The sequence below is a fragment of the Podarcis gaigeae genome (assembly GCF_964106915.1).
Source record: "Podarcis gaigeae genome assembly, chromosome: 8".
Classification (NCBI taxonomy): domain Eukaryota; kingdom Metazoa; phylum Chordata; class Lepidosauria; order Squamata; family Lacertidae; genus Podarcis; species Podarcis gaigeae.
This window is the reverse complement of record NC_139684.1, coordinates 61557995-61846352: the sequence shown is the minus strand read 5'-3', so window position 1 is coordinate 61846352 and position 288358 is coordinate 61557995. Positions and strand designations below refer to the sequence as shown.

Below are 288358 nucleotides of genomic sequence, written 5' to 3'. Positions count from 1 at the left end.
AATTTATCTCTTCGAACCGAGTCAAGAAAAGAGGTGTGGTGATATATGCAAAAGAGAGCCTGTCACCAAAATTTTTATTTAAAGGGGAAATCGGAATTTTACAAGAAGCTGCATGAGATAATGCTGGACTATCTGAACTATGACAACATCATCATGATGGGAGACATGAATGGGGTGGCATCGACCAACATGGATAAGTCACATAGCCAAAATGTGACAAAAGATGGCAGACTACCTAAAACATTTTTTGAACTGACTGACAATATGGACTTGATTGACATTTGGAGAACAAAGAACCCCCTGGGAAGAGAAGGAACATTCTTTTCTGAAGCCCAACTGACATGGACAAGAATCGACCAAATATGGATAACTAGAGGTCTGGCACCCAAGACAAAAAAAGTGGAAATCTGCCCAAAGACCTGCTCCGACCATAATGCCGTAAAGATGGATATGAGACTAACTCCAACCGGCTCCTTCAGATGGAAGATGAATGACAATTTGTTTAGAGATCAGGAGATTATCAAAAAGGCCCAAAAAGCTTTGAAGGACTACTTTGAGATAAATTTGAACACTACGGTGGAAAAAAGAACCGTCTGGGACGGAAGTAAAGCGGTTATGAGGGGGTTTCTGATACAACAGAACACTATAAAGAAAAGAGCACAGAATGAGAAAAAAGATAAGATCCTGGAGAAAATTAAAGAATGTGAGAATAAGTTAAGATCGAGACCGAAGTCAAAGGAGATTCTAAGAGAAATTAAACTTTACCAAGCACAATATTCTAAATTGATAAATCAGGAAGTGGAATGGAAAGTTAAGCTAATGAAACAAAGATCTTTTGAATCGGCAAATAAATGTGGAAAGCTGTTAGCATGGCAGCTGAAAAAGAGACAAAAATTGAACACGGTCACAAATTTAGAGATTGAAGGAAGAAATATTCAGAACCCAGTGGAGATCAGAAAGTGTTTCCAGAGATACTTTAAACAACTATATACACTAGGGCCGCAAAACGAGGTGGAGATAGAACAATTTTTGATAAAGAATGGTCTACCAAGGCTGTCTCAGGAAAATAGAACAATCCTGAACTATAAAATAACACAACAAGAGATTGAAGAAGCCATTCAGAACATACAACTGGGCAAATCTCCAGGGCCAGATGGGCTTACCTCCAAATATTATAAGACATTGAAAGACTATTTGATACATCCATTAATGGAGGTTTGCAATGAAATTATGGAGGGGAAGAAGGCACCGGAGTCGTGGAAAGAAGCTTTCATCACATTGATACCCAAACTAGAAACTGAAAAGACACAACTTAAGAATTACCGCCCCATCTCCCTCCTAAATGTGGATTACAAAATATTTGCAGACATTTTAGCAAGCAGATTTTAAAAAGTGTTAAATGAAGTAATTCACAAGGACCAAGCAGGCTTTCTCCCAGGTAGACATTTGTTTGCTAATACAAGGAATATTATTGACATTTTGGAACTTTTGCAAACAAATATCAATACAAAAGCAGTGTTAATATTTATAGATGCGGAGAAGGCCTTTGATAACATCTCATGGAAGTTTATGAAGAAAAATTTGGAAGGGATGGGAGTGGGACAGGGGTTTGAGAATGGGATAGAGGCAATTTATTTGGAACAAAAGGCTAACTTGATAGTGAACAATGTGGTGACGGAAGAGTTCAAAATTGAAAAAGGAACACGACAAGGTTGCCCTATCTCCCCTTTGCTATTTATTTCGGTCCTGGAGGTGCTCTTGAATATGATTAGAGGAGACCGGTTGGTGGAAGGAATTCAGGTCGGAGCGAAACAGTATAAACTTAAAGCATTTGCAGATGACCTAGTTTTGACCCTACAGGAGCCAGAGTCTAGTATGAAAAGGGTATTACAATTGATTCAGGAGTTTGGTCGGGTGGCGGGATTTAAACTTAACAAGCAGAAAACCAAGGTTTTGGAAAAAAATTTGACACCTTTAGAATCAGAAAGGTTTCAGAAAGAGACAGAGTTAAATGTGGTTAAAAAAGTAAGATACCTAGGGGTAAACATAACAGCGAAGAATATGAGTCTATTTAAGGATAACTATGAAAAGTGCTGGTCTGAAATTAAAAGGGATTTAGAAGTTTGGTCAAGATTGAAACTTTCCTTGTCAGGACGAATTGCTGTTATAAAGATGAATGTATTGCCAAAGATGCTGTTTTGTTCCAGACTTTACAGATTGTGGATAAAATGGAGTGTTTTGGGAGGTGGCAAAGAGATATCTCCAAATTTGTCTGGCAGGGCAAAAAGCCCAGAATCAAGTTCAAGATACTAACTGATGCTAAAGAAAGAGGGGCCTTTGCCCTGCCAGACTTAAAGCTGTACTATGAATCAGCAGCTTTCTGCTGGTTGAAAGATTGGCTGCTTCTTGAAAACACTGATGTTTTAGATTTGGAAGGATTTAACAACGTTTTTGGATGGCATGCATATTTCTGGTATGACAAGGTTAAAATTCATAAGGCTTTCAAGAACCATATTGTCAGGAAAGCAGTGTTCAATGTCTGGATAAAATATAAAGACTTATTGGAAAATAAGACCCCAAGGTGGCTATCACCAATGGAAGCTAAGGCCCGGAAAAGACTCAATATGGAGGCCAAATGGCAGAATTATTGGGAAATAATAGAAAAAGATGGAGATAATTGGAGTTTGCAGAGTTTGGAGAAACTAAAAGATAAAGTGCGAGATTGGTTACATTACGCTCAGATCAAAGAGGTTTTCAAGATGGATAAAAAGATAGGATTCCAGGTGGAAAAATCAAAGTTGGAAACGGAATTGTTAGAACCTAAGACTAAGGTACTTTCAAGAATGTATAATTTGCTGCTAAAATGGAATACACAAGATGAAACGGTTAAATCGGCTATGATAAAATGGGCACAGGACATTGGGTACAATATCATGTTTGCTGATTGGGAAAGGTTATGGACCACCGGGTTGAAATTCACGGCATGTAATGCCTTGAAAGAAAATATTATGAAAATGATATATAGGTGGTACATGACCCCAGTCAAGCTTGCAAAAATATACCATTTGTCTGATAATAAATGTTGGAAATGTAAAGAAACTGAAGGAACGTTCTTTCACCTCTGGTGGACCTGCCCTAGAGTTAAGGCTTTCTGGGAAATGATATATAATGAGTTGAAAAAGGTATTTAAGTATACCTTCCCTAAGAAACCAGAGGCCTTTCTTTTAGGCATCGTCGGCCAGAGGGTGTTAAAGAAGGATCGGACATTTTTTATGTACGCAACAACAGCAGCAAGGATACTTCTCGCTAAGCACTGGAAAACCCAAGATTTGCCCACACTGGAAGAATGGCAGATGCAACTGAAAGTCTATATGGAGTTAGCAGAAATGACTGGCAGAATCCGAGACCTGGGAGAAGAGGCTGTGGAGGAGGACTGGAAGAAATTTAAGGACTATTTACAAAAATATTGTAAATTGTATGAGTGTTAAGAAAGATGTAAGATTATTAATAATATGGCACCATTAAGATAGTTAAGAGGAATATGAAGATAAATGAAAATATAAGAAAAGACAAATTTTGGATAAATATTATGCTAAAATTAAGCTTTTAAGGTTTGGGTAAAATTATCTAAAATTAGGGACACAATATTGGAAATTATAATATAAGAATTGAAACAAGGTGATAATTTGCTGGGTAAAGTTCGAAAAACTTAGAACGCAGGAACGAGAGATGTGAGGAAGTCCAAAGAAGTGAAGAAAATGTGGATATTGAAAAAATTATATGTTATTTTGTTTGCTTTTTCTATTGTATTAAGAAAACCTTTAATAAATTTTTTAAAAAATAAATAAATAGAAGGACACCAAGTCCCATTCCAAAACTAAAAATCGTAATAATCTGTGGTGTGAGGTGGATCCCACATGATTTTGTGCCTCATGATTCTAATGCTCATGTAGTTTGGCTCTCACCAGGAGCAGCGAGTGTGGTGGGGAAGAGCAGTGAAGCTGCTGTTGTTGCAGCCTACCTGGATGTGGATGGATTGGGCAGAGCAGCGATGACATCAGGGCTGCTCAGATGTGACGGCAGAGGCAGCCAGGCACTCCCACTGCTGCATTTGAGCATCCCTGACCTCACACACCTTCCAGGTAAGCTGCAGTGACAACAGTATCCAGGGGACGTCTCTGCATCTCTGCCCTGCCACACTGGATGCTACTGGCTCTCACTTCTCCTCAGCGCAATGGGCACAGAGGGGCCTTTGGTAGCTGATGCTTTTGAAGCCCCAGTAAGTGAGATCTAGGGCTACAAATTTCTGCCATCTGTAGAAATCAAACATTGTTTTCCTTGGAAGCACTCAGAAGTGGGGGAAGCACCAAGTTAATGGGACTCATATGTCTTGGTTGTTGTTTTTTTTAAAATGCTTCTAAAGCAAGAGTGGCAGATGCAGGATGAAGCAAGAATTGAAGGGGGAAGCCCTGGGAACAGAACAAGATGAGAGTTCCTGCAAGGATGCTTGGTGCCAGACAGTTTGTTTCCAGAAATTTGTTTGTTGTTGTTCTGCTGCTGCTGCTGCTGCTGCTGCTGCTGCTGCTGCTGCTGCTGCTGCTGTTAACATTTGATACCATCATTTTTCTTCATGTCATATTCCTTGAGCACCAGACACTATATTCCTCTATCCGTCTACCCAAGATTTTGAACTTTATATTTACCGTAATTGCAAAATGACTCAAGCCAGAAAGAATTGAAATAAAACTTTGCACGTATATTCAGCATCTGATTGTTGCTGCTGCTGTTGTTGTTTGCTCTGAAATTCAACTTGGTGAGTGTTAGGGTTGGGTCACTAACAGCAGACTGAAGTAAGCAAGAAGTTGGGAACCAGGGGCTTGTTGGGGAAGCCAGCATTCTAGGCCGAAGGATCAGTCAGGACCGAAGGGCAATCCAGATGGCAGGATGAATGGGGATGATGAAAGTCAGGACCAAAGATTATGTTGGAACCAAAGGGTTGTGCCCTGGGGGAGGTCACTTTGGTGCTGCTATGCAGCAGTTTGACTTCACCCCTGGAGGTGCACTCCATTGTTTCTCAAGACAGACAGATGCCACAACTTGGGATGCATAGAACTGCATTTCAAAATTCAGAGAAGCATGTTTTGGTTCGCATATTTTTTTGGAACATGCAAGTTAGGTAAGTTTGCCTTTAAATGCCAACTGAATAGACTGGTAATTTCTCTCCCATCCCTACTTCCTATCCAGGAAGATTCAGTGGCCAGTCAATCCAGTGCTGGAAGGTTCTTCTCTAAGATGTTCAGTGGTTCACCATATAGGGCAGCCAGGGACACTTTTGGAAACTATGACACCATAATTCCCTTCCCGCATATGAAAAAAACCTCCAACTCCCAACCTAGTGGGCTGTTGCTGTGCCCAGTGAAACATGATGTGTTCCACCATCATGGATAATAATTGCAACCAATTTCCCTAACATAACACATTTCATATGCTATTTTCACTAATACATACATTTTTAGGCACACTTTATCCCAGCACATGCATTTTTGTACATATTATGTAGCTGGAGAACGGCATAACAAAATTCAGAAAAGTGTGAAGTTCTAAGGATTGCTACGTTTTGATTTGCATATTGCTTTGGAAAGTGTGAATTAGGCAAGTATGCCTTTAAATGAGAACCCAATTTTTCTCCCCCACCCTAATTCCTACTGGAAACCCAAATCCAGGAGCAGAAACCTGTCTCTGCGTCTTCATAGCTTAACTCTCCACCCATGCTTTTGGGTCCTGCTTGCTTCGCAGCACTGCAGACTGGAGCAGTCAGAAGTACAGGAGCAGAAAAGCCCCTCAGGCAACCTGTGTTCAGTGAGCCTCTCCTTGCGAAGAGGTGATTAATGCCCTTCTGCTCATGTGCCTTGCCGTTCTTTTCTCCTCCTTGAGTGCCTTCCTCCATTCCCCTCTGCAAAGTTGGTGCTGCAGGTTTCCTGCAGGTGGGGAGACTCTGGACAGAACTGATTCTTAAAAATAAAAATCAGAGGAGAATGAAGTAAGCAAGAAACAAGAATGAGTGCCATTACAGCAGAAGGCCAGAGGGCATGTCCCACAGATCCACTTATCCCTTAGTTTGCAGAAAGCAAAGTTGTGGAGGATAATAATAATAATAATAATAATAATAATAATAATAATAATAATAATAATAATAATTTATTATTTATACCCCGTCCATCTGGCTGGGCCTCCCCAGCCACTCTGGGCGGCTTCCATAGAAACCAAAAATACAGTAAAATATGAAGAGCCAGGCTAGATCAGGCCGAAAGCCTATCTAGACCAGCATCGTTTCTCACAGAGGCCAACCAAATGTCTCTGGGAAGCTCACAAGCAGAATATAAGCACAACACTCTCACACTCTTGTACCCCGGCAACTGGCATTCAGAAGCATATTGCACAACTGAAGGGGCAGGGTGGTGGAATGCAGCCTCTCCAGACCCTTCAGGGTGCAGGAAAGTAGCAGCAATGGCACACACTGTTTGATGAAACTGCAACTGGACGGCAAGGCTGGAGGGAAACAGGACAAGAGGCTTTTCCCATAGGCATTTTTAGTCCACATTTTCAGTTGAGAGGGAAACTTCAGAACTAACCCCTTGCACAGCGTGAGCTAAACAAACTTGGAAGGTTTACAAAGGAGCAGCAGTTTATAAGGTGTTTTTAATTTGTGTTTTATATATGAAGGGACTTCCTTAGCAAGGCTTTTTATGAGAGGCCTCTCTTGCCCTAAGATGTCGGCTAGAAACCCTGTTGTGCATGCTTTGGCTCTAGGTCCTTAACAAACTAACTAGTGTTTATTATCTAAACAATAATGGTAAAAGCAGAGGGAATTGGTGGGAGGGGGCTCAGGGCAAATTGTCAAATGGCTGGAAGCCTGCTCATGTGTATATCAATTGCCATCTCCTGGGTTGTTGTAAATGCTTTGAGTCCTGTTCCCCCCCCCCCCCCCCAAGTCTGCTGACAGCATCCTAAGCATTTTATTCCAAAAGATCCTGATTAATGAGGATATGGACCTTATGTTATGGTGTACTGGTGAGGCGTCTGTCTTTGGCCACAAGAAATAGATGTAAGAGGGCAAACTTTGTAGTTGCTCTTTGTTTTTCTCATTCCACCCATCCCCTTAAACATAATTTAGTAAGCCTGGATTGAACTGGTATACAAAGTACACGATAGAAGAAAGCTGGAACTAGTTGTTGAAGAGCAGTTGCTAAAAGGAACAGCTAGCATTTGCTTCTTCCTCATAATATCTGGACGTATGAAAAGTGTGACATGCCTGACATCACATTTCCTAATGTGGGGAGAACAGCTCATCTGAAGCGTGGTGATGTCTCATTGCATTTTGTAGGACTAGGTATCACTGGGCTGAAGGGGAGAGGGCAGTAGCAGCCAGTCCAATGCTCCCAGTGCTGTGCCTGCACTGCATCGACCTACTCACTGCCTCACCCTTCCCCCCCCCACCTCTCACAGTTGCCACCAAGGACTTCCAAATCAGTAAGAAAATATACCCCCTGCTACTTTGCCAGCTGCTACTGGGAGAGGGAGAGGCGGGGCTGCTCTTTTTAGCAGAAGTTCCATATTATTTACAACCCCTCGTTCCAGGCCAAGGTTCTGGATAATTTGAGGACTTAGCTGGGTCATAATTGCCTGGGAGCTCCTGAGACCCTGCCCTCAGAGCTCCCTGGTGATAATGTCCTTCAGCCTGGGTCATCGTCCCAAGAGGCCTCGTGTATTCAGAGAAGGAACTTCCTGTAGACTTCAGGGATGGGGAACCTGTAGCCTCCTAGATGTTGTTGGGACTCCCGGCTCCCATCAGCTGCAGCCAGAATGGCCGGTGGTCCAGGATGTTGTAGTGCAACAACATCTGGAGGTCCACAGGTTCCCCGTCCCCTATGTTACTGAATCTTCTTAACTGAAGATGCCAGGGGCTAATCAAGATATCTTCTGCATACATGAAGCATCTGCTCAGCTGCAGACCTAATGTCCTTCCTCTGGAATTAGCCATGAAGGCCAGGGGACCTAAAACGAAAGAGCCATTTTCATTTCCCTCTTCAACCTGCCTCCACCTGACCAGTTTTTCCACACTTTATTTAAAGTTTACAAATGTGCTGAAAAGGAGAGAGAAAGTGGCACATCCCCTTTGTGGAATGGTGTTTAAAATAAATAAAAAAAAATTTTAAAAATCCCCGTTAAGTTCCTGTACATGCTGACAGTTTTACAATTTACATGACAGCTGGCTTGCTCGGAGGAGGGCTCCGTTAATTAAAATAACACAAAGAAGGAGAGAAGCGAAATCGTGTCAGCGGATAATTAATTCGGAGCAGGGCAACCGGGCCGTGTGCTGCTCCTGCGAACAAAACTCGGCAGGAATTCACAGCATTGCAGGGCACAGAGATGTTTACACCTCCTGGAACCGCCCTGGCCTCGGGGGCTCTGCATCGTGGCACACTATGCAGTGTTGCCAGAATGCACAGCGAGGTGTTTTCCATGCACGCCTTTCTATGTTGGACGCTGAGCAGGAGGGCGTGATACCTTTGGTTGCTGTCAATATTCAAGTGTACCCTTGGCCAGTCTCCCTTCTTGTGTTGCATCCTTCTTTCAGAAATAGAGATGACCAAGTGCTTCATTTGCAGGGCCCACTATATTTTAAGACAATAAGAAGAGCCTGCTGGATCAGGCCAAAAGCCCATCTCGTCCAGCACCCTGTTCTCATGGTAGCCAGATAGATGCCTCTATGGAAAACCTGCAAGCAGAGCATGAATCAACAGCCTCTCTCCTCACTCTTGCCTTCCTTTACACAAGAACCTCACTGGAACAGACCAACGTGACTTATCTTGTCTGGAATCTTGGTCTCCACATTGACCAGCTATGGATGCTTAAGAACATAACAACAGCCTGGTGGATCAAGCCAAGGTCCCATCTAGTTCAGCACCCTCTTCTCACAGTGGCCAACCAAATGTCTGTAGGAAAGTGGGACATGACTGCAGCAGCCCTCTTCCCCAGGTGCGATGTTCAGCAACTGGTATTTAGAGGCATACATCCTCCAACAATGGAGGTACAACACAGCTAGCCTTATCCTCCATGAATTTCCCTAATCTTTTAAAGCCTTTCAAGTTAGTCACCTATTGGGGGTGGGAATTCTACAGTCTTAACTACTTTCCAGATAGTGGTCTAGAGGTTGGGTGTGCATTTTGCCACATCGTCCAATCCATTCATTGACTACCTCCAGAATCAGAGTCGATGGGCTGAAGAACATGAGCGGCAGAGTCTTGCTTGCAATGTGTCTTGCTTGCAGGGCTTCCAGCAGGCATCTGTTTGGCCACTGTGAGAACAGGATGCTGCACTAGATGAGCTTTGCTTTGATCCAGAATGGCTCTTCTAAGGTTTAGGTATTTATTTTAAGAAATTAGTAGACTTAAATCAAAAGGTCACAACACAGTAAATAATAAACAACGTTATGTAAATATGTAACATAATATCAGTAAAATACAAAAAACCTCACACCATTTATATAAATACATTTCATCATAATCAACAAAACATAATAGTACATGTTACATGGTAAGCAACACATAGTCAATCCAGCAATAAAGAACCCAATGATATATGAAGTCCTACTCAGAGTAGACCCATTAAAATGAATGAACCTAACTCAGTCAAATTCATTAACATCAATGGTCTTCTCCTGAGTAGGACTGGCATTGAATATCACCCCCTGGTTTTTTGGCCAGGCTTTGTAATAAATTCGGCATACTAGAACAGTGAGGATTACTCACAGTCAAATAACCTGTGCAGGACTTGAGGGCAACAGTCATTGGCATCCATGGGATTTTTTTCTTGTGAGGCATATACTACAAATGAATGAACCTATGTAACAGGCATCAGATATCAAACTCCACTTCTCTTAGATCTGGTGTTCATACTATGCCTTTAAATCACATTCAAAGCACATTCTTTCCCTCAAATAAATCTGGCACTGGAGTTTAAGGGTTGCTACGAATTGTAGCTCTGTGCCCAGGATTATTCGAGGGAATGTGATTTAAAGGCATGGTGTATTTGCAGCCTCCTGAGGAACCTGAATTCTAGGCCCCTGTTATTACTCAATGACTAGATCTGTTGTGGGTAGACCTGGCACCCAAACATATTTACTCAACACTGAAACCCTCAGTTCTTTCTCTGGTTCCTTTCATTCCCTCCAGCTCTTAACTAATTGACCTGCTGCTGCAGTCAGCTCCAAATCCCCCCACCAACTGCATTTCCCTAAAAACCCCAATACAGAACACTTTAGTCTTATGTCCAACACCACTCTAATTCCCACCACTCCCTCCAGCAAAATAGGTGTAGCAGGACTCACGTAACCAGGCTCTTTCAGACAGGGGATGGGGAAATCTGTCCATTTCAGTTTCTCTCAGTTTCTCATTTTTCCAGTCTTAAGTTCAGTTCTCCACATTTCCATTCTTGAAGATGAATCAGCATTTTCATACAAACTACTCCTAATAGACACTTTTTTGTATTCAGTTTTGCCTAATATAGACATTCATGCAAAGCAATTTCCCTCCATATTTTTCTACACATTACTTGGGTGGAGAATTCAGAAAATTCAGAGAAGTGCAAATTTCAGAGGATGGCTGTGTTTTGGATCTCATGCAGATCAGGCAAGTACACCTTTAAATGTGTATTGAATCTGACTTGCCCCTCCATTCCAACTCTCAGCCGCCACCACCTTGTTTTTTGTGATAAAAACAGTCTATCCCTAGTGACACCACACAACCAGAGGCCCTGATAGGAGCCTCTAGTCAATTGCTTTCATTGCTCTCTGGACACTTGATCCTCCACCATCCTCCCTACAGCCAAATAGCTCCCAGGCTGAGGACCAGCTGCAGCAGAGGCTCTTAGGATGCTTATTTATCTCACTGACACAGCTCCCATCATCCCATTGCATGATAAGCTATCCAACAGAAGTCAAAGCAAGGCATGGCACCCTTCTTCCATCCCCCACCCCAGTGTAGTGGGTTTATTTTATGTTGGTCTTGCTGATATATGCATTTTTAGACATGTTTTACCTTAGTATGTGCATTTTTCTATGCATTACTTGGCTGGATAGCTGCACTGCAAAATTCAGAGATGTACGAATCTTGGAGGATGGTGGTGTTTGGGTTCACATGTTGTTTTGCAAATTGTAAATTAGGTCTGTTTGTCTTTAAATGTGAATTAACCGGATTTCTCCCCATCTTTAGGAGCAAGCCAACTGACACTTGGATGTTCCTAAAGTTGAGAAGTGTGAGTCAGATTATTTCTTTTCCATATCAATTTCACATGTCTTCATAATTCTGCCTCATCACTTTCCCACTCTTATCTGCATATTATTATTATTATCACCACAAAATTCTGTAAGTTGGCAGTATTATCACCACATCTGTAGATTGGCAGTATTATCACCACAAAAGTCTGTAGGTTGGCACAAAAATCAGAAGGTTGGCAGTTCAAATCTCCGTGACAGGGTGAGCTCCTGTTGTTCAGTCCCTGCTCCTGCCAACCTAGCAGTTCAAAAGCACGTCAAGGTGCAAGTAGACAAATAGGTACCACTCCAACGGGAAGGTAAATGGCGTTTCCGTGCGCTGCTCTGGTTCGCCAGAAGTGGCTTAGTCATGCTGGCCACAGGACCCGGAAGCTGGTCAAGCACCAGCTCCCTCAGCCAGTAAAGCAAGATGAGCACTGCAACCCCAGAGTGGTCCATGACTGGACTTAATGGTCAGGGGTCCCTTTACCTTTACCTTTAACTGCATTGAGGGTCAAGCTGGAGGGTCTGTGAAGGCTGCTTCTTGCCACGTTCACCCCCTTTGCCAGAGCCTTTATACTTCCCCTGTTCTATAAACCCCCACAAATGTAGACCTCATTCCCTTAGTGATAATCCAAGCAGGCCCAGATGGGTTTTCGCCAAGCGTCAGCAAAGTAAGCTTCCTTCATGTGGGAAGATTGAGCCAAAAGGCCGGGAACCCCTCCAGAGCCCCAGATCTGAGTAAACCGGAGCTGGTGTGCGCCAGGAGCACCAGCTGTGGCATTACCAAGAGACAAAGAGCTCCTCCACGGCAGGGCAAATAAACAGGATTTTCTTGGGGCTGAACTAAACCCTATTGCTTGTGACCTCCGGCTGCCAGCTGGAGTGACAGACGAGCCAAGCACACCTCCTGCAGAAGAGCTCAAGAGCCCCATGCTGCCAAGAGAGCTTACCCTTGACACTTTCATCATGGGCCTGAACAGAGGAACACAGGAAGCTGCCTTACACTTAGGCCATTGGCCCACCTGGCTCAATATTGCCTACACTGACTGGCAGCAGCAGCTCTCCAGGGTTTCAGGCAGGAGTTGTTCCCAACCTTACCTGGATGGGTTGGAGGTTAAACCTGGTCCACCAAGACCCTCACCAATTTTCACATGGCCGGGGGGGGGGGGAGTTTAGGAGCCACTGGTGCAGACAATACTGAGCCAGATGGACCAATGAGGCAGCTTCCTATGTTCAAGACCCCCAAAAGTATCCCTTCTTCTGGGTTTCTATCCTGAAATTGGACTTGGACAAGGCAGCCCTCCAAATTGAGGCTGTCCTCTGACAGTCTTTCAAATTATTATTATTATTATTATTATTATTATTATTATTATTATTATTATTACCCCACTCTTCTGGTCCTCTGTGACCATCCTATGCAGCACTTGAAGTGAGAAAGAACTTTAAACTGCATTATATTCCAATTAATAAATTAATTTACAGTGCAATCCGATAGATCTAAAGGCTTTTATCTAAGTAAGTTCTACTCAGAACAGACACTTAACCTACTTTACAGGATTCCTGGGAGAAAGTATGTGATGTGCTAAAAAGGTGGGGGTTTTTAATGTCTTGAGAGTCAGTGTGATTAGGAATGGGGAGGGAAGTTAAACATGAATCTACTTAAGTCACACTTTTTGAAAGAGTAACAAACTGAAACACGACCATCCTTCAAAATTCTCACTTCTCTGAATTTTACAATGCAGTTCTCCAGCCAAGTAATGTGGACAAAAATGCATATACCAGGCTAAAATGTGCATAAAAATGCATAATTAGTGAAAATTGTGGGGTGGTTTTAATGGGTAGGAGAGGATATAGTAAATACAATTCATCCTTCCAGGAGCCCACATGTGTGGGTTGAACAGAGTTTCAGAATCCTATCCTTGGTAACAAAATTAAATGCATAGGAATTACGCTGTTAAACCTTGTTTAGAGCAAGTCCAGCTACAAAGTAAACTGGCTTTCGCCTTCTTACACCGCTTAATAAAGAATCAGGCAACAACCTGTGTAGTTTAAAAATAAGGTTTTCTTACTTATAATCATGCATTGGTTCATAGCAATAGTAAAAACTATGCAGGCAAGTACATACACGGGTGGCGCTGTGGTCTAAACCACAGAGCCTAGGGCTTGCTGATCAGAAGGTCGGCAGTTCGAATCCCTGTGACGGGATGAGCTCCCGTTGCTTGGTCCCTGCTCCTGTCAACCTAGAAGTTCGAAAGCACATCAAAGTGCAAGTACATAAATAGGTACCGCTCAGGCGGGAAGGTAAATGGCATTTCCGTGCACTGCTCTGGTTCACCAGAAGCGGCTTAGTCATGCTGGCCACATGTCTGCAGACAAACGCAGGCTCCCTCAGCCAGTAAAGCGAGATGAGCACCGCAACCCCAGAGTCATCCGCGAATGGACCTAACGGTCAGGGGTACCTTTAGCTTTACCTTTACATATATTTACAGTATAACCAGCTTCAGGACATGTCTGCCTCCAATGCTGGTCAAAGAAGAGAAGAAGAAGAAATACTATATGCTCCTTCCTCTCCAGGACAGGAGGGGAAATGACATCACACAGAGCCGTCTCTATGAATTGCATTTCTATGGTCTGAGTTTCTGTCTTTCAGAAATACAGCTCCATGGGCTTTGCTCCATCTCATGCTAACTAGCAGGAATATGCATTTGTTAGGTTTGGCTGCTAATAAAAATGCACCATATAGGGGAAAACACATGTCTATTGGGAGAAATTCACCGATTAATTTTCATGAGGACATTTTTAAAAACTGATTTGGAAGTGTGGAGAGCTGAACTTAAGATGGGAAAAATGAGGAGTGAGTTGTTGGGTCATGAGTTCAAACCCTGCTTAGCCATGAAACTGAGTGCGTGACCTTGGGTCCCTCGCTCTTTCTCAGCCTCAACCACCTTGCAGGGGTGTTGTGAGTATATAATGAAACAAATAAATGGCAGGCAATGTTATTTAGCTAGGCTTCAACATGGGGATGCCAAGCATGGAAAGAATGCACCCTAACTCTGTGCTAAGAAATACTGAATTATAATGAACCATAAGTAACCCGGGGTAAAGAAAATGATCTGTGCCACACAGAGGAATCATTCAGTCTCCAGAGTGTGCACTGAAGAGGATCTGCACACAGGCACTGCTTCACTGTTCTCACACTCCACCCGCTCTAAACCCAGGGAGCCGATAAATAAATAAATACCCCCCCACACACACCTTGCTCTTTCTAAGGTTCTTAAAATAACCTCATGACTCACGGGGCGGACTGAGATCGCACCCGCAGTCATCACCTGCTTCTCTCCTTCGCTCAGAAACGTTTCACCCAAGTCACACCGAACAGGGACTGGGGAGGCTGGGGGGGAAATGATGTGGTGCCATGGGGGGAGGGAATACGGTAATAAATTAAATAATAGCAGAGAGGAATCCTTTTGTATGTGGGTGGGTGTTGCATACACACATATTTCCACTTGCATCTGCAAGTACGGTCGCTCCTCTCTCTTGCACAGATATGCAAAACACAACTCTCTCCCTCTCTCTCTGATGCACACGCACAGCACCTACTGATGACACACAATTATGATTCCAATGTGGATCTTAGGCCAATGTAACTGCGTTGAATACAGCGACAGTAGCACACTGGCAATCTGGGAGGCAAAAGAGGAGGCGCTTCACAGCAGAGGTACCTATCATTGGACGGGATTGACGTGAGCATCGCTGGGAAGATGCAGGGGTTGCTATTCGCGGCCCCATGCTGATTCTGCTACTACAGAGGCATCAAACATATATGCCATGGATCCTCTTTAAGGGCTTATAATACAACCAACACCTCACACTCTACAATTTTTTGAAAGATGGCGTGTTTCACCAATGGCTTACCAGTGTGTGCTGTATGTCAGGGGCTGCCAGTGTGGTGCCCTCCAGATGTGGTTGGACTGCAGCTCCCACCAGCCCCATCCAGCAATGGCCAGTGGGCGAGGGTGGAGGGAGTTGTAATCCACCAACCTCTGAAGGGCGCCAAGGGGGCGACCCCTGCCAAATCCTGAGTTGCATCAGCAGTGTCTCCTACAGTTCAGCAACATAGGCATCAGGGAGCGTAGCAATTAAGCACAACATTGAATTCTCAGCTGCAACCCATTTTAGGATGGAATTGTGACCTGGGGAAGGCCAAACCCAACCACTCATTCTCCCCATAATGGCTATGCCCCCTACCCCATGGTCCATGCTTGAGAAATTGTTTGACCTTAGGCTGGGCTTCTCCATGGGAGCAGAAACCCAGACAGAAAAGAAAAAAATGGGGAGGAGGTGACATAGTAGCCAGATCAGGAGGAGGAAGTGGGCTAGCCTGCAAAGCACTGCATGCATGTCATGTCCCTGCTAGGGGGAACTGCATATATATATATATATATATATGGTTTATTTGTTTTTGCAATATGCCCAGTGTGTTTTGGCCACAAATCCCTTTGTCAAGGGCTTATCTCCTTGTTTCTTAATGAACTTAATGGATTCTTAATCAAACCATTTGCCCTAACAGTCTTTAAAAACAGAAAGCTTCTCTTTTTCTTGGCATCTGTGTGATATATTTTTCTCTCTTTTTTGTACGCTATCCTTGCTTCATGTTTTGGGTGTGTTTTTCTCTTTGGTGTGTGTTTGGAAGTGTCTGAATTGGAGGAGATCTGTGTGATAGCTGCAGGGGGGAATTTTTGATTCAGTTCATCTTTAAAGACAAATCTGCCTAAACAAATAAATTTTATTTATTTTTGCTTATACTTTAAATAAATAGAATAGGAGAACTGAAACCAAACCATCTTTCAAAATTTGCACTCCCCTGGATTTTGCAATACAGTTCTCCTGCCAAGTAATGTGGACAAAAAAACAAATACTAGGGTAAAAAAATCAATATATTAGTGAATATTACATATAACAATGCATTATATTAGGGAAATCTGCATGCAAAAATGTGCATATTAGGAGAAATCTTCACTAAAATGCTGGTGATTTTTAATATGCACTTTTTGTTGTTTAAGACATTGCAAACTGATGGGGAAATGTGGAGAATTGAACTTGAGTTTGGGAAAAAGAGAAATGGAGAAAAACTGAAATTGTCAGATTCACCTGTTAGTGACACCCTAGAAATGCTCCCCCCCCCCATTTCACATTATGGGCAGCCGTTGGTTTAAATGCTATCACCCTAGATCACATAGCTGTCATTTTTTAAGCTAAAGGTTTCATGGATAGCTCAGTTGGTTACAGCATGGTGTTTATAATGCCAAGGTTGCAATTTTGATCTTCGTATGGCATAGCTGCATATTCCTTCATTGCAAGGAGTTGGACTAGATGATCCTCAGGGTCCCTTCCAACTCTGCAATTCTATTATTCTAGGGACGCTGGTGGCACTGTGGGTTAAACCACAGAGCCTAGGACTTGCCGATCAGAAGGTCGGTGGTTCGAATCCCCGCGACGGGGTGAGCTCCCGTTGCTCGGTCCCTGCTCCTGCCAACCTAGCAGTTCAAAAGCACGTCAAAGTGCAAGTAGATAAATAGGTATTGCTCCTGCAGGAAGGTAAACGGCGTTTCCGTGTGCTGCTCTGGTTTGCCAGAAGCAGCTTAGTCATGCTGGCCACATGACCTGGAAGCTGTATGCCGGCTCCCTCGACCAATAAAGCGAGATGAGCGTCGCAACCCCAGAGTTGGCCATGACTGGACCTAATGGTCAGGGGTCCCTTTACCTTTATGCTTTTGACACGCCTGGCCATTTCAATGGCTAGAACTAGTGAGCTGGACAGAAATGCAGACACATTTGAGGAACGGCAGCCTGCTGTCTGGAATGCAAGGAGGGTGGAGCCCTGCTCATCACTACCACTCTCAAAATAGCAAAATAGCCACCAATTCTTTGTAGCGTTCCTAACATCCAAATATTATTTGCGAAAAGGTACAGTGATACTTAAACTGTCTTCCCTGGTGCACCTTCAGGTGTTCCCTGAGACCACAATGACAATAGTCAAAAAGAAGACGAGATGGAAGAGGCGGGGGTGGCTTTGAAATTTATCCCAAGTGCTGAAGAGAGAAGCCACTTACCAATTTGCATTTTAGCCAAAGAAGACAGCTTGCCTCTTTAACAATGTGTAAGTCGTTGCAGTTGAAACATCAAAGGAGCCCTGAGCTTGGGTGCAAGGGTTACTTCCAAGTTTGCAGGTCATTTTTATGGATCACAGACATAATGGATGAGAGGAACACTTGAGTTTCCACTTAGAAACAGTGTCACGGCCATAAGTAATGGTCTGTAAAGGAGAAGCAAATCAGAATAGTGGTCCTCTGTGAAACAGACCTTTAGTACAAGACAGACTTCTCTTTCGCATTCTGCATACAAATATCTGGAAATCCAGCCCATCAGTGTTTCCACTTGTGTCAACTGCACAATTCTCATCCATTCTCCTCACCAGTCTTTTTATGTGTGCTGATCAGGCTTGGAGGGGTGGGAGGAGGCAGAAAAAAGATAAGTTTAAAAAAAACAACCAGAGAGAGAGACGGAGAAAGAAAAAGGGAGGAAAGCAAAGAGAAAAAGAAGCCCAGGGCAGCAAACCAGCTGAGGTGTCAAAGACAAAGATTTAATGAATGCGCCTGCGGTTTTACCTGAACAGATTATCACAAGCTAGAAGGAAAATACCAAGAAAATGGGAAAAAAGCAAGGATCATTTTTCAGACTGGCAGTTCCCCTTGCAGACATCTTTTAACAAGAAAAAAATAAATAAAATAAAATAAAATAAAGAGGAGCCTGCCTTTTTCTTTCCCACCCCTCTTTTTAAAGGGCCAGCATCATTATTCAGGTGACAGCAGCAGCAGCAATAAGAAAGACTGGGGCTTACCCAAATGAGCAGTCCCGATTACAAGGCAATGGCAGGAGGGATGTGATTGGCCGGCATTTTTCTTCTCAGAACTATGATTTATCCCAGACCTAAGTATTATGGGCGTTATCTTTTTGCTCATCTATGCAACAGTGTCTTGGTCACTCTGTCCACATACCCTGGGGTTAACTGAACAAGCTCTTTTGGTGATTCTGATTATCAGGGGTATTGTGGGAAATTATAATGGTGGGTAGCCCCAGCAGCCAGGTACCGTTTAGAGAGAAAGAGAAAAGGGAGCCTAGGACACACATCAGTCCTACATTGGGCCCCGCCACTTCTGATATTTCTTACAGCCCTCTGTTCCATGACTGCAGAGGGAAAGGATAATCTTAACATACAGTCCTATGTGGAGAAGTTAGAAGAAAGTGCCATGCCCACGACTAAGTCACTGAGCCATGCCAGCAGTAGATCTGACTATGCCTGGCAGTTCTTTTACTTTATGAGATACAGGAACTCCAATAGCATCCGCAGAGCATGCACATAAACACACATGGCTCCCACACATGTTCATACATTCACTATGCATGTTTTCTCTTGCTTTCCCTTTGCAAGAGAAGAAAGTTGAAACCCAGAGCAAGGTGTATGAGGAATTGAACAAGTTCTTTTGCATTTCACAATGAGATTAGCTTCTTCCAAGTGTCTTTCTGCAGAGGTATTTCTGTACACACACACTCCATGACACAATTTCCCATGATTATTTTGTTCTCCCCTAATCACAACCATATCCAAGCCCTTGATTCCCCCAGCCGCGTCTACCACCTGTCACAGCTTATGTTTTTTCAAAGGTCCAGGGGAAGCTATGCTAATAAAACTATATTTAACACAAAGAGTTCTTCTTCCTGGGTAGTGGCTTCTTTCCCTTACAAACTTTCAGTCCAGGGTTGCAAAGGGGCATTGAAGAAGCAAGGCCCAAGGAAATACTTGTGGCACAGCAAAGAGAGCCAGTTTCTATCTTAAATGAGATCCCCAGGCCCTGAAAAGTAAGAAAAACACTTCACATTCCTGTTATCATTTTGATTCTAAAACAAATTAGCCGGCACACAGATACAATCTCAAAAAGCAACAACCAAAGTGTTCTTAGTAGGAAATGGGAGTGCCTGCTTCAGAAGAGCCAGTTGGCACCCCTTAATCAAATACAGCAACTTGCCCTCCTGAGGAGGGTCATGTCACCACCATAGCATCTCAGAGGCAGAACATCTCCTTTGCATGCAGAAAGTCTCAGTTTCAGACCTGGGCATCTCCAGGTAAGGCTGAGAGAGATCCCAGAATGAAATCTTGGAGAATCATTGCCAATCCATGTAGACAACACTGAGCTAGGTATGACTCAGTATAACAGGGCTGAATTGTCTGAGGAAGGGTTGTAGCTCAGTAGAGTGTTTGCATCACATGCATCGAGTCCCAGGTTCAGTCCCCAGCATCTCCAGGTAGGGCTGGGAGAGACGCCAGTAAGAAATAGAGCTGTTGCCCTTCAATGTACACAATACTCAACTAAATGGACCTATGGTCTGACTCAGTATAAACAGCTTCCTAAGCTCCTTTGTTTATTTTAGAAGATTTGTTGGCCATCTAATCTACAAAGTCCTCTGTTCACACAGGGCTCAGATGATAAACGAAACATCATCATCATTCTTATATTGTCAAACAGAGTACGGAATTAATAAACTGAAATTAATAAACATGGCTAGCTTAGGTCCATTATATATACTCTGAGCATAACTTTGTTGGATACAACCCTGTAACATTAAAACATTTTTTAAAAACATCACTTGTTCAATTTACTATCTGAAAACAATACCAGCTGCATCCTAGTCTTTTCTACTGACCCACTTTTGGCTTCCCTCTTGCCTACTTCGCGCGCTTCTCTCCTCATGCCACATTTTTTCCAGCATCAACTTTAACTCCTTTGACTAAGTTTTTGCATTTTCCTTCCCACCCGGCTAGCTAGAGTACCTCTTCCCTCTGTGGCTTCAATGGCTGGTCTAACAGGAGAACTGAAAGTAGACTTCCTTTGCATTTCTCTAGGAGTGTGGGGGGCCTGAGGCAAATCACTCAACAATAAAGGCCCCATTGCCTTTATCTCCCCTCTGCTACACATCCTGTTCCACACAGTGATGGTGGTGGTGACAGCCCTTCCTCCTACTCCTAGCTTACTTGTTCTTTTGAGGCTGTTTTAGCGGTGACATCCTCCCCCTGCCCCGCTTTTAATTCTTCCCTTTGCTGTGGTTTTAGCAGCAATGGTGGCAGCAGCAAGGCCATCCGCCTCTGCCTCCTCTCCTCTCCACCTTGCTCCAGGAAGGCAAGAAGTGGAGGGGGCAGGAGGCAGCAGGGACAGCCAGGCACCGAGGCTGCTGACCATGGCCACGGATGCCAGGCATGCCCCCCCCTCCCCAAAGAATCCCCTTCCCAAAGAGCAGGACCGGGGGCACTCATCCTATCCCCCCTCAGATGGACGACCATGCCTCCCTAAATAGGTATTTGCCCACCTTGGCTTCCAAAGCAGTTACACATTACATCCTGACACTCCCCTTTCCAACTGACGAGAAATAAACGCATTGCTACAAGACAATTAGTGGTTGCTAAGTTTCCGTATAGCTGCAGGACAGCATTTTTCTGAAGGTAGAACTTTGATCTGCTTTCCTAATAGAAGAGTGTTCCCCCCACTTTTCCTTTTAAATGTTCATTCCCCCCCTCCCTTTCTTTTTCTTTTGGTCTCATTACTTAGGTGAACATTGACATTCCCCAAGGCATGCAGGCTCCAAAGCCAGGCCCGTCCCTCCATAATCCCAATTCCTTCCCCTCCTTATGAGCCCCAAAAAGGGGTACCCGGAGGCACAGGGATGGGGGACGACAGAGAGTAGCGGTCGAGGGGTGGGGGTGAGGGATGCTGAGATATAATTTAGACTTCAAGCAAGTTTCTTTGCCGGCTCCCTTCTGAAAGGAAGCTGCCAATTAGACTCAAAGCACTGAACTCTTGTCAGTTCAGGTTTTTGTCATGGAAAACTAGGGTTGGACTTAGTGATGTTGTTGTTGTTGTGTTTAATGCGTCCCTTTAATGACATTAGAGTTGGGACCCTAAGGACAGAACTGAAGGGGAAGCCACAGCATCTGCTGGGAGGATTCTTCAGCATTCCCACACACAACGTCCCTCAGGCTCCACTATCCTCCACACAGGCCTTTAAGCCTCACAATATATAATATCTGTCTCTCACAAAAATTATATTGGACAGCTGAGGCGTCCCTCAGAAAAGCCTGCCCTCTCTGTGGAAACACCACTGCCCTCTGCTGGATGAAAGCTAAACAACTCAGCAGTGAGGTGATGTTCTCAGAAATCTATGGTCACACATGACTTTTACTGGGGGTGGGGAACAATTGGCCCTTTAGATGTTGCGGAACTACAGCTCCCATCACACGCCCCCCCCCCTCGGCTATTGGCCATGCAGGCTAGGGCTGATGAGAACTGTAGTTCAGCAAAATCTCAGAGGGACTGGAGATATGAGGCATGAGCTCCTTTCTGACACTCCATGCTTGCCATTTGCATGCAACCAGGGTTGCCAGCATTTACTGTATTTTTTGCTCTATAAGACTCACTTTTCCCCCTCCTAAAAAGTAAGGGGAAATGTGTGTGCGTCTTATGGAGCGAATGCAGGCTGCACAGCTCTCCCAGAAGCCAGAACAGTAAGAGGGATCACTGCACAGCGATCCCTCTTGTTGTTCTGGCTTCTGAGATTCAGAATATTTTGTTGTTATTGTTTTCCTCTTCCAAAAACTAGGTGCGTCTTGTGGTCTGGTGCATCTTATAGAGCAAAAAATACGGTATTTTTCTAACAGCCTGGCACACAGAAAAGTAGCAGAAGTTTTCTCTAGCCCAGTGAAGATGGTGGGGCAAGCTTGATCTAACTAAACACCAACATCCTTAGAAGATAAGAATGCTGGGAAGGATTTGTGTTTTCCCCCTTTCTTCCTGCTTTTTTTCTCACTTTTTAAAAAGACGGAAAAGGAAGGGAAATATTTTTTAAAAAATAATAATATTTATTGAAGTTTCAAAAAAGTTACAAAAATGGAAAAAAGAAAACAAAAAAATTGTTTTTTTAAAAAAATAATATTTATTGAAGTTTCAAAAAAGTTACAAAAAAGAAAAAAAAGAAAACAAAAAATTGAAATAAATCACAGACTAATTGCTGTTTAAATATAATTCAACACACTGTTTCAAGCAGCTGACATGATTAAGACAACATTTACCTCCTTACCAAAAAGGACCTGCAACAAAGTTTTGCAGTCTGGAATGCGCCTGTTCAGGTTTCCAACCTACTATGGCCCCTTCCATTCCCCACCCCTGCAACAGTCAGTCAGCATTATGTGTCAGATGGACATGCCCATTCCCCTTTGGGCTGCTTTGGGATCACTCCCCTTACCCCCCCCCCCAGTTTTATTTTTTTACCCTACTTTCTTGCACATGGGTGATGCTTCTTTTGGCTACATAAGGATCCATACATAGTCTGATAATGAAATCATAGACCTATATAGTTGGAAGGGATAACGAGGATCATCTAATTCAACCCTCTGCAATGCACAAATCTTTTGCCCAATGTAGGGCTGGAACCCACAACTCTGAGATTAAGAATCTCATGCTCTACCAGTTGAGCTCATACACATGTGGGATAAATAGGAGTATCTGAGCCTGACGTCTAGAGGCATTTTTGTATGTTATTTTCACTTTTTTATCTTCATTTTTATGCACACTTTCCCCTAATATGTGTGTTTTGGTAAACATCGTTTGGTTGGAGAACTGCATTGCAAAATTCAAGGCAAGATGTGTTTTGGTTTGCATATTTTTTCTGAAAGTGTGGATTTGATAGGTTTGGCTTTAATTGTGTACTAAATTTAATTTCTCCTCCATTCCTAGCTGGGAATTTGCTTGCTTCTGCTCCCAGGGATGTTAAAAGTATCGCCTCTCCATGTTAGGTGGGGAGGTTTCAAGATGAAGAACAGGGAAAGGAGGACCACCCCACTCTCCAGAGAGATCCCTCCCCACCATATAGACAGCCCCAAACCCAAGTCCTTTACTGCTTTGTATTTATAGCACAGTGTGGGAACATTTCAGGAGGCTGAGAAAGAAAAGAAAAGAAAAGAAAAGAAAGTCTCAGAAATAGAGATGGACTTTCTTCATTTAAATAGATTTTTAAAAATCAATTTAAACAAAGAGAAAAACAGCATTGCTAAAGAAAAAAGTTAATAAATGGCTATTCCTCCACAGATTGCTGTGTGTGTTTCTTTTGGCATTTACATTTTTCAGATTAACATGCACGAGAGAAGATAGAAAGTGTGCGAGGCCCTGAGGAAATAATTTGAGAAATCTTTGCATATTTTATTTAAAAGCATGCCGTGTTAGGTAGAGTAATAAAGCAGAGAGATAGTGATTAGGTTAGGCCTGGAGGGATAACATCCCTCCTTCCCTCTCTGTGGCTTTCTCTGTTCAGCTGCCCCTTTCTCCCTCTCCCCTCTTTCTGCCCTGCCCTGCCCTGCCCCACCCCCTACTCCCAGACTTTCCCTAGATTCAGCTAAACAAGGTGGCGTTTTTAATTTAAGAAGGGCTCTAATGTGAACTTCAGTTGGGCAGGTGTTTGTGGATTTGGTGTTACATAACATAAGGTTGCTTAGTAGTATCCCACAGCCTTGTAGAAAAAGCTGAAGAAGTACTCTGAGTATGTAACAGAGGAGTATGGATGTCAAGGAATGCTGACAAAAACAGAAATCGGAGCAGAAATTGCTGGTGTTTACTTATTTGTTCCATGTCCAGAAGTGAAATCAACCCACCAAATATTATTGATGCCTAAACAATACGTAATTGATTCCACCTCCCTCATCCCATTTGCATTGTGTTTCCTTTGCACTGAAATGCATAATGTCATGGCAACATAATGTACACAGTTAATTACATAAATTAGGTAAATGTGAGATCGCCCCAGCAGACAGTAAGATGAATAACACAGTTTTTGACAGAAAGCAAACTGCAGTGGAAAGGAAACAGTGATGAATGCGGAAAATGGAAAATAATCCCTTCTTACATCTCTCTAGAATGGGGCTTTTTGTGGTGCTCCATTTTGAAACACACTCCCCAAGTAGAGGTTGGGTAAAGATTCAGTCCAGTCTACATTTTAATACTGCTACTACTAATATAAATAATAATACGCAAACTGAAATGCAACCAGATTAATACATTTTTATTTGCTCATATATTTTTATGGCCCTTGTCTATTTCCTTCCTTCCTTCCTTCCTTCCTTCCTTCCTTCCTTCCTTCCTTCCTTCCTTCCTATTTCTTATGTTATTTATTTTCTGTATTTATAGGCTGCCTTTCAAGGTTGCCCTTCTCAAATAGGCATGGCCCCTCTCAGTTTTTATAATTTTTATAATTTGTTGCTTCTCCCTTTCATTGTTGTATGAAAAATATTTGTGTGTGTGTGTGTGTGTGTGTGTGTGTGTGTGTGTGTGTGACTGTGTTACAGATGCATTTAGCAAAGGAAGAATCTACAGCACTATATTTTTGCAGGGTACCAATAAAGAGGATTGACCCTGAGGGAAAACAATTATTGTTTCCAAAACACATCAGCTAACAATAAAATATTGTGATAACTTTTTCTCTCTGCCTTATTCCAGCATTTTGTGCCTCTCCTGTTCCCCTTTGGTTTTTGTGGGTATTACACAGACACCCACACCCTGCTTGGAACTCATTAGGGTGGCTTTAGACAATTACAAATAATTAATTACATGCATATCCTTCGTTCTTTGCTCACATTGCCAGAACAGATCAACTGAAATCAACAATCTGACCAAGAACATTGGTTCTTCAACTGGTAGGTCGGGACCCACCACTGGGTCACAGTCTCATCTAAAATGAGCTGCAGCAGTGGCACTACTGTCATAAAAATATATGGTTAAAAAAGTAATATATGGGTACCCAAACATATGTTTGGGTTAAAGATGAGCCTCATGCCAAAAAAGGTAGAAGAATATTCATCTAGAGCAGCCTTTGTCAAGTTGGGTTCTCTCCAGGTGTTTTGGACTACAACTAGAATCAACCCCAGGCAGCTTGCTTGATGGCAGTTGTGGTCCAAAACCATCCTAGCTTTCATGCATGAGCATGGTGCTCAGACTCTCTTGGCACGATTATTTCCAAAAGCTTTATTCCAGAATTCACTACAATGCTGAAAAATAAATCAGGTACAAGATGTGCAGGTCAGTGGTTAAAACAGAGCTGTAAAGTTCATGGCTAGGCATAAATGAAGATGTCCCAATACTTGACATGCCAGTGTGGTGTAGTGGTTAAGAGCGGTAGACTCGTAATCCGGTGAACCGGGTTCGCGTCTCCGCTCCTCCACATGCAGCTGCTGGGTGACCTGGGCTAGTCACACTTCTCTGAAGTCTCTCAGCCCCACTCACCTCACAGAGTGTTTGTTGTGGGGGAGGAAGGGAAAGGAGAATGTTAGCGATAAAGTGGGATCTTCTTCTTCTTCTTCTTCTTCTTCTTCTTCTCCTCCTCCTCCTCCTCCTCCTCTGAGGAGTTGTTGCTGTTGTTGTTTACTACAAAAAAAAAATCCTCCTCTTGTCTTTTTCATTTCACCAGAAAATATAATCTTTTCTGTTTTGTTTTCAAAGCATTTCTAGTTTGGCAGGTTGAACCAGTTTTTCCTTAGCCCTAGTTTTTAAATGGATGACTTTTTGCTGAAGCACTGTTTTGATGTATTTTAATTACATCATGTAATTATTTTACAACTGACCATTGAGTTTTTAGGAACAGTGTCCACAATTCAGTGTTTTTTGTTGTTGCTTTCTAAAATAAACAAATAATACTATTTTTTTATATTAATAAATTGGGTGCAACATACTGGTAGCACAAAATGGACACATTATTAAAAGACTTGGATGAACATCTGAACAACCATTATAGATCTGGTGCCACAAGGGGACCTTCCTAATGTCACACCATGAACTCACCATCATCCCTGAGGCCTGCGATGGATGTATAGTGTCAAATGCTCCTTCTCCCCCCCCCTCGCAACGCCTGCCACTAAAAATAGAAGCGCATTTGCAGCTGCAAGAAGGCTGTTGTGGGAACTCTCCATACCCATTAACGCCCAAGTCCCAACAGGAAAAAAGATACAGTGAATGTGTAGAAGACAGCTCTGATCGCCCAAGTTAACAGGAAGCTGGCTTTCATTCTGTGACAGACTGTCTCCAAACTTGGTGTTTCTCTGCAAAAGCCAAATGTGAAAGCCATTGTGACAGTGGTGCTAAACCATGGATCTCATAACATGGGCCTGACTTAGTTGTGCTCATTGGTTTCAGTGGGTCTGTTCTGATTCTGAGTAATATGCAGCTGAAGACCACCCCTTACCTGTTTCTCTTTCCCCCTCTCCCACTTTGCCCCTCCCCCAAATTGCAGCAGGAGCAATTGGGATCAGGCGTGCAGAGGATGGGGTAATTTTTAATCCTGCCCCCCGCATGCACACACAGGGAGAGATCCAAATGGCAATCCCATCTTTCAACATTTGAAGAAGAAGAGGAGTTTGGATCTGATATCCCGCTTTATCACTACCCTAAGGAGTCTCAAAGTGGCTAACAATCTCCTTTCCTTTCCTCCCCCACAACAAACACTGTGAGGTGAGTGAGGCTGAGAGACTTCAGAGAAGTGTGACTAGCCCAAGGTCACCCAGCAGCTGCATGTGGAGGAGCGGGGACGCGAACCCGGTTCCCCAGATTACAAGTCCACCGCTCTTAACCACTACACCACACCGGCTGAGCTGGGAAAGAGGGACTGCCCACTTGGCTCCAGGTTGTTATTTGGATTCCATAAATTTGGAAGCAGAGTTGCTGTTCCACTTCCCGCTTAAAACAGAACAGCAATGATGGTGTGCTGCTAGATTATCCATGACTAGAAGCACCCTAAATCCTGGATCATCACTTTCACTTTTCACCTGACACAGCTCCATTCCTTCCTCTCTTTGGTACTCTGCAGGCAAAGTTCCTAGTGGAATGACAGAATAGCGAAAGGATTCGCTTTTACAAGCCTCATTCAAAAGGGGGGAGGGATTGCATGTGGAAGAGCCATGAATCACATAGCTGAAGGATTTGTATCATCTTGCCCACTTTGAAGCCAGCCAATAAATCAAGGATCCTCTCTTTAAAATACAGCTCAGCACCCAGCGTTTTATGCAGAATATATTTTTGAAAAACAGGCTTCCCGGAGTTGTGAAGCCCGCAGGAAACCAACAGGAAATTGGAATGATCCATCATAAAACGCTTCTCGCTTATGTTTCATGCTGTAACTTCCACAGCTCTTTGAATACACTGATTGGGAGCCGAATGATAAAAGTGTTAACAAATGCCAGTTCCCTTTATTTGTTCCTTGATCAATTTCAAAATTAGAATGCATGGCTTACCTTAAGACCCCTTTCTTATTCCCTACCCCCTTTCAGTTAAAAAATGGGATTCCTTTCTGCAATTTTCCAATTTTATGCTGACCATAGCAGCTGCCCCCTGTCCATTCCAGTTTGGCAAATAAAAGGTGCAGTCTGTTCTCCACTGCCATGTCCTCTCCACTTTTCTGATTTTTGTCTGCAATCATAAGGACTAGACGCTTCATTTTTAAAAGCTTGTATCCAGTCACATGAGCAAGTGTTGAAAAAAATGCAAACTACACCACCTTATCTTCTAGTAAGGGCATTTTTTGCGATGAGAGGGCAGACCCATAATATAACTCAACAGGGAAAACTAAGTTTGAAAAACAGCTACTAGCAAGCAGTGGGAGGAAGGGGAGAGAACGTTTCCTAAGATTTATGAAATGTTATCAAATTCAGGAAATAAATTTGTATATGGTAAAGTGGGATAGAGACATGAAGCATGATATGCCTGAGGGCGTTTGGTCTTGGATCATCTTTCTGTTGCAATTAATTATAAGGGAAATTGAATTAAGATAGCCAGGCAGTGGCATTTGACAGCATAGAGGATGTCTAAGGGCCTTTCCACATTTACCATTTATAGTGGCATAGCTGCTGTTTGATTCAACTTTTTTGAGAATGTGTTGGTAGCTGAACGTCTGCACCTTTGGTCATATGTCCCTGTTATTAGAGAGCAACTGTGGGGTTTTCCTTTCCACACTAATGGTGGGCTGGCCCCAAATCGAGAATAGTCTTGTGGCTATAGTCACCGCTGTTACATATCCTCATGTTCCTCCAGCCAGTAAATGTCAGAGTTATGAGCATACACACAGGGATACCACTTTTGCTGTTTGTTTGTTTTAAAATATGATTTAATGCCTAGTATTCCTGAATTCTAATCCTGGGTGGAGATAGGGGATTAAAAGAGAAACTACCTGTCTGCTTGGTTATTGTGGTGAATTTTTGTCTGCAGCTCGTGACTGCTGTCATGGGCAGCGCTGTGACTCAGAACCATTGTCTACATCTCTCCTCTAGCCACTGGTCAGAAGGAAGTGGCACAGAACAGACATCTCCCAAACAAGGCTCATCAATCCCCACCTCCTCCACACAGAAACCTGGGTTGCACACAAACGAAAATATTAAGGATCCCGTGCAGATCTTTCACCTTTTTCTCTTTTTTGGCAGTAGAACAAAAAACAGGGTTCTGAGTACATTATTCTGGAACACTAGTGGAATAATGCCATTGTAAGGCAATGGGTGGGGGAGGAAAATCCCCCCAAACAGCTGCTATATTGGCATAAATGATAAGTGCAGAAAGTCCTCAAGACTCATAGTAGGCAATACGTTAGCTATGTAGTTTTCCCTCTAAGTGCAGGAGTCCCCACCCCCACCCCATGATTTGCCAGCACAGGGGCCCAAATCAGATTGGGAACCAGTGGAGTGAGGAAATTGGAGGGCTTTTAATGTTGGCCCCAGCTGTGGTTCCACTCTAGCTAACACTCCCTTTGTGCCTACAATGTACATTGGAGGGGGAGACCATCCCCCCCTCCATGGGAATCCTTGCCCTCTGAATCTGGATCAGGGCCATAGTAGGGAGCAAAGGATTAAAGCCTCCCTACTCCCACCCTGGCAACTTGCGTAAAGCAAAAAAGCTCTGCTCTGCATCCAAGGGCACAGATTCATAGTGAACGTATCATTTTATTGTTATAATCTTCTTTGTCAGGTGACTCATCTTGTGCCTCTGTTTCTTTAATGTATGTTGCTTTGGTTTTATTTGTTTTGATGTTTTGGTTGAGCTTGAGATGTTGTTTATGGATTTTTAATATGAGTTTGAAGTATAGAAATTAATAACAATAAAATGAATAAAAGTAATCTGGTTTGACCCTTAGATAGGCAAGCAGGGGGAAGGCAGATATTGGATTTGTAAAGGAATGAAGGGTGACATCTTATCAAAAGTAGAAATGCGAGAAAGCTGTAGAATTTGGATCTTTTAAAATGAGTGCAATCAATTGTGGGGTTTTTCAGAACAACATATTTTTGAATTATTTGGTACATTTACAGTGAAATCCTACACAGGTTTACCCAAGTCCCAGGGGGTTTACTGAGACTTAAGTAAATGTGCATGGGACTGCTGTCTTAATGGATGATGTAAAATATTATATTCCTGTAAGTTTTCAAAAACAAGCTTTATATATACATGGACAGACTTCTAGATCTATTAAAACAGAACTAGTTAGGAAGTTACTGAAATGGTTAGAAAACATTTAATTAACTGGGTTATTGAGAAACCCGGAGAAACACAGAGGAGCCTGAAATAAGTGGAACAGAGGAAACTGCCTTAGACCAAGTCAGTATTGTCTAAACAGATTGGAAGTGGCTCTCCAGGTTTTCAGGTAGGGTCTCTCTCATCCCTACCTGGAGCTACCTGGAACTGAACCCGGGACCTTATGTATGCAAAGCAGATGCTCCACTGCTGAGCTTCAGTCCTTTCCCAAACCTAATGTTACATTGCATTAAGAAGAAATGGTGGGCTGAAAAATCAATGAAAGGTCACAAGGCACCATATCTTATTTATCTTTTAAGTAAGAAATTCATTGTGATTATGGATAGGAGGAGAACTCAGCTCAGTTTGCATTTAAAGGTGAACCTACCTATTTCATACTTGCTGGAACAACATGCAAACACAGCCATCCTTCAAAATTCACACTTCTCCGAATTTTGCAATGCTGTTCTCCTGCCAAATTATGTCTACACAAACGTATATACACTAGGGTAAAGTATGCACAAACTATAATATGATATAAAATATATGCTTTATATTAGGAGGAATTAAAGGTAAATGTAAAGGGACCCCCGACCGTTAAGTCCAGTTGTGAACAACTCTGGGGTTGCAGCGCTCATCTTGCTTTACTGGCCGAGGGAGCTTGTGTTTGTCTGCAGACAGCTTCCGGGTCATGTGGCCAGCATAACTAAGCCACTTCTGGTGAATCAGAGCAGCGCACGGAAACGCTATTTACCTTCCCACCGGACTGGTACCTATTTATCTACTTGCACTTTGACATGCTTTTGAACTGCTAGGTTGGCAGGAGCAGGGACCAAGCAATGGGCGCTCACCCCGTCATGGGGATTCAAACCGCCGACCTTCTGATTGGCAAGTTTAAACCACAGCACCACCCATGTCCCTTTAGGAGGAATTACTTTGCAGAAATGTATATAACAGGCAAAAATGCACACAGAAATATTTATATTAGGATAAATTCATGCTAAAGAGCTGTTGAATTTTCATGAGAATGCTTTTTCTAAATGCAAACTGATGTTGAAATATGGAGAACATAATATTAGAAAAATGAGAAAACTGAAATTGACTGATTCACCCATCCCTAATTGTGATTAAGGTTTTTTAAATGTGAAATCAACAACAGTAGATTGTTCCATATTTGTTGCTTTTGTACTTTTCCTAATTTAAAAACAAAACAAAACTTGACATTCTACACTTAAAGGATTTGGCATTTGGGTTTGTCTCCTGGTCCGTGTTTCTTTCATCTGATCTTTCAAAAGAGGCAAGTTAAAATCAATCCCTTTCTCCTCTCCACCCACCCTAGATTTTTCCAGCAAATCCAAGCCCCTTGACAACTCTCTGTTCCTTCTCTCAGCCTTCAGATCTGAAGCAGTTGGAGAAAAGAAAGACACTTAAACGCCGCTTTCTCTCTTGTCCATTCCCATTATTAATAAACTCTGAAGGCTTCCTTTCTTTGCTTTAATGAGATTAGTGTTATTTCTATGCATTGCTGGAGGGGAAAAGGCTGGCAGGGAGGCAAACCCGACTGATCTGTTAACTAAAGGGTGCTAATCTATATAGAGTGTGGGTCCGTCTCTTCCCCCATCCCCATAGCCCAAGGACAGACGAGGTTTGGGTCGAATCAATTAAAAAGGGAGGATTAGTCATCTTGGTCACTCACTATATTAAAAGCACCCTAACACGCTTCTGAAAACAAACAGCCAGTAGGTTCTTCCAGGGCGTCAATCTGCCTGAGGGCTGGTGGAGGGAGGTGATGGATAGCCTTAGAAAGGAGATTGCAACTTTGAGGCGGCTAAGCTCTTCAAGGCAATTGCCTTGATGGACCGTCTGCCTGGTTTGCAAACCAGAAATCGGAGTACGTAATCGTCAGCTAGCAAAACCATAATCGCCCGACTGTGTTTGTTTGGCCGGAGCTTTAAAGCTCTTATCAATTTTTGCTGTAGTCCTTGATTACTAATTTTCAGGCCTTACTCTTGAAACAAAAGGTGGAAGAAGGATAAGAAGTTCCAGAAGCATGACCTTGTGAGTCTGTTGCAGCAAAAACAACAAAACACAAAACCCCGAACAATCAAAGCAAAAAGGGAGAGAGAGAAGCAGGACACCCTTTTGATGGAGTAAAAGATCCAAATTATTTTACTCAAGGACACTTTGTTGTGTGGGACTAATAATGACTTGTTTACAGCTAACTAGTATGCAGAATGATGTAGTATGTGGAGATATTTAAGATCCGCACAATGCTGTGCGTGTGTACTGCAGGAAGCAGCTGCTTCGCACGGCACAATGAGCCAAATTATGGAGCCGCATTGCTCTTCCCCAATTCTTTTTTGCTCCCACACAGTGCTGAGCTAAGCCAATGTATGAACTTAACCATAAGTCTCAGTTTGGCTGACATGCTAAACCAAACCTTGGCTTAACTCAGCACAGCGTGGCAAGTAAAAAGGACCCAGGAGGAGAAAAATAACTGTGAGCTCCTCTCCAGCATATTTGCATGGTCCTGGTAAGCCACAGTTTGGCTTATCATTTCATGCTAACCAGGCCATTGGCATTAATACTTTAGGCTAAACATGGGGCACACTGGCCAAGGAGAATGGTCACCACCAAGCCAGTGGGTTCAAGGCCAATTTATACTATACATTCAGCAGTGATGAGCAGTGGGTAAACTCTGGAGTATTCACAGTGGGCAGGTTCACACATGGCACTAAACCAAGGGCTGGTGGAAAATAAGTAAAACTTTAGACAAATGACCCACGGTTCATTTGGTTGTCTCCGGGACAACACAGGGTTTATTAAACAAATGATGGCTTCAACAAAGTAAATTACCTTGAGTTAAAGAGGACTTATACTACCACTGTTAACTGCATTTACTTGGGATTAAGCCCCACTGAATTCTTGTTATCTTCGCTGCATGCTTTCTCCTAATCTATGTTTGTACAGTTTTTGGTTGGAGAACTGCATTCAAAATTTAGAGAAGTGCAAATTTCAGGGAATTGAGGTGTTGTTGTTTTTTTGCGTCTTGTTTCAGGGAGTGTGAATTAGGCCAGTTCACATCACAATGCAAAATCTGCCTCACCATCCGTATTTGTACAAATGGAAGAGTGTGTTATGCACATAAAACTAGATTCTCCTTCTACATGGTTCCCCTATTTTGTATTGAAGAATGGCAAAGGATTAGATTGAGGATGAACAGTTCAGCCTCAGTACTCATTGGAGGTGTGACTGATTTAGCATTAATGTTCATTTTTCCTGGCTTGTGTGAACACACTTATGCATAGAGCCCATGTTCAGGGTCAGGCAGGAAGTGTGATTGTGCAAAAACCTCCAACACCTCATCGCTGGTAAGTATGGCTTGGTTCCTTCCATTTTGAAAGAGTTTGAAAGACAGTCTCTTCTTTAGGCATCCCTCATCAGGCAAAAAAAGGCAATGGGGATAGAGTTGGATTAGGCTGTGTGTTTTAGTCTCAAGATTGCTAGCTGTCTGGCTGATAGTTCTGGGGTGCTAAACACATTAGCAACTTCATCTGTCCTTCTGCACACAAGAAACTCTGGACAGTTCTTTGCTTCAGGATATAATGCTGAAGCAGCAAGGCAGAAGGCGATGAGGATGGTGTGTGAAAATGTTACTGCTTAATTTGAGAAAGAGAAATAGTGTGATGCTATCAAGGGAAGCAGATAACTTCTTCCCATTTGGAGTGGTGGTGCAATATGAACCCGTGTTTGTGTTACAGCTTGAGATCTAAGTATCCGAAGCAGCAGCTTCTAGCAAACAAGCCTGCCCAAACCTTGTAGGCCCTTCTCTGAACAGATTTCACCATAGATTTGTATAAAGGCAATTTATATAATATGGACAGTTCTACTTCTGTTCCCTTTCCTAATGATCTCCAACATTGAATATACCTTTTTCCCAAAAGCTGCACATTGGGTCAGATGTCAAAGAAATAAACAACTATATGACATTTAGAAGACATCTGAAGGCAGCCCTGTTTAGGGAAGTTTTTAAGGACTGATGTTTTAATGTATTTTTAATCTTTTGTTGGAAGCTGCCCAGAGTGGCTGGGGAGACCCAGCCAGATGGGTGGGGTAGAAATAATAATAATAATAATAATAATAATAATAATAATAATAATAATAAATAATATATCAATTAATAATTAATATCACTAAGCTTTCCACTACAACCCGCAAGTCCCTTTCCTGGTCAGTCACTGTCAGCTTAGACTGGAGAGCCATTGTTTTTTTGTTCTGCCCTATATTCATTGCATGCAGCACTGTCCCCATTCCACTACAGTTTGTCTTCTTCCAAAAACATTATCCCTCTCACTGTCCGCTATGGTAAATTTACATGACTTGCATAATTAATTATGTAGATAATGTAAATTGCATAAATTACATTGTCATTAGGTTATTCCACCCAATTCATTTCAATGCAAAGGAAACACAACGCAAATGGTGTGGGTGTGTGGGTGTAATAAATTACATAGCATTTGCTGAAAGCAACAACAGCGAATATGGATCATATTAGTTGACTTGGTCTTCCTTCTGGACATGGGACACATCAGCGAACACTGGCTATTTCTGCTCTCATTTCCATTTCCATTACAACTCTCTGGCATCCTTACCTCAGGCCCCATCAGCATATATGTCAAGTATGGGGAACTTTTGGCCCTCAAAAAAGTTGCTGTGTTTATAGTTACATCAGTAGATTGATCAACAAAAGTGGAGATAGTTAATCAATGAGGACCAATTTTAATTGGTGAGGCTTGGAATTATGGACATGCACACCCTTTCCCCCCGGTATATAAGTGTAATAAAGAAAATGTTAAATATGAGCTCCCTGCTAAAAAAAAAGCTTGAAAAATACACTTCTGCAAAGGGTCTGGGGTCCTGCACCCAAATATCCTTGCAGTTGGCCAACTGCAATTCTCATGGCTCTTTGAGGGAAACCTTAACGTTTAAAAGGGTTTAAGAAAGAAACTTACCCACTACCATTCAATGAAAGAGCTGCCCTACATATTGAGGGAAAAACATGCCACCGCCCAGCCACCTCTGAGGGTGGCAGCTTCTGCTTCAGGGGTTGTGTGGAATGAAGCCAGGTTTGAATGCTTCCCACCATGTTTCCGCGAAGAAGGGAGTGTTGGATAACTCTGATGAAAATAGAAAAGGAAGCAGAAATTAGGGCAATGGGAAGGGTTGGGGAAAGCTGCAACTTCTGAAATTCCTTCTTCTGTCCACCTGTTAGAAAGAGGGTCCTTGCTTCCTTTTGCTCCTGGCTAAAGCAGGTGATAGGGAATCGGGCCCAGGAGCCAAATGCAGATATTCAAGGTCTCTTCCCAGGCCACACCCCATCCCAGTCCCTTCCTCCAGGAATGTTTTTGCCTTGTTGGAATGTGTCCATGAACTCTGATAACATCTCTTGCTTGCCTAGATGGAGGATATGAGGGTGTCAAGAAACTAGCTGACTGTACAGAGGTGAAATCTACATTTATTACTCCACCCACTTTTGCTTCTAGCCCCACCCACCAATGGCATGCAGCCCCAGAAGACTGTCCAGAAAGGAATGTGGTAGGAAAAGGTTTGCTATTGCTTTTTTAAAACATCCACACCCACAGCAAAAATGCAAGTAGCATTGCCATGGCAATGATGATTTCTTTAGGATTTGTTCTGCTACATAGTCTTTCTGGGCAATAATAAAACATGTGGTGCCTTTGTAATATATAGGGTAGATCCATATGCACTAGCAGCAAGAAAGGTTGACCCAAAACAGTGTTTACTGCCAAGTAGGGATGCAGGAGAAATTCTATTCCTTTCTCAGTTAAAGGTAAATCTACCTGCTTCATACTTTCTTAAAACAATATGCCAACCGAAACCCAGCCATCCTTCAAAATTCAGACTTCTCTGAATTTTGCAGTGCAGTTCTTCAGCCAAGTAATGTCTATAAAAATGCACATACTGGAGTCATGTGTATATATATATGCATGTATTAATGAAAATAACATACAAAAATGCCTTATATTAAGGGAAGTTTGTTTGCAAAAAGGTGTATATTAGGAAAAATTGCATACATTTAGGAGAAACAGGAGAAATTCACATTACAAGGGCAATGATTTCTTCACGATAACTTTTTTTAAAAAAAATGTGCAAACTGGTGTGGATATGTGGAGAACTAAACTGAAGATTGGAAAAGTGAGAAACTGAGAGAAACTCAAATTGAGACATTCGTCTTTTCTTATTTGTCAAAGGGATTAAAAAATTCTAAATGGTCTGGGGAAGTTTACCATTTTAAGTTTTGATTGCATGTATTTCCGAAAGTTTGTATGTTTAACTCACTCTTGGATTCCCTAGTTTTGTTTTTCAACAGCTACCATTGTAATGGCCGTTGGCTACAACCAAGCAGTAAATATCTGACTGGCTGATGTATTGCCCTCAATCAGATGTTAAGGTGGTTTGTAAGGTTGTGGGGGGAATAAAAGCAAAACAGTGTATGGGGAGGCAAAACCAGTGAATGTTTTCAGTACACAACAGCACCTCTTATCCGTCTTTGGCAGAAAGGTCTTTCTCAATTCCTAACATGCCGGAGGGGAAAAGAATCACCCTAAACTTCCAGTTTCTTCAGCAGCAGGCTTAATGCAGCTAGTCTCATAGTTTCATACACTTCATTATCATGTGTTTGTGGATTAGGTAGCAAACCCCTGAACTTCCCTTTGTCCTAGCCTATTGTCGAGCATTTTGCTTGCCTGAGCTTAAGAACCTTGTAACCATTTTGCTTCCTTTAAAAAACAGGATGAATGGGGTGGGCAGGGGGGTGGATAAAACTAAGGAAAAAGGAGGGGGAGGCCCCTTTGAGGTCAGGGAAGCATTCAGGCTGCAGCTGCCCCATTCCCAACAACTCCCAACGGGCGCCCAAACACTGTGCCAGCAGCTTGGGGGTGGGACGAGGAGGAAAAATACACCTGCTTAAGGCTGGGACGATCACTTTCACGCCTGTTGGGATTAGAGATTTTAAGTGTCGTTCCAAATTGTGCGGATAAACAGCCTTGTGAAAACTTGTTAGTGCAGCAAAAAGGCAGCTTAGTTGCCTGCCTTTTGTTATGCGTGATTTTTATTGGCGGATTGGATTTGATGAGGTTTAGGGTTTATTCTAAGAACTCCATTGAAGAGCTGGGCCTTTTGTCTCCCGCCACAGAGCGTGAAGATTATGAAACATGGGCCAAGCTAAGCCTGCATTTTGACAGGTATTAGCTGCTGGGATACATGAGGACCACCAGACACAGCAAGGCCTCGCTGCCTGCCACCATTCCACAGTTGCCAGCCTGACTCCTGCCCATCCGTCTACTGCAGGCCTGCTGTCTGTCTTGTCCACCTGAGATCCCTCTCATGGGTGGCACAGGTAAGATGATGGGATGCAAAGGAGGCCATCCACTTTTACATATCCTCCAACTGTATTGTTTAGGGGCAGGTTTTCTTTCCTGTTCCCTGATCCTAGAATTCCATGCTCCTTATTTTGTTCCTATTTTTGCTTTAGTAGGATGCCATGTTAAAATGTTCTTTGCTGACTTGTTAGCATTGTCACGCTTTGGGGTTCAGCTCCATCCACAGGGTCTCTTGGAGAAGAATGTAAGAAGAGCCTTGCTGCTGGATCAGCTTCCTCACAACTTCACCAGCCATAGGCTCTTTTCTGAGGTGGATGATGGTTTAGACCAGGAGGACTCCGGAATTGGAAATCTATGGCCTTCCAGATACTGCTGTATTACAGCTGCCAAAATCTCTTATCATTGTCCATGATAACTAGGGTTGATGGGAGCTGTAGTCCAACAATGTCTAGAAGGCCACAGATTCTCCAGCCCTGGTTTAAGTAGCAGCAGGTAAGAAACCTAACAATGTTTTTGGCTCTTGGAAAAGTATGTAGCCCTCATGGAAGTCAAGTTTCAAGTTATCGCATTCAAGAATCTGATATGCATGTGCTGCCAAACCCTTTCTAAGTCCACATTTTCTTCAAGTCATCCCACTGTTTCAGTTATGCAGCTTCTACGGCTGGCCCTACCATTAGGCAGAGTGAGGCACCTACCTCAAGTGGCAAATACTGCAGGGATGAGCAGCGATGGTGAGGTGTTGGGTGGCAGAGCTGTGCCTGCTCCTTAGCCTGCTCTGTTCCCACAAATCTAGCTTGCTACTCTCTGGTTTGGCAGATGATGTTGTTCCTTCGCTTGGTGTTGAAGTAAGATTCAGCTTCCTTGTGTAAAATGTGGGTGAAAGGAACTGTTGTGTCCTTCTCCTTAAGAAGCAAAATGTCTTGGGTCAGCCCTCCCCTTCACTTGTGTACTGAACTACAACTCTCACCATCCCTGGCCATGCTTGCTGGGGCTGATGGGAACTGTAGTTCAGCAACATCTGGAGGGCCAAAAGTTCCTCATACTTACTTTGTCTGCTTGCTCCAGAATCATTTTGGAAGCTCCTAGCAAACAGGGAAGCTCAAGCCTTGCCTTGTAACCCAGCATAGCTTAGCCAAATAGCAAGGCTGAGTAGCTGTCACATTTCCATTTGATTGCTGGGCCCCAGAGGGCCGTGGGGCCTACTTTTCTGCTCTACGAAGGCCATTCCTCAGCTCCAGTAATGGGACATGTCAGAGCAAGTCCCGCTCTGTAAAAGGTGGGACTTTCTGAGGAGCTGCTTTCAGATGAAAGCGAGCCTGTAGGGCAAAGCTTCTTCCCAAATTGCCCTGTTGATTAATCTCACCCAAAAGCGACTGACGATAAACAAAACGATTAAAAGATGGATCTGCCAATGCAAGTTGATTGTTATCAAAGTATGGAGTGGCGTTGGTGGGGAAAGTGTGAAGGAGTCAAAGGAAAACGTCACAGCCAGCTTCTAATACACCAATCATTTGAAATGTTACCCATTAAATATTGTAGAAAGAGGCTGGCCCACCTATTTTTGTGACAGGTAGAGAAAGAGAAGGACTGTGGCTCACGGTTAGAGAATCTGCTTTGCAAGCAAAAGGTCCAAAGTTCAGTTCCTGATATTTCCAGGTAGGAATGAGAAAAGATTTGTGTTGGAAATCCTGACAAGTCAGTGCAGCCCAAATATAATATATTATTATCATTGTTAATCAAGATATTCATCAACCACCCCTTCATGAGGAGTTTTACGATATTCATTTTTAAACAACTAAAAACAACAATAAATAATAATACAATATCCTATCTTATGGATAGAAAACCAGAGGCTTGGCGAAGAACCAAAACTGAGATTCAGATTATCCCCATCCTATAATAGCTATTAAAAACCAAGCAATCAATAAGTCAATTCAGCTCTTCAGAAGATGTTCAGGAAAAGATTTTGGTGGCTCTACAGGAAAAGTGTCGCAGTTAAAAAGCAGCCACAAGGAGCCCCTCTGCGTGTGTCCTCAGGATTCCAGTTTGGTGTAAGGAGGTTGCAGGCCAGAGAGTGCTCTTGACTTCAAGGGATGGACCAGAGGTGACATCTGCACCCATAACAACAAACCCAGCTACTAAGATCTCAAGACCAGGCCCTCTTGCTTGTGTTCTCAGAATGCAGAAATCAGTGGCGTAGCGTGGGGGGTGCAGGGGGGGGCCAGCCGCACCGGGCGCAACATCTGGGGGTTAGGGTTAGGGGGCGCAAATCCACAGGCTAGGGGGCGCAAATCCATGAGTTAGGGGCGCAAATTACTTGCCTTGCCCCGGGTGCTGACAACCCACGCTACGCCACTGGCAGAAATACATCTGGTGGCAACCAGAGGGACGCTCTTCTTTGTCATGGTGCCCAGTTTATGGAACCATCTTCCCCTGGGGGAAAAGGCAGCGCCTGTTGAAAACACATTTATTGACCCAGGCCTTTGGGGATTACTGCTACCTGGCCTTGAGAATTGTTCTGGTTACTGAATTGGTGGCAGTGCTTTAATTTGCATCCATTGCAACGTGTTGTTACTGGTTTAAAATTTTGTTTCTTGTCTTTTATGATAGAAGCCACCTTGATTTCTCCATTACGCTTGGCAGAAGTTCACCTGGTAGATCTTATGACTGAGTAAAAGACATTGAGCGGCTCATAGCAAGCTGCCTTATACTGGGTCAGACCATTGGTCCCTCTCTCACTACTGTCTACACTCACTGGCAGAGGCTGTCTAGGATTTCAGATAGGGAACATTCCCAGCCCTGCTTGGAGGTGCTGGGGATTGAACCTGGGACAAAGCATGACAAAGCAGATGCTCTACCACTGAGCTATGGCCCTTCCCAAGTACACATCACAGAATATCTTGCTACACATGACTTGCCTGGTTTTGCAGAAATTCTTTCCTACTCCCTGCATCTGTGCAGACAGCTATGACTTCACTTGCAAAGCTTCTAAGCAAATCTGAGTCTGCTGCCTGTCTGCATTCTGCTGTCAGGAAATATTCCATCCGCATGGTAGCTTATGAAGGAGCATCATGCGTGGCTTGCTTGAGGAAGGTTCTGCAGCCTTTCCCCGTCACAATAATGTATTTGCTAGATGGGATCTGATCACTCCCGTCTGCTCTTTCCAGGACAAGGACTTGCTACTGCAACTTTCGTTATGATGGCAATTGGAGTTTAAAGTAGGGTTGCCATATGTCTGGAATTTCCCGAATGTAACCAAAATACTGCATTCGGCACCAGTGTCGGGGCAGAAATTGGAGACACATGGCATTTCACTGTTTGAAATATGGCAACCCTAGTTTAAAGGCTTGAGCAGCAACTTGAACTGAACACTGAATCCTTGCTGAAGGGGCACACTTTGCCCTGGATGTTATCACACCGAGACTCTGGGTTTGGAAAATAAGAAAGCTCAGGTTTTGTTTTTGTTTTTAAAAAAGAAATGTATACTAGATAGGAAAGGTCCCAATTATAAATGACTGAGGAGAGGGGGATACACAGAAGAGACATACAAATACCTATGTCTCCTCTCCCAACGTAAATCTCAGTGTTGCAAGTACATAGGACTGAGCATACAGAGGTTGAGTGAGATGAATGCGTAGTTTTGGTGGAAGGCAAGCTACAACGGAATACAATGCTGCATTCAATTACAGAGTAGAATGGAAAACAATATGCTCTTACGTCCCAAGCTTGGAGAGGAGCCTTTGAGTGCACTGTACACCAGCTGCAGGAAACCTGCCTGTGGGCCTCATTGAGCCCAGCACACATCCTAATTTGGCCCATGAAGCTGTTTTCCCCAAGCCACACCCTCCCAAGCCACACCTGCCATCATAAGTATTACATCAGCTGTGGTGTAGGTGAAGAAGACATGGCTGCAAAGGAACAATCATGAGCCTTGAAACATGGGCTTGCAGACAGCACCTTTTAAATTGGACACCAAAAGCAAGCCCTGCTGAGATTGGATGGAAAGCTCCTGAGTAGAGCTGATCCATGCCAGAAGCAAGGCTTGAAGCCAGTGCTGATCAGCAGTGACCAAGTGACCAAGTGACCAAGCCCCAACTGTATCAACTCCTCCCCCTTTTTCCCTGGCAGGGAGGGGCACCATTTGGTGGTTCGCCTCAGATGTCAAGATGTCTTGGGCTATCCCTGACAGCACTCTTCCCACCTGGGATTCCCAGCAACTGGTATTCAGAAGCATACTGCCTCTGATAGTGGAGGTAGAATATAACCATTGTGGCTAGTAACACTGACAGCCTTATAGCCCATGACTTTGTCTAATCATCTTTTAAAGCCATCTCAGTTGGTGGCCATCAGTGCCTCTTGTGGGTGCAAATTCCACAGGTTTAATTATGTGCTGTGTGAATCTGTCCTGACTCTTAGCAATGTTTTGCTTCACTGGATGTCCATGAATTCTAGTATTATGAGAGGGCTTTGCAGTACACCTTGCTGCCCTCTAACAACCCCATGCACTCTCCACTATTAAATATGACAAGATACTCTGATGCACAGAAATGTAGCAAGATGCACGTGTACTTCATGCTGTCAGAAGGGTATAAATTCACTCAGTTTGTTTTCAGGCTGTTTCCCCTGGTACTCCCACCTCCCCTCCACCTCCGCTGCCTGATAAATGAAGCGTGTGGGATGGGTGGGTTAAGCTGTTTTCTGCCGCAAGGCCTGAAGCTCTGGCTTGCCTGCTATCACCAGGATAAATGCAGGCTTTTCGGCCTAGAGGCGGGCCCCAGCCCTCCCTCTTTCCCTCTTGAGTTGGGTTATCAATCCAAAACTCCACATCGCTCATCCCAGCCTGGGCTCGCTCTCCACTGGGAGAGACTTGTCTACCCTTAGGCCATGAGCAAGACCATTGTGACTTAATTCTACACAGTATCGTCACAAAACAGACTCCGTCTCGGGCGCTACTAGCTACCTATCTTTCTCTTTTGTGTTCTTCTGTTTTACCCCCACTTTTTTTTTAACGTTCTCTACCTCCCGCTTTTTAAAATGGAAAAAAAATAATCATGCCTCTGTGTACCATGTACCATGTGCTGGCTGGGGATGATGGGAACTGTAGTCCAAAACATCTGGAGGACACCCAGTTGATGTATGCTGTGGAAGGCCATTCCTTGTTTGTTTGTTTGTTTGTTTGTTTGTTTGTTTGTTTGTTTCTCAATTCCATGAGATGTTTAAAACCTTTTGCTTGATTTTGTTTGCTCTTAATTGCAATATCATTTAGGGATTTTGAATTTCTGTGCTTTCCCCTATAACCCCAGCCCTCCAATTCATGCAACCTTTTGGAGGGATTTTATAGACTCTTTCGACTGGCAAGAGAGCAGGCAAAATTGAAACAAATATGTCCCTGCCATTTGCACTCTATAGACATCAGATGGCATTGGCACACAAACTAAAATGCCATGTGTTACCATGGTGCCATTGTCAGGACAGCCAGCACCAAATCATGATTTTTTAAAAAATGCATGTTCTATTGCTTCTGCTTCTTTGTTGTCATCAGGCCCAGCCCCAGACCTTTTGCAGCCTGAGGTGAAGGACAAGGTGGCACCCGCTCCCCATTCTATGCTCAGAAGCAGTGGGATCTCACTTCAGCCTTTTCCTAGGGAGGGCAGGATCTCTCTATTTCAGTTTTCACAGTTTCCTGCTTTTCCAATCTTAAATTCAGTTTCTGCAGCAACTTACATTTTTAAAAAGCGGGGGGGGGGGATCCTAATGGAAATTCTTCAGCATTTTCATGCGAATTTATCCTTATAAACACATTTTTGTACGTAGTTTCAATTTCACATAATGCATTTGTCTATGCTATGTTCACTAAAATGTTTGTTTGCATGTACAATTCCCCTGATATATGCATTTTTTAAAACATTGCTTCAATGAGTGCACATTTTGAAGGATGGTTCTTGTGTTGTTTCAGAAACTGTGAATTAGATACATTCAGCTTTAAATGTGAGGGGACTGAAGAGAGGTGGATTTTTGCACGTGTGCAGGTGAACTATTTCTGACATTCCCCCCAAAAGAAAGCTAAGCTCAACAACTCTGTGCCATCTCCCCCCATTTTCTTAAATTTGAGTCTCCAAAAATAGGGGGTGTCTTATACATGGAGGCGTCTTATTACATTATCTATATCCTATTATTATCTATATCTTATTTCATTATCTATAACTATAACTATAACAACTATATCTGTCCAGGCCTAGCCCAAGACATTTTGGCACCTGAGACAAACCATAAAGTGACACACATGGTGCCAGGGAAGAAGGGAGGAATGAAGAACATAAAGGTCAACATCAGAAGTAGGGGGTGGGAGAAGACTAGTAGTGCCTCCTATTCACCCAGGCTGCTGTAGAGGCAGCATTGGGGGAGGGTGCTGCCAAGGAGGTGGAAGAGTTGGCCTCCATAGAGAATGCTGTAGCTGCTGCTGGCAGTGCTGAATTTAGGGTGGTCCAGGTGGTTGCTCCCGCACAGAGTGCTGAGCCATAGGGGAGCAAAATTGAGAAGATCCATTTTGGGATGCGGAATTTTGGCCTTGCACAGGGTGCCATTTTACAAAAGATTACCAAAGTCTACCCCTGCTTCTGGCACTGCAGCAGCACTGGAGGCCAGATTTGCTGCGCCTGTGGATCCTGCTGCTCAAAACAGTCACCTCATGGGCGGGTCAGCCCTATTTCTTTTCTCCAACAAAGGTGGGTGTTTAGGAAGAATGGCCAGGGGGCTATTATACACATACACACACACACCCTGCCAGCAGATCTGGAGGCTAGGATTGCTCTCTGCAAGGCTTTTAAATGCACACTTAAAATTGTGAATGTGTTGAATACGTGTATCATACAGGTTTTCTAGTGAATGAGTGCAGCTCTTTTTTATGGTCATGCTCAGTAGCAAACCTACTTTCCCTCAGAGTAATGTTATTTGCTTAGATTATATTACTTAATGGGTATTTTATTCCTTGTGTTTAGTTCATAAACTTATATGTACTGAGTTGAATAGGATCCAAACTGCAGCAGTCTGATTGGTCCTAGAACAATAGGATCCAAAAGGCAGCAGTCTGATTGGTCCTAGAACAATAGGATTCAGAATGCAGCAGTCTGAGTGGTCCTAGAACAATGCAGCAGTATGATTGGTTGGCAGGAACCAACCAATCATGCTCCAGATAGAAGTGAATCCACAACCTGATTGGCTTACAGTAGAATTCCGGAATTAGCCAATCATGTGCAGCCCATTGTGTAAATAATGTATATAAAGCAGATACTTTGAGGGGACTTGCATTCATTCCTCCTCACCACTATGAGCTGAATAAAGAACATGAAATCACTTTGCAACTCTGAGCATATTTCATAAACTATTTTAAAATTAATATGAAAAAGTTGCATGTGCATGTTTAAATAGTGCACAACATGGCTCTTGGATAAATTTGACACTTCTCCTCAGGAATGTCTCTGGCCCAGTAGAAGTAAGCAGCATTTGTTCAAACAGGGCTCCGGCCAGATCGAGTTATAGGCCAGGAGGAGAAGGGAGGATGGAAGAAGAGAAGGATGTACCGGGAGTTTTCTGATAAAAAGTTAACTCTAAGGCTGCGTACACACAATATATATTTAAAGCACATGGCTTCCCCCAAATAACCGTGAGCACTGTAGTTTGTTAAGGGTGCTAGGTGCTCTGTGAGGGGTAAACTACAGTTCCAGTTACTCTTCAGGGGTGCTTTACATGTATTGTGTGTACGCAACCAAGGCAGAAGTTGAGAATGCAAAGCCTTTCTATTGCTGTGTTCTTTTTGAGCAACGGTGTAGTGAAAAAGGCCACTTTTTCTAAAGGCTCTTCTTATCATCAGAATATAAAAACAAAGAAAATAATCTGAATTTCCAACTGAGTTGCTCTTGCTTAATATTCTTCCCCGAAGGGTAGTTTTTGTGCACGTGATGGCATTTCAAATGGGATCATTACAGGAGGCTCATACTGTGTTTGCATCAGATGCTGCATCTTAGTTAAGCACTCAGAGTCTTGCCCATTATGATGCTGCCAAGAAAGGAACAAGAGTAGAAATGTGCTTTGCAAACTGGGTCATTACTGCAAGCCTTAGACACCAATGACAATAATCATCATTATAACATATATTATAATAACACCATTATTGTAATAATAACAGATAGCATGGCCACCCCTCTGGAAATAATAATAAGAATTATTATTATTCATTTCATGTGTCCAAATCTTTAAGGTACCACAAGGCGGTTGTTTATGCATTACCTCATTACAACAGGTCTGTAAGGTAGGCTTGTATTGTTCATCGTACTTCAGATTCAAGGATGAATCTGAGACAGCCTGCGGCCATTGATTTTCAACACGTTAGTTCCCTTTCCAGGACGGAGAGCACCCATATGTCAGCTACTGCTACTGGCAAAGGGAAAGGATGAAGATGGCAAAGCCCAATTCGAAGCGCTGTGCCGCTAGCTTCACGAGACCTGACAATCAGCTGATTGTCAGCGGTTTGCAGACTGAGCCTTTGCCCACAGTCTGATATCAAACCGTGGGGTGGGGGCAAAAATAAGTGACCTGGCGTCATTGCAATGTGAAGAGATATGATTGTTACTACTACTACTACTACTACTACTATTTTATTTGTAAATTTAACATACAAAAGAAAGCAGGAAGAAAGGATAAAATAAATAAAATAAAGGTAATGCCAACAGCAACAAAAACCCATTATCAGTTCACATTACAGATACAATAACCATCAGTATATGTATGTCAGCCACACAAAATTGACATCTACCTGACCTATGTTCAAATTTAGCCAGGGCCATGTGGCCCTCAGACCATTGCATAATGGATAGAGGGTAGTTATCCTTCCAGGCTCAGTGTATTAAGTGATAGCAAGTGATTGACAGGTGGCGGCCACACCGACCTGTCAAATTTGACTTGCGGGGGCTGAGGGGAAGGTAATAATCTGGCCCAGCATGTGGACTCAGTTTCCCATTGCTGCTCTACTTGAATGGCTGTCCAGTCCAAGTCCTGTTTCAATATGAACCCTAAGGAAGCAAGAGGAGCCCATTAAAACCTGGACAACATACTGAGCAGGTACACAGGTCACCTGTCTGTCCACAATCTCCACTACTAGAGTGAGAGGGATTATATATCTGCTTAAATTACAGAAATTTCTAAATCTGTACCTCTACATATAAATCAGCTTGTGTAAATATTATGCAAAATTGTGCCCCCTTTTCGCTCTCGTTTCATCTTTTCTTGGGGGGATGCATACGTATGTAGATACCCCACAGGTTCTATAATCCATTGAGCACACATTTTCAAAAGGGTCAGCTCTTGAAGTTTCTGTCAGTGGGAGGAATGGAGCAAGCTGAGCAATCTCCATTCGCCCATGATGACACAGGTAGATGCCCCTACCCTTCAGTTGTTGGTATGAGGATATGAACAGAATAGGCTGTTTTGTGTCCTTTCTCAGGATGTAGAAAGATTATGTCCTCTCTAGAAAACAGAGCAAAGGAATATCCTCCAATAACTAACTCAACTTGGTACTCCTTGTAGGCCAAAAAGGTGAGGGAGGCATATTCTTGCACATTAGACATGTATGACTCATACAAAAGTAGGGTGTACCCTCCAGAATAAACCTGCAAAGGGACACAGTCATTGGGCTCCCCCTGTCTCCCCCTGAAGAACATCCCCCTCAAAACCTCGTAAAATGGCTGCCTCGGTCTCTGAAGAGAATGTTCCCAACTCACAAAATGTCTGCCTTCCTCTCTGAGGAGCATCCCCTCAATGCCTCATGAATGCTGCCAAGGCCCCGGTTGCAACTCTGCAGGCTGCATCAAAACAAAAGCACCAAGCCATTTAGAGAGCTTCTAAATACCAGGTATAGGCTGAAATCCTACACCCATATACCTGGGAGCAAGCCCCACTGAACATTATGGGTCTTAGTTCTGGGTAGACATGCATAGGGTTGCACTGTAAATTTGTCTTTTGCTCCACAGCCTGTCTCAGGGAACCTAAATATAGCGACCATGACACAGAAAAGCACCCTAGGCCATTTTGTGGCAGCAAAGAAGACAAGAGCAAGGATGACACATCCCAACTGATTTGGCTTGCAAAATTCTCTATTAGTGATTCAAGTGAAACAACTCCACGGCTGGGCTCTTGCTATAGGCCTCTGTCCTTGTCTGAGAATAGCTCAATTCATTAATTTTTTTATGGCCTATGTTCTGGCTGTACAGGCGTACTTACCTCATGGCTAAAAATAAATAAAGAATTTCCTGAGGAATAACCATTCTTACCCTGGTCACTTCCAGATGACCTGTTTATTGAGCATTCATCCTGATATGTTTGCAGGGAAGTTATACAAGCAAGCATTCTTCCAAACTTTCCTGTGCATTTTCCTATAACTTACCTTACTTCAAAATCTCGATTTTTGGGGGGCGGTGAAGCATGTTCTGTTCTGTTTTATCATTTTAAAGTGTACACCCTCACTTTTTGAGGAACTTCGCTCACAGAGCAGCTTGCAATCTCCAATAAAAACTGCCTGACAATAAACTATAACAATACAAGAACAGGGTAACAAACAATGGACCGCCATAAAAAGTATTCCCTCCAACATTTCTCCAATGAAAATAGGGACGTCCGAAGGAAAAGTGGGACATTCCGGGATCAAATCAGAAACCGGGATGGCTTCTGTAAATCCAAGCCTGAGAGAGGTATGCAGCACTCAAGTGATTAAATTCTCCCAAACTGCCTCAGGGCTGTCAGTTAACAAGGAGAGATGGGTAGCTTACTAAAGGGGCCTATAAACACCTGAGCTGTGACTTAAAGGTGACTCTGCCCAAGGCTTTGTGGAGATTAAACAGACTATTCAAACACTCATTTGAACCTTTCTTCACCTTGTTTTCCCATCTCTTCCTCCTCTTTTTCAGTCTGCTGAAATTCAAGGATGCTAAAAGCCAACAAACACACAATCTATATTTGGAATTTGCCAAGGGTAGAGTTTCATTTAAAGAAAGAACAAGGTTTCTCACGGTATCCACTGTTCTCTGGAAGCCGGGGAAGAATTTGCTCCTGACGCTCTGTGCATAAATGTAGCCTATTTTCAGAGTGATTTCTATCAGTATCTTTACCTCCCCACCCCCCAATCCTGCATTCAGTGGTGTCAGTGAAAAACAAAATCTCATACAAATACTATAAATCTTGGAGCCCTACTTTCCATCTCTTTCTACTACATTTGGCCATGCCTCCTTGTGGTTCAACCCCAACATTGTAATGGTGCCATGTGGCAATTGAGCAGAAAGGCCAGAAAAGACTTAAGAGGGACTGTTGAAGGTGACTGCTTCCTGTACCCCAGGATGGCTGCCTGAGATGGTCATTGCACTCTGCCTAGAGGTGTCTTCTAACTGTTCCCATTCTGTGTGGAACTGGGAGAACTCAACCAGTCTTTTGACTATTCATTTGAATAGCTTGTAGATTGGGAGCCTGTGGCTCCCCAGATATTCCTGAACTGCAATTTCCATCACCCTGACTATTGGCCAGGCTGGATGTGGTTGATGGTAGGAGTTGGAGTCCATCAGCATCTGGAGGGCCACAGGCTACCCACCCCTGAAATAAGTGATTCCACCATGTCTGCAGTTTCAAAATCAGCTTGCCCTGAGGCCCTTAACTAGCTGCAGTTATGTTTCAAGAAAAACCAAGTCTCCCTTGAATTTGCATTGCGGAACTAGTTTCACGTTGCTTTAGATCCTGGCACTAAAGGAGATCACACAGATCAGGCATGGGGAAACATTTTCAGCCCAAGAGCCACATTCCTTTCTGGAAACCCTTCGAAGAGCCACATGCCCATGGTGGGTGGGCCCAGAGGCAAAGGTAGGTTGAGCAGCAAATGTGAATTTTACCTCTGTACAGCAGGCATGTTCCTACAAAAGTATCACACTTTCCTGTTTTCCATTTACAGAATATGCAACATCTTACAACCAAAGTGCAGGCATGTGGACTTTTTATTTTAAATGAAAAATAACATACAAGCAATACACATGCTTACTTATTGCACATACAAAAACCACCCATTTATACATAATAGCCTGTACTACACCACAAACATAGCAAGCTTTTACCCGTTTAGCGGCATCCAGGAATGGACACTGGGAATTATAGTTTGGTAGGGCGCCCAGAGATCTGTACGTGACCCCTCCCACCATACCCTAAAAACTGGGAAAGGGGGATGACTATTAAATCAGTTTAAAGCAGTTATATAGCTATAGAGTCTTCCATCATTTCTGACTGGACCATCACCCACAACAGAGCGATCCTAATCAGTGCAGAAATACCATTTTAAAAATGCAGCTTCTGCTCCCAGCAGCTTCTAGCATTAGAGGCAAACTTTTTGGTGCTCCAGCCACCACAATATGGCCATATATGAGCATGTCCTAGAGCTCTACATTCAAATGCCTTCCCCAGGGAATGAACAGCAAGTTCTCACTTTATGGTCTTGTGGATTATTTTGCTCAGAACAACACTTGCAGTAGGGAATGTATCACATTGTCATTTTTGAGTTTCGGTAAGAAGGTTTTTAGCTATTTAAATATTGTTCTGTGATGTTGTATTTTATCTGTTTTGTAAACCACCCTGGGATCCTATAGGTAAAAGGGTGGTTTAAAAGTAAATAATAATAATAATAATGTTTTGCCCATAATTAGAACTGAATTTTCTTTTCATCTTTTGGTGACATGTGCAGTATTGTTCCTAATTTGCATTACTGATTGCAAATAACAACAAATACTCCCAGGTAGTAATGCTAATTCATGCCACTAATCCAGTCTCCTGATATAAATATGTTATACTATGCAATAAATTCATTCTGTAAAAAAATACACAACAGTAACATACATTTCACATCAAAATCCCTCTTGTCTTTGATGTTGGACGCATAATCTTCATTCTCTTCAGCCTGATAAAACATCAGAGTTGAGACTCATTCTCACCTCAACCCAACCCAAGGATTTGAGTTTCTTGATATGGCACCAGTTGTTTAAAATACATAGATATATATATACTATAAATAGAGCTATCTGCATTTTTTAAAAAGTCTAAAAGTAAACACATGACATTCAAAAAAATACTCTGCATGTAACAAGTAAAACTTGAATATAATTTAAACAAAGGTCAGTGGGGTAGCAGCTTTAAACACGAATGCATCTTAAAGACTAGGGATTGTATCCAACTAAGTTCTATTCAGAATAGACCTATTGAAATTAATGGACCTAAGTTTGTCATGCCCATTCATTCAACTAGGTCTCCACCAAGTATGGCTAATGTTGGATACAACCCTATGGACTTGGTCCAAAGACAGGTTCAATTATGGGAGATGCTTTCATGTTAAGGTTGGATTTTCATCAGTCTACAAAACCCTTAGGCAGTTCTCAAGTTCAATATTACCAACTGATGCCCGAATAGTTACAGTAATGGGAGAGGAAGCCTGTGCTCCTGTTATCCTATCCACTAGACACAACATCTGGAGGGCCACAGGTAACAGCATATGTTCCAGCAGCAGAAGCTAGACAGAGAGGGATGTGAGAGGACCAAGCCTCTCAAGAGAGAAGGGGGCAGGAGGTGGCTACTTCTAAGTGCAACAAAAGTCCATGCAGGTGAGCCCACTTTCCAGACCACAGGGCACTTAAACATGAAGTGTTGTATTCAACGTAGTGACAAGGACAATGTTTCAGCAGGACTTCTCCTTGTGCAACAGAATGTTCTCCCCATCTCCTCCCTGCAGCACCGCAGTTCTGGTTCAGTTCTGGTTTCCCCCCCAATCCTTCAGAGCAGAATTGGGGGTGGCATGCATGCAGAGGGAAAAGGGGGAAATCCCATTGCACTAGAGCTAACTCTTAAATATTTAGCACCTCGAAATGTTTGACAGTTTCTGACCAAGGTTGGTCCACTGGCAATATTTGACTGGGTGACAGCTGTTCCAGCCCTGACAGCTTTAAAAAAAACAAGCCCAACTTTAATATATTGGACAGCAGCAGTGAAAATATTCAAGACCCAAAAAGTTATAATAGTTGGAAAGACAGCCAGGAAGAAACAACTTCCCTCCTTGCCAGATCACCGTACTGCACCTGACACCATTTGGACCAGATGGGACTGGTAGGTCTGCAAACTTTACAAAAGATTTCAGCTGGAGAGACAGTGTCGTGTCCATTCTTCTAGCAGGCTAGACGTATTCAACCTGTTTTATTAAAAACCATTTGGCGTCAGACACATGCAGGGTGGGCAGGAACCTGCTGCTTTGGACACGCTCCAGCTGGCTGCACACTCCCAGTTTTCATAAGCTTTGAGCCATGTGACAGTCATTGTTCACCAACAAGATCCAACACTGCGTGCTTTTGCAGTTGTGCAACTGGACTGACACCTTCCCAAGACATAGCAACAATCATAACAAATAATGAATCTCTGGACATTACTCCAGAATATTTCTTGAGAACAACTTTCCTTTTGGTGCAAAGCAAAAATATTGATTTGGTTTAATTTATTTAGAGAAAACATTTAGAGCAATAGCCCTAAAAGCCTAGACCACCAGGGTTGTGTTTTAGCTCTTATTTCCACTAGAGGAAATGCAAAATATAAATGCTTTTGAAACTTAAATACTGTAAGACATCTTGCAAGCAGAAAGCCAGTATTCTGTCACAAGAATGTTGTCTTATAGGATCAAAATCCATAAAAGGTGCAGTTCTTACAGACAATGCAATTATGCATTTGAACCTGTAGATTCAGACTTGTGAAATGGTTCAGCACATCCTCAAGGATTGGCGCAGAATCGGAAAGCTTAACAACTTTGGGGTAGTTTGCATGTGAGGGTTTTTTTGGGACACATGCTAATCTATGAACAAAAGCAATATCCTGTGCATGCAAAATCAACCCACACTAACTGGGGCAGCAGCAGGGATGGAATCAACAATGGTTATAAAAAAAAAAAAGCAGAAAAATAATCATGAGAGCTAGCCACATTTTCTGATCATTCTAAATCTCTCCATGCTTTTTTTTCCGTTCCGGGCACCTTGTTTTTAGTGCTAGCAGGATCAGCAGTGCGTGAATATGCTGGAGGTACCTGGAAGCAGAATAGGAAATGGAATAGGACAGATAGCTTGGACCTGGATGGGAAACAGAACCAACACCACTATTTCTGCAGTTGACAAGTACAAAAGGAAGATGGAGCAAGCTTGTTTTTTGCTGCTCCAGAGGTTCAAATTACAAGAAAGGAGATTCCAACTAAACATTAGGAAGAACTTCCTGACAGTAAATGCTGTTCAACAGTGGAACGGACTGCTTCAGATGGTGGTGAACTGTCCTTCACTGAAGGTTTTTAAACAGAGGTTGGATGACCATCTTTCAGTGATTCTTTAGCTGTGATGCCTGCATTGCGGGGGGTTAGACTAAATGAAACTCTAGAATTCTATGATTGTATGACAGGGAAATGACCAGGAGATGGTGTGGAAGCACAGTGGGGTAGCCTTCTGGCTTCACTTAGAAAAATAAGTAGCTCAGGCTCAGGGAATGCAACAGATCTAGAAGCTGCAGCGGGCAACATATCAGGATTGGCTATCTTGCATCACCTGATATTCAGGATCATGAGGATTTTGCTCCAAACTGTTTGTATCATGGTTTGAGCCAGATTGAAGTTCCTTTCTCCAACACAGGGCATAAAGGCCAATGGCAACTGACCCCTTTCAAGCTCCTTTCTCCTGGTCCCAGACATCAGGCTTCAAGGCATATATGCCAATGTCTTTCCCAGCTTTTATTCATGTTCTTGAGACCTTGTCATAGGATCAGATTCTTTGTATTCCATTTTGCTATCCACTGTGTTTGTATTTCACCAAGAGAAGCCATGCACCAAAATGAAGAGTGAAACAAGCTTGAAAAATTGCATCTACTTGTAAATAATATGGGCCATGTGCTGGGCTCAAAATGCCCATGCTCAGTGGGCTACTGATGCTCTGGTATACCACAGGAGGAACATCAAACATTTTTAAAAGCACAAGTCTCCCACCCATGCAAATATGGAAATCTGTAGGCACCTCGCTTGTGTGACCAAGCTAAGGACTGAAGGGCCCACAGAAAGAGAAAAGTGCGAATGTGTGTCATGTCCTTTACAATTCTGCCTGAGCTGGGTTCTTGGCATAACCCATGCCTTGCTGGACACATCGAATGAGTTCCTTGCGGTTGTCCAAGATGGTGTCAAAGCTCTCCTGCAGCCGGTTTTGCTGGTCAACCACCTTCTGCTGGAGGCTGCGGATCCAGCGGAGCAAAGCCAGGCGACGATACATCACCAAGTGGACATGGTGCTTCTCTTTCTCCTGCTCCTTGAACTTCTTCTTGTCCTGAAGATTGCGGAAAGCCTCAGCCAGTGCTGGGAAGAGGGTCTCGGAACTAGGAGGAGAGTTCTCTGGCTCAGCTTCAGCAGCGGAACATGGTTCTCCATGACCCTTCCAGTCTTCAGTGGCAACAGCAAGCATGTCCCAAGCACTGGCTGCCCCACTGTCAGGACTATCAATGCTTAGGGAACTGCTGGCATAACCATTGTCTTCTAAAGGGGAGCTGGCCAGCTTCCTTTCTTTTATCCTCTCCTTGGTCACCACCTTCTCATGCTCTGGGTCATTGACTTCTGCTCCTTCTGGAGGTCTACGGATGTCCTCTTCCTCCTCTTCCTCTTCTTCTTCTTCCTCCTCCTCCTCCTCTTCTTCTTCTTCAGAGGCAAAGGACATGCCACCAGACTTCAAGCCCTGCGGGACGTCCTGTGGTTGGCTCATTGCAATTTGCCTCTGCATGAGCACTATTTGGTTATCAGATGCCTCAGGTTCATTGTTCCCTCCTCGCTGCTCCGATTCCCCTGGTGTGCACTGGCTCCAGTTCTCATTGGTGTCATAGGCCTCCTTGCCCATGAAATTGAGGTTTGTATCTGGCCGACAGTCCCTTCCACCAAGGTAAGCAGTGTCCAGTTGAGAGTTCCCCTTTGCCTCATTGAACAGCGGGTTAATGGGTATCTCTGGCTGACACATGGCGAACATCTGTGCACCCTCCCAGCTGGGGAAAAGAGAGTAAGAGAGAGAAATATAGGAACAAAATGTGTAACCCACACGCAGGTCACATCCATGTAAGACATAAGCAGAGCCTGCTGGATCAGGCCAATGGCCCATCTAGTTCAGCATCTTCTTCTCACAGTGGCCAACCAGGTGCCTGTGGGAAACCCGCAAGCAGGACTTGAGCACAAAAGTGATCCCCCTTCTTGCAGTTTCCAGCAACTTGTATTCAGAGGCATAATACCTCTGACCTGTGGACAGAGCATAGCTTCCATCACTAAGGGCCTTTTTTGAACTATGTCAAGAATGGGGAACCTGTGGCCTCCAGATGTCGTGGGACTCCAATCTGCTAACATGGCCAATGGTCAAGGTTGATGGGAGCTGGAGCCCAACAACATCTGAAGAGCCACAGGTTCCCCATCTCCTGGTCTGTGCCATGTGTGAAACAGCCCTCAGCTGAAACCCCACAAGTCACAATTGGGTGGTAAACCATTTTGAGAGGCTGTGATAAGGCACACATCCGCAGAGGACACACAATTTGGTTTCTTTCTTTTTCTGCTCCTTCCAAATTTGCACTCCAGCAATGTCATTGCCTCAGGCTGTGGAACTTTGGCAAACCTTGGCGGTAGCATGTAATATATTTTTTCAAAAAATAAAACACCTACAACGTGACTTGAAGAGAGGCTGTTGGCTGTGACTTTTGACAGACAGAAAGACAGTGGAGATGGAATTCACCTACAGCTGGGGCAGGGTGGGGCTCCTGGCTCTCTAATGTTTTTGCTGACTTACAACTCCCATCATCCCTGACCACGGGCCATGCTGGCAGGGGCATTAAGAGTTGGAGCCCAACAACACCAAGAGACACACAGGTTCCCCACTTTTGACCAAGAGCTGGTAACAATTTTTAAGCGGCCAGTGACCTGTTTCTCAGAGCATTTTTTGCAGGCTGATGGGGTGCAGAGATATTCCTGCTTGCCTTCATGCACCACCATTGTAAAAACAATTTAGTTCACCAACCCAAAGTATTTACATGACTTTAGGCAGATTACAGGCCAAACAAGGCAAAGGCAGTAGGTTTGGGGGCCTGGGGTGGCCTGGAGGTTGCAAAATGAACACTGGGCAACTCATGGACAAACTAAACAACTGAGCAGAGGGTGATGAGGCCTATAAACAGAGAGACTCTGCTACTCAGCTGCAGCACAGCTGATTCCCATACAGCAGTTTTTGCCAACCTAGTACCCTCCAGATGTTGTTGATCTACAACTCCCATCAGCCCCAGCCAGACCCATATGGTGATGGGAGCTGGAGTCCAGCTACATCTGGAGGGCACCAGACTGGCAAAGGCTGCTGCTCAGCAAGGATGGGGAACTTGTGGCCCTCCATATGTTGCTGGAGTCCAGCTCCTAAACCTTAGCCAGTGATCAGGGATGATGGGAGTCGGAGTCTCCATCTGGAGGGGCACAGCTTCCCTCTCCCTGCTATACACAGTCTAAGGGGAGGCTGGGCAGTTTCCATCCCTGCACCTAAATACCTCCTAAGCTTGTAGCAGTTTTGTCTACACACACAAACACACCGGTCCTAATCCTCTCTCGACCCCACATTGTTTAACTTTACGACACACGAATTCAGCAAAGGAGCGGGGGCGTCCATCTGGCATCCTGCCAAACGCAAGTGGTTGCGCAGAAAGGCACGGTCGCTGCTGCAAAAATCCCTTTACAAGCAACAAACGGGGAATATGATGCAGTTTTGTCCCAGCTTTGGCACCGAAGGGGATCTGCTTGCAACCACCACCACCACCCCGCCGCTCTGTGTGTGTCAGTGCGCCAGCCCCTCGCAGCTTTCTCGCTTGCTATAACCAGGCATGTAACCGGCACTCACCGCTAGAGCCTTGCAGAAAATCAGTGGGGAGGGGTGGGGGGGTGTTTCAGTCTGCGTCTCTTGCCGCTGAGCTTCTGCAGAACGGAAATCGCATTAGGCAATGAAGCAGGAAAGCGTCACGGGCTGCCCGCTTCCTAGAGCAGGCAAGGTTGCTGCTGCTGCTGCTGGTACTGCTGGCACGCAGCGGGAGGAGGAGAGAGCTCGGCGGCCGAGCTGTGAATGGCGCGCTCTGCAGCCACACAGGACCGCCGCTTGGGAGCACGACAGCAAGGCAGCGCCGCCACAGCACCTCCTCCGCCCGCAGCCAGAGAGGGCCCAAGATCAGTGCTGGACTGGTTTCCGGAAGAGTAGCTAGCGCCTCCACACACGCACCGCCGCCGCCTGCCCGGGCCAGTTCACACGACCCAAACTAGCGTGTAGAGAATGCGAGTGGGAAAGAAGGTGGGAGTATTTGGGGGCGGAACCAACCTGCTGCTGGCATTCTGGCCGCTAAACGAGAGGAGCGCCAACGTGCGTAAATAACTCCTTACGGCTTCTCTTGGTCGACAGATACGGGTAAATCACATGGCAAAACTCTCTGCGGTGGACCGACTCAGAGTGTGCCGGGGAAAGGCGGGCCGCGGGGAAGATGATGATTTCAACTTATACACGAGATTGAATGCTATGTATGTGTACACTTGCGCATGAGTGTATGCATGTGTGTGTGTGTGTGTGTGTGTGTGTGTGTGTGTGTACACACACACACACACACACACACCTCTCCAATATCAGAGGGCGTGAATACCATGGGGGAGGGTTGTGGTTCAGTGGTGGAGCGTCTGGTTTCATATAAACACTCCTTCATTCAACCCCTGGCATCTCCAGGTACTGGGCCCATCTGAAATCCTGAAGAGCTGCTGAAAGTCAGTGTAGACCAGTGATGGCCAAACGTGGCCCTCCAGATGCTTTGGAACTACAATTCCAATCATCCCTGACCACTGGTCCTGTTAGCTACAGATGATGGCAGTTGTAGTCCCAAAACAGCTGGAGGGCCAAGTTTGGTCATCACTGGTGTAGACCTTTGGCCAGATATTGCTGAACTACGACTCCCACCATCTTTGGCCATTGGCCATGCTTGCTAGGGCTGATGGAAGTTGTAGTTCAGCATCCTATGGAAGGTCAAAGGTTCCCCACACCTAGTGTAGACCTCTGAGCTAGATAGAGCAATAGTCTGATTCAATACCAGGGATACAGGAGTGGAAGAGTGTGGTAGCGCTCACAGAATTGTAAAGTTGGAAAGGACCAGGAGGGTCATCTAAGTCTTGCTTGTGGCCTTCCTGTTGGCTTCTGTGAGAAAAGGGTGGAGGACTGAGTCTTTGGCCAGATATGGGAAGGCCCTTCATAATCTCAGACTGTTCTGAACACCCTCACAAAAATGAGCTCCCTGCAGCATGGGAAGAAGCTAAGGGAGGCAATCAGGTTTGAATTCATTTTAGGGTTCTAAGCTGTAAGTGCCTAAGCAGCTGTGCCACTCTTCGGGTGTACTGGAGTGAGAATTACTGTAAGTACTGTTGGTCATCAGTTATGGGGAAGTGCCGTAGCTCAGTGGTGGAGCACATGCTTCACTTGCAGAAAGTCGCAAGTTCAATTGCCAACCTTTCCAATACAGTGGATCGTTCTGAGTTTGCAGAGTGTGCCATGATACTTGCCCAAGGCCTTGGAGAGCCATATCCAGGCAGCAGTGGTGGCTGGTGCCCATTGGGACTGGTAGGATGGAAGGCAGGGAGACCCAACAGTAGGCAGAACCAGAGCCAGTGATAGGTAGAGCCAACTAATTCCACTTTTGGCCCTGTTCTCTTACCTGCTGAAATCTACAAGGGCAAATGGGCGGTAGTTTTTTTCCTTTCTGTTCTGTACCCCACCCTGGTATCTGTATTGATGAAGGGTGGGCTATAAACACTTTAAATGATATATATATATATATATATATATATATATATATATATATATATAAGACAGCTTCATATGTAAGATCAGGGCGAATCTGTATCACTCGCCCATTCCTTCATGTCTCCCACACCCTTCCTCACACCCACTGCCATCCCCACAGATAGTATGATCTCAAAAGGGTCTCTTATCACTACTCTGTGCCCCGGAGGCTTCTTGTCAGCTTGAAATGAGAAGAGGGAGATGCTGGAGGATCAAAATTCTGTAAAAGAATTTGGGGCACAGGAGTGTCTGGTCACATGAGAAACCACATAGGAAGTGGAGATAAAGGGGCCTTTTGTGTTCACTTAGAGGACATTGAAGCAAATTTTATAATTGCGGTGTTATTTTTATTGCAAAGTATCAGCTGCTTTCTACACAAGAAGTCTCTTAAGTGACTTACAAAATGCTAAGAGCATAAAGCATGTCACACACAATTCTCTCCTGTTGCATCTTCACTACAACTCTGTAGGTAGTTTAGGTTGAGAGATAGTAAATAGTCTAAGTTGAACTTCATAGCTCTGGAGATGAGAACCCCTAGTCCTGGTCTGACAGTCTAACTCACTAGACGATCTTACAAGTTGATTAACAAAAAATTGTCCAGTAGCACCTTAGAGACCAATTAAGTTTGTTCTGGCTATAAGCTTTCGTTTGCATCTGAAGAAGTGTGCGTGCACACAAAAGCAGAACAAACTTAGTTGTTCTCTAAAGTGCTACTGGACAATTTTTTATTTATTTCAACTGCGTCAGACCAACACGGCTACCTACCTGAAAGTTGATTAACAGTACAGTGCTATACATGGTCTACTCAAAAGTAAGCCCTAGAAAAGTAACTTCCCCCAAAGTTTGTATAGGATAGCAGCCTGTGCTGTTTATTTATGTAACAAGCAACATACATTTAATAACATTAACAATATACTTATAAAATTGTTTAACCAGTTGATAACCCTGCTAAAAATACAGTGCAAAAAGCAAGCGGGGAGCAAGGTTTTATTTTTAATTTTTAAAATGCATTATTGCCTCAAACAAACAACACCCTGCTGATTCTGTCCAAAGTGTGCTGTGGGTTATTTCATTACAATTACCGTAAGAGCAATGGGCAGAAGACCCACGCCCCACGAAGTCCTCATTTGACAGCTGTGGGAATAGTAAATGGGAAAGTCCAGGTCATCCCTGCAGCCTCCGCTTTTCATCTTAGCAAGTCATTCATGGGGAGAGGCATTTTCTGAGAGAAGGTGGTCTTATTTGGGCTTTATAAGCTCAAACCAGCACCTTGAACGGCCTGAAACCCAGCTGGATGTTGACACAACAATGGTGGCAACTTTGATAGGCTATGCTGGCACCTTCCCTCTCATGGTTATTTCAGAACATCAGTGCTCCCAGTAAACCCAGAGTACTCCAGAATGCCCTTTCCATTTACTGCAATTTTGATCTGGCAACCTCTGCTGAGATCAAATACCTGGAGTCCCTGACATTCAGGCATGCTATTTGCTATGCACTAGAGATAACAGCTCAGCTCAATATCTGATCCAGGGTTCGTGCAAGTAACTGCCCATGCTCCTCTCCCGCCAGCAACCTGCTTTTCATCTGTTGTGTTTTCTGTTAACCAATCCAGCCCAATGTGCCACAGCCTTTGAACAAAATTGTTCCCAGCAGAGGCCTCAAGACCCCACTCCGCAGCCTGATGACGTCGGCATGTGTCACAAGAGCCTGTTGCTCTAACCTTTTTCCGTCAGGAAGGATGAATAATCGAGGCCTAACCAGTCCCGCATGTGAGGGAAGCTTTGAAGGGGAAGATGGCCAGGCACAAGACACGAGGGCAAAACCACCAAATCGGAGGGGTGGGATGTTGCACAAAAGCTGCCTAACTCATCCTCTGGCTGGCTCTTCAGGGCTCCAGACTAACTCTACAACTCATATCAGCCGCAGTAGAGATTAACCAGCTTTGCCCTTTTTTAAAAAAAAAAATAAGAGTCAGCAACTTGCAGAAAGCAAGGATGTCAGCAGAGCCATGCTGGACCAAACTTTGCTGTTCCATTCAGTCCAGCATGCATTCCCACAATTTTTTATTGCTTATTCGTTCATTTAAAAGCATTTCTAAACCTCATATTTAAAAATCGAAGTGGTATATAAAAATGCAATAAAGCAGTGTCATAAAAACAGGTGCAACATAAAAACCAGGAAAAGTATTATAAAAACCAGAATTCAGTAATAATAGGGACCTTTCTTATGGGTCAGAGAAGATAACCCTGGGAAGCACACAAGCAGGGTACGCACCCAATAGATGTCTCCTGCTGCTCAGAAACTCTTACTCATTGGTGTAAGGTAGTGGAGAACCTCCAGCCCATAGGCATAATAATGCCTGACAGGCCTCCCCATTTGACAGGTGAGGCCATTTTGATGAAGCCACACCCACCTGCCCTAAGCTTGATGCCATATATGTCAGGTGTGGGGTAGGTATCTTTGTATCTGCAAAGTCCTGTGTACAGCATTTGGCAAACTCTGACAATCAGCTGATTGTTGGGGTCTACCATGCATAACACTGTGCAAAGATGGGTGACCTGGCAACCCTACCAACCTGCCAAACCTGGCTTACAGCCTCTGATCTGCTCTTAAACATTGTGACTAATAGCCATTGTTGGATCAGTTTTAAAGCCATTTGAGCTATTGACCAACACCGTATCTTGAAGTAGCAGGTTTCTCAGATTGTGTGCAGTGTCAATAAGTCCCCCTCTACCATATACACACCTTTTATCTGTCCACCAGTTTGGATGGCTCAAAGTTATAGTGTTATGATGACACAAGGACAACAACTTATCTCTATCTCTCATAGCCCTAGCCTTGAAGAGAGAGGAAAATGAGCTGGTCATGTCCTGAGCTGCTGTACCACTTGAGGAAATAACTGGGTTCCTGAGACGGAACCTAGAGATAGTGGTCACATGCCTTCAGGGCTTAAGCCAGAACCTTTATGGACACCTTTGCCTGAGAAAGTCAGAAAAAGAACCCTCACCTTCTGGCCAGGGTAGAACTGGAGAACAAATTCAATTTCGTTTGTATTTAAAGACAAAACTACCTAACTTGCACATGCCCAAACAATATAAGAATCAGACCATCCTTTTAAATTTGCACTTCTTCACAGTTCTCCAACCAAATTATATGTACAAAAATGTGTATCCTTAGGGAAAGTGTGAATAAATGCATATGTTAGTGAAAATAACATCAAGAATTGTATCATATTAGGGGGAATTGCTTGCAGAAAGACAGAGGCAAAGAGACAGCGATTTGGCAAAATTGCATACAAAAACAAGTTTGTTAAAAGAAATACATACAAATGATGATTTCTCAAGGGGACTTTTTAAAAAAAGGAAACTGATGCTGAAATGTGGATAGCTGAATTTGAGATTGGAAAAATGAGAAACGAGATATATAAAAACTGACTGATTCACCCATCCCTGCCTACAACCGAAGCTGGAGGGAACTTAAAGGGGTGATATTCTAACCTGCAGCCAGGCAATATGGCACAATGGAATGGAATTTGATTTCTCTCTCCTTTTGCCTTCACCAGCAGGATGATTGGAGATTGACCTGCTTAGGTGGTCAGCGGACCATCAGTCCGAGCAAATAGGATCAATGGTCAGAGATGATGGGATTGGTACTCCAACATAGTCTGGAGGGAGCCATGCTGGCTGTAACCACTATAACATTTGTTTAATTAATTTTTTAAAAATTAAGTATTTATATTGTCTGCCTGAACCTAACCAGAACAGGCCTGATGGTGAATGCTGTACTCTTCACCCTACCCCCTACCAAAGCTGAAAATGTCAAGAATTTAAAGGCAAGTTGCTCTGCTTGGGGTTACACAATGGCACCATTGAACAGTGTGTACTTGTGCCTATTGACTCATCCAGAGCAGGATTTAGGTCAGGGGTGGGAAACCTCAGGCTCAGAGGACAACTGCAGCCCACAAGGCCTCTCCATCTGGCCCTCAGGACTCTTCCTAGGCCATGCCCCCTTCCAGGGGCCATACCCCTTATTGGCCCCCTTTTACACCCTTTTTGAGTATTTTTTCTTTCTTTCTGGAAAGTGTCCTTGAACTCAGACAATGCTTCGTGAAGGTGAGTGAGCATGTGTAGATACTATGGTACTTTACAACGGTAAAATCTGCATTCATTGCTCTGCCTACCTTTTGTCCCTGGCCCCACCCACTGGTATGTGGCCCTTGCAAGGTTGTTCAAAAGGGAATGCATCACTCAGACTGAAAAAGTTTTCCCACACCTGCTTTAAGTAACAGGTAGGCTTAGGGAGCAGCATTGAAGCTCTCACATGAGAAATATGTGCCACAAGACCAAAGTCCAGAGGAATGATCTATCCTCCTCTTCCTCCAACAGTCTCATTCCTCCTCAGATCCCATCTCAGAAGGGTTTGGGAGCTGTGGTATTCGATGGGACCCTGCGGATCACAGTCCCCGCAGGTGGGGCTTGGAGGTTAAGCATTGTGACACAATGGCGACTGAAGCAATTTGCAAACCAGTTCCAAATTGTAGTGTAGAAACATCCAGACAGACTCATCCTCCTCACCAATGGGTTAAAGCTTCAGTTTTCTTTTTAAAAACTTCCTCGGACCATCTGTAACCTAACCCTCCCCAAATGCCTCATCTGAATTTAATAAAGCAAGAGGGGAGTTGGAGAAATCTCCCAAAAAGCTTTCATAGAAATTAAAGTAAACAATGCGTTGACCTCCAGCCCTTCGTTGCCCTGCTGCTGACTTGGGCCTGCTTGTTACGGTTACAGACGGTTTGGCGTTTTTTGTTTAATTGTAAACACATTTGGTAAATACGCCAGGATTTGGTGGTAGCTCCAAAGGGGTCCATTAATGCACCGGTAAAAAAAAAGCAGGGAAATGACTCCCATGGAAGGAGAGGAAATCTCCCATGTGAACAGAGGGGCGGGGGGGGGGGGAGGCACACTGCTGAACAGGCCAGAGACTGACAACCAGAGGCAGCTGCTCTCTCAAAAACCCCTGTAAGCGGACTGGGGGCCATCTTGGATTCAGCTTTCAGCAAATCAGTCAGGAGTTGCTTGCTGTTAGGGTAAGAAGCCTGTCCAATTTACAAAGCATAATTTAGGCTACTAGGAAATGTAGTCACCACCCAAATGGTGGCTCAGAAAGACCTATTGGTCTTTCTGAGACCAAATGGAGAACTGTATTGTTTGTTACCCATGTTTTTTGTGGGCAATACACTGAACCAGGGTTTGGAAACCTGTAACCCTCCAGGTGCTGCTGAACTACAACACCCTGTATCGCTGACCATTGTGCAAGCTGGCTTGTCTAATGGGAGTTGGGAGTCCAACAGCAACATCCAGAGGGCCATAGGTTCTCCCACCCATGTGCTAAATAGGCTATGGACATTGTTGGCTTCACATGTAAGAACATAAGGAGTCTGCTGTGTAGTCTAGCATCCTGCTCCCACAGTGGTCAACCAGTGCGCAATGTGTGAAACCTGCAAGCAGGACCTAAGCACAAGAGCACTCTCCCTTTCTGTGGTTACCAGCAACTGGTATTTATAAACATACTGTCTCAGCCACAGAGTCAGAGCATAGCTATCATGGATAGAAGCCATTGATAACCTTACTTTCCATGAATTTGTCTAGGTTGATGGCCATGGTTGCCTCCCGCGAGACTGAATTCCATAGTTTAACTATGTGCTGCATGAATAAGTACTTTGTTATATTTGTCCTGAATCTTCCAACATTCAGCTTCAATTGAATGTCTACAGGTTCCAGGGTTAAGACAGAGGGAGGAAGCCTTTTTATCTGTGCAATTTCTTCATGCCATGCATATGCTCACATACCTCCACCATCATGTCTCCTCTTACTTGCATTTTCTCAAATCTGAACACTCATACAACCTATAGAAATCCCGATACATAAAGCAGAAGTCTGCAGTCACACTTAGAAAATGCTCTGACTCCAAAGAAGAGGGAGCCTCAGCCACAGAAGCAAAGAAGTGAAGGAAGTCAGGAGTTTGGTCCATTCATCTCAGTGTTGCCTGCGCTGGCTGGCAAAGGATCTCTAGAGTGTCCCCTGTTCACAAGAAAGCTGCTTGTGTTGGGAGATGCCTTCTGCCACATCAGGACATTGGTTCTTCTAGCTCAGTATTGTCTACTGGACTGACTGAGCAGCTCTCTAGGGTTTCAGACACGGATCTCTCCTAGCCCTGCCTGAAGAAGCCAGGAGTTAGACCTGGGACCTTTTGCATGCAAAGTACGTGCTGGGCCACTCACTTACTGCCTGTCCCAGCCTTGTTCATACAATGCAATGTACAAACTAATTGCAGTCCACTGTTTCATAACTACCGGATGTTTTTTTAAGTCAATGGCATCAGAAATGAACAGCAACCACCACTATCTTGCCATTCTTCCTTGCCTACTAGCTTTTTCGTCAGGTATATTAAATTTGTCATTCTTTTAGGCTCAAAGCAAAGAAACAAACTTGTGAGGGATAAAGGCACTAATCAGATCTTCTGCCACATCCAAAATTGGCAGAATGTTCAACCGCTTACGTAAGCCTCCTTTTTGTTGAATAATAAATAAATAAATAAACAAACCAATCACCAGGCAAAAATGTTCCTCTTCAACCAGGCCCTGGGATGATTAAGATCCAATGCCCTTTTAAATGAGTTGTGGGAGGGGTGGGCATGTTATTGGTTTGTTCTTGTTCTTGTTTGTATTATGTGTTTTATTATTTTTATGTTGTGAACCGCCCTGAGATCTATGGATGAAGGGCGGTATACAAATTTAATAATTAATTATAATTATAAACCACTGTTCTGGTCCATAAAGTTACCAACCACTGCCAACAATTATATGGATACTGGAAACAAGTGTCAGAGAAAGTTGTGACAAGATGGCGGATTCAGGGCCCAGTGCTGGAAGTAACAGAGAGTTGAGTTGCACACACAGACAAAATTCCTTTGGTTCAGTGAGAAGCCTAGAAATGTCTACATTAAGAAACATCCCCAAAGGGGATGTACACACCATACATTTAAAACACACATCCTACAAAGGAATCCTGGGTAGTTTATCCTAAAGCTACCATTCCCAGCACACTTAACGAAGTACAGCCCCTGGGATTCTTGAGGTATTGGGGGGGGGAGTGCTTTAACTCTGCTTTAAATAAGTATGCAGCCAGAGTCCCAAAGGCAGTTCCTGGCAAGGGTGTTTTATTAGATGGGGGGTGGTCCAGAGAGCCTAAGACTCTGGTATTTCATCCCAGATCTCCCTGCCTTTTTATTTTGTTTTGTTTATAGAGAAGCTGGGTACACTGAGATCCCAGTGACCCACCTACTTAATTTCCCAAAACAGAGGTGGATTTAGGGCAGTGTGACTGGTTCTGCCACACTGGGTGCTGAGCCTAGGGGGTGCTGCAGGGCATCACAATTATGATGTAGTGAATTGAGCAGAAGGGGAGGCAAGAGGCTTGGGGGGGGGGCAGCACTGGATTTTGGGCTCGCACAGGGTGCCACTGAAATTTGAAAGACCAAAGTCCCGCCCCTGCCCAGAAGCATCTGCAGATGTAAACCAGCCACTTGCTCCCCAATCATACGCAAAGTGATCTCTAATCCACTCCAACTATAAACATCAATAGACCCCCTCCATTTATTGCATACCTTAGCCCCTCTCTCCAAATTCCCCTCCAGGGATAAAAAATAATAATCAAGATACTCTATCTGTGCCAAGAAAAAGCTGAGGTTCTGAAACCTGTGCCACATTATAAAATTAAGCAAATTTGCATACTCTCTCGTATTTTCCATAATTTATTCTGCATTCCCCACCCCCCATTTTGCCCAAATGAATCTGCATCTGGCAGTCATAAGGAGGGAGGGGCCCACAGATATTTAGGCTCCGATTCCCACCCACCCCAACACACACAGAGAGAGAGAAAATAGTATGTTCTGCAATACATCTGGCTACTTAAATCTTATCAGGTATTGCTTATTTACATTGTCTAATCATAAGGGCTAGAAACTTGCTTTCCCCAAAAAAATACTTAATATTATCAGGAATTCAAATTCTGAATGGCCAATTCCAAATTCTGCACTCATTCTCTATTGCACAGCAATGCTGAATTCACAGAGATAGGGGAGGGGGAGGAATCCAGTCAGTTTGCACTTTCATTCACACTTCCTGAAACAATAAACTTCTCTGAATCTTGCAATGCAGTTCTCCAACCAACCAAGTGTGCATGGAGATGCACATATTAGTGGGAAATAAAGTACAAAACTGCATTATGTTTGCTTTTATAAATGCATATATTAGGCCAAACAGCATACAATAATGCATAAGTTAGGAGAATCCTGTACAATTCTGGGCCTTTTTTAAATAAAAATATGAGTTTGCAAATGGATGTCGAAATGGGGCAAACTAAACTTACGGTTGGACACAAGAAAAATGGGGGGGGGGGGGTTGAAATTGACAGATCCATCCATCTCTACACAGAGCCCTACGCTTTGCTAACTCCATTGTCGCAAACGAGTGGGGTGGGGGAGGTTAAAAATATGTGACCTTTTCCAGGGAGACGATGCCCTCACTGCAGTCACTGCTTTCTTAACTCCCGCTCTTCTCCCTTCTCTTCCCCCCCCCCGCCTCCCCAACCCTCAAAAAAGAAATGTGGCGGGGTAGAGAGTTGAGCAGCTATCTTGACTCCAGCTAGTGCAGCCTGCCAGGAGGAAGGCCTGGTGTCCCTTAGAGGCTTCCTCTGTGGTTTTATCTGCTGCTCCGCTACAAAAGAAGAACTTTGATGCCAGCTCCTTCCCTTCCATTAACGCAGGGTCCAAAAAGAAAAGAAAAGAAAAAAATCCACCATTTCCTCTTGCTCTGTGAATTGCTAATAAACTCCAGACAGAAAGGTCTGATTAGGAAATTGTTTAGGAAATTGAAAGGAAAGGGGGAGGGGGGTGGGACCCGTTCCATGCTCCAGTTGAGCCAATGCTGCTTTTCTGAGCACGTGAGCCGGGGAGAGTGAGCTTGGCTTCGCAATACGCTTGTCCGCTGGGATCCTGCTCTTCTCCCTTTTGCTCAACCTGTTTCTGCAAGCTGGATCTGTCATGCAAGCAGAGGCATTGCCACATGGGTCTGAGGGCTAGGGCTGCAGGGATGAGGCCCGAGCCAAATAGCTGATTTTCAGTTTGTTGCTGCCTGAAAGGGTTGCTTCCAGACTGTCAGTATTTTGCAGGGGAGTGGAATGTAGGGGGATCCCATTCCAGTAAATCCAGACTGCACAATTAAAGCTGCTTTGGAGCTGTAGCAAAACCAACTCACTTCCCGGAAAGGATAGGGAAATGCTCTGGATAGTGTGAGATGGCAGTCGATTTGATGCAACTCATCTAACCTCCCCACAAACAAATAATTAAATAAATAGCCAACTTCATCTAATCACTCCAGAAACAAATTAGGCCACCTGGGTCTAGTCTCGAGTCTTGCTCTTTTGAAACCTATTCGAGCAGTAGTTTAAAGCTTTTTAAACAAATTCAGTAAGCTTCTTTAAACCAAACTAATTCATTCCGAGCACTGGCTATAGGCCTACTCATGGGTTTATGTTGCACCAGCATGTGAAGCTCAAAGGGAGAGAAGTGTGAGAAGACAAAAATAGAATTATGATATGTACACAGAGTTCTCTCATAGATAATGCTAACAGCCAGTGCCATTTGCAGATAACACCATGTCATATTCCAGTGGTGTCCTGAGTTTTTAACACTTAACGTTTATTCCCTGTGAAATGAGAACTTTCCTTACCGCAATGTTCCTTAGCACTCACAAGAAGTCATCTGGACAAAACATTTCTCAGCTCCTTTTATCACAGCCATTCTCCCACCCTCCTTCCATTGTCAAGGATTTTTAAATTACCGTTACAACTTTGTTTTCCTCACTCCAATTTTCTTCTAAAATTTTGAACACATGCATGATGGCACAGTCTGCAACAGATGAATCAAGGGCCTCCCCAGACATTCGTTTGCTTTTACAATGATTTGTACTCATGATGATACTGGAGTGGTTATATGCGATTCCTCTTTCTTTTATTTTTTATGGAACGCTTCATAAAATTGTGTATCATTCTTGTGCAGGGACCATATATCTTCTCTATATTGTTCAATATTTTTTAGTGTGTGTGCCGCCAAAGTGATTCCTCTTTCAATACTGTTTGCACCTGCAAAAGGTTTGGAGTGGATAGACTGCTCTGCTTCCGATTGGCTTCCTGCTGAAACCCTGTAACTTTTTATACCATGAATGTTCTGCTTTAATTTCTATTCTGCTTTTGCTGCACTATACTGTAGCACCAGAGTGAACCACCCTGTGATCTTCAGATGAAGGGCAGTATACAAATTTAATAAATAATAAAGAAGAATGACATTCTAGACAGCAATAATGCAGTAACATTTGGAAAGCATCACTCAAAAACTAATGAAGTGGAATGATGTGCATATATCCTATGCAACAATATCATAACAGACTGTCCAGTTTTAACCCACCACTAATGCACTTTTATTGCATCAATGACATGTTGCAGAATACAGCTGCAAAAAAGCACCAGTCTGGAGGGGCCCTAAGTACATTAGAATCTAGGCCCTGCGAATGAGCTGAAAGCAGCAGATACAACAGTACTGCTCGAGTTAAGGTGTGGCGCTCATCTGTCTCTGGAAGAGAGATGGGTAAAAGCCCTGTGTAAGAGTAGGGTATAAATATAATACTTTTTCCAGCTGCATTAGACTCTAGAGACTTTAAATTGTTCCTTTAAATAGATAAACATGTACATAAGTCACACCAATATATATTGTCTGGTGTTTACGAAAAAGAACATAGGTAAAGAAAACTCCAAGAATAGTTAATATTTCACTGCCATAAACAGCAGTTACGTATCTCCATTTGCATAATGCTTCAGGCAAACGGTATGCCAGGAAACGTTGGCTTGATTTATCACAATTTCCAGCTTCTGCCATAACTGCCTACAGGAATAATTGTTAAGGCTATTTGCATAAAGTTTTATAGGAATACTATGCAACCTTTTCTTCAGGATGCACCTAGGTAGGAGGAGGAGGAAGTCAAACTGAATTCAGAATACTGATCCAATGCAGGTATTAACAAACACAGCTAACTTTCCCCTCTGAGCCTTTAGGAATGCCGTATAGTAACTCATGTTCCTAGCCTTATTATCCAACTCTTTTACATTCTCTGTTAATTCTGAAACAGGATCTCTTATCAAGGCCAGTGATTGCAATTTGCCTCGGGTAGCAAATCTGCCCCCATCCCCACCATTGCGCCACTGCCAGTCTAGTTGTGCCGCTGCCAGCCCCACCACAGCTTCAGCTGTACCACCATTGCTGCTGCCACAGTGCCCTTGCCCTCACTTCTAATGCTGCACCTTTGCCGCTGTGTCATGGTGACAGCCCGGTGAAACTGCAAGCAAGGGTGCAGTTGGGGGTGGCGGCAGCAAAAGGACACCCTGCCTCTTACTAATCAGTTTTTTCTTCCCAGAGCCACTTATTCCTCCACCAAATCCTTTTGGGGTTTATCACTTCCTTAAACTTTTTTCCTCTTAAAATGATTGCATGGGCACATATGTAAATAAGCGCCAATCCAAAAGAATGTTCCAAAACTGCAGCTAGCAGGAGATGGGAGAATGTGTTAATCATCATAGGTATTGCCCAGTAGGTGATCACAAGTCACACCAAATGCATCTTCATTCACATGTCAGTTATCAGTTCGACTCCTGTTTCTGAGGCCCCATCTGCACTATATATATAAAGCAGTATCATGCCACTTTAAACAGCCATGGCTTCTCCCAGAGAATATTGGGAACTGTAGTTTGTTACGGGTGGTAAGAGTTTGCTGGGAAAAGGGATGGATGATTAAACCACTCTGTGAAAATGGCAGTTGTTCTGCAGTGTCCCCAATGTTATCATGTTGTTGTCGTCATCTGGAGGTGCAGTCTTGCACTATGTTGCAACAAAAGCAGAACAAACACCCCAGAACATTTGTGGTATGAAAAGCTACAGTACTGTATTTCAGCAGGAAGTTATGGGACGTACAGTGGTACCTCGGGTTACATACGCTTCAGGTTACAGACTCCGCTAACCCAGAAATAGTACCTCGGGTTAAGAACTTTGCTTCAGGATGAGAACAGAAATTGTGCCCCGGCGGCACAGCAGCAGCGGGAGGCCCCATTAGCTAAAGTGGTGCTTCAGGTTAAGAACAGTTTCGGGTTAAGTACGGACCTCCGGAATGAATTAAGTACTTAACCTGAGGTACCACTGTACATCAATTGGTAACAAAGCAGTATGTCTACCCCAAAACTTTTGCAGCCTCAAACAATATGGAAAATGAGATTGTATGTAACTGCCCAGGCATCATCATGAGCAAAAATCATCATGAATGCACAACAGAAAGAACCCTTGCGTGACTGAACAGTGTGAATGAAGGGTCAGGGCTGCGCCTTCAAAGGCAAAAACTACCAGCCACACCCCCTTCCGGCAACTCATGGTAAAACAATACATGGGTGGTGCTCCTGGGGGGATGTACCACAACACCATTTCCCATCACATCAGCAACATGCCCGGGAAGCCCAATATTTTAGTTTACTGTATTGTATTTATCTGCAAACTTATAAACCACAACCAAACTAGTTTACAATAAAATATAGAATACATAAACATTACAAACTCAATCAACTAAGGACAAGAGAACCATTTCTACGGCTGTGCAGTTATTATTCCAGAAACCAACTGGGTCAGACTTCAGGGAAAGCCTTCTTAAACAAACAAAAAGTTCTTCAACTGAAGACAAAAAATGTCTTCAAATATGCCACCCTGAGCCAGTTCCAGTGCCAATGCAAGGCAGGGAACATTTTACTTGCCTTAGGAGGAGGAGGGCACAATGGTACTCTCCCCCCCCCCCAAGAACCCCAGAACTCAGTGCAGGAAGACCCTTCTTGCAGATTCCACCATCAGCACTTAGGTCTGGTAGGGTACTGTGCAGTAATCTATTGCACCTGATCCCCTTAGTAAAGCCCATGTGGATGGGAGGCCAGGGGTCTTGCAAGGGCCCCTTTAAGGGATTCCATAAGCAGCAGGTCCTTTGCCTACCATAGAAGGGACTGGGAGCCTCATTGATGCAGATACTCAGATTAAAAGCAGATGGCCGAATCTGCATTCCGCTCAGCCTCCGTTGACTTTAATAAAATCACCAAACTCCTTGGAAGCTTCTTCCTTCCTTGCCAAGTGACGTCAGCAGCCGGCCAGGAGGTTTTCTGAGCAATCTGTGGAGCCTGGTTGGACTTCCTTCTTCTGGTCCAGAAGGATGGCGCGTTTTGGAACAAAGAGCCTTTTTCTCATTAAGTAATATCAGGCAGTTTCAGGCCCATGGCCGGAAACTTTGTGTTGAGGGGGCTACGGATGTGCTGGTGGAGAACGTCACAATTAGTATAGTCGGTGTTTAAAGTTATTCAACAAAATATTAACACATGAAGCTCCCTGAGGCTGAGTCAGACCTGGAGCAGACCACTTAATGCATCATCTGATGATGATATAGAGCAGAGTTCTCCAACACAATGCCTATGAATGCCACCTCAGCCCCCCTTTTTCAATGAGTGTTTTGGGGGGGCATTGTTTTTGGGGTATTGGTTTTGAGGAAGGGTAACCTGTTTTTGTCTGTGTCTTATTTGTTTTTTTGGGGGGAGAGTGTTTTGCCTGGGAGGGAGTGTCAGAGCATCACCAGTCTGGGTTATTTTTTGTGGTGCTCACAACTGTTTCAGATTTCCAAATGTGCTCCATGTCCAAAAAGATTAGGGGGGCTGGACATGCAGTGCTGGGGGTCTGAGAGATCCTGGGTTGGTGGTGAGCATGCTGCTTAGGGTGCTAAAATGCTTTTGGAAACCTCTGAGCTCCGCAAGGCTAAACAGCAGGATAAATGGCAGCCTGAGTCATTGTTTTTCTTTTTCTTTTACGCTCTCCTTAATCACATTTATTTTTCCGTTTCTCAACCATCAAGAAGCCAGAGGCTGACGCACAAGAAAGGAGCCGCTTGTTCTCCAGTGATACAGAAGGGGCATTTGCTAGATGTTACAAAAGTTGACCATAGTGGGTATAGAGGGAAGAGAGAAAAATATGGCTGTATAGATGCTTCATGGTAGAGCATCTGCTTTGCATGCAGAAGGTCCCAGGTTCGATCCCTGACATTTCCAGGTAAGGCTGGGTAAAGACTCCTGCCTGAAACTCTGGAAACCCCCTGCCAGTCAGTGTAGAAAATACTGAGCTCAATGAACCAATGTTCTGCATTACCTGTAGTATGATCCGATGTCCACACATCAATGTTTGTCGTTGGCTCAACTAAAGCATCTTAGGAGCCATCGATGGGGTTTCCTTGCAGAAAGCAAATAATATGATCAATATTTGGGGGCACCAACAGGGTCTAAGGTGGTTGCTGACACATCACCCAAAAAGAAGACAAAGGAAGACACAGATGCATGCTAATGCATATGCATATATGCAAATTTAGAAATAATAACTATAATTTAATTAGACATACCATATATCTCACTGGAATGCTGTCCCGGTGCTACTAACTATGGATGGATAACTATTCAAAGGCCCCTGCTGATTTACCTTTTATCTGTAAACTGAAATTCAACTGGACAGCCCTTCAAACAGAGGACTCCTTCAAAAAGTAAGGACAGTCTTTTGCCAGCCCTTCAAATATGACCTGTGGCCACCCTACCAGGGTCAAGATGGGTCTTTAGATCAGCAATGCCAGTCAGGGACAAGAAAACTATTTGGCCTGGGGCCAAAGAGGGCTTCAAATTTAGACACTTGTTAATTTTTTGGCCTTTGGTAAGTTTCACAGCTTACTTTTATTTTACGTATTTATTTTAATATTGCTTTCCACCTTTCCTTCAAGAAGCTCAAGGTGGCATACATGGCTCTTCTTCCTCTCCATTTTAGCCTTACAACATGGGGAGTACTGGCTGCTTTATTTTTTCTTTTAGAGGAAAAGCACTGCTAATAGCAACACCTTGAACTTGGCCCGGCAGCAAACTGGCAACCAGTGAAGGTGTTATGCTGAAAGGGTTTCCTGCCAGCAACTGAGCTGCAGGGTTCTGCACTAACAGTAGGTTCCAGGTCAAGCACGTGGGAAGTCCCACATAGAGGGTATTGCAGTAATCCAGTCCTGAAGTAACAGTGTACTGACACTGTAAGAGGATAGCTGGAAGCCATGTGTAAAAAGTGGGATTTGAGCAGGGGGTTGTCAGAAGAAAAATAGATTTTCCTCTTGGAACTGCCTAATGCATCACACAACAGTGGGGTCTCATCGGTGTTTCTCCTTGTAAACCATTGTGGGGAAAGCAGGGGTGGACATCCAAGGACCACATTCCCTTCTGGGCAACCTTCCCAGAGCCACATGCCAGCGGTAGTCAAGGGCCAAGTGGCAAAAGTGGTCAGAGCAGCAAATGTAGATTTTACCTTTGTACAGTACTCTAGTACACACTGACTCAGGCCTTAATATCTTCCATCCAGGCAAGCAAAAGTCATTGTCAGAGTTCAAGGGTGCATTCTATCCAGGCAAAAGCACTCAAGGAGGGTGCGAAGCAGAGTTAGTGTGGCTTAGGAAGTGGTGTGGGGAGAATCTCGAGGGCCTGATAGAGAGGTTTTGAGGGCACCATTTAGTCCCCAGATCTGCGGTTCCCCCACTCCTTGTTGTAAACACAAAACCTGAGTGAGGGCATTAGCAAGTGCACATACCTGCAGGCAGAAGATTTCTGTGACTTCTTCGATTCCCCTCTGAGGCTTTTCCCAGGTCATCCAGCACTGAGATCCCTCACAGTGTGGAGGAGACATGCACATCCTTAAGCATGCAGCTTTCATACCCCAGGAAAATGGCGCCAATCGCACCATATAGTCTCTGGTCTAATGTTATGCTTTTGCTCCAGGTCTCTGTTTGAAGGGCTCTTAACTTCTTTAGCTGAAGGCTGATCTACCTTTACGTGGGTGGAAAGGAACCCCTTTCATGAGCATCTGGGGTGGTAGAATCGGGGCCTTGTGTACATTTAATGTAATCCCTTTTCTTTTAAGCCCACTGGTCTTCCAAAACAAAGAAAATAATGCATTCCATTCTCTTATAATTGAGCCCAACCCAAATTAATGCAACCACAGAGCTACTAGGGATGTGGGGAAGGCTGCCAGTGAGCATCCAGTAAGAACATGACATTTGGGCAGCGGCCCCTGTGCCTGTTAACAGGCCACTTTTGCCAATTAAGACAGAATATCTGGCTTTTAAAGACATCATAAAAATGGTGATATGCCCAGTTGCAAAAGCAGAGTAGCTATTAGGCAGCAGACAAACAGCTGGGAGAGAGATCCGTGGCTCCATCGCTTCCTGGTGACTGTCTGATTGCTATGGAAGAACAAAAAGCAAAAGAGTGTCCCCTAAGCTCCTAAATCTTTAGAGCAGGAAGTAGACACATCTGTCCATTTCAATGGGGGATAAACTCCAAGGCAGAAAAAGATCCCCATGTCCGAAACATACTTAATTCTCTCACATCTCCAAAGGCTCTGTGCTGCGGATGCATCCAGGCAGCAAGGTCTACTGGGAGCTCAAAAGGATTTTGGAAAAAAAAGTTTGGCCTCTTTCTCTCACGTTCATCATGAGAAACCAGACATGTACCAACATGGGCAGAAAGATCCTGCAGGAACACAGGAAGGAAGGTGCCTTATACTGAGGGAGAACATTGGGCTATCTAGGTCAGTATTGTCTACACTGACTGGCAGTGGCTCTTCAGGGTTTCAGACATTCCCAGCTCCCATCAGACCCAGCCAGCATAGGATGATGGGAGCTACAGTTCAGCAATGTCTAGGGGGCCACAGGTTCCCTATCCCTATAGTAGACTGTGAGGCCCTCCAGTGTTCAGGGCTTGTGGGGCCTGAGGCAATGTCGTGCAGAAAGTGTATTATGTAGCACCAGTAGATGTAAAGAAAGGCAACTTCTCTGAGATGTCCACTGCTAAATTGCTGAACTAGGAGCTGGAGAAATGCACATGCAGGTTTGCCTCAGGAACTCTGAAACACACCTAGTTGTCCTGGAGGGCTGCTTTGAGGTAAAATACCAGTAAAACAACTGCAGTACTGAAAGCTGTCCACCAACAAGTTCTGTTGACAAAAATATCACCTTTGTTTGCATTTTTTTTACCTCAAGGTCAGCAACTTCCCCTCAGGACTTCACCTCAGCTCTGCAGTACTGGCTCTAAGGAGCCTGCCATTGCTGACCACATGCTCTAGAATCCTGATTTTATTTTTACTTTTGTCCGAGGCCTACTCTAGTTGTTTAAATTCATAAGCTTTGGTGTTATGCGAGGCTCTTCCTTAGGCAAATGTGTCCACAAATTAGACTTGCCAGGTATTTGTCATGACAGGCCAGCCCCCAGGTGTGATGGCTCTAGTCATGAGGCTCCTCACTCACCTGAGCAAATGCTAAGAAATGTATCATGGTGCGGAGAGGCAGTTGCATAAAATGGGCCCAGTTCTGCCCGCAATAAGGCCATGTTGATACGGCAGTGTGTTTTGCCTCCCGTGGTCTATGAGGGAAAATGACTAGAAAGGAGCCAGCCAGCCAAATGCACCAGAGGCAATGGGTGTGGAGCACATGAGACAGTTGTGAAAACCGAGGCTGGAATTCCTCCTGCTGCGTGATGAAGTTATAAAATGCCTCCCGATGCATCACGTGGCATCTCCCCGTGAGGAGGAAGAATGTCTCTTTCAGGATGTAGTTAAACCTCAGCTTTTCCCCCTTAGGGATAAGATATGTGGGGCAGAGCTATTAAAAAAGAAAACAGCAGAGTTCTTCATCTGCAAGGGAAGCTCTTGTGAGTTTTTAATTGCTGGGAATAGGAAGATGGCTGGGAGATGCAAAGGGTTGTCTTCTGGGTTCCAGCTTAAAAAGAGTAATGTCCCCTGGTCAGGGAGGAGAAGAGATGGGGAGGCCAGCAGGCCAGTCTTGTGATAACATCTCATCCTTCTAAAGGGCAGAACTATGTGGGTAGAAATCTCAAAAAAGAGTCAGAGACAACTCTTATGGAGCAATCTTGGAGAATCTGAAAGACAGGAGTTAGATCTCTTTTCCTGTATCCCCTTGTTGTTTTAGAGTTCTCACCGAGGCAACAACCCATATCTGAGCTAAGCAGATTGTGGCTGCATATACACCATACATTTGAAGTACACGGATTCCCAAATAAATCCTGGGAACTGCAGCTTTTTAAGGGTGCTGGGAACATACTCTCCAACATTTATCCGATGAAAATAGGGAAGTCCCATTCCATAATCATAATTTTACTATTTATACCCCACACACCTTACTGGGTTGCCCCAGCCTCTCTGGGCAGCTTCCAACATATATAAAAACATAATAAAACATTAAACATAAAAAACACTTCCCTATACATGATTGCCTTCAGACAGCTCGAGGTTAGATAACTCCATACTCTCCAGTGAAAATAGGGACATCCTACCATACCCTCCGACATTTCTCCAATGAAAATAGGGACATCCTAAGGAAAAGTGGGATATTCTGGGATCAAATCAGAAACTGGGCCAGCTTCTCTAAATCAGGGACATCTCTGGAAAATAAAGACACCTGGAGCATCTGTGGGTATTGTGGCTCTGTGAGGAGTAAACTCCATTTGGTAAAGTCCTGAGAATTGTTAGGACCTAACAGAACTACAATTCCCAAAGTTATCATTCAATCCCCTTTCCAAGAGAATACCTAACAACTAACAGCAGCCTTTACAAACTAGGTAAAAAGGGATGTGGTTGGCACTGTGGTCTAAGCCACTGAGCCTCTTGGGCTTGCCAATCAGGTCATCAGTTCAAATCCATGTGACGGGATGAGTTTCTGTTGCTCTGTCCCAGCTGCTGCCAGCCTAGCAGTTTGAAAGCACACCAGTGCAAGTAGATAAAGAGGTGCCGCTGTGGCAGGAAGGTAAATGGCATTTCTGTGCTCAAACTACCATCCGGACTGGTCTGCATGCTACAGCTATGGATGAGTGCCTGTGTGTATTCTCTGTGTTTAATGGAAGCCCCAGACACCTGATGCATACATAACAAGGCCTTCGAATAGCTGGGGCTCGATTAACACATCCCTTTAAAATCCCTTCTTGTTGAATGTTTGTTGAGAATAATAAAACAGAATAACAACTTTTCACATGCAAGTTGATCTTTCAGGAATGCAACCAGGGAGCTGAGTTTACTTTATCCCATGTAGCTTGCCTCAGGACACTTCTATATCATAGAGCGTTGCCTTCTACCCCACCCCCAACCCAACCCAACATTAAACACTGGCTTTACTGTAAAAATAAGCTGGAGGCCAGTAAAAATAAGCACCGGAATCTACAACATGCACACTCCTTAAGTGCCCTAATAAGAACTGCTGAGAAGGGAACACGTGAGCCTATAGAATTAAAAGTGGGGTGATAACAGTGTCGGAAATACTGGATGTGGCCGCAGAAGACCTGAGTTCAAATCTTAACATTTTAGCCACACTAAATGGAAAGTAGGAGAGTTCTGCTGTAACCATGCATTAGTGCTTTTCCACTTGGCTGAAAAATATTTCAAACATCAAAAAGCAAGCTATTTTTATAGTTCCCAAGTCAGCTTTCAATTCAATATGAAGAGATCAACTCTGCAGAAAACTAGATGCAACAACAATTGACAAAAAGTTGGGATAATTTTTTTTTAAAAAAAGACACGTGGTATAAGTAGGGCTGGGGAAGGCAGCAATTTCTAATCCAACCTGTATTTGTCACAAATACAGTAGTACTGGTTCCATTCCATTGCAGTTCAGTTTCCACCAAATGCTATATTATTTGCCTCATTATCCACTATTTAACACAAGTTACATAGCTATTTACTTAACTTACATTCATTTCAATTAAAGGAAATGTCAATATAATGTGAAAAGGTTATTGATTACATAAAGTTTGCAGATTTAAAAACACTGTGTGCAAATACTGGTCATATTCCCTTTTCATTTCCACTCTGGACCACAGACAAACATGCAAACTGCAGCAATCTCTACTTCCTTTTCCATTTCCACTGGAATTCTCCAAAATCCCTAAGGATAAGTCAAGGGTGTGTTCTAGCCTCTCTGCTGTTTAATCTTTATTTGGATGGTCTTTCTCCTTAAAAATATGCTCAAGAGCACGACTTGCCCAGATCGACTGGCACAGAAATCCCTTTGTTACCATATGTCAGGCGTGTCCAACTCCCAAGAGACCGTGATCTACTCCCAGTATAAAAAAACTGGCAGTGATCTACCCATTGTCATTGGAGGGAGGAGGAGCGTGGGTGGGGTGAGTGGATTGCACAGAGTTTTTTAGTTCCCCCCATAACTTTTTGTGCACAATAAGGATCTACCAGGATTAGCTGGGGATCTACCGGTAGATCGTGATCTACTGGTTGGACATCCCTGCCATATGTCAATGATGCTGGACAATTCTCACAATCCTAGGTTGGGTTTAAAAGTCCCATGGCTAAATTCTCAAGCTGCTGCAGTATGGAATGGTTGATTATCAATTATTATATATATTATTTATTCTATCAAGTGTTATTTGTTTTTATTAGTTACAGTGGTACCTTGGGTTACATACGCTTCAGGTTACACACTCTGCTAGCCTAGAAATAGTGCTTCAGGTTAAGAACTTTGCTTCAGGATAAGAACAGAAATTGGGCTGCGGCAGCAGCAGCGGGAGGCCCCATTAGCTAAAGTGGTGCTTCAGGTTAAGAACAGTTTCAGGTTAAGTAAGGACCTCCGGAACGAATTAAGTACTTAACCCAAGGTACCACTGTATTTGTTAGACCCCATCTAAAACCACTTCTCAAACTACCAAGAAATAACAATATTGCAATAAAAGGTCAACAATGAATCTTAAAAATCCAACTCAGCATAAAAAATACAAGACGGAATAAAATACAAAGCCAATTGCAGGATCTAAAAACAACCACCAATTATGAGGGGTTAAACTCACCAGCCATACCAAAGAAAGAAAAATAAAAAGATCTGGAAGAGCCTGAGAGAATAATAATAATCCTGATTCCTGTAATACAGTGATGTGGCAGTCAGGCCTCTCCAAGGAGAGCATTCCACAGCTGGGAAGCCACCATCAAAAAAGGCCCTCTCTCCATGACTGGATTTTCTCACTTTCCTAACCACAAAAAGTCAAGTTTGTTTGTTTTTTAAGTGGCTTTGTTGCACCAGGGTGTCAGAGCACTCAAATCCACTTTAGTTGCACAGACCTAAATCCCAGAATATGCTTTGAATCCCTCCTGCAAAATACTGACAGTCTGGAGCTGACCTGAGTTTGCTCATAGTGCTCAGGATGGTGGTTGTACCTGGTGATTTTAAAGTTCTGGAAGCATATTGTGGAGATTGTCGCAAGAGTGTTTGACATTGCTGTCATTAGATCTGGTGGCAATTTTTATTGGTTTCCTCAAAGGAAAGGTGAAACAAGTAAAAGTACTACTGTGTCTGCTTTGAATGATGAAATGCATTCCAATTCCAAGATATTTACTTTAAAAATAGTCCCACAACCATTAAGAGTTTTGCTCTCTAAAGTAAAGAAATCATTCAAAATTCAAGAGTTTAAATTAACTGAATGGTGCACATTTTCTTCAAATTAGAGCTGGGTGCCAAGCTACACGTTGAGATAGTAAAAACGTAGGACTTGCCAATGTGGCAACCTCTAGTTGTTGACTCCAATCATCCCTAGCCATTGGCTATACTGGTTGGGACTGATGGGAACTGGAGTCCAGCAACATGTGGAAAGCCACAGGTTCCCCCACCCCTGGCTTAATCCTTTTTGTAGAAGAATAGGGATGTAAGAAGGTATCATGTCCCATTGTGCCCTAGATTTGTTGCATGCACCACTGTTTCCATTCTGCCTCAGTTCATCTTCTGCCAAAAACTACCTTATTTGTCTCAGTGTCTGCTGCGATGAAGTTATGTAACTTAGAGAAATACACATTCAATTCTGTAAATTACATTGTCATTACAGTATTCACTTGCCAACAACAGTACAGATCACTGCCACACCCTAATACAGGAGTGCCCTCCAGATGTTTAGGAGATTCCACCTCCCAACTCCCAACAGCCACTGCCACCAGAGCCAGTGGTCAAGGTTGATGGGAGTTGTTGCAGACCAACAACTTTCTGGAGGGCCCCACACTGGCTACCTTTGGTCAAAAGCTTTGTGCACCTGTTGCACTCAATAGGATGGAGTTCTTTCAGCATGTGTGGCACATTGTTGTGCATTACTGGCAAGAGGTACTAGCAGCAGCTCAATAACTCTTACCTTTGTGTAGGATTTCATGGGTTAATATCAGTGCCTGCCCTACAAATAAGGGAAGCAATTGAAAACGAGCAAGCTTGTTTCTCAGCAGGAGGCAGGAAAAGAACCTGGGGTTTTAAAGGCAGACTGAGTCCTTTAAGGCCACATGAAGCTGGGTTTACAAGTCATCCCCTCGCCTGAATGTCACTTTTGCAATTCAACAACAGAGGCTTACTTTTACAAGACTTTTATGGCTCTGCTAGGAGCATGAAAGAGGATCGGGCAGGTTTATTAGAACAGTTTTGCCTCCATGAAGCCTTCAAACCCAAACTGACATATTTTAAAGAACTTTGGGGAATGAAGTTTTCAGGGAAAGCAAAGCATAGAGAAATGGGGTGCATAGTCCCCACCCCATTTCCCACAGTGGCAAATTACAGCCATGCTCCTCTGCTCTGAGAATAGGGTGACTGGCTATGTCTGGCTTGGCACATCCCTTTGCTAGGCTAACGCAGGTGATATGTTGCCATGGGAACTAGATAGCAAGTTGCTTTTGGATACAGGATAATTTTGGGAATGTCCTGGATAGGAAACCACCACAGAACATGCCAGACCTTCCCCTCCTCCTAGCAAAGGATGAGACAATCCAGGTGTCTATGTGAAGAAAGGCTTTAGTCCGATAATATATCCACATACAAACCCCACCAATTTGGAGGGCCCCATAGTCTACTAACCAACCAACCAACCAACCAGGAAAAACAGGTGCTGCTTGTCCTGGCAGATGTAGCAACAGAGGCACATCACTCCTAAATATCTGCCTGGCATGAACCTGTGGAAGCCACAACATGACAGTTGGGGTGTGGGGGGAAATATAGCAACATCATGCAGCACAGTTGAACTATGGAACTTGCTCCCACAGGAGGTAGTGATGGGCACCAACTTCGATGGCTTTAAAAGATGACTGGGCAAATTCATGGAGGAGAGGGCTATCAATATGCTCTACTGTACTTCCACAGTTGAAGGCAGCAATGCTTCTGAACAGAAGTTGCTGGAAATCACAGGAGAAGAGAGTGCTCTTGTGCTCAGATCCTGCTTCTTAGCTTCCTGTGGGCATCTGGGTTGGCCCCTGTGGGAACAAGATGCTGGACTAGATGGGCCATAAGAAATTCTTATGTTCTTAAGCAGGGGTCTGCAAACGTTTTCAGCAGAGGGCTGGTCCACTGTCCCTCAGACCTTGTGGGGGGCCGGACTATATTTTTTGTGGGGAAATGAACGAATTCCTATGCCCCACAAATAACCCAGAGATGAGTTTTAAATAAAAGCACACATTCTACTCATGTAAAAACACACTGATTCCAGGACCATCCGCAGGCCATATTGAGATGGCGATTGGGCCAGATCCGGCCCCCGGGCGTTAGTTTGCCTACCCATGTTCTTAAGTGTCCCTTCTCACTAGTCCTTCACTGACTTTCCATTTCCATCAAATGTGCTTTCCACCCGATAAATATATAGGCCCTCTTTCTCTTCCCCCTCCACACACACACACACACACATCACACAGAAACATATATAGATTACACACACAGTTAAAGGGGTCGAGAGTGGGTGGGAATCGAGATCATCAAGATCTCTTGGCCGGGCTTAGCACTGTTTACTTTGAAGCTGTAGCCTTGGAAGGAGGAGGGCTGCCCGCTTTCGATTTGTGGAAACATGGGCTTTTAGCAATTATAGCAACATTCCACCCTAAATTCGTACTTCCTGGTGGCAAGTTTGTTTCCATTAAGTTGTTTGGGCCGCAGAGTAAATGGATCCCTGTGCGAGGGCTACGGAGCAACGGCTGAAATAGTTTGGTAAATTCTCTCTGCATGGGTGAAATTCCCGGCGCTACCAGAGGTTATTATCTCCACACAGGAACCAACAATATCCTTTTCGTCGAGACACTAATTCATACAGCATGTTCAGAGGAAAAGCGGGGAAGGGGAAGAAAGACTTGGCTGCTTAGGGATCCTTTGAAAACGCTGAACAGATCAGGCCAGGGGAGTCTCTCACAGCTGATTAATTTTCCTGTGCTTACCCCCATCCCCCCCAAACTAGTCCACCACCTTTTCAACCCATGATAAATCTTCCCTCACTGAACTCTTGGGGTATGAACCTAAATTGAGCCAGACCATTGATCCATCTAGCTCATTGTTGTCTACACTGACTACACTGACTGGCAGTGACTGGAAATGCTGGGATTTGAATATGGAGCCTTCTGCATGCAAACCAGGTGCTCTGACACTGAGCTATAGCCTTTCTCGGTTTGCAACTGCCTTGCTCGATGGAACCAAGATCACTGTTATTTTTTAAATTGGGTTTGTGTGCATTTATTTCTTGTTATTCAATTTGGGCGCTTCATTACAGAAAGATTAGATAAATCAATATTAGCAAAAATAATGTACAGAAATGCATTACAGTGGATGCTCGGGTTGAGAACATGATCTGTGCGGGATGCACGTTTGCAATCCGCAGCATCCGCAACCCGCAACAGCGCTTCTGCGCACACGCGGGTTGTGATTCGACGCTTCTGCGCATGCGCAACTACCAAAACCTGGAAGTAACCCATTCTGGTACTTCCAGGTTTCGGGGGTCTGTAACCCGAAAAAACACAACCTGAAGCATCTGTAAGCCGAGGTATGGCTGTATATTTGGGACAGTTGCTTTGCAAAAATATGTATGTTTAGGAGCAGTGCACATCCCATTCACATGCGCACCTGCAACTAGGGGCAGGTGAATCTATTGGTTTCCGTTTTTCATTTTTCCACCCTTAGATTCAAGTTCCACATCAGTTTGCAACATATTTCTTAAAAGTCCTCATGAAGATTCATCAGCATTATAGTATGAATTTCCCCTAAAACACACATTTTAATGCAATTTCCACCAATGTATACATGATTTGCAAACAATTTCTCCTAATATAATGCTCTTTTTTGGTATGTTATTCTCACCAATATATGTGTTTTTATCCATGTTTTGTGTGGATTTGTGTACACATTACTGGGCTGGAGAACTGGCATTGCAAAATTTGGAAAAGTGCTATATTTTGCAAGATGGCTGTCTTTCTGTTTGTGCATTGTCTCGGAAAGTAAGTAAGTTTGTTTCTTGTGTTCTTATTCATAGTCCAAAGTAGCTGGATCTGCTTTACTGTATCAGGCTCCAGGTTGTGGGCCAAGAAGAAGCTGAGGTATGCATGAATCTGCCAAACAAGCCAATATACGTGCTTTTTCTTTTTTGTTTATTTTGAAAATGGGTAAATATTCCACACTGAAAATATTACATAATCTAACACCATTTAAAACATCTGTCTATTGTGATCACATCTAGGCTCCTATTAAGGTAGGTGCCCTATCCATATAATGACGCTGCTTCTAGATGGCACCTTATGAATCTGACCTTCCAACTCTTCGCTTTCTTAGATCCTTCCCTGTATCTAAGCATAAGAACACAGGGACAGCCTGCCAGATACAGTCAAAGGCCCATCCTGTCCAGCATCCTCTTCTCACAGTGGCCAACCAAACGCCTCTGGTAAGCTTGTAAGCTGCCATGAACTGGCAGAACAACAGGGAGGAGGAAGAGGATCCCAGTGAGGGGTATAGCCGGGACAGGGACACGCTGAGGCAAGCAGGAGATGGGGAAGGAAGTACTCACAGGGTGATGGAGGATAACGAGGTGGTGGAGGTCAGTACACAGGAACCAGAGCAGCAGGACCCATCACCAGAGCCAGAGGGGCTCCTGTCTTCACAAATATGGCAGGCTCCCTAGCTGGCCAGACTCGCTAGCTCTGGGAGGTGGTGTGTGATTCCTCAGCTGAAGTAGGCTTGGAACAGGTGAGGGGCACATGCCTCATCAAGCCCAGATGCTGCAGTCAAAAGGCAAGCAGACCTAAGGTGCTGTGTCTGCTCAACTGTCCATGTTGATGGACCTTGACTTGGGTGCTCCTGGACCTCCATGGGATTGTGCTTCGGGTTTGACTCTGGACTGTATCCTGACTGCTGGACTTCAGACTTGGCAAGTTGGATTCACCCTGGACTATATTTCCTGACCTTTGGACCTGACATACTGGCTTGCTGCCAGGTAGGCCAGGTGTTCAGGACATAAGCAGGACCTGAACATAGCACCACCCTCCCTACATAGGGTTGCTAGCAGTGGCTAATCAGGAATACCAACTCTGACAGTAAAGTTAGAACACAGTTAGGAACGAGGGAATCTGTCAATTTTGGTTTCTTGTTTTCGTTCAGGCATAAGTTCAATCCTCCACATTTTCACATCTGCCTGTGAAAATATTTGCTTAGTATACACATTTTCGCAATGCAATTTCCCCTGCTGTAATGTACTTTGTTGGTTGTTTTAATTAATATATGTATTTTTACATGCACTTTATCCTCATATGTGCATGTTTGTACACATTTAGTTGGTTGGAGAACTGCATTACAGAATTTGGAGGGGCATGAACTTCAAAGAATGGCTGTGTTTTGGTTTGTTTGTTGTTTCGGAAAGTGCAAATTGCGTATTGCGTATTATGCTGCCCTATGCCCGCAGGTTGGTGGTTTTGTCTATAAATGTGAACCAAGTTTAATTCCCCCCCCCCATCCGTAAGCATAGTAATCCTGGCTAGTAATCACTGGTAGCCTTCTCCTCCATGAATTTGCCACATCCTCTTTCAACACCACCCAAGTTGGTGGCCATCACTATGAAACAAATCAAGCCCACACTGTTTGTATGTTTTGCTCAATCAAGGAAAATCAGCTTTTTCCTTCTTCTGCATTACTACAGTGCTGAGCCTTAAAATCACAATTTCCATACAGCTGGAGGGTGCAATAAAAATGCTTTTAAATTTGTTCTGTCACAAACCCCACATTAAGCATCAAGCAAAGCCAGGGTGTATAATTGATCATTAGAAAAAATAAATTAATTTCGGTCCTTGGCAACCAACAAGACGAGCCGTGCATATCCAAAACGTTCAAAAGAGATATTTACATCTAGCCAGGGATCCCAATGAGTTCTACTTACTGCTCAGCAGGTAGAGAAACTGTAGGCTAGTAGCAGCCAGTGTTGTGGGGCAGAGCCAAGGAGCCACCCTCCTCCTGACACCAGTGGTGAGTCTGCTTACCTAGGCAGCGCTGGAGTGGGGCAGGGAACCAGGGGGGTTGGGCCTGTGAAGGCACACTGTCGGAGCCAATCAGCCCTGACCTTGCTGGTGCCCTGCCCTTGCCCCATTAAGTAAACAGCAGTGGTGTGGGTATTGGGAGGGTGGGTCTCTATCTCAGCTAGGGATGTTAGATAATTCCACGGTGAAGGAAAATGTGGGCCATGTTTGCTTATTCATAACTGAGTATGCCCCCTGCTCCTGTCCACTATTTGCATAGCATTTCCTGTGCACTGAAATGAATGGGGTGGAGTTCTGGAAGTTTCGGGGGCAGCAGTTTCCAAATATGTTAAAGCCCCAGCACTTCTTTTTTACAACCATCATTTGTAGGCAAAGCCGGTACAACATTGTGCCAAAATATGACTATGTAACACCTGTGCTTGGGGGTGGGTGGAAATGGTATGGGGCTGTCCAGAAGGGCTTAACTGAAAGCAAAATCTGGGGGTTTGTCCAATACTTTGAAGAGGGGAGCTAGCAGGCCAAGAAAAGGAGGGAGACAAGAATGGAAGCACAACAGTGAGATGGAAGAAGACTGGGAGCCATTGTTAGGTGCTGGGGTGAGGGGATAGGCATCCACTTGTCAAGAGAATGAAATACATGAAGAGTGTGACATTTCACTTCAACATTTTTGACATTTTATTTTGAATACGGTTGGCGTGAAGTATGTCCATGACAGGAGACTTCTTTTACAGCAAATGTCAAAAGAGATGTCAAATTTGTATTGGGGGGCGGGGGGAGGAAATGTCAACCTCTTAATTCTTATTCCTTTTCTCTTTCCAATAGGTTGGTTTTTTTTCCTGGAGCAGCCCCAGATTTAAACCACAAGTAACACGACTTGGAACAGGTGAGATGGAGCTACCTCAATAAGATTGTGAAGAACCTCAGAATCAGATAAGAATACAATAAATTGCTTTGGGACATAAGGGTGTCTCAGAGTGGCTTACAATATAAGAACAGGCAAAACAAGAAACATTAAAATCAAACATAAGGACAAAAATAAAGCAATAACTTAAAATGCTCATCCATAAATAAAGTGGTACCTCGGGTTACAGACACTTCAGGTTACAGACTCCGCTAACCCAAAAATAGTACCTTGGGTTAAGAACTTTGCTTCAGGATGGGAACAGAAATTGTGTGGCAACGGCGCAGCGGCAGTGGGAGGCCCCATTAGCTAAAGTGGTACCTCAGGTCAAGAACAGTTTAAGAAAGGACCTCCAGAACGAATTAAGTTCTTAACCCGAGGTACCACTGTAGTTATAAAAAGACAGAGCCAGCCTGCCAAAAGAATGAGCACAAAAAGAGGGTATAGGCATAGCCTCCAAGTTAAGGGCCAAAGGCCTGGCAAATAAAAACATTTTTGCCTGGTACCTGAAAACAGACAATGATGGCACAAAGCTTACTTCTCTGATGGGAACATTCCACAAACGGGGAGCCACCACTGAAAAGGCTCGTTATCTTATTTATTTACTTACTCACTTTAAACCAGTTGGGTGGATCATTCTGCATTTGGTCAGAGAAGCAGCCACTGACATGGTCTGAGAGCCATAACCGGACCACTTGAGAGGCTTTTATTTTCTTTAAAGCACTTTGTTCTCCTGTTCTAAATCCCACCCACCTTCAAGCTTGGTTTTAGCTGCACCTGTGATTTGACTTATTTTCAACTTCCAGGGGAAGGGGGTGGGGTATTTAGATCAAAACAGTGTTTGAATCGATCAGATCTGGAGCCCCCGTGCCTGTTTTAAAGTAAATAAAAACCCATCCCAATGTCCTGTTATGGATATTTTGCATCACCTGTGCATTCGGCCTTAAAAGCTGTGTAGATGGGATCATATATATACATATACATATGGGGTGGGTGGGTGTAGTGTGTCTTTAAAGACCACTGACTACTTCTAAGGTGTCATGCTTTCTCTTATCTTTGCCGAGATTTCCCATGGACTCTGCCGTGTTGTGAAAGGTTCTGCGCTGGCTGGCATGATCAGCAGCTGAGCTGCAGAAAGAAGCCCACGTTTTTGCACTGAAATGCCACTTGCACCTTTGCTTTCCACCCCCCACCCCCACCCCTGCACCCCAATTGGCAGCTGGCTGTGTGAGACATAATCAGCTCTTCTGTTCCGAAGGAGGTCTTTCTGGAGTGTCAATGCAACAATCGGCCGCCTTTTCCATGCCGTCTGTTGAATCTCCTAAATCGTTCTTTGGTGTCGACAATGTAAATATAGCTTTTCATGGACTTAAAGACCCTTCTCCCCACCCCCGCCCGCCCTTGTGTGGTGGCACTGCATATACGCAAAAACACACACACACACACATAACCACTTAACCCCGGTGACAAAAAGAGCAGTGAATTGGCTGTTTTGAGGCCCGCTCGTGCAAGAAAAGCAGACTCAATAGGATTTGGGTAACTGGGTGTATAGAAATTGCCATGCCTCACAGCTTGTCAATGGGGGATTCAGAGTTGAAGCATGTGCAGCTAAAGCTTGCGTGGAGACCGAGGGGGTTGTTCCACCTCTTAAAAAGCAGCTGCTTCCCTTTAAGAAAATAATGATTTATTCATACCCATTCAGGAGAGGGCGGAATATATTGGAAAAGCATCCTTTGGGGGGCCCAGGACTTAACACCATCAGCATCTTTCTATATCTCTCCCCACCCCCACCCCCACCAACTCCTTTTGTCCTTTAGAATCTGTGACAATGTGATCCCGCCATTGTTTCTTGACAAGATGCCCTAATAGAGACTTACTAAGCTGAGCAATATAGTCTCAGAAGGAGAGGACGAGGACGACGAAGCTGGCTTTGCATGCAGCTCGCTTGGTCTGAAGAAGTGACAATTCGGAGGGGAAGGTTGACTTCTCCAAGCCTCTAGCCGTGGGGGAACAAGAATTGCAGAGGCTCCACCTGCTGTCTCTCCACAAGTGGTCATTTTATCTGGGCTTGACTGCTGAGCAAGGGAGCCTCAGGCCTTTCTGGGTCTCCTGCAGTAGTCTCTTCTGAATCAGAGGAAGCCAGTGCCACTCCCTCAGGCTGGCGGGCAGGGGGCAGGGGCTTCTGGAGGTGGCTCCCTCTGCAAGCCTGTCCGCTTGAATCCTTGTCATCCCGTAAAGATGAAGGATCCAGCTCCGGGATCTTAGCAGGCCTGAAGTTCCCCACCCCTGAAACAACATAAATAAATAACTACTTCATAAAATTTATACAGCGCTTGACTATTAAGAAAAACCTCAATGTAGTTTACAAAGAGAATAAAACAATAAAATCATCAGTAAAAAGAACAACTCTTTCAATCATTCAAACCATTAAATCAACAAAGAACAGATTAAACCACACTACCACATTCTACATGTCCGGTTCATCTAAAACAGAGATGTTTTTAGCAGGCGCCAAAATGAGCACAGTGAAGGTGCCTGCCTGATGGCAATAGGCAGGGAGTTCCACAGTGTAGGTGCTGCCACGCCAAAAGATTTCTTACGAATGCAGAAGGGGTATGATGGGGCACCTGCAACAGCCCCGGTTCTGCAGATAATACTGGTCAAGTGGGTGTAAAAGGGTAAGGCAATCTTGCAGAGAACTCCCCTCTGTAAAGTAGGACACATGGCCACCCTGACTCCTGGCAAGGCCACCTCAAGTGCTCTGCAACCTCAGCCAAGCACATTGGCCTGCCTAATGCATTGCATAAGGATACGCACACTTATTTGACGAGGTGGAGGGCCTCGCTTTTTTTCTGTGTTGAGTTTCGCCATCAACACCCCCCAGAAAAAGGCCGGAAAAGGAAGCCCTTCTTCCCAGATGTATTATCATACTTCTTGGCTCGTGTGAGATGCTTCCCATGCACATATGCACAGGGAGAGAGGCAGATGAGAGAGCCGAGGCTATCATAACAAGGCCAGATAAGGCTTTGATATCCTTTCCCCAGGAGAACGGCTCTCATGGAGGGCTCTTCCAAGACCCTCCTGGCTCTCAGCGCAAGCACAATGGGGAACACATGTCAGGCTGAGCCTCCTCTTGCTTTAATTAACTTCAGTTCAATTGTTATTTTCATACGATTGCCTTTGTTCCTCCAGCGTTGGCTAATTTGGTCTCCATTACCTTTCATCCAAAGTAGCCCTTGGCTGCAGTGGCTACATAAAATCCGGGGTGGAGAAACTGTGGCCACACAGATGCTGCCAGACTCCAGCTCCCAGCAGCCACAGCCAGTGGTTGGGGTGATGGACATGGTAGCTCAACAACAACCCAGAGAGCCACAGGTTCCCCACGTCTAATGCTGGAGGCCAGAGTCTCTGCCCTGGTCCAGAGCAACAATATTCCTTGCATACGGAAGTTGGAGAAGCAGGCGGTGGGGCCAGCATCACTAGTTAGGGCTGGGAATGTCCCACCTGAAAGCCTGGAAAGCCACTAGGAGTCAGCGTAGGCAATACTGAGTGGACCAAGGGTCTGATTCAGTAGAAAGCAGCTTCCTATGGGACCTCTTCCATATGTTTTTGAGAGCAAAACTCCAAGCTGCATGGCTTGGGATGCTGGGAATTTTAGTCCAAAACATCTGGAGGCCCCAGATTGGCAAAGGCTGTGCTGTGTTATGGGTACAGCTGATAGGAAAGAGCCTCTCTGTCTGAGACCTTAGAAAGCCATTGCCAATCCAGGGGGGCGGGGGGACCCCAGGCAGGATAGTCTCATCTGGTATAAGGCAGCTTCCTGTATCTGTAACTCTTTGAACAGGACTGATGTCCAGAATTGTGCCTTCATTAATATTTAAATGAAGGTTGTGGGAAAGTGAATGGGATTACACAAAGGTTTTTTGTCTGATTGCTTTGCATTCAGACACCTCTTAAGATATTGCATCCAAAGTTTTGCAAGATGGTTCTTGAGATCAAGGAGCATGTTTTTGGCTATGTTTGCATACAGTTGGGTGCCATTTTGTATCAAGATGGCAGACTGAACTGCACTGGTTTTAACCACTGTTTTCAAAGCTGCACTGATTTTTTTGGTTTCTTAGAATTCCTCGGCAATCTTTCAAAACAGAGGCCTTCCCTCTGTACAGGACAACACAATGGCCACCCTACCTCTGTCAACAGAAGCAAGATTGAAGGTTTGCTCTTTTGAGAAGAGAACAGAGGTGGCCAACAGATGCTCAGAGCCAGGATGTCACCTCAGAGGCTATAATACCTGAGACTGGAAGTAAAATTGCAGCAGAGGTGGAGCAGATGAGAGGGAGGCGCCTACACTCCTTCAGGGAAGTAGGGAGGAAAAACCCTCTTTAGCTTCTCATCAGCTCAGTTCAGTGGCCCAAATATTCCAAGGCAACAGGAGAATAGGCGAAATGCACAAGGTTAGCAACCAACTCTGGAAACGACCTGGAATCTATAACGTAGGGAGGCACGCATTCTATAAAATGTCTTGGGGGCCCGGCATCTTGATTGGGATGATTGGCAGGTCTGTTGATTTCAGGGACAGGGGCTGATTGATGGCTGCTTTAGTTGCTGCCTTGGGCCTCTTCACAGCTCGCCAAGGTGAAATGTTCAGCCGAAGGATGGGAACTTGTCCCCAGAGGGACATTCAGGACCTTTGGCCTTTTCCTACTCCTTGCTCACTGTTCAGAAGCTCCGACATCCACCATCACACACATCCCCGACTTGCCAGCCTAGAGCTATCATGCAGAGGAGAAGACGTTAAACATTACCTAAAGAAGGCTGGGGAAGTCTTAACCTGTTACTGGTTTTGCAGAGACGTTGGTGTACTGTTATCACAGAGGCCCAACTAATCCACCCCTCAGACAGATTTACTTTTTCAGCTGCCTTTTAAGGTGACTCACAACATACCACACACACAAAATATTACAAGCATAAAATTGTATCCCAATATAAGGATCAGGGATTAATAGATCAGACTATTTCTGGCCTGAGTGTGTTCCTAATACCTAATACCTCATACCATGCAATCCTGTGTGACTGGTCTGTTTTTTAAAAAAATAAAATATGTGCATTTAAAAATACAGTTGTACCTCGGTTTACATACGCTTCAGGTTACATACGATTCAGGTTACACACTCCGCTAACCCAAAAATAGTGCTTCAGGTTAAGAACTTTGCTTCAGGATAAGAACAGAAATCGGGCTCCGGCGGCGCGGCAGCAGCGGGAGGCCCCATTAGCTAAAGTGGTGCTTCAGGTTAAGAACAGTTTCAGGTTAAGAACAGACCTCCGGAACGAATTAAGTACTTAACCCGAGGTACCACTGTATGTATTTTCAATGTGCATATTTCTAAATGCATTTGCCCCTAAACTATATTTTTTTGTGCATTTGGGTACATTTTTGCAAAATTCCGAGAAGTTCAAAAGTCCAAAGGATAATTACAACCCAGTTCTTGTATTAATCCAGGGAGTGAATTGTGTCACTCTGCTTAATAATGCAAACCAAATGAAATTCTTCTCCATCCCTAGTAAAAACACATCTAAAAATATACCAAAACAGCAGCAGAAGTATGAAACAGACCTCAGCTCATTCAAAAGCTGACTAGACTAGAAAAGTCTTTAGGGTTTCCTTAAAATCTAACAGAGAGGGGCAAGAGGATTCCAGCGTGATGAGGCCTCTGCAGAAAAGGCCTTGTCCCTTGTAATCACTAGTCTAGCAACTCTTGCTGAATGTATTAATGTATTAATTCTTAGTCCCATTTATACAGAAGAGGGGCAGACTGTAATGAATTTCTCACTGTGAATTTCTATTCCTAGAGGCTCCTGAAGGACTTCACATTGTACGACCTTCCACTAGTGCTTCGAGTGGAATGGCTGTTGCCAAGGCTGGCCACACTCTAATCTGTTTGCAGCACAAAAATGTAGCTTTTCTCAATCCAGCGTCATTCAGCCTAGATCGATTCTAGAACCTTTGCTGTCCACAAAGGTGGGTTTGGTTACTTAATTATGTGTTTGAAAACCCTTCCCTTGTTTGGGTTATCTGCTGCTTTTCCTCTCTGCACATCCCCCAGAAGGCACTGGCATTGTAATCTTGGCATACTCACGCCTACAGCATCCTTGAGCAGGTGTGGATACACACACACAGAACCACCTACATCTGTTTTCAAATGGACACTCTATGGCAGTGATGGCCAAACTTGGCCCTCCAGCTGTTTTGGGACTACAACTCCCATCATCCCTAGCTAACAGGACCAGTGGTCAGGGATGGTGGGAATTGTAGTCCCAAAACAGCGGGAGCGCCAAGTTTGGCCATCACTGCTCTATGGGTTAATGCAGAATCCATCTACAATGAGCTCCCCCCCCCCCCACAACCCCATGAAACCAATCTCAATAATTGCTTTTCAGGGACACAAAATATGCAGCAAACCTAGATTGTGTGCCAACTATGTAAAAAACAACAAGGACGTGTTCTATGTTGATTCCTGAATAAAATGTTGTATGTCTGCAGCCGAAGACACCAAGTAGATCTCGGTGCCCCCTTCAGGGCTCCTGAAGGAGAGCAGGTCTTCCATCACCTCCTCCCCAAATAAGGCTGCATGGATGGGGATTTTACCAGGTTCGTTTGGGGGGAAGTGGTATGCTTTCCCCACTGCTCTCACCCTGGGGATGTTGCACCAGATGTTCTTGATAAGGGCTTGTGATTCCTTTTAATTAATCACAGCTGTTCTCGTCTGTACTTGGCATTACGACTGCCGCATTGAGGTTGGGTAGGGGAGAAAAACATGGGAGAAGCTCCCTGAAAACAGGTGACAGGATCTGGTTTGGATAGCCTCAATCTTCTTCCCACTGATGAAATAAGTGGAGAGAAGTTGGAACTCCACACACCAAACTCCAGTTTAGGTTGCTAACTCCTGACAAGCCCCATGCTTTTGGACATCGGATCTGTTAAATGCTTTGGGTAGAGGCTGGGGCTGAATCAGTCAAATTCAGTTTCTCATTTTGCCAATCTTGAATTCAGTTCACAACATTTCTGCATCAGTTTGCAATTTATTTATTTTGAAAAGTCCTCATGAACATTTCATCAGCATTTTTAGTGTGCTTTTCTCTATTGGATTTAAAATTGTTTTTACATATGAAAGTGTTCTAAGTGCTTTTTAATTGTTATAATTATTTTTATATATGAAATTGTGTGTTGTTTTCATTGCTGGTTTGTTTGGGGGAGGAATCAGTTGAGGTACTTTACGGGAAGCAATTCGTAAATGGAATAAAATAAATTTATTCAAATAAACCTATTATTGTATGCTTTTTTGCCCTACACACACATTATTGCAAGTGATATCCACTAATATAAATCACTTTTATTCCCCCTTCCCCCTAACAAACACATTTATAGACATGCTTTTAGGATGGAGAACTACACCAGAAAATTCAACAGAGGACAAATTTTCAAAGTCAAGCACATTTCAGCATGCACACTGTGGTGTGAATTAGTTAAAAAGGTAAAGGGACCCCTGACCATTAGGTCCAGTCATAACCGACTCTGGGGTTGCGGCGCTCATCTCGCTTTATTGGCCGAGGGAGCCGGCGTACAGCTTCCGGGTCATGTGGCCAGCATGACTAAGCCACTTCTGGCGAACCAGAGCAGCGCACAGAAACGCCATTTACCTTCCCGCCGGAGTGGTACCTATTTATCTACTTGCACTTTGACATGCTTTCGAACTGCTAGGTTGGCAGGAGTGAATTAGTTAGGCTTGCATTAAAATGTAAACTGGACTGAATTCCTCCCACAACCCTTATTATCCTATTGCATACCACTTCAGTATTGGTTTGTAAAATCAGTAACACCTGCAGGGAACAGCTTTCCCATCCCTGGTCTACACTGACGCACACACTAGCTCTCCATGGTTTCAGACAGGGAGTCATGCCCACCCCTGTGCAGTTTGCCGACACCTTTCCTCTGAAGGAGTTTGGCTACAAGCCAGAGCTGATCCAGTACCTGGAAACGGTGGGCTGGATAGAACTGGCGGCTGGTTTGCTCATGGCATTTGGGCCTCAGCTGCTGCAGGAAATCAGCAATTTTGTGCTCACAATCGTCATGATAGGTAAGAGCTGTGCAGGGGTTGGCTATTTCCCCTCCGCAAGGTAGAAAGGGACTGCTGGAATGTAGGAAGCTGCCTTATACAGAGTCAGACCAATGGCCCTTCTAGGTCAGTATTGCCTGCACTGACTGGCAGCCACTCTCCAGGCCTTCAGGCAGGAGTCTTTTCCAAGCGCTCCCTGGACATGCCAGGGACTGGACCTGGGACCTTTTGCATGCAAAGCAGATGCTCTGCCACCAAGCTGTGGCCCTTCCCAGATATACCAGTGATCTGCTGCAGGCCCACTTCTGTTAAAGCAGAGCTCAAAGGGCACCCCCCAGCCCTGCGAGCCTCTGTGACATATGCCTGTCTTCTCTGCGCAGCCTGCACTTGTGCCTGGCATAGAATGCAGAGGTTGGTGGTGATACGATGCTGCTCTCTAGTGGCCAAAGGGCAGAGCGTCCGTGTGACACCACAAGCCAGTTTTTACGACTGACCTGTGTCCTTAGTCTCAAGAAGAGGAGCATGCAGGGAAGTCTTTACAGGGGAGCAGAGCCAGCGTCAGCACCTGGTCTCCTTGGATAGCAGCTGAGGCCCAGAGTCCCAGTAGAGCCCACTGCTGGACCCCTTTAAAAACAAAAAACCCCTGGCTCTGCATCCTCAGCAGTGCTGTGCAGCTGTGACCTGCCTCCATTTGAACTTTTCAGTGACCTAGATTCCTATTATAGGATAAACATGGCAAAGCACACCAGTGGTGCTCTCCATTTTCAGGGAGACTTTTGCACATTGGCCTCCTGTGCAAAGGACTCCTACATGCTTCCCATATGGAGTTGGACTAGGACCCAGGAAAGCAGGGTTCAAATCCCCACTGGGTGACCTTGGGCCAGTTGTAGTCTCTTAGCTTAATCTACCTTACAGGGTTGTTGTGATGACCATGGATGCCACCTTGAGCTCCTTTGGGAGGAAAGGTGGGATATAAATCTAATTAATAAATAAATGACCACGTACCGTCTAAAAATCTGGCACATCTCTTAGGCCACTTGTGGAAACGAGGGCAGACCTACCAGGCCTCAACAATGTCCTGCAAAAACTCAGCATACCCCCAACATACAGGGAATAACAGGGCAAGGCCAGCCATGGCAGTCAAGCTGTCTAGTATTGCCTATGCAACTCCCACTGTTGACACTTGCTGCCTCTTCAGCTGCAGAAGAAACTACTTCTTTTCCTCCTGGTTTCCAGTTGCCTTTTAACAAAGCACCTTTCCCAGCGCGCAAAATGATAGCCTCACTCTGGCTCCATGGCAAGCCCCAGGCGAGGGCAGGCAGAGACACCGGTCCGTTAAATTTCAATTTTCCCTTTCAACTCCAGGCCATTTATTAAAAAACACACACACACAAAGGATGCACTCAGGGCCCCCTTTTGACACAGCGTTAACTTTATCAAGACTCCCGGTACAGGGCAGTGATAAATTGAGCATCCCTGCGGTCTGTCAGAGGCAGATTAATACGGTGGGCTAAATGGCCCTTACATGGCTAGGAGGCCAGACATTTCGTAGTCATTGGAAAGAGAGAGGCAGAGGCAGGAACCTGCCTGCGGAACTTGCATCGCGATGCTCTCCTTTAGCAAAAAACGCAACATCAATTCTCATCACTGCACCTAGGAGAGGCTAGGGCTGGGTCCCCCTCCCACAGTTTATTTTTAATGAAGTCGCACCCTGAGAGCTATTTCCTTCTTTTTTAAGAGTCGGGACAAAGCTGTATGTCAGCAGCAGCTAGTCTAAGCTTGCACAACCTGAGGCCCACCAAAGCAAACATGTGCCAGCTTGGACACTCTCTCCTTTTGGTTTTCCTATTGGGACTGCCCAAAATGGGATGCAAAGGACAAAAGCAAGGCCCAGTGCTGGCCCTACCATTAGGTACAACGAGGCAGTTGCCGCAGGTGGGGAACTGGCAGTGATGAAATGTTGCAGGACTGAGTTGTAAATGCCACATTCCCTCAGGTGCAGTGGAGCGGGGCTGCCTCTTCAGCAGTGTCAAAGTGAGGGTCAACTGCAAGTCTGATTAACCTCTGTGTGTGGAATGGGTGGGGCATCTCTCTTCTCCTTCACCTTAGCCAAGAAGGCTCTTTCCCTGCAAGGCTGTGTTTGGTTTGCCAGTTCCAATGTTGCACGGGATCCTGAATAAATGAACTGTCAGTCTGCGTGAAGGACACAGGCTTCAGACCCAAGAGTCGGGGTTGGAGCCCATTCACACAGCCTCAGGGCAGCACACTAAAATCTCTGGGCCTGCCTCAGCTTAGTGGTAGAGCACAGCAGAAGGTCCCAGGTTCAATCCCTGGCGTCTCCTGGTAGGGCTGCAAGGAAGTTCAGTCGGAAAGCCTGGAAAGCTGTTACCCGTCTGTGTTGGCAATGAGTTAGACGTTAGAACGTTCTGTCTCAGTATAAAAGCAGTTTCTTATGTTCCTTTTGTTGAAAATTGTCATCTTTGCACTTACGATCGAGGAGCTTGGGAGCAGAATCATATAAAGATAGAATTTTTTCTAATCACATTCTAAAAGAAAAAAAATTGCATAAACGTAATATTTTACAATTTTAAAACACATTTTGTTTGGGATTATTCACATTTTGAACTATACTTAAGGCCCCTTCTGAGCATCAGCTTTTTGTATTTTTTTGATTTGGTAGCACGCTGACATCACAGGGCCCTGGCCCATTGGTATCAGTCCGTGGAATACAAGATGCAACCTCAGGTCTGAGGCCTGTCCATTCCTGGATTCCATTTGGAACAGTTGTCCCCCACAGGCTCATTATGTCTCTGAATATTCTTCCCAGTGTGGACCCTAGGATTTTGTCCTGGGATTTTTCTTCAAGAGGCTCAGAAGCCCTCAGTCAGAACATTGGATACCTGCGAGCCATGCAAGGCCCTGTCCTCTGTTCATGCAAGAACAAACCCAGTGGGAACTGTTCCCTTTGCACAAACTGCTTAAGGTAGAAACACCTAGCAGGGTCAAACAGTATGTAGATTTCAGAGCAGGGGTGGGGAATCCTTTTTTTTTTTTTGTCTAGGACCACATTCCCCTGGACTCGTGCGTGTAGTCACAGGGGGTGGTGCCAAAGCCCAAAGTGGGCAAGGCTACTTCTCTCTTTCACCCATTTCTCCTCCACTGTGTAGCGTGCTGTTGGGAGGAACAGATTGTTCCTGCCAGTGGTTTGCACCCATTGCTTGTAGGCTTTTCTGTCCTCCCCCCTGAATGCTTTTCAGTTGCTGTTTCTCAAATACACCCCTCCCACTAGGCTTAACGTAGACCGAATATGGCTTGTCTAATCTTGCCCTAAACTACATACTGAACCTCACCACTTGCAGCCACCCCTCCTCAAGCATTGAGGTGCACCAGTGGTGGCTTCTCTTGTAGCTCCTCTGGATAGACAAGTGAGAACTTGAGTAGGGAGATGCAAGGTCTCGAGGACAGCAGTTCCATAAAGTGGAGAAATCTGTGGCCAACCAAGATCTCCAATAATTCTTTTTATCCGTTGTTGCTTGTTGCTGTTCTTGTTAAACCAACCTGCGGAGTGTGGGAAGAGATAGAGGCCTCTACTGGCTGGGCAAGCAGCTGAGAAGTTCAGCTGCTGCTGGTGCTTTGGCAACCTCCTGCCCCTCTTACTGGTCTGCTGAGGACAATGTGTGAATGGATAGCAGCAACCATGAGGCAGAAGGGAAAGGTAGCTGGTGGCAGCAAGAAAAAGCAATGGTTTCTGCTAGGCTGGGCAAGAGAGAGAATGCCTCTGAGATCAGGAAGGAGCGATGGGCAAGGGAGCCAAGAATGGTAGAAAACAGATGACAAACTTCACATGTTGGGGGGTTTCATATATAACCATACTAGGGGCCGCCTTGTCAATTAAAACATTAGATGGCTAAAAGCTAAAAACTGAAACTAACTGTATGTGTGTGTTTTATACAACCATTGTTGTGATAAGTAAAATAAGCCCAAAGGAAATTAAAGAGAGAGAGAGAGAAGACTGTTGCTTTCTGCTTCTGCACCTGCACCCTGCTACAAAAGGACCTACCTTAATACATATTTCCTTGCTCCAAGGATATGTCCCATTCATCATTCACTGGAGAGGTTTAAAGTAATGAGATAGTTCCTACATCTGAAACCAAAATTGTAACAGGATCGATCTCTCTCCCTCTTCATAAGACACACAGAGACCTCCTTGCCCAGAGGCACTATCCTTGTCCTTTAACCCCATGGCCAGGAGCTGGGGGAGGAGACGGGTTACTGAAAGATCTGGGGGACAGCAAGAGAGTTCACACATACAAAAAAAGGCTTCTTCTTGGCTTGTCCACTCAAAAGCCATTTTTCACATTTTGAAAATAGAGATCATTTTTAGCCTGGGTCCATCTGGTTTCTCAAATAGCCTGTCTCTTTGATAAATAACATAAATTAAATTAGACAAGACAAACAAATAGGTTTTTTGCTTCCCTCCCACCCACCCTGCTTCTCCACCTCTGCCCCCCCCCCTTTCAGGAAAGAAACAAAAGCAAATATAATTCAGCAAGTGCCTCCAGTCCCCCCAGGACCCGTTGCAGCAGGGAGCAAGAGTGATGATTAGGAACGTGTCTGCAATGTTAACCTTTAACACCAACTGTGGGCCGCGGCTGGCCCCATGCCTTTTAAACTCCTTTTAATTCCCTCTCCCATGAACCAGTGCTGCTAACAAGGCCAGCAGGTTAAGAGCTCTCTGGTTTTCTATAGCCCCTATTACCCAAAGATTGCGAGATCCTTCAGTGCAGAACTACTCTTTATGCAAGCAGCTAAACTGAAGCATTACTAGAAGAAGAAAGAGCTGCTACAGGAATCTCTGGTGGTGCAGCAGCTCTGGGCTAGCCTCCGCCTACTCCAAGTGGGTCCCATCATCTCAACATAAAGGTAACTTTTATTTTTAAACGGAAGAGACAAAATTTGTGGATTATAAACCTACCCTTGCTTCCTAGCCATATGAAAATGGAGCTGTTTGTGCAGAGGCAGTGAACCCTTCACTATTAAATGCTTAGGACAAGCAATAGGGACTGCAGGACTTCACTGCCTTGCTTGCCGACACCCCAAGGGCACTTAGCTAGCTGCTATTACTGCTGGAAATGTTGTTGTTTATTCGTGTCCGACTCTTCGTGACCCCATGGACCAGAGCACGCCAGGCACTCCTGTCTTCCACTGCCTCCCGCACTTTGGTCAAACTCATGTTCGTAGCTTCAAGAACACTGTGCAACCATCTCATCCTCTGTCGTCCCCTTCTCCTTGTGCCCTCCATCTTTCCCAACATCAGGGTCTTTTCCAGGGAGTCTTCTCTTCTCATGAGGTTGCCAAAGTATTGGAGCCTCAGCTTCACAGTCTGTCCTTCCAGTGAGCACTCAGGGCTAATTTCCGTAAGAATGGATAGGTTTTATCTTCTTGCAGTCCATGGGACTCTCAAGAGTCTCCTCTAGCACCATAATTCAAAAGCATCAATTCTTCGGCGATCAGCCTTCTTTATGGTCCAGCTCTCACTTCCATGCATCACTACTGGGAAAACCATAGCTTTAACTATGCAGACCTTTGTTGGCAAGGTGATGTCTCTGCTTTTTAAGATGCTGTCTAGGTTTGTCATTGCTTTTCTCCCAAGAAGCAGGCGTCTTTTAATTTCGTGACTGCTGTCACCATCTGCAGTGATCATGGAGCCCAAGAAAGTAAAATCTCTCACTGCTTCCATTTCTTCCCCTTCTATTTGCCAGGAGGTTATGGGCCCAGTGGCCATGATCTTAGTTTTTTTGATATTGAGCTTCAGACCATATTTTGCACTCTCCTCTTTCACCCTCATTAAAAGGTTCTTTAATTCCTCCTCACTTTCTGCCATCAAGGTTGTGTCATCTGCATATCTGAGGCTGCTGGAAATAGGGTGCTGGAATAGATGCCCCACTTGGGCGCAGTTGAGTCATTTTTATTATTCTGGACTTCAGTGCTTTTAGCAAGGTATAGTCAGTATCAAACAACATAAGGCTCAGTGCCTACCAATCCAGCTCCATCCCCAACCTGGTGCCCTCTGAGCAAGGGCCACAGCTCAGGGGTAGAGTGCCTGCTTGCAAGCAGAAGACCTCAAGTTCAATCTCCAGGTAGGGTTGGGAGAGTTTCCTACCTGAAATCCTGCAGAGCCACTGCTGTGCAGTGTAGACAGCACTGAGATAGCTGGGCCAGTGGTACAAGGGAGCTTCCTATGTTCCTGTCTGGAGGCAGCCTTAGGTTTGTCTGCAAACAGTATGGGGGGGGGATATTTTACCTGTGAACTCCTGGCACCTAGGAGTAGCAGGTGATGATCTCAAGGGATCATCTCACACCTCTAAAGACAAGGACTAATATCTTAATTGTCCTGTGCGAAATATACTTCCTTTTTAAATAAAGACATGCCACAGCTCAGGCCAACATAGGGCCCTGCCATCTGCCTTTAAAGGTAGCCTTGAGGTATAAATCTCAAAGTGCAAGGACATGCTCCAGTTGCTCAGCAGTGAAGCAAAGGCATTCTGTAGATGCTCAGCATTACTTTGCTCTGTTTTATGAAACATCTTAGGCTTTCTTTAAAAGGGGACCTAGCAACATGTCTTTTTGTAGCCAAAGGAGTGAGCCAAAGAGAGAGACCAGCAAGTGACAGTCTCTGCTTTCAATTCGCCCCCAAAACAGGATACAAAATGTGGTTTTCTTGGTGCAAAAGAAAGAAAAGTTTTTGAGTATCACAGAGCTTTGGAGAAGAGCAGCTTGGCAGGGCTCAATAGCTGCAGCTTTCTGCTAGGAGAAGTCATTTAATAGAAGAAAGCCCTTTGCCTACTTTCTCATTCCTTAGACCTGAACAAATAGCTCTTGTTTCTGAACAGTGCCCTCAGGTGGCTGAAAACATAACCAGAAAAAGAAGGCTGAGAAAAATAGAGATGAACTCCATTGAGGGTGGAGAATTACATGCATGCTCTAAAACTGTGCCTGAAGCTGTAACATGTAACCATCTTGCTAAAGCTAAGCAGGCCATGTACACCCACCTCTGGAGGAAAGGTGGGAGATATATGTAATAAAATAAAGTTATCAATATAAATGCATAATTTTAACAAAAGGCAGTTTTTAAGAGAAAGTATTTTGATTCCCTGAGAAACAGGCTAAATAGTTTCCTATGGAATCTATAGATTAGGCCCTAGCAGCAGTAGATTTAAAAAGCACTGGTTTATTTTGAAAATCTGCTTGCACAGCCTCACATCTTTCATCATCTGTACACATCCATTTTTAACACTATACTTTCTCTCCGCCCCGCCCCCCCCCCCCCCGGCAGAATAGATTTACAATTCAGAATGACTTCTCTGAGATCATGCAGGTACAAAGTTTGAGGATGTTTAGATGCAGGTAAGATGCTGTTGTAAGAAGTCTTCATTGCAGCACTTTCTAAATATAGCCATAAATACGTTGTTTATTTCCATTCACCTTTCAAATTTCAAATCCATCCTCAAAAATTGAATGGAACTGTTAAAAAAAACCCTCCCCTCCCCCTTCTATTTTTCATGTTGAAAGCTTTAAATAAAGGTATAGAGCACTGAGAAGGATGTACAATGAACATGCCTCAGTTTTCTTCCTCAACACAATTTCACATGTTCTGTTTAAAAAGGAGGGGCAGCAATTGAACATGAGAATGAGGTGTGGGGAACAGAAAAAGGAACCAAAATTGCCTTTAAAAAGGTTAAAACCTTGATTTAAAAATGCCCTAGAACTTTCAGATATATATAATGTTAGGGAGCCCTCAACAACTAGCGAAACACAGGCGGGGAAGATATTCAGCCTCCATAATCATTTTTTTAAAGCATGAAAACAAAGGCCTCAAATACCTGGCCCAGAACTGTTCTTGGGAGTGCAACGCAGATTGTGCAAGTTGAAGATAAGACCAATGCAGAGAAGTGCAGGTTTGACTGGTACTCAAGCTGCAGCTGCATCCAACAGGTAGAACATACCCTTTCACCTGCTCTCTTATTTGTGCACCCAGGGATGCAGGCCAAGTGACATTCCAGGCATCTCATTATCAAAAGGGTTCCACTCTAGAGAGAGTTGCATCAGTTCCTTGCCTTGAGAAGTCTGTGCAGCCGCTGGACCAAGACCAAGCACCATCGGTGCTCTCCACCCACGTCTTTTATCGCTCCAAGTACTGAAATATACTCCGGGTTTCTTGAGCTGAAGTGCCATCGAGCCGTAGCCGTTTGGGAGATGGTGTTGCAATGGCGACAGGCGCTCTCTTCTTGACCTAGAAAGTGACAGGAACAATGAGACCACAAAATCTCTTGAGCACGAGAATTTTTAAATTAACTTAATTGGCTCAGATATACGTTGACACTGCAAAAAGAACACTGCACTCTGTGAGAAGGGGGGTCCCTGCTTTTGTCCCCTGGACATTCTTATTTGCCACAGGCAACTGAGCGAGTGGCTGTTTTCAAGTCTGAATTATATAATAACTCAGCGGTATTTTGATTATGGACCATAGGATGGCAGCTAGCCTTTGCTGCTAAGAGGGCCATGTACCATTCCTGTCCTGGGCAACTTGGCTGGTTCAGGGCCCAAGCAGACAACACACACACACACACACACACACACAAACACACACACACACACACACACACACACACACACACACACAGTCTCTTTGTCACATTTAAGAAGGGCAAGGTAGCTGCTAATAGCCAGGAAACCACTCAAGATAGCAAAATGTAAGAATTGCCCTGCTCGATCAGATCAAAAGGTAATCTAGCAGAGCAATGATCTGCCAGATATAATGGGAAGATTACAATCAAGGTTCCTGCCCCTTTGCCCCCCATATCAGTCAGTTATCATTAAGCTTCTGTCACACATACCCCAAAACACAGACACATTTCCCACTCTTGGCTGTAAACACCCGACTTCTTAAATCTTTCTTCATAAGGATAATGCTATCCGTTTCTGTTCCTTCTCCAGCTTCCTCCTATCATTTGCACTCCTGAACATAAACTACTCTTCCTTACCTTCAAGCAGTGCTAATGAGTCCCTACTAAAGCACTCTTCAAGGAGGCTGACAAACTTAGGAAGGAATGAAATATTGTAGTGGGAAGGAGGGGTTCTGAACTCCTAGGGAGCCTCCAAGGATGAATTAACTATCCTGCCCTAAAGCAGAGGTTGTGAATCTCAACCAGGGTTGTCATTGGCATGCTAAAGAGCACAAAGATACATAAAGGGCAGCTTTTTGGCCACTCTAGCCCAGGTTCATCAAACCTGACTGGCAGCAACTCTAGCCCTAATATATAAGATCATTCAATGCAAGTATTGGATTACTGATTGTGCAAAGTAATACTTACGAAGGTATGTGCTCATCTATAGCTCAAGAATCCATCCCCAGGACATTCCATTGGATGCCCTGTAAACAGGATTCTAGGAGACTGGGAGGCAGGCCAAGACCACCCCAATGCCTGCTGCAGTTGGGCTTTCTCCTGTCCCACCCCCAGCACCAGTTTAACACCAGCTGCCCCACAGGAAGGATATTGTTGTTTTGCCTGATGTTTAATGTTTTTTGTAAGCTACTTTGGAAGGATTGTATTCTGGAAGGTGGGGCATAATGAATGAATGCCACATAATGCTGTTCTGCCTACAATATGAATGAGAAAGCTGTGCTTTGGATGAAGAAGAAGAAGAAGAAGAAGAAGAAGAAGAAGAAGAAGAAGAAGAAGAAGAAGAGGAGGAGTAGTTTGGATTTGATATCCCGCCTTTCACTCCCCTTCAGGAGTCTCAAAGCGGCTAACAATCTCCTTTCCCTTCCTCCCCCACAACAAACACTCTGTGAGGTGAGCAGGGCTGAGAGACTTCAAAGAAGTGTGACTGGCCCAAGGTCACCCAGCAGCTGCATGTGGAGGAGCGGAGACGTGATGCCGGTTCCCCAGATTACGAGACTACCGCTCTTAACCACTACACCACACTGGCTCTCCATATCATATCATGATCATGTTTCAAATTCCTTGCCAGCCAAGACTGCAAATTCTCCCTCAGACCATTCCTACTGAGGCATACCCAGTTCAAGGAACAAAAAAATTAAAAGCAGACTAAGTAAATGATTCCGTTCAATTTAAATCAAGAGATATCTACCTGGGGCTTGGACTTCTCCTTCGTCTCCTCGCTCTTGACTGGGGAGAGTGTCTGGAAGACGAAATTTCTTGAGTTCCTGGGGGCGTTTGGGTTGAGGTCTGACATGGCTGCCAGTTTCTGTAGGACTGCTTTGGGCCTGTTCAGCAGTGATCCATTCTTCAGCTGCAAAAAGGAGGAGGGGTGGATCCAGAGGATTAACATTCAATTAACATGACCTGAGAAGTACCTGAGTAGTACACTGAACACAATTTAAGCCTTCAGAAGAACTGCTAGTCAAGATGTTCTTTCTCACAGGAAAAATAAATCAGGACTAGCAATCCACTTGATCGCCATTGCTTAGTTTACTAAAATAAAATAATACAAGCAGACCTGCACTGCTCAAAGAGAAGCAATGTGACTCATTATGCAATTTGATACTCCTATCTCAAAAATGAGGCCCACCTTCAATTTTAAAGAAAGCTGTCTAGACACAATATGAGAAATGATGAAGGGAAGAAATAATCTATTCTCAAAAGAAATAATCTATTCTCAAAACTACTAAAGTACTGACCTGTGGATCACTGGCAGACCGGAAAGTTTCAAATGGATTTCTGGGTAGTGATTTAGTTTCCTGTACAGCTATTGAGGGAGTTGCTAGAAAAGCAAAAGACAGATAAAGTTTTGAAACTTTGCAAGAGAAAGACTAAGAACTGTAGCATACTATAATACATATCTGCCAATTCCCCTCCCAATGCCACTTGCTCTGTACAAAGGCAGCAAGGTTTTAGGAACAAGCCACTTGGAAGTATGGCCACAGCTGGAACCATTCAAAGAACCTGAAAATCAACCCTGTGGTGGTAAACACCAATGTGAAGTTGGCCTTGTCAGTCATGGTGTTTTGACTTATGGAAAGCCCTTTCCAGAAATTTAAAGAAAGGAGGCACCTGGCATTACCATAAATCCAAGGCCCAGGTTAAACCTACGCTTCGAAGCAAGAGTTTTGATGGCTAACGCTGCTCTACCGTGACTGCAGTTTTGGGGGTTTTTTGCATCATATTAGCTGCTGCCTCTCTTTTATTGTTTTTAAGACTGATCTGGCATTTCAGAAGTTTTATTTTTGTGAACTGTTTTATAGCTTACCAATATTTAAAATGATATCAAAGTCTCACTAGGGTGCAAAAGTATTTTTTCAATCAACCTGCAGCCTTGGTGTGGAATTTTGGTGCCCACCCATCCCCATTCTGCTAATGTTCTGCTAGGATTCATAGCTCTTTGGTAAGAAACAGGTGTACCTTTCTTTTGTAGGGACTTCACAGTGACTTTTTTGGCCAGTTTCATGAACTGGCTGTTTTCATCGATATCCTCCTCTTCCCCTTTCTCCGACTGTAAATAAGCAGAATTTTCATTAGACCACATCATTATAAGCATGGAACAAAAAGTAACTGAAAAAGATGCAGTTTCTTTAATGAATGACACTTTTACTAGTCATGTGCTTTTGCTTAAAAAAACCAAACCACTTTGGGAGGAGCCCAACAAAACAGTTCCATTAGTGCAAACATTTCTGGAACAGCACAATGGAACTTCCCCTCCCTGCTTGGACCCCCTAAATCTGTTGTGGGTTTCCCTCAACCTTCCCAAGTAGAGCTAGGGGGCATATGGGGAGAGGAGAGGGAGGGGAAGTTCTGCTTGTGCTGGCAGAATTATTTAGCTGCAAACCACTCTTTGAACTTAAGAGGCCAGTTCCAACCGTTATGTGGCAGCAAACTTGCACCTGTCATTGAGTGTACCCTCTTCAGGGAATTGCAGCCAATCTTACCTCTCTGACAAGGGATGCCAATTTTTGTGCCTTTTAGAGGTATACATAAAACAAGTTATGTATGTTTTTAAAAAAACATACATATGTGAAATAATCCATAAAAGAATTTATTACTGAAATTTTGCTTTACTTGCAAGATACTGACACAGTTCTTACTTCACAATCCATTAACTGACATTAAAAGGTGTTTTAAAACCTTTTCACCATCAAGTTTACAAACTCCCACAGACATCTTCATCCATATTGCCTGCTATTTTATAAAGAAGACTACCACTGATACTGACCCAGTGGAAGATGCTATCTTCAGTATTATTATTTTCTTACATTAGAATGTTTGCACCACCAAGAATACTAAATATCTATGGCTTGTAACCAAGAACAGATGGGGGGGGGACATTTCAGCTCTCATCTCAGTCTGTCATAAAAGCAGGCTAAATGAAATGGTCCAGGAAGAAGCCTATCCACGAAGGTAAGATACCTGTTCCCGAAGCCACTGCTCCCGCTCAAAGCGCTCCTTCCTCCATTTCGCCTCTGTCTCATCCAGATGGTCTTCATTTTCATCATCGTTCTCTGCATCATTGTGCAACATATCCTCCTGAAAAGCATTGTCTGAAAACAGAGACAGAAAGGGATTTGGTTCTGGCCACTGCTGCCTGAAATGCTCTACTTAGAAGTAAAAGTGTTAAATGCAGAAAAAGCATTGTGAGCCTGCTGGGGGAGAAAGAGATGAGGATTTGGACAGTTGTGGTAGGGATAGAAGGGGAAAGCGAGAGACCCTCCTGCTGGAGTTTGGGTTTACCAATGTAGCCTGCAGAACAGACAGCATATTTGCATAAAAAAGTATCAAAGCAGCTTACAATTTTGATACAATAAAAGCCACACAAAAATGTAAAACAGATCAGCAGCTGTTACATATTTTAGAGACTGAAAGATGGTGGGGAGTAAAGGTCTGTTTCTCTCCTCCTCTAGGACCATTTGTGACCCACTAAGCTGAACACAGACAACAAGCCATGTAGGGTCTCAATAAGCCTTCTTGTCCCGTCCCCCCCGCCTGCTACCACAAACATGGCCTATCAACTTGTACCAGGCATGGCTCATTCATCTTCATGGGTCTTGCTCTAGAATAAGATAGCATTATACCTATGTTCTTCCACCTGAACTTCCTCATTCGCCCAGGGCCATCGCTGTGCAAATCTCCATCAGCAAGGTATCTCTCTTGATACAAGCGCAGCTGTCGTTTGTCATCATCCAGCATCACCTTCCTAAAAAGTATCCATGTGTAAGGGAGGGAAACTGAAATTAGTCTTCATTCAAAAACAAGGCTGTGCTTTCAGAAAAGCACAACCACAAACTGTATTCTAAGCTGATGTATCTGCGGCTACTGACATGTGTATTTTGTTGACTTGATCCTGGAGTTCTGCATCTGTAGGGAGGACCTCATCAAGGACTTCATCTTCATAAACATCAAGTTCCTCACCGTCATATTCATCCTCACTCCCCATCTCACTTCCCGACAGCTCAGCCTCCTCTTCCATGAAGTCCTGCAATTTGCTGAAATGTTTTGAGAGGAGGGAAAGAAAGCCAGGAATCCAAGTTGAGTCTAAAAAGATTTAAGGAGCTGCTGCACATCATGACAAACTTCATCTTACCCAGAACTGCCAACATTAGCAGGCAGAGTCTCAAATCCAGCCCTCCAAGACTCTGTTCTCAGTCCTTCAAGGAGAAAACATTTATACCTTGCAAGGCAGGAGTTGAACTGAGACTTCCATACATACACAGAAACTGCTTAAATCACCAAAGTACAGCACAATGTGTGAGTACAACACTTAAAGATACTGTGAAATATTGCAAATCCCATGTTAGGAGATACCCTAACATGCAATAGAAATTTTCAACATCATGCCAGTCTTTAAGGCTACAAAAATTGTAAGCCTACATTTTTAAAAACTAGTTATGCATTATTACTATTAATAGTAACAGCATTACTATTATTATTTTATTAATATATGCCAAATCCATGCTTCTAAAAGATGCAACAAAATAGAAACAATTAAGCCCCAATCAAAATGAAGCAAGACAAGGAACCTGCGGCTCTCCTCTTTTCCTTTCATCATATAAAACATTTGCCTTCAGCCATGGTTTTTATTGTTCCCAATAAATTTCAGAAACATTTGTTGCCATTTATTTAATACAGAATTTAGTTTATTAATATTTTGAAATAAGAACAAATGCCAAGGGTAAACTGAATCAAGTTGGAAGAGCTTGTTCCTTCCTGCTGCTGGCTTCTTGTGGTGCTTTCACAAGAGTGGGTCACTGAGCTCATTTCAGCAGCATCCGTAAACTAAACAGGTTAGCCCTCTGAGTAGCCTTCCCCTTGCCTGCTTCAAAGTCAGCCTGCCCTTTGCTTAAATGGAACTGGGCTGTCAAACCCTGCAGTTGTTCAAGCAGCGGCTGCTTCCCACTGTTGTCTCCTTGCTCCACACTGCCTTCACCAACCATTCAACGCAAAAGCAGATTTACCTTAACCATCCCCCATATCTCAGTCTTGTCCAATTTGCATCGAGCCATGGTCTGAGTCCGGGGTGGCTAAGGTTTTGTGGCCTGAGGGCAACCCATTCAGATAGGTGGGACCTAACTAATCTCTTCTTCGTCGTCGTCTTCTTCTTCTTCACTGTTGGCTGACACTTGAAGGTTCCATGCCAGCCATTGGTGTGATTTCTCTCTCTCTCTCTCTCTCTCTCTCTCTCTCTCTCTCTCTCTCTCACACACACACACACACACACACACACACAGAGGGCACTCCCCTGCCTGCATATCAACTGAGGAGGTGATTATCCCCCTCAAAGTGCATGAAGTTTAGCAAATTTGCCAAGAAAGCCCCTGGAAAGATTTTTCTGCCAGCATCTTTCAAGTCTGTCACTTTTTATTTTGTTTTAGTTAGCTTCATATACTGCATTGATCCTGTTTATTGCAAAACTATAAAGGCTAGAAGGATTTACTTACAATTTTTTCTTCATTCCTTCCCTTCGTCTCAACACTTCCTCTTCATCATCATCATCTACATCATCTTCACTCTCTTCTTCTTCTTCTTCTTCTTCTGTTTCTCCTTCCTTTTCCTCCTCCTGCTCATCGTCCTCCTCCTCTTTGTTCTTTTCATCCTATCATTTCAGGAAATGAATTCAGAATTTCCTTTAGTATCTTATCACCTCCTTTACTGCCTTCTATATTTCAGCTTGTTCTTTTATTTAAACAACACAGCTAGAAGGTGGTGTCTACATGATGATTGTTTAGGAGCATAGAAAACCCACAGAATGAGCTACTGGGTACAGCCTCCAGCTTCATTTAAAAAGCAATAGAAATGGGAATGGAAGAGCACAGGGCAATGTCTGCTGAAATCTCAGGGGCCTGAGGGGTGACTGAACAAGATACTGAGGGTTTAGGCTTGAGGCTTCAGTGCCCTGAATAGGTACTCCCCACAACCACTAAAGGCAGAATCAGTTACACGAAGTAAGGGAATATATGCAAATTTGCTTAGTATGCACATTCAGGCTGCAGAATGGAGTTTCTCTTCAAATCCATTTACTCTGGGGCATACCCAGCCCTGCCCATTAGCTTCCGGTGGACTAGTTGAGTAGAACATTGGCTTTGGGGTGGGAGTGGAAAGAGTTAAGGTTTTGTGTAGAATGCATTCCTGGTGTTTAATTCTGGAATAACCACAATAGTCTGCAGTACTCACTTCTTCACTATCAAAGGCATGGTCATCTGTTAAGAGACAGAAATCTCCAAATTCTTCTTCCTCACCTTCTTCCACTTCTCTACAAGAAAGGATTTTTAAAAGGGAAGAAAAAGACTTGTTTAGCAACTGGAATCTAGCAAAGTAGGAATGTGCAAGTGGGAACAAAGGAGTCCAATATATATTTGGAGGTCCACAGGCATCTCGCCCCTGCTGTACAACCTGTCACACCTAGTTAGCCATGACAGAACATGGTGAACAAAACAAAAAGCATTAGGACTTATCTATCCTCAGTCTCCAAGATGTGACTGTACTTAGCACTGCCATTGACTAGCTGCGGCTAATTTTCTGGAGTTTAGTTTGGTGTAGAAAGGTAAACAATAAGGAGAGGTAGCACCACTTCTTGGAGACTAGGCCAGTGAAAAATTCTGCTTAACTGAGAAGTTTTCTCCTCCCAGTCCTACTGATTATCTCAATACAATGGATGTTTTCATGCTCCCTCTACTGAAGGAGAGGAAAACCTTTGGAGAACCGAGTTGCACATCTCCAAGGCTTACCTCTCAGTTGAAAAAGAGCCAGAACAAAGAGCTACTGCCTCAGCCATTGGATCATCAGTGCTGTTCTCTTTTTCCAGTTTAGGGTTTGCTGAGGAGGATCGAATGGGAGAATCTGAGAAAGAAACCAGAATTGAGATGTCACTGGAACAGGGTCCAACAGGCAGAACCCAAATGGTCCCAGATAAAGTGTTCTTGTATCCCCAGCCCTTAAACTTATTAAAAAGCTGCTGCTGCTAAAGAAACAGCAATTCCTCTCCCTAATATTGGGAGCTTTTATTTCTCTATATATTATAATGTAAGAACGTCATCACACAGCTCCCATTGGAGGGTTTGCATAGAGTCAGGGAAGGGGAGCAGAAGAGAAGGCTGGTTGCACAGCAGCAGCGACTATGACATGGAGGTAAGAAGAGAGGAACAACGAAAGGGAAAAATGTGGCTGTTTCAAACAATAGCAAAAGTCTGAGTAAAGTGAAAGGTGGGTATCACTTAGAGGAAAACTGCAGTTTTAAGCAATAGCAGGGGTTTAAGTAAAACAGGGATGGAGACTGAGAAAGTGACAATTGTCAGCAATGGCAGAGGTTGAACTCAGCCATTGATACCCAAGGTGTGATTGTAATCTGTTTAACTACTTATATTTTTAAATTTTGAATTGGGACCTGCTGGTCAAGGGCAGGTAATAAATCTAATGTCAATAAATAATGATGATAATAGACCAAGCAGGGGAGACACTATGTTTAAAACTAAGGTTTGGGTACAGCAAGAAGAGAATTTGGAAAGGCTCTGTTGTGCTAGCTTCTGTGGTGTACCTATCTCTGCTATTTCTCCTCGTTAAAACTATTTGGTTTCAAATAAGAAAAAAAAATCCTCAGTGTCTTTCCATCTTTCCTTTACTCAAACTCTACTGTTGCTTAAAACTGCAGTTTTCACATTTGTCCCTCCACCCCCACTTTACTGAAACTTCTGCCAGGTTGAGGAACTTCTTTCCTGGGATGGGACTTCTTGCTCCCTTGACAGGGGCCTTCTGTCCAAACAAGAACTTTTTGGGCAAGCAGTCAGATTACTAAGCTGTTGCATTTTATACAGGTTTCTTTAATCAGATTGTTATATATGCTATTCTTACCTCCTTATCTTGTTTATTGTTATCCTACATGTGTCTACTATGCTGCAAGCAGCCTTCAGCAGTGTGTACATTGAAAATCAGAGTAAAAATTATTTTTAACGGAATAAAAATCCACAGACAAAACCGTTAAATTTACTTGCCAAAACTAGGTACCTACTAGCCTCTTTCCCTTTGGTTTGATCATCATATTCTGGGTGTAGAATACCACCGAAGGTGGTATGTGCAACCCCAGCTCTTGCTATGAGGAGCAAGATCCACAACTTACTCTGAGAAGCAAACTTTCCAGAGCAAAGGTTGAGCAGCTCTTCCATGTTCTGCTTCTTGCCGTGGTAAGTGTTGGGAGGACACTTGTTCTGAGAGGCGAACTGGCCAGAGCACAGATCCAACAGCTCATCCATGTTTGCATCCATGGCGTTCTCGTCCATGCTAGCCAAGGGTAGGCGATCCTTGGATGACTGGTATTTGTTCCGGTGATGGCCAACATTCAAAAACCTGAAAGCAAAATTAACGACCGTCTTTGAAAAAGTCCACAGTCATCAGAGAAAGCTCAAGTGGTTTGACAAGAAAGGTCTCCAACATGGACCTTTTGGGATGCTTCTTCTGTAGCTACACTCACACAGTATAACACATTGTGTAACTGTTTCAGCATTTTCTTCTAGGACTTACCTACCTTAGATAACTTTTATTTACTTGCTTTGTGTATACAGTGTCATCAATGTGAAAGAATTTTACAGTTTCTCAAGGAATGTTCAATCTAAACTTTGACACAAAGAAAGCACAGGAACAGGGGTGGGGAAGTGTGGGTGTGGTTTTTATTTTCCCAAGATTTTTAAATGCTTGTGCATTCTTGTTACGCTTCTTGGTATAATCCTGTCGGCTGCCTTTATATTGTGGCACTTCAACGTATTTGTTTTAATTTGTTTAACAGTAGCTTTAACTTTGTGTAAGCTGCCTTGGGAACCTCTTGAAGGGTGGGGTATAAATCAAAATACAGTGGTACCTCGGGTTAAGTACTTAATTCATTCCAGAGGTCCATTCTTAACCTGAAACTGTTCTTAACCTGAAGCACCACTTTAGCTAATGGGGCCTACCGTTGCTGCTGCGCGCCGGAGCACAATTTCTGTTCTCATCCTGAAGCAAAGTTATTAACCCGAGATACTATTTCTAGGTTAGCGGAGTCTGTAACCTGAAGCATATGTAACCTGAAGCGTATGTAACCCGAGGTACCACTGTAAAAATAACTTGAAAATGATTTCACTCCGCTCCAGACTGTGAGCAAAGTTTTTTACACCTTGGGTTAAGATTTGGTAGGGCTGTGGGCCCTGTATGAAAATTGTTTTCAGGCTAGATTCATTCCACAAGCTGCCAATAGTCAAAAAGATCAAGACACACACACACCTTCCCAATAGGTCTGTGAACTAAATAACTCTGAAATATGGCCTGCTGGTTGAAGATTTGTCACAGAGCCAGCAACTTGACTTCATTGCTAAGTCACTGAGGATACTGTGTCTTGGACTGAAAAGTGGAAGCTTATCCTTTTCTACCATCAAGCTTCCTTCCTCTCGTGGGTTTCAGGATTCAAGCCTATTATCTACTACTAGTAGATACTGAGTACACAGGCAACAGCAAACCAGCAGCTTCCATTTCTGAGACTGAGAAAGCATTCTCTAAAGAGTGGGTGCATTTCATCCCTCTGTTTATTTGTTCTAACCATTCACAATCTTATGCATGCTTACCTTGAAGCAAGTCCCGCTGTGTTCGATGCAGCTTTACTTCCTAGTAAGTATGTTTAGGATTGCAACCTTATTCTACCTATTTTGAAAGCATTACTTGCACAAGAGAGCCAACTCTCCAAATTACATACCCATCCGCATCAAGCAACTGACTCTGAGTGTCATCTTCTAGGGAGAACTGGAACTGGAACCTCCCAGCTGTTGGAACTGGGCTTTTCTCTTCAGGAGTAGCATTGTAGAGATCTTGGGAATCCTCTATGGGTAGGGAAGGCTCAGATGCCTTCCCTGAACTCTAAAGCAGAGGAGAAGCAGAACACAGTTAGATTCATGAATTAAAAGGCAGACTGTAGCCAAAATTCAAAATAGGAAAATGAAAAATTCAAACTAGAAAAATTAAAAGTACAGGCCAGAACTCTGCAGCTAACAAACTGAAGCAATACAAAATTGGAATCAATTATAATGTTTGCATACAGAAATTAATCAATTTGCAAAAACTTTGAATTTCTGGACATAGGAAGCAAAGAAAGAAAGAAAGAAAGAAAGGTTTCCCTAAGGCTGCAGAATTAAAGGAAATACATTCTGGTCTCTGCTACTAGCCAGGGGAACAAGAGCATTGGGAGGCTCGTCCTCAGATTCTCATGTCTGATTTTATGTACCATAGATTCCGGCGCATAAGGTGACTTTTGAACCCCGGAAAATCTTCTCCAAAGTTGGAGGTCACCTTATACACCGGGTATGGGTGGCACAGAGCAGAGCCCGCCCCCGCTGCTGCTGCGGAGGCTCAGCTCCATGCCAGACGGCTTTCTCCCAGCGCAGAGCTGAGCCCGCCCCCCGTTGCTGCCCAGCGTATTGGGCAACTGGGCTTATAAGACGAACCCCCAAATTGCAGCTGCCAATTTGGGGGGTTGTCTAATACGCTCAGTCACCTAATACGCCAGAATCTACAGTATATGGTTGTTTTGTATCTTGCCCTGGGATCTGCTGTACTATGACTACAGAAGATTTAAAAACAACAGCGCCTGTCTGCAAGCTCACCATTTAAGAAACATGATACAAAAAGGAAAATTGAGTGGAGAGGGATGACGGGGGAAAGCAAATTCAGGCACCAGTTCTTAAAGTTACATATTTGCTCTTCGAGTGACCAGCTACTGTTAGTTAAAGATTCAAAAAAGATCAAAATCTGACCTTAGAAGCAGAACTGATGAAGCTTGTTTTGAAAAATCCGGGAGAAGGAGAGCGGACGACTCCAACGGCAGACAGAAAGTTGCCCCCACGTGCCAGTTGCTTATTACAAGGTTGATAGGAGGGAATCATAGAACCAATCAACTCAAAGCTGCTGTTGTGACTGTTTTCCTTTGCCAAGTTTGGCAGTAAAAATGAATCTTCATCTTCTAAGAGAAGGAAAAGAAAAGTGAAAAAACCCTACTAATTTTTAGAGGAATTAAAACAACCTGAGCTGGTTATTAGAGTGAACTAAGCCACATCCCTCTCCATGGAATTTGGGGGAGGGCTGAGGTTCTGCTCAGACCCCAACTATGGGAACTGGTTTATCACTGAGTGCCAAGTGAAATTCATTCACTGCGTCTTCCCCACATAAAGCTCTGCTAGAGCACAAGTGTGAATCAATCCCACGAAATATCCTGTTTCCAGTAATGTCTCACAGAAAGGGGAAACCACCAATTCATTGAAACAGAAGTCACCAACAAAACGAAACATTTGCAATAACGTAGGGAAACAGCTGAACATTTTCAGAAGTACAAACATGGAATGAGAACAGCTCAAGCTACATAAAACAGCCCACATCAAAACTAAGATCTGCTCAACCCAACTCCCTACAACCTAGTTAGGTATAACTCATCCAGCGACTATATCCCATACACCTCTCTCCTAGTTTCACCTCTTACATACACAGCTCTTCACACACCGCTTCATTTCTAGCATGTGAAGATTTGAGCCTCTAAGCAGTCAAAGACTTACAACTTCACATTTGCCTTGCAGCAAATCCAGTGGGGTTCTGATCCACACTTTAGCAGATCGTAAGCCAAGATGGGTTTGCAGCAAGGCATGCAGCAGATCACATCTATCCCAGAGGTGGCTGTTCCATAGACCTTCCCAAAATTTAACCAGCCTATGTATCTGTGTATTAAACTTGCCTTGTAACTAAAAGAAATATATTGCTAATTGTTGAAGTATATCTATGTTTTGGCAAAATGCTTGCCCACCATTCAATCATGAAGAGAAGAAGCAGAAAGACTTACATATAAAAGTTATTAAGACATATATTTTAGTTACAAGAGAAGCTTAGTTTGTCATTCAAAGGCACAGTATGAAAAAAACAGACAAGAGCACGCCAGCTGCAGATACGCAGGTATATTACCTGGCTTGTGTGATCTTCCCACACCTTCTTCCACCTCAGCTTTTTCACATGGAAGAGAACACCTGCAAGAAACAGTAACAGCCCAAATGAAGAATAATCATATTTTTAAAAGGTAGTAAGGACCACTCCATAAATCAGGGACAGCCAATGTGGTGCCCTCCAGTTGCTGATGGACACACTGGGTGATTGGCTATGCTGGTTCAGATTGGATTCCAAGAACTTTTGGAATTTACCATGTTGGCTAGCCCTGTAATAAAACTAAAGCTTACCCTGTTTTTGAAGAGTTATCCTTGAACAGCAGCAAGGTTGACTCTGTTGAGGAAAGCTTTGGAACAGCAGTGCAGTGCACAAAGTTAGCTGCTTGTTCCTCATCAACCGATTCTTTGTCAGTTTCTTTGTCGCTATCTGCAGGGCCTTGCTCTTCCAGCTCCTCATTATCTTCCTCTGCCTCACCAAGGAGATACTCCACCATCTAGTGGAATATACACACACACATATACCAAATTCCAAAGTGAGTGAACTTTTGCTTTCGGGTATGCTTAAACACAGACAGTTGTTGGCTTCAAGTGCATACACTTTTACGGCGAACAGTGAAAACTCTTATGAAACCTACGGTTACAAAACAGGGCTTTAAAAAAAGGATTAGGCCAGTTGCTAGGAGACAATAGAAGAACGTTGCCTTCCTGACTTGCTTCTGCGAAACCCACAAGCATCTGGCTTGGCACTATGGGAAACAAGATGCTGAACTAGATAGACTGTTGATCTAATCCAGCAAAATTCTCATGTTATCTAGACTTCTTTAGTCTCTTCTTTCTGTATATGCGATAAACGTTTCTAACCCTTATAGTTACAGACAACACCTTAAAAAGATGGAGCCAGTATCTGCCAAAAGCTCAGACTAAGAAAAGAGGTACAATGGGGGCCACCAGCAGCAAGGATAAAGAAGTGGTTGCTGGTCACAGTTCCCATTCCCTACTGCCTGCCCCATCCCTCTTTTGGGATAACTGATCCAGAAGGCCAACACTTAATTTCTAGAGCTGGTCTATCTCAAACTACTATTCTCCGGTTCAGAAGCTCTTCCTCCTAACATATTGCAAGAGTTATCTCAGCAGTGAAGAATATGTACTTCCTTAAATTCTTTCTTCTTCTTTTCCCAAGTCTAATCCCTAGCATTTAAAAACAGGTGCCAGGACAGAGTCCAAGAACACGTTGAGCCCAGACAGATGCCCTCTTTTGCAGCTGGACATCATGGGTGGCATAAACTCTGCAATAGAGGAATCTGCTGCTACTTGACATTCACAATGATCAGAGGCTGCTCCCTTAGTTTTTTATCTGGCCCATTTTTATTGCTGTATTTTACAGATTCCAATTATATTAATAATGTAACCCGCTTTGATAATTCAGATTGTAACTTGCTTTTCAAGTCTTCTAAATAAATACTAAATTTTTGCAGAACTCCAAAACTTAGATGCAACAGTTGTTGCCGTTTGTTTAATTTATTCTGCCTATAGTAAAATTGCAGAATTGGTCTTGCTAGGGGGGCAGATATGTATATTTAAAGCAAACTAAAGTACCGGTTCATCACAATTCTGCCTGGCTTTACAGTGCTTCATTTCCTTGCAACAGAGCTTCTAAGATACTCTCTAGTTGATACTCTGAACAGCAATGTCATTCTTGGCCTCGTTTCCTACTTTCTCATATTCAGAGCCCCACTGTGTGGCTTTTGAGAGGTATGGAACAAGGCAAAGTAAGTGGTGGCCCTTCAGGGTTCTGTGACTACCTGCCTGAATTTCTGTACTTCCTCGGGGGAAATTGCTTCATGATTAAATCATAACAAATTTCTGGCTGCAAAATTGCCAGCAGTAAGGTGGATAAGATAAAAGCCTGGATTTCAATGCCTAGCTGTGTAGGGAGCTGAAGCCACATTTACTTAATTACAATTTTTATTTCAGATAAATTTGGCAAGAGGCCAATATTAAACATGGCGCAAATTCCTGAGTCTCATAGTTCCTGGACAGTTTTATGAGAAGTCAGCAATACATTAGAATTTGCTGAAGTAGGCCAAAATAAAATAAAATGTAAAGGAAAATAAAGGAAAGACCTCTTGATTGCCTTCCTCCTCCTCTTCCTCAGATTCATCTGTCATCTCCTCCTCCTCTTCCTCCTCCTCTTCCACCATGTCCTCATTATCCAATTTATACAATGCTTGCCGCTTCTGGCGTTCCTCCATCCTGCGGAGCTTCATGACCTCCTGCAGTTGAGCCTTAAGCATTTGTAGCTTTTCACCTGGTAAGCATAAATACGCTACGATGCACATTTTAACAGACACACAGAAATGTCATTGTCCCAGGCAAACATTTTAATGATGCCACCAACAATTAATTTTAAAAGCAATGGAAGTTTATTTGAAATTGGGGGTGTCCAGGAACTCATGTGCTGACTAAGAGAACCAGCAATTCCAGCTAGGAGAGGAGAAGGAAAGCTTCAGGCTTCTGAGATCTTATTTGCTTTAAGCTAAAAAGGACAATTAGGGACGCAGGTGGCGCTGTGGATTAAAGCCTCAGTGCCTAGGACTTGCCGATCGAAAGGTCGGCGGTTCGAATCCCTGCGGCGGGGTGCGCTCCCGCTGCTCGGTCCCAGCGCCTGCCAACCTAGCAGTTCGAAAGCACCTCCGGGTGCAAGTAGATAAATAGGGACCGCTTACCAGCGGGAAGGTAAACGGCGTTTCCGTGTGCGGCTCTGGCTCGCCAGAGCAGCGATGTCACGCTGGCCACGTGACCCGGAAGTGTCTCCGGACAGCGCTGGCCCCGGGCCTCTTAAGTGAGATGGGCGCACAACCCCAGAGTCTGTCAAGACTGGCCCGTACGGGCAGGGGTACCTTTACCTTTTTAAAAAGGACAATTGGTCCTATCTGAAGCATAGATTTTGTAGGCGACGAGGGGTTAACTGGGAATACTGTATCATCAAGAGGACAGAGCTACTCATCATGTGGGACTAGGGCTGTCATTCAATTGACTAAAACTTGGACAATTAAGGAAATGTGAGTCAATCAATTAAACCTGTATGAGCAACAAAGATTATTTTAAATTCAGATGGATACCATTTTGTGTCTTTTTCTAAATGATGCGTGCTTGTGTTGCAGTAGGCATCATCTTAGTCAGTTCCCTTTTTCAAAGATGCTGCTTGCCATCAGCAGCTTTGAGAATCTGCAATTTTTTTTTAATGTAAGAAACTAAAAACTTGCTTTCTAATCAAGGGGCACCTTTTTAGAGTATCAAAAATGTTACTGACAAAGTAATCTATATTGGTTGAGTCACCATTGCAGCTCTATTTATGACAAGCACCCGAGAACTGATGGAAGCATCCCCACCCAATAAACCTTGCCCTGTGCTCTCTCAAACCGTACCTGGCTTTGCATGGCTTGCACCCTCCACAGTCTCTGCAGCCAACGTCACTGCCACCACATCTGCTTTCAGCTCCTCCTTGCCCTCATGAGTGGTCTCTTTCCGAATGATATTCAAGCCCACCGTTCGTTCTGCTTTTGGCTTGGTTGTGTAAAGTGCATGCTTCACAAAACGTTCCTTCAAAGCATCTAGTTCTGTTGTTGGAGTTAGAAAAGAAAACATACTATAATTACTTAGTTGTGAAAGACTTTGTAGTTTTCATTTTTTTAAAGCCAATTAATCTTACTTCAGCTGGATCTAAAGTTACCTAAAATCAATCAAGTTGAAAAATAAGAGTCTTCCTGTTAAGAATTTAACACCATGCCAACATCTGTTGGGGTTTCTGAAATTTTGGTTGAAAGTGGGAGAAAATAGTTCTCTCGCGAACATGGCACAATTCTGGGGTTAAACCTATGGGCAAAAGTCAAATCTTCTGTCTTTTCATAATATTTTTTTTTGTTTTTCTTGCACTAACAATTGAATAAAAGATGTCAAAAGTCTTCTTAACTCTTGTTGGGTTTGAGGCAATAAAATAGTGTCATCCCTCAAACAGCACCTCAGCTGTCAAGAATTAAGGGGCACTTTTTAGGACACCTTTGGAAATTAGGAACTACATCCAGGTAACTGTGATGGCAAGCATTTGAAGAAGCCTTAAGGAGAAGGGCCGTAGCTCAGTGGTAGAGCATCTGCTTTGCATGCAGAAGGTTACAGGTTCAACCCCCCAGAATCTCAAGGTAGGGCTGAGAATGTTTCAGATGAACACTGAAAGGCTACTACCAGTCAATGTAGGTTGTACTGAACTAGATGGACCGATGGTCTTACTTGATATAAGGCAGGTTCTTGTGTTCCTAATGGAAGAGTGCCGATTTATGTTTTTTACTGCTATGTGTCACAATTATTAATACTGGGGGGCAGGCAGGCTTGTGAAAAAGTGTCCTTGCTTAAATATGAGCGAGAGACTTAACTAAACCATGCTAAGTGAATATCTTACAGAGGCTTAAAACAACCTGATTTAAGCAAAGCATGTCACAATTCTAGACACATTACACAGAAACAAATGATTTCAATATCCAAAGTGGCAGATAGCACCTGACCATTGAACTCAAACGTTTTAGGAGAAGATACCATGGAAGAATGAAAAATCTATTTTTTTACCTTCCCCTCCCTAACAATGCAAACTTCCCTAGCAATTCCCTTTTCAATCTTTTCCCATATAAGCAGTAGCAAGCGAATAAGAATCACAACATAGAAAGATACTAGATGCTGGTACCATACCTCTGTTAGATTCCGGCTCATCAAGATTAATAAACGAATCATCCCCGGAACACAGCCTAGGCTTGATTGTCAGGTCTACTCCCAGCTCCCGAAGCCGATCTAGCTTGGACTTCTTTGTTTTTTCAGCAGGAGCTAACAACACTGCTTCCTGTGGCTGCACAATGTCTTTGGGCTTTCCACCCAGTTCTGAAGATTGCTCCTCCACTTGCTCAAGTAAGTTTTCTTCCACTTCATTCTCTACTGATTTGATGCATTCTGCAGGGATTTGATCAGGCTTTTCTTGCTTTCCAGAACTCATCTCCTCCTTAAGGCACTCAATTTTGGAATCACTGCCCTGTTCATTTTCCTGAAAACAATGTTTTGCCAAATTTCCCACTTCCCCAGTAGAAGTTTCATCTGTGCTGGCAGAAGCAGAGTTCAAGGGGGCCGAAGCTTGCAGATCAAGCCCTGCTGCCAATACTCTCCCTGCTGGTTGGTTAAATTGTCCTCTCAAACTCTCACTGCAATCGATACCTTGGTTCTTTGGAACAGCACTTTCTTCATCCAGACTGAGCTGATATTTAGTTGATCTGTTGGGGGGGGGGAGGGGAATACAAGTTAGATCACTACCAATCTTAAACTTGTTCATTTCAGAAAATGAAGAAATCAGGCTAAGGGCAGAATGCAGTATTTTGCCTATTTATCCTTGAATAAAGGGAGGGGGGAGAGAATTATTGAAGAATGATTACAGTTTTCTGCCAATAGCTAGACACAGTAATGTGCACAGTGCCTTCTCATGTGGGGCAGGAGAGTTAAATTGTGCAACATGTTCTACTGATGTTCATTTTGTTTTAGCCCATTTTGAGTCAATTCAATATAATCATAATGAAAAGAAACAATCTCCCAATTTTTGAAAAGGAAGCAGTTCCTTTCATCAGTGCCCAGTACAAGCAGAGAGGAAGGAGGGGCTTGTGTGCTAAGGAAGAGACTCATCCCTGCCCAATCTCAGACTAGCAGGCTGTCATAGCATCTCACTTTTTGGAAAGAAGCTGGACCTGCTGGTATTAAGAGAAGTCAGGATAGGCAAGTGTACATAGGATCCATTTTCCCATCTCTTCATTGCAAGGCGAATGTATTTTTTATCTTGTGAACTAGCCTGAGATCTTCAGATGAAGGGGGTATATCAATTTAAGCCTCTCCTTTTTATTCCACGCAATAATCTCTACATGTTTCCACAGGATTACAAAATAGATACTGTACAAGGGTTGGTTGGAGGCATTCACTCATTACAGCATATGAAATGAATTATCTCTCTCTAACTTGGAGTAAATAATAATTTTGTACATAAAAACACCCTCAGTTAGATCTCAGAGTATAAATGGCACACTTTTAGTAAGAGATGTCAGTTGCGTACTCAGTGCTAAAAATAAAATTAGAATTTAGCCCCAAGAATTGCAAAAAATAAATCCTGCTTAAATTATGTAAACTTTGGAATTACACAAATTTGTTTATTTTGCACAACATATTTGGATTTTGCTAGTCAATGGGAAAAGCTTGAACTGGGCAGCATGTTGTAACCCTGAACTTGACCTCTGGAAAATCTTAATCACCCTTCTGGCTTCTGAAAACTGAGCAGGCATATTTTCAGAGCTATGCAGCCTTGAAACTTTTTTATTTTAATGAAACCCAGAGTTTCTAAGAAGATTAATTCTGTTAAAATCCTGGGAAATCTTTTTAATCTCTAAAACATTTTATATCTACTTTTTTAATTTTTACTGTTGCTACAATAATTGCTTTTGTTTCTAATGTTTTTGATCTGTTTTATATTTGTTTTATGATTCTTTTGTAAGCTATCTTGAAAAACTGAATTAATGAAATTATGATTTTAAAAAGATGAATTCTGCATCCAGTCCTATTCTATAACAGCACTACTGCAACACCTACAGATGCCTGTATCATGAAAAGGAATAAGTTAGCAGCAAGCTTGACTTACTTTAGCAAAGCCATAGCACTTCCCTGGAAGGCAGGACGAGGTTTGCGCTTGAAGAATTCATGGACACTTTTGGCTTCTGGTAGGTGATATGGGAGAGGGATGTTGGCTTCTACCAGAAAAGAAACAAAGGGATTAAACTGGTCTGTGTGGATACAATGAAGGAAAGTTTTGAATAGTATGGCCTTGGTTTAACTTTTAATGATAAAAAGACAAAAATCTTAAAAGGAACATATGAAGCTGTTTTATACGAAGTCAGACCATTGCTCTAGCAAGCACAGTAAGGTAAAGGTAAAGGGATCCCTGACCGTTAGGTCCAGTCGTGACCGACTCTGGGGTTGCGGTGCTCATCTCACTTTATTGGTTGAGGGAGCCGGCGTACAACTTCCAGGTCATGTGGCCAGTATGACTAAGCTGCTTCTGGCAAACCAGAGAAGCGCACGGAAACGCCGTTACTTTCCCACCGGAGCAGTACCTATTTATCTACTTGAACTTTGATGTACTAGGTTGGCAGGAGCAGGGACCGAGCAACGGGAGCTCACCCCATCGCGGGGATTCGAACCGCCGACCTTCTGAACGGCAAGCCCTAGGCTCAGTGGTTTAACCCACAGCGCCACCAGCATCCCAGCAAGCGCAGTACTGCCTAGCAAATGAATCTCCAAGGTCTGTGGCAAAGATAGGTCCACATTCTGTTGACAGTTCCTTTAAGGTGTTTTTAAAGTGGGCGATACCAGAGTTTAATGGAACCTGGAACCTTCTACATGCATACAGAATCTTGCAAAATGTTTCGAAATCTTACCTCTGACAAGCCGCTGAGTCTCGCTGTGCAGCTGTTTGATGGCTTCCTTACCCAGCTTGGCTGCCTTCCGCTCCTTAACAAAAATGAAAAGACAGCTTTGAGCAAACATGTGGCTTAGACACAATTAAAAGTTAGGCATACTCAGGATGGAAAAAGAAACAAAACTAAAAGTGAATAGGTGTGGGTGTCATTTTTAGGTTCCTTCAATAGACGTTCCTCATATTCATCCATCTTGTTTGTCGTGTTCACTCTCAGAACCAGTATTGATGGGAGAGGCAATAAAATTTAACATGCCAAAAGAAACATTTATACAGAGTATTGCTTAAAGAAATACCAAATATTTATCCAAATATTTTTTTTCTGGGGTTTCTGTGGTGTTTGCTGCAGATCCCCACCAATTTCTGTCTAGCACACTGGGACACTGGGCTTTGAAGGTGCTCCAGTGCAGTACTTTTGGAATCTTCCTATAACCGTCTCCACTTGAATTCCACAAATGTGGCACCACTTCAAAGGCTCTGCCTCTGGTCACCACCCAACTAGAATTTGGGATCATCCAGTAAAACTGATTGGCAATAAGTTTAGGTAAACAAAAACAAATACTTTGTATGGTTTCCTTGGATGGTTTAGCATTACTCACCTTCCGTTTTTTCACTTTCTCTTTTCCTGCAGCTTTTATCAACTCTAGAGACTCTTCATCTTGAAGAAGGGGATCCTCTTCCTCTAAGCCATTCTCAAAGAGGTCTTTATCAGCCAGCAGACACCCACTGTCATTGAAAGAAGACCTCTCACTATCCTCCTGACCCAAGAAAGGTAGAATATAGGAAACAGTTAGCAGTTGCTACCTCCCCCTCTTTTCTATATAAATAGAAAGGAAATCAATGTTTTCAACTGCATACTATAAGTTCACAGTAAAGCCAACCACAGGCGACCACCCTCCACTCATGTGGAAGTTACATTTCGGGGCCCCACACACATAGGAGAAAATCATGCAAGTGGGGAGCACCTGTTTTTTCCTGCTCTCCAGCTCCCTCTTCAATCCAAACCAAAACCAGCTATCTAGAGTTGAAGCTCTGGAGCCTGCTGGAGGTAGCTTTGGAAAGTGGCTGCTACTGCTACTGCAGGGAGACTAAGCAACCTAAACAAAGCCCTGCTGAGCCTCTCTTCAGGGCTTCCGCCACCCTCACTGACATCATCTTTAGGATCCAGAGATGGTTTCCTTATCAGCCATGAAGACACTCTCTTCTGTCATTTCCTGGTATGATTCCATTTTATTTTATTTATTTCCCGGTACCACATGTATACGTGATCACGCTTGAGTCAATTGCACGTAAAAGTGGGGAGACGCCTGTAGTGCGACGCCCCATGCTATACCATGAACCACAGTAGAAGTGGGGCATCTCTGGCCCTCCAGATACTATTGGAATACAACTCTCATCATTCCTGACAACCAGTCACACTGGCTGAGGCTGATAGAAGCAGAAAGTACAAAAATGTCTGTAGCATCACATGCTTCCCATCCTATTTGCATTCAAACCCTGACCCAGTTTAGACAAACAACATGCAATAAAACTGTCCCTGGCCTGTACTGCTTCACACTGAGCAAAGGATTATATGTTGTGGGTAAGCATTCAATCAATGTTTATACATGGAAAATCAGCACGTCAAAAGAAGCCTACATTAGATTACTCCTACCCATCACATTTTCTATATAAAAGTGGTGGTGTGCGTGAGATAAGATTTTTTTAGAATAGAGGGAAACATTCAATTATGCAATGGCCATCTGTCCTCTAAAGTGACACGAGAACAAGAACAGTTGCATGGTGAGCTACTTATCTAGACTGTGCCTTATTCTCTCCTGTTACAGCAGCAAGTTGGACTACCATACCATAATGCTATAGCTGACATTTCAGTTTAACAGTGCAACTGGTGAGACACTTATGTACATGCCAGTCAATGCAACATGAGGCATGAATCACAAAATGTAAATACATCACTTGGCATTAGACTGGACTTTACCTTGGGTGCACACAATGATTCCATCAAAGCCCAATCCCTTAAAATGTTCTTCTCATTCCCATCATACCTTCACTTCTTCTGCCTCTCCTTTCTTTATGAGATCTCTAATAGCTTTCATTTTTTTCTCTTTCTCCTTCCTCCTTTTCCTTGGGGCACCCTTTTCTTTTTCAATAATTTCCTTCATACAATGACTTCTGTGGTTCTTGTGTTTTTTCCCAGAGTTCTCCAACTTATGTTCAGGCAAGCCAAGCTCTGGATACATTCCAAGGTTCTTATTATGGAACAAGTTGTCCACTTCATCATCATCACTGTCTTGCAGAGACTGGCAGATTAGGTTGGATTTCTTCTCCTTAGCAGCAAATGTATCATCATTTTCCTTCATGCTTTCCATATCCCCAGTTGCAGCCTCCGATTTCTCAGGAGCCAGGTCTTCTCTTTCACTGTCACTGTCTGGGAGGATCTTCTTACATTTGACTCTCTTACTCACATATATCTCTTCATCAGAATCTGTCAAAAATAAAATTTTCACATATTTATGGCACACATATTTTTAACACACACATATTTTAAAAGCAGCTAAACTTATTTCTTACCCTCTTCTCCTCACTTGAAATACTGCAGATTCAGTTGCATACTGCAGTCAAAGATAAGCAACGCTAAATTAAATTAATTTAATTGAACTTTATTGTACAATTAAGCTCCTGTAGGCTCTATTTCCCCCCTGCTCTGGTAACAATCCACAAACTACCACAGCTCATAGGAGTGTAAGGACCAGGTGTGTGCACGTAATTATTTCCTTTTTAAATTGGCTTCAGCTGTTCAGGTCTATTGTTTTCCACTTTGGAATATACTAAGAAATATTTATTATTTTTAAAAAATCAGTTTCAGGAAAGCAGTCCTGATATCAAAATGGCTTTCAAAACTTTGTGGAAGAGAGGGGTAGGCAGGCAGGTGTCAGATATGCATGGAGGGGCTCCTATGAAAAATGGATTAACTGTGTGCATGATGTTGGGTAAATTATATATGTGTCACATTTATATATGTTAGAGATATTTACTGTTGTATAGGACATATCTTTGAAATAATGCAATGACCTCTGTAATGCCCTTTTGTTTTTAAAGACAGTAAATTACTGACCTTCATCATCAACAGATGCAACTCCTTTGTTTATCTGTGCTGGAGAGGTCATTTCACAGCTTCCCTGTCCGCTGTCTGAATCGCTGTCAGATGCTTCCTGAGATTTCAGGTCCTCGACATCCAACTGAATCTGTAAGCCACAAACATTTATAAGTATGACAATAGAGACAAACACATGTTTTGATAATGGAATTTTAAAATAGAAGGCAACTCCAGCAACATTCACCTCCCAACTGCAAAGAAAACGACAATGGGCCCTTAGGAGCAGAGTTCTTCAGGGTTCCATTGTCTAATGTCTGCATGGCAAGACTGCCCAGAGAGTGAGTCTGGCATGATTAACACAACAGTGACATGCTTCTGATTTAAAAATCAGAACCAGAAACTGCTGCATGGTACATTTATCAAACTCAGCATGATTAACAGACTATATAGTAGAAGTTCCCACGGATGTAAGTTGCACAGTAGTGTAAGGATCAAAGTTATACAAGGCAGGCATGGGAGAGAGCTCAATGGGTGACCGTGGGCCAGTCACTACCTCTCAGCCTAACCTACCTCACAGGGTTGTTGAGGGGAATTAAACGAGGAGGGGGTAGGACCATGAAATGGATGAAAATGTGGGATATGAAGGCAGTGAATGAATAACAAAACAAAACAAATTAAAAGCACACATGCACAAGTCTGAAACGGTAACAGTGCATTCCCCCTCCGAAGACCATACAGTATTTCAAAGAAACTGGGGGGGGGGGAGGACACCCGAGGTTAGCCGCAATGTATGCTGGGAGTTGTAGTTCTTGCTCCCTTCGGTGGTTCCCGCGGGGCCGCAGCCAGCCGCCAAAGCAAATGTCCTCCGTTCTCCCCTCGCACCGCCAGCCGCTGACTGGAGGCAGTTTCCAGGCGTGAGCCAAACCTACACTGGACTCACCTCAGTCGCCGCCGCCATGGCGCCCGACGCCGACGAGCGAAAAGCGCCAAAGCCTCCCTCGCGCCTCCGAATTCGAGTCTTCCCGCTCTTGCTGAGAGTTTGCCCCCCGCTCCTCAGACCTTAGCCAATCGCAACTTGCCTCCGCCCATACACCGGTTGTCATCCTGGCACGAACCAATTGAGAGGCAGGATTTCCTCCGCGGCACCGCCCCCACATAGCCTGCGTTAACCCCTCTCCCTTCGCGACGCAGAAGGAACATAGAGATAAAATACTACAGAATAGCCAAATTCTGAAAACAAGGCACTTCCCTGTTCCTTTTGGTTTGGTTTTTTCTTTTTCTTTCCTGCGGGGCTTTCTCTCCAGCCCACAAGAAATAAAAGAGCGCGCGTGGGGTGGTGGGGGTGGAATATCCATATTGCAGATGGGTGGTGTTTGTCGCGGAAATGGCTAACCACAACCCTGTAGTTTGGTTCACTGTCATGTTCGGGGGAGGACTGAGAGCGTAGCATGCAACAGCTGCACAAACAACAACCCTGCAATATAGTCCAGTGTTAAAATACTATTGCTGTTATTGTTTTTAATTTAATATAGCAAAAAAAAATTGTTGCCGCGGAGCAAGCTACTTAAATCTACCCCTTTCAACACACAAAGACCACCCACTCGGAGCTCAACAGTACTGTACTCAGAAGCTCTGTGTGCTAATGCACACATTGATGCTCCCTTTGTGCATCAATATAGGTTGCATTTTCAGATGTTTAAAACTCCACTCCACACATCACTTTTTCCACATAAAAATAAGACTTGAGTGTGAAAGGGCGTGAATTGCTGTTAACTTCGCCGTTAGGGTTTAATGTTGTTGCCTAATCGTAGCTATGCTAAAATAAACTATTTCTCCACTTATTTCTATGGGAAGCAATCGCTTCCTCAACAGTACATACAAGCCTATGTCATGCCTGGATACGTAGCGTCCAGCCTCTCTGATGGTCCTATGCCATGTTCACTATAGCAATGAATCCTCCATGGGTTGTGCTTTCCCATGTAATGCTGGCTGTACCTGGACCCTTTGTGGGAAAGTAGGCTCAGGGCCAGCTCAGGGTTTTTGTGAAACCCTTTCAGCTTCTTCTTCCTCTAATCACAACCTTTTCCTTTGCACTCACTCACCCCACTCCTTAAAACTAAAACAAGTGTTTAAAATATGCAAGGGAAATGATACTGTTTGACCACATACACTATACAGGCACACCGCTTAAAAAGGCATGGGGGAAGGGAAGCATTTGACAAAAGCCTTGCTGGCCAGTGGCGTAGCGTGGAAGGTGCAGGGGGGGGGGCCGGCCGCACCAGGCGCAACATCTGGGGGTTAGGGGGCGCAAACCCATGGGTTAGGGGGCGCAAATTACTTGCCTTGCCCCGGGTGCTGACAACCCACGCTACGCCACTGTTGCTGGCTTGAATCCTAAACCAAAATTTGGCCAAACTTAATTTCTGCTTAGAGTAGACCTGTTTAAATTAATGGACCTAAGTTAGCTATGTCCATTTACTTAACTAGGTCTGCTCTGAATACAGTAGAACTAGCACTGCATACAGCCCTAAAATTTTATTAATCTCCTAGTTTTGTCACATTTTTGCTGCTTTGCAGTTGCTGTTTTTTAAATTGTACTTTTGCAAATCTTGGTGGTTCCTCCCAAAACATCCTTCTCTCTCTTTTTCTCTGTGGCCTTGTTTTGCCTCTACATCTGTTGGCATTCAACCATCTGTTCTGAGTTTACCATTAGAGGAAATGATTATGATTATTATTAATTCATCTTATTCATCATATACCTGAAGTTGCCTCTATGCTATATAAAGGTTTATGACTCAAAAAGCTGCACTCTGTATCCACAAATGCATAGATTTGTACAGTAAATCTGCCAGGACTGTAGCCAACTAAGTTATACAGAGAATAGACTCACCCAAATCAATGGTCAAAACAAAAAAAATTCCTTCCAGTAGCACCTTAAAGACCAACTAAGTCAGTTCTTGGTATGGCAGACCAACACGGCTACCTATCTGTAACCAAATCAATGGTGTTAAGCTAATAATGGCACAAGGTGTCTCATGACATTGGCAATGAAAGGGGTGGTGCAATTTCAGTCAGGATTCACTAGGGCAGAGGTTCTCAACCTTTTTGTGTGCATGGCTCCCTTGACCAACTACATTCTTTCTGTGGCACCCCTGTGGGGCTCAGGAACCCAGTTATGTCACCCCTTGCCTGCACAGCTGGCAGTCTCTCACCCTTTTTCAAACATCCTCCCTTGTGGAGTGTTCCCTCAGCCTCTTTTCTCCTGTCTCTTTGTGAGTCCTCCAGGCAGCTGCTGCTGCCACCCCTGGACTCTGAGCTGCCCCCCACACCAACGGAGGTGCCTCTCAGAGGCACTATTGACTTGTTGAGCTCTTAGCCAGGGCTGCTGCAATAAACAGCTGTGCAAGCCTTTGGGAGGCAGAGATGCAAGAGAGCATCAGAGGAGGGAGGGAAAGAAAGAGGTACAGAGGCCAATGTTACCTTTGGCACTATCATTCAGGGCACCCCAGGGTGCCACGGCACAATGGTTGGAAACCACTACACTAGGGAGTAAGCCCTGAGATCTATCTGCAACGCCAGGAACATAGGCCTAATACTGCTTTTTGATGCATTTTCCCCTCAAACCAGCTCTCATCCAATTTAAAATCACAAGCCACTGTTAAGCTGAGACACATACAGCTGTTCTGCATGTGCAAATGGCAGAGCATGCACAGATGAAGCTTCCTCAAACAGGAATGGGGTGCAGGATTGCAGGTGCCGGAAAACAAATTGGGTAATGTTTATCAGATCAGGTGAAGACATAACAAGTACAAATGTGATTTAAAACTCAGCAGGGGTAGGGGGGAGCAGTGTGTGGACCTCACTGTGTTATAAGTGCTAATGTGTACGTAGCCATAGTAAGTAATGCATTTGCCTGGCCCAGGATTGGATCAAAGTTTCAGGAAACCTCCCCAGGGGAAACTACCATCTGATGGGCCTGGTCTGGGCTATTTGGTGCTAAACGGGGGAAAATAATAATAAGTAAGATGATATACGAATTCATTCCAAACCTAGACATATCTGCTCAGAAAGATTAAAAAATCTCACTTGTGTGCTTTATTTAACAAACATCTCTTGGAATAAAAATGGATTATTATTATTCTTTGTTAATTTATGCACTACAAAATATCAAGAAAAGGTGTAAAAAAAAACAACAACCTCTAAACACCTATACTAAGCTGGCCCTGAAAAAGATGACACCTTTATAGTGTGAGTGCAGCCCAAGATTTACAAAGTATTTTGTACACTGAAAAAATGCATGTAAATAATAGCCATCTGCATTATTGCTATTATTTATTTATACAAAAACTGAAATAAGAACTGGCTACACCAAACCAGAGAAGCACAATGATTTCCACTTGCTGGTATCTTTTTGACATGACCATGATTAGCAGAAGATGACAGATGTCTCAAAGGGCAGCCTTCCCCAACAGCGTACCCTCCAGAAGTTTTGGACTACAACTCCCATTAGACTCAGGCAGTATTGCCAATGAACAGGGATTATATGACTTGTAGTCCCTGCTCCACCCGCCAAAAAGGGTGGGGGAGAGAGAGAGTGAAGTTAGGCAAGAGAATAAAAAGAGGGATAGAGTCTCCCACACAGATATTAGCAGTAGGGGGTAAAATGTGCTGAATCCTTTCTCTCTCTGAGGGAAATTATGTGTTCTAAGAGTGGTTTGGAAGGGGCATGGAGAATGAGAAGAGGTCAGCTAGAGAGGGAAAGAAATAGGTCTCATTGGACTCCTGGGTGAAGTTTCCTGTTGTTTAGGTGTGGTGCTTTTGCTGAAGTAGGTATACAGTGGTACCTTGGGTTACATACGCTTCAGGTTACATACGCTTCAGGTTACATATGCTTCAGGTTACAGACTCCGCTAACCCAGAAATAGTGCTTCAGGTTAAGAACTTTGCTTCAGGATGAGAACAGAAATTGTGCCCCGGGCGGCGTGGCAGCAGCAGGAGGCCACATTAGCTAAAGTGGTGCTTCAGGTTAAGAAAGGACCTCCAGAACGAATTAAGTACTTAACCTGAGGTACCACTGTAGGACATGGGGTAGTCTGCTTCCCTACATCCATACCACCAACATTTAATCCACAGTTATTTCCCTAAGAGAGGTGAGGGGGTGAAGAATTGTTTGTATATATTTCTGAAGGATCTACTTACAATACACCTGTCCATTCACTTTGGTCATCCATGGGGACCCTCACTGTAGTGCTGCATGTACCACACACTCAGTCTATGGTAGTCTGGCTCAGGTCATCTAGCTCAGTGGCACTTGACCTATGAAAGATTCTACCCACTGAGGTCAGACATGCACCAACCCTGTTTAGATTTTGGTGGACGCTAAAAACCTCACTCCGTCAGGCTTTCCCCAAAAGCAATTTGTGGGCAATTTTGATGCTTTCTAATAATTACGTATCTTATTTTTATCTGCTTTTATTTTTTTATTATTGTACACCACTATGTTATTTAGTGGTTATTAACTCTCCTAATAAATAAAATAAATAAATGTAATCCTGGGTAACACTTGCTTAGGCAATGAAAATCCTATACCTGCACAACATAATCTCTCTGTCAACTGGCTGCCTGAGCCACTGACAAGCAATAGCATGCTTGCTGCTACAAATATCAACCATATTTCGGTGCATTTGGACACACCCTAATTTATTTTTATAGCCATGTGCCAAATTGGTTATGAATTCTCCTAATGTGCCAAGTTGGAACATATAAAGCCACTGGCACTGCCCTGACCTCAAAACCAAGGTCTGTGATGGGAACTGGATCCTTTAGCAGATTTCCATGTTGCCAATGATCCCGATGAGTTATCAGGCCTGTGTTGATTCAAGGAAAAAATAGGTATACAAATGAGTCTGGGGCAAGTACTCTTTGGTTACAAAAGCCCCAGCAGAGATATAAAATCACAAAATATGCAGCTAAGTAAAGATTGGAAATATTGGCCGTTGAGACCTTTGTCAGGACAATATTTCAGATTATGGATGTTGCCAACAGCTGAATGTTATTTATAGTCAATGGTCAGTATAATATAAAACTGGCCAGGTGCATTAAATAGGTAAGCAAGGTAACATGAAACAAGGCATCACACACAAGCAGAGAGAAACATGTCTCTATTAGAATTCTGCAAGAGAAGAAGCTAAATTGTTAGAGATTCAACATAAGAGTACAAAAATGCCTGATTTGGTTTGATAGTGGAAAATCTGATGTGATGCATTTTTATTATGTTTTTCTATTAGAGTCAAGTGCTTGTCTTTACTTGTCTGAGAGTTGGCAGTCCCATCCATTAAAAAAATAATACAAATGAGATGTGCTCAAAAGCACACAGTGGAGGAATAAGCAGACTCACTCATCTCAACTCACCACCGCCCAAGCCTCCCTTTTTACATATATAATAATTTTTATTTGATTTTACAAATATAGAATTATAACAATGCAAATTACATATCCCTATTTAGAGATGTCTCCAAATCTCTGGACTCCTGCAGAGGATCTCAGTGACTGAGCTGGGATATAAGGGTACAGCGAATCTCTATGGTTCTCTGGACCTTAGTTGCTTAGGGCTTTCTATATTAATTAAAAGACTTTGAATGTGGTTTGATAGTGATGGGTAACAGTGTAGAGGTTTTAATTGCTGTGTTCCACGTTGTTGGTGATAGATAGGCGTGGCAGGGGTGGATTTTGGCATCCTCAGTGAGGACAAAATTTAATGCCTCCCCCCCAAATATTTATTATTTTCACAATTTTTTTTATAGTTGCTTTTTTATCGATCATTTCAATAGGTATCTGTATAAATCTCACCTCATGAGAAGAGAACACTCCCTGGAAAAGACCCTGATGTTGGGAAAGATGGAGGGCACAAGGAGAAGGGGACGACAGAGGACGAGATGGTTGGACAGTGTTCTCGAAGCTACAAACATGAGCTTGACCAAACTGTGGGAGGCAGTGGAACACAGGAGTGCCTGGCGTGCTCTGGTCCATGGGGTTACAAAGAGTCGGACCCGACTAAATGACTAAACAACAACATTCGTATAAATATATGATGATGAAAATGATTATTTTATGCCCCCTTGGCTCGCCTAAATCCAGCACCGCATGTGGTATCCAGGAAGAGTAGCAAATTGCCTGGTGATGACCATGGAAAGACTCTAGCAAGCTTAAGCACTTGAAGGATTAAGAGCCATTCAGCAAAGCTATTCCAACTGCCTAAAGTTCAGTGTACAAATAGTAGTACTGTACTGTAATACCAAACTTTATGTATAATTACATATAAAGACAATGCACTTTATTAGTTGACATCAAAGGGAAATAAATCTTACTATGGAGTTCATGCCTAGTAAACATTTCCCAGAGAAGCAATAAATGCCATAGCTGCTTAAATCCCATTCTGCTTTATAATGGATGGGTGAATTGCCAACATAGGGAAATAATACAATAGACTGTATTTTTGGTGGACTCTAGAATATGCAAGGATATACAAGGAATAAGGGAGGGGTGTCTCTCTGTTTCCATGCCTGTTACCTGTGTAGTACTGTGTAGTTTGTGGCATACTGAACAGGAGGAAACATAGAAGCCAACTCACAGGGGCTGAGGGGTCTTCACATCCCCCCAATAAAAAGTTTGAGGAGGCTGCCCCCCCAGTTAATGGGCATTGCCATTCAAAATATGTGTATGCACTACATCATGTGATTATTATGTGGGGTGGAGCTGACTTTCCTTCATTGGAGGTTTTTAGGCAAAGTTTGGATAGCCAGAGATTCTTTAGCTGTGATTTTTGCATTGCAAGGGGTTGGACTAGATGACTTCTGAGATCCCTTCCAGCTCTTCAGTTCTTTGATTCAGTACCATAAGGTGCACTTCTCCAAACTACAGATAAGAATGTGTGTCACTCTGTAAGATAAATTCCAATATTAGGTACAAATTCCGTACACACCAGCAGATGCCACACGTGAACTCAGTTGCACCACCAGGAGTGGTTCTGCTCATTTCAATGTGGCCCAGAAGCTTATGCCACCATAAACAGCATAAGATGCCACAAGACCCCACTTTGTATAAAAGAGTCTGAATACATACAGTTGCAATCTGGAAGGCACTTTGGAGCAGTCTTGTTAACATTAATGAAATCACTCTGAAGAAAGGACAGGATTGTAACTTCAGACTTTTAAAACACAAAGCCATGTATGCCAATTAATTAATTAATTAATTAGGAATATTTATAAACTGTTAATCACAAAACACCATAGCATTATAAGAAAAGAAAAGAACATAAAATAAAACAAGTACTGTAAAACAGATGAAACAGTTGTATTATTTTTTAATCAGGTACTGCCCACTAGTAAACTCATCCCTCTAGGAAGGCTTGCAAAAAATGAAAATAGGTTGTTAGCATCTGATTAAAGGTGTAGAGTGTTGGAGCCTGACTAATTTATATGGTGAAAGTTAAGTCCATTGCATTCAATGGAGCTTACTTCTTAGTAAGTGTGTTTATGACTGCAGCCTTAAAGATAAATTGTGTATGAATAGTGCATGTTTTTTACTGCCTTTTTGGATTGGGACCTATTTTATTTTTAACTGCTCAAGGGCTAATGATACCAGCTAATTTCCTCCCTACCAGTGTCTTTCATTCCTGCCAAATTCTGAGTGACATCCCATGATTGCTATTGATCTGTGCTCTCTGTGTTAACTATTAGCTGCTGGGTACTAATCAATCATTAATGCCAGTGAGAAGAGCTATCACATTTATCAGTGGACAGCAAATACACACACACACACACACACACACACTCTGAGGCTGTGATCCTAAGGGTTTGTGTGTCCTTTTGAAAACTTCAGTATGTAGGTGGGCTTCAGATAATAGATCTAATTTATTTGCAAAAGGGTTACTACAGCCAGACCTTTAAGCCTGCCTACTTGGAAGTAAGTCCTTGCAATTTAAAAGATACCTACTTCATACCAAGTGTGCTTAGGAGTTTGACTACACAGACCAGGCATGTTCATGTTTACTCTGAAGTAAGTCCCACATGTATTCAGTAAGCCTTACCTGCAGGTAAGTATATGTAGGATGGAACCCTTGGAATGCTTTGACATGAAACTGAAAACACCTGAGCTGCCTTAATTATTACAATTTGCATATACCAATAGAAGCTTATATATAAGATGCTTGTTTGGTTAGAACATGGACTATGGGATAGGTGTGGCTCAGTGGTAGAGCATGTACGTTCCATGCAAAAGGTCCCTGGCAGCTCCAGGTAAGGCTATGTTCTTAGCTGAAGAAAGGATGATGCTAAAGGAGACATTGAGATAAAATTCAGGCAAGTTTTTGCTTGTTAAAATTTAACATGTAAGTGTAATAATGTACCTAGGCCAGGAGCAACAAGGAGCATGTCCCTAGAGCAGGTGTGGAATGAAGAAATTGTACCTTCTTTTGCTGCGGTGGTTTTGCATAGTTCTGGGGTATAAATGTGCATGTGTTTTAAGTGTGCGCACACAGGTAAATGGATGAGTGTGCCCATAATGATTTATAGGTTTGTCTGTTGTTTTTAAGGTATATGTGCATGGGTAACTAATACCTGTATACATATCCAGAACTGTACTTGGGGTTTCTGCAGTTCTATAAGAATAACCCTCCCCAAAAATCTTCCCACTTGGAATAGGAATGGGGGGTAGGGAATTCATAACAGGGACAGCTCAAGAAACTCCCACCAAAGACCATCTACTACTGTGGATGGGAAAGATCAGGTCATGAATCTGGACGGAAAACCTGAAGTGTGCATGTGTGGATGTCCTCACTTAAATTTGCACACACAAAATGTGGATTCTCAGCAAAGTAAGAACCCCATATGGATGTGCTTTATGTTATCTCAGCAGTTCTTACAACAGTCCTGTAAGGTAGGGCAAGTTTGCGACCCCCATGTTTTCTTCTGCGAAGAGGTGAGGCTGAGAAATTGAGACTTGTCTAGGATAACTCTGTGACTTATAGCTAAGGTGAGATTTGAAGAGGGAACTTTCTGTTCATCATTTAGTTTCTTGGTACAGTAACTACATTGGTTAGTTTTCTCTGCTTTATTAGTTTGAATTCACCTAAATAAATATTTTTTAAACTATTTTAACCCTAACCTGGATACCTTAGTTGGTTAGAGCACGGTGCTGCTGACGACGCCAAGGTTGCAGATTTGCTCCCCATATGGGACAGCTGCATATTCCTTAATTGCAGGGTGTTGGACTACTAGATAATCCACAAGGTCCCTTCCAACTCTAGAATTCTATAAGAACTATATACCTGTTAATTTTTTGATGGGATACAGGAAAAGTGTGTTCAGATCTTGTGATCTCTGTTTTGGAGATGCCAGGCTTTAAAACTGGAGAAGCTGTGCAGAAGTTATTACTTTGACCCCAATATTGTCTGTTAACAAGGTCTTTGAGTAGCAGGAATGGGGAAGTCTGCAATCATTGTAATCTTTGAGAGCTGCAATTAGAGGCACTGCTAAGGCCTTAAAAGACATGGTGAACACCTGTGGTGCAAATGTGCATGTGCTAATTTATCCACTAGAGATGCAAATATAGGCTGGCTTTCAGAAGGAAAGCTTGCTGGTATGTTTACTATTTTATTGAGTTCAGTCATAAAGGCTGATGGCTCAACCATACTGGAGCTTTTTAAAATTCAGGGTGATTAGAAGAATCATTATGATGATCAGCGTATGAAAAAGCCTGAATTTGCTCTTATTATTCCCCCCCTCTTGCCTTCCCCAGGTTAAGGTTAATTTTGCTGTAGCACAAATTCACAAGAAAGTGGTGTGAGAGGTTTGCAGGTAGCAGCTGCATGCTTATTGAGTATGCAAAAATGCTTAGAAAATGGATGTGCATAAATTTTCACGCCAGATCACTGGAAAAGCTAATGATGACAAATGGGACAGCCCAAAATAAGCATCCTTCCCAGGTAGCACTTTCTCTCCCCCCCCCCCCCCGTTCCTTGACAACCTTTCAATTTACCCCCACAGTTGAAATTCTGTGGCCTTACTCAAAAGTAAGGCCCATTGATTTCTATGAAATATGCTGTTAAGTGAATGTGCCTTGGAGAGAATAATTTTATTGAAAGTAGGAGAGTAGAGCAATCTGTGTTGAGAGTTACCTCTTTCTGCTAACACACCTGCCATTTCTGCTTTTATCTTCACTTCAACAAGCCCTTACTCCCGAGGCAGCACTTGGTGAGATGTGTGGCGCAGAGTACTGTGTGTGTACCATGCAATCTGCCTCATACTTCTTAAACCAGTGGTGTCCAAACTTTTTTCAAAGAGGGCCAGATTTGATGAGGTGAAGGGCCGTGAGGGCCAACCAAAGTTTTTGACCTTTTTTTAGGATTGAAGTTGTTGAGGGTTTTTTTAGGATTTTACTCCAGGAAATAAACTGCCACAGGGGCCGGATTACAATGACCAGTAGGCCGGGTTAGGCCCCCAAAACAGTGCCTGTCTTAAACTAATTTTAGCTGCCCTCTATGCGGTGGAGGATACTGCCCAATCTGGTTGGCTTTTATACTTACTTGCCTCAGGCAACAAAATGCCTCAGGCCAGCCCTGATCAAAACTTATCATTTAGGAGGCTCTGCAGCCCTTGCCCCCATCCCCAAATCTGATCCAAGGGTTGGGGAAACCTTTGGGACAGCATTTGGAGCAGGGGAGGTGACATTGAGGGCTGCAAGAGAAAGGTGGAATTGCTATCCATGGCTCCCACCCAAATGAATCCTAGGAACTGTAGTTCGTGAAGTGGGTTGGAATTGTAATTATGTGTGGGATAAACTACAGTTCCCATAATTATTTGTGGAAGCAGCGTGCTTTAAATGTAGCTTGTTAAGAACAGGAAGTAGTTCAAAATTAGGCAACACAGGGATTGGACTGTTACTTCTACTCCCACTGAGTATGCTTTCTAACATTTTTATTTCTTATGTTATTTTTGGTGTGAGTGTGTATTTGGTAACTTTCCACAACTACCTGTTGGGGTGGAATATTTGATTGCAGCACCTTTTGAAGATGAACTGAATTTGTAACAGTTTAGCTGAAGAGCCTTTGAGAAACAACCTGCTTTATAGAATTTATATCCCAAACTATGCAATTTCTTTTTTCTTCTTTTCTAAGAAACCCTCCTAGAGTGTGTTTGTCTCCTAAGTCTAGCTACAGCAGCACACTTGGTGCTGGGAGGAATGCACCCATATATATTTTTTCAGCCTATAGTTTTGCACATTAAAAAATTATGCTTACAGCTATTGGAAAATTAGTGATTCTGAAATGTTGATCTGTGGGAGACACATCTAAGAAGATGGATTGGGTTGTCAGAATGCTGGCATATGTGCTATGTTTGGAGATTTCCTTTCCAGTGGGACATACAAGTAGGACAGTAGTGAGGAAACTTTTCAGCCCAGGGGATGTATTCCATTCTGGGCAATACAAGGGCCACATACCTATGGCAGATATGACCAGAGGCAAAAATGGACAGATCAACAAACGTGAATTTTACTTTTCTATCCAGACTAGCAATTGGCATGATCAGTGTCCAAGGACACATTCTAGGCCAGCCATGCAAAAATACTCAAGGAAGGTGTGAAGAGGGGCAATGAGGGCTGTGGCCTGGTGAGAGTTGCAAGGGCCATATAGAGGGAGTTGAAGGGCAACCTTAGGGGCCTGGGCCTGAGGCGGGGCAGTGTGAAATGGGAAATGCTGGCATGCCCAGACTTTGGTGTTGGCCTTAATTGCCTCATAATTATGACTGCTGGGTGTTTAAATAGCCATAGATCATCTACAAGGAAACTCTGGGAAGTGCATTAATATGAAGCAGGAATGGAGATTTAGGATGGAATATTCCCATCTTTCTGCTGTTGAAGAAAACATTTTACCATGAAAGAGGATGTAAAAATGGAAAATAATACTATCATGGGCTGGCTGGATGCAGAGGAGTGGTGGGAGGCACCAGTTGGGGAACCCCAAAGTTGGACCCTCAGGAGAAGGCTCAGAGTCAGGGGACTGGTGGTGGGACATTGATGAGTAGTGCTTGCTATGTGTGCAAGACCTCTAATGGGGTAAATGGCATCTGCTTAATGCCACAAGCCTATTTTTGCTTACCTAGGAGCAAGACTCATTGAATTAAATGGGGCTTGCTTCTGAGTAGCCAAGGATATGATTGCGTGGCACATCTTGTAAAACAGACTTTTTAGAACTCCCTTTCTCTCCCCCCCCCCCACATCACAGGTAGGCTTATGGCTGGTGGGGTAGTACTTGTGGCTGGTGTGAAAAGAGAACACACTTCGCACATGTTCAAAGGCACTCTTGGAGCCCCACAGACCGAAGCTCCCTGAGAACTTCCGAAAGGGCTGAAGTCCTGGCGCGGTCTCTTCTCTTGCTGAGTGGGGACATTCGTGGGGGATGGAGAGAAAGAATGGCCAGCGCCCCCGCTGTGCTTAAATGCCTCTAGTTGGCAGGGCGAGGTCGGCGGCAGCCTCTCTGTGCATGGGTTTGTGTTTGAGGGAGACGGTAACAAGCCCGCGGGGGAGCGCGCTCCCCCACCCCCGCCCCAGACGGCAGCGCATGCAGCGTTCGCTCATCAGGGTCTTCTGCCGGACCGGGGAAAAGCGGGCGAGGGAAGGAAGCTGATCTACACGCGCGTACACCTTCGAGGCGAAGAGGACGGAACAATATACCGCGCCGCGCGTGCACCTTACGAGGCTCTTCGCCTCAGCCCTTCCCCTCTTCCTCCGCCCCCGCCCCCGCCCCCCAAGTTGGTTGAAGCGGGCGGAGCTAGTCGCGCACTCGCGCCTGAGGTGACAGCTGTGGCGGCTGCGCTGCGAAAGGGGGCCTGGGCAGGCGCGCGCGCGCGCGCCGGAGGGAGGCACAGGAAGCGCGCACGCACAAACACACGCACGGCCTGGGCCTGAGTGAAAGGCAGCGAGCGGCAGTGGCCGCAGCGCGGATACGCACATTTACAGTCTCCTCTCTCTCTGGCACCGTCCACTCGGTCTCGGGGCCGAGAAGACGCGCGCGCGCGCGCGCACATCCCCCAACACACAGACACGCGCGACCGAGCGTGGAGCAGGGGGAGGAAGAGGAGGCGGAGGCGGGTGGGGGAGGAGGAGGAGGAAGAAGAGGCGCTCCCGGTGCCGAGGGAGAGCGCTGGGCGGCCGGGCTGGTTCCGCCGAGGCGGCCGCGGGCGGTTGGCGAGGCGGGGACGCCCCCTCCCCCCGCCTCCTGCTCTCCCCCCGTTCCCGGTACTGACCCTCACACCGGAGCCAATATTCCCGAAATTAAGAGATACGCTGCGGCGGCGGCGGCTGGAGCTGCGGGGCCCGGGGCGGCCGGGACCGGAGGGGACCGCAGCGAGGCCGCCGCCGTCGCCGCCATGGAGGCGCTGGGACCAGGTGAGAGGGGGGTGAGGCCTTCATGTATATGCATGCAAAGGGTGTGCGAGGTGTGTATGCGTGCGAGTGTGGTGGGAGGGGCCCAGCGGTGGTCTTGAGGCCGTGGGTGACGACGTGGGTCACAGTTGGGATGTGATGGAGGGAAGAAGGAAGGAGCCCTTGCCCTTGCATGCCTTGCTTGGGAGTGACATTGGGAGCGGGGGTTGCTCCACCTGGGGGAGGCTGCAGAGGTGGGGCTGGGAGTGTTGTTGTTGGTTTTTCTTGAAGGGTGGGGCTGGGCCATGGGGCTTAAATGGATGTATTTTCCAGCAGAAGCCTTGGGAGGAAGGAAAGGCTTGCTTAACCATTTGTTTATTTAGGTGAAAGGGGACGATGTCCGCAGACAAACCATTCATTTAAAGCACACACACCCCTTCCACATCACGGGAACTGTAGTTTGGCTACCATAGAACTATAACTCCTAGCACCCTTAAGTGTAAGCCCCCAGGATTCTCTTGGGGATGTGTGTGCTTTATATGTGGCCTAAGAGGCTGATAGTGGTGACCCTGTTGCGTTTGTGCCTTGAGGGCTATTTACACCCACATAGCATGTAATGTTTTTAGGTAGATGCTTAAAAAAAGAGGTGGTGGCAGCTTGGGTGTATATCTGGAAACTACTGTGTGCAGTAAGCAGGCTTGCACCTCAGTGTGAACTCAGCCCCGCAGGGAAATGGGCTCTGACCAGGCTTGCTTTAAAAATGGGTAAGCCTGTAGCATAGTAGTACCCTCTGCAGGCTAGCTATTAAAGTTCTGGGCCCTAATTTATCTGGTTTTAGGTGTGCATTTTATTGTTCATTCTCCCTTGCCAAGGGCTCTGGGTGGGTAATAATTTAAGTGGAATGGAGCAGTTACTTTTGGATGTCAACCCAAACTGGAAAATCTTAGCACCAGTTGCAGAAGATACAGGTTGATGATTAGATGTAGGGCCCAGTTATGTTCTTGGGATCTTAACCTTAGGACTGTGATAAGAGTTGAGGTATGTATCAGTAGTACTGGTGAGGAACTTCACTCTTGAGCTGATGGAGCTCGTAATATATAAGAGATGTGCCAGGATTGGGCAACAGAAATAAGCGCTAGAAGGATAGCTAATATTCTTTGATTGAAGAGGGTCCAGCTTCAGCATAGTAGTATAATGAATTGATATGAGATGTGATAACATTAAGGTCTGGTTCATTTGGCTAGATGGAACTTGGAAGCATTGTGTTCATGAAGGAAACAACCGGTTAGCAATTGGTTGTGGTTTTTGGGGTGATGTAGGGATTTCTGCCTCCTGTTAGGTCTTTTGTCTCCTGAAATAGTTCAAGTGATGTTCTTTCTTTTAAAGTAGATTCTTAAGGCTTATTTTTTTCCAGCCAATCTTTGTCTAATTGTGTTTGGTCTCCTTTTTTAAACTTACATTATCTAGTTGTCTGAACCATAAACCCATTGAGTGGGACCTGTCCTTTATGTGTATTTTGTACAGCACTTTGATTTTGTGGCGTTTATTGTTTTAGTTATCATTAATCATCCTTGCTTCAGCTTCTGTAACCTGGAGTTCTGTTGTGGGTAATTGTTGTTGCATCCTTCATCTGAAGTCTCTCATCTGCACCCCCACTCTGTTCTGGTAAATGTAAAACTGTGCCAGTGTTCTCTTTTATGTATCTCAAATGTTGAGGGCTAAAAGCTGTTACTTAGATGAGTCACTTTTGTAGTGCATTTTATATTTTTATCCTACCTTTTGACTCATGAGGAGCCCCCAAAGCAGCTAACTATCCAATAGTGTACAGAAATATAATTGGATGTCGTGCTTTAGATCTATCCTGTGAGACTGTTGTCCTCTTTAGTCTTCCCCATATTCTCCATTTGCAGCCTGCAGCTTCCTTGAGAGTCTTGTCTTGGGTACTCAGTGAATTCCCACCTGGAAGTGGTATGAGTTGCTGTTGCTTAGCATCATCATTAGATTTGTTTGGGTGAGCTTTTGGGGTGGTGTGTATGTTTAACCTAGGGTAGCTATCAGAGGTGGGTCACTGCTGAACATCCAACTATTCAAATGGAGTGGTTAATCTGGCAGTTTGCCTTTTCAAGCTTTTTTTGTCTTGGCTATTAAAAGTCATATTATGGGATGACTAAATTAGTTCTGTGAAATTTATTTGTGGTTCAAGGGAGGGAGGAAGTGATGTTGTCATCTCTCAGAGGTGCTTGCAAGACCGTCTACTGAGGGAACCTTCCTTGGATCTCCTTGTCTTGAGAAATCAGATTTATCTTGTGTTGAGAAATTATTCCTATTTTGGCAATGTGGTTGGGTGGGCAATTGCTTATTGGATACATGTCATTACATATAAATTCTTTTAAATTTGGGCTTCTGGATGGAGTTTAGGATGGGAAATTCTTTGGTTACCCTGATGGATGTTCTGTATTGCTGCGAAGCATGGCTTTGTTGATCCTCCTTTCTTGACAGTTTTCAGTACCACTAGATTATTTTATTTTATTTATATTTTAATTTATATACCACCATATACCTGGAGGTTTCAGGGTGGTTTACAGAATAAAATAAAAATATAAAACCACAAAATACATAATAAAAATAAAAACAGCAACAACCCAGTAGTTCTGTTGTCTTGGGTACTCAGTACCCCAAAAGCTCACCCAAACAAATCTAATGATGATGCTAAGCAACAGCAACTCATACCACTTCCAGGTGGGAATTCACTGAGTACCCAAGACAAGAAATAACCCCCTACAAAAAAAAAGTGGCACCCTTCTGGACAATCTGTGTAGATTGCAGGAAAGAGTATGGTGCTTCAGTGGTTCTGCTCCAGCCTTGTGGGATGGTTCCAGAAGTTGGTGCTGTAACTGTTGCTCTGCCTTGTGGAAGTTAACCTCGCATGGTTCTGCACTCTGCAGGGTTCTACTCTAATACTTATATGCCACTGCTGGGCGAGGTCATTTGGAGATTTGGGGCACAGTGTCATTATGTTTTTATTTCTCTTTTTCATTTGTATCAGATGCAGTGTATGAATGGCTAAAATCAAGTAATGAACTGGATATGAATTAATATGTTCAATCCTGACAAGACAGATGCAGATGGTGGGTGATTTTATTAGAAAGGATCTAAAGGACATTCTTCCGCTTGTTGGGTTCATACTCCCCATTAAGTAGATAGCTATTTGGGAGTTACCCAAGGCCTGGCACTGTTTTTGGATGTTTGTGTAGCAGCTTGTGTTCGGTAAGCTTTCACTGATATGTCCACTGTGCCCTTTTCTGAAGACTCGGGGACTTGGCCATAGTCATGCATGCTCTGCAACCTTTTAAATTAACTCTTATAATGGGCATTGCATGCACCTTTCCTTATGGACAGTCTGGACCAGCTGAAGGTTGGAAGTCCAATAGCGTATCTTTTGTCAGAGTTCTGAAAATGTGTGATGGTCATTCTTTGTGAGCCCTACAGGTTGCCTCTTGGTTACTGAGCTGAACTCCAGATACAGTGGTGCCCCGCAAGACGAATGCCTCGCTAAACGAAAAACCCGCAAGACGAAAGGGTTTTCCGATTTTTTAGTGGCTTCGCAAGACGAATTTCCCTATGGGCTTGCTTCGCAAGACGAAAGCCCATACGGAAATCTCCGGGGACAGTGGGGAAGCGCAGCGCGCCTTCTCCTCTGTTCCCGGACCTGTCCTAAGGCTTGCGGTGGGAGGTCCGGGAACAGAGGGGAAGGCGCGAAGGGCTTCTCCTCTGTTCCCGGGGCTTGCAGTGGGAGGAGGGTTTTTCCTCCCCACCGCCAACATTCAGAACAGCATTCTGAATGTTGGCGGTGGGGAGGAAAGCCCTCCTTCCACCGCGAGCATTCAGGACAGGTCCGGGAACACAGGGGAAGGTGCGCAGCGCTTCTCCTCTGTTCCCGGGGCTTGCGGTGGGAGGAGGGTTTTTCCTCCCCACCGCCAACATTCAGAACAGCATTCTGAATGTTGGCGGTGGGGAGGAAAGCCCTCCTCCCACTGCAAGCCTTCAGGACAGGTCCGGGAACAGAGGGGAAGGTGCGCAGCCTGCTGCCCCGCGCGAGGGGCGCTCTTAAGCAGAGCGCCCCTCGCGCGGGGCCGACATTCGCCGCTTGGAGAGCCCTGCGGGGAAGTCCTGCAGGGTTCCCCAAGCTGCGAATGTCTGTGCCGCGCGAGGGGCGCTCTGCTTAAGAGCGCCCCTCGCGCGGGGCAGCAGGCTGCTATCCGCAGCTTGGAGAGCCCTGCGGGGAAGTCCTGCAGGGCTCCCCAAGCTGCGAATGTCTGCCCCTCGCGCGGGGCAGCAGGCTGCTATCCGCAGCTTGGAGAGCCCTCTGGACCTCTTCTGAAGGTGGGTGGGGGGCAAAAGTCTTTGTCCCCCCTGCCTGCCTTCCCGGGGGATTTTAAAATGCTGGCGGGCGGCAGCGCTGCCGCCCGCCAGCATTTTAAGATCGCCCCGGACAGCGGAGAAGTCCTCCGCTGTCCCGGGGTTTTTAAAATGCTGGCGGGCGGCAGCATTTTAAAATCGCCCCAGGACAGCGGAGAAGTCTCCGCTGTCCCGGGAAGGGGGGGGGGAAGCAAAGACTTTCGCCCCCCCCCCCGTCGGCCTTCAGAAGAGGTCGGGGGACAGACTGTCCCCGGACCTGGTCTGAAGGCAGTTTCCATAGGAACGCATTGATTGATTTTCAATGCATTCCTATGGGAAACCGTGCTTCGCAAGACGAAAAACTCGCAAGACGAAAAGACTTGCGGAACGAATTAATTTCATCTTGCGAGGCACCACTGTACTGATTTTGGCTTACACAGCCTGAGTCTACTCTGTGATACATTAAAGATCACTTTCTCCCATATAGACTCCTCCCTACATAAACTGTGAGTCACCATAAACAAGAGAGTGCTTTCAGTGCTGCAATAATAAAGTATTTTCAGCAGTGGTGCCTGGATTGTGGCCCTCCACGTGCATTGGAGTTGGGCCTTTTGTGTATCCAAATGACATGTTTTTCACCTGTGCTTTGTGTAAGGTTGAATTCTGATGTTACTGTTGTTCCATGTTGCTCTAAACTCATTTCAAAAGGATTTTTTTTAATTGACTAGATTTTTAAAATGCGTGATGTCCATGTTGCAATACATTTACCTATAAAAACAGAACTCTATTTTTTTCTTTGCAGTGGACAATTTTGCTAAGACTGTACATTTGGCAACTTTTTGCCTTTTGACAAGCGAGTAAGTGAAACAATGGGATTATTTTTTTTCCTTAAAAGTGTCCTTAATAATTCCTTGATAAGGGATCCAGTGTTGGTTGAGGTTTAGGTTGTTAGCTGATAGCCCCGGAAGTTGCCAGTTTTTTATTGCAAAATGTGACCAAGCGTTGGTTTAAGCAAGCTTAATGGAGCTGGTAAATTCACATGCAGAGACTGCACCACTTCTCTGTTCACTTGTTATTTCACTTCCTTTGTCACTTTCAGGAAAGAGGAACACAAGTAGGTTACTGAACTTCACAGGGAGGTTCCTCTCCAAAGAACTTAGAGCGTTGGTGTCCTTGTGAGGAGTCTGTGAGGCAGGCAAAGTTCACATTTGGGGGATCCCTTGTGGAATGAGTATGGCTTAGAGCAGGGGTCAGCAACCTTTTTCAGCCATGGGCCGGTCCACTGTCCCTCAGACAATGTGGTGGGCCAGACTATTTTGGGGGGGGGGGGAATGAACGAATTCCTATGCCCCAGAAATAACCCAGAGATGCAGTTTAAATAAAAGGACACATTCTACTCATGTAAAAACATGCTGATTCTCAGATTGTCCGTAGGCTGGATTGAGAAGGCGATCGGGCCGCATCTAGCCCACAGGCCTTAGGTTGCCCACCCCTGGCTTAGAGAGAGTGATGACTTGACCAAGGCTACCCATTGACCTGAGCAAGGTTTCGAACCTGAGTTTCCCACATGCAAATCCTCTGTTTTTGTCGTTTAGTTGTGTCCAACTCTTTGTGACCCCATGGGCCAGAGCACGCCAGGCACTCCTGTCTTCCACTGCCTCCCGCAGCATGATCAAACTCATGCTGGTAGCTTCGAGAACACTATCCAACCATCTCATCCTCTGTCATCCCCTTCTCCTTGTGCCCTCCATCTTTCCCAACATCAGGGTCTTTTTCAGGGAGTCTTCTCTTCCGATAAGGTGGCCAAAATATTGGAGTCTCAGCTTCAGGATCTGTCCTTCCTGTGAGCACTCAGGGCTGATTTCCTTAAGAATGGATAGGTTTGATCTTCTTGCAGTCCATGGGACTCTCAAGTGTCTCCTCCAGCACTATAATTCAAAAGCATCAATTCTTCGGCGATCAGCCTTTATGGTCCAGCTCTCACTTCCATACATCACTACTGGGAAAACCATAGCTTTAACTATACAGACCTTTGTTGGCAAGGTGATGTCTCTGCTTTTTAAGATGCTGCCTAGGTTTGTCATTGCTTTTTAAGGCAAATCCTCTAGCATGCCACAATGGCTAAATATGTAGAAAGGCTGATTCACAAAAAGTCTCTTAAATGGTAACTCTTTCTAACAAATATTACATTGTACTCATATTGCATTATGCACCCAAGTGGATTCACTTTTGATTTATGCTCATTATGAAAATTTAGGTGACCCCTTGCCATTCAGGGTTGAGGGAGAAAGAAGCTGGTCACATACAGCACACAGTTAAACTATGGAATTTGCTTCCATGTGATGTAGGGATGGCCACCAACTTGGATGTTTTTAAAAGAGGGTTAGACAAATCCATAGCAGATTAGGCTATCAGTGAATGCTAGTCATGATGCTTGTGTACTGTCTCCTGTGTTAGTGTCCCTCTGAATAAGAGTTGCTGGAAAAACTTGCTTGCAGGCTTCCTGTAGGCATCTGGCTTGCCATTGAGAACATGATGCTGGACTAGATTGGTCCTTAGTTTGATCCAGCAGAACTGCTCTTAGGTACCGGTATATGAAATGGCTTGTGCATTGTGAAGCAATTATGCTTACTTGTGTGAAGGATGGTGGCACCCTGCTTCAGTGGCAACCTAGATGTGATCTTTCCTTTTCTCTCTCTTCGTGCCAGCAGTGACTTATTTATTGCCTAGAGCAAGGAATGTGGGATTCCCACTACTTACAGTGATGTACTCAGGAGCTGAATTCCAGTTAAATTCTGAGTCTACTTGATAAAGTTTTAGTCATAGATTAGTTTAACCTCTTCATTACTACAGCTCATAATAAAGAAATTCTTGGCTTGGTGCTATTTAAAGAATTGCCGTTGTGAAGGCTTCATGGATATGATGACTCACCTTCTTAATCAAATTCACCTCAGGAAGAATTGTGAAAACAGTTGCTTTCTTTAACAGTATTTTATCTGCTTGTTTGATATTTAATAAATTTCTATGCCATCCAAGAAGCTACATAATTCAGAGCAGGGTTCAAAATTAGCAGGGCGCCAGGTGCATTTTGCACCTAAAGATTCTCCATTTGTGAACACCTCCCAAAGTCAGGGTGCCATTTTTTGCACCTGTCTGACACTCAAGGATTACAGAAATGCATGTGCTTTGAAGCCTTGAAGTATATGTTAAGGGTATACAATATGTTTAGGAGTTTAACAATACTGTAAAAAGTAGAGTGTTTTGAAGACTGAAGTATGGTACCAATATTTTTATTGTAAGCACCAAATTAAACATGTATTAACCATTTCTGCTAAAATGTGATATTAACCATGTGTCACTTAGGTGAATTGTATATTAGCTCATGCTTATAAAAATAATAAATAAAAAGTGTTGCCAACTTCTCCCCAGTGGCGACTAGACATTCTGTTTTGGTGCCTGGCTCCTAGCTTTTCCATCTCAGTTTCTAACACTGATTCAGAGTGCTGGTGATTACTTGTAAAGCCCTAAACTTCATGGGATCTGGTTACTGAAGGACCACATTCTGTCACACAAATTGGTCAAGGCCCATAAGAAGTTAGGCAGGTGATGCTTGGGGAGTGACTGCAGGGGATGGGAGAGCAAGTATGGATTGACTCAAATGCCTGAAGGAGGGCTAAAATACTACCGTATTTTTCCCTCTATAACACGCAGATTTTTTCTCCTAAAAAGTAAGGGGAAATGTCTGTGCGTGTTATAGAGCGAATGTGTGGTCCCTGGAGCTGAAAAATCAGGCAAAAATCAAATCGCGGCGCTTCACGCAGAAGGGAAAACTGAAAAGAGGAAGCGGCTGCTTTCCTGCATTCTGCCTCAGGGTCTTACTGCCCACCCTCCTCTGTTTCGTTGCTGTGTTTGCTGAAACGGAACAAAGAGCAGGGAAAGCCCCTCCCCTCCAGGCAAGCAGAGGGGAATTCCTCTCTGTGCTCCGGTGCTGCTGGGGGAGAGGGAGAGAGAGGGGGGAAGGGAGAGAGAGGGGGAGGGGGAGGGAGAGAGGGGGGAGGGAGAGAGAGGGGGGAGGGAGGGAGGGAGAGAGAGAGAGAGAGAGAGAGATGGCTGGCATGGGTGGGGGGAAACTTTTGCCTTTCTTTCCTCCCTCCAGTTAAATCCCTCTCCTGCATTCTTAGCCAGCTGCTTCTCTGCACACCCCTCTCATGTCCCTTCTTTGTTTTTCCTTCGCTCCCCACTTAAAATGTGGTTACCAAGCATAGATCCACATGGATCCTCAGGATCTTTGCATTGGGTCACCCCAAATTCACCATCAGATCACATAGCATGTCCATGGCTACAGTCTGCCCCCCCAAAATCACGCACCCACTGTTGCCTGGGGCTGCAATGGTGCAAAAACGTGGTTAAAAAGCATGGATCCACATGGATCCTCAGGATCTTTGCGTTGGGTCACCCCAAATTCACCATCAGATCACATAGCATGTCCATGGCTACAGCCTGCACCAAAAAAATCACGCACCTACTGTTGCCTGGGGCTGCAATGGTGCAAAAACGTGGTTGCAAAGCATGGATCCACAGGGATTCTCAGGATTTTTGCATTGGGTCACCCCAAATTCACCATCAGATCACATGTCTGTGGCCATAGCATGAAGCCCAAAAATGATACATCCACTGTTTCATTCAGAATGTTTTTTCCTTTGTTTTCCTCCTCTAAAAACGATGTGCGTGTTATGGTCAAGTGCGTGTTATAGAGCGAAAAATACGGTAATTTGTTGACCATACAGCCTACAGTGGGGGGAATTAACACCCAGTGCTGTGCTGTGTGGGAGTGATTCCTTACAAATATAAGTGGAGGTATATTTCTAGTCACTAGTTCTGAAGCTCCTGTTTGTCCTAGTCTGTTTAATTTTTCTGTTACCAAAAAAAGTTAAAGGAGGATAGGTTCTGGTAGTAATTGGACTTTTATTTATTCTACATGCCATAGAGAGTGGTGCTTGATTGCCCTCCAAGTCATGGTCTATCTCTCAACCTCTGCTTTCTATCTGTAATGTTTGAGTAACAATGGCCTTTCAGGAGTTTTGTGAGAGATACAAAGAGTAAAACAGAAGTGATGTATAAATACAAACTATTATTTCAGAAACTGAGGGAGCTTTTGACAGTAATTCTATCTCAGCAGCTCAAATGGTGAACCTACAAAAATTGTCAGCCTTGAAGGACACCAACATATTTTCTATGTACCAGTAATTCTTTGAGCAGATCACTGATCTATAAAAGCTATGCTACTTCAAACCAAATAGCACATCTCCTGAGTATACAAATAAAGTAAACTTTGATTGTCCTTGATTCATGATAGTCAAGAGATCTAATTTTTTGAAAACAAAAAGGTTTAGCATTATGGAATCTTATGCTGACCGATGAGAGTTTTTAATGTAACTAGTTCTGTGAGGAGTTGAACTTTGAGCACTTTCCATAGGAGGAAAGGCTAAATCATTTGAGTGTGTGTTAGCTTGAGGTGGGTGGGGGAAGTGTGTGCAAGGGAAATGTTAACGTAGTAGAAAATATTTCAGAAAGTTTTCTGTCACTAGATTTTATATGAAAAATGCCATTGCTAAAAATACATTGTCCATAAAACCAATGTGTAATGGTAATGAATGTATACAATACCAGTCAAATTTTCTATTTCCCCATGACTGTTCCTAAAGAGACTAATAATATAAGATCTTCAGCTATATATTAACAGCTTTTAGTACCTTAATTTACCCTCTTAATGTTTAAAACTATGTTAAGGGAATTATATGCAATTTTGAGTTGTAAGTGTCTTAAAGTGTTTACTAGTAGCCCAATAAAAATTCCACATAAAGCTTTGGATTGGTTTGTATCTCGCACACCACTGCAAGTGGTTGTGTTGTTAGTAAAACCTAAAACAGCTTGTGACCCAGGTAACTCGGAGACTGCCTCCTGCCACATAAGGATGCCTGTGTAAGAAAATGCACGGAGAGGCCCTTCTTGGTTTCCCACCACCATCAGAGCTGTGGCCTGGAGGTGACCAGAAATAGGGTATTTCTAGTGGTGGCACATTATTCTGCAATTGTCCCTGGAGGAGTTTGCCTGACAGTGACAAAATAAAGTACATCTTTGTACAACATGTAATTAAATAGCAGGACAGAGTCTGCAAACAACATTTCCGGGCTGTTTATCTGAGAGATGTTGTTTGCAGATGCCCAACTGTTTTGCCCAAGCCTGCATGGAGTTTGGCCTCATCCTCAGTCTGATGAAGACCAACATCCTGGGTCAGGACGTCATCAGCATTGTTGACCACACACCTGAGGGAGCGTCTCCACCCCCATAGTTCTGCCTGGACACCAAGGTCCAGCACTGAGGGCCTTCTGGCGGTTCCCTCACTTCAAGAAGTGGGAACAGGGAACCAGGCAGGGGGCCTTCTCGATAGTGGCACCTGCCCCGTGGAGTGCCCTCCCATCAGATGTGAAGGAAATAAACAGCTATCTGACTTTTAGAAGACATCTGAAGGCAGCCCTGTTTAGGGAACTTTTTAATGTTTGAAGTTTTATTCTGTTTTAGTCCTCCGTTGGAGGCCACCCAGAGTGGCTGGGGAAACACAGCCAGATGGGCGGGGTGTAAATAATAAAATATTATTATTATTACTATTATTATTATATTTATTTATTTATTTATTATTGTATGGGAATCCCTTTGCAGGCAATCGCAGTGCCAGGAGACAGACAGACAGGTTGTGTATCCATAGCAGTGACTGCTGGGAGGAGCCCAGAGCACACCTTGGTGCACCTGTAGCAATAAAACCCAGACACTTTCATCTGCCCCACCTGCAGTAAATTAATTCTCTTCTGTCTCTGACTCCACAGCCATAGCACATGCTATAACTCTCCAACAGTTTGACTTCACGTCCGAAGTCACACTCTTCCATTGCAAGACAGACTTGATTGCCAACTGTTCATTGGCTAGGATCATTGTCCCAATACACAACCCCGGAAGTGTGCCTACTTCACTAGCTTTTACATGTGCTACATTACTGGTGCCTGGAATACACACTGCGCTTCCTTAGATTCTAACCTCTTGTTGGTTTGACACAAAGCTTTTAACACAAGCTTAAACACTTTAAACCTTAATTAAATTCTGGCACTAGCTGATCTGGAATTTAGCCTGTCCCCCATATTCATAACATCATACTCAGCATAACTGAGATGCTATCAAGGAGAGAGAAGTCAAGGATGCAAGCTCTGGGCATATGTCTCCCACAATGTCTAGTTCTGACTTTTATTACTATGGTAGCAGTTATCCCAGAAAGTCCTACATAACTTTTGTTTGTCAATCTCATCTGAATCTTTTCAAGGGGAGTGTAAACTTATTTGAGTGTGAGAAATCAAAGGACAGAACAACGTACTCCTTTCTGTTAGTATGAGCTCTGTAGTTCAGTCCATGTATTTTTATTCTGTCCTTCAGCCTGATTCTTAGGGTGGCTTACAAAATGAATAAAACAAAGCATCAATATGAAAAACATAAAACCTAATTGGCCTTAATTTTCTAGTACCTTTTGGGATTCGAATTGGAATTGCTAAAATGATCAAGCTGGCAATGCTTGCTAGGCAATCCTTCTAAATCTCTCAATTTTTTACAGGGCCACCAGCCAACCTGTTTCAGCCACCCCGTCGTCCTGGCCTGGGAACAGTAGGGAAGCCGATTCGTCTCTTAGCCAATCATTTCCAAGTGCAGATCCCTAAAATCGATGTTTATCATTATGATGTGGATATCAAACCAGAAAAGCGTCCCCGGAGGGTGAACAGGTGAGACCAACTAGAGAATTCCAAGCCTATTTTTAACAGTTCTCCAACTGCTGTCAATTGCAGTTTTAAATAGGTTCTTTGGGTAAAGAACTAAAATATGCTATGAGCATTTGAGTACTAAAATTGGATGTACTATGGAACAGCCTTGCGTCCTCAGCAACAGATTTGGTGACAATCTGATACTGTATAAACCACTTGTACTTCGACTAAAATAATTTTTATTTATTTGGGCTCTTCAGGCAGCTTGTATTATGTTTTGACAAACTGGATCAAGACTGCTAAATCCTTGCATGCCACTAATTTTTCCTGTTGTCTCTCCTATTTTGCTTCCAACTCTTTTCAGGGAGGTAGTTGATACTATGGTGAGACACTTCAAGATGCAGATATTTGGGGATCGGCAGCCTGGCTATGATGGCAAGAGGAACATGTACACTGCACATCCTCTGCCTATTGGCAGGGATAGGGTAAGTGCTTTCATGAATACCCTTCAGAAGATACTATTCTCAATCTGATGCCTAGATCAGGCACCCCCAAACTTGGCCCTCCAGCTGTTTTGGGACTACAGTTCCCACCGTCCCTGACCACTGGTCCTGTTAGCTAGGGATGATGGAAGTTGCAGTCCCAAAACAGCTGGAGGGCCGAGTTTGGGGATGCCTGGCCTAGATCCTAATGATGTCATGCTTAACCTGACCTTCAGCATTGCAGGAATATAAGCTATCGATAAACTGATTTAGTTCTAAGTTTTGCAATAACACCGTGTAAATAGAATGCTGTGCAGAAGCTTAAAGTGGTATTTGTTAACATTGGCTAAACTCAGATGTGATGCAAAGCCATGAGGTATAGTTTAACATTGTGAATAGGCTTGAGTTCTCCCACTTTGCTCCTTGCTTACTTGAGCAGGGAAACAGACCATGGAGCAGCTTAGCATTTTACGTTCAGACCAGTGCTTATAATTTGCTAAGCCATGATTGGGAAGCTAAGAAGAAACTTGAGCTTCTCGATAGGGACCTGTTTGGAGAGAGACAAATCATGAGTGCTGGTTCAAATGTTTGCCTGCTCAACTAAGCAAGGAGCAAAAGTGGGAGAGCTTGACCTGCGTCATAAACCTGTAGTTCTTGCACAGTATGATTAAATAAACCATACACTATGGCTTAGCATTGCATCTGAATGTGACCATTGTATAAAGTGAGAATCTTATAGTACGTGTGTTCCTTTCTGGAGAGGGCCACTTTTCATGCCTCACTGTGCTAAATGAAACATGTCAATATGCTCTGAAATACTTCTAGGACTTACAATACTTCCATGGAGCGGTGATCTGCAGATTCAGAAGGAGTAGGGAAGTCTTAATAATGAAACTTATGATATTCTGGGATCAAGGTTATTGTGGCTAGGCTACAGCCCTTCAGATATTGGGACTCTGCAGTCCAGGCTAGCATGGCCAATGGTAAATGAATGATGAGAGCTGTTGTTCAGCAATATCTGGAGGACCAACCCTACTCCTTTTTGATAGTTTTTACAAAGAGCAGGTTTCAGATTCTTCTGCTGCAGAAATACATGCTATAACTTAAACCGCACTAAATTTAAACCGATCTCAGTTTCATTTTTTTTAAATATATTTTTTATTAAGGTTTTTGAACATAAATGCAAAGAACCGATCTCAGTTTCAGTGGAGTACAAGCAGTGAAGGGCTTCTGCCTTTATTAAAGTTGAAAACATCTGCATTAGTATCAGCTATATGGCTAACTTTCACAATTGACTCCTCAGGTGGATATGGAGGTCACACTCCCAGGTGAAGGGAAGGACCAAACCTTTAAAGTGTCAGTTCAGTGGGTGTCTGTGGTCAGCCTTCAGATGCTCCTGGAAGCTCTGGCAGGGCATCTGAATGAAGTCCCAGAAGACTCTGTACAGGCACTTGATGTCATCACACGGCACCTTCCCTCTATGAGGTGAGCTCCTATGATATATTCTCACTCTTCCCACAGCCAAGGCTAGTTAAGCTACCTTTTGTGGATGTACCTTTAACCCCCTCCCCCCAAAAAACCCCAACAATGCAGCCCTATTGATGATCGAGCACAGAATTCTGACTGACTTGGTGGGAGATGGAATGGAATATCCTGGCTGAGGGCATGGCTGGCTGGAATCCTGAACAGGAACATTCCTCATTGCAGCATTTTGTTGCAAGTCCCACTTGGTTAATGCTTGATGCATGTAATATGTTGTACAGAATTTTTTAGCTGCAAGTTTCCTTCAAAGAAAACAAAGCTGATACACTTGTCTTCTTAGGTACACGCCAGTGGGCCGTTCCTTCTTCTCTCCCCCTGAAGGATATTATCACCCACTGGGAGGTGGTCGCGAGGTTTGGTTTGGCTTCCACCAGTCTGTCCGGCCTGCAATGTGGAACATGATGCTTAACATCGATGGTATGAAAAAAATCTCATTTGCTTTAATTGCCTTAAATCTCTTCCATAAACCTATTTCTCAGTACATTTTGTTGTTGTTCTCTTTTAGTATCGGCAACTGCTTTCTATCGTGCCCAGCCTATTATTGAATTCATGTGCGAGGTCTTGGATATTCAGAACATCAATGAACAAACAAAACCCCTTACAGACTCCCAGCGTGTTAAGTTTACCAAAGAAATCAGAGGTGAATCTTTGGAGTAAATAAACTATTTTCATTAATGTTGAATTGTAAAAAACAAAGTAACTGAATCCCAAAGCGTCTTCTGGTATGTTCCCATCATTGGAAAATAATATGAAGGCCCAGGACATCTATAGCACTTTTCAGTATGCAGACTGTAGTTCTTCTCATTTGTGTTGTTGCTCTTTCTTCCCAATAGGGTTTAGCTTGAGTAGCTGTTAAAAACATTTTGATCTTTTAATGTGGCCTAATCTTTGATAACCAGGTTTAAGCTTTTCATAGGTGGGATATTTCAGCATATAATATTTTGATTCCTATCTGGGACTTTGAAACTGTAATGCAGCCTAGAGATGGGCAGGCTAAATAAAGTAGACTTCACAGCAACTTTCTAATGTAGTCACTTAACCCATGTAGAAAGCAGGGATTTGAATCTGGAGTTCCACATAAAACCCCAAATGCTTTCTCATTGCTTCTCATTAACCTTTGCTTATTGGTGTATTTGGTGTGCGTTCTGATTTGCAGGTTTAAAAGTAGAGGTTACTCACTGTGGTCAGATGAAGAGAAAATACAGAGTTTGCAATGTTACTAGAAGACCAGCCAGTCATCAAACGTATGTATGCTCATTCCTTGAGTTGTAGCAACTAAATTCTACTCAGAGTAGACTCAATTTGAAACAATGGATCCTAGTAAGTCATATTCATTAATTTTGGTGGGTCTCCTCTTGAGCTGGATGCAACCCTTTGCTTTTAAGATAAATATTTTAAAAGTGTAAACTATTAAAAACATGTGCATTACAGAACAAGAAACAGCAGACCATTCATGTTTTAATATATAAACATTTTTCTTGTGAACACTAATAACTGTGAATACTAATCAAAGCAATATTTCCCCTCACAGGTTTCCTCTGCAGTTGGAAAATGGGCAGGCCATGGAGTGTACAGTAGCCCAGTATTTTAAGCAGAAGTACAGTCTACAGCTGAAATACCCTCATCTTCCATGCCTTCAAGTAGGGCAGGAGCAGAAACATACATATTTACCCCTTGAGGTAAATAAACATGGCAGTTTACTTCAGTCCCATTGTATTCCAATATGGTCGCCTACATGCCGTCTTTCTGATCTTAGGTATGTAATATAGTAGCAGGCCAACGATGTATCAAGAAGCTAACTGACAATCAGACGTCAACGATGATCAAGGCAACGGCACGGTCTGCACCTGACAGGCAGGAAGAAATTAGTAGACTAGTGAGTAACTCTTAACTTGACTTTACGGGGATGAAAAGCTTCAAATAAGTCTGTGGCAAACATGATGGTCACAGTGTGCATATCACAGCAGCATCTTTTCTCGTTAGCGTTCCAAACCGTTTACTTGGATCCAGGGTTAAAGACCATCTTTGGGTACTGGGCTTACTAGGATTGTGAGGTGAAGGCATGCTCGTGTGTTGGCTGTGGCACAGAGTATGATGACAACAAATAACCATAGCCAGTTAATTTTTGACAACTTAGGTGTACATGAATGGAGCAAAGAATGACAACAGCCCTGAAAACAGTATAGATAATTAGCTGTGGTTGAGCCACACCTGCACAAGTAAAAGAGCCATGTAATTATGTGTGTTCAAGAGATTCTCTCTTGTATCTCCAGGTGAAGAGTAACAGCATGGTAGGTGGTCCAGATCCATATCTGAAGGAGTTTGGAATTGTTGTCCATAATGAAATGACAGAGTTGACAGGCAGGGTGTTGCCTGCACCAATGCTGCAATACGGAGGCAGGGTAAGTTTCCACAAAATCATACATTAGACAAATCATGTATCATTTAATCACTAGTTGAATTTCTAGTCTACTTAGTCCCTTTAGACTTAGGTTTAACAGCATGAAGGAGAAACACCATTTGTTTTTTATTTGTTCAGGCTTTGGGAAGATAGCATTAATTTTTTTTTCTGAAGTAGATAGTAAATATTGTCTACAGGGTTATATTATTATTATTAGGTGTCCTAGGCTCTCTTTGGGGTGGAAAGGCGAGTCTTATATCTTAAATAATAAATATTTTAAAATGAGATAATAGTGCTAAAAATATGCAACATAATACCTTCAGTTACCAAAATGTTTCATTTGTACATTAGCTTAAAGCTGTTGTGGAAGAACTGTTTTGTTTTTTAAATCTTCCTTAGAATAAGACGGTTGCTACACCAAATCAGGGTGTCTGGGATATGAGGGGAAAGCAGTTCTATGCTGGCATCGAAATCAAAGTTTGGGCTGTTGCCTGCTTTGCCCCTCAGAAACAATGCCGAGAAGACTTGTTAAAGTAAGTCATTTCTAGTTTTGAATATACAGTGTGATTTATTCTTTTTTCCACTGATAACTGCTGGTGATTTAGCTGTCAGTTGTGGGCTCAGTGCCCCTAATGCATGCAAGTCTTTCCCTTGCATCTGCATGACATTGTTGACATCGAAATGCCAATCCATATGTTTCCCATATTTGATCTGGTTTTACACTGGTTTTACATAGAAACTCCAATAACTGATGAGAGGGGAAATCTTGTTGCCAGTGACTTGCTAGCAACCTCCGTCTGGAAGCATTGTTTGTTGAGTGTATTGTTTTTAGTATGCTATGCTTTACACAGAAATAAATGAGCTAACAAAACAGAACAAGCGCTTAAGGGCATACACCTGAGCAGCGCTAGCATGGGGCCCTTGCATGGGGCTACAAGACTACATGGGGCCCTTGGCATGGTCTGGCTGATGGGACTCAGCCTCTGGACACCTGATTAATCCATCCTTCTGTTTCTGGCGGCAGCAGAGTCACTGCCCCCCTTTCCTGCCTCCACCACCCCACTTAAAAAAAAAGTTATCTGTCACAGTAGCAAAGGCAGCACAGGTGGCTTCTCTGTCACTTCTGGGCTCTGAGAGTGGGCCAAAGAGGGGTCCTTTGGAGCCAGGTATTTTTGGGCAAGGTGGCTGAGATAATGCTTGCACTGCTGCCATGATTTGCTGCAGTGCTTAGGAAGACTTTTGAAACTTTAAAAAATGGTTTAGAAGGCCTTTCTAGCCACTGTAGCAGCGGGGTGGGCATTTCCCTGGCTATCTCACCCAGAATGCCTGGCTCTGAAGAGTAAGCCTTTTTGGCTCTTTTTCAGAGCCCACAGGAAGCAACTGGCAGAGGCAGGCAGTTAGGTGGCCAGTGCAGATTGAAGCTGAGTTTGTCTCCTAAGAGGTGTCTGCACAACTCTGAACTGACTATAAATGAGTGAGTAGCAGATTGGGCCAGTGAGAGCCACTTTCTTGGCTGGGCCTGTGCACAGTATTTTTTTTTTTAGATTTCTGAAAGTGTACTGGAAACTATCTACCCAATCCTAGTTAAAAATTGCAATATAATTTGCTTATTTTCATTGGGAGGTAAAGGTAAAGGTAAAGGTACCCCTGCCCGTACGAGCCAGTCTTGACAGACTCTGGGGTTGTGCGCCCATCTCACTTAAGAGGCCAGGGGCCAGCGCTGTCTGGAGACACTTCTGGGTCACGTGGCCAGCGTGACAAAGCTGCATCTGGTGAGCCAGCGCAGCACACGGAAACGCCGTTTACCTTCCCGCCAGTAAGCGGTCCCTATTTATCTACTTGCACCTGGGGGTGCTTTCGAACTGCTAGGTTGGCAGGCGCTGGGACCAAGCAACGGGAGCGCACCCCGCTGCGGGGATTCGAACCACCGACCTTTCGATCGGCAAGCCCTAGGCGCTGAGGGAACTTCATATTAAAACCATAATAATTTAACTATACTAAAATCCATTTATTCCTTTTCCAACAGTGACAGGCCAAACACTTCTAGAAGATTAAGCAAGACCTGAAGGGAGTAGCTGTCCCATTTATCTTTATCTCATGGTATTCTGGGTTGTACTGTGACTGTACGTGGAATTTTCAGTTAGCAAGTACAGCTAATGACTGTTGCAAAACCTATATTCTAGGAATGGTCTAATTCTTCTCGCTTAAAACAGGCTCAGCTAGTCACCATTATGTCTCATGGTAGTGAATCTCATGTTGTGCTCAGAATAATAGAGATAAAACTTGCAGGATTTTAGGTTGCTGCTGATAACCTCAAAGGCATGATTTGTTTATAGGAGTTTTACTGATCAACTGCGCAAAATCTCCAAGGATGCAGGGATGCCAATCCAGGGCCAACCGTGTTTCTGTAAATATGCACAGGGTGCCGACAGTGTGGAGCCCATGTTCAAACACTTGAAGTTGACTTATGTTGGGCTTCAGCTAATTGTAGTGATTCTCCCTGGAAAGACACCAGTCTATGGTAAGGAAGATGAAACTTAATATAACTTTGCAGTTCCAACAAAAATATTTGTGACCAAAGTGTGCACACATGATATATTTGGCACCACCTTTTCCTCCCTCCTATGCAACACAGTGAGGTCCCCCCCCCACTCCCCAAAATAAATCCACTCACTCACTGAGCAGGTTATCCAGTTCACTTAGCCACTGATGATGGGCAAGATCGAGCATATTAGCTAAGATTGTCTGAAGTAATATGGCAAATGTTTATTGAATACATAATTTTTTCAGACTGGCAGGAATCCATCCAGCACTCATAGGATTCCATGGCATGCTCTCTTAAAGTAATCAAATGAAATTTTTAACATATGGCATGATAAAAGTCTGTAATTTTATTAGGACAAGTTATCTGTTTACTGTTGTAACAATTGTTTTCTCAAAATTTATCTTCTGTACCATGAAAATAAATAATTTTTTGTTTTTTTAAAAGATTATCTGAAGTAAATTCTTGCTTTCCCTTACAGCTGAAGTCAAACGTGTTGGGGATACTTTGTTAGGAATGGCCACACAGTGTGTTCAGGTGAAAAACGTGGTGAAAACCTCTCCGCAGACTCTGTCCAACTTATGTCTGAAGATCAATGCAAAACTTGGTGGGATAAACAACGTGCTTGTACCACATCAAAGGTCAGATTAAACTTAATACTTTTAAGAATCTAATGCAGCAGGCACTCTGGTTGATATTGGTTGAGAAGCAAAGTGAGACGTGATTGTTTAGAACGGCTTCCATTTGTAATGCACAGCGTCAACATCTTTCCAGTAAAAATTACTCTATATAGTAATATGCAAATTCTTGACAAGCCTAAAATCTCACTTTTGGTCCTAATAGGGAGGCATCCAGATGCCAGTAAAATATTTTCTGTGTTTTTTACATGTGCGCTTCTGTCATTGTTTGAACAAGATAGCACTGTGTACAGTTCATACTATACTGTTTTCCGTATTACAACCCACTTTATTTAAATGCTGTTGCGACATAGGGGGCAGCATTAAAACAACTTTACTAGAATTCCTGTTAAAGCCATCATAGATGTTGAGACCCAACCATCTGGCACGCTTGGTACTGGGAAATTCTTTATCTTTCTGTCCTAATTTTGTAATTGTGTTTTCTTTTAATTTTATTTGACTGTGTGCTGCTCTGAGTGTGTTACTCTCGCTTCACTATCCACAAAATAGCTCCAGAGAGTTCGGAAAATTCCCAGAATAGAATTGGTTGATGCAAGTGTGGCATAGAGCAGGAAAGTGCTCAGTTGTCTCCAATGCAATGAATGTTTGCTCGTTTTTGCCATTGATTAATAAATTGCATTAATGTGATTTTGTGAAATTAGGATGTTTATTGGTGCCTCAATTTAATTAGACCAAACTAGCATGCGGTCATAATAAAGCAGTATTTTAATGACTAGAGGCTCTTCCAGTAGGGCTGCTGACATTCCCAATGAGAGTGCCAAGCAATTCTTTAACCCTCCCTGCTGCCGCCCCAAGAAAAATCTCAAAAGGACACACACGCTTTCCTCTCCCACACATATTTTATACTTTGATAAAGTTACAGTGGCTTGCAGAGGCATTTGTCAGTTTCATGTTCTCTGACCAATCATTCTCAGTACCACTCAGCCAGTCCTAATCTAAAAGGATCGCTATAGTTAGAGATGTGAAGGCCTGAAGAAAAAACTGAAATAGAACCACTGCTCCCATTGTCCAATAACTGGAAAACAAGATGAGGATTTCCCCCCTTTTTACGGGGCCTATCCCATGCCTTCATATGTCTAGCTATGGCAATAATGGTCCCTCACATGTGTCTCTGGGAAGAATAGCCACTGACATTAAGATATATGAACATTTGGATTATTGAATATTAGGAGAACTGCTGGCTTTTCAGCCCCTGAAAGGGCTCTCTCTCCCTCTGTTGTTTTGAGGGCTGTTCAGCAGCCACTGGATTAGGAAGGACCGCCTGAAAACCTTGAAGAACAGCCTAGCGCCATGAGCATGTTCAGAGCTTTTTCCTTGAAGCCCAGGCCCTCCTCATAACTTTTAGCATCTTCTGTAATTACAGAAGGAAGAGGGAGTGTTTTGAGGAGCTGTTTGTTTGTTTTGTTTTGTGGTATTGCTGAGAGAAAAAGAGGGCAAGCAACAGTGGAGACCGCATGTATAATTAATAAATAAATACCGATCTATTTTTGCTTAATTGTTTTGCATTTATTTTTGTAAAATGGATTGGGAGGAGAAATGGTGGGTGGCTTGTGTAGCTGCAAACTCTGTATTAACCATTTCCCTGCATTCACTCATTAAAAGCTGCAGCAGCTGCTGGGTGGGGCAGGGCAGCTTGTCTGAGCCACGTGCGGTTCCAGAGCCTTTCCAGAAAAGGTGTGTAGATCAGCTTCCAATAAGTGCCCCCAGAATATCTTGATTGCAGAATGGAAGAAAATGTGGGTGCTATAAATTGTTTCTCGCTTGCTTGTGAGCTTATCAGCTAATTTCTAAAACGAAAAGTTTGGGCTCTGTGCCTATCTGGATGTCACACTGACTGACTGCACATCCTTCCCCAAACCTGAAAGGTATTTTTCCCTAATCTCAGACTGATAGTGATTGTTGTGATGCGATGTGCTCTGCACATGAGACATTATTACTTCACATTTTCAGGACTCAGCTATACTGATCAAATGAATCAATAATTTTTGTCTATTGGTTGAAATACCTCATTCTTTTCATTTAGAGAAGAAAAGTGTTTTGAATAATGAAAAGCTAAATTTTGGCGGGGGGGGACTGCATGCAATCAAAAGCAAGTGTTTCTCACATTTTAGAAGTTTTGGTTTCATGGCAATAGATGTATAAATGTACTCAATACATAAATAAAAAACATATCTAATTTCTAAATAAAAGGTACAGAGTCTTTCTTGTCTGAAAATCATAGTTGGGCCCTGTTACATGAAACCTCTTCCCCTGTCCATACATGTGCAGAGAATAATTTTTGGCTCTCTGCACAACTGTAATGACATGCTTTCCTTAAATAAGTGCTGTACAAGTCCTATTGTGATGAAAACAGCAAGGTTAAGAGTTTTAGCCCTACCAAGTCAAAATGTTACCAGGCTCCACTGATTGTAAATTTTTAAAATTTGATTCTAATTCTAAATCTATGGTTCTAATTTAAATATGTATAGATCAAGGGTAGGCAACCTTAGGCCCGGGATCTGGATGTGGCCCAATCGCCTTCTCAATCCAGGCCGCGGATGGTCCGGGAATCAGTGTGTTTTTACATGAGTAGAAGGTGTCCTTTTATTTAAAATGCATCTCTGGGTTATTTGTGGGGCCTGCCTGGTGTTTTTACATGAGTAGAATGTGTGCTTTTATTTGAAATGCATCTCTGGGTTATTTGTGGGGCATAGGAACATGGTCAGAGGGACAGTGGACCCGGGCCATGGCTGAAAAAGGTTGCTGACCCCCCTGGTATAGATAGTGGGGGCGTGAGGGCACAGTGTGTGGTTTGCACCAGGTGCAGTTATGGTTAGTTACAGCATTGTCTATGGGAGCAGCAGAATGTTCAGTCCTTGTGGTACCCTGCCCATCTGACAGTGTACATTGGTGCATAAATTAAAAGTCAAAAGACAGGTGAAGGGAATGTGAAAATGCATCCCATTTCTTGATTTCCAGTGTAAACTTTTTTTCTCTCCTTTTCAATTGAATAGGCCCTCTGTATTCCAGCAGCCAGTGATCTTTCTGGGAGCAGATGTCACACACCCGCCTGCTGGGGATGGGAAGAAGCCTTCCATCGCTGCTGTCGTAGGCAGCATGGACGGCCACCCTAGCCGCTACTGTGCTACTGTGCGAGTACAGACTTCCCGCCAGGAAACTTCCCAAGAGCTGCTGTACAGCCAGGAAGTGATTCAAGACCTGACCAACATGGTGCGAGAACTGCTGATCCAGTTCTATAAGTCCACCCGCTTCAAGCCCACGCGGATCATCTACTATAGGGGAGGTGTGTCAGAAGGGCAGATGAAACAGGTATTCGTCTCAAGATCCTTATATGTTGCATGGAGGTTTAGCTTTCCAAACTTAGGAAGGTCCAGGAGACTCCACTTCTTTTCTGGACAGAGACGTTTGTGCCATGAGGTTGCATGAAGCGGAAGCCTGTCCTAAAATTTTTTAGTTCATAAGCTTTATTATCCAATTTTGAGATCCAGTATTAGTATCACATGCAGGCTGTGCCACTGCAGTTACTTTTGAGATCCGATACATCCACAGACCAATAGCCTGTTGGTTCATGTTACACACTCCATCCCCCCTTGCAGTAATGCTACTCTGTATAGGTATAGGTAAACATGGCAGTGGTTAAAAAGGGTGGTATGTAAGTTGAATAAATAATAACTATACTATAGGAGGTTATTGTTTTCGTTTGGTATTACAGTATATAGTTTTGTGTTTTTATACTGTAAACTGCCCTGTGATCTTTGGTTGAAAAGCACTTTAGAAGTTTAATAAAAAATAAAGGAATAGTAAGAGAAAACCAATCTGTGACTCAGTACACCCTTTTATGCAGAAAGTCTCATGTTCAATCCCTAGTGTCTCCAATTAGAGCTGGGAATGGGAATGTTCCCTATCAGATACCCCAGAAAGCCTCTGCCAGTTTGTGAAGACAGTACTGAGCTAGATGGACTCTGTATAAGGCAGTTTACTGTGAAAAATGATGACTTCTTGGTGACTGCTTTGCATTTTTATAGAGTAGCAACTATCGCAAGTAACTATGCCATGTCCCGTCCCCCCGAAAGAGTGGTTGTATTGTAAAATCCACACACAGTGACCGAGCCATATTCTAACATGTTTTTGTTTAAATTTCTAGCCTGTCTCTCCAGCAAATTGTTTTTTGTGTGATGTGTGTAGTTGTCATTTAAATTCTAGAACCATTTAAATAGTCCCTTATACATTTGTTAATGATGAGGAAGAGGGTGTTTAATCTTCAGAAAGAGAAACTGCCTTTTCCTTTGGGTGTGGAAACTTGGTACTACCTGAAATGACTAAACCCTGTCCTAATTTGTTAGTTAAGCTTCCTTCTTACTCATTGTTTGCTGAAACAATAGGCTGGCTGGCAGCCTCCAAATCTGAGCCTCTTGTATTTTACTAAAAGTATTTCTTCATCCTCAACTTGAATTGGCATTTAAGTTGAAATCTTACAGTGCCAATGGAATCTGGCCCTTTATTCATGTAGGTAGCCGTGTTGGTCTGATGCAGTCGAAATAAATAAAAAAGTTGTCCAGTAGCACCTTAGAGACCAAATAAGTTTGTTCTGGGTATAAGCTTTCGTGTGCATGCACACTTCTTCATATACACAGTGTGCATGCACAAAAAAGCTCATACCCAGAACAAACTTAGTTGGTCTCTAAGGTGCTACTGGACAATTTTTTTACTTATTTTACTGGCCCTTTATGTAAGGAGTTGTATGTATTGGATAAATCCAGTAAAAATAATGACCTTGTGCAATCCAGAGAAGTAGCTGATGTCAAGCACTTAAATTTTCTAGGTGGCCTGGCCAGAACTTATTGCAATCCGGAAGGCCTGCATCAGTTTGGAAGAAGACTACAGACCAGGAATCACCTACATAGTTGTTCAGAAAAGGCATCACACAAGGCTGTTCTGTGCTGACAAATCTGAAAGGGTAGGCAATGCTTCCTTTGGAATGACGAGGCATCTCATTAGACCACATCTTGTACGGGGCTGCCAAATAACTCTTGATGGAAAGAGGCGATGTATTAGCACATTTCATAATGTTATTCATTGCCTGTTTGCAAAGTGAAGTTGGAAAAAAACCATAGAGCAGGGATATAAATTAAATTAATAATAATAAAATAATGTCAGGCAGCCAAAGGATGACTTGAGAAGGGTGCTTAATTTCTTAAGGTATAATTTGTAACTAAATGCTCAGATGCGCAGGATACCAAAGTAAGCACCAGGACTCAGGTTCAGAATAACACTGAAAGTGCTGCTTTTGGCAATTCTGCAAGTCTGCTGTCAGTAGCATAGAAACTCTTAAGCTGTAGGGCAATGTGGTATAGCTTTAAGACAGGCAGTAGTTCTTCATGAACTTAAAGTTTAAAACTTTGAAAAATGGTGTAAAGAATAAATTATAAACTGAGGGTATCCAAAAGCCAAAAAGAGTAGTACAATGGTACCTCAGGTTAAGTACTTAATTCGTTCCAGAGGTCCGTTCTTAACCTGAAACTGTTCTTAACCTGAAGCACCACTTTAGCTAATGGGGTCTCCTTCTGCCGCTGCGCCGCCAGAGCACGATTTCTGTTCTTATCCTGAAGCAAAGTTCTTAACCTGAAGCACTATTTCTGGGTTAGCAGAGTCTGTAACCTGAAGCGTATGTAACCTGAAGCATATGTAACCTGAGGTACCACTGTAAATACAGTCATACCTCAGGTTGAATGTGCTTCGGGTTGAGCACGTTGGAGTTGCGCTCCACAGCAACCCGGAAGTAACGGACCGCGTTACTTCCGGGTTTCGCCGCTCGCCATGTGCATCCTGAAGAACTACTGTACAGTATATTTCATCTAGAGCTTGCCTTTCCCCCAAGGTGTTCAAGACAACATACCTGACTTTGCCATTTTTATCACAACAAAAGTAGCTTCAATAGGGCAGTTGTATACTTCAGGTTTTATTGTTACTGCAATACTATGCTTAATGTTGCTTTAAGTCCAGTTAGATATAACTGATGCATTATACAAAGCTGAAGAAAAAGGTGGAAGGCAAATTTTAAAGTGTGTGACACTGATAAGTGGCCAAGAAGGTAACAACTGGTTGGTTGAATGGCATTGAACTGTGCCACAAATGCAAATATTAAGGCACTGATTGATGTATCTAATAGGTGGGGAAAAGTGGCAATGTTCCAGCAGGCACAACTGTGGACAGCACAATCACACATCCTTCTGAATTCGACTTCTACCTCTGTAGCCATGCAGGAATTCAGGTAATCTGCAGCTTTGATTATGATAATATTTTGATGATTCATTTACTTCTATATGCATTGGGACTGCCCTACAGCAGCTTCATTTAAGCCATTAAAATGTGTGCTGGAGGGGAGAATGCATGAATACACTGTTAATTCAGTGGGCCCACAGCATTTGTGCCTCTTAGTCAGTGGAACAGTCCCTTCTACCTCTGTCGTTAGTGATATTCAACCTTACTAAAACCTGTGTATCTCAGAGAAATGGGGAAGCATCTGGAAAAGAAGAGGGATAAATGGGGTTCTTATTCCCAAGATGTAATTTACCCTTGGAGAAAGAGAGAAGGGACTTTCTGACAGGGGCCCAGTCATTCATCTTTCGTTACATGTCTTCTAAAATAAAAATAGTGGATTTCCTGGCTTTCTCTTCCTGCAGGGAACTAGCCGTCCTTCTCACTACCAAGTCTTGTGGGATGACAACTGTTTCACTGCTGATGAATTGCAGTTACTGACATACCAGCTGTGTCACACTTACGTCAGGTGTACACGGTCTGTCTCGATCCCTGCTCCTGCATACTATGCCAGGCTGGTAGCATTTAGGGCAAGATACCATCTTGTGGACAAAGATCATGACAGGTGAGTAGTCGAGGGGCATGCATGCTTCTGTTCCATGGACCACTAGGCCAGGAAGGGATGGTGAACTTTATTCGGCCTAAGGACCATATTCCCTTACTTAAAGGCAATCAGTGGCTAGAAACTCCTTACTCTGCGATAGACTGTGGGCTTGTATTCAGTGTGAGTGTCAAAGAATGCATTCTCCATTTAGCGCTGTGGTGAATTCCACCGTAAGGTTTTGCTGTTGGTATATAAAGCCCTGAACAACCTGGGACCGGGTTACTTGAAAACCTGCCTTCAACCTTACAGCCTGCTCAGTTGCTCAGGTAATCTGAGGAGGCTCCTGAAATTCATCCTGCTTGTGGGATTCCCACGGGGATCTGGTTAACCACTGTGAGAACAGGATGCTGGACTAGATGGACCTTTGGTCTCTGAGCTCAGCAACAAGACTCTTCTCACATTCATCTTGCAGCCACTGAGAGTAGGGCCTCTAGTGCAGCAGCATTTACTAGGTAGGATACCCTGTTCCTTTTAACAAATGGTGCACCAACGGCATTCTGGTTTTGGTGGCCTTTTCTTGTACTCTGAGCCTTCATAGAGCAGCTGTTTGCATACATTTATTGTCTTCTACTTGTCACTGTGAAGTTTGAACTGTATTTTATGTTTGTTTGTTTTTTGGTGTTGCTGGCACTTTTTGCTTTTTATCCTCCTGTATACTGCTCTTCAGTTTGGGGGATGTTGTGATTTATAAATATATTAAAAAAAAATAAAGAAAAGGTTGACTAATTGAGACAATGTTGCCTTACTAAATCTCTTTTTTGTTTCCCTCCCCGCCCCGCAGTGCTGAAGGCAGCCACGTTTCAGGACAGAGCAACGGCCGTGATCCTCAGGCGCTAGCCAAGGCAGTGCAGATCCATCATGACACCCAGCACACAATGTATTTTGCCTGATACGAATCTGAGAGTCTGAGGCAGAAGCAGTAGCCCAGTTGGGCGGGTCACCAACCACTGGTGGTTAGGGCTCATTTTTATTTCAGGCTGTCCACCACCAGCAGCTTGGGACAGTTGCACTGAATTGACGCAGCAACATCCGATGCAGGCGCAATTGAGCCATTTTTATTTTGTGATTTTCAGTAAATAGGAATTTCATAGACAGTCTTTGCATTGGACTGAATTTTTACCTCAAAGCGCAAAAGGCTGATCCTCGTAAAAAGAAATTTTTAAAGGACTTGGCACGAAAGGTTTTTATTGAAATATTTTGCTAATCAATTTTAAGTTACCTCCTTGTTCCCCCCATTAAGCTTATCAAGAAGCTGAATTCCTCCTGGGCTTCTTCATACTGCTTAGTGAGTCTCCAGATATGGCAAAACATCTTATTCCACTGTTCTTCTGTGTGGGGCCATATAGACTTTATAAATGGAACTTTTACTGTAAACACCTTTCAACAACTATTACTTTTCTGAGGTATTGCTGTTTGTTTGTTTTTTTCGCTTTGTTGTTAAGTTTTACTAGTCTTTTTGTAAATCTCTCTGCAGTCGTGGGCTGCAGAACAATTGCACTATAACTGCGAATTCAACTTGGTGGTTCTTGTTCTGTGAATGTGTAACATAAGCGGATAGCAATGCCCTCTGGCAGGTCTAGTAAAATCATAATGGTTACACACAACTGCCACTGTCTGGTTCAGAATGCTGAACTGCTTCCCCCTCTAAAAAGTATGTGACTAAGTTCTAAAAGATTAGTTTTAGGTATTTTTCAGACATTATGAAAGTGCCCATTTTATGCTGCTGTGTTTGATGAATTGAGGTCATTTTTAATACTCTTTTTCATAGAAGGTTTTAACTTTGGCAATAATTTTTTTTTAATACCCTGGCAGTAACTTTTCTAGCTGAATACTTTACATGAGTTACAGCCAACATTCTTGTGTAGATTGACTTGACTTTGCTGAAGAGGAAATTTGTTCTTAAATGGATCAGAAAAGGCTCCCTTCATGCTTTTTACAAATGATTATTTTTAACTGTTTTATATTCACCATTGGTCTGTCTAGCCCCTTTTTATAAGCTTGGAAAGTGGGTGTTCCATATATAGGAAAGGCTTTGCCAATATGTACAGTTGTGTATAGTGTGACAGTAGCAATCAAAGACTTTTACCAGCATTTTAAAACTTTTGTTTCTCTGAGAGTTTAGGTTGCCCGCATGTACAGCAACATTCGCTAGCATGTGTGAAGTGTACATTTCAATGTTGACCTTGACCCATTTCTATAAACTAGAACTCTTATTTGCTTGGTTCTCTTCCACTAAAATGTGTAATGCAAAAAGCGGGGGTGGGGTGGGGCATCTGCAGACCATAGTAGTGCTGCCTTGAGACTAGCTTGTGAGTGTTAGCGCAATATGCTTTAATTTCCTAGTTTTTAACTGAGATGATGCCACTGTGAAAGATTGGGATTTTGCCAATAATTGCACTCTAGTCTCTGATGTGAGCAGGTGGTGTTGCAGAGTCATGTGACCTTGTGAACGTTTGGATCCAGACCTCAAGGTCAGCAATATGCTATGTGGTTTAGATTTTTCCTTCAGTCTTTTGAAATAGAGCTTGTAGATACTTGGAAAGTTTACATTTCTAAATACTGTCAGTCAGCTGTATCAAAATACACTTGACATTAGTCTTCTGAAAGCAGTTTTTGTAAGCTCCTCTTAGAAATCTCTCTTTCTCCTTCCCCCTCTCCCCCCCCCCTTTTGTGGGTTCTAGCTTATAAAAATTTATTTCCCCCCAATCAAACAGGAGCGAAGCAAACTCTGCTCTGACACATAGTGTGGCCAGGCTTAGATACTAGATTTATTTAAATGTATTTAAGTCTTTCGTTTTCTTTTCCCCTTAAGAATACCTCACTTGTGTAATAAATATCAGGACATGTGGGGAGGAAGAGTGCTGCTTCAGTTGGTCTGCTGCTTTTCTTTTCTTTTTTAAAAAATACCTGTTCAGGGAGAAAATGCAAGAATCGAACTCCTGCTGGCCAACAAATGGAGAACTAAGGCACCTTGAAGCGAGTAAGCACCTGTGTTAGTGTGTAGCATGGTTTTGGTTTTTTTGCACTAGGTAAGGACGTGAATTCGGATAGAGGGAGGGAGTATGTCAAGAAGAAAAACGTATATTGTAACATCATCAGGCAGGTAGCTTTTCCTAGCGCCAAGCACACCTAGTGCATGTGGAGCAGAGAGATTCTCTAATTTGCCTGTCAGAGTCAAGCAACATGTTAAGTATACTTAAAAAGCAAAAACAAAAACCAACTCTTTTTCCTTATAAACAACAGTTTGAGTTTCTGGATTAGGATTGGCGTGGTGGGGTTACTGTGCAGAGTGATAGAAAAAGGCACCATATTTAATAAGCACTGATTTCTAGCTGCTGATGAAGAATCAGTAACACATTTTATATATGACACCAGGTCAGGAAAAGGTAGGCATGGTTTGCCCAAACCAGCCTGGAAAGCATAATTGGGCCTGTGGGCCAAAAGTTCCCTACTTCCTCATGCCATTGTCACCAAAGGCAAATCTGGATCCCACCCTTCTGACACACCCACCCCTTCTTTGGCTGCATTTGCTAAAGAAAGAAAGTGACCAGTTGAAAGCGTGCTTTTTTATTACTAAATGGGTGCTTAACATAACTTGCAGTTTGTCCAGAACTGCTTAGGCAGGAATCTGAACTTGCCCTGGAAAGGGTTTTTCTGACTCGCTCGTTTATCATAAAATAGGCAGGACTAGATGAAATGGTCTTTTTTGTCTTCTATCGTAGGAAAACAAAACCCTGTTCTAATCATTATATCTTTCTTATGTATTACAGACTGCAGCTATCTTTTGAAGTCTTCTGTATTTAAAAATTATATATATATATAAGCGGGATTCTTTTTAATGCATTAATGTCACAAAAAATTATCATCCAAAAATGTCTGAGCTTTTTTTTTTGCCAACTTTTGCACTTTCTTGGAATTTTTCATGAATTTTCCTTTAATTTTTGCCCCTGTTGGAATTTTTTTCTGTGCAAAAAAATGTTCAGTTAACTCTCTGTTGCTGAAGAGTGTGATGATGTCTTTTGGGGTGGGAGTGCTTAAAAGCTGAGGATTCATCCAAGGGGCTCTACGGGTGGCAACAGTAGCAAAAAAGGTCTTCAGAACTAATGACTGCAAGATCCAGATGCAGCAACGCTGTTGTATGGCAGAATCTCTTGACTCTGCTCATCTGAACTAACCTCACCCCCACCCTGAAAACGGGATGAACTGAATTGTTATGCATGTGTCAATCAATGGGAAGACGTGCATTCTGTAGCTGTAGGTTCTTATGGTGTTTGGGTTTTTTTATGCTTTATCCTTTTGTTTAAAGCCTGTTGGCTATTGTTTAGCTATATGTTGTGAAAGATTCTCAAATGTAGCAAATTTGGACTGGGGTGGGGGGAAGGGGAAATTTTGTAGGAGCAAAAGGTGTTTATAGAGCCAACCAAAACACCATGCTCTTTTTGCTTTCCCCCTATCCTGTTCTGCTTGTTGTGAGCACTTAAATTCGAAAAGAGGCTCTGAAAAGCTTTTGTTCTGTAGCGGATTTGAGGTGCAGGCTGGGGTTGCTTGCTCTTTGCTTGAGGGCTGTTTAAAGATGACACCCAAAGAGGCATAATCAAGGGATGCAAAAGAGATGTTCCATGCAGTATGTATCAGTATGATTTAGAAGTGCCCCCTCCCCCTCCCCCCCACCCTCCCCCCATTCTGCCCCACATGACCCTTATATCAAAAGCCTTTATCCACCTGTTGGGGACAAGGCCATTCTGACAGGTTAGCAAACCTCTAACCCCACCCCCCACTCCCATAAAAACTACCCTTGTGGATGTGTTGTAGATCTTTTTACCCCCTTCTTGCTCAATAGCAAGGCAGTCGCTCTGCTTTCATTTTAGGAAAGTAGAGCTTGGAGGGCATTGTATCAATACTGTTTGAACTGCAAGGTTTTTTCCCTTGTGCAATTTGAGGAAAGATCATATGTGAATATCACTTAAGAGTTTCTTTATACCTTGCTATTGACACATTTTGGTGATATTTCTGTCTAGAGCCTGAAACATGTATGTAAAACTTGTTTGCATTTGTTCATTTTTGACTTCTGATGTATTTTTTTGTTTTGTTTCTATATTGTTAGACTTGTAATGTTTTAAATTGTATTTTATTAAAATTGGACTGGATGTATGTCTATAGCAATACGAGGTACTTTTTTTCTTTTAAAAAAACAAACACAACCCCTGTTGGTGGGGAAGGTAGGCTAATAGCCTTCCTATTGCGATAATATGCTGGCTGTGTATAACTGCAATGTATTTTTTTCTCTTTTTTTTTTTTAGCCTGCAGGGATTTTGTGTTCATGTGTCCAAAAAAATAAATAAAGGCATTTGGGTGCCAAATGTTCTTTTCTTTCTTGGTGTATAATAATAATTGATAATGATCATGAATAGCCTGTAGGATAGTTGTTGTGCTCCTAAGAGAAATGTCTTTCAATTATTTAAATTTTAAACACAGTATATTACATAACAGAGGAAATATTGTATATTAAACAGTGACATGCTTGATTTGTAAACCAGATACTTGAGAACATAACATAATTTGTAATATCTAAGCATAGAGCCATATGGTAAGTAAGAGCAGAGGCATAAGTAATTGGAAGAGTTGCTATAAGCTTCAGTTAAATGTAAAGTGATTCATTTTGTAGCCAAAAGTACTCATTGTATATACACAAAAGGTCTGAATTGGCAGTTACTAACCAGGAAATAGATCATTTGAGATGTAGTGGTTAAAACAGTTAAAATGGTAACTGCATGGCAGCAGGCAAGGTAAATTCCATGTCCAAGTTTAGGAAACTTTCATACCATGAAAGTTTGAACCATGGCTGTGTAACAGTTTGGGTGACTTGTGTCAAAAACTATAGAGCTGAACTAGGCTCAGAAAAGCAACCAAAATGGCTAAACGTTGGCATAGCTTCCCAACAAAAATTATCATGTGGAGTTTTCGTAGTTTAGAAAAAACAAAACAAAAGTGCACTAGGTGAGAAATAAGTTTGTTACTTCCTTTTGTCTGTTGTAAAAGTTATAACTGACAATACCCCATAGCTGATTTAAAAAGGAATTCACTGCCACAAGATATCCTGCTCACTAGAACAGATGTCAAAGGGATGAGGCATATTCATGGGAAAAGATAGATCTCTCAGTGGCTCCTAACCCAGAGGCAAGATGCCAGTGACTAAAATTGCCTCTTGGTTTCCTACAAGGACCTGGCTGTTCCCTGTGGTGGCAAACAGGATGCTAGACTAGATGAATCTTTATTTGTAGGGGTATTCAGCATTAGACATGCATTCTGCAGGAGCTGTGAGAAAAGAACAGAAGCCATTTAGTGCACAGCTATTTGAGAAAGGGACAGGACAGTAGAGTAACTGGATCTCAGAGGCATAGCTGGGGGAGTCAGGGGGCACTGGGCACCACACCACAGGGGGGTGGCACTTAATGCGCCCAACCCATGCATCTCCTGGGAGTGAGATGGTGGCTCGGGCACCTGCAGGTTCCACCACTCTACAGCTGAGGGAGGTGGTGGGCAGACACGGCTGGGCCACATTCTTTGCAAGTGGTACTCTGCCAGGCTGCATCCCAAGTGTTTGATTGGGGACCTAGGGATGAAGTTTCTCCCCTCTACCCTTCCTCTAGTGGTTTAATCACAAGTTATGTGAATGGCTACACCAGGGGCAGGGGACCTGTGCCCTCCCCCCAGGTTTTGTTGCACTCCAGCCCCCCCTCTGCCCCAGCTAGCATGAACAATGGTCAAGGATTATGGGACTTTGAGTCCAGCAACCTCTGGAGGGCCACAGGTTCACCACCTCTGGCCTGCTTCAGCATAAAACTTTGCATTGTACAGACCAAATTCTGGGAGCTTTTTAATGCTGCAATGCTAGCTAGGGGTGGATCTACACTTAGGAAAAAATGCTATAAATAAGTCAGAAATTAAAATCGTTATAACAAGAAAAAAAACCTATGTAAAAATCGCATAGAAATTTATTTTGCTCTCCGGTGCCATCTGGTTTTGTATGTTTATAACGCATTCAAAATGTCGTTTTTTGACTAAGGTAGCTGAGTCCTAGGTCTCTTGTGTACTCTAGTTTTGATGTAGGTCAAGTTAAAACAACTAGTGGTTTTGGATGGCCCACCTGGAACAAGAGACATGTCGGTTCATTGGGGCTGGAATGAGTATTGTGGCATGCACATGTATTACAAAGGGCTGTACAATATTCAATGTTCTCTGTCACTAGTGCACGGACTCCTGCGCTAGCAGGTGGGTGAGTTTTAATGTTGCACAAAGAGGAGCCCAAAGAATAGTTGCACAAAGCTATCGGTAACCACCGTGTGTTTTCTCTTGCACAACATAACATTTCTCTAATGAAACAAGCATACCACTTTAGTCTTACAACTAGATTTAGTGTTGGTGGCTCTCCCTTGTTTGCTCAGGCTTGAATCTTCAGGTTTGCATCTTCCTTTCAGGTAACCACTGTTCTCAACAAAACAGTTGAGAATATACTTAATCTGCATACTTGCTTTGCTTGTTGTTCTCTCAGTGCTGTAGACTTCATTTTATCTTTTTAATAGTTGGGGAGCGAGGCTGCTGGAAGCTTCCAAGAAAATGTCAATGAGGAAAGCAGCACAAATTTACTTATGGCATCCTTTCCCCATGGTTTACTAAACATGGGATGACAATTCCATAATCCGAGACAACTACAATCTGGAATATAATTGAAAATGCAAAATTAAAGAGAGGAAATGAAGACAGGGATAAATGGAGAAAAACACTGCAATTATTGCAGTTACACAGAAACTTTGTTTGGTTGTGGAGGTAGGACCAGTGGTGTGTGCCAAAGACACAGCAGAGAATGTGAGTTGAGAAAGATTTGAAGTAGTAGCATAATGGGGCTTTTTTTTTTTTACAGCAATAAATGGACATTAAATATTTTATCTCCTATGTAATAAAGTTTTATTTCCCATTTAAAATATTGTGCTTGTGCATCATTCTGTTTTGTAGCAGTTGGGATTGTTTCTCCCCACCTCCCATTCCCCACAATTCATCCAAGCTTTGCAGTGCACCAAGGACTTTCCCATCTCATTTTACTAAGTGCCCCCCCTGCCCCAAAATTATTCAGTATGACTCCGGGTCGCCAGACTTATGTTTAAATCTTGTTTGAGCAGGCACATCTTCAAGATTCTGCCTTTTTTTGCAGTGCAGAGCATTATTCTGCTCTATGTCAATGTGATCTCGGTGCACTTTCAGACAAAATGCAAAAGTGGCAACCCATAGATGGGCAGGGTATAAATAATATTATTCTGGAGTAGGATGTCCCTATTTTCATCAGAAAAATGTTGAAGAGTATGCCATTCAGTGAGCTTCATTGCCAGCTAGGAACTTAAACCTGAGTCTCAGTCTCTCCAGGCCTAATTCAATATTTTGCATTTGTTGTTTAGTCGTTTAGTCATGTCCAACTCTTCGTGACCCCATGGACCAGAGCACGCCAGGCACTCCTGTCTTCCACTGCCTCCATTAAGGATGAGAAAATATACCACTTTCATATGTCTTGTTGGACTATAATGCCATAACCACTATCATGCTGGCTGGGGCTGATAGGAGTTGTAGTCCAACAACTGAAGGGTCACATGTTCCCCATCCATGCCTTATGCCATACTTTGTTACAAGGCTTTTTTTATGATGAGCCTGAAAGTGAGGAGTACCATTGATGAATACTCTCCCATGTCTGAGAAGCAGACAAACAACAAAAGATGAACCAGCAACAACTCCCTGCAAGTAGAAGATTAGCACAGCACAGGGGTATTGGCCTACCCCTCTCCCTGCTATGCTAGTTTTCTACTTGCAGTGCATATTTTTTTAAAAAAATGTATGGGAAGCATTAAAAAATACTATCCTCCATCTTGGGCCTCGGATGGTTATTCCCCCAGACTCGTTCTGGTTTCAAAATGGCCCCCATGCTGCATATGCCCTATACGGCCCCGCGCCTTACTCTGTTCTTGCGGCTCCCTTAGGTCGCCGCCAGGGGGCACCCACAGGATACCTTTCCCCTTTTCCTTTGTTGGCAACAGGAGTCGAGGCAAAGGGGAAGAGCGAAGGGCTGCACTGTTACACTCTTAACGGCTCAGCACAGAGATTTCCGGTTTCCAATTGCAGCTAGTGGTGGGGGGCAAAAACACAGGGTTAGCGCTTCTTCTTAGGCTTTTAGTAAATGTTTTTTTTAACAATCACCTCCCCACTAAGCGGGCAAAAACAGCTCGACACGGATGAAATTCCTTTTCTCTCCTGCGCTGTCAGATCCCACAACAGCATTCATGGAATTGAACAGAGAGAGATGGAGTGATAAGCAGGACAAATATCTTTCCTATTGAATTTTTAGCATTGGGGGGGGGGGGAAGGAGACGGAAAGATTGCACGGGAGTGTAACTCGGTAGGCTCCCTTTTGTCGCCTCCGTTTACCGGTTTCCCATGAGTCCCCAATGCAATCACCACTCATGGCCCCGCACATGGAGGATTCCTCAAAAGAGCCTGAAGTGAGGACTGCCTAGGGACAGTTATCTCGGGCGAAGAGCAGGGAGGGGGGAAGAGCTGAAGACCTCCTGTGACGCGTCGCCGGCGCTGCTGGTTGGCCGGGCGGTTGCGCATGCGCGGTCTGCGAATCCCAGGCGCCTGCCTCGTACAGAGCAGAGGCTGCGGCTGCAGCAGCGCGAGCGGCGCCCTGGTCCCGGCGCGCGCTCGCGGGCATCACTCAGCGCCCCCCCCCCCACGCACCGCGTCCGCCGCCTCGACTTTCTCTCTTCCCCCCGCTAGGCTCGGGGCGACGCCCGCGTGGATGGGATGGAAGCAGGACCCTCGGGAGCAGGTATGGAGGACGCTGTGGGGGGGGGGGGGACGGCTTAGAAGGAATGCAGGGGGGAATCTTGGAAGGAGGAAGATGCAATAGGTCCAGGGGCTCAGGAGAGCAAGTGCAACTGAGAGGAGGGGGGCTGAGAGGCAAGGGTGGTGTGCAAAGGGACATGGGGGCAGCGCGAGTCTGCTGCATGTTTGGGTTCAGCTCTTTGGTGGGCCGCAGTATGTTTGGGGGCTTATGGGGAGAAGTGCAATTGAGGGGAAGGGTCTGAGAACGGTGGGAGGACTGCTGAGGAACAGCGGGGAGGTTTTTTTTGTTTTTTGTTTTTTTTTGGAAGGATGAGCTGTGTTGGGGGCTGCAGGGGGCTTGAGGGGAGCTGTTGAGGGAAGGGGAGCTCAGGAGCAAGAGGCCTGCCGAGGCAGAGGAGTGGTCTGTGGGGGGATTACAAAAGGAGGGTCTGCAGCTGCTGTGTGTGTGCCGGAGGGGGGGTGGCCCATACGGGTGCAAGTGTGAGATCAAAGAGGTCTGCCAAGGAGCGGAGTGGCAAATCGTGTGTGTGCTTGCAGTGCGCGTACGTGGGGGATGCAGGAAGGATGAGGACACGGAGGGGGCTGTGCGGATGAGGGGCGGGAGGAGACATGGATCGGTGGGGGAGGGGAGAGAATGAGAAGCCTTGGGACTTTGAGAAAGGACTCCCGGCGTGGCGTCCAGGGCACCTGGAGCCACATGTGGAGAGGGAGTTGTCTGATGGGTTCCAGTTGGGGCTGCAAGAGTAGTTGGCAAAGAGAAGGGGGTGCTGTGGGGTGGATGGGAGGAAGTGGGCATCCCCAGGCAAGTTGGGGGCTAAAGAAGCACTTGCGTTGGGGGTGTTCTTGCCTAGGGAAAGGGGGGAAGCAGCAGCAAATTGAGAGGGACAAAATGCAGTAATGCAGTAAGGAGAGGATTGAAAAGAAATACACACACACACACACACCATCACTGGGATGAAAGGTTGGGGACGTCCCCCAGTATCCTATGTGTGTTGGATAGGAACATGCAAGGATGACTTTAAAGCTGCCCATCTCCCTCTCCAACAGATTGATGAGCAGGGATTAACTGTGCATGGTTACATCCACACCATACATTTAAAGTTCATGGCTCCTGCCACCAAAAAAAGTGTCCCATTAGCTGTATTTTGTTACAGGTGCTGGGAATTGTAGCTCTGTGAGTGGTAAATTACAGTTTCCAGGACTGCTTGCGTAAATCTGTGTGCTTTAACTGTATGATGTGGATGTGACCTGTTGTTTCAAATTGATTTTTTAAAAAATGTAAACCACTTTGAGGTAATGTGACAAAAAGTAGTATATAAGCACTACTACTACTAATAGTATTATTATGTGCAACAAGGTGAGAGAGGCCTGTTGAGTACTTAAGTGGAGGCAGAGGAGAAATATGCAGCATTAGCGCATCCAAGCCCAAGTTGAGTGGGGGGAGATGTTGGCCTAGCAGGTATGAAATGCCTTATGGCTCTTGAAAGGTCCAATAGCTTTTGAAAGAGGGCAGAATGTGGTGCTGCAGATCCTCAGAGAGGGAAGCTCACTTCAGTACAAATCACCCTGAATAGGAGAGCACTAAGAGGGGCTTTCTCTGCTCTGGGTCTCCTGGGTTTAAAGGAATCTGGCTGATTCAGGAGCAAAAGTGACTTTAGGTGTGTGAGCGAAGCCTTGCTTGTTACATAGACAGGGGTGTGAAGGTGGGTGTGAGAGAGAAACAAATGCCCTGTCCAGGAGGAGGAGATAAAATGCTGAATCTTTGCACAAACATTTTTGTAAGATAAAGGTAAAGGTACCCCTGCCCGTACGGGCCAGTCTTGCCAGACTCTGGGGTTGTGCGCCCATCTCACTCAAGAGGCCAGGGGCCAGCGCTGTCCGGAGACACTTCCGGGTCACGTGGCCAGCGTGACATCGCTGCTCTGGCGAGCCAGAGCCGCACACGGAAACGCCATTTACCTTTCCGCTGGTAAGCGGTCCCTATTTATCTACTTGCACCCGGAGGTGCTTTCGAACTGCTAGGTTGGCAGGCGCTGGGACCGAGCAGCGGGAGCGCACCCCGCCGCAGGGATTCGAACCGCCGACCTTTCGATCGGCAAGTCCTAGGCTCTGAGGCTTCGTTGTATCAGGGAAGCTGGGGGGTCGGATTCGAGTGGCTGAGCATGCCTGAAAGCTGGATGGTGAGGGGACAGAAACAGAAAGATAAGGATCCCTTGATAAGGACAAGGGAAGCTGGCAGCAGCTGGGTCCTTGGTGAGCCCCCCCTTTACCTCCAGGCATAGCTAAGAGGTTTGAGGGGAAGATATGCCCACAAACTTTGAGTAGCTGGAGGAGGAAAGACTCTTGTAGCCTTTGTTAAGTAGGTGCCCTCCAGGTGTTTTGGACAGCAAATCCCATCAGCACAAGTAATAGTCCAGAACAACTGGAGGGCAATTCCAGCCTGGTGGCGAGGCTGTTGTCCTCTTTTTGTGTACAGAGTGATCAGAAGGCTATTGAAACCCATCAGTGTGTGTGTGCCTTTTCTTTTGTTGGCTTTTACAAAAGTAGAACAGCTTGCTTTCAGACCTACTTTAAATTGACACACAAAGCCCTTCTAGGTTGATGGGAATTGATGCTTGAGTTTCCTGACATCTTTTCGGATATGGTTTTTTTTAATAAAAAAAAAAACCTTTCCCATAGTGCCTTGTAGAGGCAAAACCTAACTTCCAGGGAGGTGGGTGATTGTTTACTACACTTGCAAAGTGCTTTGTGATCTCTTGCTTCATTGTCTCCTCAATTGCCTTGTTAGGCTGGGTCACTGCTATTAAAAAAGTGTTGCGGGTGGTGATCTCTCAGGCTGATGAGACTGGTGTGCCCATGGCTACATAGTGGCTGGTTCCATGTGACTCTGAGCCAGGTTTTAGAAACACAGGAAGCTGCCTTACACTGGTCCCACTGGCTCAGCATTGTCTACAGTTTACACTGTCTGGCAGCAGCTCTCCAAAGTCTCTGAGAGGAGGCATTCCCAGCGCTACCTGGAGATGCTGGGGGGAATTAACCTTGGCCCTTCCTCGTTCAGTGCAGGTTCTCTGCCACCGAGTTATCTAGCGTATTGTGGTTTACAGGGCATGAGCTGTGTGCCCGTGCACATGGTCTGATTGCTTCTGCTTGTTCTTCCCCCTAGCAGGAGCAAGAGAAACAAATCAGCCAGCCTTGGCTTTGCAGACTGACCAAGCCCAGGGTTTGTGGTTTTGGTTTTCCCTAACAAGCCACAGCAAACCAACAGCAAATCATGGGTTTGGACTGGCCAGCAATTGTGGCTTGTTAGGGAGCAATAGATCGCAGCCCCTTGTTTAGCCATAACACAAAGTCTTAAGTTTCTGTTTCATTTACAGGGGTACCTCAGGTTACATATGCTTCAGGTTACATACACTTCAGGTTACAGACTCTGCTAACCCAGAAATAGTGCTTCAGGTTAAGAACTTTGCTTCAGGATAAGAACAGAAATTGTGCTCTGGCGGTGCAGTGGCAGCAGGAGGCCCCATTAGCTAAAGTGGTGCTTCAGGTTAAGAACAGTTTCAGGTTAAGAACGGACCTCCTGAACGAATTAAGTACTTAACCGGAGGTACCACTGTATTCTCCTTGCTCTAGGGCAGGGCTGAAGTAGGGACAGCTGGGCAGCGATGCACCAGCACCTTGCCTAGGCTCAGTAAACCAGAAGGTCTGGCTTATGACATGTGAACATAACCACTATTTAAAAGGGATGAGACTTCATATGGCTTTCCCAGGTCTTAAGTCCTCCAACTGCTTCCCAGTTAGGTTGGTGAGAGAGGAGTGGGGTTTGCTGGCATATCAAGCTGGTTGTCTGCTTGTCAGGCTGCAGGTGTGTACTCATGTCCCAGGAAGGGCTGTAGCTCAGTGGCAGAACATCTGCTTTGCATGCAAAAGGTCGCAGGTTCAATCCTCACCCTCTCCAGGTAGGCCTTTGAGAGACCCCTCCTGCCTAACCTCCTGGAGGGGCCTGACTCTGTAGAAGGCAGCTTCCTGTGTCCCTGATGTTCTTTAAAATAAAGGCAGAGCCCAAGAGTGAAGGCTGGCTTGCTTCCAGTTCTGGTTTTAACTTGTGGAAATTCACCCATAAAGTTTTTGTGTGATGAAGGTTGCGATCCTAACCCCTCTTTACCTGGGAGGAAGACCCACTGAGTTCTGGGTGGGTACGGTTAGTCTTGCACAGGGCAGCTGCCTCATTAGAAGGACTTACACCATTTTTGTGTAAGTCATGTCTTTGTGGCATTCATGTCTTTGGAGGCAGGGCTTGAACCTGGAGAAAGGAAATTAATTAAGATGGTGCCTTGGACCAAGTGGAAGGGTCCATTCTTAAAGAAAATTTGTTCCTGGCACCAGTATTCGAAATTTGCCGGGTGCTAGGCAAATTTGGCACCTGGCTATCTGCCACTTGCGGCCAAGTGAATATATTTGGGCGCCTGGATGGTGCTTGATGTCTTTGCCATCTGGAGGTGCATGCCTGGGGGACCATTGAATCTTGCCTGTTTTCACACACTAACATTACATCCTGTAGAATTCTATCTGTGATATTTTATCTGCACAATCAGAATATAGCTTATATATCTGAATTTCTGACACTCCCCATACGTGCTTAGATGGCCCTTTTCCAGCTTGAAAAACAAAGACAACTTCTCTAAGTTGCCTCAGTTACAATTCTTATTTGCTACCAGAAGCAAAGTGGCCAACTACAAGCTGGACTTTTCCAAAAGCCAATTTTGGCATTAAGTTGTACTCAGCTGTATTCAGTGGAATATCTCTGTTGGTATAGCGTGAGACTCTTAATATCAGAGTTGTGGGTTCGAGTACCACATTGGGCAAAAGATCTCTATATTGCAGGGGTTGGACTGGATGAGCCTTGGGATCCCTTCCAACTCTGCAATTCCACGATAAACATAGCAATTTAGAGTGTTGCCCAATTAGCCATATGACTTGTATTGGCTTGATCAATCTGTGTCAATGTAAGTATAGCTTATCAAGAAATAAGCCTCTACAAAGCCTGTCTTGTGTGAGTTGTTGTGTTTAGAAGAAGCCAAGCGAGAACAGACACTCATTAAGGGATTCAACAGCAGACATTTCTGCATTTGTCTCTGCGTCCAGAGTGGCTTGAACGCTCCTGTTTGCATGCAGAGGTATGGCAGGCTGCTTCCTTTCTAGATATGACACCTCATGGCACACAGTTTGACGGCTGTGAACCCTAATGGCTCATCTTGACAAATTGATTGCAGATGTGAACTGAGGATGTGTTGATAACGCCACAAGGCGGATTTTAATTTGATAGATAAAATAAATAGGATTGCATCCCAACTAAGTGAGTCATGTCCTTCCTTTCAGTAGGTCTCCTCTGAGAAGGACTAACATTGGATCAGGGATGTTTGACTCAAAAGTTTCAAGTGCAAATCATTTGCCAAGCATTTTGCATCATTTTTACCACTTCAAAATAACCAATCTGGCTCAGTCCAGCAACAAAAGTGTAAAATTCTTAAGAGTTAAATTCTGCCGCTTTTGCTGAGTTCCTACAGAATTGCGACTTACGAAACAACTGGGGTTCACAGCCACACCATTGGCTGCTGTGTGATATTTGTACCTTGAGCTATAAGAACTTCTTATTTTGCCCGCAGCATTGTTTTCCCTAAGCCATGCCTGCCTGTCTGCCCATCACCTGGTGTCATATGATATCAGGTGTGGGTCAGGTAAGCTCAGCTGATCCAAACTGAACAGGAGATGTTCTCCCAATTCTTCTGTTCTGTGCGCTGGTAAAATTTCTTGCTTTTTGAATTTGGCACCTTTTTTGTTGCTGCTGCCCTGCAGTGACAGAAAAGGCACCAAACACAAAAAGCACAGAATTATTTCTGGATAACACCCTGCCTCTGAAATAAAATCCTGTTAAGCATGGTGGGAATTGTAGCTCTGTGAACTACAGTTCCCAGGATTCTTTGCGGGGCAACCATGAGGTTTAAATGTATGACCTGGATGTGACCAAAGAATTGGGAATGCCCTTGGATCAGCCTCCTGTTTTTTTCCGCTTTGCAGGTGTGGCTTGAAAAGTTTTGCATCCTGTAGTTACTGTTTCTTGCTTTGCTGATTTTAGATGCTCTTGCCATGCCATATGGTTGAAGGAGATGGTGGTTTTCCTAGGTCCAAAATGAGGTTTTGGTTGCTTCGTTTTATGTGTTCCTTTATGTGTTCCTTCACTGTAGACTAGAATGTAATGTTGAGGTCTCTTCTTGCTCCAACTCTGAGCAATGTACACTTTGTTTTGTTTAGTATGGCCCTGTGGCCTCTTCGTGATGCGAAATCTCTGTGATTTGTGTGATTTTTGGCATCAAATCCATAACAAGCTTACATTAACTTCATCATAGCATAGCAGAGAATCATCAGCAGGCAGTGATTGCAAACTTGTGGCTTTGCAGAACTTACGTGAGAAAATATTTTGTCTTTTATTCATCTGCATAGATTTCTAAGTTCTTTGTTTAAATGCCATCTTCATCCTGGCTCTGATAGCTTGAGTTGTCTTCTAGGAATTTTGCTTGGGGCACAGATTCAATTACAGCAAATAACCTGTTGAGTTTTGAATTTGTTGCATGCCTAACTGTGTTTTTTCTACTTAAAAATATCCTCAGTTATATGGAATAGCTTCATCTTGCGCCTGTCTAAACAAATGAAATTTGCTGTTAATGCAGATTACTGTAATTTAATACAGATTAAATCTAGGTGTTAATTCTTTTTAAAAATAAATGCCCACAGATGAGGAAGAAAGAAAAATGGTAGTCATGTAGTATTGATTCTCCCAGGTTTACAAAAAGCCTGTTACAGCTTCAAGGAATGTGTAATTTAAAGGTGGGGAACTTTTGGTTCTCCAGTTGCTGTTTGACTCCCAACTCCTGTTAGCTCTGACCATTGGTCATGCGGAGGCATTTCATGGAGAAAAATAGCACCTGTCACAAAAAATGGCGGCTCCAATGTTGACTGCCATCTTTCACCACTGGAGTAACATATTCTGCGTGATTAGTAATTTGGACTGTTATTATTTGTGTGGTTTTTTTGTGTATGGTTTTTTTGCAAACTACTTTGAGTTTATGTTCTAAAGAAAAGTCTGAGCAGCCACAAAAGCTAACGCTACTGGTTCTGGAGAAAGGCGAGTCTCACTACCCCTCAGTGAGTGACGAATGGGTACAAATGGAACATAAAAAAATAACAACACCCGACGATGCTTGTTGATCAGTGCATTTATTGCTGATTTCTGCTCCTTTTTGAAGACTGTGGACTCAGCTAGATTGATAAAGAAATAGCGATTTATATGCATTGTATATGTGCTATAACACTGTGCCACCAGATGGCGCTGTGGAGCCCCAGTTTTTCCCTGCCAGATTTCTCTGTTTAAATCTACAACGTGTTTTAACGCTGCTTTGATGTGTCTAGACCCAGCCTGTGTTGGCTGCTCAGACTTTTCTTTAGAAATTAGATTCCATGTTCTAAAAATCAGATGCTGGACTGTATTAGGACTTGAGAATAACTTTCCCCAGCCCCTTTGGCAGTGGCTGGCAGTGGGCATCCCCTACCCCTGGTGCTGGGAACCCCCCTGTGAATGGGAAACTTTGCTGTCTATCCTTTTGTGTGTGTTTGGTTCGGCAGATTGAGAGCTGGTTCCTAGAGGAGTGATTAATGACATGTGTTGCCCACAGTCACAACTTTTCTGCTGTTTGGAAAGCGGTGGGTCTGTGTGTGTGGTTCCCCCTCCCCCTCTTTCCCCTTTGGGATCTCACTTCTCTCCCTGCCCCCAGTTAATTTATTGAAACAGCAGGAGAGTATGTGGGAGAGAAAGGGTTGGGTGGAGGTGGCAGTTTATCCTCCCAAAAGCCTCCGTGAAAACAAAACTACTCCATGTGTCCTGTGTTGTCTAGGATCCTTGGTGCATCCCCCTCCCCCCCTTGTGTTGGGGGTGCAAGGATCTAAATAGACATGTTAATTTCATGCCCGCCTAACAGAGCAGCCCCCATCAAGCAGCTGTTGATCTAGAGCTGGCTGACAGCTGTTAAGACAAATCCTTTGTTTAGGATGGGGATTATCTCAAAACAGAGGTTCGGAGGCCTTGAATTCTCTCTGCACACCCAAATAAAGATGCTTGGGGGGGAAGGATGGTTTTCAGGGGGAAACCAGACGTGGATGTTCTCTTTGGAATATGCTGCCTCTGGTGAGCAGGAAAAAAAAGAAGTTTGCTGCCGGATCTTTCAGTGGCAAAGTCTGGTTTCATACTGCTGGATGTGTTGTGCTGCAACTGAAAATAGGCTTCTTCCCCTCCTTGTGGCCCCCCCCCCCCCCCCGGCCTAGGCTCATTCATTTGCATGACAAAGTGGAGGCTTAATGCAACTTTGCCATGGTGAGTGGAGGTATGCAGAGAGGCACCCCCTTGTTTCCAGGGAGAATGGGACAGGTCTTGATAAAGGGGTGACTGTCTCTGTGGGTTCCCCTGTGCTGGCTTTGGTTACTTGCGTTTTGTAGATGCGGTTTCTTCAACTGTGCCATGGCGATGACCTCAAGCTCCTTATGACTGGGTTGCCCAAATGTCTCATCTGCATCTGCAAAGACAATTTGTTTGGATGGTATTCGTAATAGGGCCGCCATGGTGGTGGCCCCGCATTCAAGTGGAATTAGATCTTGCTCTAAGTTGGGCAGGACCTATCCCATGTGGTCTTTACATGGGCCTTGAAGACCTACTTTTTCATGAGGGCCTTTGTGTAATATAAATGGGGGTTTCTATTCTGGGGGTCTGCTGACATTTCTTTTCACTGCTGGTGTATTTCAGTCTATTTTGAACTGTCTTTTAGGGCTAGTGTTGCAATAAAGTGGATATATTGAATTGTTACCTTTGTATATTTCGTTCTGTTGTGAACAGCTCTGTGGAGCCATGTGCTCAGAAATCCAATCATCTTTGCTTTTAATTGGTGCAAATGGAAGTTGTGTTTGCATCTGGTAAAGTTAAGGTCATTGTGGTTGCTGATTCCCCCCTTGCCACCCTTCTGTTCTGTGGATCATTGGCTCACCTTTTACAGGTAAGAGCCACAGTGGAGTATGGAAGTCCTTGTTGTCTCTTAATTTCCTTCCCTTCCTTCAAGGAGCACAGCGGGGTCCCTGGAATTGCTTATCATCTTTTTATTTCTAGACAGTTATATCAAACATTAGTCACACTCAGAATAGATGCATTGAAATGAAATAACAAGAGTGACTTCGGTCCATTAATGTCAATGGTTCTTCTCCGAGCAGAACTCAGTTGGCCTCAGCTAGTCTTCTTGAATTTCAGCTAAAACAGGGGTACAAACCTGGTGGCCCTACAGATGTTGTTGGACTACAAATTCCATCATCTGTGACCATCGTCACAGATCCTTCCTCTAGTAAAACTAAAGCATGGGTTCTACCTCTAAACATGATAGTGTTTGTTTTGTTTTTTGTTACTCTTCCCGTGGTTAAGATAGTACAGCTAGCTCTCCGTTTTTAATCCTCACAGCAACCCTGTGAGGTGGGCTAGACTGAGAGGCTGGCCCAAGATCACCCAGTGAGCTTCATGGCCAAGTGAGGATTTGAACCCTGGTTTCCCAGGTCCTAGTCTGGCACTCTTAACCACTGTGTCACCACTAAAACTCTCCAGTATTTTAGGGTGTGTGTGATGTTAAGTTTTAAAAATATATTCTCTGCTATGAAATCACAAAAGCTCAAACACATAAACAAGCAACAGTTATGGCATTCCTGCAAGGTAGTGTTAAAATGAAATTTCTAACTCATTTAAATTGCTTTGCAATGAGCGCAATTTGCATACCACATTTCTGCATATTGGAGATAATGAACAGGTGGCCGCTTTGCACTTCTTATTCTGCAGTATCTATTCAGAAGCTATTGCCCCTGGATGTGACTGGAAATTGTTAGGTACTGAACAATCTTGAGCTTTTGAAAATTAGGAAAACCAGTGCATCTTGACTGTCTCATTTCAGGACCCTTGAGTATTTTTGCCATCATAGCTCTGAACTCAGGAAGCTTGGTTTCTTAGGAACTTGAAAAGACATAAAAGTCATGTTCAAATGCTACTTTCTCAGAACCTGTGATCATGCTGAGATTAGGAGCGGATCTTGGGCTTGAAGACCTTCTCACCCACTTCCCTGCCTCCACCACCCTGCATGCTGCATAACCAGAGCTGTGATATTGCAGGAGCACTGGGCAAAGTGCAAAGACTTGTATTGTCACTGAATTCAGCTTTTTGAGAATCTCTGCTGTATTTTTAAGGCAAGCATCTAGCCCTCCTGATTGCAAGTATATAGAATGGACATGCTCCCTGTCTTGGTCATAGCTCAGTGGTAGAGCACCTCCTTTGCTTCCAGAAGGCTCCAAATTCAATCCTCAGTGGCATCTCTGGGAATTTCCCCTGCCTGAAACCATGGTGCTGTCAGTCATTTTAGACCAGCGATTAGCTTACCGGTATATATCTGAGTTTCTAGCACTGGACCCAAGTTTGAGAAAGGCTGGTGTAGGCAGTACTGAGTCAGATGGATCAATGACCTGACTCTGAACAAGGCAGCTTCCTATGTTCTGGGGGAGGGCAAGTGTTGGCTGAAAAAGCTTCATGGTGCCTTGGGGAAAGTGCTTTGGAGGTGGTCTGAATCTCTGGGGTAGAGAATCTCCTTGGCCTTTGGGAGGTCCCATGCTCAACCCCCAGCATCTCCAGGTAGGGCTGGGAGAAAGACCCCTGTGTGAAACTCTAGACGGTCTCTTGTCCGTCGGTGTGGACAGCACTGGGCCAGATGGACCAATGGTCTGGTTTGGGCTAAGGCAGCTTCCTGTGCTCTTTGGGGGTGTTGGTGTCGCTTGCCTCTTGGGCAGGCATTCTGCCATGGGTAAGTCCTAGGGTGCCGTGAAAAGAGGGGTGGGAAAGCAGCTGGGTGCCAAGGCTCTCAGGCGGTGGTGTGTAGCTAATGTCTGGAGTCTCATCTTGCCAGCTGGGATGCTGAGCTTTAATTTATGCATCGTGGCCACTCTTCCCTTGTCTGCCGTCCAGCCATAATTCGCCCGCCAGCCATCCCCCTTGTTGTGTCGCTCACGGGCAACCACTTTTAATCTGTGCATTGATTCCTTGACTTCATTAATTAATCTGCAAGGCTTTCAAGAGACAGGGCTTGGCAACGGTCCGAAAGCTGGAGCAAATCTGCATTTGTGTTTTATGTGAAACTGTGGCATCCTGGCAACTCCATAGCAATTTCACTCCTTCTGTGCGGTTTAAGACTTTTGAAATGTCCCAAACCATCTCGCTGAGGCTGTTACTGTGGAAAAGCAACAGCTAATCCTCAACTTGATCTGTATTGCAGGTGGAGGGGTGAGGAGGGTGAGAGAGTGAGAGAGAGAGAGAGAGAGAGAGAGAGAGAGAGAGAAGGGAAGATGCATTGAATGAGCCCTGGGGGAATCTGGGAGAGTTTGGTCCCCATTGTGTGTCTCTCTAGTCCACAGCTGCGCCTTGTCCATTCATTTTTGTCCTGCAAACGTGTGCAGTGACGCGGCAGGAGCCCTGCCACAGACTGTTCTCAGACTGGGTGTGTTAAAGATTCTGGTTTTCTTTTTTAATAGTCTGTGGGCTTAGCCATGCCATCTTGCCAAGTGTGATCCAGCCACATACTTTATTTTGTTCAACTCCTCCTTTCCCCCAAGGCAGTCCTTGGACACAAAAGTATTTTGCACCCAGATCCACAGGATGTGGGAAGGGTATGGCAAAAGTGCATTGGGGAGAGCCTTACGTTCTGGGGGCAAGGAAGAACTTTTCAACTCCACACCTTCAATATATATAGCCTGTTTAATCTCCTGTCCCAAATTGACAATTTCATCTCTCTTACTGGAAATATCAGTGGAGATTTTTCATTTTTAATAATGGTTTAACAATGCCCTGATTGAACAAGTGCTTTCTTTTATGTGTCTAGAAGCTTACTCAGAGGTCTGTGGTGAGGTACCTTGCCAAAGGTTTTGTGAAAGTCCATGTATACTATGTTAACTGGATTACCCCTATCTATATGTGTGTAGACTCTCTTCTCTTAAAGGGAAAGGGAAAGGGACCCCTGACTGTTAAGTCCAGTCGTGAACGACTCTGTGGTTGCAGTGCTCATCTCGCTTTACAGGCTGAGGGAGCCGATGTTTGTCTGCAGACAGCTTCCAGGTCATTTGGCCAGCATGATTTAAGCTGCTTCTGGCGAACCAGAGCAGCGCACGGAAACGCCGTTCGCCCTCCCACTGGAGCAGTACCTATTTATCTACTTGCACTTTGACATGCTTTCTAACTGCTAGGTGGTCAGGAGCTGGGACCAAGCAACGGGAGCTCACCCCATCGCGAGGATTTGAATCGACCTTCTGATTGGCAAGCCCTAGGCTCGGTGGTTTAGACCACAGCACCACCCGCGTCCCATATATGCGTGTAGACTCTCTTCTCTTAAAGTACGCTTGATAAGTTGTTGACATTACTGAGCTAGATGGCTCAGTGGTCTCTCTGTGTAAGGCAGTCCTATCAAAACCAGATCAGCAAGGAACCCCCCAGTGGCACTCAACAGCCGTCATTTAATGAGGCACAGGAGACTGGGAAGAGGTTTTTAGCTCTTTTCTTAAAAGTCATTGACAATTGTGGCAGACTGACTTCCCTTAGTAACATGTTTGCTGTGCTGGCTGGGGCTGATGGGAGTTTTAGTGTAGAGCATCTGGAGGGCACCAGGTTGGAGAGGGCTGCTTGAATGCTCCCAAGGATGCTTCTTAGAACAGTTCCTTTCAAATTCCAGAGAAGCATGTGAACCTGTTCCTTATATATCAAGAGTTCTAGCACTATGATATGTGGAAATGTTGTTGTGGAGCCATTGAGAAATATCTACCGGTATCTGTACTAAATATCTATCTGTACTTGGCCTTGCATGGAATTCTGCCCCTACCCCCAAATATGGAGATCAGTTTTGCAGAACATCTTAGTTCATAAAACAGTCACATCCATCACTCTAGAGCAGTGATTTCCAACCTTTTTTTGACCATGCCCCACCTAAGCATCTCTAAAATCCTGATTCCTCCCGTCCCCCATGACATATAATTCTTACTATTCAAAAAATGAACTCCTATTCACATGGAGGAAGCCTAAAGGGCCATTAACGTGGTCTAACACATTCTCGAATTGGCCCCCCATAAAAATCAAATTGCCCCCCTGTGGGGCATGTGCCCCACATCGGGAACCACGGCTCTAGAGAGTAAAGACAAGGGTTATTAAAAGTGAGTTGTGGATGTGCCTTGATTTGTAGAACTAATAAAGTTTATTAAGTTGTCTGCTTAGTCCTGCCCCCCCAGCAGTTTTCAAGTGGTCTGCATTGAGGTTTAGAACCGCTGTTCTCAGTGAGGAATTAGACTGTGTTGAAAGGAAGCACAGCAGCAGCAGCAGCCTCACAGCAGAGTAATCCAGAGTTAACCGGTAAGCCAGAAAGCAAAGCGCAGCAGTGTGGCTTGGGATAAGAGGATTCCTCTACTTTCTCTAAGCAGTGCTCTTGGGCAATGGGGGTCAGGGGCTGTTTAAGGTGAAATGTGGTGGATAACACCTGGCAGCAGCACTCTGGCTCCTGTATTTTTTATTATTTTAAAAATGATATTAATTAAGAGTTTCAAGATTACAAAAAAGATAAGAAGAAGAAAGAAGAAGAAAAAATACATAAAAACCAACACAACAACAACAAAAAAAGAAAAATACAAATCCCATATTACATATCTTTATCTTTCATTTGCTTATTTCCTTGACCTCCTCACACCTCCCTTTTTGTATTCTAGCTTAATTAGTTATTTCAGCAATTTCTTTCCATCTTTTTCAATTTTTTAAAATAATTTATCTTAACAGTCTAACCTATTAATTAACTCAGCAAATCCTTTCCATCTTTCACCATATTCTGTTATTCAATTTGCCTTACTTTATTTAATCTTATCTTACCGTAAAATACCTTAAAACTTAAAACTTAATGGTTATTTATACATAGCTCCTTACATCATTTCTACTACTGGCTCCTGTAGACTAGCTACAGGGTTTAAGTAACAGAAGCATTGGCCGTGGAAGTAGAATGAAGGGTAATACCTGGGATGCCTGCCCTGCATGCAAATCGTCCATTGAAAGATTGTTCAACACCTGGCGGGTGTTGTTGTTTTTTTTAAATGACTTTACATTAAATCATGTTTTCAGTGAGGAAGTATCTGTTCAACGTGGTAGGTGAAAAAGCGACCAGCTAGCTTGCTCTAGGGTGTGCTATTCAAATCCTTTGCATGTTTACTCAGAAGTAAGTCCCACTGTGTTCATTGGGGCTTACTCTCCAGTAAAGGTAAAGGGACCCCTGACCATTAGGTCCATTCGTGACCGACTCTGGGGTTGTGGCGCTCATCTCGCTTTATTGGCCGAGGAAGCCGGCGTACAGCTTCCGGGTCATGTGGCCAGCATGACTAAGCAACTTCTGGCAAACCAGAGCAGCACACGGAAACGCCGTTTACCTTCCCGCCGGAGCGGTACCTATTTATCTACTTGCACTTCAACGTGCTTTAGAACTGCTAGGTTGGCAGGAGCAGGAACTGAGCAACAGGAGTTGCGGTGATTCGAACCGCCAACCTTCTGATCGGCAAGCCCTAGACTCTGTGGTTTAACCCACAGCGCCATCCGTGTCCCATTAAGTGTGTGCAAAATTGCAGCAGGCCAGACAGTGGTGCAGGTCTTCTTTGGTTGGCAGCCGAACCAAAGTAAAGCACATAAACAAAATTAAATGTATAACAAACAAGACTAACAATGTATTCTACCAATTCAAGGGAAGAGCAAAAAAAACCCAACAACCCACAATTGAGCATGGCCAGTATAAGGTAGGGACACACACACACACACACCAGGGAGGAGAAAATAAGAGATGTGTGATTAAGGAACTGGCCATCTCAGTAATAGTTTCCTTAAAAGACAACAAACCATTCCTGATTCTTTCCAGAGCTGGTCCTTGAGATATGTGGATGGGTGTGTTACTTGGGATCCTCTCCCAGGCAGAGAAATGGCTAACTCTACCTCCTGAAAGTTTCTACTTCTGCTGGGGGTCTCTGGCAGCATTGGGTTTAAACAGTTTCTACTGCAGGGCTGAGCAGACTTTAGACTGATCCAATTGCTTTTTGTTGCTTATTATAAGAGCTACCAACCAGAGCCAGGTGCAAAAGAGAGTAGTGTTTGAGTTGAAGAAAAGTGAGCATGTCCTGACCTTAGGATTTGTTTTCAGCTCAGGAACTGAAGCGAGTTCACAGTCCCTTTGCCCAAGGGGCCAACTCCTACTTCGCTTTATTCATTTCAGTGGCCTAATTTAGTTGGGAAAACTCATTCGGTTGTTGCTGTTGTTAAGGAACTGGGGGTCAGAACCCCCTACTGTCTCAGAGATCTACTGGTAGATCGAGATCTACCACCTGCCCACCCCTGCTCTACAGAACACTGTTTTAGTCCTTTTTCCTAAGTGGTGTGGGCTGCCAGTTTTTGTCTGTGGATGGTCAGGCTGGTTGATGGCGTCTACTGATTCATTTATTTTTAAAATTATCCCAAAGGGCAATGAATCCTCATCATCATGGCAGATAATTGGCTGGTTGCCGCCTAATTTAGTTGCCACTGAAATCAATGGGACAAGTTAGTTACAACATAAATAAGTAACGACTAATTTGTCACACTTATTTCATTGGGACCCAAATTCTGCTAACTTAGTCTGGAGCCAACCCAATGTTTGCTTTGCACCCAGAATCTACCATAACCACTACCAAGACCTCCCCACTAAATGCAAGGTTTTCATTTGAAATTTTAAAATGCAATATTAAACACATACAACAACAACAACTCGCTGAGGCCTGTAAATCATATTGCAATTCTGGAGAGCTGTGTTGGGTGGGATGCAGGGCTGATAATAGCAGTTTGTGGTATGGATCAGAGATGGATGCTGGCCTCTGGGTGACCTTGTAAGGGAGCAGACTCCCAAGTCTGTTCACTGGGGAAGCCGGTAGGTTAAAGGGCAGGTTGAGATTGATTGTAGGGTGGAACCTATTGCTTCCCGGAATTGCATGCGAGTGACTTGACTTAAAAAGAACAGCATGCAATTGATCCTTCCCAAATGTTCTTTCTCTGGGAAGAGTAGTTGAAGAGAGCTAATTTCCCTCTACGAGATTTCCCTTCTGTACTCTGAATCATCACCACACTTTACCTGAATCTTCACATGGCCACAGAATGGAGTGGTATAAAGAAGGGCTTTGCAGACCACAGGTAGAATGACATTTATTTTTCTTACTGCTGTGTGTGTGGTTTAAAATAAAAATAAAAATCCACCCTACAAATAAAAAGCAGGAGAGAGAGGTGGGTTAGACCTTTATCACCAACATACTAGATTTATTATTGCAGGAGGTTTTAAAAAGTGAGAGAATCCTTAATAGTGTTGATCATCCTGAAGTGGTACAGCTCACTTTGTATAGCCTCATGATTTGTACAACTTAATTCTGCTGCTGAGTAGGAAACAGTGCTTAGAGTGGGATAACTCAGTGGTAAAGCACCTGTTTTGTATGCAGAAAGGTTCCTGGCTCAATTGCTGGCATACTCCATTAAAATCAATATCTAGGGGCTGTGTGTGCATATATATCTGTCTTGGACCCTGTAGCATCCTCTGCCAAACTGGTACCCTTTCGGACTTCAACACCCAGCACAGCCAGTGGTCAGGAATCATGGGAGCAGTGGTCCAGAACTTCTGGGGGGCACCAGGTTGTGGGAGATGTTGCTGCTCAGAGCAGATAATGCTGTGCCAGACAGACAAATTGTCTGGTCTGATAAAAGGCAGCTCCTAAGAATATCATAAGAGCCTTGCTGGATAAGGCCAGTGACCCATCTAGTCCAGCCCCCTCTTCTCACAGTGGCCAACCACATGTCGATGGGAAGGCCACAAGCAGGCCCCGAGCACAGCAGCATTCTTCCACCCTGCAATTTCCAGCAAATGTTATTCAAAGGCATACTTCCTCTGACAGAGGAGGTCTAGTAGTCCTTGACACAGAACACAGCCATCAGGGCTAGTAGTCATTGATATTCTCATCCTTAGTGAATTTGTGTTACCCTCTTTAGAAGCCGCCCACTTTAGAGGCCATTGTTACCCCTTGTGGCAGCGAATTCCATAATTTAACTGAGATCCAGCACCCTCATCTCACAGTGGTCAGGCAGGTGACTATGGGAAGCCTGCAAGCAGGACCTGAGCACGGCAACACCCCCTCTAGTGCATACTGCCCTCAATACTGTAAATAGTACCTAGCCATAATATTTAGTGGTTATTGGTAGCCCGTCCTCCATGAATTTGCCTAAACCTCTTATAAAGCCACCAGAGAAGGTGGAAGCGAAATCCACAATTGAACTACTTTATTTTTCGCTCCATAGGACGCACTTTTTCCCTCCTAAAAACTAAGGGGGAAAGTCTGCGCGTCCTATGGAGCGAATGCAGGGGGGAGGGAGACAGGTAAAGCCCGCAAGACCCCCACACAAGCTTCGCGCGGCTCTTGTGGGCTTTTTCCCAGGAGGGAGAAGGGTCTGACGCAGCCAGTCAGTCCCTTCTCCCTCCTCATAGAAAAGCCCACAGGAGCCGCACTCCTTAAAGGGTGCGCGGCTCCTGTGGGAGGTGGGGAAATTACCGTAGCCGCGCACAGCCTCTCCAGCTGGGAGAGGCTGCAGAAGGCTAAAGAAGCCAAGGCAGCGAGCGTGATCCATCCCACTTGCTGCCTTGGCTTCCTCTTTAACCTTGTGTAGCCTCTCCAGCCGGGGGAGGCTCCGCAAGGCTAAAGAAGCCAAGGCGCTCCCCTGGCTGGAGAGGCTTCACCCTTTACCTTTACAACTCCTTTGGCCATGCTGGCTGAGGCTGATGGGGACCTCTGACGTGCCACAGGTTGACCACCCTTGATCTAAAGCATTGGCCTTCAACTGGTGGGTCTGGACGCATTACCAGGTCACAGCCTGACCTAGGATGGGTCACAATAGCAGTACCCCATTGTGCAAATACACAGCAACATATTAAGTAATGGGTCCCCGGATGTGTGTGTAGGCTAAAGTTTGGTCCTCAGTTTGGAAAGATTGAAGACTACTGCTGTGACATTTTAAAATATCCTCTCCTCTTTCTTTTGTCTAGCAACCGCTGCAGGCACTTACCTGCCACCCCTGCAGCAGGTATTTCAAGCTCCTCGCCGGCCCGGGATAGGAACTGTCGGGAAGCCAATCAAACTCTTAGCCAACTACTTTGAAGTAGACATTCCCAAGATTGACGTCTATCACTATGAAGTTGACATCAAGCCAGACAAGTGCCCTCGCAGAGTCAACAGGTAAGGCAAGTATTAGCGTTTAGCAATTTCTCCTCTTGTCCAGCCCTTTAACTGGGAAGAAGTCAAAGGCCTTGGAGAAAACTCCCCCATCCGGCTAGTTCTGAGAGCCCCGCTTCCAAGCACACCTGTTGCAGCTCTTTCTGCCCAGTGGGATACTTGGCACTATTTAGCTTTGCTACGAGTGAAGTTGCCGCTTTTTGCACAGGTGGGAGTTGACCCTGCAAGCTGATGCTTAGACCGGCAGTGAAGTGGCTTTCCTGCAGCATCTCTCTCTTCCTTCCTCTCCGCCCACACTGGGAATTCGGCCTGTCTCCTCGCCCCATCTCTGGCCATGCGCTGGCAGTGGCGGCTTGAGAGATAACTGGGCTATGGGCTCTATCACTGGTCAGCTTACAGCAGCTGTGTGATCTTGGCTGCGGTCCCAGGCTTTTAAAATAGCCATCCTTAGGCTTTGGGCAATTGTACTGCTGTTTAAAACTCTGCTATTCGTTTAATTGTTTGCTTGGGAAGGTCAGTATTGAGAGCTATATGAATTAAAGAATGAAAATTCTGCAAGGAGCACGTGCATAGAGCAGCTGATGAAATTTTGTACCAGTTCTTTTTTAACTTGCATAATTCTGGCTTGGCTATCCATGAAGGCATGAGAGATCTATAGAGGCTCACTCTCCCCCACGCCTGGATACCAAACTCAATCTTCTGAGATGTCAGCTGAAGGCATTGTAGAGTTGGCATGCTGGTCAAATATTTCAAGACTGCTACTAGGCAGAGGGCAGCGTAATTTAAAAATAAAAATTATGGTGCCATTTGTTAGCAAGGACAGGAAAATGGGCTACTTGTCCCCTAGCCTTGCAGCAGCCAGGGGCAAGTGTGCCCCCACTGGCCACCTGCTTATAACTGCAAGCATATTGCAACTATCAACACAAGCAGTCATCACTGGCAAAGGCCAAAATGTCAGACTAGGACCAAGGAGGGGACGCAGGTCCAACTCCTTACTTATCCATGAAGTTCATTAGATGGACAGGTTGCGCACAGCCAGCCTCACCTACTTCGTGTAGTTATTGGTGATGGTACATTTTTTGGTGGGAGAAATTTATATATCATCCTATCCTTTGGCAAGTGTGGAATAAAAATGCAGTAACATTAATTATTGCCTTTAAAAAAACCAAAAAAACTGAAAGTCAGGCCAGTTACAAAAAAAAGTAGTTAAGTGGGGAAACGGTTGATCTTCTTATTTCCTAATGGCAATGCTTTAAAGTCCAACCCTCCAGATGTTGTTGGACTACGGTTCCCATACTGCTAAGGGGAGCTGTCGTCTAACAACATCTGGAGGGCAGCAGGTTGACCAAGTCTACTTTAAACATGCTTGAGCATGACTTGTCAGTATTTGCCTGGTCAGTGTTCCTTTTGATCATCTCAGGGCATTACCCATAGGCTTAAGTAACTTTTATGATAAACATCAAAATTATTCAAATAATTTTTTTTAGAAAACTTACTTAGCATATCATCAAAGGCAATTAAAAATAAGTTTTTTTGGAGGAAAACATTAATACAAATTTCATACTTCTTCACTGGTTGGTGTGTCAGCTGCAGTCTTTTTCTGGACAGGGATAGCCTGGGTACAGTTAGCTGCACTCTGTGACACACTTTTTATGAGGCCACCACTGAACACAATTCAGCAACTGCGACGAGTGCAGAATGTGGCAGCCAGACTATGGAGGGGAATAGAACTCAAGCAGGTACACTGGTTGCCAATTACCTTCTGGGTACAAAACTATGTGCTTAAGACAACATTTAAAGCTCTGAATGATCCTCAGCCCAAATATCTGAGAGAATGCTGTCTCCTGTATCAACCTACCCTGCATTAAGATCAGAAGAGGCTTTCTGGGTCATCCCTATTTTAAATGAGATGCATAATGCAGGGATGCATGGTAGAGCCTTAATGGTGGTGGCTCCATGTCTGTAGGATGACCTCTCCATTGAAGTGCATCTCACCCTAACTGTATATTTGGGAGGAAGGGTGGGGTATAAATGAAAATAATAAAAAATTGTTTTGATGCCAGATGAAAGATCTCTTTTTGGTAGGCCTTCTGTTATAAATTGCATACATTTATGTAATTTCCGAGAATGATTTTAAAAAGTTTTTGCTGCTGATTTTATCCTATATTGCCCCCCCTTTTTTCTTTTGGTAAACTACCCTGTGACCATTTTTGGTGAAGAGCGATAAAGAAACCTGATAAAGAACCAAATCATTTACCAAGCATTCTACCTCATTTTTGCCACTTCAGGTTAACCCATCTGTCTCAGTCTAGCAATGAAAGCATTAAATTCTGTCACTTTTGCTGTGTTTCTACAGAATTGTGGAGTTCACAACTACCTCATTAACTGCTGTGCAGTGTTTGTGGATGGGAATCTGAGATTCGGGCTGGAAAATGTCCTGTTCAAAAGTTCATTAATAATGCAATCATGGTGGTTTTCTCCCCGATGCAGATCACGTATGATTTACATAAGGAAAATTTTTGAATTTAATTTTTCCGGACAAGTTACATCACTTATGGGAATGAGGAAAAATACAAGATCAGCCGAGGTGATTGGCCAAGCAATGCGAAGTTGTTGTATTAGATAGTCTTGGTAAAGTCTAGGTGCTTAGCCTATTGCACTCATTTACTCAGCAGAGTAGTACCTTCCACTTGCTGCATGTTAAGGCTTCAACTTTTCCAGCACCAGCCACTGACCCAAATGATCCTGAGTTCTCCCTCACGTTCTAGCTTGGCTGCTCCCAGTTCAGTCATACATCTGGTCCTAGTTTCTTACTGGAATTGTGAACCCGCTAGCCAATCCTTCTAGCTTCTCTCTTCCTCCCCCTCCCCTCCTGGTCTCTCTCTCTGCAGGGAGGTTGTGGAATACATGGTACAACACTTCAAACCTCAAATCTTTGGAGATCGGAAGCCGGTGTACGATGGGAAAAAGAACATCTATACGGTCACTGCCCTGCCCATTGGCAATGAAAGGGTAAGAGGGCAGTGTTCTCTTGGGTGGTTGGGCTTCCTCAGGCACCCTCCTTTTTAAAGCCAGAAGGATCAGGAGAATTAAGAAGTTGCATTGGTGTTCCCTTCTATCTCCACTGTCCATCCAACATGGCAGTGACTGAAAATTACATGTCAGTCACTTGACATCACCTTGATGTCTGGTGGCGCAGCTTCAGAGGAAAGATTTGGGAACACACTCTTAAGTATGTTTCCAGTTCTTTCTCCCTTTGTATCCTGACTTGAACTCAAGCCCCTACTGAAAGGGGCTTGCAAAGCACTGTGCTTTCAGCTGGAATTGTGTTTAATGAATGCCAGAGACCGCAGGAGCTTAACAGCAACTATTTCATTGTCTGAAAATGACTATACAACAGGCCTAACAAACTCACTAATGCAACTTCTTTTTCTTCAACCCTTCACTCCTAGTTCTAGTTCCATACCATATCAGGCAGGGGTTCCAAAGCCATAGTTCCATGCCATACCATATAGGGTATGGGTTCCCAAAACTCTGGACCGCAGGTACTCCATGAGCTTCATTCAGGTGGCCCATAGCATGTCTGAATTAAATATTCATATTTATTTTTTTAAATGGTTCCTTTATTTCTTTCCTCTCCTTATTGTATTACAGCCTGACTACTGTGGAATGCAAATCATAACACACAATAAAAGACAACTTTAAGAAATTGATTTATTTTTCTGTCATTTGTTTGTAGGTTGACTTTGAGGTGACAATTCCAGGGGAAGGCAAAGACAGGATATTCAAGGTTTCAATCAAGTGGATGGCCATTGTGAGCTGGCGGATGCTTCACGAGGCCCTGGTGAGCGGGCAGATTCCTGTTCCGCTGGAATCTGTCCAAGCCCTTGATGTTGCCATGAGGCACCTGGCCTCCATGAGGTAACTTTCTTTTGTTGTCAGGGATTTAGTTAATTAAAAAAAATAAAAATAGGGAAGGTGCCCAGAACTCTGGGCACATCTTTTATCCTGTTTTCACACAGATACATTACATCCATGAAGCCAACATGGCCCTGGGAGTTGTATTTTTGTGGAATTTTCTGTGAGGGCGTAGCTCGCTCACGCCTCTTCACAGTCTTCAGCTGGTGTCTAAAAGAGTACAGTGATGGTGCCTACATAATATCAATAGGCAGGGTGTTCCAAAGCACAGATGCTGCCTCATTAAAGGAAAATGACTGCTTTCAAATGCGGAATGGACATCGCTTGGCACTTGTAGAGGTGCAAGTTCCACGGATTGAAGTGATTGGATTGGCATGCATGGAGCAAGGAAATCCTTTAACTTGCAACTTTGAAGACTGCCCGCCCCAATTAAATAGTGCCTAGGTATGAGGAAAGAACTGGGCAAAATTATGCTAGTGACAAATCTTTAAGAAGATTTGAGGCCCAGGGACATTCTTGAAGGGTTTTTGTGCCTCAGTCTAGAGTTTGCTGTCCTACAAAGTTTGCTATCAAAGTTTGCTGTCCTACATGGGTATAGCATGGGTTAATGTTCTTCATTTTCTTTGGCCTCCCCAGGTACACGCCAGTGGGCCGTTCCTTCTTCTCTCCCCCTGAAGGATACTATCACCCGCTGGGAGGCGGTCGGGAGGTCTGGTTTGGGTTCCACCAGTCTGTCAGGCCCGCTATGTGGAAGATGATGCTGAATATTGATGGTAACTATATGCATGCAGTAATGTAACCCTGTAACCCTAAAACATTCAGAATACCCAACCAGAAGTCTGTGACTGAAAAAATATTGTTGGCAATGCCTCTTAGGTTCTATGGGGCCCTGTTCACTGTTGTGATAGGTTCACTGGAGAACAAGAACCTGGTCAGATGTAGCTTGCATTGTGGTGATTATTTTGACAGTTCACAGGCACAGGTTTTCTGACAGCATGCATGGCTGGTGTTTCCCTAAGCAGCTTCGTAAAAGGCAGAGCAAAAATGTATTATATAAACATAAGTAAACTTATCTGGTTCTCTGCAAGTGTTGCATTGCTTTTTAAAATCTGATTTTTCTAGAGCCTTTGAGGGAGGGGTTCTTTGGTTCTTGTTTTTATTTTATGTTTATATCTTGTATTTTTATGCTGTGAATGGCCCTGAGATCTACGGATGAAGGGTGGTATACTAATTATAGTAGTAGTAATCATCATCGTCATCCTGGTTTCGTTATGGAGTATTTACATGTTTTTCCACTAGTCATTTGTTTATCACGCAGTTTTCTCTGTCACTTTCCAAACTGCAAAAATTTCATTTAAAAATGGATTTGTTGAGCTAGGGTGGCAGTACTTAAATCCATGTTAATTGCATAAGCCTAAAGTTCTGGTATGCACTCGAACACCTCCTGCAAAATGGTGGCAGCCTGGAAGCACCCCTAGAGAAAGAGAGTCAAGAAATGACCGTGATGCTTGTGCTTCTGCTGCCTGGACTGACCTGCACTCTTGTCTGCTCACTCCACAACAGTATCAGCAACAGCCTTCTACAAGGCCCAGCCAGTGATTGAGTTCATGTGTGAGGTGCTGGACATCCGGAACATTGATGAGCAGCCGAAGCCCCTGACTGATTCTCAGAGAGTCCGTTTCACCAAGGAGATCAAAGGTAAAAGAGGGCAGAGACTCTAAAAGGCCCTAGTTGGCAAGTGGTTTTCTTTCAGGGCCGCAAAGGAAATAGATGCAAAGCAAAAGGCAAAATTAAGAGGGGCAATATTTTTGAGGCCGTGGTGGAAAGTCTGGGACACCCTATGCGTTCTGTGTTTTATATGTTGACTGGATCAATAAGCTGATAAATGGATGTCTTTCTCTTTTGATAGGTTTGAAAGTGGAGGTGACTCACTGTGGGCAGATGAAGAGGAAATACCGTGTGTGTAATGTTACTCGGAGGCCAGCTAGCCACCAAACGTAAGGCTGTTAGCTTGGGGGAAGGGGAATAGACACTTGTGGTGTGTGTTTGTGTGTTTCAGGAGAGGGGTGGCTGTGTTACCTTGTGACATTTAGCATCAGTTGGGTAGCATTTAGAAAGGGGAATGAGAAAAAAACAGTGTTAGTCTGGCGATGCAGGAAGCCTTGGGAACTGACTGATGGGCACTTTCTTGGGAGAAGTGTGCACTGCTGCTAGGTGACTTGTTTCAACTGTCAGTGTGGGGAAAGCTGTCCTGATGAAATCTTGCAGCTTCGCATAATACAAATGTTTTGGAGTTGTTGCTTGTCCTGCTTTTGTTGCCCTATAGGGCAAGAGTGCTCTTCCAGATAGCAATAACGCAGTAACGTTGGGGAAGCATCACACAACAACTTACAAAGCAGAATGATGTGTGGATGGTCCAGCATTAATTCACCACTAATGCGCAGTACAAGTCATAGAGTGCACCTGCAAGACCAATCAGTCTGGAGAGGCTCGAGGTCTTTTTCCTGGTTTTGTACCGAGCTCTCTAAACAGCTGTGGATTTCTTCTGTGTAGGTTCCCTCTCCAGCTGGAGAGCGGTCAGACGGTGGAGTGCACAGTAGCGCAGTACTTCAAGCAGAAATACAACCTCCAGCTCAAGTACCCCCACTTGCCATGTCTTCAAGTCGGCCAAGAGCAGAAGCACACATATCTACCTCTGGAGGTGAAAACTCATTTTTGGAATGGGATGGGGAAGATGGCTTTGAAATACCTCAAGGCTTTGCTGTTATAGTGGGGGGGGGGGCGAGAGAGTGAGTGTGTGTGTGTTTGTTTGTGTGTGTGCGCGCCCTTGCATGAACAGTTATGTTCTGTTTCGTACTCGTTCTTGTCCTTTTGAACCTTTTTGTGCTTCGGCCTCCAGCGGTTTTAAGACTTTTAATTTTTACTGAAAAACAAATTTAAAAAAAAGAAACAAGAAGTGCCTAAACACACAGACACAAAACAAAACACTGCAATTTTATACAGAGAATAAAAAAAATATAATAAATATAATAAATAATATATAATAAATATATAATGAAAAAGAAATAAGCTGAATTTTCTTTCTTTCCCAACCATGGGACTTTGACCAATCTTGACTGCTTGCTTTACACTTCTGTGTAAAGCCCCATGGATTTCTCAGCTGGTTAGAACGTGGTGTTGATAACACCAAGTTTGCAGGGGTTGGTCCTCCATATGATACAGCTGCATATTCCTGCATTGCAGGGGTTGATCAGTGAACCTCAGGGCCTCTTCTGACTCTACAATTCTATGAATCTTGCCCTCTATTCTCAGAGCAGCCTGTCACATCTTCTAAAATTTAACTTTGTTGTGTTTTATTATCCTGCTTTTCAGACGAATAATGTCTTCCGAACAGAAAAGAACCACTGGCCCAACCCTCAGGCTTATAGACTAAAAAGACAAGATGCAAGAAGGGAAAGCAGGTGGAGAAGGAAAAGGAGGGGGCAATCTTTTTAAATCCTTCCCCTTAGCAAATGCTCTGAAACTAATTGGAGGCTCATAATCTTGCCCATTCACCTTGCCATTTAAAGTCCCCTTGGTGAATAATTTCAATGCAATGCCCCTCCCCCATTCCCTTCTCCCTTTCCATGCCAAGTGCTAAGCACAAATTCTGCCTGCTTGGCTCAAATTAAGGGTAGGCGGGACTCAGTAGTGACTAGTGGATACATGGTGGATTGGAACACAGGAAGCTGCCAGACACACTGGTCTGGTACACACGTACTGGTAAAACATAGTTTGAAATGAACTACGGTTTACCATGAACAAGTAGCATGCTGGTGCATGCCAGTGAATTGCACCTGTTTTGCACCTCCCTTTCCAGAAGTGGGAAGCAAAACCACAGAATGGCTGACTTCACCTAATGTGTGAAACAGCACTCATTGTTTCTCTGCAAACTACTACTGGAAGCCAAGGTTTTGGTTTTTTAAAAGGAACCCATGAATGCTGGCTTGCACAGAATGCTAAGTCAGCTTCTCCATCATTTCCGCCCCCTGACTCTGGGAAGGGAGGAGTGCAGCGGCTGCTATTGGGCAACATGCACTAGCACACTGCTTGTTCATGGTAAACCATGGCTTTGTTTCTGACCATGGCTTAATGTTCACATGTGAACCACTGCCCAATGGTCTCTTACTGGCCCCTGAGCATGGCTGTCTTAATGGTTTGTCCAAGATTCTGAGAGGGCTGTTAGTACAACAGTTTTACAAATTGAAGTGCTCCATTATCACTCACAAAATCTATGGGAAATTGGCTCCCAACTCAGGAGCTATTTGGCTGTATTTGCAAGTTTTCCATAGCTGTGGTCAGGCAAAGTTTATGTTTTCCTCTAATGTACCGTATTTTTTCGTGTATAAGACTATATCGTTTCCTAAATTTTTGAAGTTTAAAATAAGGGATCGTCATATACACGGATAGGGCACAGTGCATTTTCTTAATTTTGAGTCCCAAAAAATAGGGGGTGTCTTATACACGGGAAAAATACGGTATATCCTGTATGAATCTCCTTCTGCAGTCCCCCAGAGAGGCCCTGTTTTGTGTTCCTCTACCATTCGCGGTTAAGCTGATTGACACAAGAATCAAGGCCTTCTCTGTAGTGGTGCCAGCTTTGTAGAACTTCCTTCTGAAGAAGGAGCAGCAGTCCTGGAGTACTGAGGACTCCTTGTTTCTCTAGGGGGTTGGGGCAGGCCGATCCAGATTAACAGGAAGCTGCTGCTGTTTTCCATAAGTGTTCTTATATGCTGCTGACGACATTGATCTGAGTTTTAAGTGTGTGCTTGTTTTACGTTTTCATTGTTGTCCATCTGGAAGACCAGTATTGGGGCCAAAGTGCAAGATAGTAATTTAACAAAAACAACGATTAAAAATAAATGTCTTTGGCAGGTATGTAACATTGTGGCTGGCCAGCGGTGCATTAAGAAACTAACGGACAATCAGACCTCCACCATGATCAAAGCAACAGCGAGGTCTGCCCCGGATAGGCAAGAGGAGATTAGCCGGCTGGTATGTGCCTCTTGTCTTTTTCCTCTTGTGGGAGGGAAGCAGTAAGTGCTTGTGAGCTTTCTGTTCTTTTGGGCTGGCAACTTGCAAGTGAGGGTTTGTGAACTGCTGCTGAGGACAGTGAGAGCTTTATGATTTAGTGGTGCAATTCAAATGGGGTTGGCTGGGGCAGAGATCTGCCTCCACCCAACCCTATAACAACTCGGGTAGTCTCTGCCAGCAGAGTTATGGCAGAGTCTCTCAAAGCCAAAACTCATGTACTTTAAAACTTCAAGAGTTCTAGGTTGCTGTCAATATTTGTATCTCTTCATATCTACCAGAATTTTAGGATGGGGCAGGGCAGGAAGTATGGGGCTTTCTGAGTGTTTAGCCACAAAAGCTACAAAACCTTTGACCTAAATCCCTCCAGATCTTATGGAATTAGTGCTGAAGTGATGCGATCCTGCCATTACCTGGGTAGAGCTTTCTGCAATCCATTGACAGATTCCAGCACCATAATCATTTGAAGTGTTCCACTAGGAGCTTTCACAGGCCAGACCTGTGTTATTTATCCTGAAGACTGTTGGCTGCCCATGCTTTGCTTAAACTACTGCCTATATTTTCCACTCTTATGAGTAGTGTTTCTTTTTTGCCAGTGTAGCTGTTGAAAAGCCTGTTCTGTTTGGATAAATATATTTTTATTATATTTATATATCATTCTTCCAGCCAAGTTTAAAACTAAATTTTAATATTACAATGAAAAATGGGAAAGAGATGTGGAAAGGAAACCCCTTGAGTTAGTTTCAGCAAAAAAAGAGAGAAAAGGTTCTTTTAAACTCACACATTGTTGATACCTCACTCTAAGAACACTAAGCTTAATATATGCAGTGAGTCCTGTATGTTGATGATGTGGGTGCCCAGAATTGGGCACATACGTACATATGTGGTGGGGATGTGATGTCATACAAGTTTTTTTGGGGGAAATCTTACTGGAATGTAGTAAAATAATAAGGTACTACATAGATCCTTTCTTGATACTGGTGTTGTTAACTATATTTGATGACCAAAATTCAGATGAACCATATAAAAAGGTTTTATTGATGTTATTGGCTGCAGCTAGACAGGTAATAGCAAGAAATCAGAAAACGAGAGAGAGGGACATTTCAGGAATGGAAAATTTTATTGTAGCAAAATGCTTTAATGGAAGGATTGACGAAGCAAGTACAACTGATGAGACAGACAAGCATGGAAGGTGATTTTGTAGGGCAGTGCTTTGGGTTCATTCTATGGTTAGGAAGTTGTGAAACTGGAACCTCAGCAGCTTCACAATAACCTTACTGGAGAGACTTGATAGTTTGATATGAAACAATACATTGCTATTCACATTCTTCCTATGTATTATGAAAATAAGAATAGTGGCACAAAGGGTAGCATTGTATACCTCCCATGAATTCTATGTATTGTATTTTTTGTGTGTTATTATATCTGAAAAATAAGAAGTTAAAAGTTATTTGTGCAGTATGTATACATAGATCAGCTGTGGTCCATTTCTGGCCTGTGAGCCTAATTTGGCCTGGCAGGGGTCCTAATTAGGCATGTGAGGCCATTTGCCCCAAACCACACCCACCTGCACCACACCTGACATAATATGTGAATTCAAATGTGGGGCAGATAAAGACTGGGTGCCTTAGAAGTTCCTGATGAGAATTCCCTAGTGTAGCTGATGGGGCTTTCTCTTGGCACCAATCAGCTGATGAGTACTGAGAACAGGCCCTTTGGAGGGTGCAGTGTTGGTACCAATCAGTTGAGTGGAGCTGAGTTATCCCCTTTGAAGTAGTCATCTGATGTCAGAGTTCACCTGTGGTGGGTGGGGCAGCTGAGGAACCAAGCCGATAGCCAGCTTCAGCTCTCCACCATGGACATAGACAATAAAATAGGAAATTCTGTTTTCAGAAGGAGCCCTTAAAACAAAACATAAGCACCAAAGCAGAAAGATCAGCAAAAAGCCAACTTAGAGCAGCAAGGGGAAAGTTGATGCAGAAAGTGAGGCACTCAGTAAAATGTAACCATCCTTGTTTTTCAGATGAAGAACGCCAGTTATAACCTGGACCCATACATACAGGAGTTTGGCATAAAGGTGAAGGATGACATGACTGAAGTGACTGGGCGTGTCCTGCCAGCCCCAATTTTACAGTATGGAGGACGGGTAAGCATCCAAGGGTCTCTCAAGTGCTCTTGGTGGTTGGGGGGTGGCAGATTCTCTTAGAGTAACTGACCAGTAGTACTATCTAAGGAATGGACATATTGACACCCCCTCCCCAAAGCCTTCCATCAGTCACCATATAAATTGTGTTTAATTCTCAGGATTCTGGGTTCAAGCCCCACATTGGGCAAAAGATTCCTGCATTGCAAGGGGGTCTCGACTAGGTGACCCTTCCAGCTCCACAATTCTACGATTTTATGACTGTTATCTTTTACGGGTGAAATCCTTTCAAGATGGCTTACAGAATAAAATTATATCTGTCCCACCACAGGAAGGATACAAGAGAGGGCCTTCTTGGGGGCTGCTTGCAATGGATTGTGGAGCTCCCTTCGGGGGGAATCTAGGCTGGTCCCCTTTTGCTTCCCTTTTGCTGGCAGGGAAATAACTTTGTTTGTTTAGAGAAGCCTTTGGCTGCTAACTGATGGCAGGGTCTTCTGAGGGCGGGTGTTGCACATTTTGTTTTGGTGCTTTTAAATTATTTTAATTTTAAATAATTCAGTGCTGTTTTTAATAGGGAAACTTGTGTATTTTTATTATTTATATTGCTTGGTGGGAGTGGCCACCAATTTGGATGGCTTTGAGAGAGGATCAGACAAATGCATGGAGCGCAAGCTACCGGCCACAATGGCTATATTCTGCCTCCCCTGTCAGCGGCAGTATGCCTCTTGTTTACCAGTTGCTGGGAGTCGCAGTTGGGCAGAGTGCTGTTGCGCTTAGGCCCAGCTTGTAGGCTTTCCACAGGCATCTGACTGGGCGCTGTGAAAACAGGATGCTGGACTGTATAGACCATTGTCTAGACCATTGGCCTGATTCAGCAGGCTTGTCTTAGATTTTAATAAACAGTTAAGCTTGGATATTGACGCCAGATGAACCCCAGGCCCCTCTCCCCCGAAGTGACTAGCCATCCTCTAAAACGGTTATCTGTGTGGGGCATGTAGGGCAAATGATTCCCAAACTACCCTGGTAAGGTAAAGGTAAAGGGACCCCTGACCATCAGGTCCAGTCGTGGCCAACTCTGGGGTTGCGGCGCTCATCTCGCTTTATTGGCCGAGGGAGCCGGCGTACAGCTTCCGGGTCATGTGGCCAGCATGACTAAGCCACTTCTGGCGAACCAGAGCAGCGCACGGAAACGCTGTTTACCTTCCCGCCGGAGCGGTACCTATTTATCTACTTGTACTTTGACGTGCTTTCAAACTGCTAGGTTGGCAGGAGCAGGGACCGAGCAACGGGAGCTCACCCCGTCGCGGGGATTTGAACCGCCGACCTTCTCATCGGCAAGTCCTAGGCTCTGTGGTTTAACCCACAGCGCCACCCGCGTCCCCAAAAACTCCCCTGGTAGGTGGTGTTTATTTTGAAAGACCAATTCACCATTTTCTTTCCCTGCAGAACCGTGCCATCGCCACACCCAACCAGGGGGTATGGGACATGAGGGGGAAGCAGTTCTACAATGGCATTGAGATCAAAGTTTGGGCCATAGCCTGTTTCGCCCCCCAGAAGCAATGCAGGGAAGAAGTTCTGAAGTAAGTGAGTGGTATGTTTGTGGGTGTGGGGAACTGGATGTGGCTATAGAAGGACAACGGCTTAGAGTCACTCTTCTGCAAGCAAAAGGACCCAGGTTCAATCCCTGGCATCTCCAGTTAGAGTTCAAAAGGTGTAGGTGATACTGAGTTTGATGGATCAATGGCTCGTTTTGGTATAAGGCAGCTTCCTAGATTTCTAATAGGGAGCTGGATCAGATATTGAACCAGCAGCATAATGTATTCTGGCAGTTTTTTGGGGATGCCCCTGGAAAACTAGTGTTGAGAAGCTGGCAGCAGTTCCTCATCTGCTGTAGAACCTGGGGCCTTGTTCCTGATGGCAGGGTTTTCCCTCCCATCCAGGGCTATGGGCGATTGCTTGGAGATGGTTCCTTCATTCCTGGATTTTTAGTTCTCTGTCCTGGACCCAACACACCCCTCAGTGCAGTGATGAGAAACCTGTGGCCCTCTAGACTGCAGCTCCCATCTTTCTTGAGTGTTGGCTCTGCTGGCTGGGACTAATGGGAGTTGGGAAGGCCATGGATTCCCCATCCTATGCAACAGCACTGCTTGTTAGAGGGATAACCAGTCATAATAAACTCTTCCTGCATCCTCCTTTCAAACCTCATTTTCTTCCCCCCGTGCCGTAGGAACTTTACAGACCAGCTGCGCAAGATCTCCAAGGATGCAGGGATGCCAATCCAGGGCCAGCCGTGTTTCTGCAAATATGCACAAGGTGCAGACAGTGTGGAGCCCATGTTCCGTCACCTTAAGAACACCTATTCAGGGCTCCAGCTTATCATAGTCATCCTCCCAGGGAAGACACCGGTGTATGGTATGTTAACAGGAAAGGAGAGAGTTGCTGGAAGGGTGGAGGACAAAAGGGAATTTCTGTCCATTGAACCCTTAATAATCTAACACTTCCAGTTGCCAATTTCCCCTTCTCGGACAAGATTTTTGAGTGGGCGGTTGCAGACCAGATCCGTGTGCTCTTGGAGAAAGCTGATTTTCTAGATCTGTTTTAATTGGGTTTAGGCCTGATTTTGGCACAGAATCTGCTTTGGTTGCCCTGTGGTTTTTGAAAGAAGGACAGTAAACAAATGTAAATACTATGATGATGATGATGACTACTACTACTATATATTTCTTTTTAAAGGACAACCTGTGCCTTTGAATGTAGAAAGTTAGTGCAGCAGGGACCAGGCTAAAACCCCTTTTCTTTAGAAGTTAGATTTCTATGTTTAGTGTTAAAAAGATTTATCCCACGCCTTCAAAGTTAGTTGGCTTTTTCTGGGCCAAACAAACAAAATCCCACAATAACAAACACAAACAAACAAACAAATGGCCTCCAGTAAAAGTAGAAACCTAGGAAAACTTAAAAACTGTAAAAGCTTTTTGAAAGCCTGAGAAGGGACAACAATAAAGTGGGAGCCAGACAAGCCTTCCTCAGGTAGCAATTTCACAGGCAAGGTTGCCACCATTGAAAAGGTATTCTCCATGGCTTTTGCTGACTGCCTTACTTAAATTGGACATCCATGGGAGTATGGGAGAAGAAGATCCAACCAGTATCTTGGTCTCATACTGTGTAGATAAGCATCACCGCTTTGAACTGAGCCTGGAAGTGGATAGGGAGCCAATTATGTTGTTTCAGAACAGATGTAATAGATCCCACCTCTTGGGGAGAGCTGTGGCTGAGTGGTAGAATGAAAAAGTGCCAGGTTCAACTGCAACATCTCCAGGCACAGTTTGGAGAGATGCCAGTCAGTATAGACAATACTGAGCCAGATGGTTTCACTTGATATAAGCTAGCTTCCTGTGTTCCTAAAGCAAAGTGTACAGGAAGTGGTGAAGAGCTTTCTTTTTCTTGCTCCTGTTGGCTGCGTATCACGTTATGAGAAAGCTTGCAGGTTTCTCACAGGCATCTGGTTGGCCAATGTGAGAACAGGATGCTGGACCTCATAGGCCTTTGGCTTGATGCTGCAGGGCTGCTCTTCTGTCCCTGTTAGCCATCTGGCAGTTCTGCACTAGTTGAGTTTCTGGACTGTCTTCAAGGTCAGCCCCACATAGAGTTTATTACGGTAATCCAGCCTCTGTAGTTACAGATTTTAGGAGCATATTTTCAAGATGAAAAAAAGAAAATTAAGATTTGTGGCCTTTGCCCCCCTGCGCTGTAGTTTGAAGCGAGGCAGTGCATGTAGGTCTACAAACCCGCATGCTTTAAAATCAGCTCTGGAATTCTCAGCCTCTCTTAAAGCTATCCCTCCACATATCAAATGGAAACCTTCCCCAGATATGTTCCTGCTATCCTTTTCAAGGAGAAGCCTTAAGGTGCCTGTTGCTTTAACAAGCTTTTACTCTTCTGTCTGCAGCGGAGGTAAAGCGTGTGGGGGACACTCTCCTGGGGATGGCTACCCAGTGCGTGCAGGTCAAGAATGTTGTGAAGACATCGCCGCAGACTCTTTCCAACCTCTGCCTCAAGATCAATGTCAAGCTCGGCGGGATCAACAACATCCTGGTGCCTCACCAGCGGTATGTTTGCCAAGTGGGATGGAAGGGAAGTACCTTCACTTGAACTCCCCCCCCCCCCCCGCCCAGTGAGGTTGTAGCTCACACAAGGACACCCTGCTACCTGGCGTAACTGAACAAGAACACATGATTAGGGATGTAAGAAGGCATTGATCTCCATTTTGTCCTGTATTGGTTGCATGCAGCTGTTTCTGTTCTGCCATTCGTATTCCACCCCAAACTATGCTGTTCATCTCCACATCCACTGTGGTGAAATTACGTGACACACGTAATTTTTGTCGTTCCGTCGTTCCACCCCATTCATTTCAGTGCAAAGTAAACGAGGCGCAAAACGGGGTGAGGTGGGGGACTTAATCAATTGTGTATTGTTTGTGGATGGAAAAAAACAACAGCAACAATGAATACTGATCATATTTACCGGATTGATTTGCACCGGCAGTTTCTATTCCCATTTCTGTCAGAATTCTGACATCCATACATGTGACCCTGAAAATCTCAGCTTTGGCTCTCATTTAGAAACAAAAAGTGAAGCTCTGGCCCCAGTAGTCACCCCAAGCACTTGGGCGCAGAGAGTCTAAAAGAGAGTGGGAGAGGGAGAACTCAAGCCCTATTGGACTTGTGCCTTCCTCCCTTTCCCCCACTCTTCTGTCAGCCTTTTTAATACACATTTCTCTCCCATTGAACCCAAAAGAAGGGGGGGAGTATGCCCGCCACAAGGCTGCTGGTGTCCCCCAACCCCCCAGTTCCCAAATCTGAAGATAATGTTAGGAGAACAGGAGAGCTTGGGAACCAGAGGATCCAAAGGCTCCTTTGAGTTGCCCCTACATCTGAAATGCAACCTTCTTTGCCGCTCTCCACTGCTGAAGCACTAGCAGCCAAGGAGGTGACTATGGTTGCAAGATGGGTGCCTTTATGGGCGGACCTCGTCTACCTAGGGAGATCTGTGATATCCTATGGCCCCTGGGATGCTCTCACAGGAGGGCAGCCGCAAGACGTAAAACAAAGGAACATATAATCTGCATCCGAAGAACCTTCCTGTTGAACTGAGAAATTTGATTCTTTGTCCTAGAATGAACTACACATAGTAAGTGGAATTATGTAACTGCTCATTTTTTGCCCTGTTCATAATTTCCAATATTTTATAGGCAACACTCTCCGCTATTTCTCCAGTGCTTTGCATTTTTTAATTTAAAAAATCTAGTTTGTAAACCAAGTTTACAGTCCAGATTTTTTTAAAAAATGCAAAATTACTACAGAACCATAACTCTTACAATTAAGCAGTAATAAAAGGGTCACCTGAAATGTTTCATGGCTTAAACATTCAGCCAGTTATACAACTACACTGAATACTTTATGAGAGCTTTTTTATCAGATTTCTCATCGTTTTTATCTCCAGCTGTTACTCTGGTTTTTAAAAAATGAATATGAATAAAGAAATATATTAAGAAGAAATGTGGACAGTTTAGAACGCAGTAAGTCAGCCCAGAGGAAGAGCTTACTGAAAATATCAGGATTTCTCTTGGCAGTGGAAAATCACCAGTGAGGGAGCCTGATGAACACACTTTCAGGAGTTCTTTGGGACTTGGCTTGGAATTTTGGGGAGGAGATGGGGGAGATAAAAGCATGTAACTCTGATTATACTGCTTGTCAGTAACTTGTTTTAACAGAAGGAAGTAACTTGCTTTAATTTAGCTACAAAACGCTGGACAGCTAGTTTTTGCAGAAGGGTGTTCCCCACAAATGCTAGTTTTTTTTAATAAAAAAATATCTCTGGTTGTATTTGGTACTAAATCTTCTACTCAATCTTGTTCGCAGGTCTGCTGTCTTTCAGCAGCCAGTCATATTCCTTGGAGCTGATGTGACTCATCCCCCAGCAGGTGATGGAAAGAAGCCTTCTATAACAGCTGTAAGTTTTACCTCTCAAATGTTATGGTGTGTAATAGGCTGGCTCGGCCCCAGACCATCAGGAAGGGAAGAGCCATAGTTCAGAGATAGAACACATGCTTTGTGTGCAGAAAGGCCCCGTTTCAGTCTCCAGAGAAGTCTGGGAATGCCTCCTGCCTGAAACCCTGGAAAACCATTGCCAATCGGTGTAGACAATACTGAGCTAGATGGACCATAGCTTTGGTTCGGTATAAGACATTGTTCTGTGTGCCTGTCTGGAGCACTCGGCCACCACCTCAGATGTGCTCCAACCTGCTCATTCAGGATGGAGTTCAGTGAGAGGCTCACATCTCTTAAGTCCCCTAGCGTAGGGAGAGGCAGTGTTGTCTTCAGCCTGTTCTCTCCCATTTGTCTTCGCCAGTTGACAGTCCTTCACTTTCATCAGGATTGCTACCCACACCCAAGCCTGACAGAAATAAAACAGGGTGAAGTTCTTAATAATAATAACAATTCTCAGTTTCAGTGGCATGCAAGTTTCACACTTTTGCTCTTTATGGGCTGCAGGTGGTGGGCAGTATGGATGCCCACCCAAGCCGTTACTGTGCCACCGTGCGGGTTCAGCGGCCCCGGCAGGAGATCATAGAGGACCTGTCGTACATGGTGAGAGAGCTCCTCATCCAGTTTTACAAGTCCACTCGCTTCAAACCCACCCGCATAATCTTCTACCGTGATGGAGTGCCAGAGGGACAGCTCCCACAGGTGAGGGGGCCTCTTTTCCTCAATAGTACCAGCGGGAATGGATCCTGCGCAGGAAGCTTCGTTCACATTAGGCGGAAAGGACAGAGGTTTGCAGTAGGTACAGGTTAGGAATTGCCCAGTTTAAGGTGGGCTTCAGTAGTAGATAAGTTCTGTTGAATTTGACTAACTGGATTTTTGTAAACCGCTTTAAGATTTTTTACAATTAAGTGGTGTATAAATTTTATGAAATAAATAAAGGTTCATTTAGTCTAGGTCTGGGTGACCTGTGGCTCTGCAGATGATGATGACGGTGATTATGATTTTGTTGACAGCCATAACTTCCACCATCCCATTTGTCTTGGTGGCTGGGGTTGATGGAAACTGGAGCCCAATGACATCTAAAGGGCCCCAAATTTCCCAGCCCTGGCTTATGGGAGACCCAGAGGCAGGGCACAAGGGCAACAGCTACTGATTTTCAGGAGTAAACATTTCAGGAGGGTCCATTTAGGTATTAATAGCTGTTGATAGGCCTCTCTCTCGTCGTGATTTTTGCCTCCTCCCCCTTTAAAGCCACCTTAAACCTGTAGATGTGCCTACAACCTGGGGCAGCCAATTCAGTAAATTAACCATACATTAGTCTTACAAAGTGCTTTATCTTTTGTTGAGTTGTGCTAAATTCACTTCCAGTCCATTTTACTGGGTGAAAAAGTTTACAATTGGCTGTAATCGTGCCTTAGAATAAGGTGGCCTCAAACTTTTTTTTAATTAAAAAAATGCTCTTCGTATGATCAAGCAAAAAATAATAATAAAAATAAATGGCTCAATGAATAGATTATCTTTCTAGAAACAGAAGTGGGGGCAGCATGGTGTTTTCTTTTTCCTTCTACCTTTTAAAGCATTATGGCTGCTTTTCTCTTAGATCCTTCATTATGAGCTCCTGGCCATCCGTGATGCCTGCATCAAATTGGAGAAGGACTACCAGCCAGGCATTACTTACATTGTTGTGCAGAAACGACACCACACTCGCCTCTTCTGTGCAGATAAGAATGAGAGGGTGAGGATCAGTGATGGGGCATGCTTCAAATTAGGTCTTTTGGTTGTGTAAACACAGATCAGCGAGGCTAACAAGTGGCAATTGTGGAACTGCTGATAGCATTAATAAAGCCTGAGCGGTTTAAGATACGAAGCTAATTTAATTTTTCTCTTTTATTTTGTTTGGCACAGCAGTTCCCTAACTAACTTGCTTGAGATCCCTAAAGGATAGTGGAGGCATCCAGGCAATTGCTTTTTCTTAGCATTGCTTAACATCCGTCTTTCTTAGCATCTTGCTTAACCATCCCAGACAATTTCTCTTGCTAACAGCATTTATGCTTTTGTTTCCTTTGTAATAAACTCTGCAGATCGGTAAAAGTGGGAACATTCCAGCAGGAACAACAGTGGATACAAACATTACTCATCCGTTTGAGTTCGACTTCTACCTGTGTAGTCATGCTGGCATTCAGGTACTGTGTATTAATGACCTTTTTTATTTAAGGAGAGGAGGTGATTTAGAGAATAACCAGAATCCCAAAGTATACTTCAGTTTTCCTACCCCTATAATCCCTGTTCTCTTTTTGCGGAGGGAGGCAATAGCAAGGAAGGACCTGGTGAATGGGCACCAATTTATTGTGGCTCCCTGAAGCAGAGGTTCTATGGGGGCTGTAGATCTCGGGAAGGAGCAGCAGTTGGCTCTGTTAGATCGAGTTGACCATGAGGGAAGATAAAACAGGAGGACCAAGTTGAGACGGTGGCCTCTGGGTTTTGTGGGTCACCATAGTGGTGGTTGGAATTTACCTAGAGGTTCTTGAATGCACAAAGCACTTCATATTTGCTCAGTAATCCATATGTCAGCCTGGTAAGATGTTGATATTACTATATCCATAATGCCAATGGGGATTGGAAGCTGGGGGAGGTCTTGTCTACGGCCACCTAGCACAGGGGTGGCAAACCCATGGGCCAGATTGTGTGTGCATTGGCTGCTTTTGCATGCAGCCTTTGGACTGAAAAGGTTAGCCACTACCCCTGTAGATGGACCATCCGTCCACTGCACTTAGGAAGTTATCATCATTCCTCCCTGTGTACCCTACTGAGTCCAGTTCTTCTTCCCACCCAGGGTACAAGCAGACCTTCCCATTATTACGTTCTTTGGGATGACAACCGGTTTACAGCGGATGAGCTTCAGATTCTCACCTACCAGCTTTGCCACACTTACGTACGCTGCACTCGCTCAGTCTCTATCCCAGCACCAGCATATTATGCCCGCTTGGTGGCATTTCGGGCGCGATATCACCTTGTGGACAAAGAGCATGACAGGTGAGCAGCTGGGTGTCTGTACATGTAGTACCTCTACTTGTTTGTTTCCATCCGTGGAGCAGGATAGACTAGGGTAGTTACGTGGCTCCACGGTAACTTGTATTCCTTCACCATCATCACTGTGGTGGAAGCCCAATGACATCTGGGTTTGAATGTGTGTCTTCAGTTCTGAAGGAACAGATTTGTATGTCAGGAACATCCCATTTGTAGAGTCCCTGATGGGTTGATTGTCGCATTATACCACCAATAGGCATGGTGCTTTACGGAGCACAAGATGGCAGGTCGCTGCTCGAAGGGGTTGCCATCTGAAAAACAACTGAAGGAGGGGAGGGGAAGTGGGAGGCAGAAGAGGGAAACAAGGGAAGGGTATATGATTGTTTCAGTTACACATACCTAGGGTTAGATGCATTGATAGTTCTTCGCAGAGTAGATCCATAGAAATTAATGGGCCTGAGCTAGTCCTGTGTATTAATTTCATGGATCCACTCTTGAGTAGAACTAGCACTGGATAGGGTCCTTAGGCTTTGTTGAGAAAAGGGCAGGGTTGATGAATCTGTGGGCCTGCTAGAGTTGCTGTCATTATTGGGTACAGGTGGTGGGCAGCATGGATTCCTCCCTCCCCCCCCCCCAGCCGATTCTGTGCCACGGTGTGTTGGTAGCCCGCCTGCCCAATGATCAGGGATGGTGGGCTTTGTACTACAGAGAATTTGGAGGGCTACTGGTTAGTGAACCCAAGATAACAGAAATGGCATTATACACCCCCTGTTTTTACTGTGTGAACCAGTGAGACGTACAGCCTGAGAGAACTGAGGACCAGTCAAGAGACCTGGAAGGCCGCATTTGGCTACCTGTCCTGTGGTTCCATACTTCTGTCTTAAAACATAATATTATTGAAAAATAAATTTATTACATCGTAACTTAACTTGTCAAAAAAGGCACTCAAAGCAGAAAGGCACTTTGCAGTCAGCCAGATGCTGGAAGCTTAATTGTTAAAGAGGTGGTGCAGAATGGGGTGGACTTGAGAGAGCTCAGTCCCAGGTAGAACATCTCACAGATGTTCGCTGTTGAGATCCTTGAAGGTTCTTCCTTGTCCGGCAGCAGCACCAATGATCAGTGATGAGCACTAGAGAAGATTCTGCAGATCAGACTGAGCTGACCGGAGGTCAGAGTTTGGTCTTTAGTTTTCTAGGTGCAAATAATTTATTTGCCCCAGAGAAGTGTTATAGCACACCTGGCAAGTCCTTTCTGTGCAGCCATACTTTATACTTATTCTTGGCTATGTCTGGATATTTGTGATATTGTAACGCAAGTGGCACTGTGGTCTAAACCACGGAGCCTAGGGCTTGCTGATCAGAAGGTTGGCGGTTCGAATCTCCGCGACGGGGTGAGCTCCCGTTGTTCGGTCCAAGCTCCTGCCCACCTAGCAGTTTGAAAGCACATCAAAGTGCAAGTAGATAAATAGGTACTGCTCTGGCGGGAAGGTAAACGGCATTTCTGTGTGCTGCTCAGGTTCACTAGAAGCGGCTTAGTCATGCTGGCTCCCTCAGCCAGTAGAGCGAGATGAGTGCCGCAACCCCAGAGTCGTCCGCAACTGGACCTAATGGTCGGGGTACCTTTACCTAAGACAGTTTTCTGCTAGGGCAATACTTATTTGCTTGCAGGCTTCTTACCTGGAATGGAAGCAATTCATAAGTAGTGGTTTTATATGTTGACAGCTAATGCTTTGTTCTCTTTTCCCTCACACCCTGTTTCTTCCACTTTCAGCGGAGAAGGCAGTCACATATCTGGCCAGAGTAATGGTCGAGACCCTCAGGCCCTCGCCAAGGCCGTACAAGTTCATCAGGACACTTTACGTACCATGTACTTTGCTTGAAAGTATAACTTTTTTTACCTCACTCCAGAAAGCTTTCAGATTTGTAGGAGCCATAATTTAAAAAGAGGAAGCATTGGGAGCACCTTGCGGGCATCCAATGAGAAATCACTGCAGGGCGCAGATGGCGTTGGAGGCAGGAAACCAGCATCCTCTGGAATGAATGCAGGAGAGCCACTTAACCGGATGAACACACCTTTGTAGTCTTTGTTTTTCAGGCTTTCTAGTTACCTGACCAAACACACTAAGTATTTAAACCAAGGAAGAGATCTGACTTCCTGTTAAGAAAAAAAACAAAACGGTTTTCATTATTGGGACGGGGCAGGGGGGGGGACGCAATATTAGACTTTCTCGACTGTGAAATAACTGTTTTGGTTCTCCAATGCCAAATCAAACGCTGGTAAGATTTTTGTTTGTTATTGTTTGGGATGGGTGGGGGAAATGGGATTTGTAGAGCCTTAAAACAGATGACTAGATTTATAAAAACTAATATTTTAGGATACAAGATGCTTTAATTGGTGAAGAAGAAGAAAAAGCCAGTAGTTTATAGATTAATTTTAACACTCTTACCCTTCCCTATGAAGAAATTTTCTCCCCTTTATATATAATAATAATAATAATAATAATAATAATTAATAATAATAATAACGTAAGGCACCCCCAGCACTTACCACAATGCCGAAAAGGAAACTTGTCTTCCGCCTGTTTAAAAGTGGGATAGCTGCTGCCCTTTTAATGCAACTGTCACATACTCAACTGTGGGCGAGTGCCTTACTGCAATGCTGCAAAATGTTGATGTTCGTTCACCTTTCAAAGGAAAAGAAAAACAAACCAAGGATACTCTTGTCTCGGTGGTGGTCCAAAAAATCTCCATCTTGAAGGTATTAGGAGTTCTTTTTTTAACGTTCACAAAGCTTTCAGTTTCATGTTAGCCTCACAGCCTCACGATGGGTTAAAATTCTGTGCACTTTTAACATGACATATGAATTTGGAGAGCTGCTGATAAAACCTGTTTTTGTTCTTTTGTTTTTATTTGATGTTGATTTTATTGTTCCTGATGTATTTCTTGAGTGGATTTTTTTTTAAAAAAAATTAATTTTAAAACTACATTTCTAACAAACGGGGTTTTGCAAGAGGAAGAATGTTTTTGCCTGCCCCATGAGCACAAGTGAGAAACTCCATTATCAATTGATGTCCTGACTTTTTTTTAATATGCCGATGAAATTTTTTATTACCAAGTGTTATTTTTGTACGGTGCCGAGTCTTATTGCCAAAAGTTACTCAAATCACTTATATATTCTCAGCGTTTACATCACAATATTCCCCCAGCAGCCCCCTCATACTTTGGAGTTTTCCTATAGCTTATGTGGTGGGTTGTGTTATGAGATTTTTGTTTGCTTTGGCAGCATGTATACTAAAATGCAAGTGATAGAGATTACCGAGAGGCTGGCTGTTTTTCCATTAATCGAGCTGCAATCCACAAAGTCTTTATTTTTCTTTCCTAAAGTTTCACCCTATTTTTCCTTTTATTATAAACTATTATAACTATTATAAGTTTTAGGTCCAGCATGTTCTCAAAACTGCCCTGATGGTTTCTGCTGCTTTTAATTATTGCCATCCCCATGCAAATAAACAAAACCCCACTTGGCTTTTCCTTGGATCAGAACAACAACATGCACTTTGCTATCTATGTAGACATAGTTCGTATTCACAAGACAAATCTATTCTGTCCCCCCGTGATGATGAATTTCAGACTTCCTACAAGAAGCTACTTGTGCTTTCAAGGCTGGAGGTTCTCTGGCATATTCTGTTACGGGCACATTCTTGCCATTTTAGTACAAAAGCAGGCATGTGGTGAGAGAAGGAAATGTCACCTATACTCAAGCCACATTGTCTCTTCAGATTATTACCTTAAACTGCCAAAACCTTTGTTAAAAAAGGAAGGTTGAACCTGTGCAGCCATGCCACTCTCTTTGTAGGCACACCCTGTTAAAGCATATGCTTTGCAGCTTGTGAGGCAATACTGATTTTACCACTCAAGCTTCGAGTGTCAAGTCAGGTATCCCATCCTTTTTATTTTCACTCCTCCATCCCATCCCCTTCTCTCTCCAAATGCTATTTTTGGGGCAGAATGTTAACCCATCAAAATGCTATGCAAAAAAAACAACCATGCCACAGAATGGAGCACTGTTGTGTTTTACATTACTTGGGCATTCTGGCTCATATTCTTTAGCCAGGTCCCAAAGAACTGCTGTAGGAATGCTCCAACATTGCTTGTGTGCAGCTGCTGAGATTTCTGACCTTGAGCATCGGATCTCCACTTCATATCACAACTGGCTTTTAGCCCTTCCCCAGGTTCCAGAATGGTTCACCTGCTTCACTTGGGAAGGTGTGTGCCTGCTTACTGGTTTTTGAAGCACAAGTACAATGCACTATTGGCTGCACACAGTGAGTTATGCAGTTCTTTGGATCTTTGACTCTTCTCTCTTTCCCCGCTGGTTTCCTTTTCCCTCTCACTCAGCTGCTTTGTATCCCGCAAGGCTGGGAATTGCTTTGCTTTGGGCAGAGTCCGGTCAGCAAAAGCATCCGTCTGGAAAAGCTGATCTTCTTAACCAAGTGCCTGCATGGGTAAACACATTATCATCTTCCAGCATGAACCTAGATTATGAGCCCTGCGTTTTTCGAAAGAGATGTTGGGGAGTTCCCCCTCTTACTTGGGCTTGTGAGTGAGAATGCTTTTATTTCTAGAAGCAGCTTTTTGAGTTCTTTGCATCCCCTTCATGTCCTCTGCGCCGCTGTCTCTGTGCTTGGAGTGGGATTTGTAGGTTCAGTCACCAGCATTGCAACTAAAATATTTGGTCCAAGATTCAGAAGCGTTTTGAGCAAAAATGACTTGGGCATTTGCAGAACTGGGTGGGGTGGGGTGGGGGAGATGGAGGGAATTTGAGAAATATTCAGCTTTGTTTAAAAAAAAAATGCTTTAAAACAAACATAAACCTCCAGGACTTGAATTGTTGTCAATGGATTCTCTTTTTCAGATTTTTGCACTCCGCCGTTAAGTAGCTGCTTTGAATGAATTGGTGTTGGCATGACCTAATGAGACAGGCAGCTAGGGCAGGCTTTGCCAACCCGGTGCTCTCCAGTTGTTTTGCACTGCTTTGAGTTGCCTGGGGAGTTACAGTGCAAATCATCTGGAAGGCACAAGGTTGATGAAGGTTGAGCTAGAGGAAACATACCTGTTTCAAAGCGCTTTCTGGCCCATCCTTCACTTCTCCCACCCACCCACCTGGTGCATGCGGAATTTTCACTAAGTGCCGTAAATGATGTCATTGCTGCACCCTCTATGGAACAAAGTTTCTGGGTTCGGGGTATTTTCCCTCCCCCCCCCCCTTTAGATGTTCTACTTAATGAGTTAGATCTCCCTGCATGTTCTGTGTACTGGAGGCTCCCTGTTCCATTCCTGCTTAGGTTTGGCAAAGCTGTATATTATGTCCTCTTGATAGTCCACGAGAGCACATAGGAGGTGGCATTCTTTTTTTTTTTGAACCACAGACTGTCCACTTTGGGGGCATTGCAAGGCTACCAATAAGATATTTGAATACGCATTTTGGAGCATTTAACCTTGCATCTGAAGTCTGTCTCTTGTCGCTATGTTGCCCTTCTGCAGCTGAAAATGTTGCCAAATTCTCACAGGTGTGTGTGTGGTGTGTGTGCGCGTGTGTGTGTGTGTGCTTGTTTGTGTGAGGGTTGGGGAGGCAGCATAATTATGTAGTTATCCGTTGTTGGCTCTTGTTTTTTATTTTACCTGCACTGCTGCTAGTTCCAATTTAATGCTTATATTTGAGCAAAAGACACTGGGCTGGGTGGAAGAGGATGATGAAGAAGGCAAGAACCTGTGCCGCGAAAGATTGCAAGGAGCAGTACAAAAACTGGACTGGGATTCAAGGTGGCCCTTAGGTTTGTGCCAAGGGGCTTATATGAGCCCAGTGGAATATTTAACCCCCCCCCCCACCAATTTTTTAAACTGCAGGCCCCAATGTCATGTCAGAAGCTACTGTTGACATTCTTCTCGGTTTCCAAAGCAACTTGACATACAGCATAAAGGGGCTGTTACCTGTGGAGAAATTATTCTTAAATCTCCCTTGGGCTTGTGGAAGGAGCTCCACAGTTCTTGGGAACTGTGTCTAAGGCTGGTGTGGCTAACCTCTGTGGCCCTCTAGGGGGCTCTGGACTCCAGCTTCTATCAGTCCCAGCCAGCATGGCCAATGGGACGTGCAGCCCTCCAGACATTGCTGAACTACAAGTAAGGGCGAACGAAAATGAAATTGATAGTATGGTAACAATCTTTTCATTTGGTGGATGCAAACTTTCTGAGTTACACACCACTCTTCAGGCAGAGGATACACAGTACAGAGGGCAAAGCTGGGTAAATATGCGGCGACATCTAGATATTGTCTCTAGTGTAAATCCTTATGTGGAACCAGAGGTTCTCTTTAGTTTGGAAAATGAGCTGTTCTCATCTGAAGAATTCTATACAACTGTAAAACATGAAAAAATTCTCTGACTACCAAACATTTGTCTGAAAAAAAGGAAAGTTGCCGTGCCTGGTTTTTGTATCATAATCCTTTTGGGACCAACAAAGCAGCTTCTGTCTGTAGAAAACTGATGTTGTAGGAAAGCCTAAAAGCGTCAGCATTGCAAGGATTCAACAAAGAATCCCTTTTTAATATAATGTTCCAAGCAATTTGGCAGCAAGGTGCAAACTTGTTGTGTTGGTCCTATCTGGAGAGAAATGTGAGCAACATGGCAGAACAGCAATAAAAAAAGTGAAACCCGTATCACGTGTGCACATGTAATTTTGCACTTCCAAGAAATTGTGAAAGTTTTAAACTGATGGCAACTCTGGTTTGTGTTCAATTTTTTTTTTAAAAAAAGAAAAACTGTTACAAGGAAGCGTTGAAGTGTAAATAGAGAATGTTCACAAAACACGCTATTGGTTGAGTTTTGTTTTCTTGTTTGTGTTTTTTTAATTTGAAACTGAACATTGTATGGTCCATTTATTAAACAGATTTGAACAACTGCTGTACAGTCCTTATTGAGAGGAGCAAACTGGAACTCAAATTTTATAAAGAGAGTTTCAACACTTGGATATGAGTTTCTTCTGTGAGAGGCAGACATTTCACTTAAAGTATAAACAAAATCCACATAGAATACAGTTGTGCTTTTTTTTAAAAAAAGAAAAAACTAGGATGTCAATATTCTGGCAAAACTGGTATTTTATTTCTTGAACAAGGTTTGGTGCCTTTGGTGTGCATAGATGGCCATGCACTTCTGGATACCAGTAAACCACATGCTCAGCTTGTAATAAATGTCCCCCTGTCATGTTGTATTATTATTATTATTATTAATATTATTTAATTAAATTTGTAAACTGCCCTTCTTGCGAAGACCACAGAGCAGTTCACAACAGAAAAATGCAAATTGAGAACACAAAATACATTAAACAAAAACCAATAACGTCCCCCCATCACGTTTAGAAGGTGATAGAATGTTAACCAGTCAACAAGCCAAATAGCTTGCCACATTCCAGAGCTGATGCACGCTCTATCAGCGTCCTTGAGGTATTGCTGTTCTGAGCTGTTGATTGCTTTATTGGTAAAAGCCAGCACTTTAAATTGGGCCCAGAAACTAGAATCAGTGTCATACACTCTAAACTGTCTTGCCCCTGTGATCAACCTGGCTGCCAGCTGAAGTTCCTGAAGTTTCTTCAGACACCTTTTCACAGTCCCTGTGACCACTCATCACTACTCCCTGGGCTCTGGTTCCTCCCACCACTACTCTGTTTCCAACTAAGTCATCCAGCTTAGCAGGACTAGAGAGTGCTCTGGACACCCCTTGAAATTCATCTGCTGTAACAGTGGAGTCAAGAACCTGGTGGATGCAAGCAAATTTATTCTCAAGACAGCTTGCAAGCAAGTTACAGTGAGCTACCTGCTTCAGGCCAGACTGCACTACTTGGAAAAGCTCTACCAGATGGCACAATGAGGATGCAATGGAGGTACCAAACTGCTGCCTTTGCTGCCTTCACTGCCACTAGGTAGGCCCTATGATGAGCCCACCTGAACAGGTGGCCCTCCTGAATGGACTGTGTTTAGAGGATGGACTACAACACTTCTCCCTGTACAGCAGCCTTTGTCCAAAATATCTGAGGGAGCTAGGTTGGGGGAGAATTATGCGTCTGTAGAGTTAGTGTCTTAGTGGGACTGAAAATTCATAGCATGTCAGTCCAAGCACTACAAAACACTGCTTTTATTAGTTACTACTTTATAAAGTGCTGTACAAAGATTTAAAACAAGATGGTTCCTGCCCAGAAGCTTACAATCTTACAAACACACACAAAGGGACACTGAGCCAGGTTGCCTGTTCTTTATGTGTTAGACTGTGTGTATGTGTCTCTTAAGATACTCTTGTTATTTTCAGGCAGAGACACTGTGTAAGTGTGAAAGCCATACATTTTTTACTGTTTGGGATGGAAATGTTGCATTCAGAGTTGTGGATTGAAGCCCCTCATTGGGTGAAAGATCCCGCATTGCAGGGGGGTTTCCCAACCTTGTGCCTCCAGCTGTTTTTGAACTACAACTCCCATCATCCCTGACTAGCAAGACCAGTGACAAGGGATGATGGGAATTGTAGTCCAAAAACAGCTGGAGGCACAAGGTTGGGAAACACTGGACTAGATGACCCTAGGAGTCTCTTCCAAGTCTACAATTTTATGAAAACTCAATAGTATTTACAAAAAGAATAAATAACGGTTAAAAACAAGCAATTAAAAGTAAAAATAAAATAAAATCAGTTAGCTAAAACTATATTAAAACTACATTACATGTAATTTTCTGTTTTCATTTTTAAAATCAACCTAACTTTGTATAGTTACATATAAATTGTTGCCTGGTGGGCGGGGAAATGCACCTTTTGCAGCTGCCTGAAACTTTAAGGCAGTTAAACTAACCGAGTGTTAGTTTGCTAACTATTAAAAATATCAAACAGCCGCGGAATTTAAAGGTCCTCCTAGTCTCGCGCTTACCTCAAATAACACAAGCTGAGACTCGAACCCGAGGCCTTTCGTTCATTTACGGCCAACCCCATAACCACTCCTTCCTTTTGCTTGTTCCCGCCTCCACACGGTCCTAGCTCCGCCTCCTAAATTTGCATTCGCCGAGGGCTGCCCTTGAAGGAGAGCGGCAACTCTCGTACGCATGCGTGCTGCGTTTATCTTAGTTGTTTAACAACAACGCGAGCGGGACTAAGCGCGAACTTGCGCGGGGTTGAGGTAGAGCGAGAGAGGCTGAAGTAGGAAAAGAACTTCCGGCGGCCAGAGGTGGTGGAGGAGAATGCACGCATGCGCGTGAGCCGGTGAGTGAGTTAGTCAGGCACCCTCCCCCCTCCTGCTACAGAGACAGTCATCGTAGAAAGACTACAGAGATAGTCTTCGCTTCAGAGCCGAAAAAGGGAGGAGGGGCGGCTTCCGGTAGAGAGGGAGGCGCATGCGCGCGCCTGCGGGCACCCGGGGACTGGTCCCTCCAGAGCGAGGCTCAGTGTGTGGCGAGTGGAAAGTCGGGTTTCTCAGTCAGTTAGTCAGTCAGTGGAGAAGGGAGCGAGCCGGGGCTGCGGGCGGCCACGCAACTTCCGCTTCTTCACCCGTCACCGCAGCCCGAGACTAACTGACTGACTGACCGCCCGTGGGCGGCTGGGGAGGGAGAGTAATAACCTGAAAGACTCGAGTGGCTGCGTTGTGTGAAGAGGAGGCGCCGCCGCCGTTGTTGTTGCCGCTGCTGTCTCCTCAGGCCCGGCCGGACCGGGACGGCGCCAGGCGAACGACGTGGGGGACCCGGCAGGAACCGGACCGGCACCCGTAGCCTGAGAGCGGCCGCGCCGAGCTCCATGAATGGAAATCGGCAGCGCAGGTGAGGCGGAGGCGACGCCTGACGGGACGCTCCACTCCTTAGGAGCCGCTGGCAGCGCTTGGCGTGGGCTGGATCTTGACACAATAGGTGGACTCGGGGAGGGAAGTTTCGGGGAGGCGGTTGGGCGGCAGTTCCCGAATAACTGACCTTGAAGTTATGGTGCTGGTGGCAAGTATGTAGCTTGGGCTTCATGGTATCTGCCATTTGGGTATGGAGGCAACCCGGGGTCCTGCTGTGTTTTCCTCAGAACTAAAAATAAAATAAAATATGCGGCTGAAACACAACTAACTGCATGAAGTAAATGTCCTCTGTGGCCCAAAGTATTGTTTACTGATAAGTTCCACTTAACTGACTGAAGTTGAGTTTATTCCTAAGTGCATTGAGGATTATAGCTTGAGGACCAATCCTATACTCTTGAGATGTCTATAAAATCAATAGTTGGATAGGACCAACGTGTCAGGCTGTGTGTGTGTAAGAGCTTGTAGGTAGGTGGACCTATGGAGAAGCCTGCGGAAGTGTGGGTCTGAAATCTTGGAACAGAATATGGGGGGGACTGGTGTAGGTGTTTTTGCTTCAGCAGGGTGGTCCTCCCAAGGTGCTTGTGGGGCAGCTCGGACCCTGAATATTTTATACATAGCTGTGGAGCAAGTGGCTTGATTATCATTGCCATTGGAGTAGAAACTTGGAATAACTGAGGTAAATGTGTTTCTGATTTGCAGTAGATACTATATAAAACCACGTTTGCTTTGGTGATTTATCTATGCTAAAAAATTATTAGCTTCTTGTAACCTATGGTTAACTGAAAAATCAAGAAATGCATGACATAACTGATCTTGAGAATGCAGTTTGTCTTAAATAGTATTTTCCCCCTGTGTATTTGTGCCTGACCTCAGATGAACCTTGGTATGGGTGACAGGTAGATGTGGTAGACATGTATAGCTTGTCTAGACATCAATATTAAATTCATAAAGTTCCTCAAATTTTGCAGAATATTTGTAAATCCTACTTGTCCACTTGAAATGATTTTGGGTGAATCAGTGGCTGAACTGAAAGAAAGGACACTTCCTGAAAGTTTGGGAGTCATTTGAATAGCTAACTGCCTTGAGATATTTGCTTTTTTGGATTCTCAAGTGGGAGGGATTCCTGTTCTTTCACAATCATTTCTTTAAGTTTGTTTATAAACATAAGCAGCTGTGTGGGTTTTTGTTTGTTTTTGTTTTACCAAAACAAAGAGTGATTTAATTTTTAAAAATATGGACATGTGTTTGAATAAGTGTTTAAGCAATACTAGCATTGGATCATAGGTGTATATGGCCTGAGGGCATATGAAACAAGCATTCCTGGTCGGTGCCATATATGTCATTTTTAGTACTGTGACAGAATAAAAGTAGGATTTTAATGCACTAAATAAATAGCTACTTGTGTCTGAAAATACTTGTGTTGCAAGTTAAATGCATTGGTTAGATCATACACACACCAAAACAAAAGTTTTCTTTTCACGATTTTAGCAACGTGACAGCTAAAATCAGTTGCAGAACAACAACCCCCCCAAAAAAACTGCACTAACATGTAACTTTGTATCTCTAGAGCTGCTTAACAATTTATAACTGGAGCCTGAAGTTATTACTGACAGTGTTGACCAATGAATACAAATGCTTGGATTTTCATGTTACAATGTTAAATGATAGCCACAGCATTTGTTTTCTTAACACTTTTGGATTCCTCCATTTTAGATTTCTAGCTGTTAAATGCTACTAGCTTTAATACCATTCTTTAAGATAGGGTGCTTTGATCCACAACTTTAGCAGCTAAATTATTTTGAAATAAAAGTTTTACTAGCTTGATATGGCACATATCTAAGAAAGCCTTAGCACTCAGGTGGAAAATTGTAATGCCATTTGATACAAAGACATGTAAAGGTGTGTTGCTTTGTAACTTTGGGTTCAAGTATTAAGGGGGGGGGGAAATACTGTAAGTGTGTGTTATATGCCTAATACAGAGATAGATAATTTAGTAAGTTTTTGCTGGTTTCTTCCACTTTGCAGGATACTGTTGACTAACACTTTTTAGAATTTGTTTGGCTTCCTAATGAAGAATAGTGATCTAATTGTTGTCTGTATGCATAGTGGTCATTAATGCCATATGTTAGACTTAGTGATATGTACATTCTTTATATTCTTTATTGTACCAAAAATTCCTCTTTTAATGTGGAGAATTGAACATTATTAATCCTGGAAAGAATATATTAGTATAATTGCAGAACTGTGTGTCCCTAATAAGGTACTGAAAGAATCAGGAAACATTTGGCTCTTTAAGTCTATGATTTTAAGCTTGTTTAGAAGTATCTTCATTAAAACCAGAGATTAGGTTCCAAGTAAACATGGCTAAAATAATGACTGCAAATCTTAAATTCTGCAAGCCTCAACTAGTTTATCTGCCAGTTGCACCCTCCCCAAAACTACTGTTATTTTCCTCTAACTTTCATATGGTTAATAATAATAGCATTAATACTATATCATACCTTGTATACAGAGTCAAAGTCATGTGGGATTCCCCCCCCCCCCAAAAAAAGTTTCATTTCTGAACCATTTTCTTACAATTCCTTTCAAGTCCTCTCTGCTTTCATTCTCTCTGGACGTTGGGGAAATGCCATTAACATTTGTTTTCTAGAGAGGCGTACATTACTGTTTGATGGACATAGTAGCAGTGATGGCTATATGCCTCTCAAGACAGCATGCCTCTCAAAACAAACCTGTGACTACAGAGCAATAGTAGGAGAGGATGCCTGTGGGCTTCCCATTGATTTCTGGTTGTTCACTATGGGAAACAGGATATTAGATTAGATGGATGACTTGATCTAGCAGGGGTGGTCTTATGCTCTTATACCTTGCAGGTAGCCTTTCTTTAATTTTGTCATAATTGGATATTCAATTCCAATATGTCATTATAAAAGCACTAGAACACAAGAAATGGTGTCTGGGTTTGCTCTACCTGCTCCTTTCCACCCAATTCCTTTTCCTCTTGTGTCTGTTTTTAGATTGTAATCCTAGACAGGGACTCTTTTATGAATGTCATTTGTAATTGTAAGCCACTCTGGGAGCATTTTTTGGTTGACGAGTGTGACAAAAATGCTATGAATAAATAATTTAAGATGTCAGTAAATACTGAGGTGAGCGGGACTAATGTTTCTGATTTCTGAATAAAGTTTGGTTTTATTATGCATATTTTTGACATAAGGTTGATAATATTCTTATCCAAAGGTGAGCTTTGTGGTGCTAAACAACCTTGGCAATAAAGTCAGAGGATCTAAAGCTGGCTCTCTGGAAGTTTTGACTGTCACAGGAGGAAAATAAAAAGATAAAGCTACTCGGGCAGCTAGGGGCTCTTAGTAAAAAATATTTAATTGGTGTTTAACATGTTTGTGGGTGTAGCTGAGGATAGTTTGCAAAGCAGAGTTCTGCATTTAGCTTTCTTGGGAGTTCTGTGAGTCACTGGTATAATTGATCATCTATGTTAAACCCACATCTTAATTAAATTCATTCTAATGGTCTGAATCGCTTCAGAGAAAAATGTTTTATCAACCTTTGGAAAAGATCTACAAAATATTCATTATGTGCATCTGGAAATGCAGCAGTTACATGAAAACTAAGTTAGAGCATAAGGGACAGGTTTGGAGATCTCTTCCTTCAGCCTTAGGAACTCAGCTGTCAGCTCCCCGTTTCTGAGTATGCAGTGTTTATGTTCAGAATTGCTGGCTGCCTAAAGGATGCTATAAAATTTGAGATTTTACTCTGGCATCAGGTACTGTATAGAGATAAGAAGGAACATGTCACTTGCGGCATGGGTAGCACATTCAAATTTAATGCTGACGAGGTCAAAGTCCTTCATTAGGTCTATGAAAAAGATGTATGAGGTGCATCGCTGCTCTCAACTTTTCTCCTGTCGTTTTCACACTGAGAGAATCATGTCAACTGTTGATCTCTAAGCTCTAAAGGCTCATTGTTACTCTGGAAAATTGTTGGGTATGTTGTAACTCTGTTTAAGGCAAATAGCTGGCGAGATTGACATATATGATAGATACAAAACTTTTACTTATCTGCTAGACTGTACTGTTACACGTCTTACTCTGAAGTATTTCCCCATAAGCGTGTGCACAATAATTTTGCACATGTGGGTGGGGAGATACCATAGATCTTCTGCCAAGCAAGCAGGGGTTGGGTTTCCCCCTTTACTTGAGGAGCTATATACAGCTGACATTTTAGTCATTTGGTGGTATTTTTTGTTTGTTTAATTATCTGAGGTTGTTTGTTTGTTTGATTATCTTGAGGTTGTTTTTATTTTTATTATTATTATTATTATTATTATTATTATTATTATTATTATTATTTTACTATATCCTGCCTTTCTTAAGAACATAAGAGCATAACTGAAGCAGAACAAAGGCCTATTTAGTCCAGCATTCTGTTCTCCCTGTGGCCAATCAGATGCCATCAGAAATCCACAAGCATAACATGAGTACAAGCAAACATTTTCACTGAACATACTGCCCTGATTTTGGGGGTAGTCCATAGTTATTGTGACTAGTCGCTGTTGACTACCTTATCATCCATAAACTGGTCAATTCATTTTTTTAAACCCTTCCAAGTTTGTGGTCTTTACTTCATCTTGTGGTAGCAAATTCCACAGTTTAACAATGTGTTGTGTAAAGGAATCCTGCCTTTTGTCTGTCCGGAATCCTCCAAACTTCAGCTTTGTTGGATGACTTTTCTTTCCCCTTCCTCCACATCATGCATAATTTTTGTACACCTTTATTGCACCCCCCACTTAATCACTTTTTTCTGACCTTCAGTGTCCCAAACATTGTTATCTTACCTCTTAAGGGAGTTGATCTTGCTCCATGATCATTTTGGTTGCCCTTTTCTGGCTCTGCAACATCATTTTTTGAGGTGTGGCCACCAAAACTGTACATAGTACTCCAAGTATGGTTGTTCCAGAGTTTGTGTAATGGTATTATGATAATGGCAGTTTCATTTTCAGTCATTTTCTTGTGGGATGCTACACACTGCATCTTCGAAGATGAAATTCCAGGTGGCATACATAGGTTTTTCAAGCCATCTCCCATCCAAGACTGAACAGATATATTCAACTTTAGCAAGGTTTCTGCTTCCTGTACCTTCAGTCCAAATGTCTTTCTTTGTTAAAATTTGTAAACATACTAAGCCAATTTTCATAAATGTTACTTATTTTTTAATACCACTTTTAATACCACCAGCAGGCTGAGCACACTAAATATACGAACAGTTGTAAATTCGTTTGAAAACAGCAATTGTCAGGCATGCTTAAGGGATATTCAGTGTTCAGGTAAATCCTTTGATAACATATACTTCCTTGTTTTGAACATTTTGAAATTCATATTTAAAAAAGCAGCCATAGGACAGGCTTCAGTGCCCAAAATTCACCAGGTGCATTTGAGACTGGTGTGGGTCCAGTTGCGACCACATGGACATCTGTGGATGCTAGGTTGGGCTCTGGCATCTCCATCTGGCTGACCTCTCTAGCTTTCTTCAGTAAGTACTGTAAGCATTTACCGTATATCCCACCTTTTTCTCCAAGGAGTACATGGTTCACCCCCCTCCTCAGTTTATTCCTACAAAAACCTTGTGAAATAGGTTAAAAGGCTGTGACTGACCCAAGGTCACCTCGTGAGCTTCATGATTGAGTGGGGATTTGAACCCCTAGGTTCTAGATTGACACTCTAACCACTATAGCACACTGACTATAAGTAATCCACCTGGATTAGCAAGGTGGATCAGACCTGGAAAAGCAAAATGTCACTTAGGAAGGATCTGAAAGATTTTCCGTTAAGCTTGAATTTGTTTTATTCTGGATTGTTTTATTTCATGCTTTAATGTATTGTAAACTGCTTTGAGATTTTTTTCTTTAAAATATAAAGTGGTATCAAAATGAAATAACTAACAAACAAACAACAATAATATTTCATTGCCAAAAAGGCGCCTAGACATTCCATTGTGGTGACCGAAGTTTAAGGTGCCATTTGGTGATTAGCTTCTGTATCTGAGATTCTTTTTTAAATGATATTTTATTAAGACTTCATAATACAATAAAAAGAAACTAATCTAGACAAAAAGACAAAAAGGGGGGGACAAAGGGAAAGAAAAATGCAAAGACTTAGCTTATATATCTGAGTTTCTAACACTGACAGGCTTGTCTAAACTGTGGATGAATAGGGTTTTTGCAGCACTGTATCCCCTTGACACATATATCTAAGTGATGCACAGAAGTACCACGTAAATATTCCCTCCAAACCTTTAATGTGCTTATTGTGGTTCTTAACTGTGACATGTTTTCACATAAAATCAGATACTATTATACATTTTCAAAAAGATTGTTTGAGACCAGTGACTGGTGGCAATAGATGAAATGTAATAACTTGGTCAGTAATATATTTCTTCATGGCAGCACACTGCACATGTCTCATTGGAAACACATCCAGTTTTAAAATTCTAATAGTTTTCATTGGGTCTGCATGCATTGCAAGGGAAGGTTTAATCCTTCCTCCCCAACTGTGACACTGAAAGGTAATCCCCCACCCCTGCACTACTATCAACATTAGTGGGGAGAAACTCCCATTGGTGCCAGTGAGAGATTTTATTCTCTAAAGCTAATGGCAGTGTAGGAGAGATGATTCATCAGGATTTTGATGTAAGAGTTAAACCACTCTTCTCTCATGCTGCAGTCCCAGTGAAAAGCGTGCCTTTGTCAACCTTACCCCCCCCCAAACTCTGTCATGCATGCAAGATACCCATTTAACATCCTGTGCAGTTTGATACTGTAGTCTTAAAATGTACGTGCATGATTCAACTAACAGGGTGCTGCTAGTTTCAAGCATACATCTGTGTGCTTGTGGGATATGATTTGAGTAACTTTGTTATGCAGGTTGACCAGGAACTGAGGTTGGACAGATTTCTTGCACTTTGCGTTACTGCTTAGATATGCTGCCTTTTGTTAACTAGAGTTCTAGAAGTTAGTCCAGTACTCAAAGATGATTGAATTCTACCTATTGTAGTAAGGCAGGGTTTTCCATTTTGTAATCGCTGTCTTTAGCACACATCAGGATTCTAGCCTCCTTACCCACATATAGCATAACACCACCCAAATTGTGTGTTAGTAGTATAAAATGTATGTGGGCCAGAAATTGTAGGTTTAAAAGTTCCTGGAATCAAGAAATAGTGTTGCAAACTAGAAAACTCAAGCAAGTTTACCACATGGTACAGGGAAGGGAAATTTCTTGGGTTGTTAGTTGACTTGACCTGAAAGAAAACTCAGTTTTAGGGATTGGATGGACAAAGTTTGGAAGATCATCATGGTTCATAAACTGACTTGACAGATATGAGCTAACCAATAAACTAAAGCTCAAGCGAACTAATGCACATGTCTTGCTACCTGCTTAGGTTTCTTTTCTTGGCTCATATTGATTCTCAACATAGGAACACAATACCTGATCATAGTACATGTATTTCTTCTTTGTTGCATTTGCAGTCAGTACTCACCACCACTTTGTTGAGTGATAAATACATACATTAAACTCTAACCTATACAGTCTTATTGCTATGTTCATACTTAAACTCTGGTCTGAAAGAAATGAACTAGTTAAGTTCAGTATTAATATTCTGTTCTCTCATTTCTTATAATAATATGTAGGCAGTTAACTCTTCAATGGTTTGTTTTACTTTCATTTTGTATATTTGAAAAGCCTTTAATAAATGATAGGTAATATACTGTGAGACCAGACTTTTGCATGCATAATGGAACTTCCCTTCTCTGACCTCTGACAGGTACCCCAAATCTGCTTCAGACAGTTGAGGACCCTCCAAAACAGATTTAGGGGATCACAGACTGTAAGGTAGAGGAGAGAGGATGGAATTCCCTGCATGCAGCACTGAATATGGGCTTTTAAAAAAAACAATATTTTCTGATCCTAGGCAAGGAACATTGCGCAATATCTGTTCACTCTGCCTTTCTGAACTGGGTATTCACTTAGCCTGTAGAACAACTCCATCACACTCAACCTTCCAGCCCCAAGGAAAAGGCGTAGTACAGTAGTGAGAAACCAAGATTTGCTATTTGTATAAGAACTTGGCTTGGGAATACTTCTGTGTTTGCAGTGTAATTTATTTACTTAAAATTCTATGCTACCTATTAACAAAAGGTCTGTGGATAGTTCTCACACAAGTTAAAACTGAAGTAGAAAATGGAGAAGTGTAAAAAGAACTTTGACGTAAACGTCGAGCAGCTAAAACAGCATCAGAATAAAAGTCTTCATCTGGTGCCAAAAAGATCCCAGTGTAGGTATTGGTGAGCCTTTCTGTGGTGGACATTCCTCAACCAAGGTGTCACCGCTAAAAAGTGGCAGTGGTGACCAGCCACCTCACGTCATTTTGCAGTGATACCTGGAGAAGGGTCTCTTAAGATATTGGTGTCAGTCCACTTGTGCAACGGGAGTTTCCTTTTCTCTCCTACCCTCCCTCCCTCAGTCTCAAAATCTGCTCTGGATGAACCTCTGGAGTAAATGGAGGGTATGCAGAACTGTAATGAGGTAAGAGGAAGGGAAAGTCTAGTTGCATCTCCTGGTGTAACATTCAATATCACCTGATCTTAGGATCTCGGCAGTTACAATATGGGAAGAGACAATAATTTAGGTAATGTATTATAAACACAATCCATATTGTAGCAAATGTGGCTTGTATCACTTTATTTCTTTATATTTGAAAACTTTTCAATAAAATATTAATACCAAAAAGAGATAAATGTGTCTAATTACCTATATAGTTGTTTGACTTGCTTGATTTTTGTTATGTTCATACCTTTTGGAGTCCTTGGCGGTTAGGATTTGTGATGAGGTTGGTGTATAAAACAAGTCACTTTGAAATGTTTGCTAAGCAATTTTCATATGTGATATGAATCTGGTCTTTTAATATATGCGTCTTGTTTTTATTGTGTTTTGTGAAAGCTTTTTCCAGTACAGAGCATCTTGTATATAGCCCTTGAAACAGTGGACAGGGCAGATTTTACTGTAGGTTAAAAGAAACATGATGCTATTTATCTATGATTTGCTTTTCTCCACATACAAGAGATAAATTAGCAGCTGATGTTAGAAGGTGGGAATATACACAATTTCTGTCAATGAGTAGGTGTGAAAAAAGGCGGGGTCATTTTTGAGTTTGTCATATCTACATATAATGACATTTGTTGGTTGACTCATTCCAATAGCTCCAAATGAGTTTCCAGTATTTATCTTTTTGAAATGTTTCTTTTTATTTGAGAAAGTGTTAGTAAAATGAGAAGTGATAATATTACTTCCCGTACAGGGAATTTCTACAGAAAATGCTAAAAACGGAAGAAGCAATGTTGCTGCCTGCATAGCTAGATATGCCTGATTGCACCTCTTGAAAATGCATCCTCCTTCTGTTTTGGTAGTATTGGCTTTCTATTAAACACTTAAGCTACTGAAGCTGATTGCTGTGAGTAGTGAAACTTCTAATTGTCTCAGTAGATATGGTTCACTTCTGGTTTCACTGTCTTTCAGCCCCATCTTCAGCTTTGCTAATCATTGTATGATTTAAAAAAAAAACAAACTTGTTCTTCAAAAACATTAGAATGTGGTTCATTACATAGGGATCGACAGTTAGCTCTCATCTGGTGGGTTGAATACAATGGTACCATTCCATGAACTGTATGAATTCTCCAGTAATGAAAACTCAGGATCCAGCAGAGGCTCCTGCTCACAAAATGGTGGTGGCGGAGAGGTGATTTTTGCCAATTCTTGCTTGCATGCTGTTCTAGAGGGTTTCCTGCTACTTCAGAGCTGATTTGGAGGAGCTGCAAGGCAGGGGGCGAAATTGATAAATTTCCTCTTAAGTTCCATAAGCAGGAGCCTCTTTTGGATCCAAGGCTCCTCTGTGAACGGAATTCTCTCTTTTTTGCAATGCCATATTGCCAAAAGACAAATTTGTTTATTTACACATATTACAGTGTGAAAGCCCTCTACTAAGGGGGAAACAGTGTTTGCGCCTTTGTGCTGAAAGCTAATGGCTTAGCAAAAGGGTAGCTTAAATCAGTGGTCTTTACCCTTTTAGGGTCAGGACCCCTACTCCCTTTATCCCAAACATGCATTTGAGAACCTACTTGTTAATGTTTTGCTGTATCTTTGAATAGTGTTAGTGCTGAAACCCACCTTAGGTCAAGCTGCGACCTTGCACTGGGTTCCAAATCACTGGTTGAAGGCTGGTGGCCTACCAAGGCACTTTCTGGAAATCCTTTGCTCCAGGAAGCTGAACTGAGGCTTTGCCTCTAGCATGGGGGTTGTGATGTTGGGCTGTTCTCTTTAAACAGAGGACTCTTCTGCTAAAGTTGGCATACTTTTCTTTATATTTTATTCAAATAATTTTTAAAAATAAAACACTTTTAAGAAGGTAAGGAAATTTGGAATGAACTTTGGAAACTTTAGCTTTCTGAAAGTTTGTGTAGGTCTGAGGATAGTAATGAGTGTGGAAAATATGAAGAGGGTGAAAGGGAAACTGGTGGAATATTAGCTTTCTCACCTTGGCATATTGATCATGCTGGCAAGGAACAAGCGCAGAGGCATTGCAGGAAGTGTTAATTAGATGCATTAAATGCAGCATTTATAATAGTAGTAAGAAAGTTCAGCAACCTTTCGTCAGGCACTGATTGGACCATACTGGAGAATACTGTGTTAACAACTGGCCATCTATATCTGAGAAGGATGGATTCATACTGACAACTGATGTAAAGAACAAGATTATTACAGAAATGGATGGAACTAGTCCAGGCGTAGGCAAATTCGGCCCTCCAGATGTTTTTGGACTACTACTCCCTCATCCCTGACCACTGGTCCTGTTAGCTAGGGATGATGGGAGTTGTAGTCCCAAAACATCTGGAGGGCCAAGTCTGCCTATGCCTGAACTAGTTCAAATTCTATTATATGTTCCTCACAAGCTCCATTGTGAGAGGGAGGAATGATTGTGGGTCCTCCCAGGTGACAGCTCCATAAATGAGGAGTATGTCATTTTGCCCCACCTTTCAGTGTGAGCTTAAGTTAGGGAGACAGTTGAAACGAGAGTGCTGCTGCTACCTTGTATATTTGCATGTATATTTGATGGGTAGATCTGGTTGTCTCTGCTGCATATTGGATCTGCTAGAAGTTGTTGTGGTACCCATAAAGGTAAAGGTAAAAGCCCCCGGGATGGTTAAGTCCAGTCAGATTTGACTATGGGATGCAGCACTCATCTCTGCTTTCAAGCCGAGGTACCCATATTTCATTTTAGTATATAATGATTTTTAAGAGGCTGTCTTATTTAATAATTATTTCCTGCTCTAAAAATACAGATTTTTAATTGCATTTTTGCTGATACTTTTATGAAGTTGCAAACAGCTCTTTTCTTTTGACTTATGGAGTGGTATATAAAATCCTTAGAGTTACTTGGCCTGTTTGGCTTCAGTGAAGGAAATAGAGGTACAGTATATAAGTAGTTGCAGAAATGTATTGGAATTATTTAAAGGGCATAGCGATAGTTGTATTAAAGAAGATTGAAGGCAGTGGAACTAATAGCCACCACATTTTACATGAGGTTTCAAACTGCTAAATCAGTGGTAAGAAAGAGGGCCTTCTCAGTAGTGGCGCCCACCCTATGAAACGCCCTCCCATCAGATGTCAAGGAAATAAATAACTACTGTATTTGACTTTTAGAACACATCTGAAGGCTGCCCTTCAGGGGGAAAACTTCAAGGGAAGTTTTTAAATGTTTGATGTTTTATCTTGTTTTTAATACTCTGTTGTAAGCCGCCCAGAGTGGCTGGGGAGGCCAAGCCAGATGGGAGAGCATAAGTAATAAATTATTATTATTATTATTATTATTATTATTATTATTATTATTATTATTATTATTATTTCTCAAAGGGTGTGGTGTGTGGCAGGAGAGGATGGTAAGTATGGAATGAAGATTCAGAGACAATCAACAAAACATTTAAACAATACAATATAGTATAACGTAGTATCAAAACATTTTTTTAATTTTCAAAATATGGATAGATACCTTTTCAAAATGAGAGCAAGAGCATCAAGTGATACTGAGGACAAATCCTAGCTGTGATCTAGAATCACTGTTCAAACAGAGTGCTGGAGAATAACATTGACTATTTTTCTCCATTTCTCCATGACATACTGTTGTTAACAGGAATTTTTAACTCTGACAAATATGAAAGATCAGAAAAGAGAAAGGCTTATTTGTGTTGATGAGGAGATGAGAGTTTGTTCGTCTCAAATTAGACCTAATATAAATGAGATTACCCGGCACAAGCAAGCTCACATCTCTCACTGAGTTTGTATGCATGCTTAAGGTTTGCCTGATCACTGAAGAAAACTTTCCTTTAGGTAAGGTTGGTTAGGTACTATGCGTGGGTACTAGCATTTTTGTGTGTTGGTTGGTTTGATTACTTGAATAATTATTTATTTGCTCTGCAAGCACATTCTCTCTGCTAATGGCATAGCTTGGTTTGAATTGAGTGGATCTGTGGCAGGGTCTGAGTACTTGGTTCTGCAAAGGGGTCAGATTAGGTGATATTTTGGGCAGGTTACCAATGTTACATGCTTCTGAGTCTCAGCAAGCTTTTTCTATAGCCTTTTCAGTAACTACTTTCCCCCCAGGGTCTCCTAGGGTAAACATGTTTAAATACATTTATTTAATGTGTCTGCTACATATTTCACATTTGAAACTCTAAACTATATGTTATATTTATTTGACAGGACCCGTTGGGGCTCAGCCCCTGCTGATGGTGCCCAGACGACCTGGCTATGGCACTATGGGCAAACCCATTAAACTGCTGGCCAACTGCTTCCAAGTTGAAATCCCAAAGATTGACGTCTACCTCTATGAGGTAGATATTAAGCCAGATAAGTGTCCTCGGAGGGTGAACAGGTAAGTCAGGGTGTTTAATATTACTACATCAAGCAGATGTTTAGGCAGTACTTGATGAAATTGGATGTTGGATGTTTTTGTAAGAATATAGCTGCTTTAACAGCTGGGACTAATCAGATAGCCTTGTTTGAGCAAAATATGTTTGCTCTAGTTTCCCTAGGTATTTTGCATGGTTGCTGCCCAGAGCACTGTTTTAATCTGTATCACAATACAGAGCGCATGTGAATGTTCGTAAAAGATACAGAGCAAACGAGGACCATCTGTAGACTGAACATGCCTTCTTTTATACGGGCACTCTAAACCTGGAAAATAGCAGAATTAAGAATTGTTTTTGAAAACTGTCTTTCTTTAGTAAATGGGCTAGTGTGTTTAGAGGCAAGTATTTTATTTGTGTTAGGAATCACTAGGACATTAAGTATTCAGGGAGTAAATGAGAAAACATCACATTCAACCAGGAATTAAAAACAACTTTTAAAGTTAGCATTTGTTTGAAAAGAATTTGATTCCATCTTTTCTGATAACACCCTTTGTACAGCTGAAGTTCTATAAGTGGTCTCATGTCTTTACGATATTTTCCTTTTGCAGTTGGAACTGTTTGCTTATTTGTGTGATGGGGTCAATTGCATTCCTTGGTGGGCTGCTTAATTTCTCAATGGAAATGCTTGCTTCAGTTCCAGCAGGCAGAACAAAAATTCTGCCAGTCCCAGTTTTGATTTGGATTGGTTCTGTTTATGATGTGAAATAAGGCTTTACAAGCAAATTATAATCTGTAGCTTGAATGCACCTTACTTAGCCCTTTGTAGAAGAATGGCCTCATGATTAATTAAAGTAGATGCTAGTTAAATTTAATAAAATTAAAATAAAAGCTGGGCTGTAAGACTTCTGTTCTGCCTCTTGTGATGGACAGTCACACCTTCCCCCAAGAGTAGCTTATGTTGAAAGTGCAGTTTGTAAATGGCATTAATATTGAGTAATGTAAAGGTAAAGGTACCCCTGCCCGTTCGGGCCAGTCGTGTCCGACTCTAGGGTTGTGCACCCATCTCACTTAAGAGGCTGGGGGCCAGCGCTGTCCGGAGACACTTCTGGGTCACGTGGCCAGCGTGACGAAGCTGCTCTGGCAAGCCAGCACCAGCGCAGCACACGGAGACGCCGTTTACCTTCCCGCTATTAAGCGGTACCTATTTATCTACTTGCACTTAGGGGTGCTTTCAAACTGCTAGGTGGGCAGGAGCTGGGACCGAAAGACGGGAGCTCACCCCGCCGCGGGGATTCGAACCGCTGACCATACGATCGGCAAGTCCTAGGCACTGAGGTTTTACCCACAGCGCCACTCGTGTCCCTTATTGAGTAATGTAGGCAGAGCTTTATGACTTCTCTTAGTAATAGTTCTTCTTTAGCTTTTATTCTTGCAATGAACAGTTTGTGGAGCTTTCTTTTGTTCCCAGATCCCACCTGGCCAGTCCTCTGCATGGTGAAGCCTTCCAGGCAAGAAAAGACATTTATCCAGCCTGATGCTGTAGAGAAATGAAATGCATATTAAGAAAAGTTTAGTTTTAATTGGTTTCAAATAATGCTTCAATATGCTTTTAACTATTCAGACGTTTGCAGTAGAGTGTGAGAGTGTGTGTGTGTGTTTAATGCTATTCTGAAAGTCTTTGCATCCAAACAAGTGAGAACTCTTTCCTGGGCCATTAGGTTAAAGATGCTCACTAAAACGCTTGACAGACTGATTTAACTTTAAAGAAAGTAACTGTCCAAAGTCCCCAGGATCAAATAGTTTTAATTCTGTACTAGAGCTTTGAGATGTTGCTTTTATTGATAAGTCATACTTGGGAAGCAAATGTAAGCATGTAATTTACAGAAAAGGCAGATTACTTGAACTCTAGCTCTAGTAGATACTGCAATATGCAGTTGGTGTGAACTCATGCTTTTATAACTGAATGATTTCATACCTGCTGAGAAGTTTCATCACCTAGTGTTTGTACAGTGTGGTGGTGGATGGCTCCCAAGTTATCAGAATAACTTTATTTTGTATTTAAATTTTTGTTTGCTATGACCCCTTAATGTTGCTGGATGCTACTATTCAAGTATATTCAAGATACCTGCTTTGACCTTCGGGTTAGCTAATGTGCAGTAGGAAATCATAGTTTATAATGAAATCATTTTAGAATGTTGTATCATTTTACTGTTGTTAGCTGCTCTGAGCCCAGCTTTGGCTGGGGAGAGCAGGATTTGAATAAAAATGTTTATTATTATTATTATTATTATTATTATTATTATTATTATTATTATGTTCCATTGCTGTGCACCTAGTCCTCTGATACATGCTTATTCTAGAGCAGGGTTATCCAACTTTCACACCAAGTGGGCCACAAGAGTACTTCATCGAGGAACTTGTGGGCTTCATACTGCTTTGTTGTGTGGGGGGGGATGGGGAGTGAGGCCAAAATTTGATGCCTGTGAGGTGCTGGGATTAGTATGGAGATCACGTTGGAGATCACGTTGACGTGTTTTCCCTTTTACTTGCTTAATATACTGTGTTTATCTGTGAAAAGAAGAGACAAAAATATTTTTAACAGTCTAGCAGCCAGGCCTCTAGGATTTAGCTGAGCTAGGACAAGGAATGAGGATATTGTTGGTGCACACCTGATATGTATTCCTAAGGATGTCACCAACAATATCCTCATTCCTTGTCCTAGCTCAGCTAAATCCTAGAGGCCTGGCTGCTAGGTAACGTAATTTCGAGTTACGAACGCGGCAAACCCGGAAGTGTATACTTCCAGGTTTCGCCCCACGTACATGCACATAAGTGCTCTTCGCTCGTGCGCAAAAGTGCTGTATTGCACCGCACACATGTGCAGAAGTGGCGCCTCTGGATATGGACTTTTCGGGGTAAGTATGGACCCCCAGGACAAATTAAGTTTGTATCCGGAGGATCCACTGTATAGTATAAAGAAGGAAAACTTTAAGAAACAATACTTCAGCTTAAGTCCTATCTCAATAAAATTGTTTTAGTTTTCCCACCTTGTATTCTGAATTCCCTTTTCACTCAGCTTCATGGTGGTCCTATCTGATGTGTTGGTAAGTGGTTTGTTGCAAAGGGAGGTACCCATGTGTCTATTCCAGTCTTGGTGGATCAATGGCTACCTTTGGTGTATTTCCCTTCAGTTTTTGTCCATGCCCTGGAAACCTGGGTTGGATTACTGCAATACATTCTAGGTGGAGCTGCCCTTGAGATTGGCTGCAACTAGTGCAAAATGCAGCAGCTTGAGTGCTCACAGAGCAGACAATCACCACCATGTCATTCAGCTGCTAAAACAGTTGCATTGCCTGCCAATTAACTATGAAGCTAAGTTCATGGTGTTTGTTATGTGCACAAAGCCCTATATAGACTGGGACCCAGGATACCTCAGAAATTGCTTCACCCTCATATACCCAATTGATTCTGTGCTTTGCAGATCATCTGTCTCATGCAGAAATAATTTTAGCAAGAGGTCTGTTTCATATGATATAGGAATCTGGCCTTTAGCATGGTGGCACCTACCTTTGGAGCTTCCATTACTTATCAGACATGCACTATTCTATTGTCTTTTCAGCATCTATTGCAGACCTTCCTCTTAAATGCACTAGTCTTTTAAGTGGCTAAGCCAGTCTGTATCTGTTTTGGATTTGAAATGGTTTGTATATATGGAATTGTTCTGAATTGTTTTCATTGATGTTTCTACACAAAAATTGCCTTGAGATACTTTGTGGAAAGTTTACTATAAATGGAATAACATAAATAAACAAAACTTTATTGGCAGTACTGGTAGTGCAGAGATGCGCCTTTGAAAACCTCACTCCCACTGAGAAGCATTCCCCATGATATTTAGGGCCATGTCACTCGCTACACAGAAACAAACTGTTGTTTAAGCCATCAAATATATACCGTACTCAACATGAAGCCACAGCCAAACTCATGAATCTGATATATGTGCATTCTCGAACACATTCCCATTGTACCACGTTGTGTACCCTTACAATCTTGAGGTATCCACCTAAGACGACTAAATGTGTGAAGAAATCCTAAGGCTGGAAAATAACTCATCATAATATTTTATTTTTACTCTGCTCAGCCAAAAAATCTCATTGAGTAGTTTTTCCTAAGATCAGTAATAAAGATCAGGAAAATAAGCAGAGGGGAGAGCAATAACTTTTTGCCCTCAGTTCAAGTATCCATAAAAACTTCATTTGATTTTTTGCACTGTGATTGGGAATTTATTTGCAATGAGATGGGCAGTTTTTTCTTCTGTTATTGCATTAAACTTGGGAAGAAAGTTCAATGCAACTTATTATTTCTCTACGAAGACTTATGTTTTCAGTGGCCTAAGACAACAATGACTTTTAACAGGATAAGATGCAGCCGCAAGGTCACTGTGCTGTAATTGTTGCCATCACCAGTCAGAGGAGTTGCAGTAACAAGAAATGTTCACTGGAATATGTAAAGAACTGAATTGTTCTCAGCTTTGCATAAGGAAATTAAGAGTGTTGGAAAGCACAGGGGCGTAGCATTTCTCTTGTAGCAGTTAAACACATGCAGCAAGCTGTCATTTTGAGTTCTTTTTATTAAAATTTTATTTGGCACTGAGGAAAAAGCAATAACCATTCTCTCCCATCTTATGCACACTCTTAAAACTTTGTTTTGTTCTGACATCATAATTCAGTGAACCATTTTTTAGATAATTGCTCTGTAATGACTTGGTTAAATGCTGAAAATATTAAAATGGGCTGAAATGTAGTGTTTTTCTTACTTTCTCCCTTAGTGTCATACTGTTTTAAAATTATATATATTGTTTCCCTAGGGAGGTGGTAGATTCAATGGTGCAGCATTTTAAAGTGACAATATTTGGGGACCGCAGACCTGTTTATGATGGTAAAAGAAGCCTTTATACAGCCAATCCACTCCCCGTTGCAACAACTGGGGTAAGATAGTTTGTCCTTCCATAAGTTCTAATTGTTTGTAAGATAAATGAAATCTTTTCTGAAAATGTTAAGGTTTTATTGATTGTTACTGTACATTGCAACCACTTTGTTTTTTTTATAAATATTTTTTATTAAGTTTTCCATAATAATACATATTTAACAAATGATACCTTTGTTAACATCTTTTCATTCTGTCATAGACTCCCTCACGCCTCCCGCTTCCACTTGCACATTTAAAAATAAAATTTTTCAAAACAAATTATTAAATGTTCACAAACTCAATAATTTTGTTTAAACTCAAAATATAACTTATAAAATATGATTTAGTGATAGACAATTATCTTTGATCTGGCAACCTTGTTAGCATTCAACCAAATTACAATGCTTTTGTAAGTAAATCTTAAATTTCTTCCAGTCTTCTTCACTCCTTTCTTCTCCCTGGTCGCGGATTCTGCCTGTCATCTCGGCTAGTTGCATATAGTCCATCAGCTGCATCTGCCATTCTTCCAGCGTGGGTAGATCTTGGGTTTTCCAATTCTTAGCGATGAGTATCCTTGCCGCCGTTGTAGCATACATGAAAAATGTTCTATCTTTCTTTAACACATACTGGCCGACCATACCCAGAAGGAAGGCCTCTGGTTTCTTGATAAAGGTATACTTAAACACCTTTTTTAACTCATTGTATATCATTTCCCAAAAGGCCTTCACTTTAGGGCAAGTCCACCAGAGGTGAAAGAATGTTCCTTCATTTTCCTTACATTTCCAACATTTATTCTCAGACGAATGGTATATTTTGGCCAGTTTCACTGGGGTCATGTACCACCTATATATCATTTTCATTACATTTTCCTTCAGTGCATTACATGCAGTGAAGTTCAGCCCGGTGGTCCACAACCTTTCCCAGTCCTCAAACATAATATTATGCCCAACATCCTGTGCCCACTTTATCATAGCCGATTTCACCATTTCGTCTTGTGTATTCCATTTCAGCAGCAAGTTATACATTTTTGACAATACCTTCGTCTTAGGTTCTAACAGTTCTGTTTCCAATTTCGATTTCTCCACCTGGAATCCTAACTTTTTATCATTCTTGAAAATTTCTTGAATCTGAGCATAATGTAGCCAGTCTCGCACTTTACCTTTCATTTTTTCCAAACTCTGCAGTTTCCAATTATTTCCATCTTTTTCTATTATTTCCCAATATTTCGGCCATCTGGCCTCCATATTGGGTCTTTTTAAGGCCTTAGCCTCCAGAGGGGACAGCCACCTCGGTGTTTTGTTCTCTAGTAAGTCTTTGTATTTAGTCCAAACATTAAATATTGCTTTTCTGACAATATGGTTCTTGAAAACCTTATAAATCTTAGCCTTGTCGTACCATAGGTATGCATGCCACCCAAATGCGTTGTTAAAACCTTCCAAATCTAACACGTCCGTGTCCTCAAGAAGTAGCCAATCTTTTAGCCAGCAGAAAGCTGCGGCTTCATAGTACAGTTTTAAGTCTGGCAGGGCAAAGCCCCCTCTTTCTTTTGCGTCTGTTAATATCTTATACTTAATTCTGGGCTTTTTGCCCTGCCAGACAAATTTGGAGATATCTTTTTGCCACTTCCGGAAGCACTCCGTTTTGTCAACAATCTGCAGTGTCTGAAATAAAAACAACATTTTTGGCAATACATTCATCTTGATGGCAGCTATTCGTCCTAACAAGGAAAGTTTTAGTTTTGACCAGCTATCCAAGTCCCTCTTAATTTCAGACCAGCATTTTTCATAATTGTCTTTAAACAGACTCAAATTTTTAGCTGTAATGTTTACCCCTAGGTATTTCACTTTCTTAACCACAGTCAACTCTGTCTCTCTCTGAAACCGTTCCGACTCAGTGTCCGTCAGGTTTTTCCCCAACACCTTAGTTTTTTGCTTGTTTAGTTTAAATCCAGCCACTCGACCAAAGTCATGAATCAGTTGTAAAACTCTTTTCGTACTAGATTCTGGCTCCTGTAGTGTTAAAACTAGATCATCTGCAAAGGCTTTAAGCTTGTATTGTTTCATTCCGACCTGAATCCCTTCCACCCGCTGGTCCCCTCTAATCATGTTCAGGAGCACTTCCAGGACTGAAATAAACAGTAACGGGGAGATCGGGCAGCCTTGTCGTGTCCCTTTCTCAATTTTAAACTCTTCTGTAACCACATTGTTAACTATCAATTTTGCTTTCTGTTCTGAATATATTGCATCAATCCCATTTTCAAACCCCCGCCCCACTCCCATTTCTTTTAAATTCCCCTTCATAAACTTCCAGGAAATGTTGTCAAAGGCCTTCTCCGCATCTATGAAGATTAAAACTGCTCTTGTATTTATGTTTGTTTGTAAGAGTTCCAATATGTCTATAATATTCCTAGTGTTGGCATACATATGTCTACCTGGGAGAAAGCCTGCCTGGTCCTTATGAATTACTTTGTTTAAAACCCTCTTGAATCTACTTGCCAAAACATCTGCAAATATTTTGTAATCCACATTCAAAAGGGAGATGGGGCGGTAGTTCTTGAGTTGGTTCTTTTCAGTTTCCAATTTTGGTATCAATGTGATAAAAGCCTCCTTCCACGATTCCGGCGCCTTCTTTCCCTCCATGATTTCATTGCTGACCTCCATTAGTGGTTGTATCAAATAGTCTTTCAATGTCTTATAATACTTGGAGGTCAGCCCGTCAGGTCCTGGCGATTTGCCCTGTTTCATATTCTGGATGGCCTGCTCAATCTCCTGTCGTGTTATCTTGCCGTTTAAAATTGTTCTATTTTCTTCTGAGAGTTTTGCTAGTCCATTTGATGCCAAGAATCGTTTAATCTCGGTTTCGTCTTGTGGCCCTTGGGTATATAATTTTTTAAAGTATCTCTGGAAGCACTTTCTAATCTCTCCGGGGTTCTGGATATTCCTTCCTTCTATCTCTAAATTTGTCACTGTATTTAACTTTTGTCGCCTCTTCAACTGCCAGGCTAGCAGTTTTCCACATTTATCTGCCGATTCAAAAGTTTTTTGTCTCATTAACTTAATTTTCCATTCTATTTCCTGGTTTATCAATGTTGAATATTGTGCTTGATGAAGTTTGATTTCTCTTAGAATCGGCTGGGATTTTGGATTAGATCTTAACTTCTTCTCTAATTCCTTAATTCTTTCCAAAATTTTATCTTTCTTTTCGTTTTGCTTTCTTTTCTTTATCGTATTCTGTTGTATCAGCAACCCCCTCATTACAGCCTTGCTCGCGTCCCAGATAGTTCTTTTTTCAATTGTAGTATTCATATTAATCTCAAAATAGTCCTTTAGTGCTTTTTGGGCCTTCTTGATAATCTCTTGGTCTCTAAACAGGCCATCATTCATCTTCCATCTGAAGGAACCTGTTGAAGTCAATATCATATCCATTCTCAGGGCATTATGGTCAGAGCATGTCCTTGGGCATATTTCCACCTTTCTGATCTTTGGAGCCAGGCCTCTAGTTATCCATATTTGGTCGATTCTTGTCCATGTCATCTGGGCCTCAGAGAAAAATGTTCCTTCCCTTCCCAAGGGGTTTCTCACTCTCCAAATGTCAATCCAGTCCATATTGTCTGTCATTTCAAAGAAAGTCTTTGGTAATCTTCCGTTTTTAGTAACATTTTGATTCTGTGACTTATCCATGTTTGTTGAAGCAACTCCATTCATATCTCCCATCATGATGATGTTGTCATAGTCCAGATAGTCCAGCATAGTCTCATGCAATTTCTTGTAAAATTCCGATTTTCCTTCGTTTGGGGCATAAATTCCTAATATCAAAATTTTTTCGCCTTGGAACTGTATTTCTATTGCTAGGATTCTGCCATGTTCATCTTTAAACAGAAATTTAGGTGACAGGCTCTCTTTTGCATAAATCACCACACCTCTTTTTTTGACATTGTCCGAAGATATAAATTCCTGACCAAGTCTCTTGTTTATTAGCACTTTTCTGTGGAGCCTAGTCACATGTGTTTCTTGTAGGCAAATAATGTCCAATTGTTCCTTTCTTAATATGTGAAAAATTTTTTTCCTTTTTTCTGGGATGTTACAGCCATTTATATTCCAACTCAAAAGTTGCAGAGACATCCTGAAAAAATCTGGTTATTCTTGCTGTGGGAGTGCTTTATTTTCCGAGTTTTCAGGATCTGAGGGTGCTGTTCCCCCTGAAGGTTCAGGCCCTGAAGGCAGTTCAAGTCCTTTGTGAAGATCCTCTCCGTGTGCCGCCAAAAATTTGTCTCTGTCCTCTAATGTTCTGATTTTAATCTTTCTCCCTCTAAAAGTAAACGATATTCCTTGAGGGAACTCCCACCTGAAGATAATCGAATTGCTCCTTAACAGTTTTGCTAGTTCCTGGTATTCTGCTCTGAGATCTAATAGCTGTTTAGGAATATCTTTGTAAATTTCAATTCTTCTGTCCAAAATGTCCAGTGACTTCCCGTAGTGCAGGCCCAAAATCTTGTCCCTTTCCTCCTTTGATCTCAATATTATCAGGCAATCTCTGGGTTTCTCTTTTCTTATAAGCCTTCCAAGTCTAAAAGCAGATACAATTTTAAAATCTTCTTCTTGTAAATTCCAAAACTTGGAAAATTCTTTAGTTAAAAATTCGACTAGGTTGCCTTCTTCCACTTCTGGTAATGAACGTATCCTCAAGTTGGCCTCCCTGTTCCGAAGTTCTGTCATAGAAAAGTAGATCTGATGTTCCCCTACTTGTTTGCTGAGTGGTCTCACTTCTTTTTCAAGCTGGCCCACTCTTTGGCTGGTCTCCTCAGCCAATTTCCGATTTTCACCTACAGCCTCTTTTAGTTCTCCAATAGATTGAGCATTCTGTGCAACTTGTCCAGTTAGTCTGTTCAGGCTTTCTGTGTTTTGGTCAATTTTTGCTGTTTGCTGATCAACTTTTTTGTCCAGAGCCTCCAATTTTTCAAAGATCTTTTCCAAAATAGAGCCACTTCCTCCTGTGGCCATTTCTTCCAATTGCAGTTCCTCAGTCTCCCCCTCCCCTGACTGAAGAAGGGAGGCCGCTTCTGCCTCAGGAGGTAAAGTAGAAGGTAAAGTAGGCACAGATGATCTACGCTGCGAGACTGCAGATAACGTTAGAGTAGCTTGTTTTGTTCTTCCCCCTTTTTTTCTTGTTCCACTCATTCCAGAGCTATCTATAAGCCAAGGTCAACTTTGAATGTTCCCATGAGAAAGCAACAACCCAGATGTTCACATTCAAACAGGAGGCCGGGAAAGAGAAAGTAAATTAAAGTCACTGCTTTAATTCCCAATGCCTCTAGGGGGAGCTTATAATGTCTTTAGGGAGAGAGATATCCAAATCAAATCAAATCAAATCAATAAGTACAGTTCAATGTCCAAAGATCTCCACAATATAAATTTTGGCAGAGTTAGGGCTTAAAAACCCATCAATATTTCCATCAGTGCTTAGACAGCCAAAGTTTCAAAGTTACCAGTTCAAGCTCAGAATGTTTCAAAGTTCTGAATCTAAGTATCCAGCTTTGCAGGCTGTCAGCCACTTACTCAGGCAAAACCCGCGCCTGGGTTCTTTCTTTTAATTGTATCCAAAAGCCAGACAGAAGAGAGGTATCTTTGTTTCCATATAGGTCCAATAAAAAGTAGCAAATTTTAGTCCTTAATCCACCCAATGCGATAGTTAAATAGGTGCCAGATCTGTCAGTTTGAAAATTGGCTCTTTGTCTCCACTCCTCCTGCTCTTTGCTTTCAAGTTCAGTGTTAGCGGAAGACGGACTTCCTGTTTATCGTCAATCCGCTTTCAGCCAATTTCAGGGTTTTCGGGGTGTTAAAAGTATAAGTCCCATTTACTCACGAATTTCTTCCTTTCCAGTTTTAGCAGTCACAAGAAGAAAGGTCAGCGCTCACCGGCAACGGCTCCGCGGCTTCACTCCGCCGATTGCGGAACGACCCTCAGCGCCGCAGCCTCCTCCGCGATCCGGAGCCCCTTACGGGGTTCCTTCAACGTTTTGGGGGCTGCGCCTGGCGCCCGCCGGGTCCCAAGACTGCAGGCTTCTGCTGCCTGCAGTTTTCCGATGTGGGTCTCCGCTTCGCCGTAGCGGACGACCCGTTCTCGGACGGAGCTCCCTTCCCAGTTAGGAAAGGGCAGGTCTTGGAGGACCTTACTATCTAAATCTGGGCGATGGGAGAAATGACAGACAGGATGAGGGGGAAGGGGAGGAGTGGAGATTAATGGGTTGAGTATGCACAAATGCAGTTGAGTTTATTTTAGTTGGGATTGAGGACTAAATAGTTGAGTTTTTGTGTATGAAATTGACAAGGTTTACAAGGTAATTGGACACATTTCCACTGGACACAGTCTTGCAACACAAATGGTCAGTCTAGTGTGGGTGAGATACATTGAGTGTGCACACACATCCAGTCTGCAGCATCATAGCCAGTGGATGCAGTTCTTAATTTCACTGTGAGCTCTGGCATATCCTGGCAAACAGGCAGAACTGTATTCTCTGAGGGCCAAACTACATTACATTTGAAATATGTGATCACATGTCACAACAAAAGAGCAGCCACACTGGAGGGAAAAGTTCAGGTTTGGGACTTCGGCAAGGTGGGGTTAAACACATCCTACCATCCTCCCAAGGGCACAATTCTCCCTTAAGGACATTAGCAGTAGCTGCTGTTGTGGCCACTTTCAGCTTTCTTTCTGAAGCAAATGGTTTCAGCTTTTATTAGATCTGTTGCTTGGAAGGAAAGGGTTAAACCTTGGTGGTCCTGATCTCTCTGCCACTGTTGTGGGTTTTTGTTGTTGTTTTTAACATGAAATGCAATCGCACACTTAATGCATTGTCTAGTTTGGCCATAAGACAGTGTTGGAAATCCAATGACCCACCAGATTTTGGGCTCTAACTACACTCACCTCTATCCATTGCCCATGCTTGCTGAGACTGATGGAGTTGGGAGTCCAAAAACATCTGGGATCCACGGGGTCCCCTGCCCTTGCCACAGTAGACTGGGTTGGATACATTTAGAGATTCCCATGACAGCTGCTGTGTCAAGCATCTGATGCTAATCTGATTACAGTGGTACCTCTGGTTACGAACTTAATTCGTTCCAGAGGTCCGTTCTTAAGCTGAAACCGTTCTTATCCTGAACTGCACTTTCACTGCTGGGGCCTCCTGCTGCATCCTGGGGCAAAGTTCGCAACCAGGAGCAGCTACTTCCGGGTTAGCAGAGCTCCTAACCTGAAGCTTTCGTAACCAGAAACGCTCATAACCAGAGGTACCACTGTCGTGCTGATGTGTTTGATTTTCTAACTTCACTGGTGATGAGAGGTAAAAGGATTCAAGGCACTAACATTAGGCCTTGATTTTCTGGTTTCCCATTTCTGTATGTTGAATTAATCTGGAATGCCATTTCATTGTCATTCACATAGATACCTAGCATTTCTTCATCTTCTATTTGGTAAAATAGGTTTAAATCCTTCAGTACAGTTTGGCCAGAGGAAGAAAAAGAGTAACACTTGCAGATAAATTACTTACTTTAGGATTCTACTTCTCTGTATCCTCTCCTATGGCTTTTTCTCTTAACAGGTTGATTTGGATGTAACATTGCCTGGAGAAGGTGGTAAAGATCGTCCCTTCAAGGTGTCAATAAAGTTTGTTTCCCGGGTGAGCTGGCACTTGCTGCATGAGGTTCTGACAGGACGAACCTTGCCTGAACCTCTGGAATTAGACAAGCCAATCAGCACTAACCCTGTTCATGCTGTCGATGTGGTGCTACGACACTTACCCTCCATGAAGTAGGTTCCCTGTCATTCTCTGAACACATTATCTATCTTTTTAAAGTTCATCTTTATGAATGGACCTCTTTACACTCCTATGCACATTTTTCAGGGTAAGGGAGAGAAAGGGTTCATCCACATTTTGCATTAGTGATATGAGTAAAGGTTTCTCAGTTTTGTCCACTGAGCACATTGCTACTTCTAGACATGTACATAATTCTTCTGGAAGACCAATGGTTAATTGGAAAGCCTTTTCACAATGAGGTCGTTCAGAAGTGATCAAGGACATGAGATGCTCATGTTGGCAACTGGCAGGCAGTAAGATAATGGCCTCAACAGAGCAGTAAAAGAATACCAATCACACTATGACAGTGTTTTGCTTGTCTAATCTACTAAGACTACTGTGGAGCCACATTTGTATGTTTTATAGCAACTTTCTGTGTATGTATGCTTTCAGAAGTCTGCTATTTACTTTTTCTTTAAATTTTGTTGAATCTTTTCATCATACAGTACAATAAAAAACAAACTAATCTAAATAGAAAAAGAAAGGAAGAGCAAAGGAAGTACAAAGTTCTATCTCAAAGGAAAATTTTAATCCTTGTCTCATACAGAAGGAGGTGGATCCTTCCAGCTCTTACCTTGGAGCTTCTCTTCTCCCAGCTTCCCACCTTGGGATATCTTTCCTTCCCCACTTCTCACACAAGGCCCTTCATCAACCATCCATCACCTTCATGTGTGTCCAATTCCCTTAGTAATCCAGAGTAGAGGACACCAAAAGAAGCAAAACAGAAACAAAAGCAAAGCAAGGAAAAAAATAAGAAAAAGAAGCAGGAAGATAAAAATAATAAAAGAGATAGAAATAAAAAGGGCTTCCGATTCTCCATCTGTCAGGTATTTCATATAAGGATTATTCAAAATATTCACAGTATTCACTCCACGGTAGTATCCAGCTGTTCCTCTTTCTGCTAGGCAATATTTTCCCAGTCTTCAGACATCTCAAGTTCATTCATTTTCCCTTCCACACAAAAAGTCTAAAAGGGGTTCTCCAATTATTATTATTATTATCATCAGTACATGTTCACAATCAGTACATGTCCACATGTTCCTCCAGTTTAGCACAACAACTTTACTTCCAATGCTGAAAAACAAGAACTTTTCATCTTTATTCACACAGGAGTCTTTCCACTGTGGTCATATATTGATACAGTAATCCATAGTTATTTACTTATTGTATATTCATTAATTCACACCCAGTTCCATATCTTCTGATCTCATTTCTATGGCTGTGATCTTCCATCCTAATTTATCTTTCCAATTCTGATTCTTTTCCAGAAGAGTTGCCAAAGGCTTGGTAGCTTTTTCTTCTAAATTCATTCCAAATTGTACACAGAATCCTTTCTCAGCTCTATCTCTGCCAACTCAGAACAATCTCTCAGTCCATGGTTTCATTCCACTTCTCCAACATTCATAAGTCCACTTCTTGACTGTTTTAGTCCTCCAGGCACCTGTGTGAAGGTCCTCTCCATTTCATCATCTACTGTCTCCAGCTTTACCATTCAACTCTCCTGTTGTGACAGTACTTTATCAATATTGTTCTCCAAAGGTTCTGTGTCTTTTTTAACCTCATCTTCCCCATGTCCATTTTCATTCACCATCTTATCCACCTCAGCTCTTACATCTTTTAGTTGCTCATCCAATAATTGCTGCACAATGCCAGTGGTCAGTGGGGTATCCAACAGTGTTTTTACCATACTGAGTGTTGGTCTTATTAACGACTTACTCTCCACCTTAAGATGTTACAGTCTCTGCCTTAAAAGCTTGAATTGCCTGTCTCCTTATCAGAGCACATTCTTTTCTCAAAGTAGCATAGACAAGATGGAAAGTTTAAAACAAAATAAAATGACAATCAGAACAGCCCTTGGCCATTAAAAAAATTAAAACATGCTGCTCTTTGTTTTTGCTATTATTTTCTGATGGAATTCTCAGAGGGGAAAAAAGATTAAGTCAAACAACTTTTGTATACTCTTAATTTTTATTCTATTTTTCACCAAGGAACCCCAAATATAACAAATACGCAAACTTCAAGTTATTAAACCCAAATAAAGCCATGTGTTAAAGCAACCCCTTGCTGGTTGTGGATTTTAGAGGGATCTCCCAGCAAATATTTAACACAAAATTGGGCTGACTACCTGGTAGTTTAGTCAATAAAGGGTTAATCATTCATTGAAGAGCTCCTGCATAAAAATTACAAAACAAAAGAACAACTTCTGTTGGTCCCACCTTCTGGTACTGTAATTACAAGGACAAAATTTTGAGGAAAGAGTAACAGAAGCATATCTGCTCCTAAGTAATTGAGAAGGCAACACATTAAAGCTGCTCCAAATGTCCTAGGTCATTGTATTTTGAATCCAGCTTGGGAAGTTGGAGAGTCCCTCATTTGCCAACATATTTTGATGCCTTCCAGCTTCAGCAATTCATTCCTATGATTTCAGCAGGCCCAGTAATATACTGGATCAAGCTTGAAGCATGAGACTCCCATTTTCAACCCCAAATGAGGTTGACAGGGAAGTGTCTATCCAACCCTTTCGCATGAAAAGTGTGGAATAGATGCTGTAAAAATTAGTCTCCACGCTCTGACCTTTAATCCCACTTCCATATCTATTGCAATTTCAGACCCAAGTTAAATATGTAAATATATGTTACTGTTTCAAAAGCAGGACCTTGCAAGGCTGTTTATTTTCATAATAACTTCTGCCACTTATGGAATTGCAACTCTTGGAACATTTGAAAGATTCATTCCTAGATTGGCTATGCACCCACCATCTAAATATTTAGCTACAGGAGTAACATAACTTCTTCTTGATATAGGTATACACCTGTAGGCCGCTCCTTTTTCTCTGCTCCAGAAGGCTATGATCATCCCTTGGGAGGTGGCAGGGAAGTATGGTTTGGATTCCATCAGTCTGTTCGACCTGCAATGTGGAAAATGATGCTGAATATTGATGGTAAGCCAGTTCTCTGAGAGCATGGAGAAATATGTTGTCTCTACAAATGGCTGTTGTATCGGAGTATGAAGTAGTGTACATATATAGATATAGTTCATCACAGTAAATTTTGATAACTAATCACAATAGTTAACATGCAAATTGTCTTGTTCTGCATATTGTTCCTTCCAGCTTTTCTCCTTTGTAGATGGTGTGAGGTGTGCTGCAAATATTTTCCTTCATAATTTTTTGAATTATAGAAACGCTTAAGCCCAAGAATCCAAGAGCATATGATAGAAATATTGTCTGCTAATTAGAGTAACAAGGTAGATGGGAAAGCAGGCATTACTAATGAAAGCCATGCCTTTCATCAGGCAGTGATAGGTGCATAAGCAAAATCACATTGACAGAACTTGAGTTGGTTAATTACTAACAGGTCACTGACTTTGGTATGATTTCATGGGGGAAGGCGTCTTAACACTGAAATTATTTGTAATACTTGCAGTTCTGAAGAATGCCCCCCTCCCAGTTTCTGACATGAAGGTGCTTTGCTTTTAATCTTATCGCTAGAATAGACAAGGTTTAAAAGTTATAAGCAACATACTAATTCATATTTAGGTTAAAATGCCTGTGTGAATGTTGTATTTGAGGAGTAAAACTGTTAGCGCAGGATAACTTCATTCTGTAATGTGGTTTGAAGATGAAATCTGTAAGAAGTCCACTGAAACTTCTTAATTGTTGCCCATCCAGAACTAAGTACTTATAAAATGTTTTCTAATTGGTGTAGCAAGTTTGGTTACCATGGTGACAAACTGCAGCAGGTTGAGGTTTTTGGGGGGATGCACACAAGCTATTTGTGTTCATTCAGTTAATCAGCATCTGTAGGCGTCGGCTAGCATGCGTCATGTGAAGTTGGCGGGCTGCTGGTGGTGACGCATGTCTGAAGAATGTTTTGTTATATTTGTATGGGGACATTCTGTTTGGTGCACTTGAGGCCTGGGAACCTCAAAAACGCCTCGTTAACTGTTTCACAGTCTAGTAATTCTGCTGTATGGAAAGCATTTGAAACGTATTGCCTTGCATTCACCCACACACAGCATGGCAAAAGTGGCAACAAATTCATCCCTAAGTTAAGTAAGCCTTTATAATTTAGCAAAGTCTCAAATACCCCTAAATGCTTTTTGAGTGATGTTTTACAGTGACATCATGTTTAAAATATGGGAGGAAAAAATAATTTTGGACACTTGCAGTTGTATTATCTTATTGCAATTGAGTAATTTATTTGGAGCGCTAAACATTCCTGAAGTCCTCCCAGTTGTGAAAACTCATTCAGGACCTTGAAACGTTATTGAGGTGTCATGATCTTACGAAGATCATTGAAACAGGACCTTATCTGCAAACCTGTCTCCTCTCAGCTGCTTTGAGCATTCTTCAATACAATAGTCATTTGTTTTGCGCCATATGGTTGTTTGTAAGCTTTGTAATTACAATGATATTTCGTCTATTGTTAACTTCTTCTTGCTAATATATTGCTGTTACAGTCCAGTGCCTTTCAGCATTTTTTAAATGGTTGTTGTATAGAATTGTGCCCTTATATGTGAATTTGAGTGCCTGCTATTTCCCCTCCCCCGAAACTAGATTAATGGCATTTTTTTTGGACTTGCTTTGGAGATCTTATCAGTTTGGGAGAAACTTCAGGCTTGAGTCTAACTTGCAAGTTTAACGTTTTGTGCAAGTATGAAAATATGGGTGCTGGGTGTTCTATTTCTTCGTGGGTAGAAGGAGAACTTAGGCTGGTTGAAATTTGACAGAGTGATATAGGAGTAAATGTGCATAATTATTTGTGTAACTTACTATGAGACTTCTACTGTTTTGCTCACTTTGGTAGTCATGAGTTTATTGCCCTACATAAGATTAATTATTACTCGTTTTCAATATGATTGAAAACGAGTAATAATCTAAATCAGTGTTTCCCAAAGTGGTTAATATTGCACCCCTAGTTTTTGTTTTTATTTATGTGGGCATGTACAAAGTGTACCTTCCTTGCTATTGAGAAACCTCTGTATTAATATATATTTTTACATTTGATTATTCCTGTTATTGGTGATTGATGATTAATAAATGTTGATTAACTATTGATACTTTTTAACTTTATTTCATTTACTTTCCTAAGAATTTGCAGGGTGGATGGGTGATGACAAAGGATCAGTAAACTGAGAAGTTTGGGGAAACTTGCTCTAAATTCATGAGATAATAATTTTAATTAGAAAATGTACTACATGGCACTTTGTTGTCCCAAAGCATAGTGATGATTTTAATGATTTCTTCTTAAAATGTATACACAGAACTAATTATTGTGTACCAATGGTTTATTTTAGTCTTCAGAAAGAAGCCATTTCATTTGCTTTTAAAACTTTGGAAAACTTCTACTTTTTTAACTGCTCTATTTTCTGCTCTTAGTTTCTGCCACTGCCTTCTACAAAGCACAACCTGTAATTCAGTTTATGTGTGAAGTTCTCGATATTCACAACATTGACGAACAGCCACGACCTCTGACTGATTCTCACCGGGTAAAATTCACCAAAGAGATAAAGGGTAAGTAGAAAATAGAGCACTGATCCATGTAGAGTAGCTTATAATACTCTCAGATGCCTTTCCTCTGCTCTTCCTGAACACTCCTAAGTTCATTTAAAATGCATATGATTCTTCATCTTTTGTGCTACTCATACACTAATTTGCATGAAATGTGTGTTCTGGTAAGAGATTTGTATTCTGGGAAAGGTTGCCTTTATCCCAACCCCTGAGAATCATACAAAGACGTCTCTAGTCCTCTTAACTGTGGAGACTTGAACATGGCTTGTCAAAAGGCCATACTGTCTAGGAGCAAACTTCTTCAACATTGTATCTTTGTCTCATAACCATTAGCCATTTTTGGCATCAATATTTGTTTCATATTTTCACTTAGTATTCCTTCAGCCACCACAGTGCTGCTGCTTGCCAAAATAAGATTCTCAGCGTACAAACTGAACTGTTGGCACTAGTAAGTGCACCTGTATAAGTTAGAAGCTCATGCTCTTCTGTTTCTGCATCCCTCCTCTGGCACAGCCATGAAGAGGTGATTTGAAAGCTTTGACTGATAGATTCATAAAATCATAGAATCATAGAGTTGGAAGAGACCCCCAAGGGTCATCTAGTCCAACCCCCTGCAATGCAGGAATCTCAACTAAAGCATCCAAGACAGATGGCCAACAGTCCTCGGTTTAAAAACCTCCAATGAGGAGGGTGGCTTCACCTCAATCACTGCACACAATGCTGCTAGAGGAAAGTGGTATAGTAGAGCCATTTTTGCCTGTAGTAGCGTACACTCATGTTTATATGTCATGCTATTTTAGTCAAATGGCAGTTTGACAGTAAAGGTCCCGGAGCAAGCAGAGCGAGAATGCATTTATTATCTATTATTATTATGATTATTAAATTTGTATACCGTCCTTCATCCAAATATCATAGGGCGGTTCACAACATAAAAATACAAAATGAGAACACAAAGTACATAATAAAACAAAACCAAGCCAATACCACCCCTAAAGACTTAGCTCACCAGATTTCATTGGGACACACAATTACAGATAAGAGTGAATGTATTTTGGTAATGTCATAGGTGCCAAGCCATGCAGTTTCCTGTACATTTGTACCATCTTCTCCCAGTTGCCTTATCTACATGAGATCAAGTCATGTGTATGTGCTTGTGCAAAAGGGGCCCAATGGAAAGTTGGCATTATCTGTCCAAAGGTCTATTGGACCCTCTTTTTCCCCAGACTCCCTTGCTTTGCATATGAAATGGGACATTCAAAGTAACCATTCTTTGTAGAATTGTTCCATAATAAGAAGCCTGATGGCATTCTTATTCTGCTGTACATTAATATGCATGTTCTGGTTATAAAACAGCTTGTGCATGTACCATTTTGGGTGCAGCCATTCTGTGACATCAGTAGTTCTCTTCCCCCCTTTGTTTTCACCTAGGTCTGAAGGTTGAAGTGACTCACTGTGGAACAATGAGACGAAAGTACCGTGTCTGTAATGTTACACGGAGACCTGCCAGTCATCAAACGTAAGCAAATGTTTTAAACAATTGACTGGAATGGTGGATACATGGCCACAGTAAAAATCCACCACCCAATTTTTCTAGAATTTGGAATGCATGACACTGTATTGGTTTTTTATTTACACACACACATAACTTTATTGGGGTCCATAGACCCAAATTGCACAGTACTTTTTAAAAATACATTGTTGCTGTTGTTTTTATTTTTGTATTATTCCCTTGTATTCATGGATGCACACACTGATTTGAAGCCACTTTGTGTCCTTCTTAAGAGAGGCTCCTTAGAGGCCGGAGGGACATTACTGGAACAACTCTTGGGTTGGGGCAATTGGCTAAAATGTTTTAAATGGTTCTCATTTTGGTTCCTCTGCTTTGTTTTCGTTGGGTTGATGTTGGTTCCGTTTCTGAGCACAAATCAAAGTGTTGGTGCTGACCTTTAAAGCCCTAAACGGCCTCGGTCCTGTATACCTGAAGGAGTGTCTCCACCCCCATTGTCCAGCCCGGATACTGAGATCCAGCGCCGAGGGCCTTCTGGCAGTTCCCTCATTGTGACAAATGAGGTTACAGGGAACCAGACAGAGGGCCTTCTCGGTAGTGGCGCCCACCTTGTGGAACACCCTCTCTTCAGATATGAAGGAAATAAGCAGCTATCCTATCTTTAAGAGACATCTGAAGGCAGCCCTGTTTAGGGAAGTTTTTACTATTTAATGCTGTATTGTTTTTAACACTTGATTGGGAGCCACCCAGAGTGGCTGGGGAAACTCAGCCAGATGGGTGGGGTATAAATAAATTATTATTATTATTATTATTATTATTATTATTATTATTATCAGTTAAATGTTTAGTTTGGGCTGGCGGTTATTTTATTTGGGTATAACTGTAATCTGTTTATTATTGTTATTATTGGTTTCTATTGATTTATTGGTTTCTTTGTTGCTCGTGTAGGATATTTTGCTTTTTTAATGTTTGATGCTTTGTTGTGTTTTTATATATATTGTAAGCCGCCCAGAGTGGCTGGGGAAACCCAGCCAGATGGGCAGGATATAAATTTTAAAAAGTTATTTATTATTATAAGACTGACATAAAATAATGTTGTGTAACTTCCAGAAAAATCACTTAATTTTTTTCCAGAAGGCAGTTAAATCCCTCAGTTTTCCTCTGATTAAAACTCAATTTCTCTTTTCAGTTTCCCATTGCAGTTAGAAAATGGTCAGACTGTGGAGAGAACAGTAGCGCAGTACTTCAGAGAAAAATACAACCTGCAGCTGAAATATCCTCATCTTCCTTGTCTACAAGTGGGACAGGAGCAGAAACACACCTATCTGCCTCTTGAAGTAATTTATTCAGAACACTGTTACTTTGCGTAGCCAAAAAGTATTTGCCAGATGTTTTAATTGTGTGCAGTACAAGCAGTTTGCCAAACTTTTTATATAAAGGAAAGATTTTCTGGCTTATTTTTTAAAAAAGTTAAATAGACATTTTTAAAAATACGCCCATTCTCTACAGTCATGCCTGCCATCTAAGGCTAACTCCATTTATCTGATGAAATGAGCTTTAGTACATGAAAGCTTATGCCATAATAAACAAGCTAGTTTTTAAGGTGCCCACAGGACTCTTCATTGTGTTTAGGGTGTGTGTGTGTGTATGTTACAAAACTAGCTTTCAAATATTTATTCATTTGAAAGCTTTGCATTTAAAAATATTTAAGTGGTATATAAAAATACAACATAAAAGCAATATAGAAACAGATAAAGCAATATAAAAACTGAGATGCAAGTGTAAAAATGGAAAAAGTAAATCCAGTAACATCAAGATCTAATTTTATGGGTCAAGGAATGCCTTGGCAAAAGGATATGTCTTTACAAGACATCTGAAGCAACTGATGAATGATGGTTTATGTATGGCAGGGGAGAAGGCATTCTAAAAGGAGGTGACAGTTATGGAATGCACCTGTTTTCAGGTCACCACTCGGTGATGCTCGGTAGGATTTGGTGCAATAAAATGCCCCCCTGCACACTGCATTAAATAATGTTGCTGAAATGAGGGAAGTTTGGGGTAAGTAGGTTTTTGTGTGGAAGGATTGCAAGCTCTATTCACTTCAAGAACTGGCTCTGACTGGTGGATTACAATGAACATATGAAGCTACCTTATTCAGTCAGATTGTTGGTTCATCTTGCCCAGTATTGTCTACTTTGACTGGTGGCTCCTCTTCAGAATTGCAAGCAAGAGGCTCTTTCCCAGCCTTGCTTCTTGTTAATCTTTCAGCTGGCAATGCTAGGGAATGAATCTGGAACTTTCTGCATGGAAGGTATGGGCTCTGTCAGCTTGTCATAAGAACGTAAGAAGAGCCTGCGGAATCAGGACAGCAGCCCATTTAGTCCAACATCCTTTTCTCACACTGGCTAACCAGAAGCCTGTGGTAGGAAGGCAGGATCTAGACCCAATAGCACTCTTCCTACTTAGGATTATCCACTGTTGGTGTTCAGAGGCATACCTCCACTTTCAGTGAAGGTAGAATATAACCACTGATAACCTTATTCAATATGAATTTGTCTAATCCTCTTTTAAAGCCATTCAATTTCTCCTATGCTGAATGTTGAATCTTAGGAAGATTGATAACTTTAGGAAAGCTTTAGAAAAACTAACTTTTGTGGAAACATGTACTGCACTGAGGTTCTTACCACATAGGAACACTCACATTACTAGAACACAGTTCTAAAATTGCGTTGGCAGGCAATATGCTAGGTTCATAAATGATTTCAACAAATTTGTTTAATGTACATCATTAGACTGACATGTTCCATTTTTGCAGGTTTGTAACATCGTGGCAGGCCAGCGATGTATCAAGAAACTAACAGACAATCAAACATCAACCATGATAAAAGCAACAGCAAGATCTGCGCCAGATAGACAAGAAGAAATCAGCAGATTGGTTAGTTTGCTTTTGAATCGGAAAGAGGACTTGTGTACCCTTGAATGGCTAATGAAGATAAAACACGGCCTTTCCAGTTTGTTCTTAAATCCCACAGCCTCCTTTTTGCCATTTTTTCTGCTTAGTGTTGTAGAGTGTGTTGCTACTGACTTCATAACTGTTATCCCCACCTCTGAAATCAATTAGTGAGGACAAAACTTGGGTTAATCTGCTTTGTACATGAAAGTTAGTGCAACATTTATCTCACTATCTCTGCATCTTCAAGACCTATGGCTAATTTGTCTAACCTTTAGTAAAATGCTTTGTATGTTTTTTTCATTTGCGTGAGAAAGTTGGGTGTGATTTGCCCAAAACTGTCTGATGGGCCAACCTTAGAGGCCTAACAGGCCTAATTAGGCCCATGGTCTGTAGGGAGTGAGTACAAACCTGGGACTATGCAAGCCAGGCTATAAATGTTATATGCCCTTGTGCAAAAGGGACCTGTTCTGGAAGGAGCTGTACTCACCCTGAAGGTGTAGATATAGAGCTTAGGGGCACTTCTGGCTCAACTACTGTGATCAGTGGTGCACAGCATCTTCTAGCAGGTTTGGCTGGTGATCCAGTTGCAACCCTGTCTGCACAGGGGTAACTTAACTTCAGTTGTCTATACCAGTGTTTCCCAACCTTGTGCCTCCAGATGTTTTTGGCCTACAACTCCCATCATCCCTAGCTAGCAAGACCAGTGGTCAGGGATGATGGGAGTTGTAGGCCAAAAACATCTGGAGGCACAAGGTTGGGAAACACTGGTCTATACTCTAATAACCTCTAATTTATATTAGTGCAATACATTAAACATGGGACTGCCATTGAATACTGTTAGGAAACAGTGACCATATTACCAAATGGGACCAGCAGGTCTGAGTTTATTAAATCAGTTTTGGCCCAACTGCAGTGGCTACTGATTAGTTTCTGGGTTCAATTCAAGTGCTGGTTTGGACCTATAAAGCCACCATCCTCAGGACTCCAACGTCCACCTCTTCCCACTTGAACCAGCTGAGACCCTGTGGCCCTCAGAGATCCTTCTCTGTGTACCTCATCTGAGGAAAGTGTGGAGGGTGACTACATGAGAATGGGGTTTCTCACTAGTGGTTCCCTGTTTGTGGAATGCTCTCCACCAGGAAACACACCTGGCACCTTCATAGTCACTTTTTAGGTTCTAGGCTAAGATGTTTGTATTTAATTAGCCCGTAATTAGCTCATCCTTCGGTAGGTATGGGTAGGGTGTCTTATTCTATTGTTCAATGAACATTTTAGGAATGTTGCATTGTATGTAAATTTTTAATTTGGCTTTTAATATATCTTACTTGTTTGTATTTCATCTTGCTGTTAAGTTGCTTTGAGATTTGTTTTTTTCTAAAGAGCCTAACAAATGCAATAAATAACAGTAATAGTATGTCATTGTCTATTGAGGTTTAGATTGAACTTTTGGAAGAAACTCTGCTTATATTTAGTTGTAGATGCTTTAGATTTCTCTTAAGAAAGGGCAGCTTCCCCTCAAATGGAGCATGATAAAAGGTATGTGCTCTGCTTGCGTGCCACTGGTCTAGGAAATATGCATGCCTTAATTTTGCCAACCTTTGAACTTCAGCCTTAAGTGCATAGCAGCCATCTTTAGAAAGTTTTTAAGCATCTTCAAATGAGGTATGAATAGTAAATAATAATGGAATTTTTTGCAAATTGCTTGTAATTTAAGGAAGCCAAGTCTGTCTTGAAGAATCACAGAAGGACCTTGTTCCACATTTGGAATACGTTGTTTACTTTAGATTTAGAGGAGGAGAAAGGAATTGAACCCTTAAATTAGCACTTCTGCAATAACAAGTGTATTCAATATGGCTGTTTTTGGTTCCACTTTTATGCCAGGTGAGAAGTGCTAATTATGATGCCGACCCATTTGTTCAAGAATTTCAGTTTAAAGTCCGTGATGAGATGGCTCATGTGACAGGGCGTGTGCTTCCAGCTCCCATGTTGCAGTACGGAGGGCGGGTAAGAAACCCTTGTTTGTTTGTCTGTCTCCTGGTATAATATTCAGATGGGATTCTAACTTTGATTAGTGGCTCTTCCTTTCGTAGAACCGTCTGAGTTTAAACATCTGTGGAATGATTTATTGATGCACATACTGTAATTTACCAGTACATTAATTTAATTTTTTTCTCCCCATTTATTTCCATAGAATCGAACAGTTGCAACACCAAGTCATGGTGTGTGGGATATGCGGGGAAAACAATTTCATACTGGTGTGGAAATCAAGATGTGGGCAATTGCTTGCTTTGCAACACAGAGACAATGTCGTGAAGAAATACTGAAGTAAGCCACCTGTTAATGAGGCAGTGAGCTGTTTCTCCCTTCCTTCCCCTGCCCTCATGTTACACAGTTTTTATTGCATGGTAGGTCACCGATTAGAAGAGGCTATGAGTTTTGTGTTTCTGCCTTAAGACCTGTGAAGCTGTCCAACCTTTGCTGCTGACATTGTTCACAAATGGGATTTATTTACCCAAAAGCTGCCTTGTTGCTGACAACCTGTTTTTCCCATCTTTACTTTTTGGTTTATGATTGAAATTCAAGGGGTTGTTTTGACACTTTGGCAAGGAGGGACTAAATGAAGGATTAAAGACGTGAGATGGGCAGTAGCACCTGAGCAGGACAGTTTCTGGGGAGCTGTTCTCACTTGTTTTACTTCAGCTCTCTTGAACTGTTCCACCTGCTGTTCCGCTATGCTGCAGTTGCAGCGTCTTGGAGGCCATGCCAACTTAACTGCAGCATGACAGTATATTTTAAGATTTTATTATATAGTAAAACAGTAACCATTGGCTACAAACATTGGCCACAAAGCCTCTCCTTTGTGTGTAATTTCTCCTTTAGCAGCCCCTGACAGCCTTATGTGTGGTTAAAAGCTGTGCTGGCAACACTTTTAATCATGTGTAATGCAAACCAGTGATCAACAGGAACTTGAAACAACATTTTAAATGGGCTTGAGAGTGGTACCATCATAACCATAAATCTTATTGAAGGCTCTCACTACAGAAAGAAGTAGCTTGAGGGAGAAAGTATGTGATCTGTGCACCCACAACTTTAGGGATTGGAAGAAAAAGGTATTCAGGGTTTTTTTGGGGGGGTATGCTTAGTTTCTATCGGTGGATGTTCATTATTCCTCCTTCAGAAAGCTTTCCATTTTTTGCCAGGGGTTTTACAGACCAGCTGCGCAAAATTTCCAAGGATGCAGGAATGCCAATCCAAGGTCAACCATGCTTCTGTAAATATGCACAAGGTGCCGACAGTGTGGAGCCCATGTTCCGACACCTTAAAAACACATATTCTGGGCTCCAGCTCATCATAGTCATCCTACCAGGGAAAACACCAGTGTATGGTAAATAAATATTAAAGTTGTATTTTGGTTCCGCTTGTGTTTGATCGCTTCTGTTTTCAAACTTTCAAATGGCAATCTTAGCATAGCAAGTTGCTGTAAGAAATGGCCAGGTGGACATGCAACATAGGTCAGACTTGTATGCGTCTTGCTATTTTGTGAGGCTGAGAAATAGACAAGCTGGAAGAGGGGGAAATGTTGTTCAGGATAAGATAAAACTCTTGCCTGAAAGGAGAGCTTTGCATTCATATTTGCAAGGAAGGAGAAAGTTTTGTCTTCGGTTTTCTTTCTCCTGTTGATCTCTCTCATTCCAGCTAAGCTTCATTGCTTTCCTCCCTATTAGCAGCTAGGGAAGATTAGCTCCATATGAAGAAAAGCAGATCAGCTCCTCTTGTCAGCATGAGTTCAATTCTCTCCAGATTTCTTTGCCTATCAGGAGAGGACCTCATTCTGTACTGAAGATATAGAGTTGTGCTGCTTTTTTTAATATTGTACCTTTCTCTTGACATCCTGTGCATTGGGCATGACTTAGTGAGCTGACATTGCAGGGACAGATTTTAGAACTGTGCTGTGGTGTAAAATATTGAAGTCCCTTCACATCAATGCTTGTTTCTCAGCCGAGGTGAAGCGTGTGGGGGACACACTTTTGGGGATGGCCACGCAGTGTGTTCAAGTCAAGAATGTCATAAAAACATCTCCTCAAACCCTCTCTAACTTGTGCCTAAAGATTAACGTAAAACTGGGAGGAATCAACAACATCCTTGTACCTCATCAACGGTAAGAATCCTACCTTAATGTTAAGGTAATTGCCAGAATTGTGTACTCTGTAGAACTTAAGGGAATTGCTTTTCCCCCCAGATGTGGCATGAAATGATCAGTTGGATTGAGCAATTAAAAACCACACTGATTGGCATAAAGTGTAATAGAGAGCACTTTAAGACAATCAAAATGGTTTTTAATTGCAATTGTTAAGCATATATAGTCATAACTTCAGATAACAAGTGCCATCTGAGAAAATATGTTTCTCAATTTTCATACTTGGGGAATGCCTCTTCTTAAACTCCTACTGCAGCATGTACACGTATAATCTAAAACAGGGATGGTGGAGAACTATGTGTTCCAGGTGTTGTTGAACTTCTAATTATCCCTGACAACTGGCCATGCTGGCAGGGGTTGATCGTATCCAGAGGACCACAGGTTCCAACAATCCTCAGCTAAAGGCAAATTACATTTTTCCTGCAGAGCTATTCTTCCATATTCAGATTTAATTTATGGACTTAAAGAATCTTAAGAATGTGGTTTTTAACCAAGTTATAGCCTTACTAATGTTACGTGCTTGATTTGATAGCCAAATTCATTTGCTAACGCAACATTGGTCATCACAAAAGTACAGTCGTACCTTGGAAGTTCCGGAAGTCAGTTTGACTTCCAAAATGTTCAAAGACCAAATCACAGCTTCTGATTGGCTACAGTAAGCTCCTGCAGCCAATCGGAAGCCCCGTCGGACATTCGGATTTGCAGTGTTCGGGAGCCAAAATGTCTGAGTTCCAGGGCGTTTGGGATCCAAGGTATGACTGTACAGACATAATAAATATTTGTATTTTTTGTAGCTGTTATCTTACTGAAAACTTTAATAAGAAACAGGGTTTGACACAGCTAAATCTAAGTGATTTGGGGAACTTTATAATTTAAAATTTTGATAATTTGATAACCTTAGACTTTCTTGATGGTTTTGTGTTAATCATATTGTAATGGCTATTGGCTGTAATCAATAAAAATCTGACTGATTAGATTGCAAAAATAAATAAATACATGCAATCAATTTGAAAGGTACATTTTAGGAGATTGGACCCCATTTTGCAGGATAATTTTTGTCTGATCCGTCCGGATTACTATAGCAACCATACCCCTTGTATATAATATAATTATTCCTATCATCCAGTAAGTAACAGTTTTTATCACCACTATTCAAAAAATAAACTGTACCATGAACCAATTTCAAAAACCTATCCCTGAGGAATTATGCAGCAAGCAGTATAATTCACAGTGAGCAATATTGTCCACCTCTCTCTGGCCGCACGATTTGAGTCATCGGCTCCAGTCACAGGAATGTGAGACTGACTGTAAGATGCCCTCTGACTTGCACATCTTTATTAAGCCCATGTATTCAGAGCTTCCCTGCCTCCTACAGCAATGTGGAGTGTTTGTTTTTATTTATTTTAAGTAGAGGAAGTCTGGTACATCCAAAATCTGCTATGTGTTCTAAAAAACTAAATTCTGGCATTTTAATTTTCTGTATGAAGATTTCTAGACTCCGTGGATGCATTTCAGGAATAGTTGCTTACCTTCTAGAATGTGAGATGCATAGTCTAGGACCCTTCTGAGGAAAGCGGTAGATGAAGTTGGGATTTGAGATTGATATGTCACCTTTTTTTTTAAAGACCTTCTGTGTTCCAACAACCAGTGATTTTCTTGGGAGCAGATGTTACTCATCCACCTGCTGGGGATGGAAAGAAGCCATCTATCGCTGCTGTGAGTTGCATTCACATTTGTGTGTGCCCCCCACCCAACCTTCGTTGAATACCTTAGTTATGAGAGAGTGAAAGAGAGAGAACGTTCACAAGGATTGACTGCCTTAAATAGGCCCCTTGTCTCTGTCTCATTAGTTTGCCATGCCTCCTTTTGTGCTTAGTTTTCTGATGTAATCAAAGCATTCCCTAATACAAAATGACTGTTGCTTGGGGTTCCAGGGCTAACCATGCACAAGATGGAGCATTATTATGAATCAGGAAAGGTTCACTTTGCACATATGTAATGCTGCACCATGTTTTAGTGCTCTTTGCACAAACAGGAAGAAACCAAAGCAAATCCTTGGGCTTTCACACTACCCTCTCCTCTTGCACAGTGAGGAAAAGGACCACCTTCATTTATGGCACACTGTTTGAAAACCACTGCACTAAATCATTATTTTCAGTGAATGAAGCCAGTGTATAGATAATAACATCGTGATAGCTGTGAGAAGAAGGCAGATCTGGATCAATTGGTAGATATCCGGTTCATGTGCTGTTGATCATCAAGGATTTCTGACTCCCCATTTTTTAACAAAACCACCAGCAGCAACAGAATGAATCCCACCACCCAACAAAATAATACTGCTGAAATGAAGAAAGCTTGGGTTAACCAGAAATAGATTTTGCGTGTGAAAGATCTGGGAGGCTTGGTTTGGCGCTGATACTCAAAACTGTTTCTAGACTCAGAATTAGGCAGTGGAAGACAGGAGTGCCTGGCGTGCTCTGGTCCATGGGGTCACGAAGAGTCGGACACGACTAAACAACAACAACAAGAACATGTCTTTTACACCAAATACTAGTTGGATCTTGAGGTTATAGTAAAAACAAGCAGATTCCACAAGATCTCTTAACCCATGCATTAGGATCACCAGTGCTATCAGATTCAGTTTTGTCCAAGTGGGTGTTTGCTGTGTGTATGTCATGAGAGCTCCACTAGATGTGTGTGACAAATTAGCCATGCATTATTCATATGGCGAATGAAGCACAGTTGTTTAGACCTCAATGGATAAAACATACTGCATTCTTAAATGTGGATGACTTTCCAAGCTTTTATACAGCAAAATTTAGTAATAAGCAGTTTTCACAGCTTTCTCAACTGTCACTCTCTGAAGGCTTGTGCTTCCTGTTGGGGAAAACTATTTACGCTGATTAGAGAAAGTGTTGTCTGTCTGGAACGATCATTTTTCTTCATGTGCCTCCCTTGTTTTAGGTTGTAGGTAGTATGGATGCCCATCCAAGCAGGTACTGTGCCACAGTGAGAGTTCAAAAACCTCGCCAGGAGATCATCCAAGACTTGGCCTCCATGGTTCGAGAACTTCTCATCCAGTTCTACAAGTCAACACGCTTCAAGCCGACACGAATAATCTTCTACCGTGATGGGGTGTCAGAAGGGCAGTTTCGACAGGTGTTTATGTCCCACAACTTTTACCATAAAAGGGCGCTCAGAGCAGATTACGGCACTTATAAAACTATTTTTACAAGGGTCATAATTTGACCCGCAAGCCGATTTCCCCCAAGTGACATCTGATGTGTCCCCCAAGTGACACCTGATGTGATGTCATGTGTGAGGAAGGGGACAACATGACTGCAAAGAAGCAACTGGGAACCTTAAAATGTGCTCCTGATAGTTCCTGGGCATTTTAATTTGGCAACAAATGCAAGGCTTGGAGTGTAGCTGATCCCTTTCAGAAGCAGAGCTTGAACACAGCGCTAGTCAGCTTGATCACAGCAGCTTCAAGTTTCGCTGTGATCAGCTACACTTCAGAGTATCGGAAGCTTTCAAGTGTAGCCAGTCCAAGAGTTGATGTCAAACTCTGCTTTGATTTCCTGGGATTTTCCTTGGCAGCACAGCTTGAACTTCAAAGGAAAAATGGGTAACCCGATGGTCACCTAAGGTTCTTGAGAGGTGGGTGCTCCTGTCAAAGTGGGAATACTTAGAAAGGTGGGCAGTTCCGAACCGGACCCTTCAGTCAGGTCCTAGTCCCCCACAGAATTCAGTGGCCAAGTTGCTCACCGGAGCATGATGGTTTGAGACTATAACACCAATCCTTTCCCCACTGCACTGGCTGCCACTTAGTATCCAGGCTCAATTAAAAGAGATGGTTTCGACCTATAAAGCCTTAAAGGGTTCTACCTTTTAAAGACTACCTCTCCCCATATGAACCAATCCTGCAATCATCCTCTGAGGTCCTTTTGTGCCTCCTCTACGAGAAATCCGGAGGGTGGCAATGTAAGAATGGGCCTTTTCTCCAGGGGCTCCTTATTTGTGGAATGCCGTCCCCAGGGAGGCTCTTCTGGAGCTTTAGGCTCCAGATGAAAGCACTCCTCTTCTCCCAGGCCTTTGGCTAATGAAACAATATAATACTTTTAAAACTGCCAGGGGGTGGGGATTGTGTTTTGTTTGTTAAATATTTTTGTGTTGTATACTGTAAACTGCCCTTTGATCCTTACATGAAGGGCTGTATATAAACTTAATAAATAATAAACTCCACTTTAGATATTTTAAATAGCTATAATATGTTCTAACATGTTTGGTTGAACTGGTCACAGGTCTTCTGACCCTTCCAGGGCCATCTCCCTTCTCCCTTTATTGCCCTTGGCTCCTTGGGAAATCATGCCAGTCACCAGGCCATTTATTCTTTCCAAAGATCAACCCAGGACTTGTGTACACACACACACACACACACACACACACACACACGGTTACTCTGAGAAGCCTGCAAGTAGAGCCTGAAGGCAACAGTCCTCTTAGCAACTGGTGTTCAAAGGGTAACCTGGAGGTCGCATATACTATCATTAGCACTAATTAGTAGATCTGTCCTCTGTGAATCTATCTAATCCCATTTTAAAATTGTTCTTGATACTGGCCATCATCACATCTTATGGCAGTAAATTAATTATGCACCATGTGAATTACTTGATTGTGTCTGGCCTGACCCTCTTGCCAATTGGCTTTTCACAAAATGTTTCTCAGTGTCTAACAAATCTAAACCCCACCTCCTGACATCATTCCACTCATATATTGAGACTCCTTAACACTCCATGTCCAGTGGTCTTGCACATGAAATAGGTAGCATTTGTGAGAATTCTACAATAGGGGTTGTAGGTTGCATCACCTTACCTAACAACGTAATCTTACTTGCAAAACTTCCCTTCTGCATTTCCCATTGTCATTGCTGCTAGTATGCACTACAATACTGATTCCACCCAGCCTATCTAGCCAATATGTGATGCCAGCAACCTTTGATATTCATTAAATGCACCCACCAAAACCCATCTCTCTGTATGCCTAATTATCAAATTGACCATTACAAGGAGCCCTAGAGGCATAGTCTCTGCTCAAGAAGATGTTTATTTGTCACCCAAGGAATACTTCCTTTGTAAAGGAGTGTTTTCCTCTTCCTCAGAAAGATGCTCTCCTTCCTCGAGACCCTCATTCTCCATGCCAGCAGAGGAGCTGTCAGCTTGGCAGCAGGACGTTTCTATTATGTCCCTGATGTGTCAGGACCAAGTAGTGATCCATCCACAACAATGGAGCTACATTAAGTTCCCCACAATGAGATCGCCCTCCTTCTACCCAGCACAAAGCACCATATCAAATACATGACCTGTCGCCTGGGTGGGACTTGATACTGATTGTTTAAACACACTTGTTCTAATAACTGCACCAGGATGCTAGCTTCCAGACTGAACTGCAAGTCCAGCCCAAATCTGTATAAATCTATATTGTCTGTTTTGCAGTTCTGCTATATATAGACCTTGGAAGTTCTAAACCAGCAAATACTATAGTGTCTTCTACATTTTAGTAGACTTAAAGGTTAGACACACTTCAAATGTATGTGTGTGTCTCTGCAATAGAATTAAGTAGTGTGTGTATTTTTTTAAAATTGTTAATTTATCCTGAAGACTCGGGGTGGGGGGGGGGGGAGAATACTAGCAGCATCCACCTATACAACAAATAAACAAGGATCTGGAATTTGAAGTGTACCCTTTAACTACTAATGTTTCAAGAAATAAATTTCTAATTTCATATTTTTAAATTAAAATAACATAAATTAGTATAATGTCCATACATTTATACCTCAAAACATTAAGATCGGCGAAGCAATGAGTTTTTTTCTAGAATGTTCAGTAAAAGGCTTGCAGTGTACCATAAAGTTGTCTTGCTGTTACCTTTCCCCTTTTATTCTTAAATATATCAGTTTTTCTACTAGAGCAAATTCTGAGAGGTTTTCTCATTTGTTGCCGTTTTCTTTGTGATCTTGATTTCTTTTCACATAAGAATTTGATTTAAGTGTCCTGTTTTATTTTCTATTTGAGAGTAAGCTAACCATTCTGTTTCTGCACTATAGGTGTTGTATTATGAGCTGCTAGCAATTAGAGAGGCCTGTATCAGTCTCGAAAAGGATTACCAGCCTGGCATAACATATATTGTTGTTCAGAAGAGGCATCATACAAGGCTGTTTTGTGCTGATCGGACAGAAAGGGTAAGACTTGTCTAATTTCAGTGTAGTTGCTTCCAAGTGGATGACTGAAGAAAGTGTAATCTATCATTATTAGCATGTATATAGTGGTTTAGAACTTTCACAGCACTTCAGATGAATCAACTTGTTGTAATCCTTACAACAGTCCTGTTAGATAGCCCATTATGATTTCCCCCTGTCACAGATGGAATTGAGAGGCTGACAAATGATGGTAGAGGCAGAATTTCAATGGAGGATGTCCTGATTCATAGCATGGTGCAACAGCTTAATTCCCCCGCTTTGTAAATGCTTCAATGAGGAGCCATAGCACAATGGCAGAGTAACAACTTTGTTTGCAGAAGGTCCCCAGTTCAGTCACTCCAGTGAAAAACATATTCAGTAGCAGGGCTTACTATGAGACCTTGACATTTTGCTGAGTATCTAGATATCAGGCTAGATGGGCCTATGGGTCTGGTCTGATAGAAAGCTATATGTTTCTATTCTTCCAAGTTTACTGTTCAGTTTCAAAGGCAAGCAAAATTGACTGATACAAAATGGCATTCCAACTTCATTTTGTTGTGAACCTCACCTCTATGTTAACAACAGACTTTATTCTAGCTGCCAGCCTCTTTGCACCATCAGGTTACAAGCCTGGTGTCAGCAGCCCAGTTCTGGACTTGCTTTCATTCACAAAAACTAGAAGCTGATGTTCAAAGTTGAAACAAATAAAAGCAGATTTTTCAGTATTTTATATCATGTGTTCATTGCATAATTATCAAGCTAACATTTTTGTTCCTCTCCTGTGGAAATGCATTCTTTTCTAGGTTGGAAGAAGTGGGAACATCCCAGCTGGAACAACTGTAGATACGGATATCACACATCCTTATGAATTTGATTTTTACCTCTGTAGCCATGCAGGAATACAGGTAGGAACTAAAGTACAAACCTACTTGACTCAGTCTGGGTTTGGTACCATTCGTGAGCAGACATGAGTGGTAATATAAGTGAATCTGCAGGGTGCTTTCTATTTAAACCAGTTTTTTAAAACAACCAAGGCTGACTTAAAGCAAGCTTTTTATGACTTGAGGGTTTTTTTTTCAAGTTTGTACCCTTTAGATTTGCCATGGAACAAAAATGTCATATTAGCCAGGAATGTATTCTCAAAATGTTTGGCTCACACACTAAATCTTTTCTGTGACATCTGAAGACAGAAAATGTGTTAGGAATTGTCCCCTGGAAGCTCTGCTATGGCTCCAGCATTTGCTGTTCCGTGCTTGTATTCACCCATATACCTTTCGGAAGCTGCAGAAAATATGTAATTGCTGTGCTTCATAAATTCAAAACTGAAGCAGCTTGGCATCAAGCTCTTACAAAGTAAATTTGTTTAGTTACACCAAGGGCTCCTTAAAACTATCCTCAGCCTCTGATTATGGGCTGTATCCAATGTAGCAGCAAGTCACTTGTCTTGATCTGCTGGTGAAAAGCTTTGTGCCAGTGGATCATTGTTGCAACAGAGAATGCATAAGCAGGTTGCTGTTAACTTGGTTGTTAACACAACTGTTGCATTGGTTTTCTCTGTTGTGCAGCATTAAAACTCTCATGTCCAGTCGCACAAGAGCCGTTGCACTGGTGAATGATACAGCCCTATATTTTAGCACTTGGAAGTGTTCATTTGAAATAAGTGACAGGATAGGACTGTGGTGGTGTTCTGCAGGATGCTAATGTGCTGCAGTGCCAAGAGTGTGCAAGGGTCGGGCTACAGCAACATGGAATCCCCTTTTCACATTAATAAGAACTGTTTTCTCAGGAACACAGTCAATATCCTTGGCATACAAAAACATTTGCTATTCAGTTTAATTTTTATAGAAATGTGATGCAGAAAGTTAATTGGGCATTTGAACTGATGTTTCATTCTCCCTAGGGTACCAGCCGTCCCTCACATTATCATGTATTGTGGGATGATAACTGTTTTACTGCAGACGAACTTCAGCTGCTAACTTACCAGCTCTGCCACACCTATGTGCGCTGCACACGATCCGTGTCTATACCTGCACCAGCGTATTATGCTCACCTGGTGGCATTCAGAGCAAGATATCACCTTGTAGACAAAGAACATGACAGGTAAGAGTAGTGTTGCCAGATGACTTGGCTTCTCCAACCTCTGGGCTAGTTGCCATAATTTGTTATGTTAAAGTATGGCATTTGATCTCATTGCAGACTTGTTCCAAACTTGATTTTTATTTTTTAGTAAAGGTCAGCAGCAGCATTTTCACATGTTTAAACAGTATAGTCAACACATGTGCACCAGGGTGCCTGGTTGTTTAGCTCAGTCCTAGCACATTGTTTCATACTGCTGCATATGAAACCACTGAGTATAGTCAGAGTTAGCTTACAAGAATGATCCATTAACTTCACTTTTTTGTGCAACCCTGATTGGATTTTGAGAGGTGAGTAGGGGTGTGTGCATGCTCCATGGAGACCACATGCATAATTAGACCCCTTTGGGCATTGCCCTGTCTCTCCCACCTCAACTAGCAAACCATCAAATGTGCATGATTAAATGTGTACAGAGTTCTACAGAAATGGCAGCAGGCAAGCCAGTTAGCGATGAGGTCCATTGAGGTAAAGTCGTCATGATTGCCAATCTATCCTTTATAAATCTAGCACTGTTATAAATATGACGCAGAGTTCCTGCAGTGTTCCCATACAGCTCATTCATTCATTCATTCATTCATTATAGAAGGTTGCCCTGTGGGTGTGGTGGGGAACCGTGGATTCCCATAGATGGTTACCCACAACTTTAATCTTTTATTAGGTGCAATTGGGTGCACAAATTATTTGCAACAGTCCATTGTGCTTTAAGTATGTGTTTGTGAGAAAAGATAGCACATTGTTCATGCTAACCACTACATCACACATTTGATTGTACATGTTGCAGGGCAGTTTCTTCAAGCTTTCCCATGATGTCTATGGCTAGCCATTTTAAATGAGTGTTTGAATTTGCCCATAAGAAGTGTTTGGAATATGTGTTCCAGTGACTTGTTCTATACTGATAATTGGTGGTGGAGACCATGCATCTAGTACTGAAGTTCATCCATGTGCTGCATTAGTGTAATGTATTGTTTTTGAGAGCTGAAAAGAACACGGAATACAGCTTTCTTAAAGCTCTTTTCCTGGTTGATGTTCAGAAGCAAAGGAATTAGCCCAAGGCTGTACTAATGGCTGCTCAGTGCAGAAATTGGAATTGTTTTTTTACAGCTTAGTTGCTTTAAAATATTCTTCTCTCTTTTCCCCGCTATTGCAGTGCTGAAGGAAGCCATGTTTCAGGACAGAGCAATGGGAGAGATCCCCAAGCCCTTGCGAAGGCTGTACAGATTCACCAAGACACCTTACGCACCATGTACTTTGCTTAGCTATAAAAAAAATATCAGTGAGACCGGAGCCTATTCACGAAAGGAAGAACTGCAGAATTTAGCCACATACAGTGTATGTTTAAAGAAGGGTCAGTTCATTGGGGAGGGGGATACCTCTGCCACTGCTGAAACTGATCCTATGGGAGGGGGCATGGGCCTTATCCTTGTTTTGACACAAGGAAGATTGTTTACTTCACCGAGAACACGGCACTTATTATGCAATATGAAACCAGCCAACTGCTTTTGAAGCAGCCTCCAATGGGAAGTGCTGCCGTCATCGTTGTTGTCTTTTCCTTTGTGTGTGTTTTTTCTTGTAGTCTAACCCTTTTTTATGCCTTTACCTCAAGTTGCTCAGCAGCACAACTCTTTCTGCAAAAAAAGAAACAATTATTACGGTATTAAAACTTACAGGAGCAATCCAAAAAGTGATTGTTGGGGTGGGCAAGTGAAGTGAAGTAGAGAATGTGCAAAAATGTTTTTATCCTTTGGGTGCCCCTACGAGGGTAGCCGGTGGCTTCCCCTCAATGGCTGTCAGCACTTGAATGTGACCATAGCAAGTGTGTTTGTATGTTTGAGTGAGCAACTCCACAGAGTATGTTGTGGGAAAGGCTGTGTGTATAGTGCATTTGCAGATCCATTGATCCCAGTGTGGTTTAGCCAACTGCTGCCTTTTGTGTCTGTCTTCATTGCTTGGAGTTGCTCAACTCAAGTCTATTTCTGTACCATAACTAAGTTAACCATATACGTTGATGCTGGCAGTAGCGATACAACCTGATGAGATTAATGAAGCTGCTGCTTTCTCCTCGTCCAGAAGTTTCAGCTAATTTTACATCTTGTGTGCCATGTGTATACCTTCTGAGCTTCTTGTGACAGCAGATCTCCTCCCCTGTTTTGCCAGGGTGACGTGTAATATCCATTCAAGTACGGACACTAAGTTGAGGTCTCTCTTTTTTAAAAATGAAAAAATATATATTAGTTGACTCGCTGCCTCTCACTTTAATGTGATTGCATATATATATCTATATATACGTGTACTTTGAGGTTTAGCTTCCTTTTTTCTTTTATATTTATTAGAGTAATAATAATGCTTTAATTTAAGTCAGTGTATTGGCGACATCAGTTTTAATGTTTAGAAACATAACTATTTTGTTTTAGAGAACTGACAATGTTTTTGCTATCTTTTAGTGCAATAAGCCTTTGCAAAGGAGAAAAATCTGTCCATTTTTGCTGTGCACAAACAGCAGCATTTTGCACCACTAATAGTGGGAGAATGGACATGTTTGTGCACTTAAAAGGACAAAGTTAGCCTTAATTTTGAAAGGAAAGTCTTGTAATAGGGAGGATTCCCTTTTTTAATGCATAAAAAGGCAAACCCTTTCATGCTGCTAGCAGACAACAAGCTTTAATACTGTCTAGTAATGCAGGATTTTTGCTCTGCTGCACCCTGGGGTTGGAGGGCATGGTTTTTCCCAGCACAGAAGAAATTCAGGTTTTTAGATCTGTCCAGATGACATTGAGCAAAAGTCTAAAAGGGGGCATGAAGATTTTTTAAAAGCAGTTTTTGATCATGTAGACTTTCCTTTTGAAACTGAGTGCTTCATTTCATTTTACAAATAAAGCTACAGAGGGCTGGGATACACTTAAGTGAGATCACTGAAATGTGAATCAGATGAATGGGCCTCTTTTCATTCCACTTTGAAGCTGAAGCAAAGTATTTTACAAGATGATGAAGATGAGCATTGAACTCAGTAGCAGGGATTCAGGGGCGTTTTGCACTTTGTAAACACATGAACTGCATTTGTGACTGCTTTTTTTGCACTGGTTTTATAGTATATATGCATAGATATATACTGCAGATGGTTCATATGGGCATTGCTAGTAACCCAGCCCTGCTGAAACAAACAAACAAACCGTTCTCCACATGAAAACCATTTCACTGGTTGAAGCATCTTTCTTATATTGTGCTGTCTTCAAAGTGACCCACTATATTTGCCAATTTACTGTATTTTCAGCTGAAAAATCTGAGCCCATTTTGCTCCAACAGGCCTGAACCTTTCCTATTTCTTCTCTCCCCACCCCACCCCCACCAGAAAACTTAAGTACTGTGTTTTATATGCTTTCTTGTGCAGGCATATGCTGCTGTTCATGGTGTCTCAAAATGCTTTACTGCACTTGTGATCTAGTGAAGTTTACTCCCAGTTTCAGCAAAATGGTACAATGCACACTTAACTTCTTGGGGGCTAGAATCAAAGTGCACTTGAAATAATTGTGATGGGGAGCAGCTTACCTTAGGGGGTTGGGAAGAAGTGTGCACTAAGATGAAAGGGGAAACTGCTAGAACCAAAAGAGTTCTTAATGAATTGAATTGCAAGTGGCTGCTTTCATGCTTCAATCTCTGGAAGTTTCCTAGCTGAGGATACTTCATGCACTGTACTTATGCTTGAATTCCTAGCATGAAATGACTGCGGGGAGTTCAATACCAGCCTGCTTAGGCCCCATGATGTGGCCAATGGACTCAGACTTCACCTCCTTTGTCCTTCACCCCCCTGCCTAAAGAGAACATACACCACTTGTTGTCAGGGTAGCCTAGTAAACCTCCCTGGAGCTTGAGGTCAAGTTTAACGGTTCTAATATGGGTGCATCACAACAAATATTCACTAATATTAATATTAATGTTAAGTGTTTTCTCTTCCAAGGATTGTCACTTTAAAAGGCTCCAGTGGGAATTCTTACTCAGTGTTTCACAATTGAGATTTTAAAAGTGAGTTGTGGAACATTGGGACCTCTGCCTCCCCCCCTTTAAAGACCTTTTAGCTGTTTATACCAAGATGCACTATAATATTTATTTCCTGACCTGTCCCTAGAATGGTGGCTCTAAAGCCTCCTTTGCTGCAGCCATCACCTTCATCCTTCCAAAGTGAAAATGATTTAGAGCCCAACAGAGAAGCACCTTTAAAATACTTGTACACAGTGCTAGTGTGATTGATTTTCATGTGGAGAGGAGATGGTAACTTAAAAACAAACGGGAATATATTTTAATTTTGAAACTGTCAAGTGCCGATAAAATTTGTAATACACTGGCCTGGTTCACACCTAAATGCTAAGCCATGGTTTGATTAACAAACCACAAGTTAACCAACGGTTGTCTCATAGACGATCAACAAACCATAACTTGTTTCTTCAAAGTTGCTTTGGGTTTTCCAGCTGCTCTTGGTTTGTGCCTATGTAGCTTAGTGAGAGGGTGGGGTGGCCAAAGAAATGTTTAAGGAAGGGTGAAGGGTTTGGGTGTAACAGCAAGCCATAGTTAAAACAAACGAAGGTTTGTAAGCCAACAAAAAAAATCATGACTTCAGGTTGTGGTTAGGCGCTAAACAAACTGTAGTTGGGTTGATGGCAGGGTTTGGAGGCTCAAACAACAAACTATGGGTTAATAAACAATGACTTAGTATTATCTGCGAGCCAGGCCAATATCAATGTACTGGCATTGAAGGCCACCTGTACTACAGTACTGTAGCTGCTATATTTATTTAAATGGAGGTGGGCAATTACTGCACTAAGGAAGAAGGGCAGGTGAACAGGAATCCAATTTAAGAAGTAGTATTCTGATTTTTGTTGTTTCAAAAGCAATTTTAACAGTGTGATATATCAAAGGGTGCTGTCTTAACCAAGATTATAAAATAGCCAGATATTCTTCCTTTGTTTTGAAAGACTTAAGATATATTTTGACGTTTGCAGTGGATGGGTGGAGGTGGGGATGGGAGGAAATAAATGGTACCTCATCTGTGGTGGCAGTTTCCAGTATATTTTTCACAAGATTATATGGACTTTTATTTTTGTACATTCTCTCTGTTTTTGTTTTCTTAAAAAGCTTTCTTGAATTTTAATGTGCTTTCATGAAAATTTATGCCTGTACAGCCGAGACAGCTGTCCGATCAGCCTATATAGGTACAAAAGTGTAGGTTTAATGTTTTTTTGCACCCAGCTTGGCCTTGTTCTTCGTTCAGTATGCATATTCCTGCCTAGAATGGTTGCTGAAACTCCCCTCACCCCGGTTGTCCTATTTCTCACTTGTACTTGCAAGAGCCACTGTCCTCTCTCCATCACCACTCCATACCTGAGAGTTGCTTGGTGCTGAGTTCTGTCCACCATGAAAACACAGTGCATTGTTCTCCATATGTTTTGAACTACAACTTCCATCAGCTTCAGGCTGAATAAAGCTGAGCTAACAGAATGTGCCCCTCTGTAGGTAGGGACTTTCCTTTTGTGCCATTGGGCTTGCTCTCTGTCAGGTACAAATCCCATTAATTTCAGCAAGTCGGTAGTGCTAGGGCTGGATTTTCAAAGGCAGAATTGACAACTTTTGGGCAACCCTAGTAGTACAAAGCATTAGAGTCCTACTGGCCAAGCTTCGTCATCTAAACAACAGCTGCTAAGAGGGGCATTATTAAAAGACATCAGACCGAAAGGTTCATTCTGTGGGGTCTTTCACACACACGTGTGTGAGAGACTGTTAGAACGTAAAGATCTCAGGAGTGTTAGATGAAAAATGTTAAAATAATGGCAAGGGTGCTTCCCAAAGCTTCCTTTGGGATATTTCTGCAAGACTGAAAGTCTATCTGCTTGTAGATATCCTTTGACTCTGTGTGTTCCCCTATGCAAATTATTGTGACTTATTAACCACCCATGTAAATCTCCTGTTGTATAGCTTTTCTGCTAGCTGTTTTTGATGATGGCAACACCCTGAATCTGTCAGATTTTCCCACTTGGTAGGTAAGTGATTCATTGAATGGATTTTTAGTGCTATGAACTGATAGAACAATTACCTTTTCAACTGGAAGAGTTGTTTGTGTGTCTGCAAAGTGGGAGCAGGACATATCTTTTTAATCAACTTCCACTTCCCATCCTTTTCACTTGAGGGCAGTTTGTCCATGCATATTGAGCTTGTGGTGAATGGAACCTCAAGCATAGTCTGGCATATAGAAAATGGCCATCATGGGTTAAACACCAGGCAGAGCTTTCACTATTGCCTCAAGCACAGCAACGTCTATTAAGACATGCTCAGCTTGAAGTTATCCTCTGATGTACTTGACCCTTATGTTTTTTGGAAAGCTAAAGAACTCCTGGGGAATTTGCAGGTCTGCTAATACCTGCTTGTTAATTATCATATTTACAAATGCTTGGATTTCACTATGATGAGAGGCAAAGCTGTTAGATGCCAGACCCTCCTTTATGACTTGCCAGTTTATTCTCTGTAACCTTGACTTTGCTGATAAAGAGGTTACGACTAAGTAACCACTGGGGAATGAGGAACAAAAACCCTGGAGTGGGAACTGGAGAACAGTTTGAAAAAATAAACTGAAGGATTGACTCTGCAGGAGGTAAAATGTTGACAGACGAGAATCATGTCTAGCATCTTTCAGTCCCATTTCCATATTAAAATTGTGTCTGAATTATCTCTGGCAGGTATGTAACTATAAAGACCTACTTAAAAATGAAGTAGCTCTGCCATCTGAAACTTGGAGGGTTTTATTCATTCAAAGCAAGACAGTCCTCAAAGTGCCTTTTTAGAAGATGGTGCTGTAGATTTTTATTTCTTTCTGAAGTTGTATATTGCTGCGTGATGGGGGGATAGAAGTATTTAGTGAAAACACACCAAGTTCTTGATGATATCACTTGTAGTGTTGAGTACTATGTAGTACCCCACCCCAAAGTAATCAGGACCAAGATTAGAGTGGACCATACTATATTGGGGGGAAATAATGGTACTGATAACTTGATTAAAATCCACTGTGTGGATCTAAGATACTTTAGGGTTTTTAGGGCAAGTAGCCCAAGACACTTGTAAGCACTAATTGTTTATTCAGAGGCCACAAACTATGAAATTGTGGTAAGCAGCATGTGCCCCTGAAGCTATATGTGTATCTTTAAAGTTGTTAAAATTCTGAAAATCCCAGCTTTAACTGTAGACCTTTTGTAAAAAGCAGGACCCTAGTCCTCATGGTTGCAATGGCAAATGTTGATGGCAAAAATTTGCAGCATGGCATTTTGGTGCTGAGCAGGTCTGCTGCCCCGAAATAATAATAAAAAAACTTTTTAAAAAGAAAAGTGCTGTACAGCCAGTCTTGTCTTTAAGCTTTTTATCGGTCAGGAAAAAACTAATAAACACTGCACCTCTGTAGCAGCAAAATGCTGTAAAAGTAATAATAACAAAGTTGTAGTGATTACACTGTAAAACTACTTGCATACACCTGCAAAAAAATCCAGTTATGGTCTTAATGGTACCAATAGAATATTTTTCAAGGAAAATTTGTGTCCCTTTGTGGTTAGATTATTGGTCACCTCTGTAGTTTATGTGCCATCATCTCTTCCTGACTGTTGGCTGCCATTTTTATGGAAGAGTTTATCAGGCTTTGTCTTTACAATAATGTTCTTGCTATAATTTTGCAATCCAGGGTTTCAGGGAAACTGGGAGGGCAAAGGATAATCTCATCCAAACCTACTTTCATATCTGTCTTCAGCATCCTGGAACTCTCAGTGCAATGCTGGATTGTAGAGGAGGCTAGTTGTTCATTTGAACAATAGTCTAATGCTTTGGCACAAAAAGAAAAAAAAATGTTATTTGGATTAGGCAACAGCCTATTTTAATTTGTTATGATGCAGGCTATCGGAAAGAGTAAGAGTTGCGGCCTGCACATACATTCTGCCTGCCTGATGTTCACACCATGCTTCTCCATGTTACATGGCCAGAATGCTGACTGCCTATACTTAAGGATGAATGATCCCTTCTCAACCACTCACTCCAGAGGTGTGGAAGCTTTTGTGACTCCAAGTGATGGCTGCCTTAATTCACACGTGCATTGCCCGTTAATCTTCACATATAAGTTTATATAGTTCCCTTCTTGAATAACCTTATCCAAAGACAGTGTATTAAATTGTTCAGTATGCACTGTGGCATCTGTGCTAATAGTAATTTAACTAACTTTTTTAAAAAAAAAATGAATTATATAATCTGAAATCAATTGCTCTGTTGTTTTTGACCCAGTGGCCAATCCTAGCTGAGAGCTTAATAGCACATATGGTATGGTTCTAGTTTAAATGTGCACAAGGGTTCTTGACTATTAGTTATTCCAAAAGGGTTGAGCAAAATACTGAATACACAGCAGTGGGAAAGTTAAGGGTGGATATTGAAGTACACACCTTTTTTTGTAAGAATGACTTGCTATTAGAATAGGCTGCCTCCAAAGATATGGTAGTATTGGTTTTAACTGTACTAGCTTTCTAGAGGTGCAGATGCTACCCCAGTGGCAAAACTCTCTAACTGCAACCCAGTCAACATTTAATCTGTTAATTGTTCAACTTCAGCCAATTAATCAATTAATTGATCAATTAAATTTGCATATGGGTAAAACCAATATTTCTGAAGAAGCATTTTTTTAGTTGATGCACACACATCATAACATGCATAATCTTAAAATGCATTATTCCTGTGTGAAAAAGGAAAGTGATTCTTTTCAGATTATGCTCACCCTCTGCAATTTTTATAAGCACTTTTATTAAAATTTTAATGTATATATACGTGTGTGTGTTTGTGTGGGTGTGTGGGTGTATCTTCTGCCCAAGTGTCCTCGGGAACATTTTCCATCCCTACTATGAATGTTCCATAAGAGAAAAAATTAGGTGAATTGTCACAGGCTGCAATCCTATATGTGCTTACCTGGGAGTAAACCCCATTGCACTATTTGGTGCTTACTTCTCAGTAGACATGCATTGGACTGTGCTGTGAAAGTACCATAGAGGTGCCTCTGACTTTGCCATGTATGAAAACAGACTAGATGTTGTCCCATTTCTAGTGGTCTCTGGCAGAATTTGTTTACAGATACTTCCAGAACTTTTTCTAATACTTTTATTATTTTTAATGTTAAATCATAGAGATAATTTCAAAACCTAATGCACTTTCGACTAGGGAATGGGGGGGGGGGGATGGAGCAACCTCTGAATGCAATACTTTTGTTGGGACCGACCCCAAAGTCTAAAAAAAGTGACACATTTTTATTTTATTATTAATTAACACCTTAATTATTAATAATTAATACCTTTCTTGAACTGTGGACTTCAGAGGGTTGCTGTTGTTTTTTAGATGGACCAACATAGCTTCCTATACTTTTTAAATTAGAGGAGTTGCTTCTTCCTGGTGACTTATATCTGATTTTGCAGGCTCTCCTTTAGTGTGAAATCTACTTGGTGTTTGGTTTATTATGCATGTCTAGCGGGGGTGGGGAAGCGGGGAAGCGTATGTGTGCCTCACTCTTAAGATGGGGTCTCATTCATCCTCCATCTAGAGCACTGATCAGGTCCGCACCTGCTTAACTTCAGTAGTAGTTGTACCATTAGTTGTGTGGAGACCATTTGCTAGGCCTGACCTTACTAGGTGTCGCATGTCTTGTTCTCTCTTTTTTAAAAATTTATTTGCAGCTTCGAGAGAGGAAAACACTCATCATTTCCTACCCACTCCGAGCTCTCCAGACAAGTGCGGGATGCTTCTATAATCATGCCCTCAGGGTGTTTAAGTGCAATATCCATCATCCCTGACAGTAGCCGTGCTGAGATTGATGGGAGGGCACATCTGGAGGGCACCATGTTGGCTACCCCATTTATAGGTTATTTTGTAAAAATGTGTTTATGTCTATATTATATACACATATAAACATAGATGTACACTCTATAAACCAGTGGTTGCCAACATGGTGCCTTACCATGTGTGTGCGCACACACATCCTGTGTCTTTTCCAATGTGCATTGATGATGCAATGCAAGTGCAATGTTGAGAGGAGAGGCACAGGCTAGCTGGACTGGTCAGATGCAGCAGATTTGAACGTGACCTGCTGCCGAAACCATACAGCAGAGTTTTGCAGAGCTGGCACTGAAGCCTGACAGGAAGGTTCGGCTCCTGACCTGGTATCTTTTCTTCTGTTACCAGAGGTGTGCTGGACTCAGAGGTGCTCTTTGGGAGCTGAACCCTACTTTCCCAAGATAGTTTTGGGGACTAAATCTTTTCAAAGTTTGCTGCAAAACATTAAATAACTTTCCCAGTTTACTAGTTCTCAGTCCACAATTTGTTTCTCAAAAGAGCCAATCAAAAGCTAATGGAGAGCATTATGCCAATCCTTTATTTGGAACAGATGATGCTCTTAAGAAAAAGCTTAAAGCCCTCTTGGTCTCAGACTGGGAAGTTGACAGGAGAAAAACCATAGAATCCTCCCTATGGTGACAAAATCCTTGTCTTGCTTTCCATTCTGTGCTTTGAACAGTGCACCTGTTTCTTGCTTCCTTCCTCCCTACACTCCACAGCATAGACTAGGAAGCACTTCAGACAAGCAAGAAACTGGTGCCTTTGTAACTGCATTATCCCCAAGCCGCTTTCCTGCTTAGAATTCAGTGGCATTGGACTTTGGTGTGAGGCGTTAAGTAATTTATCTCAGTTTACCAATACCCAGTCCACAATGTTGCTTTTAAAAATAGCTGCCCATTAATTTTTTTGATATTTGTTTAAGTGACTTTAAAGTTACTCCTGTCCGTTACCTAAGAATTCATCTAGTCATAGTAGTCACCTGAACTGATCTAATCTGCCGTCTCTCTTTCACGTTGCTCCTTTTTACTGATTCCTTTGTTTATGGTCCCTTTGTGCTTGCTGTGCACTCGGCTTGATGGTAGTCTTTTTTTGAGGTGGATTATGAGGAATTGTAAGAATGTTATGTGGTGAGTATAGTGGAGCAGGGTGATGAAGGAGAGCTATTGTAGAGTCAGAAAACTTTGGTTGCAGGAAAGGAGCAGGGGCTGAGAAGAATACATGCATATTCCATGGGCACACTGGATCATACTAGTGGAATTGTTCAGATGGATTGTACAGCAAAATTCAGGCACAGAAAACTTGTTTGGCAGGAGCAGATTCAGGCCCACTTAGTTTAGATTCTATTCCAGCAAATGCCCCAGGGAAACTCACAAGCAGGACATGAATATAGCCTTCCTCTATTATATCTCCAACATCCTGGTCCTCCAGACTTAAGCACTGAGGCCAAGAGGCTTGCTGAATGTCAGGTTTGAGCAGGAGCAACATAAAGATTTTACTCACTTACTCACTCACTCACTGTATTGCCTGTGTCTAGTCATATCTGTTTGTCTACATTTAAGGAATGAACTTTTTGTTCAGAAAAGTTTCAGGCTGTACTCTCTGAAATGCAGGCAGCAGAAGGCAAGACTATTCCACTTTTAATCATGAGCACTATTGACAGTTCCTCCTCCTCCTCCCAGCAGCAGTGTGTGTTTGAGGGGTGGGTGGGTTCAAACCTATTCAATATCTCATTTTAGGAGAAGCAAATCTCCAGGTTTTTTGATGGAAATTCTTGAAGCCTGTGATATGATAGATTTTTCATTTTTCAAGTAGCAAAAAAGTCTCATTAGTAGGGACTCTGATGTAGCATGGACATTTCTCCATGGAATGTTCTCTGTATTGGAGAATGTTGTTTCTCAAAATACAGTTTCATAAAATAAGCAACACAATGAATGATTACAATGCTAGTTTCAAAGTGTAATTAAGTTTTTGTTTCAGGTGATTATCCCTAGGAACATTAATTGTGTTAATGATTTTTCCCCCCCCTGATTAAAATTGTTTAGTTTTACTACTTTTGAACATTGGGAAAATGTGTTTATAGAATACATAAAATTAATGTGGCATACTTTTGTGTACACATGCCAGATACTGAAACAAACATTGCAAAAATGTTTTGAATCAAAGTTTATGAAAGACCATTGTTAAGGGATTTCAGTACATGCTAAAGTAGAATATTTCTAGTAAAATGTTTTTCTAGCTTTGACTTTAGGGTCAATTTTTCTGACTATTGGCTCTGTTAGAGACTGTATTTTGTTCTCAGCTCAGCTTTGACGTGATCTAGGAGTTTGGACTCCAGGTTGGATATGGCTTGCTTGAGTATGAATTTATTTGCACATGTGGAATCATTAAGTTACCTGTGGGGAGTGGCTGTTGGGTTTTAAACAGCAAGCTGCCATTTTGCCATTTCACCATACCTGAAAGGTATGCATTAGCAACCATTCTCACAAGTCAATTATTCCCAATACACATTGAAAATTAAAATGGATTCTGAAATTATGTTTTATTGCACAGTCATGTGGTCAGGCAAGTTTTCTGAGGTTTTCCCCGCAGACCATGTTAAAAAATGACTTGTCCTAGATGATTGCTCTTCCAGTTTGTCCACACTAAGGGACAGGGGTTGGTGAGGTTTCGGTTCTGCATGCTTGGCACAAATGGTCCATTGTGACAGGAAGAAGGCAGCTTGCAGTGACATGTAGGTTGATCACAGGGCTCTTTGATGCATGACTGCTAAGTGTATGGGTACCTTCTGTCTAAGAGAATTGTATGTATGCTACATGTGACAAGCACACGGGTGTCTATTTGGCCACATCCACACACAGTGAGAACCTGTTGCCAATCACTGCATCCTTTCCACATGCATCTGCACATGGACCTATGCATGTTGGTCTCGTGTTACAGGGGACAGGTGGTATATGCAAGGTATTCCTGTATGGAAGCTATATCCATGAGAGAAATGACCCTTCAAGCAGTTTCCTTAATAAGGCAGACTTTAAACTGTGTAACAGTATAGTATTAACATTGTGTGTGTGTGTAGTTAGGGGGACAAATGTAAGCTCCATCCTCAAGACATTCCGTTCACTGTGGGTCCATCAGGTGCTTGGGGCAGCACTGAGCAGTTGGTCCGCTATAAGAAATGCATAGCATGGCAGATTGGAGGTACCCTTTTGCCTTTGTGTGGGGCATTGTGTTGGTGATGTCAACACTATTCTGTGTGCCATTGCAGGGACACATTTCTTAAGAATCCAGCTGTAGGCCAGCTATAGTTTCACATTCTCCTAGGAACTTGTTGGTGCTGCACTTCAGCTTAAGGCCCTCAGTTGTAAATTTCTGATGACTTCTTGCTTTGTAGGGCACTGCCGTTTTGCTTTCTGAGAGAAGCACAGGATGAGTTTGAAATCTCTGGGTGTTCTTGTAGGTTCTCTCCCCCCCCTTAACAAAAGTATGCTGAAGTCAAGCAAGTTTGTTGCACCTGAACTATTGTAGTTAGCCTTCCTGCAGGTGGACAGATGGATGGCAAGTGCATTGGTAAAAGCCTTCACAATTTTTACTTATTAAACCACCTTGACCGTGTGTGCCTCTTTGTATTGCAAATGTGAGCTGCAACTA

General features: G+C 43.0%; 5 protein-coding genes and 4 long non-coding RNA genes across 12 annotated transcripts; 5 read left to right on the top strand and 4 right to left on the bottom strand.

Annotated features, from left to right (window-relative positions):
* The first annotated feature begins 47069 nt into the window (after window positions 1-47069).
* LOC310851007 lies at window positions 47070-50796 on the top strand. Its single transcript, XR_014567534.1, has 2 exons — window positions 47070-47265; window positions 47384-50796. It is a non-coding gene; the product is annotated as an uncharacterized lncRNA (long non-coding RNA).
* Window positions 49370-56567, bottom strand: LOC310851006 (UPF0500 protein C1orf216 homolog). The gene is made up of 2 exons (XM_083753033.1): window positions 56342-56567; window positions 49370-54467 (listed from the first exon to the last, which is right to left on the bottom strand). The coding sequence occupies exon 2, from the start codon at window positions 54449-54451 to the stop codon at window positions 53534-53536; it is 918 nt and encodes a 305-aa protein (XP_083609159.1). The 5' UTR covers window positions 54452-54467; window positions 56342-56567; the 3' UTR covers window positions 49370-53533.
* A 2712-nt stretch (window positions 56568-59279) lies between these two features.
* Window positions 59280-61878, bottom strand: LOC310851008. The gene is made up of 2 exons (XR_014567535.1): window positions 60838-61878; window positions 59280-60806 (listed from the first exon to the last, which is right to left on the bottom strand). It is a non-coding gene; the product is annotated as an uncharacterized lncRNA (long non-coding RNA).
* Window positions 61879-102036: 40158 nt separating this feature from the next.
* On the bottom strand, window positions 102037-128171 carry CLSPN (claspin). The gene is made up of 24 exons (XM_083751613.1): window positions 127857-128171; window positions 126935-127064; window positions 125865-126304; window positions 124419-124577; window positions 123782-123854; window positions 122986-123094; window positions 121014-121582; window positions 119702-119893; window positions 118397-118581; window positions 116565-116767; window positions 116296-116357; window positions 115104-115309; window positions 114050-114210; window positions 112451-112677; window positions 111066-111177; window positions 110512-110590; window positions 109779-109933; window positions 108162-108326; window positions 107916-108037; window positions 107254-107384; window positions 106252-106342; window positions 105531-105613; window positions 104981-105142; window positions 102037-103118 (listed from the first exon to the last, which is right to left on the bottom strand). The coding sequence occupies exons 1-24, from the start codon at window positions 127872-127874 to the stop codon at window positions 103008-103010; spliced, it is 3945 nt and encodes a 1314-aa protein (XP_083607739.1). The 5' UTR covers window positions 127875-128171; the 3' UTR covers window positions 102037-103007.
* LOC310850449 lies at window positions 121137-124406 on the top strand. Its single transcript, XR_014567325.1, has 3 exons — window positions 121137-121226; window positions 122919-123064; window positions 124169-124406. It is a non-coding gene; the product is annotated as an uncharacterized lncRNA (long non-coding RNA).
* Window positions 128172-140853: 12682 nt separating the features above from the next.
* Window positions 140854-173484, top strand: LOC310850322 (protein argonaute-4). Its single transcript, XM_083751702.1, has 18 exons — window positions 140854-141361; window positions 153393-153558; window positions 153902-154022; window positions 155323-155504; window positions 155842-155978; window positions 156067-156201; window positions 156718-156805; window positions 157093-157240; window positions 157318-157437; window positions 157835-157963; window positions 158362-158495; window positions 160299-160483; window positions 160986-161145; window positions 164196-164511; window positions 166025-166159; window positions 167372-167473; window positions 167886-168085; window positions 168906-173484. Exons 1-18 carry the CDS (start codon window positions 141343-141345, stop codon window positions 169012-169014), a joined length of 2586 nt encoding a protein of 861 aa, XP_083607828.1. The 5' UTR covers window positions 140854-141342; the 3' UTR covers window positions 169015-173484.
* Window positions 173485-174561: 1077 nt separating this feature from the next.
* LOC310850444 lies at window positions 174562-177710 on the bottom strand. The gene is made up of 3 exons (XR_014567319.1): window positions 177593-177710; window positions 177126-177289; window positions 174562-175840 (listed from the first exon to the last, which is right to left on the bottom strand). It is a non-coding gene; the product is annotated as an uncharacterized lncRNA (long non-coding RNA).
* An 82-nt stretch (window positions 177711-177792) lies between these two features.
* On the top strand, window positions 177793-223589 carry LOC310850324 (protein argonaute-1). 2 transcript variants are annotated; one of them, XM_083751705.1, is made up of 19 exons: window positions 177793-177995; window positions 196246-196435; window positions 199324-199444; window positions 200172-200353; window positions 200987-201123; window positions 201914-202048; window positions 202260-202347; window positions 202904-203051; window positions 205265-205384; window positions 207444-207566; window positions 209010-209143; window positions 209791-209975; window positions 211510-211669; window positions 213482-213572; window positions 214115-214309; window positions 215208-215342; window positions 215689-215790; window positions 216441-216640; window positions 218405-223589. In XM_083751705.1, the coding sequence occupies exons 1-19, from the start codon at window positions 177971-177973 to the stop codon at window positions 218511-218513; spliced, it is 2580 nt and encodes an 859-aa protein (XP_083607831.1). In that variant the 5' UTR covers window positions 177793-177970; the 3' UTR covers window positions 218514-223589. The 2 variants fall into 2 exon arrangements, with proteins under 2 accessions (XP_083607831.1, XP_083607832.1); XM_083751706.1 differs by having other exon boundaries at window positions 177825-177995; window positions 196246-196440.
* Window positions 223590-225476: 1887 nt separating this feature from the next.
* LOC310850323 (protein argonaute-3) lies at window positions 225477-279965 on the top strand. Of its 3 annotated transcripts, none has more exons than XM_083751704.1 (19): window positions 225477-225923; window positions 239319-239490; window positions 244332-244452; window positions 252030-252238; window positions 255089-255225; window positions 257665-257799; window positions 259225-259312; window positions 260493-260640; window positions 262119-262238; window positions 264138-264260; window positions 264448-264581; window positions 265457-265641; window positions 266256-266415; window positions 268080-268170; window positions 269419-269613; window positions 272561-272695; window positions 273496-273597; window positions 274593-274792; window positions 275976-279965. In XM_083751704.1, exons 2-19 carry the CDS (start codon window positions 239345-239347, stop codon window positions 276082-276084), a joined length of 2538 nt encoding a protein of 845 aa, XP_083607830.1. In that variant the 5' UTR covers window positions 225477-225923; window positions 239319-239344; the 3' UTR covers window positions 276085-279965. The 3 variants fall into 3 exon arrangements, 2 of the variants coding, with proteins under 2 accessions (XP_083607830.1, XP_083607829.1); XR_014567296.1 differs by lacking the exon at window positions 225477-225923 and adding an exon at window positions 225941-226474 and having other exon boundaries at window positions 271616-272695; XM_083751703.1 differs by lacking the exon at window positions 225477-225923 and adding an exon at window positions 225943-226474.
* Window positions 279966-288358: the final 8393 nt, after the last annotated feature.

What these genes read in the sequence shown, in the direction of transcription:
- LOC310851006 (XM_083753033.1), bottom strand. Translation starts at nt 54,451, where the DNA reads ATGTTCGCCATGTGTCAGCCAGAGATACCCATTAACCCGCTGTTCAAT.
- LOC310850324 (XM_083751705.1), top strand. Translation starts at nt 177,971, where the DNA reads ATGGAAGCAGGACCCTCGGGAGCAG. An exon ending in TTTTACAGTATGGAGGACGG is followed by an intron (nt 207,567 to 209,009) that starts GTAAGCATCCAA and finishes CTTTCCCTGCAG; the next exon opens with AACCGTGCCATCGCCACACC. An exon ending in AGGGAAGACACCGGTGTATG is followed by an intron (nt 209,976 to 211,509) that starts GTATGTTAACAG and finishes TTCTGTCTGCAG; the next exon opens with CGGAGGTAAAGCGTGTGGGG.
- LOC310850322 (XM_083751702.1), top strand. An exon ending in GTGCTTGTACCACATCAAAG is followed by an intron (nt 161,146 to 164,195) that starts GTCAGATTAAAC and finishes TCAATTGAATAG; the next exon opens with GCCCTCTGTATTCCAGCAGC. An exon ending in GTGGACAAAGATCATGACAG is followed by an intron (nt 168,086 to 168,905) that starts GTGAGTAGTCGA and finishes CCCGCCCCGCAG; the next exon opens with TGCTGAAGGCAGCCACGTTT.
- LOC310850323 (XM_083751703.1), top strand. An exon ending in AATGATGCTGAATATTGATG is followed by an intron (nt 255,226 to 257,664) that starts GTAAGCCAGTTC and finishes TTCTGCTCTTAG; the next exon opens with TTTCTGCCACTGCCTTCTAC. An exon ending in AGACCTGCCAGTCATCAAAC is followed by an intron (nt 259,313 to 260,492) that starts GTAAGCAAATGT and finishes TTCTCTTTTCAG; the next exon opens with TTTCCCATTGCAGTTAGAAA.
- CLSPN (XM_083751613.1), bottom strand. An exon ending in GAGAGGCAGAAGAAGTGAAG is followed by an intron (nt 124,578 to 125,864) that starts GTATGATGGGAA and finishes TTCTTGGGTCAG; the next exon opens with GAGGATAGTGAGAGGTCTTC. An exon ending in GGTCTGCCAGTGATCCACAG is followed by an intron (nt 105,143 to 105,530) that starts GTCAGTACTTTA and finishes TCCTTTTTGCAG; the next exon opens with CTGAAGAATGGATCACTGCT.